We start from the raw sequence: 276643 nt of genomic DNA on the forward strand, positions 1-276643 counted from the left end.
TTTTGCTCACTCTCTGTATATATATATATGCATGCACATGGTTAGAATGTAAGAAATATTCCTTTCTTGATTTGCAGGAAAATAAATTTGGAAGCCACTAATCAAATCTGCACTGAGGGGCTGAGGCATCATACACTCTCCTGGTCTCTATATTTAGAATGGGTAGGGTAGAGGGATGTTAGTTTAATTATTTCCCCAATGGACCCTTGAAGCTTATGGCAAAGTAAATTAGCCCCTGGCTTTCTTTTTTACTCTTGAAGCTATATTACTATTTATTTGGCATTACTTTCCTCCTTGCAGACTATTCCTTCCTAATGTGTAAATAGCAAAAATTCTAGTAGGACTGGCCATTTACCCTCATGGGCTCAGAGTCCATGTGTTAGCTTCTTATTGTCCACTAGATGGTACTGCGAGGGGGCTAATATTTGTCCCTCTACTCCAGCTTATTTTGAGATTAGCAGATAGGTTTATTCAGCTAGAAAATCTTTTCAGGCTCCCAGGCATTCCAGGAAAGGGTTATCTACATCTCCCCCCCACCTCCCCAACTGTAACCCAATCCTACAAATTGAGGAGGATAGAAAATCTGGGATTGAGAGGCTACAATTTTTGATCAGTATTACTTTCTCTCGAAGGAGATCAGGAATGCTTTTTGTTCTCCCTTGGAGATCAGAGAAGATGCTGAACTGCAGTGGAAGTGATGGATGTCCCAAAATGAATAATTGGCTGAGAGAAGGAGAGAGAGCAGATGTTAAAGGATCTCTTCCTTGGTAGAGCAACAAGTCACGAAATTTGATTAAATTTAGCAAATATTTTTTTCAAAAGCCAGGAGAATACAAAGTTGAATAAATTTTAGTATTTCCTTTCTAGAACCTCAGGAATAATAAAGAGTAAGCACTTAACAATAATACAGTATGATAAATACTGTATTAGGGGCACACACAGGGTGCTGTGGAAGCAGAGAAGGGATCCCAAAGCTGTGGGGGTGGGGGCAGAGAGGTGGTGATCAGGGAAGGCTTTCCTGAGATGACTTCTAGGCTGAGGCTGAGGCTGAGGCTGGAAGCATGAATAGGAGCCATCCAATATCCTGTAAATCTACAAGGTTCTGCTTTACTCAAGTCTCTCCTGGTGATTTCATTTGCTCCTGTGATTTCAGTAATTATCTCTGTGCTAATAACTTCCAATCTCTCTCTAGTCTAGTCATCTCTAAAACCTGCCCAACCAGTATCTTCTATTTGGATGTTAGTGCTTCAAATTCAGTTTAAAACCAAACACTGAAAGAGGCCTAAGGCCACTTATTTCTATGGTAATGATATAATTTTTGTCTTTATTATTCAGGTGGATATCTTAGTCACTTCTTATCTGAACCACTGCAACACACACTAACTGGTCTCCATTTAGATCTCTTCTCATCACCCACTTCCCCAATCTGTCTTCCTTTACAAAGTATTGAGCTTTGTTCTGGAAGGTAGTTAATTTACTTGAATATCAGATTGATACTTTTGAGACATATTTTTAAATTTTGTTAGGGTAGGTCTAAAGAAGCTTTGCTCTTAAGCTAGTAGGAGCTGTACTCCTAAGGCATGGCTTTTTTTTTTTTTTTTTTTTTAACCCTCTTTTCTGAATGCTCTGAGTATTCAACAAGGTTTCTCCATTCTGACTAGTGTAAACTCCAGTAATTATTCACATTATAATTCTCCAGCAATTATTCCTTACCTGATAGGTGATTTGGGGCCAGTTTTATGGAGTCTCTCCTCTCATTTCCACTCATGAGCAGCTTATTGTTCAGCTAAAGACTCCTAGGGCTAATATGCAAATTCGCATAGCTCCCTTCTCTCCAATACTCCCCCACAAAATCTATTCTCCTCAGCCTCCCCCAAATCTAATCTCTGTCCCTTCACTTCGGCAAAACCACTGTACTCTGCGTGTATTTCCCATCACTGTGCTGTAGTCTGGAAAGTGTCTCTGGGCACATAATTGGGATAATTAGAAGGCTCACATGATTTGTTTTCTTTCCTTTTTTCTCAGGGATCACAATCCTGTGTTGCCTTTATCGGATATCTGAAACAGTTACTTCATACATTTTGTAGATTTTCTAGGTTTTTTTTTTTAAGTGGTGGGATGGCTAATATGATACTAGTTACTTTGTCACAGTCAAAAATAAACAGAAATTTCAATTTTCACTGGAGAAAGAATTCTAGGTTGACATTTTTTCTTATAGTACTTCAAAGAAGTCATTTCCTTGTCTTCCGACTTGAATTGTTATCTTGGTTTCCCTATATGTAATGTGTCTTTATCAGAAATTACAAGTTAAAACAACACTTTACTATTATGTCATTAAAAAAAAGAGCTTGGTGTTGGTAAGTATCAGGGAAATGGGCATACATACTTCTAGTGGTGCAAATAAACAAATTGTACCTTCTTGTAGGGACAATTTCTTTAAAATATTAGAGGCCTATAGCCATAAAGTGGAAAACCCCCAAGTTTCTATCAGCAGATGAATGAAGAAAATGTGGTATAATTATATAATGGAATACTATTCAGCCACAAATGAAACAAAATTCTGATACAAGCCACATGTGGATAGAAAACAGTATGCAAGTGAAAGAAAACAGACAAAAAAGCACAAATATTCCATGATTCTACTTAAATGACATACTGACTAGGCAAATTCATAGAGATAATAAGTAGAATAGAGATTAACAGGGACTGGGAGAGGTGAAATGGGGAATTATTGCTTTATGGATACAGAGTTTCAATTTGAAATGACGACAAAATTCTGTGGTGATAGTTACACAACATTGTAAATGTACTTAATGCCACTTTATTTTATACCTAAAAATGATTAAAATGATAAATTTCATGCTATGTGTATTTTATCACAATTTTAAAAATTTTAATGAGAGGCCTAAAAAGATGCATTTTTTGGACAAAGCATTATAATTGTAAGAAATTGTCTTCCGATGATATATCCAATAAAAGATTAATATCCAAAATGTACAAAGAACTCATACAACTTAACACCAGAAAAAACCAGTCTGATTAAAAAATGGGCAGGGGACCTGAATAGACATTTTTCCAAACAGGACATACAGATGACCAACAGACATATGAAAAGATGTTCAGTGTCACTAATCATCAGAGAAATGCAAGTTAAAATCACAATGAGATGTCATCTCACACCTCAAAGTTGCTATCATCAATAAGTCAACAAACAATAAATATTGGTGAGAATGCAGAGAAAAGGGAACCCTTGTGCACTGTTGGTGAGATAGCAAATTGATACAGCCACTATAGAAAACAATGTGGAGTTTCCTCAAAAAAGTTAAAAATAGAACTACCATACAACTCAGCAATCTCACTTCTGGGTATTTATCCAAAGAAATCTAAAACACTAATTTGAAAAGATGTATGCATTGTATTTTCATTGCAACATTATTTACAATAGCCAAGAAATGGAAGCAGCCTAAGTGTCTATCAATAGATGATTGAATAATGAAGATGTGGAATATTACTCAACCATAAAAAAGAGTGAAATCTTACCATTTGCGACAACATAGATGGACCTAGAGGGTATTATGCTAAGGGAGATAAGTCAGACAATGAAAGAAAAATACCATTAATTTCACTTATATATTGAATCTTAAACAAAATGAACAAATAAAACAGAAACAGACTCATAGAAACGGAGAACAAACTGGTGGTTTGTTTGCCAGATGAGAGGGAGATGGGGGACTAGGTGAAAAATGTGAAAAATTTAAGAAGCACAAATTATCAGTTACAAAATCGACACTGGGATGTTAAGTACAGCATAGGGAATATAGTCAATAACATTGTAATAACTATGCATTGATGCCATGTGGGTACTAGACTTATTAGAGGAATCACTTCGTAAGTTATGTAAATGTCTAACCACTATGCTGTACACCTGAAACTAATATACGTCAACTGTAAGGGGAAAAAAATCATCCTAAGGAAAAAATATATGTAAAGATTTAGTCACAAAGATGTTTTGTTAAGAGTATTTTTACAAAAATGAAATGCGAAGAAAATAAAACAAAGAAAATATTTTTAATTTCCCAAAGAAGACATTGATGAAATATACTATATAGACTGCCAGATAGACATTTAAAAAAGAACAATGTTGTAGAAGAATAATTATGTGGAAAGAATAAAAGGAAATGCTTCAAAATGTTATCCGTGGTTATGTCTGGGTAGTAAGATTACAGGAGATTTTTCTTTCTTTTTATACAATTTTTATGTTTTAAATTTATTACAATATGCATTATTTTAATAATGCATTGTTTTTAATAAATCAAAGAAAGCACAGTAAAGGTTATTTTAAAATGTTTTAGTCATCCTTCAGAGCTCAGCTGAAAAGTTACTTCACCTTTGAAGAGAACTATTCTCAGAATCTTCCAACAGAAAATGGTTCTTTCCTTCTCCAGATTCTATGAGCCCATATGTCTCATCATGGTACTTATCACATAGACCCTGTGTATCGAAGTTATTTATGATCCTGGCTTGCCACTCCTGCTGAGCATATGTGAGTTACTTTTAGGCACTACCTAAATCAGGGATATTGCTTATTTCAGCATCACTTGATTAACAATCTATATTGCTTCGGTTGGCACAATCAGGCAAGGTTTAGTCCGACCCAAGTACCAAACCTGGTGTAGAGGAAGAATTCAGGTATTTGTAAGGTCAATGATATTTGGATGGATTATATAACCCAGGATTTGGAAACAAAGGAAGAATAACACTAAACAACTTATTCATGAAGCAATTGACATAGACACACAGTATTAATGACAAGTGTGGTTTGTTAATGCAAATCCCTCTGCCTAGAGTTCCTCTTCTGGGGTTGTTAGATAGGACAAGTGTCTCAAGGTTTGGTTGGTTCTCACTAAATGCTGCTCTTGCTTAATGTTAAAATGTAGCACAGTATTTTGCAGACTCAGCTCTAACTGGGATGAGCTTGACTGGGAACCCAACCAGATACGCTTAGCCAACTGCAAAGAAAAATTGACATGTAATTAACAAAATCCAGATAAATTTAGCCAGCTGCTAAGAAGAAATCAACACATAATTAACCAAATAGTATATTTAAGCAGTGGCTAAGGTTCCCTTTGGGGAGACAGAGCCTTGGATATGAATCTCCTGTCTCCTTTATTGCTGCAAGTAAATAAAACTACCTAACATGTAACAACCAAGCCCCACCCCGATCCTGCCCCACGTTCTTGAATAGAACAAAATGATAAAGCTGTCAACCCATTGAGTTTGGTAATAGAATGGCAAGTTTGTTTTAACTAGATCATAAAAACAATATCTTCAATCTAGCAATAATGTCCCAGGTAGTAATGTGCAGGCTCTAACAATCCTAAATCTCTTGAATACAAACGTAAATTCAGTGAATTACAGTACAGTGTTATACTCTGTTTCTGTCCTTGGTACAAACATTTTTACCCTTTTTGCATACTTTTTCCTACATGGTTGAGGGCACCTCATGTCAGTGGAAATAAGACTAGTCTTATTCATACCCGAATCCCTGGTTCTTGGTACCTAGCACATAACGAAACATAATATAGATGTTTGCTTGTTGAATCAATCTAGTCCCTGGGTTTCATAGTCAGAAGATCTCGGTTCAATCTCAGTTCCGCTTGTCCTGGGCATAACTCTTAATTTCTCTGAATGTTACTTTCTTCCATCATAAAAATAAGAATGATAAAATATAGTCTGCAACCTTCTTATAAGAATTAAATGAGATAATGAATATTAAGGTCCTTTATAAACTCTAAGTCCTATGCTAAAGTTATTTTTAATGAGGTTTTGAAATAGAGAACTGATGGTAAGATCATGGAATAATCAGGAGAGATCAGATATATACCTCCCAAGAGACCTCTTTGGTTTATTAAAAATAATGCATTTTTGCAATAATGCGTATTATAATAAATTTAAAACATAAAAATTATATAAAAGGAAAAATCATCTATAATCTTAATATCCAGATATAACATTTTGAAGCATTTTCTTTTAGTCTTTTCACATAATTATTCTTCTACAATGTAGTTCTTTTTAAAATGTCTATCTGGCAGTCTGTCATATGACATAGTATATTTCATTTTCTTGGTTTGTTTACCATGGCTAGGATCTTGCAAATATCACTACAGGTACAGACATCTGGTTTTGTCAGCACAGAGAGTAGATTTTGGAGCAAAACTCATATCAGTCAAGTTCATAGGCTGATATATAAACCAGAGTATATAAACTAGAATGTCAGTTTACTAGTTTGCACATAGCGTATCTGTCATGAGGAACAGAATATTTGAGGCAGCACAGCCAGCACTCTAATTTCCCACCAACATTGCTCCTAATTTGGTTCACCAAATTGTATCCAGAAGGTTGCTTGGTGAGTATGCATGTTTCCCATGACTGCTGTGACAAATTATCACAAGCATGGTGGCTTAAACTAGCAGAAATTTATTCTCTGCTTTGAAGGTCAGAAGTCCAAAATCACTATCACTGGATCAAAATACAGGTGTCAGCAAAGATGCACTCCCCGCAGAAGCTCTAGGCGAGTGTCCATTCCTGTACTTTTCCAGCTTCTGGTGGTTGCCAGGACTCCTTGGCTCATGATACCATCACTTTGATCTCTGCCTCCATCTTCGCTGTGTCTTCTCTGTGCATGTGAAATCTCACTCTACCTGTGCTTTGCAACAATACATGCAATTGCATTTAGGGCTCACCCAGATCATCCAAAAATAATCTTCTCATCCCAAAATCCTTAATTTAATCACATCTGCAAAGATCTCCGCCACACACATGCTTTATTTTTATTTTTATTTTTGCCATATAAGGTAATATTTATAGGTTCCAAGGATTAGGAGATGAATATCATTTTTTGGGATGCACATTTTTCAGCCTATTGCAGGATGGAAATTGAGACAAAGGGAGTAAATTATACTATTAGAAAGATTGAAGGCATGAGGCTACACTGTGTGATGCATTTACTCTCACAATGGGGATGACCTTGTCAAATGGCCTGAATACTCAATCAAGTTTATTGCCAAGATTCATTCTCTCAATACAGTGCTTGAATGGGCATTGCCAGTGTTTGCTTCTATGACTCTACTTTTTTTCTTTTTCTTTTTGACTCTGCTTTTTGATGCCTCCATGGCGAACAAAACTCCTTTTCATTGGCCTAGTTTTTCTTCTCTTTCTTTCTTTCTTTCTTTCTTTCTTTCTTTCTTTCTTTCTTTCTTTCTTTTCTTGCCTTGCTCTAGCCTGTGAACTGTTCTATTGCTTTAAGTAGTAGCTTTGCATAGCTCTGTTATGATTCACTCTATGTTGATGTTTATAGCTTAATTCTTAATGGACAATTTCTTTGCTAATAAAAATAACATGAGTCTAGGGGCTTCTTCTTCCAGAATAACGAAGTGAAGTTCTAACAATCCTACACTTCTACAGATAACAACTATAAACTCAGGACACGATACAAAAAAAAACTACCTGCAAGTTCTGGAAAATGAACCAAAGCAGGCATATTTTAGAGGAGAGTCAAAACTTGGAGAAAAGAATTGGTCAACAGTGAGTTTCTCATATTTGCAATGTTAGCCTGAAGGCAGACCACAGTCACAGTGTGGCATATGACAGCTAAACCTTTGATTAGAAACCCCATCATCTATCTGGCCTGAGGAGCCAGAGTTCAGTGCCCAGGGTACTCACAGCCATGAAAAAGTGAGAAAACCATCCCAGAAAAGTAAGTGGGCTCCCAGATCTATTTATAAACACTGTCCAAGTCTCCAGACAATCTCTGCTTGTGGCAGACTCAAAGCAGCTTGCAGTCAAGGTGAAAATAATTTAACTGAGATATGAGCTACCACCCACCATATGTGAGATAGAATTTGCAGTTTGAGTCCATTCTAACCAGTTAATGACCTACTCAGAAACAATTATACTCTTCAGAGTAATATAATAGTAAACAGTCTCTACAGCATAACATTCATAATGTCTAGGATACAATCCAAAAGTCTTACACACACACACACACACACACACACACACACACACACACATACAAGTGGGACTAATTCTCAAGGGAAAAGACAATTGATGGAGATCAACCTCAGGATGACGTTGCTAGTCATTGATATTTTGCCTTTCTGATCCAAATTCACCCTTTTTGCCTGCTCTATACAAATGGATGGGGCCCTGTGAATATTTTTTCCTTTGGCAGTTTTGTCAGTAGAAAGTGCTAGCAAGACATTATAGGGGAAACATTTTTTGTTTCCTGGTTCTGATGTGCTCACTTATCAGGCTCCTGCATTATGCATGACTTCTCCAGAGCATGGTAGCCAGCAACATCCAGAGCTCAGCAGCTTTCTATGGTAATCCACCTCTCAAGAACTTTTGTATTGAAAGATGAGATATCTTCCCACGAGCAACTTTCCCTGACACCCTAGAGGTCAGATTTCTAGCAAGTCCTGTAGGCCTGGCACTACAGCTTCTTATCTGCCATTCATCATATTAAACTTTTCTTATTTAAATTACTGAGCGTTTTCTCTTTTCTGGTTGGACCCAAATTGATACAATGACCCACATGTTGGAACTATCAGACAAGGACTATAAAGCAGCTACTATAATAATACTGAATGAAGTAAAAAAAAAAAAAATATATATATATACACACACACACACATATATATATACTCATAATAAATGGAGAAATAGAACATGTCAGCAGAAGAATAGAAACTGCAAAAAAAGAACTAAATGAAAATATGAAAATTTTATAACTGAAAAATACAATATTTTAAATTGTAAAATCACTAAATAGACTTAATAGCAGATTGGAGATGACTTAGGAAAAAGTGAGTGAACTTGAAGAAGACAATAGAAATGATTTGGTCTGAAGAACAGATAGGGGGGAAAAAAATTGAAAAATATGAACAGAACTTCAGAAACCTGTAGGACAATATCAGAAATCTAACATACGTATGTGTAATTGGAGTCACAGAAGGAGAGGAAGGCGAGAACGGGGAAGAAAAGTCTTTAAAGAAATAATGATTGAAAAACTTCCCATACTTGGTGAAAGACATACATTTTCAGATAAAATAAGCTCAACAAACCACACAAAAGCACATCAGTCAAATTGTTGAAAACCAAAAATTACAACCAATCTTGAAAATAGAGAAAAATGACATATTGCATACAAAAGAACAATGACTCGAATTACCCTGGACTTCTACTAGAAACTGTGGAAATCAGAACACTTCAAAGTACTCAAAAGGAAAAAAAAAACTATCAACCTAGAATTTTATATTTAGTTTTACATAGCATAAACATGGCTCCTGGAAGCCACCCATTTGACCCGGTGGAAGGAGGACAAAGAAAGGGTAATCACTGTGAGAAGGACAAATAACCTAAAGAAGTGACGGCCAAAGTTATGTATACACACCTCTACCCTCCCTCTCTGCGTATATTTTCATAATCTACCTAGGGAAGTTTGTCAGAAAAGTTTAAGAAGTATTGGTAGATTTAATTAGTGAAACAATGAATGACGGATGAATACAACATTTGCAAATACTCATTCCTTATATTTTCAAGGGTACAAAAAAGAACTCAATATGACCTCAGTTCATGACCTGATGCCAAGCTTGGTTTAGTTTCCTATGCTCCTTCAGCTCCCTAATTTGATTGTCTTGTTCACTTAATTCTCTTTTACTCTCTCTTTGCTACTGGCTGCCACCATTGACCTCATAGAAAAGGGTTAACACCCTTGGTGATCAGTTCTTCTGATCATATTGATCTCCCTGGTCAGCCTTGCTTTGTGGCCAGTGATCAAATGCATATTTTTCCACTTGTTCTAGCTCTTGGTTTTTAAGATCTCTAAAATCTTTTCTCCCAATGTTCTCCTATTCTATCAATATCTGGCTTCCTTTTTGAAAGCAGGCAAACAGTTATGTATCATCTTAACTTTTTATAACACAGAAGCATCACTCCTGTAATAAAACGCATGTGTGTGCACACACACACACACACATATACATACACACATGAATGGGCCTTACAAAAATGGGCAACAGACAAGCACATACATACTTTGAAATAGGTTCTGGATGAAAAATCTGAGAATACAGTCTTCCTTAGTCAGTGATCTTCTTCCTCAGCTATCTTTTCCTATTTCCCGTTTCAAAAACTTCTTTCCTAGCTGAGGGGCAGTGTTCATTATGCCAAAGCTACGTGCAGCTCAAAGGCAAGCTGAAATTATACTCCTCTGGCATTTTCAAATCCTTTAGTTCTTTCTTCCTCACTATGTGCAGGATATACTTGTACACAGCATCAATACTTCCCCCATTATCAAATTAATGAATTCACTAAAAAACAAAACCTTACCGATGAAAACCCACTATCCTCCTTAAGTAAGTTAGGGGCTAAACAGGGAATAATAGAGAAGCAAATGTTTTCCCTACATAGCTCCCCCCATCAAGGGCAACCTTCTCACCCCAACAGCCCTCTTTCTGTGTTGCTGGCTTGGCAGAAACAGAACTGGGTCTTTCCCAGGTCTCCCTCCCCCATTTGGTTACTATCCTCTTCAAAAGGGGAAGTCAGTGCTAAACTTCTTCCCTTGCCAAACTCCTATCAAACCTGTTTGCCAACAAAAAAGAAGCCAAAGATGAACTTTCCAGGCCAATGACAGTCCCCAAACATTAGGACAGATCTATTTCCTGGGGTCACAGAGTGAAGACAGGATGCTAAACTTCTCTCTCATATTCCACTTCCCTTGGGAAAAACAATAAAATCAGTTTGGCTTTTGTTAAGGAACAGGCTGCCATTCCCAGAAGGAGCAAAATCCTTTGTGCTACTACTATTTCCCTCTCATCCCAGATGCTGAAAGAACACTGAAGCTCCTTAGTCCTTTACTTCTCTCCTTGCTCCAAAGGCTAGCATTTACCCCTTCATCTACCCCTCGGGCACTCTTCTGGGTTATGAGACCACCAACAGAAGCTCCCAGCAATCTTCTGTAGGATAACACCTTTTTCTGTGAAAATGGAGAAGGGAAGAAGATCTTGGTCTCCCTTACACTTTGACAAGAACTGAAGAATTCAAGGATTGGGATTTGATGTCCTCTCAACTGAGCCAGTTCAGGCCAGGGCCCGAGTGGGTGAGTATTTGAGAGGCAGTGGGTGGGTGAGAATACCAGGAAATATTCTCAATAGGAGTTGAGGAAGTTTGAGGAATCCTGGGAACAGAATGTGCTGGACCAGGCCCTCAGCCATCCCCTCTTACTTCCCTGGTCACTAACCAGTTCCAGCTGTGGCCGATCCTGGCCATCACTTCCCATCTGGCTTCTAGGAATTCATGACTAATTAAAGGAGTGTGTGTGTGTATGGAGGGGTTCCTCTTAAAAACAGAGGTTTCCAGAGTAACAGCTTGGCAAGAACTCAATCCCATTCAGCCAGGGAAAGTTCCCTTTCTCCTGGCTCCCTCAGGGCTCTGAGGGAAAACCAGCCAGACGCATGTCTTTAGATCAAGTGCAGTGCCTGGGCTAGTCCTGACTTAGTTACAACTTACATTTTTCTCACTTCCAGTTTTCAGTTTGGGACCCCAGACTTGCCCTTTATATACTAGGATATCCAGCCCTCCAGGCCACCCAGTTTGGGTAACAGTGGCTGTCAGAGGAGGTGGGCTATGGTTTAGAGATTGGCTTCTCCCATGCTTAGAGACCTCTACGAACATTTGCCCTCCACCCATAGCCCCATAGCCTCTGATCATTAGAAAATACTCTCAGAGTCTAACCTAATTGCTCTTGCAACGGTTTAACATATTTTAATTAAAAATAGTTCCATACAAACTCTTCCACCACAATCTGTGGGAAGAGGGAAACCAGATGGTAGCAAGGGAACAAGTGAGCCAAAGAACGCAGTTCTTTCTCTCAGAATCAAGTTCTCTTTTTGGGGGCAGGCAGACCACATATTCTAACCCTTCACACACATTTCCACATCTCCCCCAGTGAGAGATGACAAATTCAGAGGGAAAAAGAGCTGAGTCAGCCTGGCTCAGGAGGTGGGGGCTGGCAGAAGGGGTGGTCATGACGCTATTATGGGAACAGAGTTAGTCATGCAGTCCTTGCACTTAGGTCCTGCCTGAGGCTTCTGGCTCTAGGGGGTTTTGTGTGGATGCTAGTGGAAACTCTTGAGAAGCTGCAAAGATCCTAGCTTGGGCTTGAGACTCTACTGCTTCCAGCTGTGTGACCTGAAGCAACCTGTTAGAGACTCAGTTTCCTTTTCTGTGAAAAGGCGATAATAGTGGCCCTCGGAATTGTTGTTGAAATTTAAATGAGGTAAACTGTTTGGCAGCTTTTACTATTTCGCCCTATTTTCTTCTGGTTCCTTAGTTTCCAGAGTGTGGTTCCATCCCCAGGGCCTTCCGAGACCAGAGTGAGTGCCCACTCTGTCACCTCGCAAGATAACCATTTTTTCTCTCTCACTAACAGTAACATACACTCCTAAGCATCCTCACCTCCCTTTTCTTTTTCTTATATGAGGTACCTAAGGGGAGTAATCTACTATCACATTCTTCTTACTTTACCCCTTTTCCAGGTATCCTTGGTCTGTATCCTCCTCTCCCTGTACCACCGTCAGCGCCTTTCCCTCTCACATTATCCTTACTATTTCCTATTGCTTTCTCTTCCATCCCAGCCAGTCTCGGGGGCTGAGGCTGGGCAGGCGATGCTAGAGCTGAACTCAGAGCCAGTTTCTTAGACAGTTTCTAAGAAAATACATCCGAATGTTACTAGTGGTTTTCTTCTGGGTAGAATTTACTGATGGTTTATGTTTTCTTCCTGTTTATTTTGGTGTTTTTAAAATTTACTACAGTGAGCAATGGATAATTTTTATTTAGAAAAAATACTTGAGAAAACTTTAATCAGAAAAAATTATAATTTTCAAATGGCCCACATCCTTTTCTCAAAAGAAGATGGACTGAGGGGTGGGCGGTGGAAGGAGGAAGCAGAAGACAGGGTGGAGAAAGAGCCCTGCAGGGGGCTGAGCATGATCTGGTTCATCAAGTTCATCATTTCCTGGGGGCATCAGCCTTGGTGGTGGCCTCAGTCATGGCCTCTGTCACTCATCAGTCAGAGGCTCCCTGTCCTTCCTTGCCTGTCACTGGCCATTTGGGCCTTAGTCACCCAATAGTTACCCAAATGACTACTGGGTAGGTCAAGGAGACCAGCATCATTGAGGGCAACAATATGAGTCAGAAGTATTCCCTCACCTCAATCCTGGGCTGTGAAGGGTTCCTCTGCAGCCTACCAGCCTTTCAGCCTAGGGTGTGGAGAAGGACTCAGAATTGGAGTCCCACAGAGAACTCCTCTCCTCCCTTTGTATTGCTACTTCTCTGCATTTGAATGATATGCAAATGTGTGATGCATAAATAACTGATGGAACCTTCCCTAGTTTCTGAGGGTTTAAAGAACAAAGCTCCAAGAGACAAAGTGCATATAGGCCAAACCAATTAGGAGCTCCATGTCTTTAGCCAAGTTCCCCTCTCTGGGTCTCCATTTTCTCTTATAAAAAAATGGCCAGGATAATTCTATCCTCATAGGGGGGTTGTTAGAATTAAATGAGATAATGTGTAAATCACCTAACACAAAGTGGGTTTTTAAATTTTAAGTTTTTCTCCTCTTCCTTAAATAGCATTCAAGACCCTTTAAACTCTGGTTCCCAACTGCTCTTCCAACCTGATCATTTATTTGACAAAGATTTACTAACCACCACCTGAAGCATTGAGGTCGCCGGGGACAGTAGGCACTAGGGACTCAGTGGTGAATAAAAGAGCCTAGACCCTCAGCACTTACTGAGCACAGCCAGTTTTTCTCAGCTCTGTACTTTTACTCGAGTCTTGTACTATCCCGGTCCCTCAGTACTCTCTGACCCCATCCAACTGGCAGCCAGACTCTGAAGCTCTAAGTCCTCCTTCTCAGTGAAGTTTCTCAGTGAAACTTGCCACAGCTCCATTACTCTCAGGATGGGGACACCTCCTGCCTGGCATCATAGTTCAGTTCATTTTGATGCAGAACAAGGCAAATTTCCCCAAGTTGAGGGGACACCAAGCCCTGCACCGAGAGAAGGGGGTCCTTTGGTGGAGAGTGTGGAAAGAATTAAACAAACACGCCAAAGTTAGAGTCAAAAGGAAAGTTTACTAGAAAAGGGATAACACTCCGCAGACAGAGCATGGTCTCCTCTCAGAGGCAGTGAGAGGGACAGTGAGTAAGAGAGGGTAAAGGCCCTGAGAGAGACCCAGAGTGTTCAGGGAATTCAGTTTATATGTCATTCTTTAGTTCCCATTTCCTTTGATGTGGAGATATAGTGAGGAAGGGGAGCACTTAGCAGTGAAAAGGTAAGAACTGCTGGCAGTTCCCAGCGTTTAATCCACTGGTTCCTGTGGCTTTAGCCATACATAGAGAATGTCTCTTGGTTCCTGTTTCCCCTTCACCGTGTGGGGAATGGGTTGTTAGCAATCCCAGGAGAAATCTTCCTTTGTTCTGAAGATGTCCTCCTGGCCTGGCTACAGGGCTGATCAGCATATTGCAGTCTCTGAATGTGGCTTGATTAACATTTTAATTCTCTTGTCTCCTCCCTACAGTTAATTTCAGGTACCTAGGTTGGCCTCATTCTATTTGTAAGCTTCCTGTGTTCAGGCTCCCTCCCTTTGCTTCTTTGAGCCCTCGTTAACTGCCACCCCATACCGGGCTCATTTAATTCTCGAAATCATGACTTCTTATTAAAGCAGGCACAAGTAGGCTTCAAGAGCATTTACATTCTCAACTTTGTCTTGAGTGCAAAAAGCTAAGGCCTCATCTTTGATTCCTTAAACTGAAGCCCAAGTAACTAAGCTGCTTCCTATCTCTTAGTTTTTATTTTTTCCTATTCCAGAGTAGACAGGGAGACATGAAGGTCGAAGATGGTAAGTTTGCTGTCCCAGCATCTCTGGGGCACAGGAATGTCCAACTCCAGGGGCTGGCCATGGCCCTCTCCTTAGTCTCTACAGATTCTGTTTCTCGGCAGGGGTTAATGATGAATTACAACATATCTCTGGGCTGAGTCACCTCCCACTGCCACTCCCCCCAACTCCTCTCCCCTAAAGTTTTATAAAGAGGACCAAAGACTGGAGAGTAAAAAGAACTGTGGAGGTAAGAACCCCCTCTCCATCTTGCCCTGCTCCCCCAGGCTCTCCAAAATTCCAGGGCACAGGTCAAGGACAGCCCCTGGAGCCCCTGCCTGGTGGGACCATGAGCTGGCAGTTACTGTGGCTGGTTTTTTTACTTCCCATGGCCATCTCAGGCCGAGCCCTGGGGCCTGCGGAGGAGACAGCAGTGGTGAGTCTCCTGGGTAAGAGAGACACAAGCCAGGGGAGAGATGAGAGTACTGCGGCAGAGTCTCATCCAAGCTTTCCTCTTGACTTCCAACCTGCCTGCCTTACCTTTCCTTCCCCTACTCCATGATCTACCCCTGCCCATCTCCCACCCCTTCTCTAAGATGCCTCTCTTTTAGTCCTTCCATGCTTGTCCCCCCCTATCCTCATGGGCCTATTAGGTCACTTAGAGGCTTTATCCTGAGGCTAATCCCCTTTTTATTCTGCTATCCCCTACTCCTATCATAGGATTACCTTTTGCAATACGGGTACTTACAGAAGCCTCTAGAAGGACCTGATGACTTCAGGCCAGAAGATATCATGGAGGCTCTGAGGTGAGAGGTCATAAGGCACAAGGTCTTCTTTCTTGCTTCTCATCCTTTCCTTTCCCCAGGCCTTCTTCTGCCTGACCCAAATCTGTGTTGGGCCCTAGGGAATGGGTGGCTATCACTGTTGAGGTGGGGCATGGGGTGAGTTGGGGATTCAAAAAGTTAGGAGCGCAGTTATTGGCTCTTTTGAGGCCCTAAGCACTCCTTTGCAGGCTTTGCATTGTATTCAAATACTAATATTGAGTCACATCCACATGAAGTATAATTTATATGTAAAGTATGAGCTGAGTTGGGTTGTTGACATGAGGTTGTCTTTGCTGATACTTAATTCATCATTTATTTCTATTTTGAAGTTTTCTTTTTACATTTTGGATCGAATGGGTCATTCTCCTTTTTGCTCTCATATATGCTCATCATCCCTTGAAAAGTCACAGTGTCTGCAGCGCCCGGTGTATGAAATTGCTCCAAATCAGGCTGGGCTGGGAAGAGGGTCCAGCCAGGAGGGGAGAAAGCTGAAGGACAGGACAGGCCCTCAGGTGGGCACATTGGTGGGAGAGTCTCCAGAGCAAGAGGGCAGGACACTTCCCCAGAGCAACAGCTTATAGTCAGGGAAGAAGGCTACACTTGAGGGGAACCTTACTCGAATAAGAGACTATAAATTAGGAGGTGAAGTTGGAATATCACCATTTCTGCAGAACAGAAAAGAAAGTCCCAATTATGGGGACTGGATACTGAAGTAACGCCATCAGCTTCAGAGATTTTGTGCCTTCTCAGCTATCACCTTGGTCAATAGGAGGCCAAAGAGCTATCCCCGGTTCCCAGTCATTCCAGATCCCCTGCCTTGATGCACCTATTCTTTTCCCTCTTTTCAGAGCTTTTCAGGAAGCATCTGAGCTGCCAGTCTCAGGTCAGCTGGATGATGCCACAAGGGCCCGCATGAGGCAGCCCCGTTGTGGCCTGGAGGACCCCTTCAACCAGAAGACCCTTAAATACCTTCTGTTGGGTGAGGGCTGAGCCTGGAAAAGGAAAGGATGGGCAAGGGTGGCATGGAATTGGGACAGCCTGGACTAGATCAGTGTTGAATGGATGATCACCTGGTGATTACCTGATCATCACTTGCCTGGAGGGGTTGTTACACAGCTTTGCTGAGTGAATGCACAAATTCAGGGGGGCTCTCTGGAGTGGGCAGAAGGACTTGTGTTTCCAATCTATTTTTTGGTCCAACAACCAGGCCGCTGGAGAAAGAAGCACCTGACCTTCCGCATCTTGAACTTGCCCTCCACCCTTCCATCTGACACAGCCCGGGCAGCTCTGCTTCAAGCCTTTCAGTACTGGAGCGACGTAACCCCCCTGACCTTTCAGGAGGTGCAAGCTGGCTGGGCTGACATCCGCCTCTCCTTCCATGGCCGCCAAAGCCCGTACTGCTCCAATACCTTTGATGGACCTGGTAGGCACCAGCTCTTGGCTTCCACCAAACAGACCTCTGAGATTATCTCTGTCCCCTTGAACTGGGGACTCTGTAACCTTAATGTCCAGGCTGCCCCCTATGTCCAACTGCACCCTACACTCTCTAACTATCTTCTAACATTCCCTTGAGGAGTAGTTGGTCACCTCCCTGGGAACATACAAGCTTCCTCTTTGAAGCTTATGCCTTCTTCCTTGGTTTAAGTTCCTCTGCTCAACACACACTCCAGACGGGATTGGGCCATAGAAGAGAGAGTGGTTGGGAAGTAAAGTGACAGGGTAATGGGCATCCCTGGGAGAACTGGGTGATGACAGGGGAATCCGAAAGGAGAAAGAAGTGTTGAAGAGACAGTGACTATAGATGGGGTAATTTTAAGGAAATGAAGTAATCGGAGTTTATAATAGGCAGGGGAGCTCCAGCCTAGGAGACGCTGACCTCCTTCCTATCTACCTTTGCCTTTGTCCAGGGAGGGTCCTGGCCCATGCGGATATCCCAGAGCTGGGCAGCGTGCACTTTGATGAAGATGAGCTCTGGACCGAGAGGACCTATCGGGGAGTGAACTTGCGTATCATCGCAGCCCATGAACTGGGCCATGCCCTGGGGCTTGGGCATTCCCGATACACCCAGGCCCTCATGGCCCCTGTCTATGCTGGCTACCGGCGCCACTTCAAGTTGCACCCAGATGATGTGGCAGGGATTCAGGCTCTCTATGGTTAGTCCTTTTCCCTAGTGATCACAAGGGGCAGTCTGATCAGCGTTCTTTCAGGCTTGAAAAGGCAGGTGTAACCTCCATGGAGGGAAATGGCTTGTTCTTACTCTTCCTTCTGCCCAGTTATTCAGGCTTCTATTTTCAGGAGATATTTTCATGATACTTCCTGTCTAATCTTTCTTTGGGGCCTCTTACCCCTCATACCCATTCTTGGGGATAAGAATGAAGATTTACCGCAAACCTTCCCATTTTCTGTTGCCTCTCAAAACTAAAACATGCCTCCTGCTGATATCAGTATGATCTTGCCACCCACCAAGGGAAACTCTGTAGGGTCCCCTTTTCCCATCTCTATGGGGCCTTTGAGCCAAACTTACAGGAGAGTGGGGAGGGCAGATGCTATGAGTTCTGTCTCTGAGCAGCATTATGTTACTTTGCAGGCAAAAAGAACTCAGAGATGGGAAATGAGGAAGAAGAGATGGAGCTTTCCCCTGTACTCCAAATTCCCACAGAACCCAGTCCCATGCCGGACCCCTGCAGTGGTGAACTGGATGCCATAATGCTGGGTGAGGCCCTTCCCCTCCAGGCTGTAGGCAAGCAGTGAGGGCAGCCTGTTGACCTTGAGACCTGGACAAATGAGAATAACATGAGGCCTCAGAATGAGCAACGGAGGTTAGACACCAGGCAGGAGTTAGTGGTCAGGAAAGGAGGCATGTGGCATGGGCCAGGCAGGCATTTACCATGATTGCTTATCCTATAAGGGCCACTAAAACACACCTGGAAATACAACAAGATGGAGTAAACTATATTAACTGTCTATTAGAAAGTGTATTATACCTGCATGGAAGGACAACTTAGAAGTCACTTGGAATGGAAAGTGAGGTCCCTAAAGTGAGAGCAGCTATCTGCAGGGCTTTAGTTTTGTTGAGTAGATGAGAACCGAATTGTTCTGGACAACAAAGGAAAGGCTGAACACTGGGTCCTCCTTCTCTGCCACGTTAATCTTGAATTAAAGATGGATGAATTTTTGAGGAATCGGCTGTGTGGGACCAGGGCAAATTAACAGCCTGCCTGAGATACACACGTCTTGATTTGACCCCTGTCTTTTTAACTTGCTCTCAGGGCCCCGTGGGAAGACGTATGCCTTCAAAGGGAGCTACGTGTGGACTGTGACAGATTCAGGGTTGGGTCCCTTGTTCCAAGTGTCTGCCCTGTGGGAGGGGCTCCCAGGAAACCTTGATGCTGCTGTCTACTCTCCTCGAACACAATGGATTTACTTCTTTAAGGGTAAGGGGACTAGTTTACAGTGTTTTACCTGAGGAGGCCCTACCATCAAAGAAGCCATAAAAGTGAGGAAGAGATGAGAAGTTTCTGAAAGGGTGGAATGGAGGAACCAAACACTATCAGCTGAGGACAGAGGTATCTTGTTCTTTCTTTACATGCTCTCAGGAGACAAGGTGTGGCGTTACATTAATTTCAAGATGTCTCCTGGCTTCCCCAAGAAGCTGAATAGGGTAGAACCTAACCTGGATGCAGCTCTCTATTGGCCTGTCAACCAAAAGGTGTTCCTCTTTAAGGTAAAAAGTTCAAAGCAAGGGTGAATCCCTTCTCAGGAAGAGTGGGCTACCTTACACCAAGAAGACAAGACTTGTTCCTGAAGGAAGATCTGCAGCTGCAGTGGGCTGAGGGTAGATCTCTGGGGTCCCTAAGCTCTCTCATCCTTCTCTTCTCTCTACCCATCCCACACCTAGGACTCTGGGTACTGGCAGTGGGATGAGCTGGCCCGAACTGATTTCAGCCGCTACCCGAAACCAATCAAGAGGTTGTTTACAGGAGTGCCAGACCAGCCCTCAGCTGCTATGAGTTGGAGGGATGGCAGTGTCTACTTCTTCAAGGGCAAACGGTACTGGCATCTCAATCGGCAGCTTCGAGTAGAGAAAGGCTACCCCAGAGATATTGCCCGCAACTGGATGCACTGTTATCTTCCGACCCCAGATACTACTCCATCAGGTGGGGACACCATTCCCTCAGCTACAGGCACTGAGCACTCACCCACAGGAACAACCTTGGTTACCACTTCCTTGGCCATAGATACCACTTTGAATATTGACCACTTGCCCAGAAACACAATCTTGGACACGATCCCCTAAGCCACAGGCTCTACCACCCTTTCATTCCCCAGGAATTTCACCCTCTGAGAGCCCTAAGACCTGAACAAATGTTTGCTCACTAGACTGCAGGTGCTGCAGCAGGGGAATGGACCATAGACCTAAGGTCTCTAAATGTCCCAGCTCTAGCCACAACTTCTCTGTGCTCTTTCCCTCCTGGGCAGTGACTTCCTAATTCTGGGTCAGCTCCCAACTCTATCCATTTCTTCTCTGTCCTAGATAGCACTTCCAACTGTGTTATCTAGTCTTTGGAAAACAGTGGTAGAGAGGTCTCAGTTTGGGCTTTAGCTGACAGGAAGCGACAGCTGGGAAGCTGAGTGCTTGGGTGCTGTACATCCCAGATAAAGTGCAAGAAAATAGCATGGCCAGTAGAACGAGCAAGGGCTTTGGAATCCTTAAGAATGACATTTGCTTATTTATAACTTGAGGAAATTAATGAACCTCATTGAGCCTCTGAGTCCCCATCTGCAAAATAAGATTGATACCAATCCTGTAGTGTTGTTGCATTAAATGAAATACTATATATGAAGTGCCTGGCACAGTGTCTGGCACACTTGTGTTTAATAAAGGCTAACTCTGTGTTCATAAGGGAGACTGAACAGCTCTTCCTCTGGCTATGTGTGTTTAACTCCTACAATAGCCCAGTCTGCTAAAGGAACCCTTATCAGATCTTTAGTGGATAGAGGACTTGTCAGTATGGCTAACTCTTTGTTTTAGGGTGCAAAGAAAAAGAAAAGCAACAACAGTAGAGGCTGAACTCTGTGGTTCAGTGTTCAATGCCATTTTATTCACATGCTCCCATGTTCTTCCTCCCTCCTGTCATACCCTTGCTCCCAGGAGAAGGATATGCCTTCCTTCATGCTGTCTGGAGAACAAGGGAACTGACTTTGGGTAGGAAAATCAGAGCGGGGACAGTTAGAATGGGTTAGTGGCTGGGACACAGTCCTTGTTAAGGAGGAGATTAGCATCACCTATAATGAGAGGCAGAGAAGGCACTTGTCTTCCACACAGCCCTGAAGACCAGACTCCTTTGAGCAAAATGGCAAGATTCTGGCATGTGGGCCAATGCTCATTCCTTAGAGCAAGAAGCCAGCTTCTGGGAGAGGTGAGGGCTGAGTTAGGCACGGTCCCACAGTCTTCCCCACATCAAGGAGAGAAAGAGAAGCACCATGGAGGAGAGTATCCTCAACTGAGGTAGGAGAAGGGAGCTTGAGTCTATGGGGTCCAGGGGGAAAGGCTAATCAGGAACCCAACTACCCCTTAATGAGGGGCTTAAGGATTGGGGGATCCTGGAGCTCCTCTGTGCCCCTTGCCCCATCAAAAAGCTATTAAATGCTTTAGGAGGTTTCTTGATTTTCTGTAGTTTCTACAAAAACAAAACTCCTTCTTTTACCGTTGTGAGGCACACTGAGGTGGGTATATAAAAGGCTATTTGGGTAAGGGACCCCCTTGGTTTGGAGGGAATTAGGGAATCAGTTACTTTGGGGACCACGGCACCTCTATTATTAGACAGAGGTGGCTGCTACTCATACTTCTATTTGTCTCCTCTCCCAAGATTCCTCTCTATCTGTCCATGAAACCTATCCCTACAGGGCTGGTCTAGGTTAGAACACAGATTCTATCCCCAAGTCCAAGAGGTGGGGAAGTTTGTGTGTGGGTCCTGTGGGCTCAAGCCCTGCCCACCTAGGGTTCCTAGGCCCTTGCTAGAGGCAGCAGCACCATGGAAGTTTAGACTCAGGTCTGGGTAGAACCAGAAGGTGCGGTGAGGGGTACAGTGGAACCACAGTCAGAATCCAGGTCCAGGATGGTGTGGGGGGCTGTAGCCTGGCTTCTTGGTCCCAGTTGGCGCTCTCGAAGGCTCTGGAGATAACTCTGGAGGGGCACAGGGCAGAAAGGGCAGAAGAAAGGGCCTAGGTCAGAGTCTCCCTCCCGCCCTAACCATCCCCACGTGCTCTCTGCCCCATCCCTCAGAGTGCCCCCTCCCACACACTCACTGGAGCCAGACTGTCAGCAGGGCTCCGGGTGTTTGGGGAAAGCTGGTGCCGGTAGCTGCCCTCACAGAGCCCTGCCCCAGGTGAGGTACGGTGCCACTTGGCCTCTTGCTGACGAATCCGAAGGAGATGCCTTCGCTGGTGGCTCAAGACCACTGCTTGGAAGGGGACAATATAGACTCAGGGAAGTTTCTTTGGACCCTGAATATCACCCCTAAACACACACTCTAGAGAAACCCATTTGATTTCTGTTTCAGTTCTATCGAACCTCTCTTCCCCCAGTTCTTCTAAAAGAACCCTTTCTTGGAATCTCTATATTCTCTCCTCTTGAACTTCCCTGAGATCTTCCAAAACAGTCTTCAATAACTCTTCCCTGCTCCCCTTGACAATTTCTCTTCTCATTCTTACCGAAACCTTGGGGTAGCTTCCTTTCCCACTCTAAGTTCCTTTCAATGCCCTGCCTTAGACACCTCCGCCCTCCTCCCTCGAGTGTATTTACCCCTCCCCCTCCTCAAGTCTGGGGACCAGAAATATGAGAAGGCATAGGCTGGCTGCTTTTGTACCATGGCACTAACTCACCATTGGCGTGGCCTCCATGTTCCTCATCCATGAGCTTCCATTGAGCCAGGGCCCCAAGCGCACCCAGGGCTGGCCAGGTCCCCAGCAAGACCCAGCTATACCAGCAGAGAGGAGGCAAGGCTGGAAGTGCCTGCAAGCGTTGACCCAGCCGACTGCCCAGTGCCAGCCCTTCTAGGAAGTAGTCAGCACAGGCCACCAGCACTGCAGCACCCAGCAGGGCTGTGCCCAGAACTGTGAATGGACGTGGCCACCGAAGTGTGAGCAGGGCTCCCAGCAGTGACAGCCCCACCAGCCCCCCGGCTGGCACCCAGGCCGAAGGTGGTTGGTAGATGGGCTCGGTGCCTAGCAGGGCCCCGGAGCCCAGGGTTAGGCCTAACAGGAGACCAGTCAGGAAGAGCCCGACACTGCGAACCAGCATGGTGACCAGTCCGCAGAGGAGTCCGATGCCCAGTGCAATGCCGGCGCTCACCTCCAGGCTCAGCTGTGTCTCTAGCACTCGTTCCTTGTGGCATAGCAGGAAGATCACCAGAGCTCCTGATAGTAGGCCGGAAAGAAACATCACTGCCTTGAAGCAGCGGTAGCCTGGGAAGGGAGGCAGGAGACACTGAGAGGAAGAAAGGTGTGTGTGTGGGGGGAGTCGAGAGGAATGGCTCTGATGAATTAGAAGGGAGAAGAAAGGCTAAGCAGAGGAGCAGCGCACCCAGGGACCTTGAGGAACGGGGCAGGAAGGGATAATCCCAGGGAGAACAGACTTGAGGAACTGTGAGGGGATGGCAGGGAAAATCAAGAGGTAAGATGGATGCATCAAGGGAAGTAGTATATAAGAAAGATCTAGTCCTTCCAAGAATGATAGATGGAAAGAAATCAGCATAGGCTGACTCGGGTTATTTGGGAAAGGGTCAGGAAGGCTTAAGCATGGAGGATAACTTGGGAATAGAGTTTTGAGGCAGGATGGAAGGGGAAGGCAAGTGAGAGTGACAGCGGTCAGAGATGGAAGGCCTGGGCATAGAGGGACAAGAAGAGCTCGCAAGAACAGCATGGGCCACGCTAAACGTAGGCATCTCCTGATAAAGGAGTAGAGGTGGCCCAGGAGCAAAGGAGAAAGTTAACATCATCCTGGAGGGCAACAGTCTCGGGCAGCTGCCCGCCAAAACCCTCACCCTGCCCTCACCGAAACAGCAGTAGATGATTCCAAAGCAGCAGCAAAGAGCACACACCAGGGCAGGTGCTAATTCAGGGTTGTCCTGGGGTTCCAAGACACATCTTCGGTCTGGAGGTTCTGGGAGTTGTTGATTAAAAAGCCTTGGGTCAGAGGTCATGGTCAGGGGCACCAAGGCTTCCTCCATGGCCGAAGAGAAGGTTGTCACAGAGGAGGAGGTCATTGTCAGCTCCTCTCATCCATCCATGAATGTCTTGAGGGGGTTGAGAAACCTGCAAGGGGGTAGAGGGCAGGAACTTAGGTGCCCATGAATCTCGAGGATTCTGTATTTCTTTTGAAGAAAGGACAAATTCAGGAAAGAGCATAGCCCTGTTGAGGTAACTGAAGAAATCTATGGGATTGGGTGGAGGGAGCCAGCTGTCTCTTTACTACCCTCTGAAACAAGGGACCCTAAGTAAAACTTAAATGAAAATCTTATAAGTTAATGAGCCTTTGTCTGCCCCCTAGCTTTGCAGAATGGGGTGGGGGGAGTAGGAAGTCCTAGGTCTGTGGAGGGATGGGTCCAGGGGCACTAGTGGGACTAGGGGCTAAAGGCTCAGCAGTCTGTTACAGCTGAAAAGAAAGACTGCCTCATCTGCAGCTGGGAATCAATACTACCACCACTGAATTGGGAAGGATGGGGTTAATAGGGGTCGAAGGAGGAGAAAGAGGAGAGAATGAGTCATGGTGGGGTCTCCCAACAGCTGCTCCAACACTGGGAGGTAGAGGGGAAAAAAACAGACTGCAGAAGAGTTTGGGACAGGGATCAAATAGAGCCGGTCACCCATATTTGTCAGGGTTCTGAAGCCTCGGCTTCATAAAGGGATGGAGTTGGGGGAAAAGGCGTCTAGCCACAGTCCAACCTCCATGGTTCCTTATGGAATAAGCAGGCACTTTGAAGGCAAACATCTCACATCCTGGTAGCCTCTTGCTCCTCCCCTCAGGACATAAGTGGGACTTTTCCTACTCCTCCCCCCTCCCAAAACCCCAGGGGTGTCAGGGCTGCCAGTGAGATCTGATTTTAGTTCCTAAAAGGAGAACACCAAGAAAGATCTGGCATTGGAGGCACTGTGGGAGTGGGGTAGGGTGCATGCTGGCACTTTCCATCAGCTGTCTTCTGAACATCAAGGTCCTAACAGGCTGGAAGTTTGGCTTAGGGAATCCCTGGGGCTCCTCTCCTCAATCCTCTTGGAAGCCTGGGGACCCTAAAAATAAGAGAGGTTGGGGAGGGGGTGTTAACTACTCACCACCCTGCCTGGGTTGAGAGAGGAAGCTGGTAGAAGTGCTTCCCTAGACCCCCAGCTGCATCCCTGCCCGGAGGTCCTAGGCTTCAGGGCGGCCGTCGGGCGTGGGCACCCCCAGGGCAACTCTGTTCGTTGCTCCCTAAACTCTTGCAAGTCGTAGTCCTAGCCCCGTGAGCTAAATACAACCAGCTTGGGGAGTGGAGGAAGGGGACAGGGTGTGTGTGTGTGTGGGGGGGGTGACATCACGGGGCAGGCCCCTCCAACTCTTTTCCCTGTGTGTGGGGGACCCAGTTTGCCGACTGCTCTGGGCTGGGACCAGCGATCGCCCAACCATAGCAGGAAAGGGTCCTAGGGGCACTGCAAGAGGTTTGGAAAAAGGTCTCTGTTTGCTTAGGCGATGACTCGACAATTGGAAGCTCTCAAAACCCCAACTGGGGTCCTAGCGCCCCCCTAGCTCCGCCTTGGTTTCTTCCACTTCCCAGAGAATTAGAGTATTGTCTTCTGGAGAACCTGGTGGTCGGAATTGGGGATTCGGGGAAGGGGCTTTTACTGCTCTAGGGACGCCGGCGAGGGGTTCATGGGTGGACAAACTTGCGGAGCAAGACGGAGTCTGGAAGGGGGACTAACGAGAGACGCGTGTGTAGAAGAGGGGACCGACAGAGAAGGGACCCGAGCCGGGTCTGCGTGGGGGCGGGGGCGCGTGTCGACGTCGACCGAACAGCTTGGTATGCAAACGAAATGTAAAACAGCATGCAGATGAGAGCAGTGTTTTTTGGCATTTCGCTCAGGTCTTGAGCCCAGCGGAGCTACACTCCCAGTCCCTCGGTCCCAGTCTTTGACGGGGCTTGGGAGCTGTATCCAGAGGGGCGGATCCCGGCCGTGGGAGCTGCAGTTTTACGGGGCAGTTCGCCAGCTGGGTCAGGAGCTGGGGAGGCCGACGGTTGCTGGGAAAGGAGGAGCAGCGTTGGGGAACCAGGGCGGGGGCCAGCCCAGGGCGTCCTCCTCTCGCTCCACCTCCGCATGATACAAAAGGGCCTCTGTCTTCAGCCAGCAGGGAAGGGATCTGGGTGGCGGCCCCTCGACGCTCCCGGGTTTGGTGTGTAAGGGAAACAGACTGTGGCTCGGTGGCTGTCCTCTATCTCCCGGTCTCGGCAAAGTATAAGAATCCAGCCAGAGGAACCCTAAGAATCTGACCCCCGTCCGCAGGCACTGCTGCAGCGCCCATTGGCTTCGCTTCCAGAGTTGCAACCCGCGGGGTTCCCACTCCAGCACGCGGAGGGCGGCAGCAGAGGGCTCTTTAAGGGGTGGGGCCAGTGTTTCCCAGGACCGCCTCCTCTGATTTGACTTAGTGCTTGCTAGACTGGCTCGCGCCTCCACCAACCGCTTTTTCTTTTTCTTCCTGTCTCGTCCCTGATTCCGGAAGTGGAAGCAGGGGTAGGTCAGCGGCCGCGGCGCGGACGGAAGGTGGAAGCAGAGCGCGAGCGGTAGGGGGAGCCAGGGGAGCTGCTCTCCTAGCTCCCCCTGGCCCTGGGCCCAGCTGCTCGAGGGGGAGGAGTTACCGCCGCTCTTCGGTACGTTACCTTCTACCCAGCCCAAGGGTTCCCTGGCCATCTGTTTCAGGAGCAACCCCAAGCTCCGCCCCCAGGTTTTTCTTAAAGGCGGCACGGTCCCCACCCTTTTCTGGCAGCCTGCGGCCCCCCTTTGCGATCGTCTTTCCTTTTTTTCCAGGAGTGACCCCAGGGCCACACCCTTTGCCGTACCTCCTTCTTTCTCTGATTCAGGACCATATCTGGAGAGAGAAAAAAAGCTAATGGGATTTGCAGGATGGGGCAGGGAGCAGTATTGTGGTTAATATAATATTGGCTTATTGCTAGGGGTAACGAATGCCTTAGAAGAACTGGGGAAAATGAGGGAGGTAGATGCATTAAATATGTTACTAATTTAAGATTGTTTAACCCCGTGGTCCTATCCTTGATCATCTCCACTTTTATATCTTTGTTACAGGCATCAGAATTTATCATGATGGCTGTGACCTAAAATCCTCAGGAAGACCCGGGGTCATGGCCCAGAAGCACCCCGGAGAAAGAGGGTTGTGTGGAGCCCACCGCAGTGGTGGTTCCTCCCTCAGGACGTTAGGATCCTCTGTGGACCCTGAAATACTTTCATTCTCAGGACTCAGGGACTCAGCGGGGCCTGCTCCTAATGGTACTGGCTGCCTCACAGAACACTCTAGTCCTAAGTACACACAGCCCCCAAATGCAGCCCACTGGTCGGATCCAAGCCATGGCCCCCCAAGGGGTCCAGGACCCCCTAGAGACGGAGAGGACCCTGATCAGAGTGAGGCATCTTCAGAAGAAGAGTCAGGAGCGGACCAGGAACTCTCAAGAGAGAATGAGGCTGGGTACCAAGAGGATGGGAACCCTTCTTTTCTTTCCATTCCATCTGCTTGCAACTGCCAGGGAACCTCTGGAATACCTGAAGGGTCTTACTCTGAAGGAGGAGATAGCTCTTCTAGCAACTTTTGCCACCACTGTACTTCTCCAGTTTTGGGGGAAGATGAAGAGCTGGAAGAATATGATGATGAGGAGCCCAAGTTCCCCAGTGATTTTTCACGTGTGCCCAGTGGAAAGAAACCACCACCCCGGAGACAGCGGCACCGTGCTTCAGCCAAGGAGGATACTCGGGAGGGTGGACGCAGAGATCCCAGGTCCCCTGGTCGACATAGGCTGGGCCGGAAACGAAGTCAGGCTGATAAACGCAGAGGCCTGGGATTGTGGGGAGCAGAGGAACTGTGTCAGCTCGGACAGGCAGGCTTCTGGTGGCTGATTGAACTGCTGGTATTGGTGGGAGAGTATGTGGAAACTTGTGGCCATCTCATCTATGCATGCAGGCAGCTGAAAGGCAGTGATCTGGACCTTTTTCGAGACTGGGTGGGAATCTGGGCAGGGCGGCTGGGGGGCTGGGCCCAGGTGATGTTCCAGTTTCTGAGCCAGGGAATTTGCTATGGGGCATGGCTGTTCACCCGTTTTCTTAGGCTACTGGGTGCTTTGCTGCTTCTGGTTCTGGCCCTCTTTTTGGGCTGTCTGCAGTTGGGCTGGCGATTTCTGGTGGGACTGTGTGATTGGTTAGGTTGGAGGGGTAAAGCCATCTGGCTCTTCTCTTGGCTGGATTCTCCCACCGTGCAGCGTTGCCTGATTCTGCTGAGAGATAGCAGGCCATGGCAGCAGCTGGTAAGAATGGTTCAGTGGGGTTGGCTGGAGTTGCCTTCGGTCAAACAGAGGACTAACAGGCAGGGGAATGCACCTGTAGCTAGCAGTCGCTACTGCCAACCTGAAGAGGAAATGGCTCGACTCTTGACCATGGCTGGGGTTCCTGAAGATGAGCTAAACCCTTTCCATGTGTTGGGGGTTGAAGCCACAGCATCAGATGTTGAACTGAAGAAAGCCTATAGGCAGCTGGCAGTGATGGTGAGTATCCTTCCCCTCTGTTTCTTGGCCCTCTTTCATTCCCATATTTTCTATTCTAATTTTAGGGAGAGTAAAATAAAGGGAAGGCAGAGAAGAAAGTCAACTTAAAGCTGAAGGGGAACTAATTAATTCTTAGGAAAGAGTCCCCTTTGCTATGGGATCTGAATTTCCCTTCAAGTTTTTTGCCATGAAGATTCTTTTTAATGAAGAGAAATGAACCTGATATATCAGGCAGTTTTTGACTCACTCACCTTGAAATATCCAGACAAGTCCCTCTGACAAGGGTGGAGAAGAGGCCTAGTCAGAAAGCTTGTTAGTTCCTCTCCCTGAATAAATGAGTGTGTTTTGAACACAGGGAAATCCAACTATCTCTCAGAAAGGCAAGTGTGGACCTACTGTGGGAAAGTTCAGAGCATACATGTTAGTGATCATTCCAGGACCAGTTGAAAGAAAAGCTATTGCAGGACCAGCAACCCAGAGTGGGAAAGGGAAGGAGAATGGAATGTAAATCACAGATATGTGCATATGTATGTCATACATGAAAATATGGTTACTTTTATTGATAAAAGGGGAGTTACAGGTGGGAGTTGTAACATACCACATGCTCGAGGGAAATGATTTAATACAAGCATGCAATCACATTGCTATTAGAAGTCGATATTATATTGCTATTTTTCTTTTCTTAGGTTGCTATTTTTAGATGACATTGCTATTTCTGTACAAGTAAAACTATATTATGAATGTAAGTAATGTGTGTAAATTACACTGGAGGCCTATTTGACTGAATGTGTGGAACTGAACTGGTAAAATATTAGTGTGCAAAATACTTCAGTGGTTGCATGACACCAAGGAATGGGAAGCCATTGTTCTCATTAACCATTTGAGGTGCAATAAAGTACCAAATTATAACTTACCAGAGGACTAAATTGGTTTTGTGGGAAATGTTTGTCTCTTAGTAGATAGCCTGGGATATTCTTAGAGTGGGGAAGAACTGCTTATTCTCAAATTGTTAAAAATAGTGGAGCTCTTTTCTCACCTTCATGTCTTTCAGCAGACATCCTCTCTTGGGTAATATCATTCTTACAAAATTTCTGATTTCCAACTTACTTTCTTGGAATAGAGATGATATAAGTTCCCTGATCCTCAACACACCTGCCCCACACACTAAAGCTCCAAGTTCTCCCTTGTTCTGTGCCAAAGTGTCTGTGGGCTTCTTTTATAGAAACCTCACACTCCTCTTATTAGGCTCCAGAGTGACCATGACTAAAAGGCTGTTCTATAAGCTTTGGAATATGGGAGATGTAACAGTATTCTGCTTGTTTGGTATCAGTCAGGAGACTAGCTTTATCTTATTTTTTAGGAATGAAGATGGGAACAATCAGGAAGCTGTAGGAAGAAAGGATATTATTTATCTTGGAGAAAAGGCTGACAAGTGAATTTAAAAAAGCCTGTGAGGACCATGATAGGCTATTTCATTTGTGGGACAGAAAGGCAAACTATTGTAGGACGTTTTCAGTAGATACAAGAATTTTCTAGTTAGAAAAGAGTAAGTTTGAGGATCTAATATCTTTGGAATTCTTACTTTATTACTCACAATAAAGGTAAGATGTAAGGGCTAAGTATGCATGTGCCAGGTAGGGTGACCACCCATCCCTGTTTGCTTGGGATTGAGGGGTTTCTGACACATGAATTTAAGTGCTAAACCTGGGATAATCCTAGGCACAATGGGATGGCAGATCATCCTAATACCAGATTCTGTACTAAATACTTCATATGTATTCTCATTTAATACTCCCAATAATCCAGGATAGATAAAATATTCTGTCAGAGCTGGGTCTTGAACTGAGATCTGTCTGAAGAGCCAGAGCAATTAAGCTATACTGATTCCAAAAACATGATAAGAGAACCCTTTGACTTAAGGTTATTTTGATCCAAGATGAGGAGGGGTTGGAATGGATTTGTGATGAAATCTTTGTCTTAGTAGGTTCATCCTGACAAAAATCATCATCCCCGGGCTGAGGAGGCCTTCAAGGTTTTGCGGGCAGCTTGGGACATTGTCAGCAACCCTGAAAGGCGGAAGGAATATGAGATGTAAGTTGGAGATGGAAATTTGTCAGGTGGGGTAAATGAATAATCTTCAATAGCTGAGGTCCCTGGACTAGTGGATGGAGGTTCTCTGAGGTGAACTGAGATTGCTTGTCTTTCTAGTGGCCTCAAGAGGCCAACAGATATGTCCCTCTTTGTCCCTTGCTCAATACCCTTTGATTTACAAAGCTTTTCTTCCCTTAGGAAACGAATGGCAGAGAATGAGCTGAGCCGGTCAGTGAATGAGTTTCTGTCCAAGCTGCAGGATGACCTCAAAGAAGCAATGAATACTATGATGTGCAGCCGATGCCAGGGAAAGCATAGGTATGAATCAGCACAGGAATGGGACAGCCACAGCTTAGGGAATAGGTAGTAAAAAACCTTCCTTGTGAGTATGATTGATAGTTGTGGGATGTTGCTGATAAGTAAAAAGACCTTTAGGCTTCCACTTCTATATTGTTAAGAGGTTGGGGATTTGAATTAGCAGTAACAAAAAAAGATATTTTTTAGCTTTGAGATAGAAGGTTGAGGGGAGGGTGTACGTAGGCATATGTAACAACTGAATGATGATAATATATGTTTTAGCCACATTGGTAATGAATGATGAAACTACATCAACACCACAGGCCTGACAAATTATTATTGTTGGGTTGCAGGAGGTTTGAAATGGACCGAGAGCCTAAGAGTGCCAGATACTGTGCTGAGTGTAATAGGCTGCACCCTGCTGAAGAAGGAGACTTTTGGGCAGAGTCGAGCATGTTGGGCCTCAAGATCACCTACTTTGCGCTGATGGATGGAAAGGTGTATGACATCACAGGTACACTACTGTCTTCTAGAAATATAGCACATATATGCTCAAAACTGTGATGTACTAGCTAATTATTTCTCATGCTTATAGAGTGGGCTGGATGCCAGCGTGTGGGAATCTCCCCAGATACCCACAGAGTCCCCTATCACATCTCATTTGGTTCTCGGATCCCAGGCACCAGTGGGCGACAGAGGTAGGTGGTATATCTTTCAGCAATCTATTTACTATTCTAGTTCTGAATATGGTTTCAGATGACATGCTGTTTAGGATACGTAGATGTCTCATCCTTTAAGAAGTTTGGTAACTGACTCAATATATCTTTAACTTAGGTATAAATAGGTGACATAGGTAACCATTTGACTCTTAATCTCTCTTGCTTCATTATTTTCTCTCAGAGCTACCCAAGGAGCCCCTCCTGCTGACCTTCAGGATTTCTTGAACCGGATCTTTCAAGTACCCCCAGGACAGATGTCCAATGGGAACTCCTTTGCAGCTCCTCAGCCTGGCCCTGGGGCTACCACAGCCTCCAGGCCCAACAGCACAGTACCTAAGGGAGAAGCCAAACCGAAAAGGCGGAAGAAAGTGAGGAGGCCCTTCCAACGTTGACACCCCTTCTCTTTTCTTAAATCAATGTCAGGGAGTCAAAAGGGCTGTGTACAGCACAGGATGGAGTTTGGTTTATTTTTAAATATTTTAAAAAAGGGAAAATTTTAAGCTTAAATTGTTCACTCAGTACTTGTAGGAAGCCCCGGAACCACTCTCCCTCCACCAGCATCCAGGAACTGAATCTTGTCTTCTGACAATACCAAAGAAAATAGGGGGTGGCTAGAGCAAAGAACCTAGGGCACGGACCTGGGCTGGACAGTATCTCTCATAGTAGTGTAGGAACTGGGTATTTCCTGAGGTCTGTATGCCTTTGTCTTGTCTTTTGCTTCTACAGTAGATGACACTTTCCACCCTCTTTTTAAACTATAAGTCTATCTTATTTCTTGACCTATTTCAGGAGGGAGCTCCTCCTTTACCCCAATATACTAGTTAAAAGACAGAATAAGAAAGCATGTAGCTCTAATTATAAGAGATACATAGAGTTCAGAGAGGGGGAACTCTGAAATTTTCCTCTGACTTTCACCTTGTGGGTAATTGCCCAATTTCATGCTTGTTACTGCAGGGATGGCCAAACTAATAATTTTTAAAAAGCAGACTCATGCCCTCTACCCTTGGGTGAGGGGGAAGGATAAAGAGGCTCCTGGCAGCCCCCTTATGATCCAAGGGTTTGTATTTTTTTTAAGTTTGTTCATATTTGTATGTACATATCTATTTAAAGCCAGGGATTATCTTTCTATAAATATATAACTGGCAACCTGTATCTTCCTTTTCTTCTTTACCCATGTAGATGGAATCCTTTTTCTCTTTTGAGAATCATTTCTCTACTAAGTTTTAGCTGAGAGTGAAGGACAACTCCTACTGAACCAAAGAAGAAGGGATAAAAAATATCTTGGAGAAGTTTTGTACCTAAGTCACTGTTCCATTCCCCCCCCCAGCCTTATGAGGACATCTCCCTACCCTTCTTGCTGATCAAATTGTAACCATATCTGAAAAAAAAAAAAAAATCTTTATTATAAGGAAAATACAAGCAAAACAGGTGGAAAGTGGGAGGGGTAGAAGAGATGGAAAACTTTAATCACCACACATGGCTTCCTGTGGTGGAGGAAAGTGATTGGTCCCTTACCTTACCTACCTTTCCTGATTCCAAGAAGCCTGCTCCTAGCAGAGCTGGGCCCAGGGAGCCCTGTTTTCCAATCTGTTCTCTTCTTGGAAGTTTAGGAAAGGTTGTATAGTTCTTAAGCTTTCAAGATACAGAAGACAGTATGGAGAAAGGAAGAATGTTACAGCTTTTTGTGCCATCGTCATCCAGCCCCATCCCTCAGTATTTATTGATGCCAAAGAGCCGGACTCCATGGAATTGGGGCAACTTAGGCAGCAGTACACTGAGCAATGAGGTTGTGTTGATGAGGAAGTGAGCAGCATCATACTTGGTGTAGAAGCTGGCTAGGAGGTAGCTGGGGAGAGAATAAATAGATTGAGTGAAGTTGGCCTTCCCTATCCATATTCGTGCCTTTCCAGCAACTTTCTCTATTTTAAATGACCAGTTTTATTGCATGTAGTCCTGGGATATCTGAAAATACTCCAGCTATATTAACAGTATTTACTTTGGTGTTGGGGAGATAATTAGGTAGCACCTTTAACTGGAGATCTGTAAGTTTGTGTGTTTTTTGTTAATGACATAACAGCAAATGACAGCTGAAGCAGTTTCAGTCCGTGTGACTGTTAAACAAGTCTTCTTTGCTTCTACTCTCCAGTTTTCAGATTTACATTAGTTCTGCCTTGATTTATTTACTTCTTTTGAAGTGTAAAATCATTTGGTTTTACTTGGTTTTCAGTCCCTTCTCTATTTTACCAAGGAGGCAGCAAGGAACATTTGATTACTGCCTGTACTTTTTATCTGTACTCCCTAGATTTAGATCTTGTATGCCATAATATCTTCAAAGAGACTGAGTAGTCTGTTTTTTTTTTTTTTTTTTTTTTTTTTTTTAAGCTTTCCTGTGGGCCTTTGTACTAGGCTCTTGGAGCATCTCCCATATCTCCCCCTAGACTTACAGTACTATAGGAGAGATGCTGAGGAATTTGCGGGAAGAAGTAAATTGGAGCCCGTAGTCCATCTGTTCCCAGTGTGTCAGTAGCCGAGCTTTTCCTTGGTCAGGAGTCTCAAAGGGTGTCCCTTTCACCGTATGCAGGAAGACATACATAGCCTGGAAGGAGGGAAGGGGGCAGTGTGAAGGGGCAGAATGTAGTCCCTTAGCCCACGACTTAGGCTAAGATCCCAAAAGGAAGACATATCCCCAAATAGTTCGGGATTTTACTTTGTTTTTGGTGGGAAAGGCCTGGAGTGGGTATAAGGGTGTGGTTTAGTGCTCACCAAGTTATGGATGACGTTGGTCAGGGTCCAGACAACAGGAATGCTGAAGAAGGGGATGCTGAGTAGAACCACATGCAGCAGTCCTACCAAGGTGATGTAGGCCAGCCAGATGCCCCGGCTATTCATCACTCGAGTGTTGGGGTTTACTTCGCTGTGTGCCACCCCAACATTCATCCTACCACAGTGAGGGATCAGGCAGGAGTCCATCTCAATTTCCTCTCAACCTATTTTTGAGTTCGTTCCCCCCACATTGTCTCCTGAATAGCCCAAATCCCCTGAACTCTACTGGGGATGAAAGAACATTCCCATGCACAAAGGAAAAAACTGAAGACTTGGGGGGCGGGGCGGGGAACATAAAAGGCAAGAGAGTTCTCTCTACATCTTAGAGACATACGGTAATCTTTACTCTGATCCTTACATATCCACTGTAACTTGAAGGAGTAAGCCTAGGCTTTGGGCACCTGCTTCAAGGAGTAAGGGAAACAGATATTTTACTTTCCTGAAGTTAATAAGGAATCATCAAGAGGTTACATACACCCAGAATTCCAGGAGAGGATCATGGGAAACAAGGAATCACTGAGGGGTGAGGGCGTAAAGCTACTTCTAATCCCTACCTTTTTTGGGGGGCTTGCTTGCCCTGTCTCCCATACGCCTGGCATGTAAACAACCAGCATCCCGATTCCTTCTCTCAAGCGTGGGGCGCTGCAAAAATTTGCCCAGGGATTTTGGACTGAACTAGGAAGGTACCTGAATTTGAGAGCCTCAAGAGATAGAGCTCTACCTCCGAAGCCAGGAGCGGCTTTGACTGTCTTAACTTGCCTCTTTAAGATCGTGGTAGCTCTAAAGTTGATGCCTGCCCTTTTCTACCTAAAATTCCCTAAACGCTACTACTGAGCCTGCCCCATGCTCCTCCCAGCTTTCCTCACATTCGTCTGCTCTCCTCAGCGCTCCTCTCTTGGTATTTAACTCGCCGCCGCTCCACCCTATCCACCTTCTCGTCTCCCACCAGCTGTCCTCGCACCCCTTTCCAATCTTTCGAAAGCCCCTACCTGCCAGCTTCAGAAAAACGTCCGCTAAGGGTCCGACGCTCACTTCTACACCTGTGGTCTCCAGGAAGCAGCCGCCCTCGCCCGTCTGCGCTTTCCTATTGGTGGAACAGAATCAGCGCTGCCGCCACGCATTGGTTGGCGGTCTGCAATGGGAATGCACAATTGGTCACTATTTCCGTCGTTCAGAAGGTACAGAACCCGCCCCTCTCCCTGCCCCACCTCGCGAGAGAGGTGGGGAAAGCTGCCTAGAGGAGTGAGAGAGCCGCCAGCTATTGACTAATGGGAAGAGTTGATGGTATGAGGTGGTAATAAGGGTGTCAGTGATTGGTCATTCCTGGTTGTCTGCGCCTAGGCGGGAGTTCCTGGAGGCGGAGGCAGCGGGTGGGGGCCTAGTGGAGTGGAGGGGGTAACAAGATGGCGGCGGAGACGGTGGAGCTCCATAAGCTGAAGGTACCGTGAAAGGAGGAAAGGGCTGACTTGGACTTTTCTGGGGACTGAATTCTGCCAGGTGGCTTGTGCCTTTTCCTACGTGTTCTCTTTGCAGGCTTTCCCACTTTTTTCCGGCTTCCGCCGTAGTTCTTTTGTGCTTCCGTTCTTCCCCACTACGCCTTCCCTAATTTCCCGTGCTCTTCACGGTTTTACTGTGTCTGTACTTGTTCTTCCGGCTCCCTTCATCATTGTGTCCTCTGTCACTTTTCCACCGGGTTGTGTAAATGCCTTAAACCTGTTTTCTCCTCGTTTCTCGTCAGAGCTGCATTACGTCAGAAATCCCCTCCTCTTTGCCCCATTCCAGACCTAGGACCCCTTTTTCTTCTCTGGGTTGATGCTTTCCTACCTATTGTCCCAAGCTGAGATTCCCGTTAGCAGATAATGGCACCTTTTTGTATTTCTATCTATGTCTCAAACATTATCCAGAAAATGCTTCCACTCCCTTTCTTTAAATGGGGTTACGCCCCCGGGGTGGGTTGTGGGGGAGTACTTTGAAACCTGAAGCGAGGCCTTAGAAGATTGGCCTCCCCACAGAAACCTGGAGATTAGGAGATCTTCAGAGTTAGTAAAGACACAGATAGCTCAGATTTAAGGTTTTCGAGTTCTCTCACGCGGTTCTCCTCCGGCCAGCCTCCCCTCCCTACCCCTACCGCCAGAGAGGCAACTCACTAGTAGCTGTAATGTTTTGGAAAAACATTTCCAAGGTTAGGGTTATCTTTGTCCCATTTCATATCGCGGGTGACCCTGCATCTCTTGGTATTACCACTGGGTGACACTCTCAGTCACAGAAGCCATTATAGGTTGTGTCTTTTGAGAATCTTGGCAGCTTTCTCACATATATATGATTATTTTCTTAGAAGAACAGAATAGTTTCTTTTAGAATGAATTAAAGGAATATCCTGAATAGTTGTCCCTTGTGGTTTTAGTTTTCCCATTAAATGTTTTGGTCATATCATCCTGGGAACCTTGGGCAAACCAGACCGATTTAGCTGAAGCTGAAAACTGGTCCTGTAAAGCTTGTTGAGCTTAAAAACAAACAAGCAAAAAAAGTAATAGGAGTAAGGGCAGCGAGAGATCCTTTTGATCACGTATTAGTTGATATCAGTTAGCTTTTTTGTGAAAGTTGATCGATTTCTTACTCTTGGATTCTTAATTGTGCTAGTGAGTTTTTGTGTTATCCCGGAATTACTGTTAACTTGTCACCTGAAATGTGTAGATTATCAGTGGTCTCCTAATACCACAAGTAGAAAAAATTGAGCAACCACCTCCATTGCATGTATACTTGGATAAATTATGTACTACCATACTGTCATGTATGTTAAAAACATACACAGAAAAGGAATTTTTTTTTGCTGTTTATATTTAATTTATTACAAATTAATAAAATAAATTTCAAGTGTATAGTTCAACAGTTATCAGAAAAGGAATTTTTGAATGAATGAGATAAAAAGGAAATATGAATAGATAATCAAATAGTGTCTTCCTATTAGTCCCATTTTTGAAACCCCTGTAGTAAGGCCCCAGCGTTATGACTTGCCTTTATGGATTTTGTGTTGATTTATGGCATTCCTCCTTCCCTAAAATCTATTTGTTAGGTTTATATTACAATTTATTTTGATTGGATAACGTCCTCTGACCTGATTTCAGGTATTATAATCTAAGGGAACACGAGGCACTCCTGACAGCCTAAAAAGGATTCACTTTTAATTACATTTGCTTGTCTTTGCTTTTTCTCTAGAGCACTTCTTAACCTTTTGGAGGTCACAGATATCTTTGAAACTCTGATGAAAGGTACGGACCCTCTCCCCAGAAAAAGGCTTGTACACATACTTTGCATGCGATTTGAGGGTCTTCATAAAACTACCTTGTAGCCCTGAGGAGTCCATGGACCTCTGGTTAAGAACCTGTGCCTTTAATTCTGACTTCCAGGATAGTTAATGTTTGGTGCCACTGTTGATCTTGATGGAGTGGTCCTAGTTTTTGGGTTGACTTAGGGTTTTGTCTCTTTTTTTAAAAAAAATCTTTCCATTTTTATGAAGAGATTTTGGATTTTTAGAATGGGATCTCAGAGGAAAAGGAACAAGCTGCAAAATAGGAAGGGAAAATATTATCAGAATTAATGTGTAAGTTCACATCAACTGCAAATTCCTCAAAATTTTGTAGAAATGCTGTCATTCTAACAGTTGTAAGGAGAGACTGAATTGAGGGTCAAAATGCTTTGAACTGTAATAGTAGTAGATTTCCATTCAATGGTGAGAAAAAGGACTACTGCAGAGGAGAGACGAAGGATGTACTAATGCCAGAGTGTTGAATAGTAGTGAGATGTATGTAATATAGAAGCATGAAGTACATATATGTTGGTTGAAGGTCATTTGTAAATGGAACTAGGTAAATGTGTGACTATAAAAGTAGATTGGAGTAACACTGAAAGGAGCCTTTTAAGTTGTGTAAGGCATTTGGTTTTTGTCATAAAGGCAGAGAGTGGGGAGCCTTTGGAAATTTGAAAGGAACTGGTGTTATCTGTGTCCATTCTTTTGGCAGTATGGAGAATGGGGTCTGGAGAGGGAGAGATTTCACCAGTTATATTTTTTATTATAGAAGTTATTCCCCTGCTTAAAACCTTTTAGCCTTAGACTACCTACCAATTTCTCCAGCTTAATTTCTTAACACTCTAACCACAGTGACTTTATTTCATTCCTCAAAATGAGTGTGTTCATTTATTGCTAACACTTACATAGCATTTACTGTGCGACAAGCACTGGTTGAAGCTATTTACATACATCAATCTCTTTAATTTTCACAATAACCTTGTGAAGTAAATGCCTCTATTCCCATTTTAAAATGAGAAAAAGGAAGCTCAGGGGGATTAACTGAGTAACTTGCCCTAGGTCCCACAGCTGATAAATGGTTGATCAAATATAGGCAGTTTATCCCCAAAATTCATGCTCTTAATCACTGTACACTACTACTTCTCCTTACCTTGGAATCCAGAACCTTTACATATGCTTTTGACTGCAGTGTTTCTGCCACCCCCCCATCCTCCACATCTTCATCTAATTAACTACAAGTTGCTCTTCTGTCATCAAACACCATCTACCCAAGGAACCCTTAAGGTAGGATGGGTTTTCCCTATCCACACACATGGTTAGACCACTTTTTAAATGCTTTCATAGGACGCTGTACTTTTTATCAGTTAAGTATTATGTATATGATCATTGATTGCCTTATTTTTCTACCATATTGTAAGCTTCATGTGGGTAAGAACTCTTGTTTTGCTATATCTAAAATAATGCTTGATATGTAGGGGATACTCAGTATAACTTTATCAAGTGAATAAACTTAAACCTGAAATAAGGGACTAGCTATTAGAAAGGGAATGAAATTGAAAAAAAAATTCGGATGTAGAATTGTTAAGTATTTACAGATCACTCAGGTGCAAGAGATATGAAAAATGACTCCGAGGTGTAAGTAGTGATACCTTTAGTCTAGGTTTGGAGAAAATGAAGCCATTTTTATGCAGGATAGAAGATAAGTTCGGTTTTGGCCTTGAGTGTCTTTGAAACATGCACTAAGAGATGTCGGTAGTTGGTTGGATATATGGGTCTCCTGCTCAAGAGTTGAGAGTTGATACAAGGGTTTGGAACTTTTTCAGAAAATATATATGGAGTACCTACTATATGTCAGCTACCATAGGTGCTGGAGATATAGCAATGACCAAAGCAGAATAAATTCTTGCTGTCACGGAGCTTATGTTTTACTGGGGGAAGGCACAATAAAGTAAAATTTATAGTGTTCTAATGGTTATAAGGTCTGTGGAGAAAAATAGGAAAGCAGGATAGGGAGTACAGTGAGAAGGGTATTGTAATTTAAAATAGGGTGATGAAGGAAGGCCTTTTTGAGAAGATGTTTAAACAAGAGACTTGAAGAAGGTGAAGGTGTAAGCCTTGTGTAGAGTGTTATAAAAGGACCTTGTAAGTGATCATTAGGACTCTGGCTTTTACCCTTAATGAGTTAGGAGACCAATAGAGGATTTTTGAATAGAGGAATGACATGTTCTGACCTAAATTTTCAAAAGATCACTTTGACTACCTTGTTGAGAGTAAACTATAATGAGGCACAAGGGGTGCAGAGGTTTTACTATATGTATTTAAAACCAGAAGAGATTAGATTCGGGATATATATTGAAGGTAGAGCCGACAGAATTTGTCAGTGATTTGATTCTGGGAAGTGAAAAAGTCTTTGATACAAGTGGAATGAAAAGGGCAAAGATGGAGTATTTATAGGGTTGAGTGGAAGAAGAGCTAGTAAGGAGGCTGAGAAAAAGGTAAGAAGAAAATGGAAAGAGGAAAAGAGGTAGAGCTAGAACGTGCACATGACAGCAGTGTCAGGACCTTGGTAGTTAAGATTGGGCTTAAATCAGAGAGACTTGAGCTGGCATATTAACTCCAGTATTTTTTAGCTGTATGATTTTTAAGCAAATTATTGAATCTCTTTAAGCCTCATTTTCTTAATTTATAAATTGGGATCATAATACCAACTACTTAGGTTTGTTGTAAGGATTAAATAAGGAAATCACATTCCAAATACTTAGCCCTTTGTCTGGCATATATTAGTACTTGAAAATAAATTTGAGTTTCTTTTGTATGAAATGGTATAAATGATAGGAAGTATCTCTGCCCTCAGAGAGTTTACAAACCATATCAAAAGACAACAGATGAAGAAGATTTGAATCAAAATTTAAACTTAGTAAACAGAAGAAATTACTGGGTAATAAATAGGTAATGTTAAATATATTATGTGGTCCATAAGTAGGATAATACCTACCTTACTGATAACTGAAAAATAAAATTTTTAGAAACGAATTTTCAAATAGGTAATTAATGTATAAGTTCACAATTCTAAAGGTACAAAAGGGTATATGGTAAAAAGTTTCCTTCCTACACTTGTCCTCAACAAACTTCTTCCCAGATTCAACCAGTGTTGTGTTAACTTACCTGTTTCTTGCCCAGGCATCTTGTGTATCTGTATCACATGGAGTGTGTGTGTGTGTGTGTGTGCGCGTGCGAGCGCGCGCGTGTGCATGTGCATGTGCACATTTTTTACAAGTTAGTATCCAGTATGTAATGTTCTATACCTTGGTTTTTTAAAATAGCCTTATTGAGATATTCACATACCATACAGTTCACTCAGTATTTCTTGTTTTTTAAAATATGTTCTTTTAAAATATTTTAAAGGCAAATGCATATGAAAATGGGTAAGATTTGGTATCATAAGTTAGTTATTATTTGAGACTTTAAAAGTTTTTTGTTCTACTGACATCATTGTACCAAAATGAAATATGCTAAAAGAAATGACTTTATTTTCAGCTATTTTGTGTTTTTACTCATTTATATCTCTTAAAATAATGTCCCAGTATATGAGCAGGACCCACAATATAATAACTAAAGTAATACAATATGTAAAAAGTATCTGTAACATTTTAATTTGACCAGAGAGGGGACGTAGAGGTGCTGAGAAGACTGCTGAATGAACAGAGACTTAGGGTTAGGAACTGGGAGCTGGTGGAGAGCTGAGATGTCAGTGACCAAAGGCAGTGAGTGGCAAGGTCAATGATCAGCAGTGATGGATGTTATCCATGTAAACAACCAGTTGTACCAAGTCTAGATCAGACCATATCACATCAGCATCCTGTGCAAAAACTATTACTGACTTTTTCTGTCAGCTGGAAGGTTTTGTAATCTTTTGCCTATAGGCATAATTTTGAGAAGGAAGAAAGGGGACAACTCTATTAGGCAGTTGAACTTCGAATTGCCTGAATATTTACCAGGAAAAAAAGAAAAAGAATTGAGGCTTCTGAGGAAGATTAGTAGTTATAGGAAATAAAGAAGTGATATTGCTTTGTAGAGAAACAAGCAACACCCTCTAAACACATGCACACACGCACACGCGCATATGCACACACGCACATTATATTTAAAATGTTAGGTGACCTCTTAAGTGCTGGGGTTACATAAGACTTATTTTCCTCTGTACTTTTTAGAATTTTCAAACTGTTCTGTAGTGAACATCATACTTTTATAACAAAATCTTTTAAAAGTGTTACTGAAATCAAAAGACTTGTTCTCCAGGAATTTGAAAGAAAATTTAAAAAGTATCAAAGTAGGGGAAAATCAAGATTCTTAAGAAACGGACCTTAGAGATCACTGAGAGTTTAATTCTAGATTAATGCTATTCAAGGTATGGCCCTCAGGCCAGTGCTTGTCCATGAACTGTTTGTTACTGGTTAGTAATGAGAGAAGCAAAAAAAAAAAAAAAAAAATTGACTAAGCTTTTAGAAATTTCTATAACAATTTGACATCACTGCTACTACATCTAAAGGTATGATTGTTTTTCTAGTAATTGGTTTTTTACTGTTTTTTACAAAAGTATCTGTCTACAACTTGTTTGGAATATTATAAAAAGTTGGCAGCCCTATCAGTCTACCTATTTAAAAATACACATTGATCTGTGAAATTCAGAAATCTAAGAACCATTAATTCTGTCTAATCTCATCTAATCATTCACCCAGTATCTAACATTTATAAAGTGCTTATTAGCTGCCAAGCACTATTCTAAATGCTTTACAAATATTTACTGGTTTAATCTTCATAACTACCCTTTGGTATAGGTACTACTGTATTATCCCCATTTTATTGGAAACTGAGGCACAGAGAGGTTAAGTTATTCACGAAAGTTTACACAGCTGGAATTTGAACTCAGGTAGTCTGACTTCAGAAGCCGTGTTAGGCCGTGTAGTCAATCCACACTTTTAATGGAATGTTACCTACTCTGTTTCTCAAGAGGGTACTATTGGCTTGTTGAGTAGGGCAGTTCACTTATCATGCCTGCCTGCCTGCTGGAATCAACTGAATGCTCCACCTGTCTAATTATTGTGGGGGGGAAAGGCTTTCCCTTTCCATTTCCCAATGCTCACTTGGTTGAAAACCTAGAGATGCACAACATATTCCCTGAATTGTAAAAGTTCTGTGGGAATCTGCCTTTTAACTTCTACTGGTTAGTCTTAGTCTTAGATCTGTACTTCAAAACAAGTAAAGTGTTTTTTCAGGCCAAACATCTATTTGTGCACTGATCTGCATATAGGATATCTGGAGCCTTCCTTTTTCCGCTTGTTCCCCTTGGATCAGCATTTTACTGTGCTGCCTAAAATAAGAATCTAAAGCCCAGTGAGACTGTTAGGTCATTTAATGTATTTTATTTTTCAGTTACCCATAACCTAGAATTACTTTGACAGCAGATCATACTGTTAACCCTCTGCACTTGTAATCATCTTAAACCCTGACGTCCATATTTCTTTGAGCTAGATCTTGCTCATCTAGTTTTTGAACAGTTTGTTTTGTAAGTGTAGTACTTTATGGATATATCTTATTCTTTTTAAATTGAATCTTCATTTTGGCTCATTGTTATCCTCAAAGAGCTTTCCCCTCCCCCAGCTTAGTTCTGTCAGTGATACATCAATTCTTTCTCCTATAGTCTGCAAAGTCGATAAGCATATGTGTTAATATCTTTAGTCAAGTTACTGATTTTAAAAATCTTCAGCAGAACTTGTGGCATGCCATTAGATATATTTTTTTTCCACTTTGACATAGATTCTTTAATTCATTGTTGACATTAAGCTGGCTAACACAGTTACCTAATTCTGTGGTGGTCAGACTTGTATGCATGTGTATGGTAGATTGCAGTAAAGGATCTGGGATAATAGTAAGAAGAATCTGCTTGTAGAAAATTAGATTTTCTACTTAAAGATTAATTATTTCCATACTAGTTGGTATAATAATTTTTCAGATGGAGAAAAAACCTCTCTCTCTCAGTAATAACTAAAGATTTGTAATCACTAATAGTTGCATCGATAAGATTTTTATTAAAGTAGGGTGTTTATTCTTCACCATCTGTTAGAAAAGTCCTCTTGCATTTTGCATATTATTAGAAGGAAGTGGACCATTTTTGTGGACCTAGAGGCTTGGTGGGATTAAGAGCAGTTTTTTTGGATTGAACTTTCTTTTTCTTATGAGAACTATAGTTGACCGTTGAACAACATGGGTTCGAACTATGTAGGTCCACTTATATATTGGATTTTTTTCAGTAAATACATACAATACTAAATGTATTTTCTCTTTATGATTTTCTTGATAACATTCTTTTCTCTAGCTTACTTTATCGTAAGAATACAGTATACAATAATAAAACATACAAAATTATGTTATTTGACTGTTTATGTTATCAGTAAGGCCTCTGGTCAACAGTAGGCTATTAGTAGTTAAGTTTTGGGGAGTCAAAGTTCATGGATTTTTGACTTAATGGGATGTTGGGACCCCTAACTCCAGCATTGTTTAAGGGTCAACTGTACCTCTTTTTGTTTTTTCACTACATTCATTCTGTTAAGTAAGGAAAAACTTTATTCTTTTTTTCTCAGCTTGCTGAACTAAAGCAGGAATGTCTTGCTCGTGGTTTGGAGACCAAGGGAATAAAACAAGATCTCATCAATAGGCTCCAGGCATATCTTGAAGAGCATGGTGAGTACTTTGTGGAAGCAAAGAGTGGTGTGATTGAGGGTATTAATTTTTTGACTCTACCATGTGGAAGATTTCTTCTTTTCCTTTAGGTTGTTGGTGATATAATTCTTAATTAACTATATCAAGAAAAACTCTTGGTCATCCAGAGTAGTGATTGCAGTGCAAAGAAACTGTTCCTTCCCTTAAGAAATTATAATTTTATTTCATTAAACCGAGAATTGGAAGATTTTAATTTAGTTTCTCTTATACCAGAAATTTACTAGGTAGCTTTGGACAGTCACTGTTTACGGGGCTTACATTTATATGTGTCTTTTCTGATATGAAATGAGACAAGTATCTCTACCCTTGAAATCTATAGGTAATCTCTGGTCTCTAGCTCAGACATTCTCTAATGCTGCCTTTTAAAAAACAAATAACAGCAACTTCATTTAAGGCATACTGTCATCCCAGATTGTACAAGTTCTTCTTTATTTTCATCCTAACTCCCTTAAGCAACTGTTCTTATGCGATTGATAGATTTTTTTGTCCTTGTAAAGTATGTAGTGTTGTTTGGTGTACAATATTTTCTGTAATTGGCAATGAACCCATAGCCTTGCTTTATATCTTACTTTTTTCTCTAAGTACACTGCTTTTTTTTTTTTTTTTTTAAGCTACATTGATGTGACTATGTGGTCATTTAGTCTATTGATTACAATTTCTGTATAGTAGTCTGTGAAGTATGGAACCCATCACATTTTAATTCACTCAATGAATGATACCTATATTGCTTCCAAACTGTGTCTTTCATATTCCCTTATATTCCTGTGTGAGAATCTTTCTTGGATATATACCCAGGAGTAGGTTGCTAATTAATATCTATTAATAAATGTATATTTAATATGCCTAAGCACTGCCAAATTGCTTTCCAGCATTGCTTTATAAATCTACTGTCATCATCAGTGCATGGGGAGGGTTGGGGGTACGTTCTTAAACCTCCACATACCTAAAGTTGGCACTGTCCTATAGTGGCCTGATTTTTGTTAATGTGTTGGTTGTTTTGATTTACATTCCTCTAATTATTAAAAAGTTTAAACATTTGTGTTCTTGGTTCTTTAGGTTTCCTCTTCGCTTGTTTTTCTTTTGTGGTTCGTTTCATTCACTTGTTAGTTTGCAGGCATTTCTTTTAACTGTTTCTTTATTGGTTTTAGACACAAATACCTTCTTTGTCATTTGTTTCTTTTTCCATGGTGTCTTTCCTTAGTTTTGAAAATCCGAAGTTTTTCTCATATTACTTTTGCTTCTGGGTTTTTTTTTTTTTTTTTAAATTCTTCCTCACCTCTAAATCTGAAAGATACTCTCCCATATTACTTTTTATTAATGTTATAGTTTGACCTCATCACATTTAAGTCCTGTAGTTCAGCTAGAGTTCAACTTTGTATTAATGTTTGGTAGAGAAAAGTTACTTTTTCCATGGCAAATTTTATGAGCATCATTTCTGCTTTCATTAATGAGTTTTATTTTGGGAAGATAAAAAAATTCTAATTTTAGCCAAAGTACAGTGATAAAGATGGCTTTTTAGCAGGGCTTGACCTGAATATTTTAATATTCTTTAGCTGAAGAGGAGGCAAATGAAGAAGATGTACTGGGAGATGAAACAGAGGTGAGTTGGAGAGAGTAAGGTTAGTTAATGGTCTGGCAGTGTGCTAATACCTTGGCCACATTGCTGAACATCAGTCACTAGAGGGCTAAATGCTAACTCGTTAGGGGAGCATAGAGGGGGAATGAAAGTTCTGAAAAACTAGTTTATTTTGGAGTTCTCATGTTCTGTTGATGAGTATTTTCTCTTGATTCATATTAACCATCTTGTTTCATTTGGTTTTAGGAAGAAGAACCAAAGCCTATAGAACTCCCTGTCAAAGAGGAAGAACCCCCTGAAAAAACTGTTGATGTGTAACTATCTCTTTTTTATAATCCGAATATAGAACAGACAGATCTGAGGTTTGGGGGGATTTAGTATTTCACTCGGTTTTACCTTTTATGTAAGTACATGGTTTCAGTGAAGCAAATAGTTTATCTATGGGTTATGTAATAGATAAATAGACCAGGAGACTTTAAGCCCGAAGTTTAGTTTTTTTAGTCTTTGTCGTATCATGAAATAGATGGTTTTATTTCTGTGTAGAGAATTATAGATTCTCTGCATCCGAGGAATTTTGTAAGGGAAGAGAGTGCTGAGCAAAGATTATGTCTCTCAGGTAACACTGTTCTCTGGATTTTACATTGGAAGAAGAGAGGACAAAATACTAGAGTGAAAAGTAGATTTTGATTTGTTTAAACTATCCCACAAGGTTATCATAAACATCTTTTTATTTGAGGCTCTTTCCATAAATGGCCATCTTATCTGCCAGCATGTTAAGAACAATTGAGTCCTTTTTAGCATTTTTGTTCCTCATAACTATATTAATGCATTTAATTATAAAAACCAATATATGGACTAGTACAAAGTCAAACAGTACATAGAGGAGTATGAAAACGGAAAATTACATACCTCTTGTTTTCACCCTATTTGATATCCTAGAGATTTTCAATATATTTTTTCGGAATATTTTATACGATATACATAGATACAGATACATGTATATACACAGTATGCATATCGTTGGTTTCTTTTTTTCACATCTGGAGATCTTTCTGTGTCAACATATAATATATAATAATATCCTTATTTAAATGTTAGTTATCTACTAGCTAAGGTTCTAAGTGTTATACATATCTGTTTATTTAGTCTGCATATCAACTCTACGAAATAGGAATAATTAGTAATAGGTCTCTTTTTAGTTTGTTATTATGGGAAATTACAAGTATATATAAAAGTTATGAGAATAGTATAATAGACCCTCATCTACCCCTTACTCAAATTTAGTAGTTATTAACTTCTAGCAGCTAATAGTACTTTATTCTATGGATGAACAGTAATTTCACTAGTCTCCTGTTGATGGAAATTTATTCATAGTAGCAAAAAATGCAGTGCTTGCTACTTGTCCTTAAATGCAACTATTTTTATATTTGTGAAAGTATGTTCATAGGATAAATTCTTGGTAATGAATTTGCTGTATCACAGGGCATGTGCATTTAATGTTTTATTAGATTTTGTTAAATATTACTGCTTTCTAAAGCCTTTTAATTATCTTCCATCATAAGAAATTTGTGTCTAGATAAAATTCCTCAAGAAAATGGTTTATGGAATATCTTTAAAATAGATGTTTTGGGGACTTTGGAGGCAAGAAGGAAGATTGGGTCAATACAATGATAATTGGCTTGTGTGGATTAAAAATAATGAACTTCAAAAATTTGTATACAAGTTTATTGTCCTTGGAATATATAAAATGTGTAATTCTCTCGTTTAGAGGGCTTCAATTTTATTAATTTTTAAACAGGGAAATTGAATGTGTGTTGGGGGGGATGATTTTGATTTTTAGAGGGATAGTAATGGTTAGACTAAATATACAGTACAGAAAGATTCTGGATCCCTGTAGTTTGGACAGGTTTCATATGTGAGAATGGTTAGAGAAATTTCTCAGTGAAGAGAAGAAACTTCCCATAAATGTGATATGTTTTTTATTGCTTGAGCTTAATTGTGCCCAAGGAAGTTGGAACAGAGCAGAAGGAAGCTTCCTTTCTGGGGTTCCTTTTCTGCTATAAGGTGTTCTGCAGTAATTATGCTTCAGGATGGGAATGTGAAGGAAGTCATTATTAGCCTGGGTTGGTGGAGAGGATGCTTTCTTAATGGCATTGGATTTCAAGTAAAACATTAAACTTTGTTGTCCCTTTCTGCTTGAACAAGACAGAAAGGGTTAGGGAAGGAAGAGTGACCAGGAAATGGGAAGAATTCAGAAATTTCTTTGAAAGTCAGAATATTCAGGGATAATTTAGGTCCTTTGAACATTCAAAAGGAGAACATTCAAAGCTCTAGCTTTGTCTTTGGCTTGAGGTTCACCAAAAATATAACTATTTCTAGTTTAAATCCCCCCCCCCCCCCCCCCGCCCAAGGCAGTTAAATATTGTAGGGCTTAGTTATGGTCAGCAGGGGGCACCATCGCTTATCTGTCAGTCTAGGGACCTCCAACAAAAGGATGGTGGAGAGAGTAAGTTCCTGTTCTAGAATTGCTTCCTCTGAAAATGCCATTAAACCACTACTACCATTCAGGGGATCAAATGGGAAAAGTGTCCGGGATGTTGGAACAAAAGCCGCCCATGTCTCCAAATGAGGGGCCTTAATGAGACTGGTTATGACCCACAGTTTTATGGGAGTTGTTTGGTGCAGGGTTAATGCCTTTCCATTTATCCTGGGTACTTCCGAACTTTGTCTCCCGCCCCTATGGTCCTCCCTCTTTTGTTTACTCTTAAACCTTTTGACTAGTAACTTACCATGTTTTCCTAATTCTGACTCCCCTTAACCTTTTTTCTTCCCAGTCCTTTTGGTATTTTTATTTGTCTCACTTTGTTCCAGCTGGAACTACAGTCCCCATGAGAGAAATAAGAGATTTGTAAAAGAAGGAAACCAGAGCTTGTAGAGCATTCATTCTTTTTTTTTTTTTTTTTTGTTACGAAAATTGAGATTTGGTATTTCAGCAAAGGTTAAAGCAATAGTCATTAGTCCAGAAATAAATACAAAGTTTTTAAAAATAAATCAAAGTTATTCTGGTATCCTTTGTTTCTGTTTAGCCCAATATATTTAATTAGACTTCTTTCCTTATAACTGTCTTCTACTTCAGAAAAGTAGTTGAGTCTGTTATTTGAACTTTTATTGATAGATGACAGTTCAAGGAACTGAAGTCCTGATGGGCTTTGTGGCTTTTTGGGCTAAGGGGTGGCAGAGAGAGATGGGACTGAGGACATGATTCAAGTGAATTCTTACATAATTCTAAGGTCTTGGTTTAGAGTATCAGTTTTCTAATTTTTAAAATCCCTTTTCTTTTTTCCAGGGCAGCAGAAAAGAAAGTGGTAAAAATTACATCTGAAATACCACAGACTGAGGTAGGTATTCTCCCTAGTAAAAGAGCAGTCTTTCTTTGTATTTTCTGTTTCTTACCCTTTATTCTGCTTGAATCATCACTTCAAAAAATGTACTCAGAAAATCAGTATTGACAGATTTTGGTATTGACATGTTTTTCCACCAGCTATACGTGGGAAAGTACTTAGGCTGGCATAGTAACTTTTGAGGCCCTAGTCTTTTTTTATATATAGAATGATGGTCTTAGTGGTAACTGTCTTTAAGATATTTACAAAGTAGGGCTAGAGTTTGAGAGGATTTTACCTTGAAAGATAAAAAGGAACAAGGGAAGTTGTCATTTTTAAGTTACAACTTGCTAGCTGGTGACATTGGAATGTCTCTGGATTCTATCTTAAGATCTCTGAAAGTAGGTTTTCAGTCGAGATCTGTGTTCTTTTTTGTACCTTTAAAGTAAAGGTGGCATAGGACAACATTGCCTCATTTCTAACTAAAAGAGTACCACTAGTGTTGGAATCAAGCTGTTCCTTTGATCCCTTTTCAAAGGTCAACCAAACACAGCTTTTGTCTTCTTGATGTCGTGCAGAATGCAGCTTTTATTTTATTCTTGCCTTTTTGTTTTTGAGAACATGGATGTAATAATAGTCTTTTGTATTTGCTTTTCGGAAAGGGATGTTGAGTTAAGTAAGCCCTACGATACATACAACCTGATATCTTCTAGGATCGTCAGTATTCTCAGTTTAGACCTTAAGAAATTACTCCTCATGTTCTGAAGACACACACACACACACACTTCTAAACAACTTTTCTCTTAGACTAAGGAAACCAGAAACTGAATTTTTTTCCCCCTTCTTTTGTCTGTTACCACTTAGAGAATGCAGAAGAGAGCTGAACGATTCAATGTACCTGTGAGCTTGGAGAGTAAGAAAGCTGCCCGGGCAGCTAGGTGAGTGTCCCAGCCTTTCGGACTTGAGATAGTTGTAGTATGATGGTGAGGGGCTGTGATTCTAGGTTTTAAATATAATTGTTAATTGTATACCTGAAATTTACTGGATTTCGTTAACCTATGTCACCATAATAAAAAAATATATATAAACAAACAAACAAATAAATAAAATTGTTGATTTTAAGTAGAATAGAGGCCTTGCTGGAAAAAAACACTTTTGGCTCTGTTCAGAACTTCTCTACTGATTTGAATGTGGTAGCTATAGACTGGGTTTTATAATCAAGCAGGGTTTTTGTAATAGGTAAAAGTCAGGAACTGACTGCTACTCCCAGTTTTAATAAGGCTTCTTTTTGGCTTATTCTCTAGACTCTTGGTGAGAAGAAGAGTAAATGAAACTTCTTTCATGGGGTTGTTAGAATTAGCTAATGATTGCAAGGCTTGAAATCACAAGCAGGAAGTGCCATATGTACACTTGACACGAAGACCAGGAGTGTGAACAGCTTTCTAAAATTTAGCTTGTTTTTCTTTTTACAGATTTGGGATTTCTTCAGTTCCATCAAAAGGTAAGAATACAGAGACTCTTCTGAGAAAGTTATCTTTGTATAGTCTTAATTTTCGGGCACAACAGATTTCATTTCTCTAAATTGAGGTAAACTTGTTAGCTCTAGAAGCCTTTAAGAAGTTAGAACATTTACCTCTTCGCTTTAGGTAACTCTATACTTAAATTAATTTTTCCTGGGCAATTAAGGAAAGTATTGAAGTTACTAGAAGAGGAAGAAGTGCCAATATTTTTTTCTTTTTCTTGGGCATCTTCAGAGAAGTTTCTAGTACCTTGATTACTTATTCTAGGGTCTCAAATCAGCATATAGTTACGTAAAGCTGTCTGGTGTTATACCGCCTAGTATAGTGGTAAAGGGAAACTCTTTTGTACCTCAAAAATCTTACTTCAAGAAAATTACAAGAAAGTAATATTGGATATGCTTAAAGACTTAGCCACAAGGATTATCACACATTATTTTTAGTTATCAGTAACTAGAAACAGTGTAATATATAATAGAGAATTCATTAAGAAAATGTGTACCATAGTTATAGTGGAAGATCATACAGATATTGAAAATGATATTGAAGAATATTTGTCAGAATGGTATTAAGTGAAAAAAGTTTTATAAAATGATCTTAGCAGTGTGTTCCCATTTTAGTAATAAAAGTGCACATATAGATAGGAAAATTATTAGAAGGTTATATAGTAAGTTGTTAATACTCATCTCTGGTTTGTAGAATTTTGACTTCTACAATGAATACGCATTTTAAGTCTCTGCTCTCAGAGACTTAAAATTTAAATAAAGTTTTCTAATCAATCCATTCTTCTTAGTGACCTTTTTAAAAGACCAACAAAATTCTGGCCACTGTTACTATGTGTTTTACAAATAAGATATTTTGTGGCTTTTAGTTGCATCAAGAGAGATATAATAGGATTGGTGAGGGTACAACAAAGTTATTAAAGACGTTAGATGGTGCTATTTGAAGAAAGAACAAAAGTTAATACTTAGTCTGAAAAGGAAACCTGATTAATAAAATAATGTATAGAGAACATTTGCAACATTATATATATAATTTTGACATCCTAAAACTAGATTTAAAAGGAATTACAGTTTTATGAGTGAGAACATAAAAACAGCTAACAGTTCCTAGCACATGAGTTGTGGTAAAAGTTGAATCTATACCTGAGTGTTTACAGTAGGGAGTTAGGGAACCAATGATAAGATTGGGATTGCTTAAAATAAAATTCTGAAAATTTTTAAGTTAATAGTTGTTGACAGGATTAGGTTTGAACAATGCTCCAATTTACAACTTGCTTGTTAGTGATAATTTCAGGGCAGAACGCTGTCTTTAAGAGGCTATAATTTTAACTCATTATGATAGTAGCTCTGCTCTTTTATCCAGATATTGATTTTCTCTTTTTAATAGCTTTGAGATATAATTTATGTACCATACAATTCATCCTTTTTAAATATATAATTTTGTCTTTTTAATATATTCACAGGGTTGTGCAGCCATCATCACAGTCTAATTTTAGGACATATTCATTACCCAAAAAAGAAACCATGTACTCATTAGCAGTGTTTCCCATTCCTCCACCCAAGCAACCACTAATTTTTTTTTTTCTCTCTATATAAATTTTCTTTGCCTTATAAATGGAATCTTAAAATTCTTGGTCTTTTGTGACCGGATTCTTTCACTTAGCATATGTATTCAGGGTTCATTCATGTTATAGCATGTATCAGTACTTCATTTTTTTTATTGTTGGATAATATTCCATTGCATTGATAGATATACCACATTTTATCTATCCATCAGTTGATAGACATCTGTGTTTTTCTCCCACGTTTTGGCTGCTAGGGCTAATGCTGCTGTGAACATTCATATACATAAGTTTTTGTATGGGTGTATGTTTTAATTTCTCTTGGGTGTATACCTAGGTATGGAATTGCTAAGTCATGGTATATTATACTGTACGTTTAACCTTTTGAAGAATGGCTGAACCGTTTTCCAAAGCAGGTGCACCATTTTATGTTCTCAATGAATAGATATGATCTCTAGATTCAATCTACCTTTTTTTGGTCATGCTAGGATAAAGGACATTTGTCCTGTATACTAATTCTGTGTGTTCTAATTTGAGTTGAAGACTGTCAGCTTCCTTTATGACTTTTAGATATATTTAATAAAACTGTTTTATTTGCTTTTTTAGGCCTGTCATCTGATACCAAGCCTATGGTAAGAAATCTTTTTTTTAATACCTCGAGAGCCAAAGCTTAGCTTTGTACAGTTAGTTTTAAAGTTAGAGACTCCTCCTCCTCCTCAGATTAGAAGAATCTGAGATCATATGAGCTTGGTGGCTGTTTGCAGTACAGTGTTTTATGTCCTGAATAAAAAAGAATTGTTCGAGGTACTGAGAGGTCAGGAAAATTACCAAAGTCATTATAGACATCTTCCTCCCCTTCTCTTGAAAAAATAAATAGACCGTGTTACCTAGAGGACAAAACATGTAACTTTTATTTTATGGTATTAGAGTTTTAGGCCTTGTCCAACAGTGGTTTTGGATAATTTCTAATTTTTAATTACTACAAGAGAATCTGTGGCAGCAACTTAAAAATTTTTTTTTTTAACACTATCTAGTAAATAAAAAGTTAGAGAATAAAGAGTGGTAGGATAAGATGCTTTGGGGCCATTGTGACTAGTAGGCATATTTAGAAAATGGAAACAAATGCTGTGGTGAAATATGTTCAGGTTTTTGAAAATATGCTCTTGGGGTTACAGTTCATTATTATTATTGGCAGTAATAATAATGAACGTCCTAAATATACTTATGGTAGTAAGTCTTGGTATATCAAGTTTTCCAAGAAAAGGAAGGAAGAAAATTGAGTTGGGTGCTAGTGATAGATTTGTCTTCTGAAGAAAGGAGAGCTACAGCCATAGTTTCTCTTTGCTCGAAGATACAGTTAAGAACTACTTGGTACAGGAACCATGTACAGGAATTAATGATTTAGGATTGCGAGTGCTGGACTTGTTTAGAGGTGATGATTTAGACATTTGTTTGCTTTCTCAAGCAGTGTTTGTCCTACTTTGATCTTAAACCCTCCTTAGCCTCTTGCCACCTTTGATGAATGAAGAAGGCAGGGCTGAATCTTTTACTACATTCTAAGAAAGGCCTTTTTAATAATTAGTGGCATGGATGGGTGCTGCTTAGTTTCCTAATTTTGCATATAGGGTGTCTTTGATGTGGGCTTATTTGAACTCTTAGTTTTGGACCATAGTTTCTGCCTTCTATATTTTCTGTTTTGGTTTTTTAAAATACAAGGTTGTTTTGTTTTGTTTTTCCTGTTATTGTAGGTTAACCTGGATAAACTAAAGGAAAGAGCTCAAAGATTTGGTTTGAATGTCTCTTCAATCTCCAGGAAGGTAAAGTACTGTTTTTGTAACACTAGGGCAATTTGGGAGCTGCATAGGCTGGAAATGACTGGGATTTTTTTTGCAGTGTTAAAGCAGCTTGGGATCTACACAGGCTGAGAATATAGCACTTTATTTCACACAATGCTTTGAGTATTACCCCCTCTCATTGGTTCTCGATTACATTATGGGAATTGTTTTACAAAGCTAATTGTTTTTTTCCACGTTCCCCTCCCCCCACCCCATAGCTTCTATCCAGGCTGTTAGAGCATGTTCTCTATTCCTCTTGGTTGAGATGTTGAATTCAGTGTTGTTATAACTTGTTACATCTGCTTTAATTTCCGATATAGGTATAATGGATATTAAATAATCAGGAGAAAACAGTTTGTTCTTTAGGTCAAAGGTACTTAGAAATAAAATTTGGACTTTCTGTGGAAGAAAAATTAAGTTATATTTTTATTTCTGCTTCTCTGCTGACACTATTTAGTTTATTAAGTAAGATGACTTTGTTGACACCATGATGTGCGGGGTAATTAGTTCTACAGTGCATTGTTGTGTTCGGAGTTTTGCTAGATACTTTGGAGAAAATGCTAAAGATTCTGTTTGTTTGTCTTAATCTTTGTTCTGTGAGAGTGAGAGCATGTTTCTTGGTTTTGAAGTGGTGGCAGAGTAAGGGAAGAGTATTTCAAACCAGAAAAACCATCATTTAAAAAACTCATTTTCCACTTGTTTATGGAAATATTTAGCTCCCCGAAAGTCCATTGGAAAAAATTGACCTGGCGGTGGTTATAGATTTCAGGAACAAAACTAAACATGAGAAAGTGAACACTTGTAGTGCCCCTGTGGGAGTTATAACCTTGCATACAACTGTGCTTCATTTTCCCCTCCTTTAGGTTACTTTTTTTTTTTTAGGTTACATTTTTGATGTTTACCAGAAATGAAACATCAGGTCTGTGTGCCCAGCTTGATGCTGAGACCATAGGTGCTCAGTAGGAATATTTGCTGGTTTATGTAAATTTTTAAAAATTAGGAGTTGAGAGGTAGGCAGAATATGTGATTCTTAAACCACATGCAGCTAAATTGTGAAGAATTTTTATAAGCCCAAAGTCATTGTGTTTTGCTGGACGGCCAATGGAAAAGGTGCCTTGAATCTATCTGTAGCCCTGGTTCTCATCTATCTCTTTTTGTATATGAGGGTTAGGTGTCTGAGAATCTCAGCAATAACTTTAATCCTCTGGGGAATTGTATGTGTTTGTGTATTCCATCAAAATTAACAAAATTAAACATCATATCTCCTACTACTTAACTTGTATGGATACATTCCTGAGAGGCATTTGTCCTAAGAGGAATTTGTTCACTTGAGGTATTTTGATAGCATTCATTGCAAGGATGGATATAAGCCTTTCTCTTCCCTTTCCTAGAATCTTTCTTCATATTTGACCTGTTTTATTTTTTAGTCCATAGGAGACTGAGTAAAACATGAAGAGATACCTTAGTTAATTTTGTGACTTTGAACAAAGTATTGAACTTTTTTGGTCTTCATCTATAAAAATAGGAGGAATACCTAACACCATGTTTGTGTAGAGTAAATGTATATTTGAATTACCTTAATATAGCGACACTTTGACCCACAGTAAATATTAGTTTTCTTTCTTTCTTAGTTCAGTTCTGTTAGCCAGCTGGCTCTATGACTTTGAGTCAGTTAACTTGTATAACTTGATCATTGATAAGATTTCAGTTCTCATTTTAAATCTCTGAAGGGTTGTAATCAGATAATGGTAATTGGCAAAACTCTGCCTATATGAGCTCTGTTCTCTAAACATTCATCGTCACACATGTGTTCTAGAGTAGTGTTTCTCAAGTTCTGTAGCAAAAGACTAGTTTTTAAAAATTTCTGAATCATTGCAGAGTGCTACTTTTGTAAAATACAATAAAAATGTCACAGCAGTGTTAAATTACTCTGGAAGTTTCTAATTACTCAATTTCTGGACTTACTGCAGACCGATAACAGTTTGGGGATCAGCACCAGGAGGTGAACCACATTTTGAGTAGCACTGTACTAGAGTATATGTGATTTTTTTCCAGGGACCTCTTTCTCTTTGCTTGGAGGTTTGTGATTCTTTGCGATGTCTCCCTTGAGGATAGGTTCCATATACATTGATCATAAATTCCGGTATTCAGAATCATTCTAATTTCAACAGTTTAGTCTAATTTTCCCCATAAACCATTAAAATGTCCCAGAAATGCTGATATTTTGCTATCTAGAACACCACTGTCCAAACTTTCTGTGATGATGGAAATAGCCTGTAGAATATTGTTCTATTGAATAATCTGTTATCTAATATAGTAATTAGCCACATGTGGTTATTGATCACTTGAAATGTAGCTAGTGTAACTGAGGAACTGAATTTTTATTAATTTAAATAGCCATGTGTGTATTGAACTATTCAAGTCTAGTTTATATCTCTCACACAGCTTTCACACTTGGAAGTAGCATAGAAATCCTTTATCAGACCACATAAATTAGAGCAGTGTTTCTGTAGCCCAGAATTTTTTAGTACTTGAAGAATGTAAGCAGTTTTAGACTGAATCTGTAGAAGAGAAATTAGGGAAAAAGGAGTAAGCGATAAAGGAAGTGTTCTTTTTTTTCAAATAACTTATTTTCTAGGACTTAAGTGGTCTAGATCCAAATCCTGCAATTGCAACTGGATACATTCTCTTTGAGAGTTACCTGGTTAAGTCTTATGTTTAACTGTTTTTTATCACCGGAGATGATTTACTACCTAGTATTTGGTTAGCCAAGGTTAGTAACATGATTAAGTTTATGTTTATGGAATGGCCCAATCAACACTCTATCCATCTTAATTTTGGCGATCTGGGGTTCTAGTATAGCATTTTCTTACATAATTTGGTTACCTATCTTACAAGTTTTACTATTCTCTAGGTACGGATCTCATACACTTAGATATGATGCCAATAGTGGAGGTTAGTAGGTGGTGTGGAGATGCCTTTTCTTTATACTAGTAGCCAAAAAGGATAGTGAGAAACCTACCTCCTACCCTTTCTGTTGCACAAGGTTTGTGTTTGCTTGATCCAGCTTAAGGTCCTGATTGCTGATTTCTCTTCAGTAGATTTTGCTGCAGACCAGTGTATATGATAAAGAGAGAAAGTGTGTGAGAGAAGTGAGCCATGGCTTAATAGTATTTTTGACTAATTTTTTTTTAACTCACAATCTGATCACCTTCATAATTTAGATTTATGTCTTGAGCATATTACAGATTTGAGGACACAAAATCTCTGGTATTTTTCCTAGGCTGACTTTTGCATGACTGCTCATATATTTCAGTTTTCAGCTTTACTAGTATAGTATATACATTAGACATTACACAGAAACTTAAAGAAATCTGGCTTACCACCACTTTAGTCATCATCCCTCTTTTCCCCCTGTCCAAGAAAGGTCTGTCCGTTCATGTTTTCAGCTCAAGTCTCAGTGAATAGAATGCTGTTGGTTTAGGATAATGGGAAGTGACAGGGCAAAGAATAGCACTGGCATTTATGGACATTTTTTTACACAAGAGGCTGTAAATTGTCCCCTCCAACTCTTTGGACTATTTGAGATAGAGTTGCACGTCTTTTCTCTTATAAGCCTCATGGTGACTATGGGCTTAGAAACTTCTCTCCTCTCAAACAAAGCAAACCCAGATAAATAACCTCTGCTTGATTGGTTCTGATTGATCACCAGCTAGATTTTCAGTCTTGTGCTTGACTGGTGGTTTTTTTTTTTTTTTCCTCTGTCAGTTTTCCATGCCTCCCAAGAGTACTAGTGTTTATATTGTTGAAGGACATGACTTGACCTGGCACATAAGAAACTCATCTCAAAAAAGACTGAGAGATGGATAGAGGGAATAGATGGGAAGCCAGATTAGTTAATATATAGTGGTCATAGGATATCAGTTTGGTAAAAACTTAAGTCTAGGGCCTAGGTTTATAGTGTTAACTGTTGTAGCTAATTTGGGTTGATTTGTTTTATTTTGTTTTTAAATATTGGCCCATTTGGGAAAGTGAAACTTGATACTTTAGGAAGTTACAGGAAATGCAGCTAGGTGAGTATTTGAAAAAAAAAAAAAAAGAAGAAGGCCAGGCACATAGCAGAAAACTGGAGTGTGGTTAATATTCTTTCTCCCTGGGAATGTGAGGGTGTGTGTCACTGCTTCTTGATTCCTTAGTAGTAATAGAAAATGTAAGCATTTTGTATCCTTATTGATCTTACTACATCTTCTCTACTAAAATATTATTGGTTTTTCCCTACTTACAGCTCTTCATATAGGTAACTGTCCTAATGAGTTATCTTAAGGCCTATAAACCATGAAGGCTTCTTTTTCCAAGTTTGTGATTTTTGCATTTTCTTCCATGATAATTGTGGTCTTTGTTACATAGCATCAGGTTATAAAAACTATTGCTCCACTGTCCATCTTGTTGAGGGTGGTAGCTAGAAGATTCTTGGGCAGCTGCAGTTATTAGTTTCATGAGCCTTTCATAATTATATACTTTTGCTCACCATTGGTTGGGGATGAACTGATTCAGAGAGTGAGATATTATTAGGCTTACCTTGTTTTTGAGGAGCTTGTCACTAAAATGTGTTAAAGTACTGGAAAGGAAGCTGGGACAGAATCAGTTCCAAGCCTAGGAGGGTACCAGTGTCTCCTAGCATACAAATTTCATTGAGGCTAACTGATGGTGGGCTGGTCTCATTCAGTCTCTTCTGGCAGACCCATTTGATTATATCTAGATTCACTTAACCATCTGAAATAAATGAATTCAGCAATGAGTTTTGGTATAGAGAGAGGTTAACCACTGGGATGTGGAGAAAAGGAAAGTTCACGCTGTGGATTTAGAAGTTGGTCCCAACCTTCTCAGAGAGTCTGTAACCGGAATTTGTTAGAGAGTTTAGGTAAGTGTATCCAAGTGTTTTCCAAAGGAAGAGCCGTGGGACCATACAGAGGACATTGCCAACATAGAACTGTAAAAACCCAAGGAACTATAAGCTCTGCTGAGGTGTTGGTAGAATATTTTTAAAAGATTAGTTAGTTGTAGAAGATGTAGATCTCAGGATAAGTTGGGAAAGTAGCCTGCTGAGTAGGTCTGGGTTCTTTTTCAACCAAACAGCAGTACCTAGGTCAGATGTAACACTTAATTCTCTATTCCCCTTTCTCATTGGACCCATGAGGCCAAGAAAAATGCACATATTATGATTGTAGATGGAAAAACCAGTGTAATCAATGAAATTGCATTTCATTGATCAAGACTTTGGGGGAATCCCCCCTACACTTTGTCATAGATTGTCATTTTTCCCAAAATACTTCCTCCATTTGAAAAATTGAATTCTTTTAACTTATATTAACCAACAAGAAAAGATAAGAATTGATTATATTATATGGGCTGATAGAGATAGCAATTGAGAGTGGGTCTCAGGATGAGTTTCAAGAAAAGCCAAGGCCCAACTCTATAGTCTTCAGCATTTTTTGGAATATTTTAGGCCCAACCAAAATTTAACCAGTCCTTTAAATCCCCTTCTAACTTACAATAATTCGAAAATAAATATTTGACTTTTTTTCTGGCTCCTCTCTAAGATAAAAACACGAACTGCTGTATCTCCACCTGTGTATTGGAACAAACCTTGAGGGAGTGGTGAAGGAGCTGTTTAAAGAGGAAACAATAGGGAAAACACTCTGACCTCAGTTTATCCCCTCATCTGGTTCTTCATTTGTCCCTACTGAGGAACAGAACTTGTCTTTTGTCTGCAACACAAATACATCTTCACCTCCCTCCCTTCCCACTTCCCCCACCCAATGCCTCTCTTCTCACTCACTCTCTTCTATTATGGTTCTAATCAATGATGTCATTATGTGTGCCATTCAATTGCTGTTGAACCACTTGGCTGTAGGAATTTAGGAGAGCAAAGAGACAGAATGGAATTTTTCTCTCTTGCCCAGGGCTCTTGAAAATGTATTCTAATTTTAACTAGAGAAATAGGAGTCAGGTTTTTCTTTGCTCAGTAACTTCTGTTCTTCCACTACGCCCTAACCTTCAGACATACACTTTTTACTTAGCTGGGTATGAGGAAAAATTGGACACAAAATTTTAGGTATATAAATTGAACACTTCAAGGGGAAAAGCTTTAAAAATTAGGGGAAGCAAGATGAAAATTTTGATGCTATCTCAGCATTTATGGCTGGTGTTTTGCCCTGTTTACTATAAATTGGATCTTTGAGTTTCCGATAGGTGTTGCTTCCCGAAAGTTCATAGTTAAGACTACTAGGATCTTGTACCTTTTTATTTTATTTTTCTGTCTCTGATTTCTTTTATTGAGTTTGATCCTAAAGAACTAGAAGTAAGAAAGTTTGTAGCCAGGAAAAAAAAAAACACTGTCTTTTCTGTCTCTCCTGCTCAATACCCCACCCCCACTAATGTCTTTGCATTCCTGCTTCTAACATGTCAGACCTGATGACTTTGATAAAAAACAAGTTTTATGCCTCTCTGTGGTCCCCCTGTAGTCTTTGCTCCAAGAGTAAACACAGCCTGGAAGAGGAAGGGAATGCTGGATTTTGTTGAGTCCGTTTTACTTTTAAATACCTTGAATTGTTTTTTGCCAGCCAGGTTCTTGGGGTGGGATCATTCTTTGAGTGACAGGTTTGTTTGTTTGTTTGTTTTTAAGTAGCACTCTTTAGTACATAAGGTGAATAATTTTTCAAACCCACCTGTAGATCACATTATATGATTGTATGTCTAGTTATGTCTACTTGTGGGGGGACTAGTAGCTGACCTGGCTTTTCTAAGCAGAGCAATATCTGTTTGATCCCTTCCAAATACTCTCCTTGGCTGTGGCGAAATGTGAGCTATCTGAATCCAAGTCTGTCCTTCAAAATCTGTATGGGAGGAAAAGGTGTGGGCAGTTTGTTTTCTGTGTGTGTGTGTGTGTGTGTGTGTGGTTACTTGGGAGAGTGCTAGGGAATTTTGGTGTCAGGGGCTCTTCATGATGTGAGAACTGTAGCGGTAGAGGAATGTTTAAGGTATATTTTAATACTTGAGAAGCTGACACTTGAATAATACTGTTCTTTGGACTGACATTGATATGCAGAGGTAATATTTTATTTTAAAAAATGCATATGAGTTCAATTCAAGTAAGGTTTAATTATTACATGATAATTAATTTTCTCATGTACTTGCCAAAATAGCAAAGTTGCTTTTCATGCCTGATAGCTAAAACTGGTCAGAAAAAATCCTGTGGCATTTTAGAGATGAGGATGAGGCAGGACATCAGACTGGGAAACATTTTATTGGCAGATAATTGGCGGATACTAGGTGATGATGTGTGCAAACTAATAAAGACCCTCTTTGTAGTAAAATTTGAGGCCCCTTGTTATGATCTAGAAAATGTTAACTTTTTTCCTCCCCTTTCTTTTGCTATTCTTTTCTCACATTTTTAAAAATAATATTTTAACCAAATCTTACCTTTTCATCCCCAGAGCAGATTCTTGAACAGAAATATAAATGTATTTTCAGGGTGTTCTACATTTAGAATTCATAACAAATATTGAATCTTTTAAATCCCTGCCAGTGAGATGTGATATGGAGGAGATTTTGTTTAAAATGTTTGGTATCTGGATTTTAGAAAGTATTTATTGGGTGAGGAATTTATTGAGCTATAGAGTAGAGGACTAGGCAGTTATAGAATTTTCACTATTATGCTCATGCTTAGGTATGAGATGGTTGAGGAGGAAAAGAAGTGAAATAAACAGAGCTATAAAATGAGAAGCCTTATTTGATGGTTCTCTTTAATGATCTAAATCTGGGGTCTCCAACCCCTGGGCCGCTGACCAGTACCACCAGTCTGTGGCCTGTTAGGAACTGGGCAGCACAGTAGGAGGTGAGCGGCAGAGCGAAGCTTCATCTGTATTTGCAGAGGCTCCCCAGCGTCAGTAGCATCACCGCCTCAGCTCCACCTCAGATTGTCAGGATTAGAGTCTTGTAGGAGCACTAGTCCCCTGGTGCTAAAAAGAGGTTGAGGACTACTGCTGTAAATGAACCAGCAAAATACATGAGCCTTGAAACAAAATCTGTCTGTTCTCCATTTTACTGATATTCTCTTCTCTCTCTTCCTCTGTATCAATTCTGTAGGAAAAAAATACCTTTGTGTGCTTGAACCTAGTTGCTGCTGCCTTTTTCCCCATACCTGAGGTATTCCCTGATCTTGTTTTGGCATATTCTTCCTTTGCAGAACTCCTCTGGTTAAAAAGAGTCTCTGTTCCTCTTTTTGAATTCTAGGAAGGCAGCAAGACCCATGTGATTTCTTTACTTCTTTTTCCCTTCACATCCCTGCAGCTGAGATATCCTGTTTGTAGGAATCCTAAACTTCCTTTGGAAGGGCTCTAGTTCTTTGCGGTGGTGAGGGGGTGTGGGGGGTGGAATGGAGTAGCCGCTTTCTTTAGACTTGGTGAAAAAAAATTTTTTTTTATTTTGGTTTATACTTTCTCAAAGCTATTTGGAATTCTTCCCAATAGCAGTAAGGGTCACCAGGGGACCCTTTAAAAAATACAGCTCCCTAGGCTCTTCCTTTTGAGATTGAAATTTATTAGGTTAGGGCGAAGCCAGAAATCTACATTTTAAAATGTTATGGGTAAGCAGGGTTGGGCCTGGTTAGTACTTGGATGGGAGACCACCTAGAAATACCAGGTGTTGTAGGCTTTTAAATATATATATATATATACATACACATATATATATATATATACACATATGTATATGTGTGTGTGTGGTATATATATATATAATGGATGAAAAGACTCTGTTTTTCTAGTGCTCATTCTAAATTTGTGAATTCTCAGGTAACTATTGTCCATCATTCTCTGTATGTTTTGGCTAAGATAGCATTTCCCTCCCCTCAAAAGTTTTTAGCTCCCCCCTACTGACTTCTTGACATTTTCTCCAAGCTCTGCATCGCTTATCCTTAAAAGCAGCAGCTTTCTGGCTTTTAAGAGGGGTGGGGGGTGGGGGACTTTTAATAGAAACGTGGTTTCTTGGGGTCTCAAGTGTAAAGCCTTCATTTCCTCCACCTGCCTTGCTTTGTCATACAGTCAATTAGAGCAAGACCGAAACGACCTCCTCTGGGGTTGGAGAAAGAGCTTGATTTGGACAAGGGAAAGAAAAAGTGATAGTAACTAGTGACTCAGAAGCGTGTTTGGTTCTGAGCTGACTGGGGGCTTCAAATCCTATAAGAGATACATTTCCTGGTGATCTCTAATTTTGGTATAGCTTAAAAGTTCCTGGCATTTATCTGGTCCTAAAAAGTAGATTCTGATCACACAGTTGAAGGATTGAAGGATTGTTGACAGTAGGTAATGTGGTGGTTTTGGAAGGTGTAGTATGTGTGTCTGTGGGAATGCTGGAAATGTTGGAGTGTCTATTATGAATGTGCTAAGATGGCATACCCTCTGCTAGTCCAGTCCTTCAGTGTTAGTCCTGTTCTGTGGTTTGTGGCATAAAGCTCTGGAGTAAACATGTACAGATGAAATTTAGAAACTGGAGCAGGGAGATGACAGCTGTGTGTTTAAGTATTGAAGTGTTTCTGAGAGAAAAAACCATCAGTTGCTGTCATTCATCCTGAGAGTATGAAATTGGAAGCCCACTCACCCTGGAGTGTTTCATAACCTTTACCTCTGGGAAGTCAAGGCCATGTCATTATTAATCTACCACCGCCTGAAAGCCCCCAGGCTCTGCTTTTCATCTTACCATCAGTCACGTGGCAGAGAGTCAGGAAAGTGACCATAAGATTCTCTTTCCATTTTACCTCCCTTACATTCCCTTGGAAAGTCAGTTTGGCCTGAGAACTATTAACATCGTAGTATAGTAATTCATTTACAAAGAGGAACGGTTACTTATTTTGCAAAATGTGACCATCCTAGTTCACTGTTATCCTTTCTTCCATCACTCCAGGAAAAAGACTTCTGAGAAAATTACTATTACAGTGAGATAAAGTGACAGGATTTAGGTCCTAATGGGAATATATTATGTGAGACTCTTAACATTGAACTCTGTTGGCTGTGAACAATAGATCAGTCATTAAAACAGCTAAAGGAGAATGGCCAGCTCCAACTCATAGGCAGTACCTGAGTTTCCCTGAAATGCCCCTTCCTACTTATAAGGATATCTCTGAAATTTTTAGATTAAAATTTTTGCTTCTTACAAATGGTGTAAAGAGGGATAATAAGTGAGTGAGCTTGTTGCACTGACTAGGAAAAATGCCTGGCTTTGCTAATTCTTTTGGTCTTCTCTAAGAATAATGAGTCTGTTTCTTATTTAAATTAAGTAAATACTCTTGCTTTGTGTTTTGGAAATTACTGAGTTCAGTAATTATTCTCTAAATAAGCCTGGATTACATTTGGATCACTGTTTTGTTTCCCCGAGTTTCTCCTTATGATCCAGAGTGGCACTGGTAATAAGATTCAAGAAGGTGAATGCTTTTCAGCATTGCAGCCTAAGGGGTGCTAATTAAATCAAAGAGGGCTCCTTTTGGCAGAGCAAATAACCTTAGAACACTAAGCTTGGAGTAGTAATATTTATTGTATTCAGAATAAAATTAGTAAGTTTTGAAAATGTTTCTTTGAATTTGAATCTTAAAGACACAAAATTTGGTTTGGAAGAAAACATAAGTAGAGTTCCATTTCGGGTAGAGAGTTTATCCTTGGTTACTCTTTGCCATAAAAAGAGGCAGTCAGTCACTTTAGAAAGCATCTGGCTGTAGTGTATGTGCCAATGGAAACCATTGACAAGAGTCCTTAATTTAAAATTTTTAGTTATAACTTGGTACCTCTTTTTTGGGGGGAGGGCATTGAGGTATTTTTTAATTAATCTCATATTTAGAAAGGCATAAGTTCTTAAGAGATCAGCAACAACACTGTAAGTCACTACACTACATCATGTCTTCTAAGCTTCTACCTTGGGATCTGGGTGTTGAATCTGGATTTCATGTTTCTTTCACCTCAGTACTTTTGGCCTCTCCTTTCTTACAAAAACATTTTAAAAACCACTTGCCAGAGAAAGAGCACACATTTGGTTCCAAACTTTATAGCAGTCAATAGAAAGAGGAAAACTGTTGTACTGTTTACTATTATTCACAGGGTTCAAAGGGTAAAAATTAACAAGTTACTCACCAAAAGCATAATTATTTTGAGTCTGGGTACTAGAAAGAAAATCTCCCCATGAATCCTCATAACACAGTAATGTAATGAACAGTGGGACACATCTTTACATCTTTAACTCAATTGTGAATTCATAAGCCCCATGAGGTTAAGAATCTTTTTACCTTATTCACATCTCTATTCCTAATGCCAGTATAGTCCCTGACCAAAAGTAGACATTCAGTAGATAGTTGAATGATAGTGGATAAATGGGTTAATTTACAGTTTCAGTGTTCCTAAAAATGTTGATAGAAACTAATGTCGTGTAAGGTAAGTCAGTAAAAGCAATTCCTCAGGGACCTTTAGAGTACCTGGAAAGAGAAGATGGTCAGTAATACTTGGAGAAGACTATGGTTTTGTCTGATTTCTGTTCTGTCACATTTAAACCATAAATCTAGTCATTTGTCCAGATACTCATTTGCCTTGCAGCTAAAGGGAATTTCCCTTTTGCCTCGGTAATGATTCTGATTCTTAACCAACTTTTGATGACTTCACATATAATGTAGAAGAAGAATGAATGGCATTGTTAGCTTCTAAATTTTGTTGTTGGTCTCAGACTTTGTTTCAGGACCAGGAGGAGTGTTGCAATAAAAATAATAGTTAATATTTATTGAATACCTGTGTGATAGTACCTATGTACTGAACAGTTTTCACACATGTTATTTGTGTTCTTGTGTTGAGTTTCTCATTCTTTTCCCTTGGTAGGTATTATTTTTTATATATTACCTGAGGGTTTTCAAATATGAAAGGGAAACAAGGAGAAAAGTAGATTTTGAAGTGTTGAAAATGTCTTTTGAAGGCTCAATTTGGAACTGTCTTATTCCATGATAGAAAGTACAGTGCTAATGATTTATGGAGCATTTGGCTTTATTAAATATACATCATGCTTTCTTATATATGTGCTTCTTACATATGGGCTCTCTCCTTTTTTGTGCAATTCTCTTTCATTTTTATCAATGAACTTTTAAAAAGAAAGACAGTTATTGGGAGGTATGATGAATAAGCCACAATAATGTGTATGCTGAAATTATTGGTGCCAGTTTTCTTGCAGTTTAAAACTTAAGTTACAGGATGGGAGAAGTGAAGTATATGGATCAATCTGAACATTCAGTGCCTGTGTTTAGTCAGTGAGGACAGGTTTCTCTTCTAATTTTGGATTCAAGTTGTATGTTTTTAAGAGTTTTCACTTAGGAAATAAGGGTGCTTTGGGTTCCATTACTTTCTTAAGACATAGAAGTATGCATGGGAAGAAAAAAGATTTGTTAGTGGTAGAGGGTTTGCAGGAGGGAAGTGGGGGAGGGAGAAAGAAGGGAAAGCTTTGCAAATGCATATGACACTGAGCTAGAGGGGTCACTGCTCCCTGCAGATGCACAACCCCATTTGTGCACTTGAGCATGGCCTGGGGGAGCATTGGTCTGATGAATGCAGAGAGAGATGCGTTTTGATTGAGGTAATTTCCCTCAGATGGGTCTCCCCATCCCATGAATCAAAACCTGTCAGCAAGGAGCTAAAGATGGAGTGAAGTTTATTGTACGTTTGTTTCCATGAGACACCGTCACGCTAGAAGGGTCAAGTGAGAGAGATCATTAGAACTGTGTTGATTTACTGGGCCTGTTTTGCACTTTCCCTGCAGGGCAAGAAGGAAAGAGGCTTTAGAAGGGGAGCTGAGGGGCGCTGTGTGGGGAGGGAAGGACAGGCATGCACAAAATAAACCCTCACTGGTCTCTGTGGGTGAGGGGTGGACAGTCTGTTTATAGGGAGTGGAGGATCTGTATTGTGTTCCCTCACCCCCCACCCCCAGACCCCCTGGTAGATTTGGAGCAGATGCTCTGCCTAGATCTTCAAGAGAGGCACCAAGATCTGATTAAAAAGGAAGCTCATAGGGAAATCTCTGATACTATCCTTAGTGGCAAGAAAAGTATATCCTCCCCCCTTACCCTATTTCTTTTCCTCTCTTCCCGTCCCCCACCTTTGAGCTCAAAAGGAAACACAGGAAATTTAATTTAGATTTAAATTTAAATTTAATTTAGAAGTCAATTTCAAGATATAATAGAAAGAGAACCAGAGGAAAAGGCTGTCCTACACATTCCAAATGGACAAGGCTTTGTGATAAGATTTGTGAAGGGAGTGGCCCCAGGGTTTGTGCTGAGAGAATGTCTAGGTTTCAGAAGCAGCATATCCCTCTCTGTAATTTGAACTTGAATACCCCTAGTACTGAATTGAATGAAAAAAAAGTACATAGTGGTAGTTGAGCAAAATATGAATTAATCCTGCCTCTCCCCAAGAAGGGTGTGGGATACACCTTTATTCCCCCTAAAACTTTTTTTTCTACTTTGCCTGGAGACTTAGTGAAGTGGAGATATTTTGTTTTGAAATTTCCACTTATATCCCTTACTCACTCTTATCTTAATGGTGGCAGGTAAAATCAAGAAAACTTTCCTAGTGACTTAGGTAAGGAAAAATATAATGAGGCCTTTGTTCATTGGAAACCCTCTAATTTTATTAAAGTTCAGCAGATGGAATAGCCAGTTAGCCAAATTAGAAACAAATTTGGTTGAGAAAATCTTATAGATTACAAACTGGAGTTCTTTCCTTGGATTCCTAGTTAGTTATAAAGTGGAGGCATGTGGTATGGTAGAAGGGGGATGGGATCCTAGCATTGACCCAAGTTGTTTGAGTGATGTGGAAGTCATTGAAGTAATTCACAGTTACTTTTGGGATAAGGGTCCTAGGAATCCTTATCCCTTGGGAATTAAGCATTTCTTCTGCTGCTGTTGTTCCAAAGAAATGCTTATGTAAGATACTTGAGGAGATGGTAAAGTTAGGAAAGTGGATTCTTGAGAAAAATATCCTGGATTCCATTCTTGGCTCTGCCACTTACTGTGTGAGACTATTCGTGAGACATTAGGGAAGTTACTTAAGCTCTCTAAGCCTCAGTTTCCTAATCCGTGAAATGAATTTAGTCATAGATCCTACTATGTATGTCACAGTACTTACTATTTTTAAGATTGTCATAAGTAAATGAGATATATGTACAGAACTTCGTACAGTACTTGAAACATAGTACTCAGTTGTTATCGACTATAATATTATCATTAATTTATGATTATTAAAGACGAGATACTTCTTTTTTACTTGGAAGCCAGATCAGTGCTTTACTCATGTAGGATTCTTTAATCCTTCATAGCCACCAACTTTTCTTAGCTCCTTTCTTCCTGGAAGGCAGATGCAGCAAAAGGGAGAGAATGAACATGTTTCTCAGGCTGAAAGTGCCAAAGTAAGACCAAGAAAGTACTCCTGTCTATTGTGTTCAGAGAGCTGGGGTAGTTGAACAAATTGAACACAGAAAGCTGGATAGCTGCCCTGCTTTTAACTGAAGAAATGGTTCCTGCAATCATAGAAACAAAGGCAGCTCCTTGGTTGGAGTTGACACTAGAGGTATTAAAAAATCTGTTTCTGTAGGACCTTTAACTGCCTTTCCTTTTGACTCTGTGATTTTGGGGACACCCAGAGATATAGTCTGCCTGCAGACTGCAGAAATATGAACTCTTTGTTTTTTGTTTTGTTTTGTTTTGTCTTGTTTTGTTTTTTAATCCAGCTCAGGAGCACCACAGAAGCTTGTTCAAAAGTTTGTTTAAATTCTTTTGACCTGCCCTTATGTTTGTTATCAAAGAAACTGTTCTGGCTCATAGTAGCTGGGTCTGTGTATATGTAGTAGAGGGTTTCTTGAGGTGTATGAGAGGATATACCTTTGTCTAGATTTCCAAATTCTAGAAAATCCTTTGAGGGGACAGGGCTTTAGATGACTGGTGACTGGATATGAGGGGAAGGTGGAGAAGGAGAAAATATCTGTTAAAATGGTAAGGTTTAAGTCCTGATATATATGAGACTCTTACTTTGAACAGTACTGGATGTGAATAGTACCTCAGTCTTTAAAACAGCTATAGGATAATGGTCACCTTTAATTCATAGTGAGCTGAAACATTCTCTCCAGTTACAGGGCAGGCATCATGAGTCTCTTGGATACTTCAAAAGGTCCAGTGCATCTCTCATAGATGACCGCAGCAATTTTCTTGACTCACTTTATTTCAAAATCATTTCAGACTATTCAAAGCCTTCTGTGACTTTGCTGGGCATTCATAACATTTGGTGTTCTTTGTAAGCTCTTACCATTCTGGCTCCCTTCCCCTTCCCTTTTTTGGCAAGTCAGTGAAACTTGTAAGCAGGGTTTAACAAATAGTTTGGGTGCCTTCTCCCAACCTGCCCTCTGCAGGTGTTTCTCAGTGAGGCCTCACTTTTCCATGTCTCTCAACTACAGAAATTTGTTGAGCACAGAAATTTGTTCTGTGGATATTTACGTTTTCTTGACTCTACTTATCTTAGGGGTATTGAGGTCCTACTTAAAATTAAGTTTTTAAGCATTCTGGGGACAACATGCTATATGCTAACTTATTCAGTTTCCTATTTTTTTCTGTTTATGTGATCCTTAATTCTTGTCACAAGGTTGGCTGGCATATTGTGACCAGTAAATTATAATTTCATTCCCATTTGTCTTGTGAATGGAGGCTAGCTTGTTTCAATCCTTTCCTTTGACCTGAACAGTCTGAAGATGACGAGAAGCTGAAAAAGAGGAAGGAGAGATTTGGGATTGTCACAAGCTCAGCTGGAACAGGAACCACAGAGGATACAGAGGTAAAATATACTACAGTGCTTCATAGAGCCCTTAAAGGGAAATGAGAGCGAATGAACAAATTGAGTGAAGAAACACTATTATTTCCCCAGCCTACTTAAGTGCCCAGATGACAAGATTTTTTTTGTCCTTTGCTTAATGTCTGTTTTCTGGATAAAGTGGCCACACTGAATTCCATTGATATACTTAATTCAGTGTTAGAGCCGGTTATTCCGGTAGGAAGGAGCACAAGATTTGGAATCAGATAAGCTTGGATTTGAAAAGTGGCTATGCCACATAGTATTACTGTATTATTTATAAGTTACGATACTTTTCTGAGCCTCAGTTTCGTCATCTGGGAAGCAGAGATAATATGCCTAGCTTGAAGTTTGCCGCCCCCCCCCCCCTCCGCCTACCAGCGCCTGGTCTTCCTAGGTAGTCTCCCATCCAAGTACTAACCAGGCCTGACCCTACTTAGCTTCTGAGATCAGACGGGATTGGGTGTATTCAGAGTGGCATGACTGTAGACTACCTTGAAGTATTTTAAGGATGAAATGATTCTGTGTAAAAAGGATGATTCTGTGTAGAATGTTTGACACAACACCTGTTATAAGTATTCAGTGAGTAGCAGCGTCTCTAATAATCTGTCAGGCGTATTTCTTTATTATTTATTGAAGACCACACCCAACCCAGATGCAACTATAGTTGTGCCTAACTTTCCTCTGAAATAGGACAGTGGACTCAAATAAGACTTCCTCGTTCTAATCGTTTTATTTAAAAATAGTTTCTCAAAACGAAAGAGTGGCTTTTTTTTTTTTAAGGATTTATGTTCCTCTATATCCCAGCTTCCCTTGGAGTAACTCACATTCATTGACCCTCTTGAGCATTAGATGACTGCTGAAAACATTTACAGACAATATTAATTTGCTGATTTGAGATTATCTATAATGGAGACCAAGTGTCATTTGAGGTGTACATATAGAACACTTGAAATAATGAATATGTTTAGAATTATAGAAATTTCGTGGGTGGTGAGGAATTTGGAATATTCTTTCATTTAATCAAGATTTACTTCTTTCCATCTACCTCTGGAGAGGTCCTCTGAAAATCTATTACCTCATACACTCAAATCTTACGAAATTTCTTTGTGAATAATTATCAGTCTTGTAAGTAAACCCTGAAATTTTCAGAATCTGTTCAGTTTACATTCTCCATTAGGAAAAAACTAGAGGAGTTTGTGTTTTTTGTGCTACTAATTCAGAAATAGAGCATTACTTAATGTAGGTAAGTATCTGCTTACTTACTGACTTGCCAGGATCAACTACAAGTAAACCTAGGCTTGTCTATGGCCAAGCCACCCTGAACATGCCCAATCCCATCTGATCTTGGAAGCTAAGCAGGGTTGGGTCTGGTTAGTACTTGAATGAGAGACCACCTAGGAAGAAGACCAGGTGCTGTAGATGTTTAAAAAAGAAGAAAACCTAGACTTATTTTAATTAAAATCACTCCCTCTTTACCAAGGAAACTTGTTTATCCAGGCATGCTCACTAAACTGGTACATTTGGTCTCTTCAAGATAAGGCAGATGAGGATTTTGTTGGGTGGCAAAAAATAGTGGCTTTTTGGAGAGTCAGTGTATGTAAGGGAGATGTTAGTATATGTAAAGTAACTTCTGAGGCTTGTGAAGTTTACATGAACCAGATGACTTTTATTTGATGTCAAAGATTGTGTCAGTAATCCAGGTGAAGTGGGCTTGTATGCACTCAGCTTTTCTTTTTAATCTAAAATAAACCTCCTTTGTGAATGGAATGAAAAAGAACCGCACCCCCCCCCCCTTTTTTGCTGGGGACAGTGGTTGGAGTGAGCCTGAAGGATTCAGTGCTGTTTTGTGAGTCACTCTTAGAACAAAAAGGTCTTTCTCTCCTCTTCTCTTCCCCGCTTTGTGCCTTCTCTCCAGTGCTTCCTCCCTTAAGAGATCCACGTTGGGGACTCCCCTCCCCTCCCCATTTATTATGTTGGCATTGAAGATTTATGTGCCTCTGTGCGGATTTGGAGGCCTAAGGAGTAGCTGCTATATTGGCCTGACTGCCCAGAAGGGCATTCCCCTCACCTCCTGAAATAGCATTGGTCAACCCTTTGTCCTGTGAAATCTCCCATCTCCCCACTGAGTAGAAGACTTCCCTAGCCTGATAAGAGTTCATTGTTTCCAGGCTAACTTGCTGTAAGGCGGGGTGGCCCTCTCTCCTTCAGAAATCTTTTTCATTTTCTACCACTATTTTCTTCCTCCTCTCCTACTAACCCCCCACTCCCCATAATCTTCTTTTCTCCTCGCCTTTCTCTACCAAACCTTCCCAGCTTTAACTGGATAACTAGAGAGTTTCAGAAATGAAATCTTTGGCTTCCAAGCTTAAGACTGGGCCTTCTCTCCTACTTGGACCTTGTGACAATCCATGTGAGTTTGAATTAAAGCAGTCAGGAACCCAGGCCACTATTGTCTTGCAATCTAATTTTTTTTTTCTTTCTTCTTATAGGCAAAGAAGAGGAAAAGAGCAGAGCGCTTTGGGATTGCCTGATGAGAAACTCTTGATGCTTTCTGTTTTCCAGTTGTTTCCATCTCTCTGACTCTTCTAGGTCACATGTATACCTAAGTGCAGTCATGTGCCTAGGGCCTGCCTTGCAATGAGGGAGCATGTACCCCAGGTACATCCGTGAATTCCAGCAGCAATTTGACATATTGCTGTTCCAACTTTAAGGTTGTTGTTGTTGTGTTGTTTTTTTAATTATTTTTTGCTTGTTAATAAAAAATAGAAAAGAGAACAATGTGTTTTATTAGATGCTCTTTTGAGTTCTTAGAGCCAGATAAGACCAGATTTGGGGAGTGTCAGGGACAGATATTATAGGGAGTTAGCCATAATGCCTTTACCCTTTAGAAGAGAGGATAAGGAAAAGGATTGAGTCCATCCCTTTAAGCCTACTTATTCTTTTCTGTCCTCCTCACAGACATCCTTTTATTTCTTTATGCTCTGTGAAGAGGCCAGAGGATTTCACCTCACCACCGAGTCTTTGCTGCAGCAGGTTCACATAATAAGATAGGGAGAACACTGAGTGTTAGGAAGTGCAAAGAATGTAAATACCAGGGCTAATGATTGGTAGTCTGTTGTAGAATGGAGTCCAGAGTTCCTATTCTGGAGTCCAGAAGGGCCCTTTTTTAAAGAGTGACCTGGCGCAATACTGTTTGGTTTCAGTCGAAACCAAACAGTATGTGGGACCCTGTTGGTTCTGCAGTTCAGAAAAGGAGATGGCCTGGATATCTCTCAGAGCTAGAAGAAAGTATAGGGATTCAGAGCATAATCAGATGTCAGAAGTGTTAAGCATCGTTGCCTGTATCATTAGGAATATAAGCAGTGGACTGGAGGTTTCTGCTTTCTAATCAAGTCCTGTACTAATTTGTCTTCTGTTGCAGAATATATACTATTTCAATTTTGGTGGTAACATTTCTTAGATATTACTAAAATCTGTTTTCCTTGCTGGCCCTCCTACTTAGAAAGGTTTGACTTTCCTTAAGCAGGCTGCTCGTTTGCATTTGAAGTTTCACATAGATCTGAAACCTGCTTCTTAAATCTTTTTGGATGTGTTGATAAAAAGTTTCTCCTCTTAATCTTTATTTATAGACACATATATAAGGTTGGTTTTTGTTTGTTTAGTGATAAAACTTAAGAGCCTAGCACCTTACCTGAAGACTTTGGTACCATAATCAGATCCCATGTTGCTGTGGTGTAATTCCTAATTCCCATTTCTGCTAAAACCTTCTGCCTGGTTTGGTGATTTATAGAAAGGTGATCGCCTTCCAAACAATAATCTCTTTCCACAGTTTGTCGGGTTGCTGAGGAGGGCAGGGGCCTAAGTTTTAGATGCTTTAGGAAAATTGTGCCTTTTAGAACAGATCCAAAGATAGCTCATTTCTTGTGAATTTTGCCCCATTCTGCGACTTTGGAGAAATGAACAAAAGGGAATGCTGGTTAAACTTTTCCTTCTTTCTGGCTTCTTCTGTCTGCCACTTTTTTCCTTTTTTCCAGGCCCTGTCTTGAGGCTAGCTTTTTCTCTCTCTGTCTCTGTCTAAAAACAGAATCAGAGAGAATTCTGTTTGGTAGCTTGAGAGAGATTGTAGATTCAGTAAGGGTTTTCTATTGTAGGATGTAAAAATAAATAGGTGAAGGAGTAGATGCTTATAGTAGAGTGCAGCACTGGGCCCTTAGGAAATTTCCTTGATGCATTGTTTCTCATTTTGTGTGGATTTTTTACTAACCTTTCCATCTCATTCCAGTAGCTGTTCTTATGTTGGTCAGAAGTCTCACCTCCAAGCCTGATCACAAGATCCTCTTCCTGTCTCACAGTCATTCCACACATACTTTTTGAGCATGATTATGTCTGTCTTTACTAATTCAGTCTTAAAATAGTAAGCCCCTTTAAAGGCATTAACAGGCATCCAGGCTTCTGATTCTTTATCTGGGATCCAAGTACTCTTCTTTCCTAGCCCCTAGTCTCCTTAGTGTAGCTGATCCAGGATCCAGATGGGTAGCGAGTCTTTTTTTCTGTTCCGAAGCTGTGACATTCTCTGCATACCTGGAAGCTCTTAATGAGGGAGTCTATAATAGATGTGGCGGGAACTAGCTTCCTCAGTTGTAAATCTGTACCTTTTTATGGTTCTCTAGGATCATTCTTTTTTTCTCCACCATCATTCTAAACTGCCCTTCCCCCCACCCCAACTCTGGGAACTTTTGAAGATACAAGGCTAGAAGCTTCTGTGGGGGCGAGGGATATAGGAAGACATGAATAAGAGCAGGACTTCTTGGTATTGAGTCCTGTTGTCATGTCTGACAACAAAGAGGAGGAAGGAACTTAACCTTTTTTTCCTTGTTCTCTTCTATGAGGGCCTCTGACAGGCAGTGTCACTCACCTCTGATTATTGAAATCCAACAAAAACTAACCTCCCCGTCTCCTGCTGCATGTCCACATGTCTTGTTTTTAACCTCCAAAGAGATTAGAAAATAATGGCAGTCTTAACACTTTTGTAAACCCTTTGAGCCCAAGGTACTCCCAGCTTTCTCTTTCTTTTCCTTTATCAGTCTTCTCTGCCTTTAGTTTTCCACTTCTCAGATCACTATTAATAGAACATATTAGAGTAGATTATTGTGTAGCAACTACTTAGGTGTAATTCTTTGTTCTGCTACACTAGTTCTACTGGCTCTGAGACCCTGGTCAAATTACCTAATTATTCTGTGACTCTTTCTCGACTCTGTACCAGTAGCAATTCTATTGTGATAGGTTTCTGTGAGAATCGATATTACGTACTCAGCACAATTTGCTGACCATAGTTTGCATAGTAATAATCCAGTAAATTAGCTCTTAATTTTACTGATTTACAGTGGAAAGGTTTTCTTTTCCCTGAGTAGGTTCCAGCTAGAGGGTAAGGGGCTGAGTGGATTAGTTTGAGTATGCATATGTGTGTACACCACATATGCAGGTGCATTTGGGAGTTCAGAGAGTGAGAAGAGTCCTAATTGCCCTCTTACCCACAGTTCACTGGTAGGAAAGCTGACATTGTGGCCTGGGGCATTGGCTTTCTTATTTTTGCCTCACTGTAGACCAGAAGGTTAACCACTGCCTGCTTGTGCTTAGCTTGGGGCCCCTGACATCTAATATGGGCGAAGATAAAGAGTATAGGATAGCTACTTACGCATTGGGCTGGAGGATGTTTGGGGATAAAAGTCATTTTTACAATCCCTTCTGGGTGTCCTCTCAAAGTAAGAAACAATGAGCAATAGGGAGAGAAAACCTTTTTTTAGCTCAGGCTAAAAGCTAGGGGTAGGTGTGATAAAGCAGTTCCTTGGGATGATACAATATATAGCACTTCATCCTCTCGTAGTTGGTATGAAGTGGGGTCAATCTGTTGAAAGAACTGACAGGACAGGGAAAGCATGGTGGTGCATTGAACGGGGAGTGGCCCTGTACCCCATTCTGGATCAGGTTGATGTCAAAGGAGCTTTTCTTTTTTTAAAATGTGGGTCAGGCAAGAGTCTTTTGCTACACCCAAATCTTATGCCTTAGGATGTGTGCCCTAGGTACATGGGAGAAAGTTTTGAGCTCCTGGCAAGGTGAATGCCTATGTTGGTTTGGTTTGTGGATTTTGGTAAAATTTTGTTGAGGACACCTAGGATTAGGGAACTGTAGAATAGAAGTTAGCTGGATCATCTCGAGAATCTTTAGATCTTCTGTTCTCTGGAGGCTTGTAAAAGGTTTTTATAATATTTGGGACTGTTTTGGATTCCAGCTCTTCAGAGAAGTGTTGTTCTAGGTCCTTTTCCTCTAGGCTGTATGTCCCAAACCTCATCCCAGATATCCCTAGTGTTTTTCCCTTGCACCAGAGACCCCTATCTTCTTAGTTCTTGAGGACAAGGTTTCATCCTCTCTCAGATCCTCTTCTGTTGCTGGTCTCCAAGATGTAAATGTGGTGCTTGGTTAGGGAGAAGAGCTCATCACTGAATTCTAAACTCTTTGACTGCTTTTATTTTTCTTTTTTCAGGTTCAAGTGCTGGATAGTGTCATGTGACCGTCCCAAAACTCAGAGCACCCAATGGCCATCTTTGCCCTCTGTCACATAACTTGAAAACTGCCTGATGGCCTTTTTGCAATAGTTCCCTCCAGGAATCCTTGATCTCAGTGAAGAAGTCCTTTCCCGGCATTCCAGTGCCCGTCAGCCCCATATTCCTCAGACACCCTTAACAAACAAAGGCAATCACGCACAGTGTAACATATACACAAAGTAAATAATAATTACACTAATTATGATTGGAGGGCACTGGTGAGGTCCACACGCATAAGGTGGGAGGGGGTACTAGGTCCCACTAGATCACTGGGCTCTGCCCCCATACCTCTTTGGGGGTGGGGAGGACCAGGGAAAGGAGGGAGACTTCAACTCATAGATTTATGTTCATAAGAAAAAGACCCTCTCCCAAAGGTCTTTATTTGGTGGTATTAAAGGGGCATTTCTAAGTGTCCCCAAGTGTAATGCCCCAGCTCTCTAGAATTTGTAGAGGGAAGTCACCTGATTCCTATTGCCCAATCTCCACCCTGTGCCAAGATCAAAAGACACAAATTTGACCTTGGAGAAGGCATCTTCTGTTCTTCACTTCCCTGTTCCTCTCCTTCCATTAAGAAAATATGAATAGTGTTCATAGTTTTCCAAGGTTGGGGCAGAAAGAAGGAAGGATGAAGAACAGGGTCAGAGGAGAGTCTGGGGGTTAGCGTAGCTGCTTTATGGGAGGAGGCAAGTTGAAAAGCTTCAGTAGCCCCTCCCCATTCCTGTACTGAAACACCTCATCTCACCTTCTCACTATAGGAATGGGAATAAGATGCTAAAGATAACCAGCATCACCTCCACAGGGGTGGTCACATACCTTTGCCCCTTCCACTGGCTGGGTCAGGCAGGAGAGTCATGCTCTTGGGAAGAACAAGCCTTCCTGGTCATCTCTCCAGCTCAGGCTTTACTTTAGTTCAGTACTGTTTGCATCGGACCCATAACTGCTGGCTTTGTCTACTTAGAGTAACAATTTTTCTGAAGGTTTTTTCCTCTCCTCTCCTGACCCTCTAGGCTCTTTCCTGGAGCCAAGAGGTGGTGAGGTATGGATAGGGTGTGGATCAGGAGATTCTCAGCTCCTTGGCTTCAGGCACTGTCCAGCTGGGAGGCTGAGGGGGAACTTGTATTCTGAAGCCTGTGACTCCTCTAAGCCTCATATCTCTTCACCACTACTCTGGTGCCCTGGTTATCTGTCCCACAGCGAGAGGTATTTTATGTCCATAAAGTGCCCGTGGTAAGTGCTCAGAATTCATCTCTTGGCTGTGGTGGGTGCTGTTATTTCTCATTCCATCGAGGGGAAGAAACTGAGGCACAGTGAGTCCAGAGGAGGGTGGGTCAGGATTGTGGGAGAAATGAATAGGCCCAGCTAGTGACTTGGAGTGGCAACCAGTCCCTGCCTGCATCCTAGCCTTCCAAACCAAGGAGTCTATCCTTCCCATCCTCTGCTCTAACTGGCCTTGTCAGATGCCTTTCCCCCACTGTACTGTACCCTCCTTGCTGCCAGGTACTGCTAGATTCCAAAAATAAAACATAAAAATAATTATAAGACACTCTGCTCCCTTGTTCTCCCCCCTTCCACCCTGAGCTTTGGGGTTGGGGGACTAAAATGTCCCCCTTCCAGAATCCCTTCCACCTTGGTCTCCTGGCTCTATTCCCTAGCCCAGAGCAGTGATTTGGATTTTACTACTACTTTCTTGACCCCTCCTAACCCTTCCCAGACCCAGGGAATTTGGGATCTCTATACTCTTTATTGACCTGAAGATAGAGGCTGGGAGCAGGGGCATTCCACAGGCTCTTTGGTCTCTCTCTTGGCTGGGGGGAATTTGGGCATACACAAGCCACACCCTCTGGCCAAATAACTCAGTACTGTGACAGTGGTACTGTTCAGTGGCTGTCAAATAGATCCTGAGGGTAAGTTTAGTGGCTCTTAAATAGATCCTGGATGTTGAGGCCTCTCCCCTCCCCGCCCCCAACCCCAGCTTTTAAACCCTAACCTCTTATTATTTCCAAGACCACTGGAATTCAATTCAACCCATTTGGCTCAGGAAAGTTAAATAGGGTGATTATGGGTTGGAAACTTCACCATGTCAGCCCTCTTGCCCTCTACTCCCATTCCCAACCCTGGAGGCTTTATACAAGTGCTTAAGTAGGTGGGTATTGAAGGAGAACAGGGTTTGGGGAATAAGGGACAAATGGGGCACAGTGGGCAGGGGTCCTTCTATTTCAGTAAAGCCAAATACCAAAAAATGAAAAGTTACAATAAATAAATAAATAAAATTCCAAAACTTACTTTTGCCCCTGCCCTCACTGCCCTTCCCCCGGCAACTGCTGGAGAAAGGGAAGAAGCTTAGAATGGATTTTTGATTTCCTCTCCTACTGAAAATGGTAGTCAGGGGGTCTCCCCAAACCGTTTCAAGCCCCTCACCTTGCCAGTGAAACAAAGGAGGCTTGGTGTAGGGCTTGCTTATTACTCCATTTCGGTCTCTTTCTCATTGTTTATCTCTGCCTAGGCTGTCTCTTCTGCCTCTCTATCCCTTTGCCTTCTCACTGCTGCTCTTAGTATTCCTGTCTCTAGCCCTCTGCTCTGCCTGTCTCTATGCCTCTCTGTCGTCTTGCCAAACCTTCTCACCTGCAAACCTCAAACACTCCCCACCTGACCATGCCCCCTCTTCCCCTGCCCCCAAACCCTTCACCCCTCAATCCCCACCTGCCTCCCTCTTGTTGTATTGCACACTGCTTGGGCAGGGAACAAGGCGTGATGTTCATGGGAAGAGGTGGAGAGAGCTTTAGGGCCTGGGGGATGGGGGTCAGGGCTGGGGATCTAGGGGTAGGGTCTGTGGGGGAGGTATCCTCTATACCCCACCTTAGGAGCAGCCACAGCGATCCACCACCATGCCAGGGATCTTGCCGTAGATAATCTGCTGCTTGTCATTGAAGTAGAGCATGTTGATTGGGGACATCTTGGTGGGGGTACAGCAGGGCCCAGCAGAGCCTCTTGGATTAGCCTGCTGCACCAAGTGGGTGTGTGGATACTTTTGCATGAACATGTACTCGCACTGGCCGGAGCAGTAGTTGGCCTTGTAGCGTTTAGGTGCGATGATCCAGTCCCAGCCGAAAGCCTCAAAGTCCACTGTGAGAGGGTATCGGCAGCAGCGGGACTCACTCGAGTGCTCATCGCAGTCCAGGCCCAGGTTCCGCCGGGACCGTTTTGTGTTCTCTAGGACTCGAAGCTCCATGAACGGATGCTGGGATGGGAGAGAAGAAAGATGTGATAGGGCCCCGAAGGGTTCCTGTTCCCTGTTCCTTTCTCACCTGCCCCTCAAGAGAGGCATGAGAGAGACCAATGACAGCTTTTCCAGTGCTCTCATCCCAAGCCCTTCTGCCCACTTTTCTTGCCAGCTAATCGGCGCTCCTTCAACTCACCTTCCCTAATTCCTCTCCTGGCAACCTGACCCTCATCAGCTCCTTGGTCCAAGGCCTCATCAACAGCCCATTTTTGTGTTCCCAGGGATCTCCCATTAACACACCTTTAGCCCAAATCCAGTTTTCAGCTGTTGCCTGGCTCTAATATCTGAAAAATGATAGCTGCCACTCCCCTCCCCCGCCCACTCCACTAGAATCAGCTAAGAGAAATAATGCTGGTCCCCACCCTCTTTTACATTCCTGGTCTACTTTCTCTAAATCCCGCCTCCTCAGGGCCAGGTTACACATATCTGCCACTATCTCAGGCTCCCTGCTCACCAGCCCCTCAGCTCCCGGCCCCAGGGAGGTGACAGCCAGGTCTGTGCCACTGGGATCAAAGGCGTTGATCTCGATGCCCCAATTGCTCTGTGGCTGGCGGAACCAGCTGTGTAGCACTTGCTTGAAGTCGATGCTCTGCCAGTGGCCTGAGCGGGAGTGCAGCTCAATCTTGAGTGAGCGGATCCGGATGTGACGCCGGCCTCCGCCCCCTCCCCCAGCAGTCCCTTCCCCAGTTAGGGGTTTCAGTCGCAAGATCTGCAAGTAGACTGTGGCTGGGCGGGGCACAGGCCGTAGATACACCCACAGCTGGGCCTTCAGTACCTTTGTGAACATCACCTTGGGGCTGAAGTGGAAATGGCAGCAGAGAGGGCTGCCATCTGTCTGCACCGCAGGGTCCGCTGATAAGAGAGAAGGGGTACAGTGTCAGCAAAGGGTGTTTGTGGAGAAGGTCAGCAGCACTGGGTGGCACTGGCAACTTGAACTCCTCAGTCTTGAGTTTTCTAGTTCTTCACTCTTCTCCCATGCCTTTCTTGTTGACTGCCATGACTAACAGTGCTTCCTCTCTCTCTTGGGTGATGGCTCTATCAGGCCTTACTGACCTGTACCCATTCTCTAATCCATTTGTCTGAATGTATAGGTTCTCCTCTACCAGATAACCTGCAAAGATAGTCATTAGGGAATTTTAACACCTGCAGCCTTCCCTTACCCCAGCTTTCCCCAGCATGTAGGACTCCTAAGTTTTTCTGAACCTTTGATGTTCTTCATAGAAGCTAAACCTCATATCACACCTGCTGTCCTCAGGTCACCTTGTCCCATTTCTACTGTTTGGTCACCAGGTGGAGCCTGGCACAGCCCCCCCAAAACAGATGGCCTCAGAGAGTGGATAACCCAGGTCCAGATAGGGAGTATGGGCTAAATATATTCCATGAAGTAAACCAGAATTCAAACCTAGGCTTTCCGCATCATTCCCACTAGAAATCACACACCCAGGAGAATGGAACTATTCAAGCACTATGTGCATTTGACTCCCCATTCTATTGACTTGAGAAGGAGTTTCTGAAACTCAGCTGCTTCCTCCTCCTCATCACCATTACTGCCTCAGGTTTTGAGGAAGGGAAAATCTTCCTTCATGTTGTTGCCTCCTACTTGCCCAAAGGACCAGAAATAATATTTAGATCAACTGTAATCAGTCTTTTCTCCCCTGAGCTTCCTGTGGTTTCTCAGTCCACTGCCAGTAAAACTTTACATTTTGGCCCATTTCCCCTTGTTTTGAACCATATATTGGCCCTTGTTGGGTCTAAAAGATGCTTCTCATTATCTGCCTCTGCGTCCATTGCAACTCTTCTCAGTCCCCTTCTCTAATCTCTTAAATCAGTTGGAAATGCCTTAAATCATGTTTCTTCTGAACAGGAACACCCATTCTCACTCTAAATGGACTGAGAGAGGAAGAAAGGAATTAACTTCCATAGCCATGTAAGTATGATCAGGAAGTTCAAGCCCTTATGTATTATGTCCAGGTCTCAGTTCTGTGTAGTCATGGAGGAGTTGACATCTGCGGTTTCTCATCAGCACTCCCCCACCCCAACGCCAAGAGAAGGAAGGATCCTCCAAATGAAATGTGGAGGAAAGTGTTTAATAATCCTCATATATTCAGGGCATGAGACACGAAGTTTCTCTGCAGCTTCTTTTTCCTTGGTTCTTCTCTGAGATCCAGGACACTGGTTGCCCTTCCAGTTATCCCGCTGGAGCTGCAGTGATGGTGCAGTGGGGTAGGTAGGGTTTATGGAGTGGAGATTCAAAGATCAGGAGAGTAGCTGGGGCAGGGATGATGCTGGTAAGATGGGGAGTGACAATCCAAATAGCATACTATGCCTAACTTCAGCATAGAGATTGTCTTATTTTTTTTTTGCCTGTCTTTACCATTAGGTACTAATTTCCTAAGTGTGGGCAGTATTCATACTGTGTGTTTTGCTCACCATTGTAGTTTTAGTACCTCCCATAGTACCAGGCAATACTCAATAAATGCATGCTGAATCAACTTCCCTAAACTCCCAAACAGGCCAGTGCCTAAAAGTTCTTCCTGGCATATAAACACTGTTTTTTGACTATAACCGAAGTGAGTTTAATCACAGCCTTATTCCTCATTAACAAGCATCTAACCTTACCCACCATACTTCTCAGTGATAACAGATAATAATCCTTGCTTCATAGGAGTGCTTAGCATTAAATAATGTGAAAATAGTTTGAGCTTCTCAATAAATTTTGGTTTGTTGTTAGTTTTCTAAGCTCTAAACGTACTCTCCTACCTAAACTGACCCAAGGCTTAGAGATGGGGGATTAGGCACCAGGGCCCCAGCTCTAAGTCTGGTTCCTTGAAGCAGAGTCCCCCATCCCTACCCCAGGGAATCACCATGCACTTCTCGCCCAGTGGATGTGGGGACAGTCAGTTACTCTGAGGGGACAGGACAAAGACAATATATGGAGAGAGGAAAAGGAAAGAAGGGAGGAGACAGACTGGAGATGGTGAGGGAGATAATAGAAAAGACTTAGGTAAGAAGGTAGGTTAAAAGAGGCAAAGAAATGAAGAAAAGAGGGGGAGGTCATGGTATGGGAAGAAGAAATAAGTTTGGAGTCTGGAGAACACTGGGAGAGAAGGGGGGATTCAAAAGGAGTGGTTGGAGGTTAAGCAAAAGGAAGGTGGTAGCTAAATCTAGTGGGGTAAAGAGAAAGGACAGAAGGATACAGAAGGAGGAACAAAGAAGAAGCAGGTAGAGAGCCACAGAGGGAAACAAGGGGCTTGAGAGAGTCCCTAACACACACATAGGCCCAGCTCCCAAGGGGAGGGGTAGGAGCCACATCTGTGTTGGATTGATTGGGTTGGTGGCAGGCAGCAGGTCAGGTTTAGTAGGCGGCGCTGGTCTGGAGAGAGGTCATTGCACTATTTTCAGCAAAAGCCCAACCCCCTCCTTGTTCACCACCTCCCCCTTCCCTCCACCCCCATACACACTCTCCTTACCCTGGCTGGAAGGCCTAGGGGCAGGAGGTTGGGCTGAGAGGACAGGGGCCTCTTGGTGTAGGGAGGAGAGAGAAACTGAGGGGCTGGGCTTGGCTCCCAGAAGGGCAAGGGGGCTGGGTTCCCAGGATGAAGGCTGGGGTGGGAGAGCCTGAGAGGGTGGAGGGAACTAGGGCAGGCACAGCAGCCTAGGAGATGTGGGGGTTGGGGTCCAGGGTTGAGGGCTGGGGGGAAGGGAAGAGGGGGGAGGGGAGCGGAGGCCATCTCTGACAAACACCTCCCCCGATTAGCAGAGCACAAGTCTCTTATTAAAGCGGGTCCCTGGGGATTAGACTATAAAAGTCTCTTTTTCCTTTTCCCCTCTCTCCCTCCCCTCCCCTCCACTCCCCCTCCCTCTCTTAAGAGCTCAGCTTGGCTCTTAAAGGGGACGTACAATACCTGGCCAGAGACCCAGTCCCTAGTTATCCAAGTGCAGGGGTGGCATGAGGGCGGAAGTTGGGGTGGAACCCCACCTGCTGGTGTCCTTCCCCCAACCCCCCAGCCTAACCTACACTTCCCAATCCAGGCATGCAGAATTGGTTCACTTCCTGTATCCCCATTATCAGGCTAACTACCAACCTCAGGCCCCTTGGTCAAGGGATGCTGGGTATAGAAAGGGGCAAGGGGAAGCCCACAGCTCTGCACTACCTGGAAGTCCTCACACACACTACACCACATAGACCAGAGGATCTTTTCCCTCTGTACCCTTCACCTTCTGGCAAAGTCTTCAGAATTCCTCTACAACTCGGTTTCACAAATCCCCACCCCCATCCCTGCCCTCAGTCAATCTCAGACTGACCCGAGCATCTACAAAGCAGAAGCCTTAAGAACAGAAGGAAGACTGAGAAGCCCAAAACCAGAATCCAGGCCTTCAACCCCATGCCACCCCCGGTTAGTTTCCTAGTCCTTTGAGTTTTCTTTCCAGCCCTGACCAAGTACTATAGAGTTAGGATCTACAGAAAAACTGGTGGCAGTAGAGGCTCTCCGCCTTCTAGATGCACACCTGGGTGCTTGCGCCTCCCTTAGGGATGAGCTGCTAAGGCTCCACCAGCTTTTTATGACCCATCTGCCAATAAACCAGTTTCCCCCCTCTTCTTTTCAGAGCCATAAAACCAAACAGTTGTGTGTGTGTGTGTGGGGGGGGTGACTTTGCCAAATCACTAGGGAATGAGAGGGCCTGGTTCCCTGGAGTTAGAGGAGAGGGTGCAACCTTAGTGGGGGAAGGGAAAAAGGAGTCATCTGACTTGAGAGAGAGCTTGGGAGTTTGGGTGAGTTGAGGGGAGTGTTGGCCTGGATTTTCCAGGCCATAAAATTTCAAAGCATCTCAAGTCTATTAACATGTTCATCTTCCGTTTGGCCAGAGGCTTGGATGCCAGGGTTCCTCCTCCCTCCCCATCTATTTCATTATTTTTCTCCCTAGGTCTTCCTCCCTCTCCTTAAGTCCGGGTGCGGGTAGCGGCTGGTGAATAGGGGATGGAACACTAAGGTTTGAACAACCAAACCGGTGCCCTTAGCCCCAGCGTAATGGAGTTAAGATCTCTGAGCTTGTTCTGTACCGAGAAGGCACAGCTTTTCCGGCCCTTAGGGAGACGGGGTGTCAGAAGGGCTCCGGGTGGAATGGGTGCCAGCTAGACTCTCTGTCGGGAGAGATACAGGGATCTCATTCCTGGGAGAGGGAGAGCAGCACTCAGTCTCCTGCAGCCGGGTGGGCGGTTGCGAAGCCCAAGGTGGAAGGCGTGGAGAGTTGGTACCAGGGGTATCGGGAGGCAGAGATCACTGCAGCCCTGCGGGAACTGCAGGGGTCCCGAAGCCTCCCGATTTCTGTTCTCCAGCCTCTTCGTCATGGCACTTCAAGACTCAGTTGCTGCCTCTTCCCCTCCTCTGCCGGTGGGCCTCAGCTTCCCCAGACTCCCCCGAACACAGGTCTTTTTCTCACACCCGAGTGGGTGGAAGTCCTCCCAATCCTCTGTTTGGCCCCTCTACCTCCGGATACGGGGCGTGCACACAACTCTGCAACCCATCTCCACTGCTAGAAAAACTTATATATGGATTAGCCCCCGCCCCTAAATCCGTCAAGTTTTCGCAGAAAAGGCTTCTGGGCCGGAGCAGCCGGGAGTGCCCCGCTTGGGAGCCGGAGGCGCTTACTTTCCCGGAGCCCAGCCAGCACCCCACCACTCGCGCCCTGCCGTCCACTTACTCTCCTGGGCCATGCTAATGACAGTTTCGGTAGTGGCGTGGTACTCGTCCTCCTCCAGGAAGTCTTCGGGCTGCAGCGCGTCGCCCTGGAAGTCGTGCAGGTCCAGGATCTGCTGCAGCGGCGGCGCCTTAGGCAGCAGCTGCTTCACCACCTCGCGGCTAATGTTGGGCGCCTCCTTGAGCCTCAGTTTGCTCAGGATCTGCGACTTGATGCTCTCCAGGCGCAGCTCGCGGCTGTGCTGCCGCCACACGCACACGGGGCAGCCGTCGGGCTCGGGCGCCACGGACGGGGCTGGCCGGCTGGAGCGCTCCCCCCCGGCCCCCGCTGCCGCCACCGCCGCCGCCGCCGCCACGGGGCCCTCGGCCGCCTCCCCCCGGGGCCGCAGCTCCAGGGCGAGGAGCAGGAAGCCCAGCAGCAGCGGGGCCGCGAGCACCATGCTGGAGGGGAGGGGAGGGAGGACTGGGGGGCGGGGACGCCGGAGTCCCGCGGGGAGGGGGCGGAGGGAGGAGGGGGGAAGGAGGAGGAGGGGGTCCCGGCGGCGCGGGATTGGGGGCTGCCCGGCCGAGGGGGGGTCGGGGGGGCCGGGGGCGGCGGGCGCGCGGGCGGGGCGGGCGGGCGGCCGGGGCGGGCGGCTGGGGGGGCCCGAGCCCGGGCCAGGCCCTTTATAGCCCCGGCCCCCGTGTCGTCAGCGGCCGCGATTGGCTGCGGAGCCAACAAAAGAGGCAGCGCTGTCATCCGAGGCGAGAGAGGGAGCCGGAGAGAGCCGAGGAAAAGAGAGAGAGGGAGGGAGCGAGGGCCTAGAGAGAGATGGAGACACAGAGATATTGAAGTGAGGGAGAGGAGGAAAGAGAGAGAAAGAGTCAGAGAGACCAAAGAGAGACCGAGAGATAAAGAGGGAAGAGACAGAGACAGAGCAGGAGGAAGAGGGTAGAAAGACAAAGGGGGAGAGGGAAGATATGGGAATGGTCAGAGGGTAAGACAGAGAGAGGAGAGACTTAGCTAGAGGGACAGAGTCGGAGAAGGAAAGAGACAGGCACAACTAGTGGAGGGGTTAGAGTGGGGAGAGTCAGAGACAAAGATAGGGGAGAGACACCAGCAGGAGGAGGGAGGTATGGCTAGACAGGCAGAATGATGGAGGTCGACAGAGCTAGACCATCGCTGAGAGTCCAGGCATGCAGAGATGGAAGCAGGGACAGAGAGACTGATGAGACAGAGATCAGAACCCTGGGGGGAAAAGAAGGGAAGGTGAGAGAGGGGCAGAGACTGGGAGAGATTTCAAGGGAGCCTTCGAGGAGGTGGGCACAGAGGATCAGGGGAAGGCAGAGATGGGAAGACTAACTCTTAAGGGAAGGAGAGACAACACAGTGACAAGAGTCAACCTTAGTAGGATTACAGAGCGCCTGAGGGGAGGAGATAGAGAGAATTTAAGTCCAGAGGAGCACTAACTATTGGAGGTAGCCCAAAGAAGATGTTTAAAGAGGCTGCGGAGGAGACCTTTAGGTTGGGCTCATCAGGGGATCAGGGAGACCAGCAAAGAACAAGATGGAAGGACTAGACACAGGAGTTAGCCAGGGACAATCTGAGAAGGTGGAGAGGTGGTTGGGAAGCTCTGAGATGAGGGAAGATTTAGAACTGAAAAGAGTTAGCGAGCTTGAAATTAAGGCTTGAAAGGAATAAGGTAGTCAGCAGGCTGGAAAAGGCAGGAGTTGGAGGCCACTGAGAGAGGAATGGGAGGAAGCAGGGATGAAGACCACTACACTATGCTTGCAGCGGAATCTAGATCTCTGGATTCTTAGCTATACTTTTGAATCTGTAGGGTCTTAGAAGTCTGAGGAGAGCCTAGTAGTTTTAGGGGAGTGGATGAGAGAGAGAGAGCTCTGCCATCAGATGAATGAGTTGAAGACAGCAAGTTGCAAAAAGAGAAACCCAAATATGAGACTAACCCTAGTCTTCAGGTGTGACCCTGGGTACAACCAGAGGGCAGAGTAGAAGAGTGCAAAGGTAGAAAAATGCTCCTGAAGTGCTTAACTTTTGGTTCTGGATACCTCTTCTCAGACCTCAGTTTTTCCAGGCTTAGTTCTTGAGTTTAAAACTCTGAATTCAATAGACAAATAAATAATAGATTAAAAATGTTTGAGGAGACCAGATCTTGTTCAGTTCCACACAATGTTTACAGAATCAATGGGAGAACATTACTGGGCTTCTTAGGCAGAACAGAAGAACACTGGTTTCCTCTCTAGATTAGAGTCCAACACAATGTCTTAAAGTTGGTTTGATGGAACATTAGGAGGAAGGACAGAATTAGACTGGGCAGCTGGAGTGGAATGAGGGAAGAACCTTATTCCAGGTGTGAGGAAGGAAGGTTGGGTAGGAATTGGGAGGACCACACTGGGGAGCTTCGAAAAGATGATTCATTTCTATGGCAGACAGGAATTAAGGCCTCAGCAGAATGGACCGCTGGTTCCCTCACTTTCTTTGGTCCAAGACATGGCCATCTCATCATTTTATCAAGTTTCTTTATCTATAAAATGAGAACCACATTGCTTACCCTCAACTGGTTGTGAGGTTTATATAGTAATCAATCAATATTGGCTTTCATGTGCTCCTTCTTCCTCATGATTCTTTCTTTTTCTTTCCCTTCTGATCTCCCAGAGCAGTGATTGCCTTTACCCCATATTCTGGCATATCCTGATCCCCAAAATGTTTCTCTGATGTCATTTCCTCACCAAAATTGTAAATGCTTGACAGCAGAGGCGGTATTACCTCCTTCCTCAGAGGAGGTGGCCCAGCCTTCATTGTCTCACCAAACATGTACCTACTGGTTGGTCTATGAGAGATTCAAAGATAAATAAGACTTAGTCTCTTTCCTTAGGGAGCATATAGACTAGACGAGACACTAGGTGACATCTGGATGTCCCCAAGCACCTCAAACATCACAGGTTAAATAGGATAGAGAACTCCTCTTCTCCCTAAAATGTACCCCCATCCTGATGTTTATTATTTTAGTGAATGACAATCATCCAGGTCAGAAACCTGGATGATTGTAATTTATGTCGCTTTATTCCCATTTTCTTGATCATCTTTGAGTCTTTGTATAAGTTGTTTCCTCTTTCTAGAGCAACTCCTCCTCCTCCCATGACTCCCCCCGCCACCCAGTCTTTTGGCCAAATTTACTCTTGGTTCAATTCTCAGTATAGATGAGATTTTAGACATGTCTTCCAGGAATTCGTTCCTGACTTCCAAGTCTAGGGTAGATGCTTCTCCTAGCTTTATCTGAACCATTCTGTGTTAGGTATGTAGGGTTAATTACATAGCTTCTAGACTAGAAGTAGGCTGCCCCACTTTCAAGTCCCTGTTCTTCCCCTTTGTTTACTGTGACCTTGGCCCTAAGCCTCAGATTCCTCATCTGTAAGTTGGGTGTAATAACATTGTGCCTATTCCATAAGGTTATGAGGGTGAACCACCTGACACACAGTTCTAAATGAGTTCATTAGTTGTTATTATTACTCTAACTTACCACTGTGAGTGAGACCCAAGGGAGAAGGAACTTTATCCACCAAAGTATTCCTTAGCTGCTTTAAAGAATGAATGAAGCCTGCTGACTGCATCTAGTCAGAGCTGGGTTGGGGTGAAAAACTATTTATGGCCATAAGGAATTATGGTTATCTGTTAAATATCAGAGAGCAAGACTCAGGAACAACTTTTGAGACAGAAAGGATTTCCACCTCCTGGTTTCCTCCCCTCGGGGGCCCAGACGGCGCTTGATCCAATTAGTAGGCAAGACTGCCATCTGGCGGTAAAATCTGAAATTTCCGCTTCTTGGCGGCGGGACTAAAACCACTTTTTTTTTGTTTTGTTTTGCACACTTCGCATGTTTTCACTTTAGATTTCTAGTCCAGGAAGTTCTATATCATAATGCATTAAGCTTTATTTCTCTTCCAACCTCTCCTATATCTTGCTTCTTTCCTTCAGTTCCCTCGGGCTTGGCACTGTTGAGTTTCCCCGAGTTGCAGAAACTAATCTGTGGGGGGTCTCTTTCAGGAGCTTCAGACTTCTAGCTGCCCTAGACCCAGTCCCGAGGAGATGGCCCTGCTGGTTTTACGAAAAAGTTGTTGGGAGAGATCTGAACTTTTAGACCTTTCCTCAACCCAATACAGGGTAACCGGGATTGGGGGTCCCACCCACTGTCCTGGTCTCCCTGGCAACTGTCTTCTTGCCAAAGGTGCCTCTCTCCCTGTGTTACCCAAGTCACCTTCAGGCCCGCCTCCTTCAAGGTCCTGACTGGTTCATAGCAAATGAGGGTCGGCACCTAAGGAAGGCATTGAGGTTTGAGCTGCTGGGAGAGAAGCAGGAGTATTTCAGCGGGAGGAAATGAGGTCTCTGGAGCGGCTGGAGGACCTGTGTGCAGCCTCTAGTAGAGGGTCTGTTAGAGTCTCAGAAAGAGGAACTGCAGGTCCTGGGAGACAGTCACCAGGGTTCAGGCTGGAGACACCTGGGCCATTCTCTGAGCTGACCCCAGAACGAGGACCCCCGTGAGGAGGAGGGACTCCTGCTCTTCTGCACCACTACCACATAGGCCACCCCTAACCCCAAACTGCCTTATTCATTAGTACTGGGCCAGTGGGAAAGAACTCAAGACCCTTACTTCTATCTCTTCTTGATTTTTCCTCCTGAAGTCCCTATTTTTAGGGTCAGTGGCAGGGTAGGTCTTTCCAAGGAGGGGACGGGCTGGGTCACTGAGAAGCAGGTGAGGGGAAGAGGGCATTCCTACAAGGCTTGCTTCCCCTCTCCCACCGAGAGGCTCTGGGAATGTTGTGTGGGGAAGCTATTCTGGGCTAGGGGTAGTCTGTTAGTGGAATGGACCCTCCCAGGTCTCTACCCACAAACCCTGACACACCCCCTTCCCCTGCTCCCAGGACCTCACTGTGTAATTACCATCCTCTCCCACACCGGAGTTCTGCCCCCTATAATTATCCTGTCTTGCTCCACCCAGTTAACCTCTTTTACTCCAAGGTTCTCTAAGAGAAGTTGGAGGTTCAGAGGAGGGAGCCAAAAAGTTTGTGTTGGGGGGAGAGGGTTGTGGAAGTGGGATACAGTTGGGGAACTCTGAGAATCCTTTGTTGTCACTTCTTTGTTTGTCTCTGGCCTACTGGAAGACACACTACCCTGCCCCCATCACTTTCCCCTTATCCTCTGAGGGCAGGCCCAGCCCCTCCACTCTTTCCCACTTTCACTCTCCAGTCTCCCTAGGCCTCCCCGCTCTTTTTGTCACCTACTTCTCCCCTCCAGGTCCCTGCTGGAGCGCTGCTGGGAGTCGTGGCCAAAAAATGGCCCCAGCTACGCCAGCAGGAGGCACTACTATTCTATCTGTTGGTCAAGAAAGGGAGAGTTCTGAGCACAATGTTTACTTCTCCAGGGATTTCAAAATGCTGGCAGGTGTGCTGACCCTAGAGGTGACAAAGAATGACCTGGGCTGCCAGATGAGGAGAGCTGGCAGGAAGCAGAGAAGAGCTGGAGGCAGGAATGTTCAGAGGGAATCCAATCTCCAATCTCTAGGAGAAAGCACAGGGCAGTGAAGGTCAAAGTTGTTGCCAGATGCAGTGTGTGTGTGTGTGTGTGTGTGTGTGTGTGTGTGCGCGCGCGCGCGCGCGCGCGGGGCAGGGGTGGGGGGGAATGGTGAGGGTGTGTAGATGGCCAGAATGTCTGCTGGGGTGAGAATGAGAATGAGAACCGGAAATTAGAGATGTGAGGGTAGGACAAACTGGCCTGGGCTCTGGCTGGGGGCGCCAGAGACCTGCATCCGTTGGAACCATGCCTCATCTCCTCACTCCTAGTTCCCTGAGCTGCAAGCCCACATTCATGGGAGGAGTCCAACTAGTTGGGAAGAACTTGACTGAATGTCCCCAAGGCCTGCAATGCCCTGCTGTACCACTCTGCCCCCCATCAGCCTGTGCTAGGTGGCCCCCAGCATCCACAGCTTGCTTTTGTCACGGCCCTCACCACACTGCATTTTTTGTCTGTGCCTACAGGTTGTAATCACCTTAAAGGCAGGGCCGTGTCAACTCGTCTCCATCTAGTTCCAGTGCCTGGCATGTTTAGGATTTCAGTACATGGATGGATGGATAAATGAATGAGTGAATGAGTGAATGAGTGAATGAATTCTTTCTCAGCCCCAAGGAACAGAAACCTGAGATAACCCCCCTGCACCAGCAGGGCTTCTTTCTCATTTCTTCTATGTTCATCTCTGCTCCATCCCAGGAGAAACCTTAGTTGTGTGGGTCTGTGGCTCTCAGTGGAGACCGCAGCACTTCTGAGCCAGTTTTGGACCAGAAACACATAGCAAAGATCCTGGCCCAAGTGGTACACTAGGAGGCCATGGGCTGGAACTGCCCGCCCTGCCTAGTCACCAGCTGGGCATCTGGAATGACCCCATTGGTAATAGTGCTACTGACTGGAAGGAGGCTGGGAGAGGAGCCAGGGAAGGGTAGAGAGAACAAAGGGCCAGAATTCATGGCCTGGGAGCCCAAGGAATAGGGAAAAAAATGAAGCAAGAAGGGAGATGGAGCACTGAAGATGGAGCCTGGCAGTGGGGTTGGGGCTGGGCGGAGCTGGACCAGGAACTCAGCCTTGGGGCTTGAACTGGGGCTCTGGGCTAAGACCAAGACAGGCAGGAGGGGTCAAAGGAGGCTGGGTTGTCCCTCTCCATCCTTTCCTCAGCCACCTTAAGTGAGGTAGAGATCAGATATTTCTCAAAACAAAATCACTTTAACTCCCATGAGTCCAAAAACAGGGTACAATTATGAAGCGTTTATTATTCTTAAGGTAACAAAACTGATCCCCTTCATTTCTTCTGTGATCTTCACAACTGCCCTGTGAGGTGAGCAAGGGAGTAGCTTTCCTCCTGCCTAACTGGGAGGAAGCTGAGGCTTAGGGAGGGTGAGTTTAGCAAAGTCGCACCACTCCTGCGTGCTGCACGAGTGAGGAACAGAACCTGTCTTGTACCAGGGCTTCTGACCTCATGTGCTTCTTGTTGGTGGCGGGTGTGGTGCACCTAGTACTGGAGTTTGTGCGTCAAGACCCTGGTTCTTATCTGCAGGTTGCCCCTGAGTGAGTGGTTTCATCTTTCTAAGCCTTACTTTCCTTGAAGTGAGGATGTAAGGTGACTTTGGCAATGATAATGTTCTCCTGGGTAGCACAGTGCAGTGACTTACTCTTGCCCAGACAGCTGCAGGAGTCAGAGCCGGCCACCACAATGACTCCACCAACTAGTACCTTAGTGGTGCTGTCCCCGCAGAGCCAGTATGGGATATTTTCCTCTAGGGGCTGTGTTGAGCCCTAGTGCTCAACTGGGTCTATCACTAACTCTCTGGGGAGCCCATGCTGGGGTGGTCCATGAGCCTTTCTACCAGCAGGACCCACAAAGCCACAGGTTTTGATATAACCCTGCAGTCCAGAGGCTACCATCAAGCACCCATGCTCCCTCATACATATCTAAAACAGGACTCTGGATTTAAATCTCAGGCCCCCATTTCAGACTCAACCTCATTACATTAAGTTCCAACCACCACCCTTCCTACCCTCCCCAGCGAAATGGCCTTGAGGCTGATGCACCCTTCATTTCCTCTCTCTCTCCCTCTTCCCCACCCCTCTCACTCATGTCTGTTTTCCCCTCTCACATCTCCCAACCTTTCTCATATCTTCCAACCTCCTTTATTCTCACCTCTATCGCCTCACACCTCTCCCAACCTTCGTTTTTTCCTTTCCTTTCCTTTCCTTTCCTTTCCTTTCCTTTCCTTTCCTTTCCTTTCCTTTCCTTTCCCTTCCTCCCTCCCTTTCTCTCTCTCTCTCTCTCCCCTCTCCCTCCTTCCCTCTTTCTTTCCTTCCTTTTCTTTGAATCTTTCTGTGGGGGAGGGGATACCTTCTCAGTTAGAGGTCTTTTATTTTTTTATGCCCATCGTGCCATGAATTCACAGGGAGTGGGTTCCAGCAGCTCAGTCTCCTTTACATTGGTTTTCACAAAATGTTCTTCTCTGGGTGAGCAGACTGGTGCTTCAGTCGAACCCAGGTACCTTTTCTTTGGCTTCTTTTTGGTCATTTTCCTTCGCATGTCTAGGGAATCTGTCTTAGCTCTTGGAGTGCTTAAATGCTCCATATGTACATTAATTCTCTTGGCAAGAGTCTTGCCCTTAACGTGTTTGTTTACAATAATGCCAGCCACATGCTGGGTAACACTGTAGACCCTCCCAGTTTTGCCATCCTAACATTTGTGGGGCATTCCTTTTGGAGCAGTGCCCATTCCCTAGGTGTCTACAACATTACCTTTCTCATAGATTTGCATGAATGTGGCCAAGGAACAACTCTATGTTTTTTTCCTAATTAATTATTTAAATTTTTCAATTACAGTTGGCACACAGCTTCATGCTCTCTAAAAGGCCTGGAGAACATACAGCAAGTGCCTCTCCTTCTTCCCTTGGTGTTGGTCATTTTGGTGAGTTACTAGAAGATGCAAATTAGGGCTGAAAGGCAACCCTTTCTCTTTCCTCCTCACTTTCCCCAAGTGTCCTCACTTCTCTCCGCCCCTGCCCCGCCCCCTGCCCCGCCCCTGCCCCGCCCCCAGCCTCTGCAGGTGGCAGTTCTGAGCTCACTGGTCCTGTTGAGTGGAGGGGAGAAGGTGTCTGGGCTCCCTGTATGCATATGGGCTTCAAGAGGCCTTGGGCACTAGCTGCAAGCTGCTGTGCATTGCACTTGGTCTGGGTCTGGCTGATACCTATGTGCTCTCAGATGGCACCACTTTCACTTGGGACACCTGTGGCCATCCTGCTTTGGCCCTGGGTAGAGGTGGAGGGCAGCCTGTGGCTCTGCTGTGTGGGGAGGGACAAGGGTACCCCTCTGAGTCATCTAGGACTCTTCCCACTTCCTCTCCCCCTCCCACAGGTAGGCAGTCACCCAGTCCTTTGATTTGCCTCTGAAATGACACCCAGATTTCCCTTCTTTCTGTGGTTCCAGCCTTCACTAGCTCTTCGATGGACTGTGGCAGTGATGTCCCAGGTATCTTTCAGGCCACTTGATATTTATTCCTACTCATTTCATTGTTGGCCCAGTTGCAAGATAGGTCACCCTCTCGAAACTTCCCACCACTCTCCACTGCCTTTAGAACATATCCGACAGAGACCTGTATTTTCCCGACAGTCCTGACATCTAGACTGTTTCATCTGGTGTTTCATCTAGTGTTCTGTGAAGTATTCCGAAACAAATTACAGATACATTTCTCCCTCAAATATTATAGTGTGCATCTTTAAAAAATAGAGAAATTTCCCTATATAATCATACTATCATCATAACTATTAAAAAAATATTTCTCATGTCTAATTCTCAGTCCATATTCAAATTTCCCCAGTTGTTCCCAAAACGTCTTTCACGGTTGGTTTGATTCAAAGGCCAAGCATTATGCTTGGTTGTTGTGTGTCTAAAGTTCTTAGTCTTCACTTCAGACTACCCTTCCTCCCGCCCATCTTTCACCACATCCTACCTAAGCTCTTTGAGCCATTCACACCCAACCTCCCATGGACTTTTGAATTACTTTTTTACAGGTGGCTCTTTCCTTGTCAGCGGAACTGAGAGCTTGCACCTTTAGTCTCTAAAGTCAGCTCAGAGAGCACCACCCACCTCTGCGAAATCCTTTCTTTTTCTTTTTCCTTCCTGGGCTGAGGTACCACCTGTCCCTCTCTCTGAGGTCATCCAGCTGCCACTAGAGGTTTCTGCTTCTGTTCACAGTGTATGCTTGGTTTTGCCTCCTGGCAGAGAGCAGGGCCATTGTCTTCTGCCTGCCTTGCTGGCTGCCCCTTCCCCCAGCACATGCCTGGCAATATAGAGGCAGCACAATAAAGAAACTGCTGAATACGCCTTTCTTCAGTACCTTCCTCCTCCTCCACAGCCTGCCTGCTGTGATAACTAGGGAGCAAGGTCCAGAATGGGCTTGGCGTGTCTTGCTGGAAGGTTGTGATCCTGGAAATCGGTTCTCAGCACAGCCCAGATCTTCTTCCTTTTGCTCTTGCAGTTTCTTTCCTTTTTTTGTGTACACACACCAAGACTCAGGAAGTGGTTCTTGAGTCAGGACCTTAGGAGCCTAAGGGGTGGGGCCCAGGCTGGGGCAGCCAGAATGTGTTGGCTAGTTCTGTCCTTGGCCCATTTACACAGCTCTTTCTGGGCACCACCATAGTACACGAGGGAGTGAGGCAGCTTGAGCCTGCCACCTCCCCTTCCAGCCTTCACCTGGCTTTGCTCTGTGGGATGAGGTCTATCTACTAGGATGGGATGGGGGAAATCCAGGGAATAGATGCAATGTCTGCCTTAGTGTCCGTTCACCCACCGTGACAGGCTGATCCAGGAGTGGTAGGGGCACAGACCTTGTCAATCCTCCCGCAAAGGGAGGGACCAGACTCTGATGGATCATGATTGACTGGGTGGAATGTTCTGGAGAAGAGTATCCTCTCCCTCTCAACCCATTATTCAGAAGACCTAGAAAATGGAGAAGGGTTTAACAGAGGGGCACAGGAACACGCACTCAAGGATGTTGCGGGGACTCCCAGGATGTAAGGCTGGGGATTTTTTGGAAGCGTTTATTTTGGCCTCATTCTATCCCGGGGAGCCGACAGCGCCCTCTGCCGTCGGGGATGGACTGGGGCTTGAACATAGATGGAGCCGGAGGAAGCGAGTGGGCTCTGGTGGAGGACGAGGAGGCCTGGGCATTCATTCCTGCTTTTGGCTACCAGACAGAACCAGGCGGCGCTCGGTTCTTCTCTCCTACCTCAGTTGGCAGGGGTGGGGGGCTCCAGAAGAGGGCAACTGAGGTCCTGCCCCTGGTGCCTTACCCCAGCAGGGGTAGGTGCTGTCTTCCGGGTCCGGGCCCCTTGGCCTTGACCCAGCCGAGGGATCGGCCCTCCCCTCCGCGGCTGGGTGACTCAGGCCACAGCTGTTCCCGCGTCACATGAGGAAGGCCGGCGGCCACACGGCCGGGGAGGGGGCTGGGGCTGGAGGCTGGGGCGGGGCCGCGCGGCGGGCGGGGCCGGAGCCGGGGGGCGCAGCTAGAGAGCCCCTGAGCGGCGGCGGGAGAGGATCGCACCGCGTCGCGGAGCCCAGGTGAGGCGGCAGCCAGCTCAGCTGCGGGGTCTGGGGGGTCGCCGGCAGCCCCCTTCTCTAGGTTCGCCCAGGTCTTCGAAGACCCGCCGCACTCCGGGTCTCTCCGAGGCTCTCTCAACTTTGTAACTTTGAAAAGTTCCAGAGGCCCGGGCCGGGCGGGGAGCGGTGGGGGTGCCGGTCGCATCTTATTTTTGGGGGTGGTCAGAGCGGAGTGGGAAGCGGCTAGCGGTCAGGCTCGGGCTGAGGACCGTGTTCGGGACTGGTCGGGCGGGGAGGGGGTATTTAACGCCTGGGGCTGGCGGCCGAGGGTGGGCGACGGTCTCGCGCCCCGGCTTGCGCCCTCGGATCTGTCCCGGGAGGCGGCGGGCGGGCCTGGGCTGCGCGGCCGTCGCCCCCACCCCTCTCGGGCCTGGGAGGAGAGGGGGCTGGGAGACGTGGATCTGACCGCGGGTTTCCGTGTGGGCGGGGCCGGGAATGGGGGCGGAGCAGGGAAGGCCTCGAGGGCCGCCAGGGAGCCTGGAAGCCAAGGGCCCCCTCGGCCGGTTCTAATCCCCCTGCCCTCCCTTCTGCCCCAGGTCCGGCAGCCATGGCGGTGGAAGGAGGAATGAGATGTGTCAAGATCTTACTCTACGTTTTTCTGTTGGCCTTTTGCGTGAGTAGGGAGTTGAGGGGACGATGGGAGGGTGCTGGCGGGGTGCGGGGAGACCTGGCTTCGGAGTGCAGAGGGTTGAGGGACCAGGAATGAAGGCAGCTGGAGACCAGATGTGGAAAGAAAGCCCGGGGAACGGCCGAAGACAGCATGGTCACCCCGTCCTCCAGCCTTCAGGGACCTCTGAGGCTGGTTTGGATGAGAATGGTCAACCTCGGTACTCAGCACCTTCACCCAATTCCTGGCCCTTCCTGTCTGGTGACCCGGCCGCTTGCGATAGGGGCAGTGGGGCAACCAGCCAACGGCTGATGTACTGATGCTATCTCCACACAGCAGGGGGCTACCCTGCCTTCCCCACCCTCCTCCAGCCTTTCTCCATTCTCCATCTCATCATTTCAATCAACCCTCTTCACCCCTCCCAGCTGCTTGGGGGTGGGGAAGGGCTCTGCCCACCTCAATTTGCTCCTGCTCTGGGCTCCTGCCTTGAGAGGTTACTGTTTGTCCAGGGAGGGGCACATCCAGGGAGGGGTACACACCGCTCCTGTCCCCTTCTCTGGGCCTAGTTGGCGGGGGAACCCTAGTCACTGCTGATAGGGATGGGTTGGGCATGGAGGATAGTGAGAGGGCAGTTCTGGGAGCCCATGAGGCCCAGAGGAAGTACTACTCTATTAGGAATATGTGCCCTGCAGTCAAGGCTTTCGGGGAACTTCTCTTTTTGCATTTGAACAAACTGGGCAAAGATGGGTTATTCTCTTGCCCCACAGTCAAAAGTTTCCTGGCGGGGTGAGATCCCTGACCTGGTTAAGTCTGTGTCCTGGGTGCCCTCGCTGCCTTCCACCACGGAGGGTTGATGGGGTTGTGGTTCTGGACTAACCCTGACCTGCCTTCCTTGCAGGCCTGTGCGGTGGGACTGATCGCTGTGGGTATAGGGGCCCAGCTCGTCCTGAGTCAGACCATCAGCCAGGGGGCCACTCCTGCCTCCATCTTGCCTGTGGTCATCATTGCAGTGGGTGCTTTCCTTTTCCTGGTGGCTATTGTGGGCTGCTGTGGGGCCTGCAAGGAGAACTACTGTCTTATGATCACGGTGAGTGAGGCATGGGGCCAGTGTGGGTGCTTGGGACTTCTGGAAGGTCACTTCTGTTTGGCAGTCACGAGGGTGAGCGAAATGAGGTGGAGAGGCAAAAATCTTTGTGAGTGTTCCAGAGACTGGCTGGGCCACAGCTGGCCCCACACTCAGATTCCAAACCTGACTCCCATCCTTTGCTCCTGCAGTTTGTTATCTTCCTGTCTCTTATTGTGCTGGTGGAGGTGGCTGCAGCCATTGCTGGCTATGTGTTTAGAGACAAGGTAAGCAGGGAATAAGGGGAGGGCCCTGTTACGGAGGCCTAGCTGCTCTGGGACCCAGGTGCCTTGAATTCTGACCTCAATAATGCCCCTCTTTACTCCTAGGTGATGTCAGAATTTAATAAGGACTTCCGACAGCAGATGAAGGATTATCCAAAACAGAACCAGACGGCTTTGTTCCTGGACGGGATGCAGGAAAATGTGAGTAGGGTTGCTTGGAGCAGGGGGAATGGGGGTAGAAGATTCTTATCTCCATATTGAAGGTGGATTTTCACTTAACAACCTCCCCCATATCTCTTCTCTCCCCCAGTTCAAGTGCTGTGGGGCAGCTAACTACACAGACTGGAAGACCATCTTTGAGTCCAAAGCCCGAGTCCCTGACTCCTGCTGTGTCAATGTCACTCAGGGCTGTGGGATTAATTACAATGTGAAGGAGATCTATACTGAGGTAGGGAGAAGGCTGAGGTGAGGTAGCAGGGGACTTGGGAACTTGGGTAATGTTTCAAGAGGTGAGAGGAACCAAGGATGGAGGTGGAGAGGGTTGGGGCTCTGGGAAGTCGGAGACCAGGGATGGGGAGGAGGTAGGGGAACGGTAGGGGTGAGGTGGAAGGTATCAAGGGTCAGGGAGAGACCGATGGACCAGGGGAGGTGGGTAGGAAGTATCTGATGTTGTTCTTGCCCTGTGCGCCTCCCATCCTTCAGGGCTGTGTGGAGAAGATTGGGTCCTGGCTGAGGAGCAATGTGCTGTTGGTGGCTGCAGCAGCCCTGGGCATTGCCTTTGTGGAGGTGAGAGGCACCCTTGGGATTCATTCCAGGGCATCTGGGGAGCAGGGGCAGTGGGCAGGAAGGTGCTGAACAGGAGGTACCGGTCTGGGGAGGGGAGCCCTGGGAATGTTTGGAGTCTCTTGGGTGGGTTGGTGGTATTTTGCCCTTCTGACTCCTCTCCATCTCCTCTTTCCTTCTAGGTCCTGGGAATTGTCTTTGCCTGCTGCCTTGTGAAGAGTATCCAAAGTGGCTATGAAGTGATGTAGGGAGTCTGGTTTCTTCAGCCCCTCTTCTAAGAGGGTGGGGTAATATACTCCATGTTTTTCAATTAAACGGATTATTTTTTCAGACCGAAGACAGTCTCAGTTTTTCTTAAAGAGTGATACTTTATCCCTTCCCCTCTCCTCTGGGACCTTGTTCTATTTGTACCTCTGGGACAGGCAGGCCCATTTTTTTTGGGGGGGGGAGGTGTTTGGCAAAAGGGGGTTTTGCCGAAGTTGGTTGGGCTGGAGGTGGAAATGGGGATTGGGAAGAGGCTGTGGCCCACTGCCCTCCCTGTCTCCTAGTCGCGTGCTGCCAGGCTCAGTGCTATAGTGTTCATGAAGCCATTTCCTGCAAAAGTCAAAAGGATTCCCCACAAAGGCCCTACCTGGGAGAAGCCAGCCCACGTCTACCATGGACATCTTCTCCCCTGGCTTTTTGTCTGCCTCTGAGAGCCTGGCTCCTTTCAGGGTGGTGATAGGTTGCTTTGACATGTGTGTGACCAGTGTCCATCCTTCTTGTCTTAGATTATAGATTATTTAAGTAGGTACTGCCTTTTTGCCATGGAGACCACCCAACCTGGCCCTGACGCCTCCCCACCACCTTCCCTTGCCCCTCAAAAAACACGACGGCCATTCCCACTCTAAACACTGAATTACAACATTGCTCCATGTAGAAAATAAAGGAAACGTTCAACAGTGCTCTCTGCTGGCCATTTCTTTAGGTGCAGCTTCAAAGATCACCTGGAGATCCAAGACAGCCCCCTTGCGCCCCCCAGTGGGTGGTAGTCGTTTTGTCAGCACTAAATAGGCCAGTGATTCTGGGCAACATCAGCCTAGGGTAGTCAGCATTTATATGGGGTGCCTTCATTTCTGTCCACTAACTTTTATTGAGTGCCTATTTTGTGCCAGGCACCAGGCAGTACCAGGGTGTGGACAAATAAAGTCCTTGTACTTGAACAATCTTGCTGGAAGGCTGGATTCAGTAGACTGCCTGGGCAGGCTTGGGAAGGAGCCAGGTGAGCACAGCATCCACCAGGCTGGCTGGCAGGTAGGAGGCTGACAGCCAGAGCAGCTTGGCATCCCAGCCTGGAATGTAGCGAGTTCTGGGGTGACGAGCAGTCAGGGCATGCTCCACGCACCTGCTCACCTTGGTCAGGTCCGGGTCACAGATTAGGTTCAGGAAGCGCTTCTGCACTTTCAGCCCTCAGCCCAATGGGTGGTTGTAATCAGCATCCCCGTCCCACTCCAGCCCATTCCAGGCTCTCTCTGTGGGTCCCAGGGCTTGTTGCCCCACAGAGGGATCCTTAGTCCCATGCCCAGTTTGGGGAGTGGGCAGGCTCCACCTGGTCTGGGTGTTCTATGGCATCTTGGTCACCCTCCCTCCCTCACTGCCCTCCCTACCTCCTCCCAGCAGGCTGGTGCAGGACTGGTTTTTCTGGTACTCTCATTTCCCTTCATGTGCTCCAGCTACTTACACTTGGTGAGGAAGGCCTCCCCATAACAGGCTTGTGTGGCTGGAGGCAGCCGTGCCCAGTAGGCCTGCAGGGTATTCCCCAAACTCTCCAGATTTTACGCAGGGGTTTGGAAGAAGCCAGGTTCTATGATGGAGACTTGTACCCCAAAAGGAGCGACATCCCACCTGAAGTGGGAGCAGAGGGAGGTTTCTGGGTTCTTGCCCTTACAGCGATGGGATGTTCAGGGACATGGGTGGGGGGGCTAAGATGGGAAAGTTACCACAGACCAGGCACCAGGGTTCTGACAGTAAGGGATATCTCTGCTGCCCTAGGATGAGGAACAAATGGAATGGGATGGGAGGCATATTTAAGATTTGTTTTCCTTTGTATTCTCTTCTGTAACTTAGAGCAGGGGTCAGCAAACTTCTTTCAATACTGCAGGCCTAGTCTACGGCCAAGCCACCCTGGACATGCCTGATCTCGTCTAATCTTGGAAGCTAAGTAGGGTTGGGACTGGTTAGTACTTGGATGGGAGACCACCCAGGAATACCAGGTGCTGTAGGCTTTAAAAAAAATACTGCAGGCCTAAAAATTAATATTACATAGGTACTTATATAACCATTTAAAATGTAAAAGCCATTATTAGCTTGTAGGCAGCTGGCCAGATTTGGCCTGAGAAACAGTTTGCCAACTCCAGACGAAGAACCCTTTTCCCTCGCTCCCAGGATACAGGGTTGAGTCCTGGGTGCTAGATATGAAGGGTGTAGACTGGTATTTGCTGGGAGGAAAGTGAGAATACATCCAACCACCCCAGCACAGATGTACAAGTCCAAGTATAAAGTATATGTTCCATGGTGCCAATTGGAAAATTAAAAGACCAAGGGATAGGGACAACAGTCAATATAGAAATTATTTGCCGAGTGATGGTGATGAAGGCAGGCTTCCTTCAGAAGGTAGGCTTGGCTTGGGGAACTTGTACTTCTACTCAAAATTCAGGCCTTCCTCCTGTGTTGTCCTTCTCAAGTCTCCCTTGTCATGGGACTTTGAACATTATTGTCTAAAGATGAGGGGCAGAAGGACAGAATGACAAGGTTCTGTAGGTGAGAAGACAGTCCCAGTGTGGTCCTGGGTAAATTATGTTACTCTTAAGGGTGTTAATACCTTCCCCTTATAGGGTTGCTAGGAGAATTAATGAGAAGACATTATGTAAAGGTACCAGCTCATCGTAATAGTTGTTATTAATAATAACACTAATAATAATGATAGAAGGCTTTCTGGGCCATTTTCTATATGCCAGGCACTGCTGAGGCCTTACATGTACCTCATTTTACTCATAACATCCATGTGGTAGGTCTCCTCATTCTGATTTAACTGAGGTAAATGGAACTAACTTTTAAGGTTCACATGAGAGGCTGGGATTTGAACCTATTAAGCCCTAAACTGTCTCTTCTGAAGTATTCCACATGTTTTGGTCATCTCTGCAGGGCAGACACTAATTCTTTTGTCAAGTGAGCTGCCCTTGGGGGGCTGGGAGCCCAGGGCCCTGCCCCCCTCACCTCAGGGTGTCTGAGAAGGCCTCCAGGGCAAATTTGGAGACATAGCAGCCCCCACCAATGGCTGCCAGGCGACCCAGGATGCTGGTGATGTTCACCACGCGGCCCCGGGCCTGTTGCAGTAGGGGTAGCAGGGCAAGGGTGACACTGATGGGGCCTAGTGTGTTCACATTCAGCACCTCATGGAAGTCATTTCGGGCCAGCCACTGTGTGGGCCCAAGTATACCAGCCACACCAGCATTATTCACCAGACAAAAAAGCCCTGTGGAGAGGTGAGACGGATACTGACGGGAGGTGAGGCACTGCAGTGGTGCCTTTCCTTCCTAGACCTGGGCTCCTTCCCCTCACAGTCCCTCTGGCTTCCCACAGCCCCTGCCAGTGAACACCCTATACCATGTTCCTGGTGGCCCGAACCATACTTACCTGTTTCCCCAACATGTGTTTCTACCCACTTAGTTGCCTGCTGGACACTCTGGAGATCAGTGACATCCAGTGGGGTGGTATGGAGTCGGGGGGAGGCTACCTGCTGTAGATTCTCTGCCCCTGATGGGGTCAGGCAGCTGGCCAAAACGCGGAAGCCTCTCTGATCCAGTCTCAGTGCCAGAAACCTCCTGAAGCCCGAGTCACAACCGGTGATGAAGATGAAGGCATCGCTTGGGGGCAGGCTCTGCTTGTCTCTGAGCACCCACATGCTACCAAGAGGAAGACAACTCCCAGCAGGAGGGGCACCCACATGGCTGCAGTCCAAGTGACCTCCAGGTGGCAGCCAAGGCTGGGCAGAAAAACTTGTCTATTTTACTCTGGCTCCTAATATCCTCCCTATTAGTCTCTGGTCTCAGCAGTTTGAGGAATAATCTGCTTGACAGATAAGAGACAAATTATGCCTCATTTGGGAAAGCAAACAATCTGGGAAGACCATATATTAATGGCTAACTCAGTGAAAACCAGAGGAGCCGGATCTTCTTGTTTGCTGTCATCTCCTCTCTCCTGCTAAACCAGGGAGATCTGAACTCTCTAAATGTAAGCTGGACTTTGTTTTAGGAAACATATATAGGGCAAAGAGTCCTGCATTTTAGTCCTTGAGGCTCCAAACTTACTGTGTAACACCGAGGATCTCACTGAGCCTCTGAACTTGTCTTCTCCTTTGCCAACAGAGACTAACACCCACCACATCCACCGGGGAGTTATGGAAGATCAAAGGAGAGCATGTGAGGAAGCACATTAAAAGCTTAAAGCTTTGAGCTGTCAATACATGTAATATCTTGCAAGTTTTCCCCTAGCATCCCAGTTTCCAGTATCTTGCTTACCTCCTCTGGAGAAAGCTGGGAGGTACAATACCGGACACTTCTTTTGCTTGTTTGAGAGACTGCTCCCAGTCTTTCCAGGCTCCCATTCGAGCTGTAGCTAAGGCCAACGTCGGCAGCCGGCAGGCAGCCGGGGGACTGGTTGCCAGAGCTATTAAGTGTGTGTGAGCTGGAGTGGGGGAGGGCTGGGAGGAGGAGCCAGAAAAGCTGGAGCCTGCCAGCTGAAGCCAGGGAGTGGCATAGACCTGGCATGCAGGACCCATTTCTTGGCTATCTTTTCCAGCCAGGATTCCTGACCATCTCTGTCATAGACTCCCAGGAGGAGGGATGTGTCAAGGATGGCTGCTGTCCCTCTTTATTGGTGACCTTAGACCTGCCATTCCTCCCCCTTCATGCCTAAAGTACCCAATGCCCAAGAGTTAATCTTTGGCTGGGTCCAGACTCATGACACTGCTTAGCACCAGGCTGGGAGGGGCCATGAGCACATGGAGAGGCAGAGCGCCAGAGCTGAGACCAGACCCACTCCCTGTCTTATTTCTCCTCAGCAGGAAACTGAAGTCCTGACTGAGGAGCTTGGGGCAGGGCCCACTGGGACCTTCTCTGGGAGGTGTGGGGAACTCCTACCCTCTGCTTCCCCACCAGGCACCTAAACCAGGCCCAAGGAGGAAAAGAGAGTTGGGATAATAAGAGGAAGCTAGTTCCATCCTCTACCCAAAAGGTGCCTATCCCTCAGGAAAACAGTCTCTGACCCTTCCACCTCTACTCCCCATGCTGAGTTAGTAGCTCCTTAAAACATACCACAGAGAAATGGAGGCTTGTGTTTTATTCGTGGCCTGTCAGCCTCCCTCCTGCCCCATGGGGAGGTAGGAGGAGAGGGGTAGAGGGGGAGGGAAGAGGGGCTAGGACTGGGCTGACTGCAGCTGTCCTTTGTAGACGTATTCCAGGGCGGTGGCAATGGTGCGCATGTCCAGCTCAATGCTCCGAGCCCAGTTCTCCACATCCCCGATTTCCTGGGAAAGGGAGAGCGTGGGAGTCCATGAATCAGAGCAAGTAGAGTAAGAGGAAACTAGTTCCATCCTCTACCTAGATTCATCACCTAGGGAATGAATGGGGCACTTTCCACACATCTTGTACAAAGGGGTTTGCTTGGATCTACCAACTGCCTTTACCTCTTTCTCTAGCTTCTCTGACTGGGGGCATAGATGGGGTTTCTGGGACCATCCCTACTTCTTCTTTAACCCCAGGCCTTAGGTGACCTGACTGGAGGCCATCAGTGGGGGCCCAGGATGGAGCTGGTGATGTAGGGAGCATGGCTCACCTTGAGTGCCTGGTTGAAGTTCTCCACCATCCCGATCCATTGGCCTGTCTGCTTGGCAAACTGAGCAGCCTGAACCTGCAGGGTCTTCACCTCATGGTCCAGCTTTCTCTGGTTCATGTAGGCCTGGGCCACACTATAGGTTGGAGGAGGGAGGAGGTTAACTCATCCAACTGGTAGGAGTGGTCTCCAGGACTAATATCCCACTGCAAGAATGGGAGGCCAGCCGGGAGTCAGGCTGGGGAAAACCTAGTGATTTTGGCCATTCTGGGATGTTATGCAAAAGAGACTATTTATATGCAAATGAACCCAGCTCCTTCCTCCCACTCCAGGATTCCCAGAAGAGCCTAACTGGGAGCTGACTAGAAACATATCATATCCTACCCCACAAAGGAGTTCCTGAAGCTGGATGGGGGAAGAGAGAACTAACCTGGGGCGGGGGGCAGCTATCCCTGAGAAAGAAGCTGGGAAAATCTAGCAGCAGGGACACATCTGGCAGTGATTGGAAGCCCAGGGATCTGTGCAAGAAGTTAGGAAGGAACTTGGGCCACTCCCTGAATCTGGGGTGGGATGGGAGAGCAACCCCCTCCCCAGGAACTCAGGGTCGAGAGAAGATCTCCCAGGGGCTGCTTTTTGGCTCTCAGTCTCTCTCCCAACCCTTTTCCTTTCGCCCACACATATGAATGAACACACATGCACACTTCTCCCTTCTGCTCCGTGCAATAGTTTCTCTTTTCTTCTCAGTCAAGGTGCTGGCTGCAGTCAGGTTGGTGCCTGCCCCTGTCCCCTCCCAACCCTCCTGCAATAATTGCGCAACAACTGTGTAACAATTTTTTTCTCTTATTGGCTGGTGAATCTTTCACTGCCCACCCCCAAGCTCTAGGTCAGCTGGGAGACTCCACATCCGGTGGCCCCACCCACTGGAATCTGTGGGGGCTGGAGGAGGCATGGGGTTGGGCGGGGTGGGAGAGAGTGGGAAGGACACCTGACAAGGGCTGAGATAGATGAAGCCTTTGTCTTCCCTTCTGGGGACTGAGAGGAGCTGTGGGCAGTAACACAAAACCTTTTCTAATCTGGCTTTGGTTTAGCTGCCCTCAATCTAAAAGTGGGGTGGCCCCTGGCAAAGAAAGAGGAGAGAGAGAAGCCTGGGCCAACCTCACAGCATAGCCTGGGAGGTGCCAATGTGGGATGGAGGAAAGGGGGTAGACCCTGTCTTTTCTCTTTGGGGACAGCTGGGCCATGGTGGGAGGGGGAGTGTAGGAGCTGAAATAGTAAAAGCAGGGGGCTTCCAATGCTTCACGATTCCCCTGGGAGTTTCTGAAATCTGTTTTTCCTGTGACTTCCTGCTTTTTATTATTCATACTGAGTGAAGGGAGAGATCTGAAGGTGGTGGTGGTGGTAGTGGTGGTGGTAATGAGGGGCTGTGGAGATCAGAGGCCCCCGACCACAGCTTTGTCTTCCCCTAATCTTCCCCAGAAATGAGTAATGAAGATGACAGCCCCTGCCTGGCTCACTTGGGTGACTCAGTCTCTGGATTCACAACCAAGCTATTCTACTTGCCCTGGCGTGGAAGGCATCACACTGCCGCCTTTCTTCCAACGGACGGCCTATCAAATCATCATCTCTGCACTCTTCAGGGTCAAGAGACAATATTCTTTGCTCCTTCCCAAGTCCTTGGTTGTTACTGGCATTCTCATTTAGGACTGGAGCAGGGAGTGGTCCCTGGAGACCCAGAAGGAAGGGCAGGGACAGCCTGGGTCTGCTGTAGCTCTTGGCATAGGTTCTGCTCTCACCCTCACCAGCTGTGTCATCTCTTTCCTGCCAGCTGCTCCCCAGGCTTGCCAGAGGGTGGGAGGTAGAGAAGGAGAGGGCAGTAAGCTGTGGTGAAGGAGGGTGCCCTCCCTCCCACCAAAGTGACAGCTGGACTTGGAGGGGTGAGGGGAGGTTGGCAGATGGCATCAAGTCATGAGCACTAGGGAAGTCATTGTGGGGAGGGGGTTAGTCTGGCTGTCCTTCCAACCAGTGCGGCTGCTCCTCCCTGCCCAATGTTAAGGGTCAGAGCTGACTCAAGCCTCTGTCCATAAACTTAAACCGAGTGGGGGGAAGGGTAGAGGAATGAGTGGAAAATCACATCCCCTCAAGAGCAATCTGTACCCGATAGACCTTGCCAGTGCCTAAACTTGGGTCCGGGGCGGCCGGTGTCAATGGGGAGAGGTTCATACCCCACATTGAGGTGATCCACCAAAGCTTCGGTCAGGCAGGTCGCTGCAGTGATAGCCTCTCGTCTTCTCTTCTCTGGGGGGAGGGGAGAAAGGGATCGGAGTGCCGACTTGGTTTTTTGAGGGGTGGTACTGAAGGTTCCCCACCCACTCATTACTCTTCTGCTACCTGCAGGAATATCTCAACTAATCTCAGAGTGCCAGAGCTAAAAAGGACTTTGACAAACATAAAACAAGCCCTTTCATTTTAGAGGTGAGGAAGCTGGTTGTCTGAGAGGGGAAGCGATTCGTCAAGGGGCGCTAATGAGTCAGTGGCAGCGTCCAGGGCTCCCCAGACTCCCAGGCACTCTTTTCCCACTTTCTTGGCCTAATGACTGGCAACTCCGGATTCTCAGTCCGCATTCAGAAAACAAGAGCCCCACGCCTGTTTCGGTGGTTTCAGGCCTCCAAGAATTCCATCTCAGTCGGGTCCCCAATACCCTCCTCGCTTTAGGAGCGTCCCTTCCAGGGTGAGAGGCTGCCTGGACCAATTGGCGCAGCGTTCCAAAAGCAGGGGGCGGAACTAGGAAGCCGCGGTGACAGCGAGGGGGCGTTACCGAGGGGACAGGAGTGTTGCTACTGGGCCCAGAGCCCGCGGGCACGTGAACGGAATTTTCAGAAAAGCCACCCCTCCCCCTTCCGATGCCCGTGCCCACCAGCCCGCGTCCTTCCCGGGATCTGGGCCGTTACTCGAGGTCCTGGCCCGGGGCTGAGGCTAGGCCGCGGCGGGAGAGAAAACCGCAGACCGGATATTCAGCTCACCCTGCAGCTCCTTGCGTTCATTCTGCTTGGCCTGGTGTTCCTTCAGCAGGCGGGAGAGCATGGTCGCTAAGGGCTGGGGCCTGGGTGCTGGGGGCTGGGCAGGGCCGGCCCCCTCCGACTCCGGGAGCTGGAACTTACACCTCGGCGTCAGTGGGGCCCGAGTCACGTGACCTTAATGTCACGTGAGGCCGAGAAACCGCCCCCTCTTCGAGGCAAGGTTGGCAGATAGTGAAGATCTTGGCTGGGAAGGGAGGGAACAGTAGAGGGTTGGGGGCAGGTGAGCTCTCGTCTATTGGGGGCTCTCTTTTTGGTGAGTGCTGAAATTTTTCCTTTAGCACTCATTGCAGAGTCCTTTTTAAACGCCTCCTTTGGAACTCAGGCTTGCGGGGTGGTTGGTGGGGGTTGCTGTTGCCAGGTTGTCCATCATAGTTTGGTTGTTGAGAGAGCAGAGGCTCCCTGGACTCATTGAAATTCCTTTCCCTCCTCGCTTTTCCCTCCTGGCAGCTCCGGCCAGTTCTCAGTTGATTCTTAGCTCCCTCTTTCTAGGAGGGATCACTTTTCTTTCTAGTCCAGCTCACTCTCTTCTCACCACCCCGGCGAGGTCCCTTAGCGCTGGGGGGTCATTGTAGACAAGCAGCATTATAGGCGTTTCAAGCGGCCTCCTAGGGAGCTTTGCTAATTTGGCCGGCTATGTGCAGTGAGTGCGCAATTCCATCTCTGTCCTTTTGTGGTCAGAGAATGAGAACCCATTTCAGTCTCACTAGAAGAATAAGTGCTGCTGTCAAAGTAAAAGGTAAATTATATAACACCTCTCTGAACTAAGAAAAATGCTTCCGGGATTAATTCCAATAAGAAAACATTATAAACATCATCCACATATTCTTGCCACTGCCAGTCTCTTTTGGTGCACTGTGCAGTAACACGCTGGCTGACTTTGGCCAAGTTGCTTACCCATACTGGATTTGGGTTTTCTCCTTAGTAAAATAAAGGGACTGGATTAAATAAGTCATTGGCAATCCTGGCTAAACAGTAGAATCACCTGGGGAAGTTTTTAAAAATGCCCTGGCCCTAGACTAATTAACTAGATCTCTGAGGGGTGGAGCCCAGGCTTAAGTATTTTTTAAAAAGTTGTTATAAAATGAGTTGAAGGTTGAGAATCACTGTACTAAACCCTATCTAAAGCTATTTTCAACTTTGGCATTCTCTCATTTTGTGATTCAGTTACATAGTTGAAAATTGACTTCATTACATCAGCTCGCAGTGGGAGGAGACATGGGTGCTGATTGAGGTGGAATAAAACTCATGTACAGAGCAGTGAAGTAACAGAGCTCACAAGTGGCAGAACTAGGATACAAATCCAGGCTATCTGACCCCAGAGCCTGAGTATAACCACTGCACTATACTGCATACGCCACGGGAGATACCCCAGGAGGGGAGGTTCTGTCTCTTGTCACTGTGCCCTTCCATCTTGTGGGGCATCAGTTGAAGGGAATACTGGAAGGGGAGGGGTTTTTGGGAAGAGGCTCTTATCCAGAGAAGGGCTGATCAATAGAAGCGGGAAGAGTGAGAACATCACAGTAGCCTGGCCCAATCTTTCCCCCACTCTGGCTTCAGCTTTTAATTGCAGTGAGCAAGCAAAACAGAGGCAGATTGGAAGGTGCCTGGTGCATCACTCCCAGAGCTGTGGGGCCTGAGAGAGAAGGGTAGGGGTTGGAAGGGATGTCAGAGAATGGTGACCTGGGGGATGTGAGACAGAGGGCAGGGGCCAATGAGGGAGATTGGTGTTGGGGGTTTCAGCCATCAGACTGTGAATGTTAAGAAGAAGCTAAGAGAGAGTGACAGGTCCATCCTATATTACCCTCACCCCACTTGGCACTACCATCTGACATTTTCACAATCAGTATAGAGACTGCCAGGATTCTGCAGACATCAGCCCTGCCCTCCTCTCCCACGCACTGGCTGTTCCTTTGCCCTAGAGGTGGGCAGAGGACATGGGTACCTAGGGACCACAGATGATCTCTCCAGGCTCATCCTCTAGCTTCTTTTTTGGGCCCTTCTTGTTCACTGTCTAATCTCAGTTTCTGTTGTGATTGAAGCTCAACCCCACCTGCCGGTGGTAGAGATGGATACAAAGTGCACGCATATTTGGAGAATGACTCTTGAAATTTGAAATCTCTTTCTGCCCACCTCTCCTTACAATTTACCACCCAGATTATTTTCCCTTAGAATGAATGAATGCAACTCCATGCATTCATCTCATCTACCTATTCTTTTGAGGTCTCTTTCAGAGTTAACTTTAATTAGTAAGCTTCAAGCTGACTGGCTGGAATAAGCATTAGGGTCGGAAGCTGCTTAGTTGTTAGGGGTTGGGTGAGGACTGAGGGAGGACATGGCACAAGTGGAGGAGGCTTCTCATAGTGGGAAATCTGGCTGGGCTTCAAGAGGGGGCTGTTGGCGGTGTGGCCAAGTTCCAAATGTTGGCCTGAAGCCAGTGCTCAAAGAAAAAGGGCCCTCAAGGCAATTTAAATGGCTCTCTGTGGGAAGTGACCTCCCAGTTCTTTCCAAGATGCAAGGGTTTTTTCCTTGGATCCTCAAAGACCAGAGCGGTCAAGTCATGTCCCTACTGACTCCCCTCAATCACATTTATATTCTTTCTCTCCCAGCCACTCCCATAGTTCAAGCTTTGGCTACAGCCAGAATCCAGAGGCGGCAGAAGGATTCCAGTGCTGGAGAGGTGGGTGGGGTGAGAAAGTACTCGTGTTGTGTGTTGTGGGGAGGAAAAGGCTGACCCTGGGACACATGCTTCAAGGCTCTGCCAGATGAGGTGGAAGTAGAAGTTAACCCTCCAGTCTGTGTTCTGAAAGTGTTGGCTTGAAAGTTAGAGCAGCTGGAAAATAGGGATCTCAGATGGAGGGGAAAAGAAGGCCGTTAAAGGGGGAAGGGGCAGGAGAAGTTTTCAGCTTTTACTCAGACAAGGGCCAAAGTCTTTGCTGAGCTTGGGAATTTATTAATTTTAAAAATTATTTTGAAATAGTTATAGACTCAGAAGAAGTTGCAAAATAGTACTTGGAGTCCTATGTACCTTTCACCCAGCTTTCCCCTGTGGCAATATCTTATATAGTTGTAGGACAATATCAAAATCAGGAGGCTGAAGTGGGCAGTTAACTAGCCTACAGGCTTTGTCCAGTTTTCATCAGTGTTTTATATACATTTATTGTGTGTGTGTGTGTTCATGTAGTTCTATGCAATTTTATTCCAATTTATTTGTATAGATTCAAATAACTGTTATCAAAATCAAGGTACAGAATTCTTCATCACCACAAAGTAACTCCCTGTGCTATCCTTTTATATTTACCCCTCCCATCCCTGCCCCCTGGCAATCACTAATCTGTTTGTCATCTTTATAGTTTTATCATTTTTGCAATGTTTTATGAGTGGAATCAAATAGTATCAGCACTGGCTTTAATTTAATGAATTCCTAAACTCTTGACTCAAATACAAGAAGTTCTCTGACAGGTTGTTTATTCTAATGTTCAACTTCCTCCATTCTTGGGATCCTTCTAGAATCTTCATTCCCCCCTTTATCAACAATATTCCTACAATATTGCTCCACTCCAACAATTGGTCTCACTTCTCCTTCAGGGAAAATCTACATGTCTAAACTTAACTAGGCTGCTCTAGGGCTCTTGTATGTCCCTACCCTCCCCTGCCCCACTATTTATAGCCAGGCTAATTTTGGGTGGCCTTTCTCTCTTCTTTCTTGTTCTTTCCTCCTGTGGCCATGAGGTGACTTCTCAAATATTTGGGCAGAGGAGGTCAGAAGCAGATTCTTGGCATCTGATTTCAGCCTTGGATTTAGCGGGAACCAGTGGAGTGGAGCTGGGGGAGGCAGAAGCTGCAGGTGCAGAGGGGAAGGCAGCTGGGGTTCTAAAGCATTCTGATTGTGGCTGGGCTGAGTAGGGAGTCCCAGGTTCTATCTCGATTTTACTATTCTGTGTTTTCACTTCAGCCCTTCTCTATTGTCTGTGGCTCTGAAATAGAAAAGGGATGGAGATGGCATATGTGGGGGAAAATAATAGTAGAATTCTGGTGCCAGCCTGCTGGCAGCACATGTACTTCCTTAACAGCACCTGTTTAAAGTTGTGCAAGTTCCCTGGAGGAGATGGCCACAAGCATCGTGTTGCAAAAATGAAGGCCCAAATCTTCGAATGTATAGTAGTAATATACCCAGGGCAAGAACTATCCCAGGGTCAGGAGAGTGACAGCCTACTTATTTGTTTGTTTGTTTGTTTGTTTGTTTGTTTAAGTATAACCTTGTACAAAGAAGAGAGACAAAGGCGAGCATGCAAAGAAGAACTAGGTAGGACACTGGGGCTTTTAAGAAAGTGAAGGAGAAGAGAGAATCTTAAGAATATGATGATAGTGTCTGAGGGACAGAGAAAATATTAGAGACATCGAGAAATAGTCTAAGAAAGATTCCAAGTGACAGAGACAAGAAGGAAGACAAAAATAGAGTTTGGAATGAGAGAAAACCAGATAGTGAGAGAGGGAAGGGAAAGATAGACAGATGGATATACACAAGACCAATACTCAGTAAGAAAGACAACTAGTTAGGGGAGGTGGGAGCAAGTGAGGTTCCAGTTGTGCCAAATTATTTCCTATCTCTCCTTCTGGCTCCGTTTCTGGATTAGAGTTATAAATAGCAGAGAGTTGGAAAATGTCCCCCCTCCCTTTGCTTCTGTCTTAGCATGAGGGGCAGAGAGAAGGAGAGAGAGTGGCCTGCGTTCCTTGTAGAAATCCCTGCAAAGCCCCACCTAGCTCCTGTCTGGGCCAGCCCAGGTATGCCCCCTCCAATCCCCTCCCCTTTGGAGCAGGGGCCCCCAATCAGTCCCTGGCCTATTAGGAAACCAGCGGCACAGCAGCAGGAGGCGTGCAGTGGGCCGGGGAGCAAAGCTTCATCTATATTTGCAACGGCTCCCCAGCACTAGCATCACTGTCTCAGCTCCACTTCAGATCATCAGGCGTTAGATTCTCATAGGAGCACCTATATCTGAAGGTGCCATGGGAGGAATGGGGGTGGGGGTAGACTCCAGAGAAATAACTTCCTGCCGGTGCATTGCTATAGGATGGTGCCAAAAAGGTGGGGGACAGCTGCTTTGGAGGGTGCGAAATGTACAGTCCTGGGGAGGGTCTGGGAGCTGGAGACAGCCTCTTGGTTCCAATCTCTTTCATCTTTACCCTTCTTTGGCAACCCCCATCCTCAAACTTATTTTCTTCTTCCACTATCACCCTCAGCGTCCCTCCTCCCGGCCCCCTCTGGCCTTTCTTTCTCCATGTCTTTCTCTTTCTATCTGCCTCCTTTGCGCCCCCTCCCCAGACCTGCTGAGTTTTTCTTTCTGGCCGGGCTCTGGGGGGTGGGATGGGACGAGGCGGGAAGTGATTTGATTGGAACAGCATGAGGAGTGCTCCCTGTGACTAAAGGGGAGGAGGGAGCACTAAGGTAGATGATCACACAGGACCCAGGCCCGGGACTGTCCCCCTTTCATCTCCTCTCTTTCTGCCTGCATCCCTCTCTTCCCAGACTCCTTTAAGCCTCATCCACTTACGTCTTACCCTCCTTTCTCTTTTTTGGCTCCTTTCTCTCTGTACTTCTCTCTCGCCCCCCATTGCCAGGCGCCGCCTTCACCCTTCGCTGGCTCGGTAACCAGTCCGGGGTTAAGAGGAGCGCGCACAGGGGGCGGCAAGGTGGAGCTTGGGTGGGGCTGGGGTGCCGGGTAGCGAGGCCTCCTGCCTGGGTATCCCTTAGCGATGCTGCGCGGCCTCCACCTGCCGCGGGGAGGGGGCGGGCCGAGGGCGGGGCGGGGCGGGGCGGGGCGGTGCCCGGGGGGCGGAGGCGGGAGCCCTAGTGGACGCCGAGCCGCCGCTGCCGCAGTCCTGCCAGCGGGCGTGGGAAGGCGGAGCGGTGAAAGGTTGGGAGACCCCCGACGACCAGCGAGATTCGAGACCAGAGACCCGCCTTGGAGACCTGGGGCTCGGGGCTCGGGGCTTAAGCGAATTTTCTTGCGCCCTCGGGGAGCGCGCGCAGGGTCGCCCCATGGCCGGCATTTCGGGCCGCGATCCTATGCGGGTCTCCGGGATTTGTTACCTTCTTGGTTCCCTGCTCCTCGGACTGCTCTCCCCAGGGGCTGTTGCCTTCAATCTGGATGTGATGGGCGCGCTGAGAAAGGAGGGAGAGCCAGAGAGCCTCTTTGGCTTCTCCGTGGCTCTGCATCGGCAGTTACAGCCCCGACCCCAGAGCTGGTGAGTCACCGCGCCCGTCCAGAGTCCCCGTGCCCGAGCCACAGATTTCCCACCCCCACCTCATCTCCCAGTCTTCCAACCTCACTAAGACTCGGCTGCTCATAGATAATCTCGTACCCCAGCCTAGAGCTTTGCCTCATCAGTCTCGGGTCTGGAGGCAAACTCTTGGACCCGAGACCCAGGCTCTTGCTTTGGGGATGAGTTGGAGAATAGGATTCTTGTCTTGGCAGAGACTATCTTCTTTTGCCCCCACGCCTCTTGCATCCTTGCTTCAGTCCCTTCTTCAGAGGGCTGAATTCCCCAAAGGACAGGGACTGAACATTTTGTCTCTTAGGGAAGGAAGAGAAGAAGAGGAGAAACTGAAGGTGCCATGGGAGGAATGGGGGGTAGACTCCAGAAATAACTTGCTGCCAGTGCAATGCCATAGGATGGAATGAGGGCAGCAGGACAGTTGGGAGGCAAGGAGAGACCTGCCACTACTGTGGCTCAAGACCATGGGAAGGCTGGGCGAGGACCTGGGAGGGTCTGGCAACCTCAGCACGGTGATTTAATGATAGAGAGTGGCAGAAAAATAGAGCCCGTAAAAGTTGTAGCAGCAGCAGCGAGAGAGAGAGAGAGAGAGAGAGAGAGAGAGAGAGAGAGAGAGAGAGAGAGAGATCGAGATCGAGATCCAGGAAGGATGCTGGCCATGCTGCCCCCCTTCCTCCTGCTCAGGAAATTTCCAGCTCCAGGAATCTCAACAATAGGGGAAAGCAAAGAGGAGTGAGAAGCAGAGGACAATTCTAATAATTTTCTAATCAGTTCAGAACCCATGGAAGAAGGACACACTTGTGTGTGGGACCTGTGACTGTCGTGCTTCCTGTACTATTGGCTCCAGCGACATGTACAATTTTAAAAAGGCAATATGGGGAGGAAAGCTTCCTGCCAGGGGGCTTTTCTTTTCTAGGCCAGCGCCTAAGCCACACTAAGTGTCCATTACTGGGATCGATGCTGTCCACAGAGACTGTCTTCTCCTCGCTACTACTGACCTGGGGGCAGAGGGTAGTGACAAGAGCTCATTTCTCTTTTCCCGCTTCGGGAGGAGGGGCAAGCTCAGATCTTTCTTCTTCCATTATCCCTGTCATCAGGGAGGAAGGTCAGTGGTCCCCCAAATTTTGGGAGAGATAGAAAGCAACTAACTTCATCTCTTCCTCAGCCTTCTGTCTACTTCCTCCCTCATCTGTCTCGCTCACTCTCCCCTCCCCCCATCTGCCAGAGTTCCAGGACTGGAGGCCTTTTTAGGACATGCCGAACTCTCTGAGCTATTTCCAGGCAAATTCTAGGTTATTTTTAATAGCTTGGTCTCTTGTCATTTCCCCCTCATCTCTGAAGGTGGCCCCTAATTCTGTCTCCTAGAGTCAAGCTAGGGGCATTCCCAGAGGGACCCGACTGCCAAACCCAGCTTTTGCTCCTGCAGGGGGCGTTCTGCTGCCTGGTGGCATATGAGAGACCTGGTACCTTGCTCATTCCTAGCTTTTGATTTCTAGGTTTCCTCTCCCAGCACATAAAAAGTTTAGAATAGCACAAGGCACATAGCTAGTGCAATGAAAATATTAGTACTATTATTCCGCGGAGCTAAAGAATAGTTTTAGTGCCTTACAGTGAGCCAGGATCCAAATGCTTGGCCAGAACACCCCCAGGGTGAGCACCCTCAGAGGGCCACCCAGACTGAGAGAATCGGAGAGCGCTGGATGTGGATTGGAGCCTGGAGTGTGTGGAGAACTGAGAGGTGCAGTAGTCATGATCTCCCCGCCACCACTTATCCCAGCTCCCAGGGAGTCCCTCTGCCCCCAGTTGCCAACATGTTTTTGCTTTTCTCTCTTTGCAGTGGCTGCAGCTGTGGCTACTGTTTTGTCCAGAGGCCTGGGGTGGCTGGGGATCATGGGATGAAGCCAGGAAGGAGTATGTGGCTGGGTCAGAGGTGGAGGGACCAGAGAAGCTGCGTGTGGGAACTCTTGTTACGGGAGGGATGAGCTGATCTGTTCTCCCCCAGGGGGTGGGGCTGGATGTCTCCTTGCACTCAGCTTCTTTCCTCCATATGGACTCCTCCCTTCCTCCCTCCTCCTTCCTCTTGACCTCCTGAGGAGATGTAAGGATTGAACACTGACCGTTAGCTTCTCCTGGTGCTTAGCTATGCAGTGACCAGCTGAGGCACTGGCTGTCTCTTTGAGTCCACGTGAAGTGTGGGTTCAGCCTCCTATGGGACAATCGCAAAATGAATAAGATAGCTCGGCCCTCCAAGAGATGGCCAATCTCTGTGTTTGAGATATGTGAGAGATGCTGCCGATCTGTCTGAAGGTTGGTGGTGCCACCTGGTTTCATTTTCTGCCTGGGGTACGTTCCTCTCCCCTTCCTCCTCTTACCTGTCTGGAGGGGTCTCAGTGTTCTGCAGATGGCCTGTTGCAGGATGTGATGGAAAAGGCATGGGTATTGGAGTTAGACAGATGTGTATATGAATTCCAGCATGCTACTTAACGTCTCTGAGTGAGTGGCCTCATCTGAAAGACAAGAAAATAAGCCTTGAATGGGATTGTTATGAAGATTAAATGAGATAATGTACTTAACTTGCCTAGCCCTGGCACCTAGGTAGAGAGCAATAAACATTAGTTCCTCTTGTCCCTGGCATTTAGCCTAGAGCCTGACCCATAGTAGGTGCTGAGTAGATATTATTTCCTTGTCTCACCAGTGCTTGACACAGGGCTTGGCAGATGGTAGGTTCTCAATAAATAGTTGTTAATGAATGTCGAATGCATGCCATGCTCTCTTCCCTACCATTTCCCCTCCACCTTCTCTCACTTGACACTGGCCCTGACACAGGATGACAGCTGCTAAAAGAGGAGGAGATGTGGGAAGGGAGAGTAGCTCTGTGCCCTCCCCTCCCCCTCCCCCATCAGAGATGGCACAATGCCCCACAGATGCCTGTCTGCAATGTTGCCCCACACAGCTTGGGGCCTTCTCACTCGGGAAGGGAGATGGAGGAAAACAGTGTGAGAGAGAGGCCTCAAAGTTTGCCCTGCTGCCACTTTTGAGTCTTTCTTTCTCTGAAGACAGGATCCTTGTAGCCAGCTGGGTGCCAGTCACCCCATTCACCCTCTCCTTTACTCTTGGCCTGGGGGTCAGACCCAAGGGACCCAGGCAGCCTCCATTCCCAGCACGATCCTCTCCTGGGGAAGAAGCCTTGGCTGTGATTGTGGAAAATTGTCCTGCCAAGAAAGTTGTAGCTGGGAAAGTATATGAGGGGGAAGTAGGAGAGAAGACTGGGAGGGGGTGGGAAGGGGTGGGATGGTAGGGATGGGAAATCATGGCTGTGGAGAGGAGAAGGAAGGATTGGAAAGGGGATTCAGGAAGTAGGGGAAGAATAGGGTGGGGAGGATTGGAGACAGAATGAGTAATTTGTCCTAATTTGCCAGCCGGGAGTGACTGATAGAATCTTGGGGCTGGCAGGGTAGTTGGAGTTAGGGTCTTTGATAGGTCTCTGAGGAGGTGGTGGGGAAAGCAAGAGTCTTGGTTGGACTCCTGAGGTGGTCCCTGGGCCACCTCGTGGTGCCAGTCTGCTCCTGTTAACTTTTGCTGTCAGCATTCTTGGCATTTCTGGGAAGGTTTCAGTTGGGACTGGGGAGGTGGGCAGAGCTTGGGGATGGGGCCAGGGCGTGAGTAGGAAAGGCCTGGTGGTGAACAGGTGTTGAGAACAGGTGGTTCTTTCAAACTTGCAGTGTTGGTTCGGGTGCTTGGGTTGCTGTGTGTGTGTGTGTGTGTGTGCGCGCGCGCGCGCGCCTATCTGTCTGCCTGTCTACTGTGCATGTGGTCCTTCATCTGAAGAGTATGTGCATATGTAATGTGATGACTGCATGGCCAAGTATATAAACTTGACCTTGCCAGGACTTGCTTGGGAAACTGACTTTTGGCCCTTCTCCTTCTCCTTAGTATACTCTGCTTGATGCTGAGGGGTTGGGCTTGGCAGCTCTGGGGAGGGGAAGCACTGCAGCCCCTAACTCCTGCCCCTACCCCATTGTGCAGGCTGCTGGTAGGTGCTCCTCAGGCCCTGGCTCTGCCTGGGCAGCAGGCGAACCGCACTGGAGGCCTCTTCGCTTGCCCCCTGAGCCTGGAGGAGACTGACTGCTACAGAGTGGACATCGACCAGGGAGGTGTGAGGCCTGTGGGTGTGGAGTCGGGGGAAGCACATGAGGAGGGGACTCGGGGACTCGGTCTCCTCTTCCCTCCCCTGATTCCCAGTGTCTGCCTCCAGCTGATGTGCAGAAGGAGAGCAAGGAGAACCAGTGGTTGGGAGTTAGTGTTCGGAGCCAGGGGCCCGGGGGAAAGATTGTCGTGAGTACCACTTCTTGTGATTGTATGCCAGGGTGGGGTGTGTGTGTGTGTGTGTGTGTGTACAGTGTGTGCACATGCACAGATGTGCTTACAAAACACAAGTTGGGCATATGGTATGATGGTCTTACTCCTAGCACATCAGGGAGATATAAAAAGTGTAAGACATGGTACTCATTCTTATAAATTTAAATGTCTAACCATCCATCCATTCATCCATTTGTCAAACTCTTATTGAGAACCTTTTAAGCATCAGGCATTACGCTAGTTACTGAGAGAGGCTATGTAGAGGCTATGTAAAGACAGGGAAAAGCCTGCATGCTTCAAATAGCCTACTGCATATCATTGAGATTTCCATCCTCTCCTTTTCTGTGTCTCCTCTTCTGTATCATCATTAACATGAACAACATGTAGTAATGCAAGTCACTATGGGGCAGACTGTGGTGAATGATATAGTCCCCAGTCTGTCAAAGTCTAAAGGAAGAGTGGAGAGAGAGGACTCCTGCAGGTGGGGTGATTTGAGTTAGGCTTTCAAGAATAAGCGATACTTGGAGAGTGGAGAGGGGAGTTATCGAAGTGCTTTGCAGATGAGATGATGTCACTTACAAAGGGCCAGAGATGGGATCAGTCTTGAAATGTTGGGCATAGTCACCTATGGCGTGATCAAGGAGGCACAAGTCCTGTGTACTGGCTTAGATATGCTGGTGGGTGCTCAGGAAGAAGGTGGGACAAGGATTTCTTCCTGCAAGAGCAAGGAAATGGGAGCTGGCGGGAGAGTGGGTTATGACTATACCTGCCTAACACTGGGCTGGTGGTGTTGCTTAGGCGATGCCAGCATAGGGGTGTGTGTGCACGCATGCGTGCACATGAACCAGCTCTGCCAAACATCTGCATGTGGTTAGTGTGGCTCAAGCAGGTCCCTGGCCCACCCAGTGGAATAGCCCCTCATCCCATCATCCTGCAGACCTGTGCACACCGGTATGAGGCGAGGCAACGAGTGGACCAGATCCTGGAGACAAGGGACGTGATTGGTCGCTGCTTTGTGCTAAGCCAGGACCTGGCCATCCATGATGAGTTGGATGGTGGGGAGTGGAAGTTCTGTGAGGGGCGCCCCCAGGGCCACGAACAGTTTGGGTTCTGCCAGCAGGGCGCAGCTGCTGCCTTCTCCCCCGACAGCCACTACCTCCTCTTTGGGGCCCCGGGAACCTATAACTGGAAGGGTGAGTCACTGTTTTCGTGGAGGGGAAAAGGGGACCAAATTGTCTTCTTACCTCAGAGAGGGGATTTCAGGCAGCACGTGGCCAAGCATGCCCACATATTCACTGCCATACAACCCTGTGGCACTGCAACACTGTCCACCCATGTCATGCCAGCACACACATGAATGGAGGTATCTCCTCTCCTTCACATGGCTGTGTTCCTCAACACCCTGGCATGAGCCCCCACATGCACGGCTGGTCCTCCCTATCAACACAGCAGCCCACACCTCATCACTCCCATTCCCGTCTCTGCACGCTGCTGCTGGCTGAGCTGACACCCGGTGAGTGCGTGCCAAGTCTGCGGGACCCCAGAAGCTTGGGCTGGGAAGCGGGTGGAGATGGGGCTGGAAAAGAGAGGAGGGGTGTCTCTGTCTGCCTGTCTAACTAGCATTCAGCCTGAGGGGTGCTCCTCAATGCCTGTCCTGGGCACTAATAGGTCTGTTTTTGCAGGCACTGCCAGGGTGGAGCTCTGTGCACAGGGCTCAGCGGACCTGGCCCACCTCGACGACGGGCCCTACGAGGCGGGGGGTGAGAAGGAGCAGGACCCCCGCCTCATCCCTGTCCCTGCCAACAGCTACTTTGGTAGGGACCTCTCCCGGCCCAGAGCCACTCTAACCCTATGCTCCTCTCTCTTGTCCTCCCTCTCCACGCTCCCACCCTTCTGTCTCCGTCTCTGTCTCTCACCTGTCTCTGTCTTTCTGTTTCTGATTCTTATCTCTCTGGCCTCTTTGCCTCTCTTGTATTCTTTCTCCACCTCGTTCCTCTCCTTCTTGCCTTTGTGTCCGGCCCTGTCTCCCCACTCTGTGGCCCATCCTCTGGATGTCCCTTCCCTGGTGTCTCCTCCCATCCCACCCCCCACAGGGTTGCTCTTTGTGACCAACATTGATAGCTCAGACCCTGACCAGCTGGTGTATAAAACTTTGGACCCTGCTGACCGGCTCCCAGGACCAGCCGGAGACTTGGCCCTGAATAGCTACTTAGGTTTGTAAGCGCCCGCCCACGTCCTCCTGGGCCCTGGGGGCTTGGCCTGGCTTTTCTCCTCTCCTGCCCTGCGCCTCCCAACACACACCTAGGGAAATACATGTTGGGTCCAAATTTCAGAGACAAGCTAGGCCCAGTGACCAAGCCCAAGAAGAGGAGGCCCCAAGGGGGAGAGCCTAAGGGGCTGTGAACAGGGGTTTCCCTGGAAGAAGAACCAGGTGGGTGGAGACTGTGCTGGGAAGGAAGGCGGCTAGACTACTAGGGGGACTTTTGCTCAGGGGTGGATGGTAGGCACATGCTCGAGAAAGGTCTAGCCATGTTGGTAAGTTCCTCTAATTGTCTTATGTGCATCCCACTGCAGAGAAGGAGGAGATGAGGACTGGGAGATGTTTGGGTGAATCAAGCTCTTCCCTACCCTCTTTCTTTTCCCCCATCCATGCGAAGACTTCCTCTCCCTGCCAGGGTGGTGGGAGTGGGGTCCACTGGATAGGATTGGGACCTCCCTGGTAGGCAGAGGGGAGAACAATCCCCTGGGAATCCTGGGAGTGGGGCCCTGCACCAGATTCTGCCAGTGTGCGCACAGCGTCTGGCCTTTTCAGCCATTGCCTTTCTCTTTCTTCCCCTGTCCCTGAGGCTGACCTCATTGCACTCTTGCGCCAAATTCTGGTCTCTGGGTGTGTGTGTGGGGCAGGGGCTGCCAGGTGTCTGGAGGGGGAGGAGGAGAGGTCCAGCTGTGAGGGCGCCTCCACTTTTTGGCTCTGGACCTGTGAGGAGGGGGCGGTAGGGGCTGCAACACACCCTGGCTCCTGAGTCTTGTGGGGAGTGCTCACTGGTAAGTCACTCCCACCCAGGTTTCTCCATTGACTCTGGGAAGGGCCTGGTGCGTGCAGAGGAGCTGAGCTTTGTGGCTGGGGCCCCCCGTGCCAACCACAAGGGTGCTGTGGTTATTCTGCGTAAAGATAGTGCCAGTCGCTTGGTGCCGGAAGTTATGCTGTCCGGGGAGCGCCTGACCTCTGGCTTTGGCTACTCACTGGCAGTGGCTGATCTCAACAATGACGGGTGAGTGGGCAGCAGGGAGTGGCGCCAGGGGAATCTGCCCCAGGAGGTCAGAGGGTCCTGTGGCATTTCCTCCTGACTCCCCTGGTTAGGGAGGATGCCACACTGACTATCTTTTTTTCTCCATAGCTGGGCAGACCTGGTAGTAGGTGCCCCCTACTTCTTTGAGCGCCAAGAAGAGCTGGGGGGTGCTGTGTATGTGTACATGAACCAAGGGGGTCACTGGGCTGGGGTCTCCCCTCTCCGGCTCTGTGGCTCCCCCGAATCCATGTTTGGGATCAGCCTGGCTGTCCTGGGGGACCTCAACCAAGATGGCTTCCCAGGTGTGATTGGGAACTAGAAAGGCACAGGGGAGGGAGGGGGCAGGGGCAGGGATAGGAAGTGACTCAGAGGTCAAGGGGAGATCCTTTGAGGGCTCAGGGAGAGATGCATCCTGGACTCATATCTGAACTTTACCATTTACCAACTTTGTGACCTTGGGCAAGTCACCTAATGTTTCTGAGCTAGTAATATCTGCAGAGAATAGCTGAGAGGATTAAAAGCGATATGTGTAAGGTGCCTGGGACTTCGTAGCCTCTCAATAAAATAGAAAATATATGATATGGGACTGCCAGAGGGAAAGTTGGGGCCTGGACCTTGTCACCCCCTTGTCACCCCTCGCCGCCTCCCCATTCCCTGGCCCCAGTCTGACTGCCTTTTCCTCGTGCCTGCAGATATCGCTGTGGGCGCTCCCTTTGATGGGGATGGGAAAGTCTTTATCTACCACGGGAGCAGTCTAGGGGTCGTTGTCAAACCTTCCCAGGTGAGGGGCATTGAGACGAGGGAGCGGGTGTGGGTGGAAAAAGGGAGAATAGGAGCAGAGGGCAGGGGAGGAGGCAGAGGCCCAGCAGCGGTGGGGAGGGGAGCTGACAGTCAGGTCTCGCAGGTGCTGGAGGGCGAGGCTGTGGGCATAAAGAGCTTTGGCTACTCTCTGTCTGGTGGCCTGGATGTGGACGGGAATCATTACCCCGACCTGCTGGTGGGCTCCCTGGCCGACACTGCTGTGCTTTTCAGGTGAGCCCCTGCCTCAACTCTGCCTTCTCCCTCCCTAATGCTACATGGCCCATTTCAGAACCAAATCTCATGCCACAGAGCCTGCCCACCTCCCCAGTTTCCCACCCACATGTTCTCATGTTTCTTGTGCCCTCATCTCCCCATTCCCCAGGGCCAGACCTGTCCTCCATGTCTCCCATGAGGTCTTTATTGCTCCACGAAACATCGACCTAGAACAGCCCAACTGTGCTGGTGGCCGCTCAGTCTGGTGAGGTGGGATCCAAGGGGAAGGAGGCTGGGTGGGAGCCTCTAGGGTATCTAGACCCCTTGCCCTTCTCCATTTCTCTGCCTAGTTTGGGGCTGGGGGCTGGGGCAGGAGTGGGCAGGGAGAGGGTGCAGACTTGGCCAGTCAGCCTCGCTTGGCTCAGAAGCTAACCTTTGCCCCCACAGTGTGGACCTAAGGGTCTGTTTCAGCTACATTGCAGTCCCCAGCAGCTACAACCCGATTGTGGGTGAGTGAGGTTCCCCTTCCCGCCTCCCACCTCCCATCTCCTTGGGTTTCAAGGCGGAGTTCACTCTGAGGTGGAGAGAAGTGCCCCTGGGAATGGGGTCAGATTGGAGCAGCTTCCCAGCTCACTGGGCCCTTTCTTTTCTCCATGGGCTACAGCCCTGGATTATGTGTTAGATGGGGACACAGACCGCAGGCTCCGGGGCCAGGTCCCCCGTGTGACCTTCCTGAGCCGTGGCCTGGATGACCCCAAGCACCAGGCTTCAGGCACCGTGTGGCTGAAGCACCAGCATGACCGAGTCTGCGGAGACACCATGTTCCAGTTACAGGTGGACACTGACCCCTTGGCCTCCAAGGGTCATTGTCATTGCATGATCTCTTTTCCTTGATTCCTTTTAGCTTCTTCCCTAACACATTCACACCTCATTCTAAAATCTTGACTTTTGGGAAGCCTTCTTTATGGGCTAACCTCCTCCTCACCTGTTGCCTTTTTGTGTTTCCTGCCAAGTTTTTTGTTCCCTGGAGATGGAGATGGCAGAGTCCATTGTCACATCTGGTCCTAAAAGCCCTAAATCCTGGGTCTCCTCTCTTCTCCACCCCAGTCATTCTCCCTTCTCCTTACTCAGTTCTCCACCTCTCTCCTTCATCTCCCTAAGCCTCTTTCCAAGTTTCAGAATCTGTCCTGGGTCTGGCTGAGGCTTTGGGCAGGGCCGAGGCCTGGGGATTGTTCTCGTATCCATGTCCATCTTTTCCCCTTCTAGGAGAACGTCAAAGACAAGCTTCGGACCATTGTGGTGACCCTGTCCTATAGCCTCCAGACCCCTCGGCTCCGACGACAGGCATCTAGCCAGGGACTGCCCCCAGTGGCCCCCATTCTCAATGCCCACCAGCCCAGCACCCAGCGGGCAGAAGTGAGCATGTATTCTGGTTTAGCCCAGAAGGAAGAGCTGGGAGGGGCAGTGATCATGGCCCCTCACCAGTGACACTCATTCATAGCTTGTAAAGTTCTTTCACATATTATTCTAGTAGTTCCTGATATCTCTAGGTGCTGTAGCAGGTAGACCCCCAAATGGAAAATGGTCCAAAGGGTCATATTCTCTTAGTCAGAAGGGACAGTGTTCCTTGATTCCACATAGTCACTTGGGGGCCCAGGCTAATGGGGGTCTGCCATCTTAAAATGTGGCCCCCAAGGTTCTTGGATCATCTTTATACTGGTCAGTGGGAAGTGGGGAGCACGAAGCTCCTGGTATGGCTCTCATGGCCAGTGCTGAAGTGACACTCTTTACTTTCTTTTCACCTTTTAAATCTGGAACTCAGTTACATGCAAGGAAAGCTGGGAAAATGTGGTCTCACTGTGGACTAGCCTGCTAGTCTCTACCATGGCATCATAATACTCCCATCATTTTAATGATGAGGACACAGCTCAGAGTGGTTAAGTGACAAGCTCAATGTTGCACAGCCAGTAAGCAGCAGATCTGAGAGTTGAACCCAGGTTGTGTAATCCTGTGATACCCTACCTCACTATGTGCCTTGGTGACATATTTGCCCCTTGCCCTGCGCCCTAGGAATGACCCTCTCCTCAAATCTCTCCCTAGATCCACTTCCTGAAGCAAGGCTGTGGTGAAGATAAGATCTGCCAGAGCAATCTACAGCTGGTCCATGCCCGCTTCTGTGCCCGGGTCAGCGATACAGAATTCCAGCCTCTGCCCATGTGAGGGGGAGCAAGGGGGCACGTGGGGTGGGCAGGCAAGAGTTCAAGGAATGGAAGCTCTAGGCAGAGGGAGGGGCTGAGCCTGCAGAGGGAGGATGGAAGGCTGGGAAGGACCTGCTGATAACTTAGAAGACTGCAGGATGAGGGTCAGCGACATGCCACAGGGGCTTCTCTGGTGAGGAATAACAATCCTTCCCAATGCAGTTTCCATACATCTCACTGTTTAGTCTTCACAACCCTGTGAGATAGGAATTATTATTAGTCTCGTTTCGTGGATGGAGAATGGAGGCTTAGAGAGGTTAAGTTACTTGCCCAAGGTGAGTCAGGCGTGCTATTGGGTCCAGAATGGAGGTCCCCTGCCTCCCAGTCTAGATCTCTTGAGAGCGTCAGAAGACCTGAGGCTTGGACTGGTGGGTGCAGAGGCTCAGGGAGTGAAGGCCCGCCGCAGGAGTGAGAGAGGCAGCGGGTGTTCAGATTTCAGAGTAAGTGGGATCTGACCCTCCAGGGATGTGGATGGGACAACAGCCCTGTTTGCACTGAGTGGGCAGCCTTTCATTGGCCTGGAGTTGAAGGTAACCAACCTGCCCTCGGACCCAGCCCAGCCCCAGGCCGATGGGGATGATGCCCATGAAGCCCAGCTCCTGGTCAACCTCCCTGCTTCTCTGCACTACTCAGGAGTGCGGGCCCTGGATCCTGCGGTGAGGACCTTGGTGGGGTTGGTGGGGTCTTGCAAGGCTTCAGTAACCCAAAGTGACTTCTCCTTCTTTCCCTACTCCAGGAGAAGCCACTGTGCCTGTCCAATGAGAATGCCTCCCATGTTGAGTGTGAGCTGGGGAACCCCATGAAGAGAGACGCCCAGGTTGGCAGTCTGCTCTTATCCCTATCTGAGTGACCTCTAACCCCTGACCTCTCCTCAAGACCCTGGCCTCCCCTGACCCAAATCCCACTCTACCCTTGTCCTAGATCACCTTCTATCTCATCCTCAGCACCTCAGGGATCACCATTGAGACCACGGAGCTGGAGGTGGAGTTGCTGTTGGCCACGTAAGCCTGGCAGGGCTGGGGTAGGTGAGGTTAGGGGCAGTAGAATTAATGTCCACCTGTAAGTGGCTCCCTTGACCCCTTGATGTGGAGTCTGTGCCTGCTGCCCATACCTGTCCCTGCCCACATGCCAGGATCAGTGAGCAGGAGCTGCATCCCGTCTCTGCCCGGGCCCGTGTCTTCATTGAGCTGCCACTATCCATCACCGGGTAAGCCCTGCCCCAGTGAGCACCTGCACTGGTTGGGCAGGTATTGCCACTCCCAAGCCCAGGCCTGGGCTCTTCCTCCTGACCCTCCATCAGGCCTCAGGCCTCCTTAGTTCTTGTTTTGGCCCCTCTTCTCCAGGGTGGCCATTCCCCAGCAGCTCTTCTTCTCTGGCGTGGTACGGGGCGAGAGTGCCATGCGGTCTGAGAGGGATGTGGGCAGCAAGGTCAAGTATGAGGTCACGGTAAGTGTTCCTGGTATGTGGTCCTTCATGGTCCCCCTCCTCCGTTCTTGGCACAGAGGAGAGACTGAGACATGTCCCAAGGGTTGGAGCTCTTCTACTGTATGGCAGCTTGGTGGTCCAGCAAGTTTGAGGCTTCCCCTTGCTCCTGGACCTCGGCTGTGGGCAGGTGTTTGTGTAGAGGCCTCAACTATTTCCTGGTCATCCCTGACTGGACATCTCAACTGCTGCTCTGGGGAGGCCATGAGAGTCAGGGAAGCTTCTCTGTCAGAGGCCTCAGCTGGAGGGGGGGGGGCGTGGGGGACATGTGAGGAGAGCTGATGTTTCTTCCCAAAACTCTGCCCTGGCTGGCCAGGGCCTCCCCACACCTCCCAGTGACATCTCCAGGTTTTCCTGGCTTCAAGGTGGGTGGAGAATGGTGCAGGGTTGGATCTGGGATCCTAAGTCTTTGCTGAAACTGTACTTCCTAACTTCCTAAGGCCCTCTCCTCAGCTCTTGTCCCCTCCGTCTCTGCTTAGAAACTGAACTCTCTCTGTTCACACTCCCTGTGCCCACAGGTCTCCAACCAGGGCCAGTCACTCAACACCCTGGGCTCTGCATTCCTCAACATCATGTGGCCCCACGAGATTGCCAACGGAAAGTGGCTGCTGTACCCCATGCGGGTGGAGCTGGAGGGCGGGCAGGGGCCTGGGCCGAAGGGGCTCTGTTCTCCCAGGCCCAACATCCTCCACCTGGTGAGGCTTAGGCAGGGTGGGTGGGGGCCAGTGAAGCAGGGTGGGAGGGTTAGACTCTGGGAAGGGTGTCATGGGGCTGGGGTATATGGGTGGGTAGAGGGCCAGGATGAAGGCAGTGGGAAGGAGATGCCATCTCAGGCCGTTGCATTTGGAGAGACCCTCACTGGGTCCCCCATCCCACATCTAGGATGTAGACAACAGGGACAGGAGGCGGCGGGAGCTGGAGCAGCCAAGGCAACAGGAACCTCATGAGCAGCTGGAGCCCAGCACATCCTGGTGGCCAGTGTCCTCTGCTGAGAAGAAGAAAAATGTCACCCTGGTGAGGGCAGGACAAATGTGGTACAGCCAGAATGGGGTGTATGTGGAGGTGTGACAGAGGATGCTGGGGACAGGGAGCTTCAGGGTAGTGGGTGTCCAGGGAGGCTGGCCTGCCAAGAGGTGTGGTGGTGGTCAAACACGTGTTGCAAGGTGACGAGACCGTTCACATCACACCTGTGAAGCTGCTGCTGACATCACAGGCCCCATCGCGCCTGCCAAATGCTTACTCCAGAGCAGGGCACTTGACCTACAGCCAGTGAGTTAGCTGTGCATTCAATCGTTCTCACATTTATACAAAAGATGACATTTTATAGGGGTGGGATGGTTTCAGCCATCTTTGAGATGTTTGTTATTCTTTTTAACACTTTTAGGACAAAAAAGTCAATTCGTGTAAGGAAACCTGCTTGAGTTTTACAATGTCAAAAACATTTTAAGTTTTTAAAAGTTATAATAATTAAAATTATAGTGTATTATGTGTGATTCATTAAGTCTACCCCTTTTGAGCAGTTTTGCCTCCCTTTTTTCCGCTAGCTTCACATAGTTTTGTTCTTTAAGTGGATTTATGGAGCAAACTGGCACATACTCTGTGCTCTTCCCTTGAGAATGACACTGGCAATGAGAGTGTGGAGGGACATAGATTGGGGGAGGGTATTTGCTGGTTGCCAGGAGGTGAAACCCAGGTATATATGTAACTGAATAACAGAGGTAAGGAGTCAAAGAGACTGTTTGCGGGGGATTGTAAGCAGTTGGGTCGGCTCCGGTGTCATCCGCCTGGGAGGGAGCTCCACTGTCATACCCCTTCCCTGCTGGGGGCAATCGGTGTCTCTGCTCCCCTGAGAACAGGCAAACTAAAGTGCCTGGGGGTAGTCAGTGTGAACTTGCATAAGCACGGTTTCCCTATTGTATGGATAGTCTTGCCTTCTCCATGTGACCGATTTCCCCTGAAAGGCAAGCCTTCTTACTAAAAACTTTGCAATTGATTCTTTCACTTAAAATTAAGGCAGAAGACCTTGCTTTTAGACAAATTGACCAAGAGTTCTGATTTGCTCAAAAGTGGCAAAATAAAAGATGATTTACAGAATTCAGTCACTCTCAAAGTTGTTCTTCTGCATATGAAGTGCGATCAATATGACACGGTTTTTAGGCAAATGGGCTGTTTGTTAGATGAGATTGGGCCAAATTAGCTTAAATCAGGCCTGGAAGGAACAGAGCCCTAGTCCCCTGTCCCTCCATCAGCTCCCTGGGCAGACTCATCCTCCTTTAATGAGTTTGGGCTTAGTGTAGGAGTGTGGCTTTGCCAAATAAGGCCTGGGTTCAAATATCTGCTACTCCGCTGATCAGATTTGCTAGCTATGTGACCTGAGGCAGATCACTTGGCCTCTTTAAACCTTAATTTCCTAGTTTGAAGAAGAGGGTGGTAATAATATGTACCTTGCAAGACAATTATGAAGCTAAATGAGATAAGTGTTTGCAGGTAGTAGGTGCTCAATAAATGGGACCAACATTGGGTAACATCAGCATCAGCTGGGGAAGCTACTCTGTTGCTTTCTAGTAAGAGACCTTCTCCTTGCTCTCTATGCATTTCAAAACCAAATAGCCCAAATTTAGAATAGGCCACTATTTTGGACCACAGGGTGAGTTCGGGAAGACTTCCTGGAAGAGGGGAGTTTGAGGCCCGTCAAGGAAAATGGGAGAAATATGAATGAGAAAGGGGGAAAAGGAGGTCCAAGATGTAGAGGTTCATGGAGGTATGGATGAATTCTCCAGGCAGTCTCTGTGTCTGTGTGTCCATGTTTGTAAGGGTGCTAGGCCTCGGGCAGGCTTCGCAGCTCAGAGCCCTGCCTGTCCTTGTCCCCAGGACTGTGCCTGGAACACAGCCAACTGCATAGTATTCAGCTGTCCACTCTACAGCTTTGACCGTGCGGCTGTGCTGCATGTGTGGGGTCGCCTCTGGAACAGCACCTTCCTGGAGGTGAGAGTACTGCTGGGGTGTTGGGCTGGGTGTCCTCCTCTTCAGCAGCCCCTCTGGGACTCACTTCTCCTTCAACCTCCTTCCTATCCAAATGCAGCACACGCTTAACCCAAGATGGGCAGAAAAACCCTCTGTGTTGGACACCATTCCATTTATAATTTCAGGAGCTGGTGGGAAGTGAGGGAACAGGGGGCACTGAGGAGGAGGGTTTCCTTCCCTGATCCTTTAGGAGTACTCAGCTGTGAAGTCCCTGGAAGTGATCGTCCGTGCCAACATCACTGTGAAGTCTTCAATCAAGAACTTGGTGCTCAGAGATGCCTCAACAGTGGTGAGCTGCAGAGCTGGAAGTTAGGGGTGGGGGAACTCTTCTTTCCTATTGCCCGACCCCCGGTTGGATTAACCCTTCGCTTCCCCAGATTCCAGTGATGGTATACTTGGACCCGGTGGCTGTGGTGGCAGAGGGAGTCCCCTGGTGGGTCATCCTCCTGGCTGTACTGGCTGGGCTGCTGGTGTTGGCGTTGCTGGTGCTTCTCATGTGGAAGGTGAGGCTTGGGGAGGGTGGGGCTGGTGTGGGGGGGCTTCTCTGTTATGTAGGTGGCATTTCTTGGCTGTGGTTTTCACCCACCCACTCTCTTCTTTACTTAGCAAATCTTCATTGAGCACTTATCCTGTATAACCAGGGACCCTATCGAGTCCTGGATATTTCAGAGAGAAGTCAGATGCAGATTTTTTTAAATTTTATTTTTTTAATTAGAGTCGACACACTATATTAGTGAGTAACTTTTATAACTGGCAATTCGTACTTCTTAATCCTTTTCACTTTGCCACCCATCCTCCCAAACCGTCTCCCAACTGGTGACCACCAGTTCGTTCCCTGTATCTATGAGTTTGCTTCTGTTTTGTGTGTTCATTTATTTTGGTTTTCAGATTCCACATATAGGTGAAAGTCAGATGCTGATCTTGTCCTCAGAGATTTGAGAGTCTAATGGGGGAGGGGAAGCAGAAGACACTAAGCGAAGAGGGTGTAGTGGGAGTTTAGAGGAGGGAGAGCTTCTGAGTAGGCAGCCATGGAGCTGGGCCTTAAAAGCTGCGGTAGTCGGATCTGGATGTGGGAGATGAAGTGCGTCGGGTCTGGGCCTTCAAGGAGGGCAGTGGGAGGCCGAGGCATGGAGGTAGGAAAGTGTGGTCTGATATAACCAGAGCATGGCAGGTAAGTCTCGGAGGGAAACTGTGGCCGCGAAGGCCAACGGCATGGAGAATTACTTCCAGGAAACTGCCTCTGGGACTGAACGCAGAGCCTCTACCTCCCGAGATCTCCGTGGAACCATTCTTGAACGCGTAGGGTGTAGGCAGAATCACATTCACGTCTGGGGCTCCACATGAAGGCACACATAGGCGCATGTCAGTACAGAGGATCACTTCCATCACCAGCAGTCATACCCTGAACCACACGCTATGTATGGGCCACGGGGAAACATGCGTGTCCTTGCGGCGATATGGAGAACTCCCTCCCAGCCCACCCGCCCCTGACCAATCACAGACCGAACACACCACTGGACCAATGTGAGTTGTCAGTGGACCAGGCCCCCGGAGTAGTATACAAACTGTTGGGAAACTGGTCATTGTTGGGGGAGATCGATGCCTCTTGAAACTGGTTCCAGGATCCCTGCTCCCTGCCCCCAAGGGAGGGGGATAGAGCAGAACTAAGTTGCCATCCTTCCCTAGTCTTCCCATCTCCCCCTCATTTGCTCCCCTCCTCCCTTGACATCCCAGTGTGGCTTCTTCCGTCGGAGCAGCCAGAACTCACCTTTCCCTACCAACTATCACCAGGCGCGTCTGGCCGTGCAGCCCTCAGCCGTGGAAGCTGGGGGTCCAGGGACCGTGGGGTAATCGTTGTGTGGGTGCATGTGTGTGTGTGTGTGTGTGTGTGTGTGCAAATGTGTGTGTGTGTGAGTATGTATGTGTATGAGTGTCAGTAGAGCATCCAGCATTCAGGAGACCGGGAGTGTTCAGGGTGAAGAAATGAGATGCATGAGGGTGGGATGAGCCCCAGGAACTGGGGTGGGAGGTAGTAATGAGGCAGAGTTTATAAGGGTGAATGTGCACAGCCTGGGGCATGCTCAAAGGGTTGGGTGGGCTCCCGGAGTGTGCGCATGTAGACTGCAGGGAGGTGCCATGCATGTCGTTTCTTGGGCATGAGTGTGCAAGCAGGTGCCGTGCAGTCTGAGCATGCAGGAGTCTCGGGCAGTACTGAGGTGAGTGTGCAAGGGGCACATTTCCACCTTGGTAAGTAAGGGCCAGCATGTTCACGATTTAGGACGGGGCTAGGCCACCATATTCATGGATGGAGGGCCCTGCCCTAAGGTGGACGCTGCCCAGTGTTCAAGCACGCAGGGTGCGTGTGGGTGAGGCTTGAGAGGTGTCACTCTGGGGTATGCAGGGCTCTAGGAAGCCATGTTTTCCCTCAGATCTTGTTTATGTTCCGGGGTTGCTATTGGGTCCCTTGAAAAGCTTAGGCGGGTAGAAACCTTTGGGGCCAGCAGTCCCGATGTTCCACCTGCAACCCCCTCTTTCAGTTGCCAAGGAAGATGTCCTTGGTCCTACATCTTGAGCCCCTTCCTGATCTTTCTCTCGCTGTGAATGAGACCCTGAGACCAAGCATTGACGGTGGCACCCGTGGGGGCTGCTTACTGCACTAGATGCTCTCCGGCCCATCTCCTTTCTGCCACAATTGGTTTTTTTCTGTGTCAGGGGTGGTGGAGGCCAGGAGCTGAGCCGTGGTGGACATTTGCTCCAGGGACCTCAGCCCTGCAGGCTCCTCATGTCTGGCGCGGTGTTCTTACAGATGGGATTCTTCAAGCGGGCGCGGTACCCCGAGGCCACCGTGCCCCAATACCATGCGGTGAAGATCCCGCGGGAAGACCGACAGCAGTTCAAGGAGGAGAAGACGGGTACCATCCTGAGGAGCAACTGGGGCAGCCCCCGACGGGAGGCCCCTGACGCACACCCCATCCTGGCTGCTGACGGGCACCCCGAGCTGGGCTCCGACGGGCACTCTGGGCCAGGCACTGCCTAGCTTCCTCTGTCCCAGCCTGGCACGTGGGTCCCCCTCTACCGATTCCCCAGAGATGGCTCCTTGGGTTGAAGAGGATAGAGCGTGTTGCTGGTGTCCCATCAGGATTGGGCAGGATCTGTTTCCTCAGGGGCATGGACCTCTCTCCCAGGAGGAGCACCCCCAAACTCCCCCTTAGAATGCTGTGAGTCGAGAGGGGTAAATTGGGGATGGGGTCGTGGGGTAGGGCGAGAAAGGCAGCAACGTCCTGACGCAAAGGTTGGGAGAAAGGACCCTAATCCCTCCCTCTCCCATTCACCCAGTGTAACAGGACCCCAAAGACCTGTCTCCCCGAAAGTGCCTTAGCCAGACAGTTGGGGAAGGGGTCGCATTGCTGACTCAGGGGCTCTTCCCTCCCTAGTTTCTCCTCTCCTGTGACCTTAGTTTGCTGCGTCAACCGAGTGGATTTTGTCTATTTATTAAAAAAAAAAAAAAAAAATCTGAGGACAAACTTTCGGCCTCTTTGCTGAGTCCTGCTGCCTCATGCCCGAGGTCTCCAGAAGAGGCCCGATTCTCTCCACACCCCCACAGCGCAGGACGAACGTGGTAGTGGGAGGGAGGGTTGGGCGCTTGGCAGCGGTGCATGTGTCCTGGCTTTTGTGACCAGATCCTGGAGGCACACGGGTTGCGCTCTCAGAAAGGGGGGAGGGCACTTTACCACGGGAAGGAACAAGGGAAAGGGGTGGGGAGCTGTCCTAGGGGCGGGTGGGCAAAGATTGGGAGACCCAGTCCAGGAATTTGCAGTTAAGAGCATGACGGCATAATTGTTTCCTCCCCGTGGCCAGGAGCGGAATGGAGCTTTTCCCCTGTAGAAGGAAGGATCGAGGTTAGCGGTTCCCCTGGCAGACGTGGGAGAAGGAGGAACAAGGGGGGGGGGCGTGTCTCCTCTCCGTACAGATCCCTCTCAGTATCTGATAGACTTGGCTGGTGACTGGGACTGTTCTGACCGGACTTGGAGAAGGGTTATTTCACAGCCTTTCCCATGATGTGGGGTCCAACAGGTAACCATCTGAAGACAGGGGGTTGTCGCTCCATTTGGAGTTGAGAGAACTGGGCGTCCTCGAGATCTTTCCAGGTCTCTCTGGTGAGACAGCAGCCGCCTCCAATGAACTTCCAGGTGGGCCGTAAAACCTGCTGCCACAGGAAGGCCCAGCTCCCACGTGGCTCAGCCACATGCTCCCAGAAAAAGAACACGCCTCCCTGCCAGAGAGGAGACAGTTAGTGTCTCTTATCTGCTCCTTTCACAACTTCCCCCCACCTCGCCTTCACGGGCTTGTCCAGCCTAGCCAGACCTGGCAGCGAAGTAGGAGCCGCTGGCCTGAGGGCTTATGGAGCAAACGGCGGCGGCTGCTCTGATCCCTGGCTCCTACCCTCCCACTCAAAGCGCGTGTGAGGAACCTCCCGTGACTGAGTGGGTATGGCTGGTGAGAGGTCTTTAAAGGGTAGCCAGAAGCACACCACAGCCGAGGGCAGACAGATGGGGAGATGGAGAAACAGGAGCAGAGACCGCGTCGTAGGCAGAGACGCGCACCCTGAGCTCTGTCCCGGGACGTCTGCGTCCGACTCCTTCCTGGACGTCTCGACCAACATCCCAGGGAAGCCTCGCACCTGACCTGACTACAGCTGGAGCTCTTCCAGCCGCCGTCTCCTCACTGTAATCCCCCAGGTGACCTCATGTGCCCTTACATCTCTAGGCTACATCTTTTTCTGACTTCCGGATCTGGACTCCCAGGGGCCTCTGTGGCCTCTCTGCCTGGCCGTTTCAGGGGCACCTCAGACCTAACAAGCCCCAAATAGTTTTCTGCCATCTCAACAAATGGCTCTTTCCTCTACTCTCTCTCACTCCCTGCACCAGTTGCTCATGCCAGAAACCTGGAAACCATCCTAAACTCCTCTCTCTCCACACCCAGTTCAAAATCTTGTGGATTCTACTTCCCCTAATGTCTCTACCTGGAGCTCTCCTCTCTTTTCTCCACTCTCTCCACTTTGCCAGATCTCTGATTTCAATGTAAACATCTCTTCCTTGGGTGTTCTCCTCCCACTCCCCGTCACTAGGTGGCTCTCCTGTGCGCCTCCACGGTACCCTATTCTGTTCCATCGAGACCCTGGTCATATTTCCTAGCCACCAGCAGATGGCAGTGGATGAGTGTCTAATGGGCTCAGACACCAGATTCTCCGTCCTGGGCGCCCCGACTCGGGGTTGGCTGCTGCCGCATTTGCCTGCCCTATGCCCACAGACTTCCCATTCTGCTCACCGGCCTCGGCACTCTCTGGACCTCCTGCAGGACCTTTCTCGGGCTCTGCACGGAGCACGACACCAGGGTGCTGATCACCAGTGTCACGTCCTCTCCAGGAGCCACCGCAAACCGTTCATGTTGGAGGTGCCTGTTCTCAGCCATGCTCTTCATCAGGAACTTCTCAAAGTGGGTGTTGGGATCCAGGCAGTCATCGTGGCCATCAGGTAGGGAAAGTAGCTTTTGCACCGGGGCTGCCAGCAGTCCAGCAGAGCCATCAGGTGCAGGGGCAGGGTTAGCAGCAGCACCAGCAGCTGCAGAAGTCGGACCAGGGTGTCCATGGCAGACCAGCTCGGAGGGGTGCTTCCGTCGGGGCACTGCCCTTTCTCTCTGCCCAGCTGCTGAAGTCACTGGCCTCCCCTCTCCCCTGTGATAGGACTTTGTTCTCTGTCTCCTGCTTGGCGATTTCCTCTTCACCAGGGTAGGGTGGGGTTAGGGAATCCTTGCAGAGGGCACAGGTCCCACAGCCCCACAGGCTCTTTTGTGTGGGACGAAGGAACAGGTGAAAGGACAGGTGGTGCTGCCGAGTCCTGAATCCTGGGGTGCTCTGCCCAGTTGAAGAGGGCGGGTTGTTCTGTTACCTCTGAGAGGACTAGGGTGGTGGAAGGAGGAGGGAGGATCTGTCTCAGATTGCAGTGTCCTGCGTTAAATGCTGGGGCGGAGCTGACTCGTGGGCTTCATCCAGGCGCCATTCTGTCTTCAGGGTCTATAGGTTGTAAATTCTGGTGGGATTCCCTGGCACAGCCCCGGGGCTTTGCCCCGGATGGAGGCCAAACAGAGTATTTGAGGTAAGGTTGGTTGGTCAGAAGGATTGGTCAGAAGCTGGCCAAAGGAAAGGCATGTTCTCAACAGACTGACGTTTATTATCACCTCAAGGCTTCAAGGCCCCAGAAATAGAAGAAAAGGAAAGAGAAAAAGGCAGAGTGGAGAAGAGTCAGGAGACCTGGGTCCCAGAGTCAGTTCTGCCATTAACTCGCTCTGCTTCTTTGGGCCAGTCTTTTTACCTTCTGGGCCCCAATTTCTCATCTGTGAGATAGGGAGATGAGGATACACTGGATGGGCCTTACACAGCTTCTAAGGTCTCTTCTTGCTCCCACATTTGTGTGACCTAAGGGGAGTGTCATAAGACAGGAAGCAGGTGAATTTCAGTGTCCTCACAGACCAGGACAGTTCCCCCCGGCTTCAGCGCCAGGCCAGGGACTGCCATCAAGGCAGAGAAGTCTCAGAGATCAGTCTTTGGGGTCACCGGCGTTTTAGAAGACAGTCCCCAGGTGATTACGTGGTGGCTTCTCTTGTGGCAGAAGCCTCCCTCAGAGTGTTGGGGGAAGCACATCACAGACAGTCCTGAAGGCTGTACACCAACGGCCCAGTGGCCTAAGGAAATTTTCATTTGAGTCTAATGGCCCAGGAACTCCATGGTCCCTGGTCATTGGTCTTTTAAATGTGCCAGAAGATTCATTGGAATATGGGAAAGAGATATGAGAGCCTTCTAGTTATACCATATTTCATAAAATCTAAGATACAATTTGATGTGAGAGAACTATTATTTCATGTGCTAGTAAGTAAAGATACTATATGACACTATGCTAAAATACCATTGATCATAAGATGCTTTCCAGTTTCACAGATGTTGAAATGTATGTCTTGAAGTTGATAAACTATGGAATTTAGCTTTATCTCAATAAGAGATTCTGTTTTGGTGTATGTTTTAAAACAAACTTTATATTTATATAGCAGTACATATAAATAGTTTATAAAAGTTAATTAACATACACATATATTGGGAATGTTCCTCAACTTCAATTTTTTATTTTTACTGATGGAATGTATGATTTAAAATGTTTAGAGAATTTTAGCCCAGGGTCCAGCTGCCTGTTTTTCCTCCCACAGCTAGCCATAGTTTGCAGAGAGGCACATTTTCTATTTGGGGAGGAGAAAGAACTATCCTTTGGCCTCAGTTTTTTTTAAGGATTCTGAGCCTATTATTTTTACAGAATAAGCACTGGGGAGCCCCCAGGCGCAAGAGAATTTGCCTAGAGGTTCAGACACCTGGGGCATGGGTCATTTCTTGGGCCTGGCAAGTGAAGTTATGACCTACAGATCCCTCCCTTTCTGTGCAGTGACTTGTTGTCTGGGAAGTGGCCTCAGGAACTTGTAAGCTCAGGGACAGCATGAGCTCCTCGTGTCTCTGATGATCTCTAGAGAGGAAGCAGAGAATGTACAGGCTTGAATATCCTATGTGATTTCGTGAAAAGAGCTCAGACCTGAATCAAAATGTGGAGGCAACTCTGTAGTAATAATCACAGAGGTACATTTCCATAGAAATCTTTTCTCAACTCAGTCTTCATTTCTCACTGGATATCTGATCCTTCAGCAGCTTCAATCCTAAAACAGAGCCCCTAAAACAAAGACAGAATTCTTTTGCTTAGTCAACATCCAAATGATGCAGCAGAAAGGTCAGAGTCTGAGATGGGGCTGGAAGCTTCCTTGTTGTGCTGTGTGGCCTATGGTCCCCCACTGGAATCTAAGGTTCTGAAGTTTTGGGCCACATAAGAGGCTTCTGAGCAGATTTCATCCAATGAAAAGGGACATTTGTTTTATAGACTCTTTCATTACAGACTCAGAGGATTGGTTCTGGAAAACAGAAATGGCGCTCACGAAAATCCGTGCTCGGAATTCGCTTATGAGCTTAGCATATGGTTGTTCTGGCCACAAGTAGTAAGCAGGACAATTTGTGAAAAATCCCTGGAGAAAATGACAAAATACTTACCTAAGAACTTGCTCCTATATAATAATGCAGTTGGCAATAGCAGGTGGGTAAATATTTTTGAGAAGTGAGAAGTAGTTTGGAAGGCATCGAAGACAACTTTGTCATCCTTATAATTTTGGCTAGTTCCACCACAGACATTTATAAATGTTAAACCTATTCAGCAGTTTTATTCTGGTCTTAATTTCTGTTGCTAAAATGTTTTATGTTCAGGTATGACATTTCACCTGGTGAGAATGTAATATGCTATTTATCAGAAGCCAGAAAACAGATTCTAGTTCTAGTTCTGCTACTAATATTGGGATCTTGGACTATTCTTGTCCCATTTCTAAGTCTAAGTTTTTTAGTTTCTTTTTATAAAATATTTTTTTATTTCTTAATTACAGTTGGCATATGGTGATATATTAGTTTCAGGTGTACAATACAGTGATTAGACATTTATGTAACGTACAAAGTGATCACTCTGATAAATCTAGTACTTATCTGATATCATACATAGTTATTACAATATTATTGACTATATTCCTTATACTATACTTTACATCCCCATGACTATTTCGTAACTATCAATTTGTATTTCTTAATCCCTTCTCTTTTTTACTCCCAACCCTCCTCCATCTGTCAACCATTAGAATGTTCTCCGTATCTACGAGTGTATTTCTGTTTTGTTTGTTCATTTATTTTGTTCTTTAAATTCCACGTGTAAGTGAAATCACATGGCATTCATCTTTGTCTGACTTAATTCTACTCAGCACAATATCCTCTATGTCCATTCATGTTGTTGCAGATGGCAATATTTCATTCTTTTCTTTTATGACTGAGTAATATTCCATTGTGTATATATCTATATCTATATCTATCTATCTATCTATCATCTATCTATCTATGTATCTCACTTCTTTTTTATTCATTAATTCATTGATAGACAGACACCCAAGTAGACTCCATATCTTGACTGTTTTAAATAATGCTGCAATGAACATTTGAATTCACATGTCCCTTCGAAGTGGTGTTTTGGGTTTCTTTGGCTAAATACCCGGAAATGGGATAACTGGGTCCTTCTCTGTCTCCTGTTATAGTCTTTGTTTTAAAGTCTATTTTGTCTGATATAAGTATTGCTACCCCAGCTTTTTTTGTTTGTTTGTTTGTTTCCATTTTCATGAAATATCTTTTCCCATCCTTCTATTTTCAGTCTGTGTGTGCCTTTTGATCTGAAGTGGGTCTCTTATAGGCAGCATATGTAAGAGTCATGTTTTCTTATCCATTCAGCTGTCCTAGTTTTTGATTGGAGCGTTTAATCTATTTATGTTTAATGTAATATTTGAAAGATAAGCAATTATCACCATTTTATTATTCATATTTTTGATCTTTTTTTTTTTTCTTCTTCTTCTTAAAGAAGTCCCTCCAATATTTCCTATAATACTGGCTTGGTGATGACGAACTCCTCTAACTCTTTCTTGTCTGGGAAGCTCGCTATTTGTCCTTCGGTTCTAAGTAATAGCTTTGCTGGGTAGAGTAATTTTGGTTATAGGTCCTTGCTTTTCATTTTCAGTTTCTAACAGCACTTTATAGTTGTTAAGGGCATGGTGTAAATTAGATGTCTTTTTGTTCATCTCCATTTCAATGTTTTTAAGTTTTGAGAGGCTTCCCTATTCATCACATATTCTAGAATACTATGGAGAGGTTTATGCTTTCTTTTTCCATACCCATTATGATCCCATCTAAGATTCTGATCTCTTTTTTTGCCTGCTCACCCTGAAACTGAATCTAGCCCCTTGAGAACTAATGGAAATGACCTAAGGGGAAGCACAACAGTTCATCAATAAGTCTCTGCAGGCACAAAAGAACACATTGTGTTCTGAGGTCAATTTCTCTGCCCAGGAAGATGGCCTTAGGGATCTTGTATTGTTACTTGCCTCATATAGAAAGAAGCCAGAGAGGCCCAGGCACAAGTAACTCATCAAATCTTTAAAAATGTAATGCCAAGCACACACATTTCAAACATAGCACAGAACTATATTTAAACTGTTATATTTCAAGTTGTATTAGTTTAGTTTATATTTTAGACTTATAGACTTCCTAAATTTATTATACAGTCGGACCATCACAGGCATAATATCTCATTACAAAGAGGCATTTGTTGTGGGAATGAAGCCTCACAGTGAGATTGACCTGGGGACCTTTACAATAAGTTGGTTTCTATTACTTCCTGGGATTGGTCAGAGAGGGAGATGCATGCAAGTGTCTCTCAAAGGGAAAAATATATGTTTGGTTGTTGGGATGAGATGGATGATAAGCAGTGATTCTGCTATTCATGTTCTGTCCCTGGGATAAAGTGATTATAAAAGCAATTAAGTCATCACTCTGGTCATCTGAAACTGTGCTGACTGAAGGCAAAGATCTGAGAGACTGAGAAGCTACTGCTATAGAGTGATTTAATGGTGATGAGGAGGTCCTGGATGTTGTGGCAGAGTGGCTTTTTCTTACTCCACTGGGCATCTTAAGGCCAGAAAAAATAATCTTAATTGTATAAAAAATTCTCACCTAAAACAGAACAAAATGTCAATTTTCTAAGGTTATGTTAGAATCTTTTACATCTTAGAGCCACAAAGTAGAAACTGTTGAAAGCCAATGTCGGTAATTAATTCTATGAGTTACTGAATTACATTTAGTTGAATTTATAGCCTAAGTTTCACTTATAAATGTTATGGCCTTGATGAGTAAAGAGAGAGATGGTAATAATTAAAACGGGATTATCTAGAAGGATTTGGAGGTCCGGGAGTATCTTCTAAGACTATCTTTACTGTAACTTTCTTAATCAAGAAAACTTTCTTGCTGGAAAACTCTATTAGTGTTCCTACCTCCTGAACTCTCATTGCTGATAGATTTTTAATCAGAATATGAACTTAGCTGGTGTTGAGGAATAAAGTGCTGAGTTAAAGTAGGGAGACAAAGGGAGATAAATTACAGAAAGACATATCTACCATTTGTTATTTCTTACTTGCTGCTTCTGCTTTTGAAGTTGCAGAGAATTTTTCTACACATCATCAGATTATAGCTAACCTGAACATTAATATACATATATGTGTGCTTCAAGAAATAACTGAAGAATGAGCTTTGGTTCCAAAATCCGTATGGATAAAAGTCTATGGACATAAGCAGAGCCGATATAGCTGATTTTTCCAATTAGCTATATAAACTTCCTCAATATTCTGTTAAATTTGAAGTTGAAGCCAGGAATGTTTCAGGCTTTTACCATCTTAATAAAGGACAATTATCTCTTGTATTAAGACATGTAACATGCCTATTTGTAGTGTTTATTATCCTTTTAATGCCTGTAAGATCTATAATGATATATCCTCTTTTACTTCTGATGTTGGAATTTTGAGTCTTCTCTCTTTTTCACTTTGCTGGTCTTGCTAGATGCTTCTCAATCTTATTGATTTCTCAAAGAACTAGCTTTTGGCTTTACTGATTTACAAATTGTTTTTATTTTAAATGTCGATGATTTCTGATCTTAGTTTTATATTTCCTTCCTTTTGCTTGTTTTGAGTTTATTTTGCTCTTTTTTTTTGTCTTAAAGTGGAAACTTACAGTATTGATTTGAAACTTTCCATCTTTTCCAATGTAAGCATTTAATGCTATAAATTTTCCTTTAAGCTCTGCTATGGCTGCCATCACAATCTGTGATATTTTGTGTCTTTATTTTCATTTAGTTCAATGTATTTTTTAATTTCCCTTGAGATTTCCTCTTTGACTCATGAATCATTGAGAAATGTATTGTTTAGTTTCCAACTGCTTGGAAAATTTTCTGTTGTATTTCTGTTATAAATTTCAAGTTTAGTTTCATTATGAACTGAGGAGATACTTTATATTAATTATTTTAATTCTTCTAAATTTGCTAGGGTTTGTTTTATGATACAAGGTATGGTCTATTTCGGCAAATATTTCAAGTGTATGGGAAAAGACTGCATGTTCTTGTGTTCTATTTTTAGGTAGAGTGTTCTATAAATGTCATTTATGTCCAGTTGATTGATGTTGTTGTTCAGTTCTTCCATATTCTTGTTTATTTTCTGTATACTAATTATTTTTATTATCGAGAGAGGGGTGTTGAAGTCATCAAAGATAATTGTAGATTTTCCATTCTTCGAGTTATATAAGTTTTTATTCATATATTTCGTGACTGTTGTTAAATACATATACATTTAGAATTTCTTCTTGAATTGACTCCTTAAAAATTATGAAATGTTCCTCTTAATCCTTTGTAAATTTCTCTGTTCTGAAGTCTACTTTGTCTGATACGAATATGACTACTTCAGCTTTCTCATTTAGTGTTTGCGTGGCATATCTTTTTCCATGTTTTACTTTTAACTTACTTAAATCATTATATTTAAAGAGAATCTATGTACACAGCTTATAGTTAGGTTACTTAGAAAAAGTCTATTCTGACAATTTTTATTTTAAATGACATGTTTGGAACAATTATATTTAATGTAATTATTTATATGTTCATCATTGTACTATTTGTTTACTGCTTGTTTCCTCTGTTTGAGTTCCTCGGTTTCTTTTCTCATGCCTATTTTTGGGTTATTTAAATTTTTTTAGTATTCCACTAAGATTCATTTGTTTATTGTGATTTTGAGTATATTTAGTTAATTTTTAATGTCATTCTGTAGGAATCATAATACACATGCTTAACTTTCCACTGTCCACTTATAATCAGTTTTTTACCACTTTAAATACAATGTAGACAGCTAATCATCATATTGTTTTTTATGCTCTCCCCACTTTAACCACCCTTTACAACAATTCTTAAAACATATAGATGTTGTTTCCTAAGTCATCCTCAGGAAGCCCTTTCACTATCAACCTTCTCAGGATCATCTACAGAATATGTTCCCTAAAGCTCAGGCACTCTTTTGGAGCCCTATAGGTTTTGACCATTGCCAACATGGCTCAAGATTCCTACTCTTCTAAATCTTCCCTCAAGAGGAGATTGGACATTCACTGTGTTAAGGGTACCCCTGTTAATAGTTTTCATTCAAATTTCATGACTGAGAGGGGAGATACAGTCAGAAATAGCAATCCTACAACTGGAAATTCTTTTAGCATTACATGTCTAAAGAAGACAGTTTTAGAATTGTCAGAGCAAGAAAGATGAGGAAAGAAATTATCTCAACTTGAGAAAGATGACCTTTATTGCAAGAGTAGAGTTTTATCACAAAACGTAATTATTAGCCTCTTCTGGGAAGTGTCTAGTATTTCTGATAATATGTTTGGATGACTTTTTAAAGGACATTGACAAAATTAAGAGCCCAGTTTGTAAAGCTAAACTTTACTACTCGTAAGCCCAGGACCATTAGTCTTTTGACAAGCTTAGTAATTTTATCCAGATATTACTTTCTTGTATTCAGATTAACAATGTTATTCAGATAACAATGTCATCATTTTCCTATAAAACTTTATCTACTAAGGAGTTATATCTATGTTTAAATCATATTAGAAATTAAAACTGAGAACCAAAAAATCTGTATATTAACTCATTTTAAACAACTATAATAATATTTATTTTTGCACAAATAATATGTTTTAATTTAAAATAATTATAGTCTCAAAAAATGAGAAGAGTGGCATTGTTTCACATTTGTGCAAATTTTTAAATGTCTGGCTCAAAAGTCTATTTACTAAAAAGAAATATTTAAACAGATTTTTGGGAAGCTTTCCTCCTTATTGGCAAATTTGAAATATAACTTTGACGCCACTTCATAATAAATTCACCTGAGATGTTGCTTTCTTTAATCAAGAGAATATTAGAGCTTCTCTAATGGGGAGGAACTTTATGAATATTGTTCAGACTTTCCTTTGAGTTTGAAGCCTTTACATTCATTAAACACTCATAATCTTTCTGGCCGTGTCCCTGAAGGATTGTTTTACTTGTTTTATTTCTTGGAGTGTAGATGAATGGGTTCAGTAAAGGGAAAACTGAAGTATTGAGCACAGCTACTCCCTTATTGAAGGCAACTCCCTCTTTATGTACATGAAGATGCAACTGCCATAAGAGAGGGAGATGACAATCACGTGGGAAAGACATGTGGAAAAGGTCTTTTTCCTTTGCTGAGCAGATGGTATCTTCAGAATGGTCTAGATGATGTTTGTACAGGAGAGAATCACCAGCACCAGGGTGAGCAATAAGGTCACAACTGCTAAGATGAAGTCCACCAGCTCTAGGAGTCTTATGTCTGAGCAAGATATTTCTATGAGGGGTCCATTGTCACAATAATAATGATTCGGTATGTTGGAGACACAGAAATCCAATTGACTAGTCAGGATGATTGGGGATAGGATGATCAGAATTCCACCTAGCCAAGAGCAGAGAACCAGCTGGATACAGACCTTGTTGCTCATGATGGTCGTATAATGCAGGGGTTTACATATGGCTGCATAGTGGTCATAGGAAATGGCAATCAGACGGTAAAACTCTGTGGTCCCAAGAAATACGGCAAAGAAATACTGAGTTAAGCAACCAGCAAAGCTGATGCTCTTGCTGAACAGTAGCCTAAGGGTAAAAGTGGTTGTTAAGGAAATTTCTCAAAAGGAGAAATTCCAGAGGAAGAAATACATAGGAGTCTGGAGGTGGGAGACCATTAGTGTGAGGGTGATAATTGTTAGGTTTCCAATGATGCTGAATATGTAAGTGAGGAAGAGAAGCATAAAGATTACAAGTTGAATCTCTGGGATGTCTGTTAGTCCCAGCAGAATGAATTCTGTCAGAAAGGTTTGGTTTTTCATTGCTAACCTTTGCAGCCTAGAAAGGTACAAAACAAAAGAAATCAGTGATGAGAACAGAAAAAGAAATCAGTGATGAGAATGGAAAAAGAACTCAGGAACATTAAGGAGAGGCTAAGCCTTACTTGTTGAATTGGTTCTAATGTCTTTTTTTTTTTCCCTGCCAATTTAACTAAAATGAGATTTTCTATTGGATAGAGCCTGGCTCTTAAATCCCCACAGAGGAGGATTTTTCTCCATGGCTCTTTTTTACGCTCTTCATGTACTTTTCTTGCCTACCTTCTAATCCAATGGCTAAGTTATAATTTTCTCCATTTTCTCTTTTTATTTTCTCTTTGAACACTGACTCTACTCTTGACCATGCATTATATCTGCTAATTTGGAAGTGGTGTCTCATTTCCGTTACTTTCTTGGTCTCAGGGTGAAAAGAGAAGCTATGTTAACTCATAGTCGAGGGACTTTTAGGAGGGAATCAGCAACGCGATTATAACTATGGTAACTAAAGAGGTCCCCAACTTCCCTTTGATTTTTTGAATTTGTGGACCATTGTAACTAACATCTTCACTCTATAAGTCTTTGCTGCTAGTGTCTGCCTTCCTTCAGGTCCCAGTTCTTTAGTCTTCAATGGTTTTTGCAGAGGAACAGAACAGATGGCATCTTACTAATCAGATTCCTGCTGTCATTTTTATTCCACATCCATGTTTATTAATAAGTATATAATTTTATTCTAGATAGAGAAATATAACTGAAATCAGAAGTTGTAAGCCTCATTTAGGAGTTTATAATGAAGATTTTGAATGAATAGGGGGCTACTTACACCATAATTAAGAATATGAACAATTATTTTTTTGTTTATAGATGAGGAACAGGTTTCTGAATATTTACTTAGCTATTACAATAAAATTTAATTTAAAAATTTAAACTTATTTAATTTCTCCACAGTTCTCAAAGCTATTCTCAGCAGATAACACACGTATATTTTATTAATAATTAGTAAAATTTCCTCTAGCATGATCCTCCTCTCTATCTTTCTTCTTTCAAGACATTTCTGTCCTACACTCATCTTCGCATACTTCTGTTCAAAAGAGCAGATGACTCCTCTCGTGTTAAAGGTCAGTCCTTTTCTGACTCTTGAAAATAGAAACAAGTAATAAACATTTTTACCATCTTCTAAATTAAAAAATATTATATATATATTGCTTTGTTTGGAATAAAAAATAATAACTATCATTAATTGAGGACTTGCTATGCACCAAGTCTTGTCATTATTTTATTTGATTCCCAAAATAACCAGTTGAGATAGGCACTCTTACAATCCCTGTTTTGCAGATGAGGAAACTGAGGTTTGGAACAGTTGGTAAATTGTTCCAATTCCCACAGTTAGTATATTGTGGATTCTGACCCGGGGCCATCTGACTCTGTAGTCTGCCAATTTCCCATCCTGACCCAGAGACAGAGAGATTATGACTATTCTCTTAACCTTACACGAACTAAAATGGATTAATGATACCGTGAGGATAATAACCATGGTGATGGTGAAATTGACGCTGAGAAAGTTTAAGTGATTTGGCCAAGAACACACAGCTAGCAAATTCTTCCGATTCTGAAATACATGTGGATATGCTTCTTTATTTCTTAACAAATTTATTAAATGTTGATTGCATATTATTTAAAAAATTTCTGCATGTTTGTATTTTGCCTTTACATTGTCTTTGATTTTTTAATTCTGCATCTTAATTTTTGCCTTTAACCCATGGCTTCTTCCTAATTTTTCCTCCTTTCTCTAGACTCTGATGATTGTATGTCTTACTTTGGCTGTTCTTTCTTCTAAACACACATTCTTTACAAGTGGCCTGCCTGCTCGAGTTTCCAAATCAGTGATACGATCTTGTCCTACACCTATCTCATGCTGCCTTTCAAACAGATATTTCTAGGCCTGAATTCTTATTTCATTTTTGATCTCATGTCTTTAACTCTCTATAATGCATTTTCTTTTGAATGTCTTCCCTTCAAATTAGCCTTAATGTGTTAACAGCAGTATATTGTATGATCCCATTTGGGTTAAAAAATCATATATATATATATCTATATATATGATATAAAACTATATTCTTATGTGTGTAGTCCATATATCTGGAAGAATAAATTGTTCACAGTGTTACTTCTATGGAGTTAAATAGGGATGTGGGGGACATAAGGGGAGCTATCAAACTATCTCTTTTTACTTTATACTTTTATACCTTTATACTTGTCTATATTGTATGAATGCTGTAAAATAAGCATAAGTTACTTTTTAATTGAAAAAAGTCACCATTATATGACTTCGTATTCTGCAATCACAGACAGGTAACATCGATATAACTACAAGCTGAGAATATACTTACACTTGACTTTTAGGGCAGTGCTGTGAGATTTTGCCCATACATGTCCATGGGATGAATCACAACTTAGAAGTCAGATGTGGATTAAGGGTAACATAAAATTGAATTCATTTGCTTTCTCACCAGTACTTATTGACCTAATTATTCACAGAAGTTTACAAACTTATGAAAAGTTAGTAGGAAAAATCTTACTGATCTTGCTATACATAAGCTTAACTGTAGTTTGCCATTTCTTATTTCTATATCAATTTAAAATTCACCCTAGACAGTAAATAAGCCTTTGAAATGTGATTTATTTAAGTTAAGCATATTTGTAGTAGTAATAATAAAACCACTGTCCCTTCGAAATCTTATTTTCTCTGTTCTGACTTGTTTGAGCCCAGATATATGCTGCTTCTGATTTTATACCAGATTGAAGCATATTTTAAATGTCCTATTCAGGGAGACCTCAGGATAATCAGTTGAAGAAAGAAATAAAAGATCCCAGGAGGCCCACATTCAGAGCATGCTGACAAACTCTGTTGAGAACTCTGGAATTGAACCTTTAATAGGGAGTTGGGAAGAAGTCTAAAGAGGCACTAAGAAAGTAATAGAACATCTGTATAGTACAAAGCCTTGTGGAAACTGCAGTAATGATAATGATTAAAAATAATCACTGGAAATAGAAGAACAGATAAATAGATGATAATGCTGAGTTGGGAAAAGACATCCACATCCAGAATGAAGGTCTATTCCAGTGATGACAATTGTAGCCTGCATTACAATAGAAAGGATCCTGTGCAATTAACTGAGTAGCAGGTGGTTGATTGCATATGGAACTAGCAGGTGCCACACCACAGGGTGAGCTTTGGTTTTCGCTATTAGAAGATTGGACACAGCAGTGGCACTTGTCAGGTCGTCTTGGTGAGGAAAGACTTATGCGTAATTTGCAGTCCTGTCATCACGGCCACTTCATTTTTGAGTTCATTGAACACTATTGGAGTGGTGGGGAAAGAGGTCGAGTCTCATTCATAGAAAAAGTCAGCTTGTCTATCAAATCTTTGATAGGTGTGTGTTGTGTATGTGTGTGTGTATGTGTGTTTGCTGAAGAAAACTTGTGGTGAACATGCATATTCATATGGCATATGAGTAGTCTCAACTTTAGTCACATTATGAGAGGTCCATCATTATTCATTTACCCCAAACCCCCTGGTTAACCAGTCTTCCATTTTTTTTTTATTCTAAATCTCTGATTATACAGATAAACTATTAACTTCTAACTGTTAAATGGCATGGATCTATACCTCTAGACAGCTCTTCTTCCAGACAAAATGGAAGACTATTTATATTAAGTTTCTGTTGATGGGAACAATTTTCCTTTCAGACTGCTTTTCAATGGCCATGCTTTAGTGGGATTGTTAACCCCACAACAGTCCACTTCTGGCTGTGTTTCGTATATTGCACTGAGCTGTCTGTAAGGAAGGCTTTATTTTTTCTTCCTATTAGTCATTGGACCCACCAATCCTTCCCTGCAATGAAGTTAGAGGCATGGTTTAAGGAGAAGAGGATCTGGAGGAAGAGTTAAAATATCGGGAGAGCCAATCTCCTACTTATCCAAATCACCTCTGCCTTTAGGGTCTGCATGAGCTTCATCTCATATGCCTCACTTCCACTTGAAAATGGAATATCTCTAGACACTTCTGTTTTTATGACTTAGTGAACATTTAACACTCATTTCATGATGAGTAATTCAAGATACTTGTTTTCAGGTTGTCTCATAGATAGACATTCAATCTGAGCCAGGCCAAGTTAACAGGCTCAAAAGAACAAATTATTTGGGTCAGCCTGCTTCAGGGACCTCAGAGATTCCACACCTTCCTCAATACGGGGACACAGTTTCTATAGTGTGCTGGAATGTCATGACTTCCTTCCACCTGGAACCTAATTCCATAGCCTGGCCATGGTGCTTCATATAAGGTCCTCCAAATATCCTGAGGTTCTCTGCATCTGCAAAGCGACCACTGTGAACCTCATAAGCAAGGAGAGAGAGAACAAATCCTTTGAAGTATTCCAGGTCAAGAAAAAGACTCTATTTAAAACATAAACCCTGGAAGGGGAAAAAATGGTCTAGATGATAGAGGCTCTGTTCATCCCTCTGGCAACCAAATCGAAGTTGTGATGGAAACAAGGAGCAGCAGCAAGGAAAAGTTGCTTGAGATGAACAAGCCATACAACTAGGGAGAAATCCAAGAAATCCAAGAAATCGCTCTGGAATGGCAGAAGATAGGATGGAGCGAGGACTCGGGGCTACCCAGTCTGAGTGAGATGGAGACTGCTGCAGCAGCAGATGCCTCTTAAAGGGGCCACGTCTGTGAGCAGATTTTCGGGTGACGGACCTCCTTACTCTGCGCACCAGTGCCAATTTGGCTGCACTCAACCGTGCACCAGGGACTTACAAGGAGCCATTATCGGAGTGAGGACCTAAGCGAGACTCGCTTGGTACAGAAGTGCTGGTGGTATTAATTGTTCCCTGTTGAGCCCTCTTCCCTACCAGTGTGCTGGATATGGCACTGCCATAGCCATGATGTCATCAAACTGGATAACAGAGGTTACTCCACCCAGAAGATCCCCTGAAACCCCACCTATCCCAACTCGTGGCCCCACCCAAGCCACATCCAGGTATATCCTCAGCCAGTCAGGTGCTCCTTGCTGAGACTCACACTGGTGGAGGCAGCTGGCCTTGGTTTCTGGTGTGGCCTTTCGAGGCAACTATAAGCACAGCATCTGTGGATCGCTTGCTGAATCTTAACAGGTGGCCCTGGAGGGGCAGAGGCTTGGGCTAAATTTGGCCTGCTGAATCTCTCTCAGGACTGTGCCACTGGACACCTACTTCACAAATCCACACTAATAAGACTGGGAGACTTAGTAGCTTTGCTTAGTGCATAGAAACAGACACAGAAAGGCAGCCAAAATGGGAAGACAAAGAAGAAGAAACCATATAAGAGAACAGAACACAGATCCAGATATAATGAAGTCAACTAATCTAACAGATGCAGAGTTCAAAACACTGGTTATAAAGATGCTAATGAACTTTTGGGAACTGTAGAGAATCCCCCAAAAGAGATAAAAAACATAACAATGGAAATGGAAATTATAAAAGGGAACAGTCTGAAATGAAGAACATATCATCTGCTATGAGAAGTATGTTAAATGGAATAAATAAAGGAATAGACAAAATGAATAAAGAAGAGAATGAAATGCCCTATCTAGAGGACAGGAAAGTCAGTCAGGACACTCGATCAGAATGGCAAGAAAAAAGATGCCAAGACTATAAAAATAATTTAAAGAGGATATGAGACCCTATTAAGGCTCTAAATATTCATTTGATCAGCATAACAGAAGAAAATCAAGATGTTGAACAGCTGTTTGAAAAAATAATAATGAAAAACTTCCCTAACCTGGTGAAGGAAATGGACATTAAACCCCAGGAAGCTCAGAGAACTCCAAAAATCAGGGATCCAAAGAAGCCCACACCGAGACACATTATAATTAAAATGGCAAAGTTTAAATGCGAAGAAAGAATATTAAAAGCAGCAAGAGAAAAACTAATCATTACTTATAAGGGAACACCCATAACACAGGCAGCTAGCTGATTTCTCAAAAGAAATTATGCAGGACAGAAGGCCTTGGCAAAAAATATTCGACAGGATGAAGACCCAGGATCTACAACCAAGAATAATTTATCCATCAAAGCTATCATTTAGAGTTGAAGGACAGATAAAGAACTTCGAGACAAAAATAAACTAAAGGAAGTTATCACCATCAAGCCAGTATTACAGGAAATGTTGGAGAGACTTCTTTAAGAAGAAAAAACATGTATCAAAAACAGGAATAAAGAATGGTAACCACTACATTCCAATCAATAAGTACTTTAAGTGGAAAAGAATTAAGTGCTCCAACTAAAAGATAGAGTGGCTGAAAGGATAAGAAAACAGACCCCTAGATGTGAAAAGGAAGGGGGTGGTAAAAGATATTACTTTGATGGACCTAGAAGGTATTTAAGTCAGACAAAGAAAGATAAACACTATATGATTTCACTTACATGCAGAATCTAAGGAATAAAAAGAACAAACTAATCAAAAACAGACTCACAAATATAGTGGACTATTTGGTGACAGACAGAGGGGTAGGGGGTTGGGGGGCTGGGAGAATGGGGTGAAGGGTTAAAGAAGTACAAATTAGTAGCTGATAGACGGTCACTGGGATGGGGAGCATGGCATAGGGAATGCAGTTAGCATTAATAAGTTGGCTAGGTAGAGGTCAGGGGAGGGAGGGAGCAATTGGAGGGATCACTTTATGAACTATAGAGATGTCTAAACAATGTACTGTATACTTGAAACTAATTAAATTAAAAAACCCCATAAAAACAGAACAAGTTATTTTATAAAGATGACATAGATTTATCTCACGGGGGGTTTGCATTGAGATTTACATACTGGGGCATGCCCCAAATTCCACACAACATCCTGATCTGTCACAGATACTTTGAATGCAGTTAAATCCATAGAGTCATAAGGGCTATGCTTGCATAGAATTTTGGGCCATCTGGGGAGTTTTTTTTTGTTATGAGCAGTTTTATGGATTATTTGATAAATGGCCTGGAAAAGAACTTTCAAGTGTGGTGTATATTATTTCTCAAATGTGGTATATTGTACCCCTTGTTTACTATTAGAAGGTGCAAAGGCAGTTATTTTTGTTTCACTTTGAAAGTCTATCCTGATATGTCCTTAAGATGTCTGGAATCCCAGAATCTTCATTGAGGAAGCAGGGAGCTACAGTGTTTTGGAATTTATCTTCCTCCCTTTGGCAAGCATGTATCTTACCATGGAATCCAGCTACTCTTTGTTTCTTAGGTCTTGTTGTCCTCATTAGAGTGGAGCAGTGTGATGTTTTGTGAGCTGGTGAGTTTAATAAGCAGTTATTACTGTGTAGCTACAACCACAAAATCTCAGTATCATACCAATAAAAAGCATCTATTTCTCTTTACATCTTTAGATTGGCTTAGGGTTAGCTGAACTCATCTTGGCTCAGCTGGGTGATTGTATTTTAAACTGTGGGTCTGGCTAGCCTTGGCTCTTTTTGTAGGATAGTGTCATGTCTGCTCTGTATGTATTAATTCAGGTGTCCAAGGCTAAGGAGCAGTAGCTCCTTTGGTGAAGCTCCTCACTCAAGATGAAGGTGAAGGAAAAATACTGCTTTCTCAGGTCCCGTACTCTTGGAGTCTTCTGTTCTCTCTTAAAGAGATAGAGAAAAAAGAAACACATGTTTTTCAGAACAGATATGAACATGGAAAGGAGATGCTTCTTAGGAGAAGTCAGGAGCCATAGGTGGAATAATGGGGGATTTTTGTATGCTTTCAATTTCTTAAAGATATTCACATCATAAAGGCTTCTAAGCAAAGCTTGTTAAGAGCTTGGAAAAAGAGGTAAACAGGTGAAAAGCCAAGGCTACTTAAAATACTTAGAAACACTTAGGAGAGTGAACCTTAAAACCGGTGGGTAAGAGGTTGTATTTCAGTTAGACTCTGGCACCAGACAAGTTTAACTACTAGTGCTAGTTCAAGCACTCAGCTGTGTGACCTTGTACAGATTATTTCACCTCTTTAATCTTCAGTTTCCTCATCTGTAAGATAGAGCGAAATTAGGCAGATCTAAAAAGTCCATATGAGGCATGCCTTGCTAATTTATTACTCTCAGTATGTAAATTCTCAAATGATCAAGGTTCTTCACTTAAAAAAATGTTCAATTCTAGGCTCCCGTATTCATTTGTCCAACCATCCATCTATCTTTCCATTATTTATTTATCCATTTGATAACTAATTATTGAGTACCTACCATTTCTCGGTGTTATAGATAGAATTGTGATCAAGAAGATATTATCCCTGCACTCCTGAATCTTACAGAACATAGGTGGACACAGACTTTAAATATATAGCCATTACTGTGACATACTAGTAATGAGAAAGCACAGATACTAGTCACGACCACAGATATTAGGGAATATAACACAGATATTAGAAGAACATAGGTTATTCTCCTTTTCATTTCTTCACTCTTGAGATTTCAAATTTCTAAATTTTCAGCTCCCACCCACCAATTCCCACTGTAGTCTGATTTCTTTCTACTCCATCCAATTTCTACATTTGCTGAAAATGACTGAGATCAACATCATACTATTGTTAGTTCTCATACTTTAATTCTTCATGTTAATTACTCTCTGCAGCATTTCACATTGTCAGTCACCTATATTTCTTGAGACATTTTCTTCCTATAAATTCCACAAATCTATTGCCTTTCTTATCATCTCTTCGGCCTCTTCTGCTCTTTAAATTTGGAGAGAACCCCTAGAGTTTAATATTTGAACTTCTTCATACTTGCTTTTATTCTCAATTTCCTCTATACCCACATAAATTACTATTCCTAAGTCCATAAATCTGGTCCCAGATCCAGATGCCCTGAAGTTATAGGCATTTAATTTATTTAACGTGAGAGTTAACTTAATTCAAAACTAAAACTATCATCTTCACAACATTTTCCTTCTCTGTTTTGTTTTATTGAAATTAATGACAACGTTTACTCAATCCTGTTGGACTAAAATTTTGTGCTTCTACCAACAATATTATTTCAATCCAAATTTCTCTTTCTCTATTTTTGCTTGATCAACTTATTCCTGCTTAAGACTCAGTTAAATGGCATTTCCTCCGAAAACATATATTGATTCTCTAACTCAGATCAAGCTGCTTTTTCATCTATAAAACCTTAATCATTTATTTATATGAACACTTAACAAGTTATAATTTATTTTCAAGTCTTTCTTACTGACCTGGAGTTTAACTTTTTATCAAAAACCTAGTAACTTGTAGAGAGCTTGGTACATAGTAAGAACTCATCCATTAAAGCTTCAATTCTGAAATTCTTTAAAGATTCACAAGCTTTTTGACTGTATCCTTGAAGGCTTGTTTTACCTATTGGTTCCATAGGGTGTAAATGAAGGGGTTCAACAAAGGTACAATTGAAGGATAAGTAGAGCTACTCCCTTGTTTAATGCGTCCCCTTCTTTTGTTGAGGGCTTAACATAAATGAAGAAACAGTTTCCATAGGAGAGGGAGATGACAATCATGTGGGAAGAACAAGAGGGAAAGACTTTTGTTTTTTGATGGGCAGAGGGGAGCTACAGAATAGTCCTGATGATGAAGTGTAGGAGAGAATCACTAGCACCGGAGTGACCATTAGGGTCACAGATGCCACAAGGAAGACAATCTTCTCTATGAGGCTGTGTCTGAACAGGAGAGTTCCCCAAGGGGCTCATAGATACAGAGATAATGATTCAGTCTGTTCAATGCACAAAATAACTATTAACCAGACAGCCAAGAGCAGAGAACCAGCTGGGTACAGATTCTGCTGCTCACAATGGTTACATAGTGAGCATGGGACATGGCAGCCAGAAGATAAAACTGTTGCTGCAAGGAATATGGCAAAGAAATACTGAGTGAAGCAGCCAGCAAAGCTGATACTTGTTTTAAGTTGTGATGCCGATCAGGACCCAGGAAGTGATGTTTGTGGAGGAGATTTCTAAGGAGGAGAAATTCCAAAGAAAGAAATACACAGGACCTTGGACTTAAAGAGGATTTTATGAATTTGACCTCGAAGGCAAAGGAAGTAAAAGCTAAAATAAATGAATGGGACTACATCAAACTAAAAAGCTTCTGCTCAGCAAAAGAAATCGTCAACAAGGTAAAGAGACAACCATCCGAATGGGAAAATATACTTGCAAGCAACATCTCCAATAGGGGCCTAATATCCAGAATATACAAAGAACTCATACAACTCAATAACAGCAAACGATCCAATCAAAAAATGGGCAGAGGACCTGAACAGACACTTCTCCCTAGAGGACATACAAATGGCCAACAAATATATGAAAAGATGCTCAACATCGCTAGCTATTAGGGAAATGCAAATCAAAACCATAATGAGATACCATCTCACATCTGTTAGAATAGCGATCATCAACAGGACAAGTAACAACGAATGTTGGAGAGGATGCGGAGAAAAAGGAACCCTCAGACACTGCTGGTGGGACTGCAAATTGGTACAGCCACTATGGAAAACAGTATGAAGTTTCCTCAAAAAACTAAGAAATGATCTACCGTATGATCCAGCAATCCCTCTACTGGATATTTACCTCACAGATTTGAAAACTCAATCCAAAAAGATAGTTGCACACCAATATTCATAGCAGCACTATTCACAGTGGCCAGGACATGGAAGCAACCAAAGTGTCCTCCAATAGATGATTGGCTAAAGAAGCTTGGTACATATATACAATGGAATATCACTCAGCCATGAGAAGAGATGAAATACTGCCATTTGTGACAACTTGGATGGACCTCGAGTCAATCATGCTAAGCGAAATAAGCCAGACAGAAAAAGTAGAAAGTCACATGATATCGCTTATATGAGGGATATAAACCTAAAAGCAACAAATGAGCAGGACAAACAAACAGAGACTCATAGACATGGACTATAGGCTAGTGGTTACTAGTGGGATGGGGGAGGAGGGGGGAAGTAGATGGGGTAAAAAGGGTCAAATATAGAGTTTAGGGGAAGGGTGAAGTGGGTAAAGGGGATCAAATATATGGTAGCTGAAGGACACTGGACTTTAGGTGGTAAACACACAATAGAATATACAGATGTCAAATGATAATGCACACCTGAAAATTATATAATTGTATTAACCAATGTTACCCTAATAAACTTAATTAAAAAAATTAAAATTAAAAAGAAACAAAGAAATAAATAAATAAAATAAAATTAGGTAGCGATGAATGTGGCTACAAGAGAAAAACCACAAAGTAGTTTGCTTTATTTTTTCCTGGTTTAATGAGATAAAATTGACTTACAACAATGTGTAAGTTTAAGGTGTACAACATGATGATATGATATCAATACACATATTGTAAAATGATTATCACATAAGGTTAATTAACATATCTATCATCTCATAGAATTACATTTTTTTCTTTTTCTTTTTCTTTTTTTTTTTTTAGTTTTATGGTGAGAATACTTAAGATTCATCCTCTTAAATTTAGGATATACAATATAGAATTGTAATGAACAACGCTAAATAAATATTAACAAATTTTAATCATTCGCCTCTTGTTAAACGCTAGTATTGCAGTGTTGTCCCATACCAAACAAAGAAATAGAGAGCAAGGAATAACTGCTCTTGAAGTCCTTCTTAACTCCATCAGATGTAGCGTAGATTTGAGAACTTTTTAGACCATTGGGTTAATGATGAAATAGTATTACTTTTTAGGTGATATAGAAAAAGCCTTTGTGATATCAATTACCCATTCCTCAAATCTCCCACTCCGGGTTCCATGCAAGGATACAATCTTACTGCCACTTGGCTTTGTCAGTTGCTTCTTCCAAAGTTCAAATAAGACTTCAGTGCCTTACCAGGTCCATCTCCTTCAATACTGATAAAATGATTACCTATTTTAATACCTCCACTTTGTTTTCTAATTGACAACTCAAGCTTAATATATCCAAATCTAAACTCTAGATTCCCTCACCACCACCCCTCAACAAAAAAAGCAGCTCATTCCAGTTATCCCCAACTCAGTATGTGAAAATTCCATACTTTAATTATTTAGACCAAAAACCTTAGAGTAATTTTTGACCCCTCTCTTTAGTTTACACCTAATACCCAACCCAGCAGCCAATTCTGCTACCTCTACCTTCAAAATACATCCAGAACCTACCACTCTCTCATTTCCACCACTTCTTGGTGGCTAGACACCACCACCTTCCACTTGGATTATTGCAGCAGCTTCCAGACTCACCTCTCTACTTTTGCTCTTGTCCTGTACTGTCTATTCTCAACACAACCTCCGGAATGATACTCTCAAAACCAAAAACTGGATCATATTATTTATATCCTCGAACACTCTGAGAGCTTCCTGTCACTCGCAGTATAAGCTGAAGTCCTAACAGTGGCCCACAAGACCCTGCACAGCTGGTGCCTCTCTGACTTCACCTCCTTCCTCCCTTGCTCACTATGTCCTGGCCTTGTTGTTCTCTCTTATCCTCAAGCACACCAAGTATGCTCGTGTCTCAAGATCTTTGCACTGTTTTTTCCTTCTTCCTAGAATACTCTTCTACTGATAACTGTCTGACTCCCTGCCTCACTTACCACAAATGTCATTTTTATTACCCACCCATTCTAGCTCTCTTCAACCCTCTTACCAGTGTATTAGTTCGATGGGGCTATTGTAACAAACTACTACGAACTAATGGCTTGAACAGCAGAAATGTATTGTCTCACAGTTCTGGAGGCTGGAACCCTGAGATCATGATGTCAGCAGAATTGGTTCCTTTTGAGGGCTGTGATAGAGAATCTGTTCCAGGTTTCTCTCCTAGCTTCTGGTGGTTTGCTGGTAATTTTTCAATCTCCTTGCTCTGCTCATCTAGTTGTTTTTTCAGTTCCTGAAATTGTTGATATGATTCATTTCAAATCTCACTGATTTTTTTCAGAAGTACCATCCTGCATTTCTGTCATTTAAGTTGTATATTTCTATGTCTATAAGCTTATTTTCTGGAGATTTTTCTACTTCTTTCTGAGATGCCTTGTCCCCTTGGTTGTTCATGGTGTTTAACAAACTATTTCTCTGCCTGGGCATTAATGGAAGTGTATTCTGTTATTTTTCTAGAAAGAAGGTTTATTAAATAAAGGTCTCTCTTTCGCCAGCTGCAAAGAAGTTGCTTTTCTTTTGGTTTCCAGTAGGTGGTATCTAAGCCTCTTGGCTCCCTGCTTTGTATAAATCGTTAAAATGCTGTTCAAAAAATTTTTTCTTGTAGATATTTAATCACGCTCGCTACCCTCAGTTTCAGACCCTGTCAGTATTAGCGACAGTCTAGGCAGGGTTTGCTCAGATTCCCCTGGGGTTTTGCTGTGATCTCAGGCTCGGAGGGCATGGGGGGAGGGTCCCTCTGGATCCGGGTTAAGGACTGCTGTTCAGCCTCGGTTTTGCAACCCGGGTTGGTAAAAATCAGCTGTTGTTTCCTGTGGTCCTTCCCGCTTCTCTGTCCTCTGCCCTGATATCTGGGCCCTCTTCCGCCCAGTGCAGTAGCTCACAGAAGACCCCCAGGCAGGGCTGTTCAGGAAAGTTCCTGCAACTTCTCCCCTCTTCCTTCTCCTGTAGGGAGCTCCAGCTGCTGCGCAGGCAGTTTCTTTATTTCTCCCAGCCCACGGCTGGACACACGGGGTTCTGACCTGTGGTAGCTCTTATGTGCGGATCCCATGCTCAGACGTGCTGGTGTGCAGTTTGGGTGTTTTTTGTTGAGTTTTAGATATTCAGCTTATTGCTGTTTCAAGGGGAGAGATCTGAGGATGTCTGTCACTCCATCCACCATGTTTACTGATCTCTCACTACCTAATTTTATAATGCTCTTTTTGCATCCTGTTTAATTGATTTCTACCTACAGATTACGTGGAAAACAACAATACGTCAGCAGCAAGAAACCATAGCAGTAGCAGTATGCATCTTGGATGGACTTTCTCAATACTTACAGTTTGAGATTTTGGTTTTGATTTTCCATTTTTCACCCACATGTTGAGTATATTTGAAAATCTGGCAATCAACTTTCTCACCTTGAAGGATTTTCATCTTTAAACAGTTGTGCAATTTTTTTCAAATATTTTTTGTTAGAAATATTATTTACAATTGATTGTATTCCCAAATTTCTTTACAGCATATCAACTAAAGATTAATATTCTCAGACCTGTCCGAGTGAAATATTTTTTTTTCCTTGCTATTCTTGGAGGGACAGAATGTTATCTCCTGGCCACCATGTTCTATAATTACTGCGTGACCATCCATAAAACCTCACATTATGCCACTATCATATAAACAACAGAATCTGTAGGATCCTTCTCCTTTAACATTGAATACCAGCATTGGTGGCTGGCCTCCAACTCTTAGTGGTTGTTTGGGAATTTGTGATTTACAATCACTGAGCATTTTGTCAGAGATACCTCTTCGATCCTAAACAGCCCAGTCTCTGACACATGGTTAGTAGGGCCAGTGGTTATTGTGTGTGCTGTGTTAACCTTAATCGTAATCCTCTTGTTTTCTGTAGATACCATAAGAACAGTTTAAAAATTCCCTCTATCCACTAAAGGAAAAAGGCCTTTTCACCCATCTTTTCCACATGATTGTGGTCACCTCTGGAGGCTGCATAATTTTCCATATCAAACTTTCAGCATGGTCCTATTATTGCATCTTTTTCTCTCTAAGGACATATCTCCACTGGTGCTTGGTTTAGAATTTTTTTTTTCCAAAGAAAATTACATTTTAAATACATTAGAGACTTTAAATCAGGGTCTCCAAGGACTTTTAAAAATTCAATTGTTTTCTGCACACTTATTCCAGATGGTGGAAATAAACAGAGTTGTAAGTGCAAAAACACGTTTGTCCAGAGACAGTTAGAACACCCACTTTTACAGGGTCAGAGAGCCTTCTCATCTCCTCCTTGCTCTTTGAACTTTATTATTTTCCTTTCAACTGTCCAAGTTCACAGAAATATTTTCTAATTTTAAATTAGGATGATATTTCTTATAAATTCAGAAACCATGTGTATATATGTGGCAAGTATACGTTGTTAGGGGCAAGGGGCTAGGAATGCACTTAGACGATCCTACTAGTATGTTTTTGTTCAACTGCGAGGCTCACTAAGGTCGTTTGAGGTGTAGCTTCCTGGTGAAACAATAAAGAATGTCAAAGGTAAGTAATGAGATGTTTTCAAACCAGACACAGTTCCATAGGTAATTCATAGAGAAAAGTATTTGTGATTATGTTTCACTTTCATAAAACAAATGAATTACTAGTTTCAATATTTGTTTATTTTTGATATTTTATTAAGATAGTAATTTCTGAGATTATTTATAGAACCATGCAAACTTCCACTACATCGACAATGTAGGCAGGACTCGTTTTATTTTATTTTTATTTTTATTTTTATTTATTTATTTATTTTAGGTGAGACAACCCTTGGTTGATCTCACAGATTGCAAAGACCTTGTCAGTTTACAATTCCTTATCTTTTACACAGACAGTACCTGGTCTTTCTAGGTGGTCTCCCATCCAAGCACTAACCAGGCCTGACCCTGCTTAGCTTCTAAGATCATATGGGATCTGATTTGTTCAGGGTAGCATGGCCATAGACAGAACTCATTTTATATATCATTAAGTTGGTGTAGTCCCACATACAGTAATTTGATTGACACGGAAATAACTTTCCTTATCTCTTTCTCTTCCTCTCCTTTCTCTCTTTCTCTGTCTCTCATTTATCTATCAAGTAGCTATTATTTATCTCATTTACCATTGGTAAACATTTCATTTTTTATATTTCCCCTCTTTTAGTACCAATATCGCCTACTTGCAAACTATTTGTCTCGTAAATCCAGGTTAATGTTCCCTTTTCTATTATGATATGGTAACCTGGCAATATACTGTGAATTTGTAGTTGATGGAAATTGATACTACTCACAAACTGATATGCCTCACAAAGACAAAAAAAAAGCTTCATTTTCTCAGTCCCAGGGAACCTACACCTCATAGATATTTGTGGGGTATAATGAAAAAAGAATGAAAGACATTTAGAAGAAAATAATTTGTCTTATGAGAAGATGCTTTTAAAAAAATTCCCTAGTGTGGAAGAACTTGAAAACCTAGAAAAATAAAATCCAATAATAATATAGTGTGAGCCACATTTGTCATGTTAAATTTTCTAGCAGTACAATGACAAAGGTAAAAAGAAATAGGTGATCTTAATTTTAATAATATATTTTATTTAACTCCATATATCCAAAATATTTACATTCAACATTTATCCAGAATATAATTATAAGTGGTGTATTTTATATAATTGTTTTCTAAGTCTTGAAATCTGATGTTACAGTACATCTCAGTTTGAACTAGCCACATCTCAAGTGGTCAATAGCCATATGTGGATAGTAGTTACTATTTTACATAGTGGAGGCCTAGAACATTGAATGAAAATAGCAAATAGTGGAATAGACCTATGTAACTGATTAGGTTATTTCAAGAATAATTACTATATTGTTATTACTCAAACCCTAAGTTGCCATGTGCTGTCATATACCGTGCAATATCACATTGAAAGAAAAACTGAGTATGTAGAAAGTGTAGTAATAAAGGTCAATTATCTGCTTGGCAGATATAAAATTTTATTTTTGAATATGTATATTAACATGTTTCCTAAAGTTAAAACTATATAAAGTGTTTACTGATGGAAGCATCACTCCCTAATAGTATTTTTGTTCCTTTTTTCAATATAGAGGAATAACAGAGAATGTTTACATGCTGATGAAACAGATCTAGAACAGTGAAAGAAATTGATGATGCAAGGAGAAAAAGAGATACTTCTTGTAGAGCTAAGTGTCTTTTTTGAGATAATGAGAGAGATTGGTCTGAGAAAATAAGAAAAATAATACCAAATATGTATTTAATGTTAATTATGTGCTAAGTGCTATTGTAAGCATACTAAATGTTACATGTTACATGTTTTATCTCATTTAAACCTCGCAGTAACCCTATGATGTAATTCCTGTTAACTCCACTCTACAGATTATAACACTGGGAACACAGAGAGATTAAATGACTTGCTTACATTCGCTCAGCTAGTAAATGACAGAGATATGATTTAAACCCAGACAAACTGTTCCAAGGTCCATGCACTCAAACTCTGTCCCTTACTGAAATGTGTATTACACTTCTGTTATCATAAAGGAAAATAAAGCATGCCTTGATATCTTTTAGCTATTTATATTTTTATCATATTTTAAAAATTATATTAAAATTATCATACATCAGAATCTCCTCTGCTGAGGACAGAGAGGGAAAATAAGGAAATAAGAGAGGAACTTAGAGAAAGTTAGGAGAAAGTGTCATTGAAAGACTATTTTTTTCGGAGAAATCTAGTTAGACCTTTAAATAATCCCCAGTTCACTAGAGGAGGGATGTGGAGAGTCTAGGTAGGGCATAAAAACTATCTTCCGTATGTTTGCATTTTATTTTATTTTATTATTTTATTTTATTTATTTTTAAATTAAGTTTGTTGGGGTAACATCGGTTAATACAATTATATAATTTTCAGGTGTGCATTATCATTTGACATCTGTATATTCTATTGTGTGTTTACCACCTAAAGTCCAGTGTCCTTCAGCTACCATATATTTGATCCCCTTTACCCACTTCACCCTTCCCCTAAACTCTATATTTGACCCTTTTTACCCCATCTACCTCCCCCCTCCTCCCCCATCCCACTAGTAACCACTAGCCTATAGTCCATGTCTATGAGTCTCTGTTTGTTTGTCCTGCTCATTTGTTGCTTTTAGGTTTATATCTCACATATAAGTGATATCATGTGATTTTCTACTTTTTCTGTCTGGTTTATTTCGCTTAGCATGATTGACTCGAGGTCCATCCAAGTTGTCACAAATGGCAGTATTTCATCTCTTCTCATGGATGAGTGATATTCCATTGTACATATGTACCACGCTTCTTTAGCCAATCATCTATCGGAGGACACTTTGGTTGCTTCCATGTCCTGGCCACTGTGAATAATGCTGCAATGCACATCGGTGTGCAAATATCTTTTCAGATATGGATTTTCAAGTCTTTGGGATAAATACTCAGGAGAGGGATTGCTGGATCATACGGTAGATCGATTCTTAGTTTTTTGAGGAAACTACATACTCATTTCCATAGTGGCTGTACCAGTTTGCAGTTTCACCAGCAGTGTCTGAGGGTTCCTTTTTCTCTGCATCCTCTCCAAAATTGTTATTACTTGTTCTGTTGATGATAGCTATTCTGTCATCAATGATGGTATCTCATTGTGGCTTTGATTTGCATTTTCTCAATAGTTAGTGATGTTGAACATCTTTTCATATATTTTTTGGCCATTTGTATGTCCTCTAGGGAGAAGTGTCTGTTCAGGTCCTCTGCCCATTTTTTGATTGGATCGTTTGCTGTTTTGTTGTTATTGAGTCGTATGAGTTCTTGTATAGTTTGGATATTAGACCTTTATCAGAGATGTTCCTTGCAAATATATTTTCCCATTTGGATGGTTGTCTCTTTACCTCGTTGATGGTTTCTTTTGCTGAGCTGAAGCTTTTTAGTTTGATGTAGTCCCATTCATTTATTTTAGCTTTTACTTCCTTTGCCTTCGAGGTCAAATTCATAAAATCCTCTTTAAGTCCAAGGTCCTTCAGTTTAGTTCCTATGTTTTCTTTTATGCATTTTATTGTTCGTATGTTTGCATTTTATTAGATAATACAACTTGTAGCAAAATAATTTTAGATTTTAGTCTTTGAGTACAAAGGTTTTGGAATAAAGAGACTCTATGGCCCATAAAAATATAGCTCAAAAGTGATCCACTCTTGATACAATATGGGAAATCTCAACCGAAGTATGAATAAAAAATAATTGAGTTGGAAATAGTACTGTGAATTGGGAGATCCTGGAATATTTAAAACAATTACAGAAGCAGTAATTTTCAAGAGAAACTTCCCATAAGCATAGCTTTCCTGTGGTACATTTTGGAGGAGTTGTAGGAACTACCTCAATAAAAACCTAATTATCAAGTTACAGAAGGATGTGCCTGGTTTTGCTTGGTATTGGTAGACATTGTCTGATTCTGTCATACTTTGATATTGCTCCTCAGATCCAATTTCTGTGACTTTTACGCGAAGATTGGCAATAGTATGAAGTCAGTGATGAGAAACCATTCAGTAATAACAACGTTCATCATACTGGGTTTGACGAATGACCCACGACTTAAGATTTTGGTTTTTATCTTTCTGTTTATCACATATGTGTTAAGTGTGATCGGGAATCTGACCATAATTTCCCTCATCTCGGTGGATTCTCATTTAAAAACCGCTATGTATTTTTTTCTCCAAAACTTCTCTTTCTTGGAAATCTCATTCACAACTGCCTGTGTCCCAACATATCTGTACATCCTATCAAGTGGGGACAAAACTATCACCATCAAAGCCTGCTTCAGCCAAATATTTTTCATTGTCCTCTTTGGAGCTACAGAATTTTTTCTCTTGGCTGTGATGTCCTATGACCGCTATGTGGCCATCTGCAAACCCCTGCATTACGTGACCATTATGAACAGTAGAGTCTGCAGGAATCTTATCCTGTGTTGTTGGATATCTGGCTTATTGATTATCCTCCCGCCCCTTGGCCTGAGCCTCCATCTGGAATTCTGTGACTCTGTTATTGACCATTTTTTTTGTGACGCTTCTCCAATACTAAAGAATTCATGTTCAGATACTTGGTTCATAGAGCAGCTGGTTATATTCTGCGCTGTGTTGACCTTCATAATGACCCTTATGTGTGTCGTTCTGTCCTACATATACATCATTAGGACGATTCTAAGAGTGCCCTCTGCCCAGCAAAGGAAAAAAGCCTTTTCTACCTGTTCTTCCCACATGATTGTGGTCTCCATTACATATGGCAGCTGCATTTTTATGTATGTCAAACCTTCGGCTAAGGATGAAATGACAATTAATAAGGCAGTTTCTCTGCTCACTACATCTGTTGCCCCTTTGTTGAACCCCTTCATTTATACTTTGAGAAATAAACAAGTAAAACAGTCTTTCCACGACATCCTCAAAAGACTTGTATTTCATTCGAAGAAGCATTAAAACAGCATGCTGGGAATTCAAATTAAAACATATATCATTGGAATATGGATAGAACTTGAAGCCTTGAGAACGACATATTTTGACAGAAATTAAAGAAAATTGAGAACATCTAAGAGAATGTTGAAGAATCTAGCATTATGTAGGTCAGCATTTTTCTACTCCTCTGAAGCTGCTAACCCATTTTATCTCCTCTAAACTGTAATTCAATCAATGTTACTTTGTTGGATTAAAGATTATTTTAAATTCTTCAATGTCAATTTCTCCATCAAGGGATGTAATTTCTTTCCTCTCCCCTTTCACTTGGCTGGGTCATAGACTTGCTGCTGATCATAAGTATGCGGTAGAAGTGAATTTGCATGATTTAGGCTAATAGTCAACACTGGCCCCCATCATCGTGGCCCTTGAAATTAACTGTCATTTTGTCAACATTTTAGACCATCTACAGTTAACATTTTTGTACTTTTTGTCACAGAACCACCCAACAATGGGCCAATAGTAAAAATATTTGGTGGTCACTTCATATATAATTGGTTATAATTGATATTGCTGAATGTATTTTGGAACTAGATATTTAAATGTGTGCAATATTACTTGTGCTTGTCTGGGATGTTCTCAATAAGGAACTGTCACCATTAGTACAGTGGTATTAAGATGAATGCACAACCTGGGAACCTCACTAGCCTCTCCTGGACCAACCATGTAGTTAATGTAAATCAGTAAAGGATAGCAGGGGCTAAAGAAATTACTCTACTAATTAAAGAGTTGGTAAAAGCAGGAGCTTAAAAAAATCATTCAAATGCTTTTTTTGAACATATCCTCAAAATTTTATTGTCTTCATAATAAAACAAAATTCGAAGCTTAGAACTGGATCACTTGGCCCTTTCTCTTCTTATCTACTCCCAGTTCAAATGCTTGCATCTCTTAATAGCCAGCATTCTCTTAGATCTGCAGTTGGGCTCAATGCATTCAAGCCTCAGGACAGTCTTCTTTGTAGTTTTAGCCTTTTTGTGGAAAACCAACTTAGTCTGCCCACCATACCACTCTGCTTCCTGTCATAACGCAGCTTTCTCTGCACATACAGAGTCTTTACTCTTCTTGTACTGTCACTTTGTGCGGTTGGTGCATGCCACACTTCTTAGAGAAAGTCTCTGGCGGGTTTTAGAAACGTTCACCATGTTTGTGAGCACTATGAGCACGCAAAAGCCATCCAAATAATTTAACAGACTGCCCTCGAATCAGGTCAGTTAGTCTTTTTATGTTATTTATTTATTTTTTTTGGTGGTGGTGGGATTTGTTATTTATTCATTGTGATGCGTGAAGTTCAGGTGTTTCCTTAAGAATATGTGGTAGAAAATACTGAGTTTTATAAAAATGTAGCACCAAAACAATACTTTATCTTCATCTCATTTCATAAATTAGTTATATGCGAGCAAATAACTGCTTTAGAATACAAATAGATAGGAATGAAAATTTACAAACTGTTGTGTGATTATTGTTCAGATATTTTTGTCTACTGTCTTCAATACTTATTTTAGTTTAACTGCTACTTTCTAATTTACTTAACGATATAATACATAATCATGATTTGTTCTTAAGTTGAGCTTTTCTTTATTGGGAAATTTTCGATTATTGATTCAATCCCCTGACTCATTATTCTGTTCATATCTTCTATTTTTTCATGATTCTGTCTTGGTTGCTTGCATGTTTTCAGAAATATTCGCATTTCTTTTAGGTTATTCAATTTGTTGGTGTATAATTATTTATAGAAGTCTCTTTTGATCCTTTGTATTTCTGTGGGATCAATTGTAATGTCTTTTCTTTCACTTCTGATTTTTAAATTTTGAGACTTCTCCCTTTTTTTTTTTTTTTTAGTCTTGCTAAAGAATTGCCACTGTTTATCGTAAAAAAAAAAAAAAAAAAAACCAGCTCTTAATTTTGTTGGTCTTTTCTATTGTTTCTGGTCTCTATTTCTTTTATTTCTGCTCTGATGTTTATTTCATTTCTTCTGTCTGCTAAATTTGGTTTTAGTTTATTCTTTTAAAAATAATTCCTGTAGTGGACATTTATGTCATTTTATGAGATTTTTCTTTTTTATTAATGTAAACATTACCACTATAAAGTTCCCTCTTAGAACTGCTTTTGCTGCATCCCATAGTTTGTTATGTTGTGTTTTCATTTAAATTTTTTCAAGATTTTTTTTTCATCTACCTTTTAATTTATTCTTTGACCCATTGGTTGTTTAGGAGTTTCTTGTTTAATTTCCACATATTTGTGAATTTTCCAGTTTTCCTCTTGTTATTGATTTCTAGTTTTATGCCATTCTTGTCAGAAAAGATACTTGGTATAAAGTAAATCTTAAATTTTCTAAGACTTGTTTTGTAACCTGACATGCTCTGTCTTGTGGAATGTTCCATGTGTGTTTGAGAAAAATGTGTATTTTGTTGCCGTTGGATGAAGTGTTATGTATATATCCATTAGGCTTATTTGGTCTAAAGTACAGTTCAAGTTCAGTGTTTTACTAATTTTTGTTTGGATAATCTATCATTTATTGAAAATGGGGTATTGAAGCTTCCTATTATTATTTAGTTGCTGTCTGTTTCTTCCTTCAGATCTGTTAATATTTGCATAATATATTTAGGTGTTCCAATGTTGGGTGCATATATATTTAAAATCAATAATCTCTCTATTATTAAATAATGGACTTCTTTGTCTCTTATTACAATTTTGGCTAAAGGCTATTTTGTCTCTTGTGTTTCTACTCTTGCTTTCTTTTGGTTTCCATTTGCCTGTAATATCTTTTCCATCCCTTTGCTTTGAGCCTCTTTGTGTCCTTGCAGCTGACATGGCTCTCTTGTAGGCAGTATATAGTTAGGTTTCATTATTTTTATCCATTCAGCCATTTTCTTACTTTTGATTGGAGAATTTAACCTATTTACATATAGATTAATTTCTGATAGGTAGAGACTTACTAAGGCCATTTTATTAATTTTTTTCTGACTGTTCTGTAGATACTTTTCTTTCTTTCTTTTCTCTTCCTTTATGGAGATATGCTTTGATTCCTTCTTTTTATTTTTCGTGTATTTTCGGTAGGTTTTTGCTTTGTGGTTACCATAAGGGTTACATAAAATATCTTATAGATATAACAGAACAGCTTATTAATCCAATGACTTAACTCTGCATAGAAAAATTACCCTTTTATTCCCTCATTTTATGTTTTTGATGTCACAATTTACATATTTTTATATTGTGTATCCATTAACAAATTATTGTAGCCATAGTTATTTTTAATATATTTATCAATAAACTTTTATACTAGAGTTAAGTGATCAACACAGCACCTTATTACAGAATTAGAGTATTATGAGTTCTACTGTGTACTTACTTTACCATTGTTTTATATTTTCATGTTTTCTTGTTACTGATTAGCATCTTTTCATATCAGCTTGAAGAACTCCTTTTAGCATTTCTCGTAAGGCATGTCTTGCGGTAATGAACTCCCTCAACTTTTGTTTGTTTGGGAATGTCTTTACGTCTTCTCCATTTCTGAAGGACCACTTTACTAGGTAACAGATTCTTGGTTGGTAGTTTTTTCTTTCAGCAATTTGAAGATATCATTCCATTCTCTCCTGGCCTATGAGGTTTCTACAGAGAAACCTCTTGATAGATTTATGGAGGTTCTTTTGTATGTGAGGGATTTTTTTCCCTTGCCACTTTTAAAATTTTCCTTTTTTTATTTAATTTTTAAAAATCAAATGTATTGGGGTGACATTTGTTAATAAAATTATATAGATTTCAAGTGTTTAATTCAATAATATGTCATCTGTATACTGCATTGTGTGTTCACCACCCAAAGTCAAATATCTTTTTGTCACCATATATTTCACCCCCTTTACCCTTATCTACTTCCTTTTAGACAATTTTATTATAATATCTTGGAGAAGATTGTTTTGGGTTGAAATTAGGAAAGGACTTATGAGCTTAATGAACTTGGATGTCCAAATTTCCAGTTTTGAGACGTTTTCAGCCATTATGTTTTTAAATAAGCTTTCTCCTTTTCTTTTTTCCTCCTCTGGGACTCTAATGATGCATAGTTTGCTTCTCCTAAAGTTATCCTATAGTTTATGTAGGCTTTTCCCATACAGTTTCATCTCTTTTCCTTTATTCTCATTTTGGAAGAAGTAGTAACTTTCCTCAGTCTTTAATGACTTTCTTCAGGAGAGAAATACCTTCCTTCTGCCCTGTTGAGGATTCTGAGGCTTTGTCACATCTTTTTTATGCATATACCTGCTTCATGCTTCTGTTCCCTATTGTGGGGAAATTTTTAAGATTGTGTTTATTTCATTTATTCTACTTGTTATAGTTTTAAATTTTTCTCATGTTTTCATTGGATAATTTTTATTTTGTTGATTTAAAAGCTATAAATTATATTTTATTTTAATAAAGAAAACCTTAACTTAAGATTCATCTTTGTTTATTTTCATCTATAGATTTCTTAAACATTTATATTTTTTTCTTGGATAACGACATATTTTCTTTTTGTATATTACTTTAATCTTTCTTCACAACCCCCCAAGTACAGATTTCTAGAATTTTCATTGTGCTTTTCTTATCATATAGATTTTATTTCTTTTATTCTTCTTTGAGCTTTATTTTTTCTGAGTCTTACTTTTTAAAATAATAAAAATTTACTTTATATGATTAATGTAAATAAAATATCCTTTTATGTTTCATATTACAGTAGTCCCCTCTTATCCACAGGGGACATATTTCAAGATCCCTAGTGAATGCATGAAAGCATAGATAGTAACGAACCCAATATATACCATATTTTTTCCTATACATACATACCTATGATAATTTAATGTATAAATTAGGCATAGTAAGAGATTAGCAATAATAACTATTAATAAAATAAAATATGACAATATACTGTAATAAAAGTTACATAAATGTGGTCTTTCTTTCTCTCTCAAAATACCTTATTACATAGTATTCACTTTTTCACTTAAAAGAAGCACTTCATGGCTCATCTTTGGCACATCTGAATTGCCAGCATCACTACTCTTGTGCTTTGGGCCATTATTAAATAAAATAGGGATTACACGAATACAAGGACAGTTGATTTGATAATCAAGATGGCTACTGAGTGACTAATGGTCAGGTAGTATAAACAGTATAGGTATAGTGGGCAAAGGGATGATTCATGTTCCTGGTGGGACAAAGCAGGATGGTACAAGATTTCATCATGCTATTCAGAATGGCACATAATTAAAAACCTATGTATTGTTTATTTCTGGAATTTTCCATTTACTATTTTCAGATTGCAATTGACTGCAGATAACTGAAGCTGTAGATAATGAGAGACTACTGTATTTGCATTGTCCTAGGTTTATTTAGCATTTTGAGTATTACTTTAAAAAAGTGTTTTTAAAACTTGTTATTTGTGTGGCAAACCTTCTGAAGAGTTCTTTACTTTCACATTCAAATGTCTGATTTCTTAAGGTGTATGTTATTCTTATTCTCAACATACTCAGATATCTATCTTTATTGTAGGAAATATATTATTTTCTTCTTTTTCTCCCTTTCTCTTCACCTATAACTTACCTCATAGATTTATTTTGACATCTGCACTTGATTTCTGAGGTCTGTCTATTATCTATCTATCATCATCATCATCATCATCATCATCATCATCATCATCACCACCACCATCTATTTACTTGTCTATCTACTCTAATCTCTTTATTGCTTGCTGTTGCTTTATGAGATTGTTTACCAGCTCTAATATTCTAGTTCACTATTTTTGTTTTGTTTTTCCCTCTCCTGGTATTAACCTCATCTGCTTATTCTTTAGTTCATTTATTATGCTTTTCGACAGTATTTTTTACCTAGTTATTTTTATAATGTTTTGCCCTTTATTTTACAGGTATCGTTATTATCTTTTTGAGGAAATTATACTTATTTTAAATTGTTGATGCTTCTGTTTGCATCATATGTTGTCTGGTATGTAATCTTGTATCCCCCACTCCACACTCCAGCCCCCTACAGTGGATATATTTTTCAGATGGGTGGTTATTTTGGCTTCCGAACTCATGATCTCTGTATAGGTTCAGCTACATTGTCTAGTGATCTGTATGTGTAGAAGTTTAAGCTTTAGTTTGTGATCATCTGGATGAATTTAAAGAAATGATAAAGACGATCCTCAGGCTAGAGAGCCCAAGTCATTAGAAAAGTGTTCTTACCTCACTTGGCTTCTTAAAAAATTCTTTTTTTTCTTTTGAATTTTATATTAAACACTTTGCAAGAAGCCCCGGTGAGAGAAGACTACCTGTTTAGATTTGTAAAACGTAAGCCCACAACCTCTGGGGACTTAGGGAAAGAAGGTAGAAAAACAAATGCCCAAGAGTGGCAGTTAAGCCTTCACTTGTTTTTGTTATCTCCTCACCCTAGCAATTTTCCCTTACAATTTTAGGTACATAAAGCTGTTTCTTTTGATTCTTGTGTTCATTAATAATAGGAGGGATAAAACCCACTGAATATTCTAATAGTTCAGCTGCAGAATCAGTAAATTTATTTTTTTGCTTATCTATGACTTAGATCATGTTCCAAGAATGTATTAACATAAGGCCAGCTTAGATGTACAGTTTTATAAGAGCGAAACTTGTATTTCTTTTTCTTTTCTTTCCTTTCCTTTCCTTTCCTTTCCTTTCCTTTCCTTTCCTTTCCTTTCCTTTCCTTTCCTTTCCTTTCCTTTCCCTTTCTTTCTTTCTTTCTTTCTTTCTTTCTTTCTTTCTTTCTTTCTTTCTTTCTTTCTTTCTTTCTTTCTTTCTTTCTTTCTTTGTAGAAGTTCATTAAGAAGGTGATACATTCCTTCTGAAAGTCACTTCTAAACGATTATATTATAATGGCTGGATGAAGCCCTGGCTAGTTTTCTTAAACTTTGACTTACACCAAGTAATGTTATTCCTTATCTCAGCATGCTCAGAGTTATCTGGAGCACATGGAGTTGATGGTAGCCCTAGTCTTCATAGTCCACAGCCAAGTGTTCTGATTGGCTTTATCTGAAGTACGGCTAGGCCCTTCACTGATCTGGCTATCCAAGGATACAATTAGTCATAAGAGGAATGGAAATAAGCTTGTCTTGCTGCAGAGAAATTTCAAGTAGAATGGCCAACATTTTTACAGTCCCAGTTATATTAAACCGATCAGTTTAATACTTATTTTATTAGCTAAGTTCCAGGTTCTTGAAAAAGATGTTGTTTGCCATTATCATCCTGTTATAATGGATAGCATTTATTAGACACGTAATAAGTAACGACTTTTTAACTATTTTATACCTATTATCTCATTTAATGCTCAAAACCATCTTATAAGAGAGAAACTATTATTATCCATATTTTAGAGTTGAGAAAAGTAAGCCTTAGGTAACTCTGCTAGAAGGCTGAAAATCTGAGATTTGAACTAAAGTTTATATTTTTAAACACTATATAGCATTGTTTTCTACTTCACCATAGATTTTGGTAGAAAGGTGAATTTTGGAGAAGTTAATGACTCAGATGTGGGTTTTTAAGTACATCACTCTATCAATGAATAGTTAGCTCAGTGAATTTGGAATAAATGCAAAGTCATCACTGATCTCTTGCTTAGTCACCAAAGAAACCCAGATATTTGAAGTAGCAATGGCTTTAAATAAAAAGCCTTTTATTAAAAATATTATATACTTGTCAATATTTTCTATGGTTCTGGAAATTATCTCATGATTAGTTCAATACAATTTGTTCCTTACATGCTTAAGAAGCACCATTCCACTCAACATTATTACCACATATAAAGTATGTGGTAATATGGAGCCAGATGATGTTCCACTTGTACCCCAAACATTAGCCAGAATTCTACAATGCATTAGGATATTATTAAACTATTTGTAAGTACTCAGATATTCAAAATGTCAGTTCCATTGAAGTTGAGCTCCTTCTGCCATCTATTCAAATTTAAGTTGCTACCTTGAGCATCCTATCCTTGGTAGAGCAGTCTATTCCCAGTTGGTTGCTAAAACTCATAATTTGGCACATTCTACATATAAAGCCATATTGGTACTATATATTCTTCTTTCACTTTATGAAACAGGCATCCATACTTATGTTAACAAAAGCAAAAATTTGGGGAAGAAGTAAAAGAATGGAGCCATATCACGGAATTTGTTTTTTTCTAATATTTAACAAATGCAAACAAAAATCACAATTAAAAGATCATGAGAAACTACCAAAGAGAGAAAGTGAGATATCTTAGCCATTACCTTAAAAAGATGTCAGCTAAGAAAAGCAGCACTAGGGAAGTGAAAGGCTTTTAACCCTGCCTCTAGAAACCTCTTCTAACCATAACTTCTAAAAAATAAACATGTAAGTTGACTAAATCTTGAGAATTTTTGCCTCATTTGGAGAAAAGTAGACTGAATGTATATCATTTAAAAATGTTTTCCTTCGTGGAAAGAAGGAAGTTGTAATGGCTGCAGTGGAAAGATAAATGAAAAAGGGGAGGTGAATAAAAATCATTGACACTAATCGAATAGTCTCCAGGGCCGCGTGATGAAGAACGGTGCCAATGCTAGATTTCCTTCAAAACAACACTGATAATATCACTTCCTTTATTAAAACTTTGATTGACTCACCAATGTCCGACTAATTCCACAATTCGTAATTAAATACCTTTATGATTTGGCCTCTCTTTTTCATTCTAGATTCTTATCTTCCAACTCTCCTAAGTAAACAATATGTTTTGCCTTTTAAATTTCAAGTCATTTCCAGAAAGTTAATTCTTTCTATAAATTCTCATTTATCTTTTCTTAATAACACTTACCATGTTATTTTTTATTTTTTGTAAACTTATTACATAAATTTACAGGTTATACAACTTTCTATCACACTAGACTGTATATTCCTTGAAATTAGGACATATGTCTTTCATACTTCTATCCTCAAAGGCTGGTTCAGCACTTGAAATATGGTACATTCAATAATTGAAACGGATTCTGTTTTTTAAAGCTGCACAATCTTTTTAATAGTATGCTTGAATGCTTTCTTTACCTGCTGATTCCTTAGAGTGTAAATGAAGGGGTTTAATGAGGGGGTAACTGAAGTAATGAGCACAGCTATTCCTTTGTTGAAAGCACCTTCTTCTTTTGCAGAAGGATTAATGTACATAAACATGCAGCTTCCATAAGAGAGGGAGATGACAATCAAGTGGGAGGAACAAGTAGAAAAAGCCTTTGTCCTTTGGTGGGAAGAAGGGATCTTCAGAATGGTCCTGATAATATATGCATAAGAAAGTGTCACTAGTGCTAGAGTAACCACCAGAGTCACAGATGCCAAGAAGATGACCACCAGTTCTAAGAGGCTCGTGTCTGAGCAGGCAAGCTCCAGGAGAGGCCCATAGTCACAGAAATAGTGATTCAGTACATTGGAGGCACAGAAGTCCACTTGGCTCATCAGGAAGATTGGGGGTAAGATTGCCATGATTCCCCCCAGCCAGGAGCAGAATACAAGCTGTATGCAGACTCTGCTGCTCATGAGGGTCAGGTAATGCAAGGGTTTGCAGATAGCCACATAGCGATCATAGGACATAGAGGCCAGGAGGTAAAACTCTGTTGCCCCAAGAAATATTGCAAAAAAATATTGAATCAAGCATCCAGTAAAGCTGATGACCTTATTTCCTGTTGTCATGCTGGTCAGAAATCTGGGAGTGAAAATGGATGTAAAAGAAATTTCTAAGAAGGAGAAATTCCGGAGGAAGAAATACATAGGGGTCTGAAGGTGGGGGTCTACAAGTGTAAGTGTGATGATAGTCAGATTTCCTAGCACACTTAGCATGTAGGTGAGGAACAGAAAGATGAATATCGTGACCTGGACTTCAGGTTGATTTGTGAGGCCCAAAAGGATGAACTCGGTAAGTATGGTCCTGTTTTTCATTGTTGACTTTCAGTAGATCTAGAGGGAAAAGATGAGAATGATGAAAACTGAAGTTTCTCAGGGTCGAAGAGATACAGCTGATTGTTACCAACAGAATCAAGTCATATATCACTCTCCATCTATTCCTGGACACTTAAGAGGATGTATTACAGAATAATTAATCATTTTTTTCAGAAGAGTATGTTTTTGAACCTATCCTTTTCTCCCAAAGTCTTTATAAAATCTTCACAGTTAAATCATTTTCTTCTGACTCTATTAATCTCTTCTATTTCTGTATTCTTGGTAGAATTATCTCTATTTGATTCTGTTTTCTGTGCTTTCTTTTCCCTTCCCTGTGCTTTTTTCTCTTTATGCATTATTTTCTCCTCCCTGTACTATTTGATGTTTCACTGGAGATCTGCCATAAATCCTCATATTAGACTCCCTTGTTTCATAAACCAGTAAGAATTTCCCCATGCAGATAATGCTGAAGACATTGATATGTAGTTGATTTTTTTCTACAACCCATTTCCTTTGTATGATAAATTTGTAATAATCCTTTAAGGACTTTAGAGTCTTGGTTCAATATTATCTTGTTTTACATTGAAAGACTTTTTGTCTATATAAACAAGGCTCGGGCATCAATAAATCATATTAATTAGCATTTTCTTATATGTTTCTCTGTCACATTCAAAGTCTCTTGGGCATTGATTTGGGATATATCTCTGAGAGTAGAGATCTTGAGAGATCCGCAGGTAGCATCTCTGAGTGGATTTTGCTCAAAGTCCTAAGAAGTCCTAAATGGCAAACTAAGGATCACAGTTTATCGTGCCTCAGACTTTCCTGTATTTTATACCTGGCATACAGAAATTGGGAAGAGGGACATCCATGTTTCTGACAATAAAAGTCCTTTGTAGCTAAAGTAATAGTCTCCTAAGGAAGGAAACTTTAGTGGTGGTATTCTGTGTGCATTTTTAGTTTTTTTTTTTCTGATTAAGAGGAAAAGACAATTCACATGCATATAGATTAGAAAAGTCACAATTATCCTCGTCAATCTTCCCCATTATTTCACGCAGCTTCTGGCAGCCTGGATCCCCTACAGCCTTTCCTTCCCTGTGTGTATTACCTTGTGGTCTTTAGTAAGTACTGCATTTTCATCCAGATTTTTCACAATTGATGGATTTTATGATCCACTTTTATAGAATAACATCAGTGACTTTAAATACATACAATGCTTACATCTTCGACGATCTGAATGACTGCAGTGAGCTGTTTACTGTGTTGTTTCTAAGAGGTAAATCAAAAATGAGATGTGCCATGTGAGTCTCTGAGTAGTACAAAATTTAACATGTTTTCTATTGGCTTCCCATCCACATTCTCTCCTCTTAATGGAAGTACTCAAGTTTGTGGGGCTTACCTAGGAAGGAAGTATGTTACCTTTAATTTTTTGAATCCAAACCATAATCGAGTCATGGTTCCTGAGAGGTGCAGTCCTTCACATGTGTAATAAAAAAGAGCTACCCCCCCCAGCAATGATAGAATTAGAAGAGAGGACTTTAATAGATTGAGAATTCCTCGATATTTCCGTTTTAAGAGAGATTATTGCAAAGTCATTAGAAAGCAGAATATGAACTACAGTAGCCAGAGTGATATGGGTTTTATCTACTCTTTAGAACAGACACATGGGGATCAATTTCCTGAAGAAGCTGAAGGAGCCCTGTGGACCGAAGTTCAGAATGTGTGAGTACATTTCAATTGTTGATAATTTTGTGAACAAGTTGTAAACATGCCCAAGGGAAAAATTTCCTAAGAGACCATAATAAAGTTTCCATGAGAATATCTGCCATAGCCATGAGGTTTGTGAAGTTGAGAATAATGTAGTGAGACCCTTGCGATCGATATACCTGACCAATGCATTGTTCCTATATGCATTTTTCCTATTATTTCTACCTTTAATAACACAATTTGGCCAGTACTGGTAAAAATGGATGTCACGTCCTGGTGGACTGACAACCTTAATGCCATTGAATTCTCCATTAAGATTTGCATACCTAATATTACTGAAATTAATACTCCATTCAATCAGCAACTAGAAAATATTTTGCTTTTATAAATTTTGGCTAATATCTTCCATTCTATGCATAGTTTTATAATTTCTCAGAAGAAATATGCATTTACCCTTGAAGAAATGATACATTTTCATTTGCCTCCCTGTAGGATATTTCAACAGCCCTGCCAATGTACATATATTTACAGGCAAAATCTTAACCACATTTAACTTATTCAAGGAAAACTGTTATGACATTATATTGATAACATCCTCCTGTAAAGGAACTCAAAGGATACACTCATGTGGGATATACAAACACTTGTCATAGAATTTCCCAATCAGGGCTGGGCCATTGCATCCTGTAAAATCAAGGTCATACTACTTCAGCAAAATTTCTGGACGTTATTCACTAGCCCAAGGATGAATCATATCTAATGCATTAAGGGATCAACTCTTACCTTTCATTTGCACATACTACTTTAGACTCAACATTTGCTGTTTATTTGGGTTTCAGAGGTAACATATTCATTCCTCATTTACAAGTTTTATTTAAGTCCATTATGCTATTACTCACAAAGCGACTCACTTTGTTTTTCATTCTTATTTTATCTATCATCTATCTATCTATCTATCTATCTATCTATCTATCTATCTATCTATCATCATCTATCTAATCTATCATCATCTATCTATCTATCTATCTATCTATCTATCTATCTATCTATCTATCTATCTATCTATCTATCTATCTATCTATCTATCTCTATCTATCTAATCATCTAACATCTATCTATCTACCATCTATTTATATTGAGGCATAATTGACACACAACATTACATTAGTTTCAGGTGTACAACATAATGATTTGATATTTGTATATTTTGTGAAATTATCACCACAATAAGTCCAGTTAATATTTGTCACCATATATAGTTACAGAATTTTTTCCCCTTGTGATGAAAACCTTTAAAATCTACTCTCTAAGCGACTTTCAAATATGCAATACAGTATTATTAACTATAGTTGACATGCTGCACATTATATCCCCAGGACTTATTTTTTAACTGGAAGTTTTTACTTTTGACCACCTTCACCTATTTCACCCAACCTCTACTCTTTACCTCTAACAATTACCAATCCGTTCTCTGTACCTATACTTTTTTTTTTTTTTTAAAGATGCCTCATATAAGTGAGAGCATATAATTTTTATCTTTCTCTGTCTGGCTTATTTCACTTATAATGCCCTCAAGCTCCATTAATGCTGTCACAAATGGTAAGATTTCATTTCTTTTTATTTCTGAATAATATTCCATATATATTACATTTTTAATCCATTCATCTGTTGATGGATACTTAGGTTGTTTCCATATCTTGGCTATTATAATAAAGAATGCTGTAATAAACATGGAGGTATAGATATATTTTTGAGTTAACATTTTTGTTTTCTTCAAACAAATACTAGAAATGGAATTGCTGGATTATATAGTAGTTCTATTATTAATTTTTTGAGGAACCTTCAATACTATTTTCCATAGTGGCTGCATCTAATTTTCTCACTTCAGACTACCTAACAACAGAATTCTCTAGAATCTGTATAAATTTCAATAAAACAGTCACTCCCATTAGTGTCTCTATACTCCCTCTCCAGACCCCTTCACTGAAGAGGGTTCAGCAGCCTCTACTTATTCCTTCTAGAGTCCCTGGATCATCTGTGGTGACCATAAATTGTGCATGGGCTTCTGCTGTAAGAAACTATCTTCCTTGACTGCACTCTACACACCATCAGGCTCTACTGTGGATTAGAATGGTCTCTGATTTTCAGCACAAGCTGAGCATGTTTTCATAAGTTGTTACACAAAATGTTGAAGCCATTTAGATTTTCAGAGTTCTAATTGGTAGTGACCAAGGTCCTTGGAACTTCAGATTTTGCCCCTATTGCAGCATGCCAGACCATCCTCTAGTACATCGACTCTTAGGTTTACTTGCTGCTGCTTCCAGCTCGGAAACTCTGTTCACTATTCTTCATCTCCCCAATCTCCAAAACCTCACGACAAGCCAATACTCCTGGTTCTAATTCTCAGCTTCTACTGACCACACACTGGTTATGCTTCATTGATTTGCTACTTTATAGTGGTATGCTGCTCCTATCTTCATTTCTTTGCTGTGGGTCTGAAATCCACCTCCCTCTGTGCACTCTCCACTGTGGTCCAGGGGAATAAAACCTGCCTTTTGGGGAACCCCAACTTTCTGCAGTGGTGGCCCTCCATAGCAACTATAGCAGAAAGAAGTTCTGACATTTTTAAGATGTAAATTCTCCCCAATTTGATCTATAAATTTAAAGCAACTCTGTCAAAATCTTAGCAGGATTTTTTGTAGATATTGACAAAACGATATATTGATATGTATATGGAAAGGCAAATGGATATGGAAAGGCAAATGGATATGGAAAGGTAAAGAAACTTGCATAGTCTAAACAATTTTGAAAAGAATAACAAAATCTTAGCATTCATAATATCTAATATCTAGTGTGATGCAAGATAGACCTTTTTTTTTTTTTTTTTTGCGTGTGTGGATGTGGTCAGTTCGGTTCTGCATTGCTGTTCAGTGGACCATGGTCATACACTGAATTTTTGATGCTAATCATTTTGACCTCCTGAAGCATAGATCTTGTTTTTTATGTTGAATAATCCATTTGCTGAATCATTCAGCCATGATATATGCTACACAACTTTTAAGATCCTGGAGATTACATATTAGGTAATATAAGGCAGACAAACTCTAAGGCAAGAATAATTATTAAAGTTTTCAAGACACTTAGTTGTCATAATCCTAGATTTCCAAATCTGATCTCCAAGAGTATGTCATAATCTGTTTGGATATACTTTAGAAAATAATGTGTTTTAAAATATGGTTATGAATTGTTCAACCTTGCTAATATAATTTACCGATGTACAGCAGGATGTGTTTACTATGGTAATACGTTGATTGACTGAAGTAAATTTAAGGTTATTTTGCTCCCATAGCTGAGATAGTTTGTCCTTATATCTAAGTAAAACAGATTGTGAAGAACTACATGAGCCATATTTGTCAAATATTCCATTGATATTGGCACCATCATTGGAGCTGATTATAATTTAGTGGGATTAATTACCTGGCACTAGATTATAAGCATAAGATTCCCAGGTCTTATTTTTCTCAAAGATTTTCATTTTCAAGAATGACATGAAAGCAGTAGAGCTAGTTGACAGTAAAGTCCATGCAGGTGGGGCCAATGGGTATTTTCATGGACTAATGTCTGGAGGAGTTTATCCATGGCCTTGGGAAGACCACGGAATCTATGTACTACTGGGTTGGGAGAAAGGTAAGAATGGCTGAAGCTTTCTTCAGCTCAATAGAAGAGGTGTATGGAGTAATATTTAACTCGACTGGAAATATATTTGGTAATGAAAAGTAGAGACAGTCCTTGACTTCATGGAGCTTAGTGTTCAGCAAAGAGAGAAATATTAATAAAATAATCATAGGAAAAATATTTCATATGACAAGGGGATTATTTATTTTCAAAGTTAGTTGAAAAAGCGATACTAAGAAAAATCATTATCTGCAGCCACACCTTTACTCCCATCTACCTTCAAAAAACTAAATGTGTCCTTTCATTGCTCTTTTAGCTTGATAATCTGACTTATTAGTCAAGAGCTGCTTAGTCCACAGTTTAGAATTCCTACAGGTCTTTCCTTCCCATTCTGTTTTTAAAGGCATATTCTACACCCAGTGATTTCCAGTGGACAGAGTGTGAATGGGTTTGGGAGAATGAAGATTCATTTCACCTCATGTAATTTTGAGCTGAAGAAAAGGCTTATTTATTCCTTACCTCTGGCACCAGTAATATTGAGACTGCTGATCTATTATGGTCCAATTTTTTAGTGTTGTAAATCAGCTTCAAATATATCCCCAAATATCACTGAAATTTCTTACCTGTTTTCTAGTGCTTCCCTACTCCTCCACCTTGCTACTCAGTTTAGCACCTCCTGAGATCTGGAAAGGATGAAGTAGTTAAAGGATTTGTCTGAGTAGGTGGTAGGAACTGTCAGAGTACAACTTGTACTTACTTTCTGACTTCTGGTACAGTATATATCTTCTTAGAGCAGCAGGTAAACAATAGAAAATTATGATGAAAGAAGAGTTAGTGGGTAAGAGGGGCTAAGTTGAAAAGGCAAAAACTGAGCACTTAAAAATTATTCTTTATTCATTGGTTAATTTTGAAAGCCTGTGGGATTGAGATTGAATTTTTTTTTTGTACTTAGAAAAATTATTATAGTAGAAAACTGGGATAACAGAACAGAATGAAAGTACAAGCTGTCATATTTCACCTGTCCCATTAGCCCCTTTAAGCTTGTTAATCTGACATTCCCCAAAAAAGAAACAAATGCACACAGACATACACAGATATGCACAAAATGATAAGAATATGAAATTTTATTTAGAAAGAATTTTGGCTTTTATAAAAAGAAGTTGTAAAACTTTTAAGCAAATGGAATTAGAAGAAAATTTTAGTCTACATTTTTATCTCCTGGGAAAGTGGGAGAGACAGTTTTATCAAACAAGGCAATAATAGGGTCATTTCTGTATACATAGATCATTGTCACTGATGTTATTGGGAAATCTGAGACTAGATCAGGACATGTCGGTCAGTATAAGAGGGGTAGCTGAGCACCAATATGATAGTAAATTAATGCTGTCAACATTTCTTGATTCCATGAGTAATAATGAATGTATTTTTATAAATGTTTACTACAAATTTATTCCCATGTCTTTCTGGGGATAGAGCTAAAAAATTAATACATGTTTCAATAGTGGGCACTAACTGTAAGAGACTGGGTTTGTGATATATAAAACCATGACTAATATATAATTAGGTAAAAATAAAATTGAGATGGGTGATTCTTTTATAATTTGTCATTTTGTACTCTGTAGTCCTTTAGTTCTTTAAGACAGATGCAACCCTTTTGAGCATGCCTTTGAAAGCTTGTACCACTTGCTTGTTCCTCGGAGTATAAATGAAAGGATTCATTACTGGAACCACTGAGGTGGTAAGCACTGACACAACCTTATTAATAGCTACCCCTTCTTTTGCAGATGGTTTAATGTAGATGAAGATACAACTTCCATACGTGATGGAAACCACAATTATATGGGAACAACATGTAGAAGAAGCCTTTTTTTATCTGCTGGACAGAAGGGAATATGAGAACAGTTCTTATGATGTAAGTGTAAGACATAATTACACATTCCAAGATGAACAGGAGTGTCGATACAGCGAGGACCACGACAAGTCGCTCTATAAACCCTATATAATCTTTAGGATGGGAGCAGCATCACATCCAAAGTGATTTATGATATTAGAGTCACAAAACTTGAGCTCAAAGCCCATGCTAAATGATGGGATGACAATGATTAGAGCAATCAAATAAGAGCCAATAAGGAACTTGAAGCAGACTCTGTTGTTCATGATGGTTGTGTCATGCAGAGGTTTGCAGATGGCCATGTAATGGTTATAGGACATGGCCGTCAGGAGGAAAAACTCAGTTACACCAAGGACAACAACAAAAAATAATTGAGTGGCACATGCATTGTAAGTACCAGTGTTGTCCCCTGATGCCATCGTGTAGAGGAATCTGGGAATGCAGACTATTGTGAATAAGACTTCCAAGATGGAGAAATTCTTGAGGAAAAAGTACATGGGTGTATTAAGATGAGAATCCACCAAGGTGAGAGTGATGATGATCAGATTCCCAGCAATGCTCAACAAGTAGGTTAGAAACAAAAAGATAAAAAGCAGAATCTGTAGATTTGGGTCATCTGTCAGTCCCATCAGGATGAATGTTGTTATTGCTGTATAATTTTTCATCACTGATTCCTGACTATGGCCTCGTCTGTATGTAAAAATAAAAGAGAGACATTGGTGAGAAGTATGGGGGAAGATGGTGGACTAGGTAAAAGCAGAGTTCGTCTCCTCCCAGGACTGAATTGAAATTACAACCAAATTATAAAATAATCAATGTGGAGAATTAACTGAAGTTTAGCTACATCTTATAATATAAAGGAGCCACATTGAAGTTGCTAGGAGGATCCTGAATTGGGCTGGACCCACACCTACAGGTGGTGGAGAATCATCAGGAGGGAGAATGAGGCTGCAGAGGCTCTCCTGCAGGAGAGGGGAGTCCTGGTCTCATCTGAAGCCTCTTCAACACAGGGTCCCAGCCCAAAGAAGAGGAGATTCTAATAACACTGTAGAAACTAGAGGGGATTCCAGCCACCTGGGTGAGACAGAAGGCGACTGAGGCCCTAGATATCCTTCTGAAGAACTCGTGCAAAGATATTCTGACCTGCGGACACTCACCTGGGACACTGGCAGTGGGTCTAAGGCTTGTGCAGGATTCATTCTGAAAAAGTCTCCATTATTAAGTCAGAAAGAGGGCTGGAAAGGCAGTCACCGTTGTGCTTTAGTCTGGTCCCCCTACAGGGTAACCTACAGACCACATCCAGCTTGATTGTGCATACCTCTCCCACAAAGCCATTAGGAAGTGTTGATCTTAGCCCACCATGCCTAACTTGCAGACTGCCATGGGCAGTTGTTCCTGGTTAGATACCAAGCCCAGATCTGAGTGATTCAGAGTGAAGTATTCACAGTGGGGGCGGCCATTGTTGTGAGCAGCGTTTCTAATCCCAGCAATAGCAGCCACTGCTGTGAGCCCCATTTCAGAGATAAGATCAGGCAGATCGCTGCTGCCAACATGAGCTTGGGCAGATTTCGGGGACCTGTGGGCCAGTCCCAGACAGCAGCTGGTCGTGCTGCGATCTGGGTCATCTGTGGGAACTTACAACAGTTACCAAATTTGCAGCAAGATTGAGGCTATTTTGATCTGACTGTCATTGTCTCTCTGAGATCCTGTCCCACCCAACCTGCAGACTGTTCAGGGCAGGTGTTATTGGCTTGCTGCTAAGCTCAGCTCCGAGTGATTCAGGACCAAGTATTCACAGTGGGGTGGCCATCATTGTGAGTGGCCTTTTCAATCCAAGCAAAAGCAGCCAGCTCTGTAAGCCACATTTCCATTCCCAGTGGGTGACCAGTGCTGTGAGCCGCATTTTGTCTATAGGGTTAGGCAGATCACTGCTGCCAGCACGAACTTGGGTAAATATTGGGGACTTGTGGGCCATTCTCAAACAGCAGCTGGTCTTGCTGTGATCTGGGTCTTCTGTGGGAACTCACAATAGTTACCAAATTTGCAGCAAGACTGAGGCTGTATTGATCTCACTGCTATTATCTCAATGAGACCTAGCCCCACCCTACCCACAAATTGCCCCAGGTGGCCCACTGACAGTGAACTGACATAGCCCTGCCCTTCCCCTCCCCTGATCGCCTAATCTACACAGGCAACAAACTTTGGCTGGCACAGGGTGGTCACTGCACAAAAATCAATGGCAGGCAGACCTTTGCTGCCTGCAAGAGTTGCAATATTGTGTCTGGAGAGCACAGGGATCTGTGGAATCACTCCTGAATGCAGCTGGTTTTACTGTGATCTGGGTCTACAGCGGGAATGCCCAGGCACAGAAGTTTCAGTAAAATTGAGGCTATTTTGGCCGAATGGACCTTGTCGCTCTGAGATCCCACTTCTTCCAAGCCACAAAGTGCCTGCAGCCCATCGACCAGCAGTCTCTTGTGCTCTGCTTGGCTCTGGGGTTGAACAGTTAGTGCAGGCAACAGTCCCTGGCTAGTGCAGTGAGTGCATTTCGAAGAAAACAGTCGTGGACAGACCACTGCTTCCTGTACAAGCTACAATATCTCTTAAGGGGATTGCAGGAGTTTGTATTAGCCTGACGGCCCTTAACTTCCTGAGTTCCTGCCCCATCCAGTACACAAAGTTCCCACCGCATGTTGATAGGCAGATGTCCCTGCTCTGGGGTAGCGCATTTAGGCCCAGGGTAGGCAGCAGTTGACCTTGCTACAAGTGGAAACTTGTACAGTGAACCACGGAGACAATGTGGGCATGTAAACTGACACTGTAGTGGTAGGGGGCAATTTACTCACTAGACCCAGGAGAATTCCAGGGTCTCTGCTCCACTCAACACACATATCACCCAAACGCTCATCCAGTTTCAGAGACCGACAGGCAGTATCAGGCCTTGAGGAGCACTGGTCCCTCTCATAAACTGCCATAGGTCAGGGCCAAGAGATAACCAAGACCTGCATACAGTGCTGTCTCTTCCACTTACCTGTAGATCCAGCATAGGAAACAACCATCAGCGGATCGCTTTGTAGTTCTCACCATGTAGCCCTGAGTGATCTAAAGCAGCGGCCGACCTTGGCCTATGGGGGAGCCCTTTCCAAGGGGCCACAAAACTAACGCATCTGGAAGCTGGCATCAGACTACACTGGAGCAACTCCTGAGTGGTTCCAGTAGTGATACACACAAAGGGTGGTTGCAACAAGTACACAAGCCTGCCAGGGAAGATCCTACTCAGTGGAGTCAGCCCCTACACAGCAACTCTTATCCTGAGAGTGCAGCCAATTCACACAATTGGCCTGAACGTTAATCCCACCCACTGATCTACTAACAACAATAGGTTTGGTGACAACCGAAGAGCACACACATTCCACACAAAGATCACCTCTAGAACTCCTGGAACAAGGGATTAGAGAGTGTGCCACTGTACCACACAGGACACCTTCCACATTAGGCCATCTGGTCAAGGCTGGGAGACAAAACAAATATTACTGACACATCAGAAAAAACACAGAGAGGCTAATAGAATGAGAAAACAAAGAAACGTGACACAAGTGAAACAAGAGAAAACTCCAGAAAATAAGCTAAATGAGATGGAGGTAAGCAACCTACCAGAGTTCAAAATAATGGTTATAAGGATGCTTGACGAACTTATGAGGAGAATGGATGAGCACAGTGAGAACCTCAAAAGCATATAAAAGGACATAGAAACCATAAAAATGAACCAGACAGAAATGAAGAATATGATAATGGAAATGAAGAATACACTAAAAGGATCAACAGTAGATTGGATGAAGCAGAAGATTGAATCGGTGAATTGGGAGACAAGGTAGCTGAATACACTCAATTAGAACAACAAAAAGAAAAAAGGATTAAAAAAAATGAGAATAGTTTAAGATACCTTGCAAAAATATCCGAATCATAGGAGAACCTGAAGAGGAAGAAAAAGAGCAAGGGAATGAGGCTCTATTTGAAGAAATAAGGACAGAAAACTTCCCTAATCTGGCAAAGGAATTAGACATACAAGTTCAGGAAGCACAAAGAGTTCCAACAAGAGGAATTCAAACAGACCTACACCAAGACACATCGTACTTAAAATGCCAGAGGTCAAAGACAAAGAGAATCTTCAAAGCAGCAAGAGAAAGGAAGCTGGTTAATTACAAGGGTACCCCTATAAGAATGTCTGCTGACTTTTCAATGGAAACTTTGCAGGCCAGAAGGGAATGGCAAGAAATATTTAAAGTTACTAAAAACAAGAATTTGCAACCATGGATACTCTACCCAGCATGGCTTTTGGTTAAAATGGAAGGTGAGATAAAGAACTTCCAAGACAGAAAAATTTCCTGACAGAATTCATCACCAACAAGCCAGCATTACAAGAAATGTTAAAGGGTCTTCTGTAAAAAGAGAAAGAGTAAAAAAGGAAACGAATAATAAAATGACAGTAACAGTGTACCTATCAGTAATCACTTTAAATGTAAACAGAATAAATGCTCCAATCAGAAGACATAGGGTAACTGAATGGATAAGAAAATGAGACCCACTTCAGATCAAATGACACTCAGACTGAAAGTAAAGGGATAGAAAAGATATTTCACGCAAACAGAAATGAAAAAAAAATCCGGGGTAGCAATACTTATATCAGATAAAATAGACTTTAAAATAAAGGCTATAATAAGAGATAAAAAAGGGCATTGCATAATAATAAAGGGATTGATAAATCAAGAGGACCTAACCCTAGTAAATATATATGCACCCAACATAGGAGCACCTACATACGTAAAGCAATTATTGACCAACATAAATGAAGAGATCAATAGTAGTACATTCATAATAAGAGACTTTAATACCCCACTGACACCAATTGACAGATCTTCCAGTCAAAGAATCAACAAAGAAGCCATGGGCCTAAAGATACTCTAGAACAGATGAATTTAATAGATATTTTCAGAGCATTTTACCCCAAAGCAGCAAAATATACATTCTTCTCAGGTGCACATGGAACATTTTCAAGGATAGACCACATGTTAGGAAACAAATCAAGTCTCAGTAAATTTAAGAAGATTAAAATCATATTGATAGTCTTCTCTGATCACAATGATATGAAACTAGAAAACGATTACAAGGAAAAAACTGGAAGACACACAAACACATGGAGGCTAAATAACATGCTACTAAACAATGAATGGGTTATTAATGAGATCAAGGAAGAAATCAAAAAGATACCTAGAGACAAATAAAAATGAAAACACAACTACTCAAAATTTATGGGCCACAGTGAAAGCAATCCTAAGAGGGACATTCATAGCAATACAGGCCTACCTCAAGAAACAAGATAAAGCTCAAATGAACAATCTAACTTTACACTTAAAAAAACTAGAAAAAGAACAGCAAACAAAGCCCAAAGTGAACAGAAGGAAGGAAATAATTATTATTAATCTTTAGAGTGACTATAGGCTAATATCTCTTATGAACATTCATGTAAAAATCTTCAACAAAATATTAGCAAACTGAATTAAGCAATATATTAAAAATATTTTATACCATGATCAAGTTGGATTTATCCCTGGGATGTAAGGTTGGTTCAATATCCACAAATCAGTTAATGTGATACGCCATGTTAACAAATCGAAAGATAAAAACCATATGATCATATTGATAGATGTAGAAAAAGTGTTCGACAAAATCCAGTATCCATTTATGATAAAAATTCTCAGCAAAGTGGGAATAGAGGGAACATACTTCAACATAATAAAAGCCACATACGAAAAACCTACAGCTAACATCATACTCAATGGGGAAAGGCTAAAAATATTTTCCTTAAGATCAGGAACAAGATAAGGATGCCCACTTTCACCATTCCTTTTCAACGTTGTATTGGAAGTCTTAGCCACAGCAATAAGACAGGAAAGAGAAATAAAATTGGAAAGGAAGAAGTAAAACTCTCATTATTTGCCAGTGCCATGATACTATATAGAGAGAACCCTAAAGATTCTGTCAAAAAACTGTTAGAACTGATCAATGAATTCAGTAAAGTAGCAGGTTACAAAATAAATATTCAGAAGTCAGTGGCATTTTTATACACTGGTGATGAACTTTCAGAAAAAGAAATTAAGAAAATAATCCCATTTACGATTGCATCGAAAACTATAAAATACCTGGAAATCAAATTAACCAAGAAGGTAGAAGACCTGTTTTCAGAAAATTATGTCATTGAAAAAAAAATTGAAGAAGATACAAATAAATGGAAGCATATAGCCTGTTCATGGGTAGGAAGAATCAACATTATTAAAATGGCTATCCTACCCAAAGCAATCTATAGATTTAATGCAATCCCTATCAAAATATCAATGACATTTTTCAGAGAGTTAGAACAAACAATCCTAAAGTTTATATGGAGCCTTCAAAAATCCCCAATAGCCAGCACAATCTTGTGAAAAAGAACGAAGTTGGAGGCATTACACTACCTGATATCAAACTATACTACAAGGTTACATTAATCAAAACAGCATGGTACTGGCATAAAAACAGATACATTGATCAATGGAACAGAAATAAATTTATGCTTATATGCTCACTTGATATATGACAAAGGAGGTAAGAATATACAATGGGGTAAAGACAGTCTCTTCAATAAATGGTGTTGGGAAAATTGGACAGATACATACAAAAAAAAAAAAAAGAAGCTGGACCTTCTTACACTGTATACAAGAATAGACTCAAAATGGATTAAAGATTTAAATATAAGACCCGAAACCAAAAAACTTTTAAAAGAAAACATAGGCAGTAAACTCTCTGATATTACTAACGGGAATTTCTTTCAGTCGGGCAAGGGAAACAAAAGGAAAAATAAATGAGACTACATCAAACTAAAAAGTTTTTGTACACCAAAGGAAATCATCAACAAAACAAGACAACCAACTGTTTGGGATAAGATATTCGCTAATGATACACTTGATAAAGGGATTAATATCCAAAATGTATAAAGAACTTACACAATTCAACAACAAAAAAACAAACAATCTAATTAAAAAATAGGCAGAAGACCTGAACAGATACTTCCCCAAAGAGGAAATACAGATGGCTAACAGACATATGAAAAGATGCTCAAGGTGCAAATTAAAACCACCATGAGATATCACCTCGCACCTGTCAGAATGGCTATTATGAATAAATAAAAAAAACAGCAAGTGCTGGCGAGGATGCGGAGAAAAGGGAACCCATATACATTGTTGGTGGGAATGCAAATTGGTGCAGCCACTATGGAAAACAATATGGAGGTTCCTCAAAAAATTAAAAATGTGTATACTTTTTGACTTAGCAATTGCATTTCTGGGTATTTATCCAAAGAAAACCAAAACAATAATCATGAAGATCTATGCACTCCAATATTCATGGTAGCACAATTTACAATAGCCAAGATATGGAAGCAACCTAAAACCCATCAACAGATGATTGGATAAAGAAATTATGGTTCATATATACAATGAAATATTACTCAGCCATTAAAAAAATGAAATCCTACCATTTGTAACGACATGGATGGACCTAGAGGTTATTATACTGAGTGAACAAAGTCAGACAGAGAAAGACAGATACCATATGATTTCACTTACATGTGGTATCTGAGGAACAAAAAGAACAAAGTAATCAAAAACAGACTCACAAATATAGTGGACAATTTGGTGATGGACAGAGGGGAGGGGGGTTGGGCGGCTGGGAGAATGGGGTAAAGGATTAAAGAAGTACAAATTAATAGTTGATAGTTTGGTATGGGGAGCATGGAAGGCGGAATGCAGTTAGCATTAATATGATTGATGGCTAAGTGGAGGGCCAGGGAAGGGAGAGAGCAATTGGTGGGATTGTTTTATGAACATTATAGATGTCTAACCAATGTACTGCATACTTGAAACTAATTTAAATAAATAAATTAATTTAAAAAAATAAAGAGCAATTTGATCAGAGAAATGGATTGTCAGCATAAGTTGGGTGAAAATGTTAGCTAAGCCATGATTTTATTTTACCTGTTAATCGAGAGTGCTGTTGGAATGACAGTTAATCAATAATGCTACTGGACTCACACTGCTGAGCATTACACTGGATACCAGCCAGCAAATTTTTATTAAAGATTTTTATTACAGTATTGATGTAGTATTAATTAACAGTAGTATTAATGTAGTATTAACTAATAATAAAGTGATTGAGGAAAGAGCCCAGGGAAATGAAGCTATTTTACATTATCTGTGTTAACAGAAAAACACTATCGCAAAATATATATGCTTTGTAATGTCACATGACACTAATACCTCAAAATGAGCTTGTCATCTTGGCTCCATGTGAGGTAAACAGGTCTGACTATAGTTAATTGTATAAAGTTAAAACTTTTCTTCTCTGCTGGAACCAGCTGGCCAAAGTCAAACAGCACCCGAGAGGGGGAGTGAAGATTAAGGAAAAAACAGAGAGAAGAGAGAGAGTCAGGAGGGCCCCCAGCCAATACCGAGCAGCCCCCAGTTTATTTAGCACAGCATATTTATACCCTACAGAGTGTGTAAGCAGCAAAAAGTATACAATCACTGAAACCTTGTAGCTATCTTAACATGCTCTTTCCCATGGTCAAAGAACCTTCAGTTTCTCTACCCCAAGCCAGGTGCACCTCCCTCCACCCCCCCCCCCCCCCCCCCCCCCCCCGCCCAGTAAGCAGACTACACAGCTTGCCAACTCTGCGAAACTCCCAGCTTTACTGGCAGTGTCCGACTGCCTTGAAATGGCTCCCAACATCGCCCCCTTTATTTTATAAATGCCATAGCCTTCTCAGCTATGGTGCAGATAGACTGTGCCTGTCTTAGGCAACCCTCCACAGGCCTGAGCCTTACCCATCGTCGGCATATGAATCTCTAGCATTCATGCCCTGTCTTAGGTTGGTCCCAGCCCTGGAGGATTCTTACCCGTCTTTGACTACCAGCCTCTGCAAATGGGAGATGCAACATATAACTGGCTCAAACCTGAGCCTGGTGCCTTATGCCATGCATTTCTGCACGAATCTTTATGCCAAACACCCTTGAGATGTGAATGAACTCTGTCCCATGCCTGTTGGCTTTCATTATAGATTTTTTGGAGTGACACAAATCCATTTGTAATCTGCATGACACTTTAACTGAGATCTTACCTTTAAACTTAGAATTTCATCCCCCATATATAGAACCATGTCATATAGTGCATCCAACTTCTGTTCTAGTTTATCAGTATTTTCCTGAGTCCCTAAAGCCATGGTAACATTCTTAGACAATTAACAAAATGAGCAGTTTGAGTCAAAGTAACAATGGCAGTAGCAGCCGTTGTTATAAGAGATACAACAGCAAGGATTCCAGCCTAGAAGCATTCAGGCAGCCAGGCATAGTCCCATTTTTGATAAAACAACTTGGTAATCCAATCCCAAAGCCTGTATAATTAAATCTTTGTTCAGTCTGTATTTGCATCATTCCCATCGATGGTTGATCCAACAGGCACGTGTCATTTACTCTCAGCATGATTTCTGGGTCTTCCCAAATGGACGTGTGCAAAATTGGTGGATCAGGTACATAGGCTCAATACAGTTCTCCTTCAACCAGAGGGCCCAGCATCATCACCATCATCAGGAGTAATCTCTGGAGGGGTAGAGGTCCCCTCGAACTGGACCAATCTTTCTGGCAGCCACGGGGCATTTTCAGCATCCTGCGCATATGTAGTCTGAGTTTTTGGATGCCAGGAACGCTCTGCAGCGGAGAGTCCTTGAGCATCCACAGTTAAAAAATTTAAAATAAAAAGAGCATGATTTAAACTGTTCTGTGGGGAGGCACGGTACAGCTCCCCCATTTCTTTTTGCTGAATTTTATTCAGCATCACTGAGAACACAGCGGCCCGAGTCTCTCTTAGTCTTTGGTTTCTTGAGAGTCTCTTCCAGACCAAACAAAGAAAAACAAGCAACAAACGAATCACAATCCAAGAAATGATAAATGAGTTCAATAACCCATAACCCATGAATTTGTGAAATAGGATGTAAGTCTTCAATACTATTGACCATGCTTTGTAGCACTGCGATCCTCTGTAATTTAGGAAGTTGTTTTTGAAGTGTTAGCAATGTGAGTTTGCAAATCTGCAATTAAACCTGAAGCATTACCATACCCCAAAATATGCTGTTTTACTTTATCTCATTCAAACATACTTTCATTATACAATACAGGAGTTACACAAAAAGAAGTAGTATTCCAATCACATTTAAGTTGCACACGTTACTGCAAACTAACAATTTGATCTCCTAACAATATAACTGCTTGCTGTAAATCTGCTACTTGACTTTGCAATACAGAGTCAATTTGTCTTTGAGAAGTCCATAACCGTTCAGCATCCCGATGCCAGGTTCTAACATAATCAGCAGTCTGTTCAGATTCATGCAGAGCCACTCTAGCCATGGTCACAGCAGCAGTAACAGCGATGATACCCATAACGGCAGTTATCAGCGCGCCAAGAAATCTTTTAGCTCTTCTTTTAACAGGGTCCATCAGCTGCTGCAATATCATAGTGGCAGGAGAGTCCTCCCAGGGTCGAGACAATCTAACCGGCATTCATACTCCAGTTCTAGCTCTAAGAATATATAAGCTTTCATATGACTTGTTAAAAGGAATAGAAGAGTTAATACAAGTGTAAAAAGAACAGTACTTACATGAAATATAACCTAAAGTTTTATTCCACCCCACTATGCCCCTCATAATGATACAGGGGAGCCGAGCACAGGCTCGAGCAAAGTGAGTAACATTTAAAATCCTTCCATACTTAACAAAAACAAGTGACCTACCCCAGCATTCTGTTCAGAAGTCTGCAAAATTGTCAACAATGCTTGAGCACCCTGCTGTAAACAGTGCTCTCCAGCTCCCATGCAAATTGGCATCCCTTCCGTTCCCACCATATAGTTCTCAATCACTCTCCTTTCTTCTTCAGGCCTGAGAAGCCCTCTAGCATCTAATTAGAATCATGAACATAAACTACCACTGAAGCATCTCCCCATTCCACTGCCTTATTTAAAGGAGGATTGGGCACATACGCCCAATATGAATAATTTCCTGTCTCAGCTTGTACCCCACTTACCTGTGCTGTAATCAGGGCTGTATTGCAAGGAATAGAGTAGTTGGAGTTATTTCCTGCCCCGACTCACTAACAACCTGCCGCTTCTCTCTGGTCCCGGAGCCTGACATTCTTGGCTGGGACCCAAAGCCTCTCTGTTCCTGTAGAGATATATGCAAAACCTTGGCCCCATTTCAGTACCTCAGCAGGCACGCAATGCCCTTTCAGATCCTTGTAGTATACTGGCAGCTGCAAAGGCTCACTGGTCTGTTGCACCTAATGCCGATGAGCCACTGTGCTGCCTTGTTCATCTTGATTTAAAAAATTTAAAGTATATAATGCTCTATTAAGCCTTTGTCTCAGGGTGTTCCATATTCCCCTTTTTTGTTTTATAAGTTTATCTTTCTTAGAAATGTTGCAGGAGACACCCCAAGGATGTCTTCTGTGAACTCTGGTTTCCTCGCATCGCTTGCGCAGAGAACACAAAACAGAACACAAAACAGACACTCAGACAAGGACAATTACTGGGGTGTAGGTGGGCCTAGAGAAATTTGCCACCTACCACTTAGACAAGACCAAAGACAATAAACAGACTTTGACAACAGGGCACAGGAGGCGGCGTCCGCAGCCTGGCCATGGTCCGGGAGATATGACTGTGTCCAGTCTCTCCATGGACCCCTGGTGATCGGTCAACAGAAACAGGAACAGAAAGGCACCTTTAAAAGCACTGAATTTTGTAATTTAGTCATTACTTTTCTCATCTCCAGTACAAAATTATGTTATTTTCACTGTTGACTCCATGCTAAAATGTCCTAAGTTTTAGACTATTTAACCAATAGTTTTGGTTAATAGTTTTAAATTTCAAGTTAGAGAAAACCTTTACCACACAATAATGAAACCTGAGCAATGTAAGTTTGTGACTACAAGAGTGTCCTTTAATAATACAGTATTCAAAATTCCTTTTCCACCAGCAGCGTTAGTTCCGAGGACACTTCAATGCTGTGGGCCCTTCTAAAATAGAGAACAAGTTAGTTAAAGCATATGTAAGGAACCGAGGGAAGGACGGAGCCAATTAATATTGCCTACTAATTTTTGAAAATCATTAAAAGTATTGAGAGCATCCTGTCTAATTCCTATTTTCTGAGGAGTAATTTTCTGTTGCCAAATTTTATATCCTAAATATTGATAAGGAACGGATCCTTGTATTTCCTTTGGAGCTATCTCGAGCCCATACTTTTCCAGAGCAGTTTTTCCAAATGAAAACATATTTTCTAATATTTCTTTCTTTTTATGCCTCAAAAGAATATTATCCATGTAGTGATACACAAGTCCCCGAGGGAATTTTTTCCTCACTTCTTGAAAAGGCATATTTACAGACGCTTGGCACATGGTAGGACTATTAAGCATGCCTTGGGGCAACACTTTCTATTGATATCGCTGAGTAGGCTGAGCATTATTTAAAATAGGAATAGTAAATGCAAACTTTCCTCTATCTTGAGGCTGTAAAGGAATAGTATAAAAACAATCTTTTAAATCTATAATCTTTAAAACCCAATTTTAGGGAGATTAATGTGGGGTTAGGGAGCCCAGTTTGCAAAGCTCCCATAGGCTGAATGACAGCATTGTTTCTTCTTAAATCTGTTAACATTCTCCATTTTCCTGACTTCTTGTTTATAACAAATACTGATGAATTCCATGAAGAGGAGGGTTCAATATGATTACTGGCCAATTATACTTCTACTAGTTGCTGTAACACTTCTAATTTTTCTTTTGTTAGAGGCCTGTTCCCTACCAGGGGGTTTTGTATACACAACTTTTCCTTCCTCCTTATTCTCTCTCCTGCAGTCTTTTCGAAAATGCCCTAATTTTCCACATTGTTAACATTTCATTCGAGAACTTTGAAACCCTTTCTGTAAAGCTCCTGCTAACAAAGTAGCTTGATATGTTAAAGAGCCAACATCGTGACAAGCTTTAATATATTCTTCTAAAGGTGCCCCTTGGGCTTTCAGGGGCCTTAAAACCCTTTGATACTCTGCATTTGCATTTTTATAAGCTAGAGATTCTAAGAGTAATTCTTGGACTTCAGGAAGATCCACCGCCCTGACAATGGCCATACATAGCCGAGATAAAAAATCAGTGTAACTCTCCCCGGGACTCTGCACAAACTAGCTTAGCTGGCGGAGCAGAGGGTTTAGCTTCACTTTCTTCCCAAGCCGCTGGGACATCCCCCGTACAGCCTGGCCCCTTCCCCTTTACTGTGGAGGAATCTAAGGGCTGTCCCCTTATCTTGTCCCTTTCATGCCTAGATCTAAGCTATCTCTAATTAAAGTTCAAAAACCAAAGGCATCTACAGGCACTTTGCCAGGTCGGTGAATATCATAATAATCTTGAAGCTTCTGTCCTACCTTTTTCCATGTTTCTAAATTCACTGTTGCCTCCTCAGGGAACCAAAGACAGATCATTTCTATAAAATCTAAGAAATTATACAGTTGTTGTTGCCCTTCTTTGGCTCCATGGGCACAGAGCATATTCTTAAGCATATGTACAAAAAGCAAGCGGCCGTTTCCATTTCCCATTTTTATTAAGTCGACTTTCCTTTTATTTCTTTGTATTTACAAACTCCCGATAATTACTCACCGCAACCCTTATTTTTCCGAGTGCTCACTTCACGCGGTGTCCTTCACTGTTGTCCCCCGTGCTCAGGTCCCTGTTTGGGCGGCGCCACTTGCCCGAGCTAGCCGGCTAAAGTAGAACAGCACCCGAGAGGGGGAGTGAGGATTAAGGAAAAACAGAGAAGAGGTAGAATCAGGAGGGCCCCCAGTCAATACCGAGCAGCCCCCAGTTTATTTAGCACAGCATATTTATACCCTACAGAGTGCGTAAGAAGTAAAGACCTCTAAGTATACAATCAGTGAAACCTTGTAGCTATCTTAACATGCTCTTTCCCATGGTCAAAGAACCTTCAGTTTCTCTCCCCCAAGCCAGGTGCACCTTCCCCCCCCCCCACCCCGAGTCAGCAGACTACACAGCTTGCCAACTCTGCAAAACTCCCAGCTTTACTGGCAGTTTCATACTGCCTTGAAATGGCTCCCTACACCTCTCAACCTCTGCTTCCTCACTCACTGTGATAATCTACATTCTTCTTTTAAAATATCTCATACCTTTCTGCTCTCTTCTCTTTCTAAACTGCACAAAAACGCTCTTGCAATTCCATCCTGAAGACAGAACCAGATCTTTTAAAACCATATGTGAGATCTATTTCTCTGTTTAAAGCCACTCAGTGGAGTGCTATTTCCCTAGGAATAAAAATCAAATTCCTTTCTCCAGTTTACAAGGTCATTCATGATCTCATCGCTGTGAATACTCCTAATTTGCCTCTTACTCTTCCTGTTATACTGGTCTTCTTCTATGCCAACGTTTTTCCACTCTAGAATTTTTGCAATGTTTTCTCTCTACTTGAAATGCTCTGCTTGCATTCTTGCATAGCTGGATCTTATTTTTTCAGGTGACATGTTAAACATAGCCTCCACAATGATGCCTTCCGAGAGAATCTTACCTATGCTCTCTCTACCCCTAATGCTATAAGCACACTGCACTATTTCGTTTAGGGTACTTATTATAATAGTTTATTTACTTTTTACCTCAATGCCCTACTTTTTAGCTCCATGAGAACACAGACCATATCTATTTTGTAAACCACTGTAAATCCAAGACCAGATCTTTGCCTGGCGTATAGCAGATGATCACTGCATTTTTATTGAATTAAAGAGACTAGGTATTTTGTCCTTGACAATTGATTAATTACATTTAAAGTATAATTGAAAGGTTATAGCATCAGTCCATTTACATTTTAGGCTTTAAATATTTAATGTATTGAGACAATTTTAGAAATCAGAAAGTCACTTTTAGTCATAATCCCCAAAGTTATACTAGGCTATTTGATCTGTACTTAAGAATAAAAAAGAATGAACCTTTTAAAAGCTGCTTGGGGTTAAGAGTGCTATGGTGGAGGGAGGACTGAAGGTAGAAGGCGGTGGCCTAGAAGTAAAGTTTTATTTTTTTGTTCATCTCTTTACCTTATTTTCTCTAAAGGAGTTTGGCCAAGGCTACGTGAGACCTGGCCCTAAGGTCCTCTGAGAGGGCCCACATGGTTGATTATTTGAGGTCGGGGTTAAGAATGTGAGTTCTGGAATAAGATAGATCAGAGCTTGAGATGTGGGTCAACCATTTAATGGCTGTGAAACCTCGGGAAGTTTGGTACTAGGCTCCATTTCCTGGTTTGTGAAATGTAAATAATAACTATGTTCTATGAAATGAAAATAATATGTATGTTCTTCACAGGTTAGTATAAAGTTTAAACAAATTAATTCTTTTAGGCTCTTAAGATCATGCCTGGCACAGGATATATATTAAATATACTCTATTTACTCTTTCTATTTCTTCTCCCAGACCTGCTGACTTTCCCTGTGTGAACAGAGTTCACACACTCTTCCACATTTTCTTTTGCTCTATCCCTAGAGTTACCCTCCCACCTTCCATGGATGCATTTTAAATTTTGTGCTCTCTTTGAAATTAAATAGAAAATTGTAAGTCCTCTTAAATTTTTAAAAAGTGATATTTGTTGATAGATCTGTTCGTCATGCCTATAATTCAACTACATACAATACAACACATGATTTATTGTTTCTGAATCTCTTTTACTTTTATAATCTAGACTATTTGCACTTTCTAATGTGATTCCTTGCCCAAGTCTCTTAATCCAAGCATTATTTCTTAGGGTATTCACTTCCTACCACCTCAGTAACCACAGCTTCCATATTCTCTTCTGAGCTTGTCTAAGGTCCCTCTTCTTTCATCACATTATATTTCTTGAGACTAGTTCCCTGCAATTCTCTTCACTAATTTATAAAACAAACTTTAATGCCCTATCCATGTTGTCCTGTCTCTTTTTGAACTACTATAAAATAACAAGAAAGGAAAAAAATACTAGCCCAAAATAAAATGATCAATAAGAGAGCTATACAAGTTAAGAGATATAAAGCATCTTAAAGGTCATTTTAGCCAATCCTCTAATTTCGCAGATGGAAATCAGAGAGTCAGCAGTCACTAGGCTTGTTAGGAGCAAACTAAGGAAGGATCCAAGTTTCCTAAATTGAATTTTCATGCTTTTCCCCCGACTCTACCAAGTTAGGAGAAAGCCTCAGGATTAATTGTCTTTGCTTTCCTGGTTTCCACTCACCCATTTGGAAGTTTGCCACTTCTAGTGCCATTTTGTCTTCCAAGGATATATGGTCCATTCCGGCTCTTTCCTTAGTCTTTATATTACTTCTAAGAAAACTTATTAGTGCTATAGGAGACCTGGAAAATAAATTCATCTAATGTTTTAGACATTGATAATTATATTTATGTTATTCATCCAGTTGTTTTTTTGTTTTTAATAGAATACGTTCTAATGAGAAATTTCCTGCAGTAAGAATAGTTTTTAATAGGAGATACCAGGGCAAGTGATTCACTTTTGGCTGTATTTAATTTAATTTACAAACATTTATAAGGTAGCTACTAAGTGTTAGGTACTAAGTAAAACACTTAGATTACTTCATTTAATTCTCAAAGCAACTCTCTGAGGCTGGTTGTAATTTAATCTTCATTTTGCAACTGAGGAAACCAAGATCCAGAAATATTTAGAATTGTGCCTGAGGTCATTGACTTAGGATGTGGCAAAGCAGGAGTATGAATCCCAGCAGTCTGATCACAGAAACCCAACTCGTAACCCCTATAAAACATGTCTTCTCTACTCTTTATTTGACTGATTTATTTCTCATTTTTATCTTTTGAAAAAATAATTCACATCCTCCCTGTGATGGTATCTGTCAAGTAATCTTCAGGGAATTAGATGAATCGCTACCCAGCCGTCTTTATTTCAGAGTTAAGAGCTATAGTGGAGACATGATTGGTCTTAAACAATAATAATTAATTACATTTGTAGCAACTGAAATGTTTCCCATTTACAGTCACTGTCTCTAGGGTTTCCAATTTCTCTCCTCACTGGGGTAGAACAGGATCTTCCCAGGAGACCTCAATTAGTTTGGAACAGGAATGGTTTCCTCTTGATTGTTTCAACTTATTTCCCACAACGATCTTGAGGTGAGCATCCTCTGAGATTAGGGAAATAAGGCTCTTCCCTTCTCATGGAGGGTGAAGTGTGCATTTCCAACATGTGCTCAGATCACACGTCAGGGCCCCTGACTCTGAATTTTGAGACAGGAATCTGACTTGATATGTAATATATGGCTCACTTGTTAGTTGCTTCCCTCCCACATACTGTAGAACCACTTAGAGAATGATCACACTTGACCAAATGTCCTATTATCCTTCCTTGTCTTCTGATATAAATTCCAAGTGCCTACATATGGTACTCACCAAGCTCCCTGCAACCTGTTCTAAGCCCTGTGCACCCATACTATTCTAATTTCTGCCCTCGCAAAAATCATTATCTGTTAGTGTCTCAGTCCCATCTGGAACATATTGGGTAAACTCATGCAAAATGGTATATGAAAGTTCATTGATTTATTGCACTGTCTTATTAATAACAGAATGTTTTACCTTTTCAATTGTGCTTTGTGGTATTGCTCGTTAAATATAGATAATTATTGCTAGTGGGAGATACTCAAGTTGCGTAGCAAAAAATAAACATTAGAGAGGCATTTTGGCTGGACTGAGAGAACAGGAACATTTTCCCAGGATCTTATATGTGGGAGACTATATTCCTCCCTTCAAAATTTACTGTCTTATTCTTCAAACTTCTTAAGATGACTCCTTTCTAAAGTCTTATTAAAATTCAAATGTCACTTGCTAGAGTATAGAGTAAAATTGAAGATAATCATTGATTCCTATTGTGAAACGTTCATAATCATTTAGGATCCGGGCTTGGAAAAACATAGCTCAAAAAAGGCTTCTGCCCTTTAACTTTGAACTATTTGTTCTGGAGGATGAACAACTGGCATGATTAAGTAAACCATACTCACCCATCAGATTGCTGTTCATGGCTTCTGTGGGCAATTTAACCACAAAGATCCTTAGGGTAAATTCAGAGTAGAGTACGATTTTGTTAGTGATGGTGTGTCCTATAATATTTTCATTCACTTACACACTTGCATTCACTGACAAGTCTGTGAGTGGGCAGAAGTCTCATAGGTTTCCATTGCCCACAGTTTCCCAGGAACCTTTTCCAAATGTTCTTTACCTTTTACAGTCTTATAAGGATATCAAATAAAGGATATTTCCTGAGTTTAGTTCTAAGAAAAATGCTTATATTTTCTGTATAATTGAAAGAATTAAAGACTGTTGCAATGGTGAGAAATTCTCTTTGGTTTGTACAAAGTCTATATCTCGACCTCTGAATGGGAAGACAGGTTTCCTTGCAAATTATATGTTAACAAAAATGATATAATTTACATATATATATGTTCCTCAACAGATGTGCAGGAATGATCTGATGAAACAAACAAAAGAATCCCTTGGGATCCCAGGTTCAAAAGTAGCTAATTAACCTATAGTATAATGAACTTAAATGAACTTTGTGAAGCAAAAAACAGCTATCAGTTGGGACTGTGTCTTTGGAGAGAGGAAGATGCAACAATAGAATCAAAAATAGGTCAGGTGCAAAGTAATAAGTGTCAGGTGACAAATCATAAGTGCGAGTCCTTTTACTTTCTTCTGATTTCTTGAAGGGTTCTTCAGCCAAGGGAAGAAGCCTCTTAGGGATACCCTGAGGGATACTGGACTTGGTTCAAGCCACATCATCTCCTGTCATAGTAGATATAATTCCTCCCCTTGGTTTTGGGCACACTTCTACTTCATGTGTATTTTGCCCAATCATGTGATTCATTACTATAAGTACTTAGGAGATTGCATATTCACTATTTCACTGTTTGCAATAAGTTTCACTGTCAGATTGTTTTATTTATTTTTTTAACTTATAAAAAATATAAGTGGGAAAGAGCAAAGCTAATTATTTCAGGTCCACTTAGAAATGTCAAGATTTACTTCCATTCACAGCTCGCTAAGAGTTATCATGAATGAGTGTTGAATTTTATATAAAAATTTTAATATCCAGTTAATTAGTATAGTATAAATAAAATAAAATAAATTTAATGTGTCTAGTAAAATAATACATATTTTCTCCTTTTGTTATTGGGATAATGAGATGACATTAATAGATTTATTAGTATTAAACCACCTTTGCATCCCTGATGGAAACCCAAATTTGGTCATCAATTTTTTTTTATTAACAAAAGGTTCAATATGATCATATTTCGTTTAAGATTTTTGTAAATGTGTTCTTGTGTTAGATTGTCCTTCAGTTTTCCTTTCTCGCATTTATCTTACATGAGGTTAAGTCAGAGGTTATATTAGTTTTACAAAATAAATGAGCAGTAGTTACAGTTTTCCTAGTGCTAAAACATTTTGTTTGGAATTATCTGTTTCTTGAGAGAAGTAGGACTCAAGTGTAAAATGTCTGGGTTTGGTGTTTTATTTGTTGGAAGATTTTAAAAAATCGATTAATTTCCTTAAAGTTTATAGCATTTTTTAGATTTTTTATTTTTATTTTTTGAGGTCTTATTTTTTATATGAGTTAGTCTATTTTACTAAAATTTATATTTACTGATGTAATGTTTTTATATTATTTTTATCTTTATTATCCAAGTTATACCTATCAACTCTCCTTTTCCATTTTAAATATTATTTGTTTCTTCTTTATTTTTTCTTGATCAATTTTACAAAAAGATGAAAACTTTAGTAGTTTCATTTGGGGGTACCTTTATTAATTCTCCTTATGTTGTATCTTTGTTTTTCATTGCATTAAATTTTGCTCATATTTTTATATATTATCTTTATATTTTTCTGTCTGCTTTCTTTAGATTTTATTTTGTTTTATTCCTCTAAAGTAGAAAGTTTAACTTCAGCCATCATTTTCAAATACTATATACCTTTAAGATTATAAATTTCCCTCTAATTACCACTTTCAGCGCAAGACACTTTTTTAAAAAAAAATTTTATTTATTTTTTTAAGGTGACATTGGTTAACAAAATCCAATAAGTTTCAGCTGTACACTATAACACTAAGGCATATATATATTTACACTGTATGTTCACCTCCCATAGTTAGATTTCTTTCTGTCACCTCTTTTACCCCGTCTACCTACCCTCTCCTTCGTCACCCCTTACCCTGTGGAAACCACTAGTCTATACTCCATGTCCATAAGTTTCTGTTTGTTTGTCCTGTTTATTTGTTGCTTTTAGGTTTATATTCTGCATATAAATGATATCATGTGATTTTCAACTTTTTCTGTCTGGCTTATTTCGCTTAGCATGATTATCTCAAGGTCCATTCATGTTGTCGCAAATGGCAGTATTTCATCTCTTCTTATGGCCGAGTAATATTCCATTGTATATATGTACCGCAACTTCTTTAGCCAATCATGTATTGTAGGATGCTTCGGTTGCCTCCATGTAAATAGTGCTGCTGTGAACATCAGTGTGCAAATATCTTTTTGTATATAGGTTTTCAAGTCTTCAGGGCAAATACTCAGGAGAGGGATCGCTGGATCATATAGTAGATCAATTCTTAGCTTTTTGAGGAACCTCCATACTGTTTTCCATAGTGGCTGTACCAATTTGTAGTCCCACTGGCAGTGTATGAGCCTTCCTTTTTCTCCTCATCCTCTCCAACATTTGTTATTACTTATTATGTTGACTATAGCTATTCTAACAGGTATGAGATGGTATCTCGATGTGGTTTTGATTTGTATTTCCCTAATAGCTAGTGATGTTGAACATGTTTTCAAATATTTGTTGGTCATTTATATGTCCTCCAGGGAAAAGTGTCTGTTCAGATCCTCTGCTCATTTTTTGATTGGATCGTTTGCTTTTTTGTTGTTATTGAGTTGTATGAGTTATTTGTATATTTTGGATATTAGACCCTATGGGAAGTATTGCTTGCAAATATATTTTCCATTCAAATGGTTGTCTCTTTACCTTGTTGACAATTTCTTTTGTTGAGCAGAAGCTTTTTAGTTTGATGTAGTCCTATTCGTTTATTTTAGCTTTTAGTTCCCTTGTTTTTGAGGTCAAAATTATAAAATCTTCTTTAAGTCCAAAGTCCTTGAGTTTAGTCCCTATGTTTTCTTCTATGCATTTTATTGTTCTAAGTCTTATATTTAGGTCTTTAATTCATTTTGAGTTAATTTTAGTGTGTGGTGATAAAAAACAGTCTAGTTTTACTCATGCCGGTAGCTTTCCAGTTTTCCCAGCACCATGTATTGAAGAGGCTTTCCTTTCTCCACTGTATGTTTTTTGCGTTTTTGTTGAAATTATTTGGCCATATAAATATGGGTTACTTCTGGACTCTCGATTCTGTTCCATTGATCCATGTGTCTGTTTTTTTCTGCCAGTACCATGCTGTTATGATTACTGTCGCTTTGCAGTATAATTTGAAGTCAGACAGAGAGATGTCTCCAGCCTCATTCTTTTTTCTCAGGATGGCTTTGGCAATTTGGGGCCTTTTGTGTTTCCATACAAATCTGATGATTTTTTTGTTCTATTTCTTTAAAAAATGCCAGTGGAATTTTGATGAAGATTGCATTAAATCTGTATAATGCTTTAGGTAATATAGTCATTTTAACTATGTTGATTCTTCCAATCCAAGAACATTGAATATCTTTCCATTTCTTTGTATCTTCTTCCATTTCTTTCAATAGGGTCTTGTAGTTTTCAACATATAGGTCCTTCTATGCTTCATTAGATTTATTCCTAGGAATTTTATCCTTTTTGTTGTAATTGCAAAAAGAAATATTTTTTCTACTTCTTTTTCTGACACTTTATTATTAGAGTTTAGGAACGCTATGGATTTTTGAACATTGATTTTATATCCAGAGACCTTACTGTATTTGCTTACTGTTTCCAGTAGTATTCTTGTGGAGTCTTTAGGGTTTTCTATATAGAGAATCATGTCATCCGCGAATAATGACAGTTTGACTTTTTCATTTCCTATTTGGATGCCTTTTATATCTTTTTTGTTTGATTACACTCACTGGGATCTCCAATGTTATATTGAACAACAGTGGTGATATCGCCAGCCTTGCCTCTTTCTTGATCTTAGACGGAGGGTTTTTAGTTTTTTACCATTAAGTATAATGTTGGCTGAGGGTTTGTCATATATGGCCTTTATTATGTTAAGGTGTTTTCCTTCTATACCAATTTCGTTAATTGTTTTGGCCATGAATGGATGGTGTATCTTGTCGAAGGCTTTTTTTTTTTGCATCTATTAATTTAATCATATGATTCTTATTTTTTAATTTGTTTATGTGGTGCATCACATTAATCGATTTGCATATGTTGAACCATCCCTGTGATGCTGGGATGAAGCCTTCTCGATCGTGGTGTATAATCTTTTTAATATGTTGCTGTATTCAGTTTGCTAGGATCTTATTTAGGATTTTTACATCTCTGTTCATGAGACATACTGGTCTGCAGTTTTCTTTCTTTGCATTATTTTTACCAGGTTTTGGTATCAGGTTAATATTGGCCTCACAAAATATGTTGGGAAGTGTTGCCTTCTCTTCAATTTTTTGGAAGAGTTTGAGGAAAATAGATATTAAATCTAGCTGGTCCTGGACTTTTACTTTTTGATGATTGTTTCAATTTCCATACTGCTGATCGGTATATTTAGATTTTCCAGTTCTTCTTGGTTCAGTCTAGGAAGATTGTATTTTTCTAAGTACTGGTCCATTTCTTCTAGGTTATTTATTTGGTGTTATATACTTTTTCATAGTATTCTTGTATGATCCTTTGTATTTCTGCGATGTCAGTCGTAATTCCCCCTCTTTCATCCCTGACTTTGTTCGTTTGTGTCCTTTGTCTTTTCTCTTAGTGAGTCTAACCAGGGGTTTGTCAATTTTATTAAGCTTCTTAAAGAGCCAGCTCTTTGTTGTATTTATTTTTTCTCTTGTTTGTTTGTTTTCAAATTCATTTATTTCTGCTCTAATTTTGATGATTTCTTTCCTTCTACTGACTTTAGGCTTCATTTCTTCTTCCTTGTCTAGTTTTTAAGGTGAAGCGTTAGGTTGTTTATTTGGGCTCGTTTTTGTTTTTGGAGGTAGTCCTGTAATGATATGCACTTTCCTCTTATGACCGCTTTTGCCATGTCCCAAAAGTTTTGATAGGTTGTATTATCATTATCATTTGTTTCTATGTAGCTCTTGATCTCTCTTTTTATTTCTTCTCTGATCCAGTTATTCTTTAGTAGCATGAGGTTTAGCCTCCATGTGTTTGTGGTTCTTCCTGATTTCTTTCTGCAGTTGATCTCTGGTTACAAAGCATTATGATCAGAGAATATGGTTGGTATGATTTCAATCCTCTTATATTTGTTGAGGTTATCTCTGTGTCCCAGTATGTGGTCCATCCTTGAGAATGTTCCATGTGCACTAGAGAAGAATGTATAAGCAGCTGTTTTGGGATGGAAGGCTCTGTAAATGTCAATTATGTGCAGTTGGTCTAAAGTGTCATTTAAAGATGTTATTTCCTTATTGATTTTTTATTTGAATGATCTGTCCATACCCAAGAGTGGGTTTTTTAGGTCTCCTAGTATGATAGTGTTTTGGTGTTTTTCTCCCTTTAATTCTAATTGCTTTACATATTTCGAGGCTTCCTGATTGGAAGCATAAATATTAATAAGTGTAATGTCTTCTTGGTGCATGAATCACTTTATCATTATGAGGTGTCCTTCAGTATCTTTCTTTACCTTTTTTATTTTGAAATTTATTTCATCTGATATCAGTACCGCTACTCCTGCTTTCTTCCAAATGCCATTTGCTTGAAATATCATTTTCCACCCTTTCACTTTGAGTCTATATTTGCTTTGGAACTGAGATGTGTCTCCTGGAGGCAGCATATGGTTGGGTTTTGTTTCTTGATCCATTTTGCAACTCTGTGCCTTTTTATTGGTGAGTTAAGTCCATTTACATTTAGGGCAATTATTGAAATATGAGGTTTTCTTATAGCCATTTTATTTTTTGGTTTCTGGTAGCTCTGTGTTTCCATTGCTTCCTTATCCTTGTGTTTCTGTTTTCTTTATGTTGATTGTTTTTTGTGAGTTTTCACTCTGGTTCTTCTTGTTTTATGTTACATACTTCAGTTCTGAATATTTGCCATGTGGTTACCATTACAAATATGAAAAGGATAGTTATGTATCTGTAGTCATTTATTTTCTCCGTGTGTGCCTTATCTCCATTTTCTTTTACAAATTTAGATCTTTGAATCCTCCACTTTTCAGTCATCGTTGTCTTAATTTATCTTTATGTATGGTGAATGTTCATTACTGTCTTGCTATAGGAAATCTTTTCTTATTGTTTAAGTTTCTAATGCCCCTTTCTTAGAAAGGGTTGAATTCCTCTGCTTCTATTTGCCTGATAGTCAGTCACCTTAGTCCTAATTACGTATTTTTTTTTTGTCATTTTGTTTAAGGTGAGCTGACCTTTTTCAGTATTTCCTATAGTGCAGGCCTCATAGTGGAGAATTCCCTCAACTTTATATGTCTGGAAAGATCTTAATTTCTCCTTCATATCTAAAGGAGAGCTTAGCTGGATATATTATTCTAGGCTGGTAGTTTCTTTCACTTAATAGTTTGAATATTTGATTCCACTCCTTTCTAGCTTGTAACATTTTTACTGATAAATCTGACGATAATTTAATGGGTTTTCTTTATAGGTTACTGTCTTTTTTCCTTTGTTGCTCTGAGAATTCTTTGTCATTGATTTTTGATAATTTTAATACTATGTGTCTTGGCGAAGGCCTTTTTGGGTTGAGATAATTTGGTGTTCTGTTGACTTCTTGAATTTCAAGCTCCAGTTCATTCTTATGGTAACTCTTATGCACAGATCCCACGCTCAGACATGCTTGTGTGAAGTTTAGGTGTTTTTTTTTGTTTTGAGTTTTAGATGTTCAGCTTATTGTAGTTTCAAGGAGAGAGATCAGGGGACAACTCTCACTTCACCATGTTTCTCCAAACTTCTATATGTCATTCTTTAGTTCCTACAAGTTATTGTTTAAAAGACTTTGTTAACTCATTTCCTTTGATATGAACATACAGTGAGAAAGGAGCAGGGAATGTAGCTAGAGAAGGTGAGAATATTTAGAGTAAAAGTCCTGATGGCAGTTCCTAGCCTTTAATCTATAGGTTCTCTATGGTTTTAGCCATAGGGAATGACTCTTGGTTTCTTTTTCCCCTTCTCAGGTGTGGGGAATGTGTTGTTAGCAATCCCAGCAGAAATCTTCCTTTGTTCTGAAGGTGTTCTTCTGGCCTGGCTGCAGGGCTGAAATCAATGTAGGAAATAGGCAAGAGAATTAAAATGTTATTTAAGCCATATACAGAGACTGCAATAAACCAATCAGCCCTGCAGTCAGGCCAGGAAGCATTACTGTTATATTAAATCAAATAGACATAAGAAAATGATATTATAGACAAATATCCTTTATAAATATAGATGAAAAAAATCTTTTATAAAATAAAAACAACCAAATCTAGTAATATATGTAAATAAAATACATAATAGCTAGAAGGGGTATATCCTATTATGCAAAGCCGATTAAACATACAAAAATCAATCAATAAATACCACCATAGTAACACACTAAGAAAGAAAAGATTTTCATAATATATATGTAGAAACAGCATCTGACAATATATAACATACAATCATTTTGAAACTCTCAGCAAACTAGAAATAGATTTTTTTCATATTTGAGTTTTATTTTTATTTTGCAAGAATCTAACACACAGATACAGGAAAACAGGGATTGGATACTTCATATCTAGGAAGTGAGCTCCAGCTGTTAACAATAAATAAATATTTAAACAGTGAGAAGTTCCTGACAGGCGTTGCTTCCCTTTCCTATAAGGAAAATATAAAAGCCATACTGATTGGAAATAAAGCATTAAAATAGTTTTTATTTTCAGATGATATGATTATCAATATAGAAAATAAAGGGAAATGTAAAATAGCTATTAAAATTAATAAGTTAGCTTAGGGCAGTAACAAGAAAAAAGTTCAATATATAAACATTAATTACATTTCTATATACTAACAATGGACAATCAGACTTTGGAAATAAAAAGTACAGTTTATATAAAAACATGAATTAGTGAATAATTTAGGGATAAATCTGACAAAAGTTGTATAATTTTTGAATGTTTAAAACCAAAAATCATTGATGGGAGTATTACAAAAGACCTAAATAAATGGAGAGATGGGCCATGTTCATAGATCAGAAGACTTAATAGTGTTAAGACTGCAGTTCTCCCCAAATTGATATGTACAGTCATCATAAACCTAATCAAAATTTCAACAGGCTCTCTTTTTAAGGAGAAGTAGACAAGCTGTATTTTAAAATTTATATGTAAAAGCAAAGGACACAACAATTTCAAATAAGAACAAAACTGAAAGGTTTATACAATTCTGATTTTCCCTGTTAATTATCGGTTTGTGTCAAGAGCAGTGTATTTTTCAGTTATCCAGATTTAAACTCCACAAGTGCCTTAGCTTTGCTTCCCTTTCCTGTCAACTTCATTCATTCCTTACAGCTAAAAACATGGGAATCTATGTATCAAGGACTGAGAATTGTCAGCAGGCCTTGCACGCTACATACCCTCATCCTTTTACACAGCATGTTCATATCATCAAAGGAAAATGGGTAAACAAAGTCTTTAAACTGTAAATCATGGAAACTAAGAATGATATTTAAACTGGATTCCTCGACACTCAGGGCTATGTTTATTTATTTATTTATTGCAATTCATTTATTTAATTTACAATGCATGAGCCATCTTTTTCATGGGAGAAATAAAACCCAAATAATTATACTAAAGGGCTTTATAGAGAATCTGAAAGTCAATTTTAAAGACAATTATTTTCATTTAAATATCTTCAAGCTTTCAGAAGGGCTATTTTTCTTGTCTTGGATTTTTGTCTTTGCTTTCTCTTGTCTTTGCTTTTTTCCCCTCTCACTTAAACATTCCTTTTGATTCTAACTTTGGCATGCATTTGAATTCTTTATTGCATTTAGTCAAAAAACCTTCTCTCAGTGTAGGCCCACTCGGAGGAAATACTCCCTGTCCTGCATCACTTTCCTTTCATATTAATCAGTCAGTAAATAGCATCATTATTTCTTTTATATCTGCCCTAAACATTTTACTCAGGTAGAAAGATTTACTCAAAGAGTTTTGAACCACTGTCGTATTCATCTGTTTGCTCCAGTTTTCTTGTAAGAAATGCTCTCTGGAAGTTAAGAACCATATGATTTCACTTATACTTGGGATATAAAACCAAAAACAACAAGCAAACAAGATAAACAAACAGAGACTCATGGACATGGGCAACAGTTTAGTGGTTAACAGAGGGAAAAGGGTGTTGGGGAGAGGTAGATAAGAGTATAAGGAATCAAATATAAGGTGGTAGAAGGAAATTTAAATTTGGATGGTGAACACACAATGCAGCATACGTATGACATATTATTGAATTGTATGCTTGAAACCTATATAATTTTATTAACCAATGTCACCCCAATAAATTTAATTAAAAACAATGATTTCTGTTTACTTTTTCACTGTTTTTAATCATTTCTGTGTCTGAGGAGAGTCCTATCTCCTCACAAGGCCTGCCAGATAAAAGTAGTACTGTGTCCTGTTCATATACATGAACTCTGGATCTCTGGATCCAGGTTACCTGGGTTCAAGTGTCAGCTTTTCTATCTATTAGTTGTGTGTCTTAGGCTCTATGCTTCAGTTCACTTATTTGCAATACAAGAATTATAATGATAGCACATTATTATTAATTAATAACAATATATTGATGATAATAATAAAATACAATTTATAGGGGTTTTAATAGATGTTACTACCATGCATATTACTTAGAATAATGTCACATAGGAAATAGTGTAAATGCTATTATTATTTCACTTCACCACAGGGATCTCTCTTCTGTGTTGAAAGGACGCATGATTTGTGCCATTCATGTAGCACTTAAATACTTGTTGCTTTGGCCAGTTTCTTGTATTGTTAACTTTTCATAATTGTATATTTTATGTATTGTGTTGTTGCCCTCAAGTAGATCAACTTTGTTGTATTTTCTATACTGCACAGCAAAATGATAAATACATAATCAAACACTTGTTAAATTATGAACCAAAACATGTGTCAAAGGCCAGAGAATTTCTATGGCAATTTTATTCCTAGGAGAAATGATTACCTCAGCAGGAGACACATTAGCATTTCGAAGGTTTTTAAATATCCGAAGTAACCATTTTTTCTTTCTCTTCAGAGCTCACCACTTTGGGATCAATTGTGCTGACAAACAATACATTCCCTAAGGGCCCTGGTTCTGAGGGACTAATAAAGACCCTTTGTTGCCTTCAAGAACAAAAGTTAAATAGATGTTTAGGAGAAGTCAGCTCAGAGAGACTGTTGAGGAAATTGCAATGGGAGCATTAAACACATGCCAAAGTTAGAGTCAAAAGGTCATCAGCAGGTTAAGGAGAAGAATAAGAGATGGAACAATGGAGTCTAATGTCATCCTTGCATTGAGTAGCCTGTGAAAGAGATCTTCAAATTTTTTGTCAAATCCATCATTTAGGTAACCATAAGTTTTTCTCAGCATGGAGAAAATAGTTGTCAATTAGCTTGAGGATTATATGTATTTTTTAATAGATCTTATTTTTTTTAGAACACTTTTAGACTTACGGAAAAATTGAGAAGATAGTAGAGATGGTTCCTGTGTACCATCTACCTAGTTCCCCCTATTAATATCTTACATTAGTATGATGCATTTCTTATAATTAATGAACCGAAATTGATACATTATTATTAAACGAAGTCCATAGTTTTTTTAGATTTCCTAAGTTTTCACCTAGTATCTCTTTTTCTATTCCATGATCCCATCTGGGATAGCACATTGCATTTAGTCGTCATATATTCTTAGGCTCCTCTTGATTGTGATGGTTTCTCAGACACTCCTTAAATTTGAAGACCTTGACAGTTTTGAGGAGTACTGATTTTATAGGATGTTCCACAAGTCAAAGTTGTTTGATGCTATTGGAAAGAAGACCATAGATGTAAAGTGGCATTTTTATCATATCATGTCAGGGATATATATTATTGACATGACTTGTGACTGTTGATGTTAGCCTGGATCACCTGACTGAGATAGTGTTTGTCAATTTCTCTGTAAAGTTTCCCTTCATTTAGGATACAGCATCTACATAAACTATTTGCAATATTTCTACACTGGAGATTTGTGTCTTCTCTCTCATTTATTAATTTATTCAGTCATTTATTTATCTCCGTAGGGGCTCTGAGGGTTTTAGAAAATTTATATGAAAAAGAAGAATGAGCTTGGAGAATAGAGTCCTATTTTCCTTGAGTATTTTCAAAACATAAAATAAGTTTATGCCCATACTATGGCCATTACCTTGTATGAACAATTGAAAATATGACCAAAACCAAAGGTACATTGAGCAACTAAGTGTGTTTACTATATTAAAGAAGTAATAGTTATATATGTACCATGAAAGCACAAAACTTTACTTTCACAAATACTACCATTTGTGACAACATGGATGGATCTTGAGATATCATGCTAACCAAAATAAGTCAGACAGAATGTACAATGCAATATACAGATCACGTATTATTAAATTGTACACTTGAAACTGATATAACTTTATAAACCAATGTCACCCCAATAAATTAAAAAAATTATAGAACCTGAAAACAATAAAATGACTCTTTTTATCATTTAATAGAAAGAATTTCAATTATTTGGTTCAAGATCCCTACACGATTATTACCCATTTTTCCACCCCTCTCTCTTTTCTAAGCCTTTCCTGTTTTTTTTTTTTTTCACAATATACCTGGATTTTATCTTCAGTAGTCAGTCTATGCTAAGCAAATGCCCCTTAAAATGTCCTTCCCAAATTATGAACTTTCTCGATATTTTTGATCAATCCTCTGAATCTCTAACATTCTTCTTAAATCAAGGGGTAAAGTAAGTCTGAATGCTGGACAATTTATCAAACCAAGATTTAGTTATTTTATCCCTAAAATCAGGCTGATTCTCCTTGAGTCTCTGTCTCAGCACCATGAAAGGCCACATCAGTTGAGGCTATCCAGCATTTAGAAGTCTTGCTCTTTCTCTTCTGTAGTCATATCATACTTCAGGATGCAGTGCACATCCAGAAAGGCCAGTAAAAACATTTTTTTGTGGATAAATTGATTTAAAAACAAGAATATAATTATTTTCACTGATTTTGAAGTTGTGTTATTAGAATGTTCTACTTATTCCTGAAAAATAAATATTTTAAAATGAAGAGAAGAACTCTGGAATGTACACTTTTCTTTTAGATCACTTTTTAAGTTTTGGTAAAGGAGCTTTAATTACTTTTGTACAATTTGTGCTATTTCCAACAAGTGAGAAATGGGTTTATATTCTACATCATGAGAAGCTATATGGCCAGAAATACAATTTTATCTATTTACTTTTTAAAAAAATGACATTGAGCATTTTGGGAACCTAGTCTCTGGAACATGCATTTACTGAAGAAACCATTCCGAATAAAATAAACTTAAAAAAAAGGAGAAATAAAGAGCTTGATTTTGGCTTTTGGATTAGAAGAGATAAATGTTCCTGGGGGCAGATTACCTTGATGAAACTACAGAATAGGAAGAAATCATTTATTTGGCAAATTCATGAATGTTGCTCATGGGTTCGTCAGATTTAAATTTAATTTAATAGCCTCAAAAACATCAATCATCTCTTACTTCTTCATTAGAAATACAATTTGTTTTACTGTGTCCTTGAAGGCATTTTTCACTTGTTTGTTTCGAAGTGTATAAATGAATGGATTAAGCAAAGGGGCAACTGAAGTAGTGAGCACAGACACCACTTTATTCATGGCCACTCCTTCCTTTGCTGAAGGTTTGATATAGATGAAGATGCAACTTCCATAGGTGATGGAAACTACAATCATATGAGAAGAGCAGGTGGAAAAGGCCTTTTTCCTTTGTTGGGCTGAAGGTAATCTTAGAATGGTCTTGATGATGTATGTGTAGGAGAGCACTACACACAGTAAAGTAATAATAAGTGTCAGCACGGCAAAACTCAAAACAATTTTCTCTATTAACACTGTGTCTGAACAGGTTATCTGTAAAATAGGAGATGCATCACAGCCAAAATGATCAATCACATTTGAATCACAGAATTCCAGCTGGAGTCCCATACCAAGAGGTGGGAGAATAATCAACAGCCCAGCAAACCAACAGCAGAGAATAAGTGTAGTGCAGACTCTGTTATTCATGACGGTCGTGTAATGCAGGGGCTTGCAAATGGCCACGTAGCGGTCATAAGACATGACAGCAAGGAGAAAAAATTCTGTTGCTCCAAAGAGGACGACAAAAAATAATTGGGTGGCACAAGCATTATAGGTAACAGTATTATCTCCAGTTGTCATTGTATACAGAAATCGAGGAATACAGACAGTGGTGAATGAAACTTCTAAGAATGAGAAATTTCGGAGAAAAAAATACATGGGAGTTTTAAGATGGGAATCCAAAAGTGTGAGGGTGATAATAATGAGGTTCCCAGCCACACTCAACATGTAGGTGAGAAACAAAAATACAAAAAGCAAAACTTGTAGTTTTGGGTTATCTGTCAATCCTAGCAGGATGAATGTTGTTATTGCTGTACGATTTCTCATCACTACTGCCTTGAGCCAAGTCGAGTGCGATTCCACCTGAAGAGAGAAGTGTCATAGGAAGCTAGAATCAGAACTTGAATGAGAGCGAGCCAGCTCACACACACTGTCTTCTTTTGTTTAATAATAAATTTGTTAACGTAGTGCCTTTGACCTCTTACTAGGAGACATTTATACGAAATATCTAATATAGACCTTATGCTTATCATTCTCTGATTAAGATAGAAAATGTTGAGACCATATGATTTCACTCATATGTGAGATATAAATGGGAAAGCAACAAATGAACAAGACAAACAGAGACTCACAGACATGCACAACAGTTTAGAGGTTATCAGAGGGAAGGGCAGGGGAGGTAGATAAGGGAAAAGGGGGTCAAATATGTGGTAATGGAAAGAAATTTAACTTTGGGTGATGAACACACAACGCAATATACAGATGATGTATTATAGAATTGTATGCCTGAAACCTTTATATTTTTATTAACCAATGTCACCCCAATAAATTTGATAATAAAACATTCTCTAATTAGAAAGCACATTTACAAAGATGTCAAATAAAAACAAAACAAAACAAATCATATGCCTGTTTTCCAGTTACTCAACGATATTACCTTGTGGTACAGATTTTATTTGTCCTTATCCTGGAGGAAATTTTGTCATTTTTGAAGTTTTTCCCTTCCCACCTTCATTTTTCTTTGTTTTTCCATACCATGCTTAAATCTTCCATTTTCAAAATCAAGAAGGATCTGTTAATTAGTATTTTTGTGCTTTCAAATTAAAACAATTTTTGGAACAGTTTTAGGATCACAACAAAATTAGAGGGAAGATATAAAGGTTTTTCATGTACTTCCTGCTTCCACACAGGCACAGCCTCCTTCATTATCAATAGGCCCCGCCAGAGTGGTACATTTGTTACAACTGATAAACCTAAATTGACACATCAAAATCCATAGTGTACATTTGGTTTACTCTTTGTGTTGTACATTTTGTGGGTCTGAATGAACGTTTGATTAGTGTTTTATGTTGATCTTATTATGTTGTTCCGCTGAATTTTAACAGCAGCAAATTCATTTAAAGGTGTTAGTTCTGCTCTTTGTTCTTCAACTTATCTCTCAATAGGGATGTAAAAGGCTTAGAAAACTAAGATGTAGCTTTGATTTTTCACTCTATGTTCAGACAAATGAAAGTATTTCTAAGCCGGCTTTGAAACTTTTAGGCAGAGGGTTTCCTGAAGTGGTAGAAAGGAAAATTGTCTAGACAGAGCCCAGAGGGACTGACCTGTGATGTCTGCTTTCTTTGCCAGCCTGGTCAACCCTGTGCTCTTCACAGCATTCAGCCTTCAGAATTTGTCTCAGGTCATATCTTATGCCCACTTCTTTGAACAATTGCTGCTGCTCCCCTACTCAAATCACCTTACCCCACTGATTTACCAATCAGCTTATGTTCTCTGACTTTTGGTATATGTAACTTGCCCAAGCAACATCTAGAAACAAATGAACACAAATAAGCCAATTTTTGTAAACAAATTATAAAGTACCCTACCTTTCTCATTGACACTCATTGTTGTCCATTTCAGCACCTTCCAGAAGTTTTATGCCTGCTGGTACTGGAATTTGCATTTACTCAGGGATCCCATTAGATAGAGGCTCAGGAAATTCCCTTCTCTTTCATGTCAAAACTTACCCTCATTGAGATTCATATTTCAAGCCATTATTCTCAGGTATCCATCTGTAAAAGAAACCTGGTAAATGAATTTTCACTGGGGATATCAGTAGTTAATGACTTAATCTATTGGGCCTATGATATGTCTATTTTATTAGGGAGGATTGATTATTAAATAAGCAAATTTATGCATAACTCAAGAGTTTGTAGGAAAAAACTACACACTTCCGTATGAGAGGAAAAACTAATCTCTTATGTGTTTAAACAATTACCCCAATTGTACCCAATGTGCATGTTTTGAATAGAGAATGACAAATACATTAGGGTACACTTTTTTTCTTATTGCTAAAGTAAATAATCTACATTTATTCATTCAAATAAATATTTAATAAGCCTCTATTATTTAAAGTGCACAACATCAGAGACTGAACATCCAACCATGAACACGTAGCTCCCTCGAGGAGCTTTCAGATTACCAATGGGAGATGATATTTCATTTTAGTGCATACTCTGTGATGTGGTGGCATAAGATAATAGTGAAAATGCAAGTTTGGATTTGGACAACTACTCCATGCTTGTTTCTTGGCAATCTCTCGTAGTTATATTTGTAGCTATTTATATTTTCCTAAGTTGGCTCAGGTTCTCTAGGTTCTTTTTTTCTACTTAAGTTGTTAGCGTCATCTGTCACCGTAAGCTGAGAGAGCAAGGTGCATTGCTCAGAGTTCACAGACATGATTTTGGAACAGAGTAACGCCTCCCTTAGCTCAGCGGGGAAATAGCTTACTGGAGAGATGGTGTCTTGCCACAGACTTGCCAGGGGAAGACTCTGATAGGCCGAACTAGATGATATTCAGGTTTATTTCTACAGTCTTAATTTTCCTCCCTGCCTCCCTCCCTTTCATTGTAGAAGAATTTAAATCCTTGTATTGGCTATCGACATTGTAAGTCCAGCTCTTCCTCTTCTACAAAGTTCCTAGGATCTAAAATTATTCCCCGCTTCTTTTATTTAAACTCTTATTCTTCCATGTAGATAAAAAGACTGCTAAACTCAATCATAATAGCATCTGAATGATCATTAATGTTTTAAATGCCCAATATAATATGTGTTAATCTTCAGTGATATTGTGTTTTAATTCATGAAGCTTGTTAAATCAACAATACTTCTAATAATGCAGTTAAACCCTTGGCGGCAGGTCCTTTGGATTTAAAATTTAAAATTTAAAAGCATTCAAATGATTTTGAATGAATTGCCGGCCTTTATCAGCAATCATACCAAAGTTCTCTGTTATATTGGGCACATTTCCCTGGGGACTGAATTATTTACTTATTTTGATTCGGATCAATTACAGTTTGGAATAATTTCATTAAATAAAAAATAAGTTTTCCCATCTCCTTCCTACAGGCAGTGTTTTCAATTAACATTCACAGGTAGGCCTTGATGACTTAACCTGTGCAAAAAACTACCTATTCTCACTGTCACTTTGGAAGTGAGGTGGGTGATTGAGATTCGGTTTTTTTCTTTTATTGACTTCTCATTTAGTGAATTGGAAAAATATATTTGAGACACTTTGGCCTTATTCATGTTTGAATGAAACCTCATTCTGTCTTCATTTGGGACAGAGGCTGCCCATGAACTGGATAGTTGAGATTCGAGAAGAGTGAACACTGAGACCCACTTGCCTACTCCCTGCCAAAAAATGGCAAAAAGGACTTAAGTAATACTTGAAGAATCAGGTGAGGTTCCCTGTAAGGTAATTTATAATGCTATTATTTTATTTTTATGACAAGTAGATATTATTGGGTAGCGATGTCTTTTCCTTTGCTTTTTATTTTTCTGTCTCTTAAGTAGTAACAGCAGCCTCTTCAACTCATAGTTATGACTGGCACTTTCAAAGGTTAAGGTGACTGTGGCAACAGATTCTAATTTCATGTTCCTTCAGAAAAACAACATATCAGAAATAATTGTTAAATAGTTTTCTTCAGTATCGATTATAATGAACTGAATTTCAGTTTTAAAAACTGGCAGCATTCATCCTCTGCCTGTGTCTAGAGAATTTGGAAAAACATGTCATGACAATTATATACTTACTTTTCTGATAGTTCTTTACCAGAGGCCCTTGATAGAAGCCCGATTTGAGGAGCATTAAATTAATGAGGAGTTTTGTGTGTGTTTCTGTTTCACAATTACATTCTACCTATCTCAACCCCCCATCTCACCCTACACACACACTCACAGACATACACACACACTCACAGACACATACACAGACACACACATGGACACACACACACACATCCTTTTACAGGCAAGTCTGACAAGGGACAAACTCTCCTAGATCTTCATGGATCATGATATACTAATGAGCTCCGTCTCAGTCTTCTCTTCCTTCACCAAGCCTAAAGTGGCATCTGATACTAAATTTCCAAGTTACTCTGCTAGTGCAATAGAAGAAAAGAGAGGTAAAGAGCTAAGGCAGGTTTCACTCTAGTTTTGGTGGAGGGGCATCTCTGATCTTCTCCGACAGGGAGGCAGGCTTCCCCGCAAATTTTATGACAGCAACATTTCTTTTATACGTTTAGTCTGCTAACAGTACACACACAGGGAACATCTGAGCAAACAACAAGATGGTCCTTGGTGACCCAGTTTCAAAAGTTACTAATGAATTGGTAGAAGTCTAATCAACAATGTAAAAACACATGTAGCAGTGGGAACAATGCCCTCAGAGACACGGAGGGTGTTCTGATGGCATCTAAATTTGTTTTGATTTCTTTGTTAAATTTTTGTATTTCTAGTCTATGGCCATGTTACCCTGAACAAGCCTGATCCCGTCTGATCTTGGAAGCTAAGCAGGGTCGGGCCTGGTTAGTACTTGGATGGAGACCACCTAGGAAGACCAGGTGCTGTAGGCATAAAAAATAAAAAAATAAGGGATTGTAAGCTGACAAGGTCCTTGCAATCTGTAAGAGCAACCAAAGGTTGCCATGCCTAAAAAATTAAAAAATAAAATAAAATTTTTAAAAATATTTCTCCCAGAATTAGATACTCTGTTTTTGGCACTTAATATATATTATATATTATTTATCTTTGCCGTAAATCTTAGAGAAGGTAAAAAAAAAACCCCAAACTACCCTCATTTTACAGATGAGGAAACTGAGAAGCAGAGGAACAACTTGTTAGAATGTCCCACAGTGATGGTGCAGATTTTGAACAAAAATATACCTAAACACAAAGTTCCTGCTTCTTTCTCCACACTACCCTGGCTACGTGTTTCAATATTAAAGAGGCTTATCAGCATTTAAATTTCAGCTCAATGTCCTTCCAGGGCTAGTGTTTTCAATCCTTTTTCCTTCTGCTTATGACTTTTCGGGTAGGCCATGAAACTACTCTTGGTATTTGAAGCAATGGAGAATTTTGGACCCCAAGCCCTGGAAAATTGCCTGGTTTCGAGTTATGTTTCTAGTTTTGTCATGGCTCATTACTGCCCAGTGCACCTGACTTTCTCTGCTGTCACTTCTGGACATTCTTGCTCTGCTGCTTATGTTGATCCTTATGTCAAATGATGGAGCAGAGCTGTGTTCCTGCTGCCTCTACCGAAGCAAGTGTCTCTATTGTCCATCACTCAGTCCACTCGCTACTGCTCTATTGAAGTTTCTCACATTGACTAGCCATGTCACATCACACCTCTCTGTCATCTCACTATTGGCAGAGAGTGATTGAAAATTTTCCCTGGCAGTGAGCTAGGTTGGAAGAAAGTACCTATCTATATTTCCAGCAAAGTTTTGAAGAACATCTTGAAGGCTGAGACTGATAATATGTTGTCTGCTATTTTTCTTCTCTTATCCATAAGAATTGAACTCCAATTTTATACAGAGAGCCAAGTGCCAAGATAAAATGCTACCCAGCCTCCCTTACAGCTGGTATGGCTCTGTGGCTAAGATGATAGCCAGTGATACACATTACAATTATTTTAGTCACTATTATTGCTATAGAGTCTTACATCTCTCTAAGAATACTGCTTTGGCTGTATCCCACAAATTTTGATTTTGCCTTCCAATTATGGGTGTTTCTTAGGAACATTTGTTACTAATTTCTAATTTAATTCCATTTGGCCACGTAATATACTTCATATAATTTGAATAATTTAAAATTAAATAAGGCTTTTTTGTTGTTCTTTTTTTTGTTGCTGTTCATGTTGATAGATAGTGTTAAGTCTACTTTATGTATTTCTGAGGAATGAGTCAATCAATTATTGATATATGCATGTTGCAATTTCTGACTGTAATTGCATTTTTTTTTCTCTTTGCAGTTTTATCAGTTTTGGGTTCATATATTATGAAGTTTTTTAAATTATATTTACAAGCAGTTAAGTTAGTTATAGATTCTTGAAGAGTAGACATGTTTGTTATTGAAAAATGACTTTTTAACCCAATTAATATTGTTTGCTCTAATCTACTTTGTATAATGTTAATGTGGCCGCTCCATCATTTTTGATTAGTGTTATGATTGCCTATTTTTTCCATTTTTAAACTTTTTTTCTTTTTCTGCATTTATATATCTTCTTGAAGGCTGGATGTATTTGTATCCTTACAAAGATTTTATTTTAGGTTTGTTTGGGTGTTATTTAAATTACTTAGAAACAGTTTATTCTTTCAGTTTCTGTGTTTATCTGTGTTAGATGGGACAAGAGCGATGTTTAGCTCTGTGATTTCTTTCCCTGATACTGAAGCAAATCTTTCTGAATAATACCCAGTAAATTAGGAGATTTGAAATTCTGTTTGGTGTAAATAGGAACCATTTCAATTCTTGTGTGAGCTCATAATATTGTTCTTTGCAATCTCTTTGGGTAATTCTTATCTCGGTCAGATAATTTCCTTATATACATATGCTGATCAATACTCAGCTGAATGCTCGTGAAGGGCCATCTATAGATCACTAACATCTGTCTGTATGTCTCTCCCACCTTTCCATACATTTCACTGTGAACTTGAGCCTTCTTGGTCTACTGCCTACATCTTCTCAACTCTGGCAGACCGATGGGCTCTAACTGTCTCAAGGAGGTAAGCTGAAGTAATCATCTCTCAGGCATCACTGTCCATTAGCTGATGTCAATTATCTGGAGAACTGTGGTTTACATATTTTCCTTGAATTTTTAGTGGTGTAAGCTGGGAGGGCACAGATGCTCCCTGTTATTCTATTTCAGTTTGAGTCTATTATCTTTCTCTGCTCTTTTTCTCATTTGAAAACATTTTCTAAGGTTCTAGACTTTTGAAATCTAGAGTGACTAATAATCATACTTGCTGCTTTGCTTATTCTATGTATTCTTGTAAATATTTTCTTTCTTTGGTTATGACCAAATTTTGGTCCCTCATCTTATGAAATGAATAACACTCTTTGCTAATTATTAGAAGTTTCTTATTATTTGGGGTGGGTGTTGGTGGTAGGAAATGTGCTCTAAACTCTTGTAATCTAGCTTAAACATGAGTCACACACCCATTAAATGTTAATTTGCAGGAAAACTCATAATACTTTGCAGCCACATCCTATAAGTGGTGGGTCTTGTCACCTCCTGAATGTGTCCTGCCTTTATGACTTGCTTTTACCAAGTAGCTGATGTGAAATATTTTAGTGGAAAAAAAGGAATATAACGACTTTAAGTTTGGTTATGTCAAGGAGAGGGAGAATTTCCCCTCCTCTACCATTTTTTATTTTCTCTGGCTGGACTGTTGTGGTGTATTCAAATCTAAGACCCACGGAGCCAATTGAGATTAATTATGAGCTTTTATTAGCCGGCCGGCGACTGACTATATCACTCAGGGTTAGAGGAGATCATCCCGGGGTCTTTGTTTGAGGCAGTTTATGAAGTCTCCGACTACATCTTAGAACAAAGAGAGAGAGAGAGTAAGGAAATTACAGAAAGCAGAAGTTAACTGTTAATGTCCTTTACAAAGATAAATGTATCTGGGGAATTGCTAGATCAAACATAGCCTGGTAGACGGTCTTATTATCTGTATCTTGGAATGTTGCGCCTCTTCCTGGGACTTTGGTGCCTCGAGGAATCACCTCCTTGTTACTGATTTACTGGGAAGTCTTCACTCTTACAATTTCAAAAGAGGCAGCTCACAAAGCCCAAAACTACATTAAACAAGTAAGCAGTTTACAGAAGCAGAAGTCGACCATTAACGCAATACAAATACATCACCTCGTACTACACTCTGGTTAATAAGTGAGCAGATTACAGAAGCAGACACTGGCCATCTTTATATCCTATACAATACATTTTCTAAAACCACACCCAAGCAAGTGGGGCAACTTCTGGTATCTAAAGATATTTCTTCCCTGTAGCTGACTTATAGCTAGTCAGCTCACTTTGAAAATTTTCTACCCTTACCAGGACTAATTATAAAATAACAAAACTGACATTAGATTAGATTAACAGGAGGAAAACCAATTTAATGTGTGTGCATGAGATAATCACAATATGAAGCTCACATTACAAAATGAGACTCAAAGAAATGATCAACTTAGGCATCTTTTTACACTTTTTAGACAAAGAAACAATAAATTTGTGAGAAACTGAAAGGGTAAAGAAACTTTCTTTGGAAAGAAATCTAAGCAAGATTTGGACTCAGGTAATGAAGTAGTAAAGGCATTACAAAGTCTGTTTATACACAGACTTTTTTGACTTTTTTGACTCTAGATATTTTTTTAACTCTTGTGATGAGGTTGCCTCTCTGCCCCCTGGAAAAGGAAGGGTGTCTATCACATGGAGATTTATTTTCTGCATTTAGATGGACAGAGCTTCAGAGAGCTCTTCCCACTCCTGCTGCTTCTCAAGTGATTTTAATTCAAAATCATCAATATGCCATTGTGGGATATCCTTGGTGACCTGCCCTGGGCCCTGACAGATACTTCTAAATATCTGGAGAACTTGGAGAAGGAAAAGTGATTATTTCAGGATTTTAAATTTCTAGCTTAAAGTACAAATATAAAGGGCAAAAAACTATGATTTCCTTAAAAGAAACTGGATCTCCTATAGATACAGGATTGAAACTTCTGAAAACCAACCCATATCTAATCTTGAGGATGAACTAATTTTAATGGAAGTTGAACTCACAACTTCCAGGGGTTACTAGAGGGCACATATGGGCAGATTCCACTGAAGCTCCATACTCTGCCTAGCTACTTTTGCCAGAGAAGCAGATGTTTACACCTTGGCTGAAGGGTTTGAGCTCTTCTTATCTATAAGAACCAGTAATGACCTCTTCTGAGGTAGTTTTCTTATAGGAGAAGGCCCACCTCCACATTATCTCATTGCTTGTAATCTAACAACCAGACTCAAGTTCAAACAGACTCCAGGCATTGGGTACTAAGTATGACCTGAAAAGAAGTACCATATATATCAAAGGAATTTCAAGAGAACTCTATCAACAGACCTGAGGAATATCTAAGGGAATGGATCATAAAAGTTTTGGAGTCAGGGTAGGGTCAGAAGTAACAATTGATTGGGTTGATATGAATGTTGATATGAATGATGGTATCTCAAGTGGCTGGGCATGGCTCTACTTGGTCCAATGTGGTCTACACTGAGTGAAATTGAGATTCCAGGACTTCATCTTTATGCTGTTGAGAAGGGCATACAAAGATGTAAAAAGATTGGGATACTGAAGTAGATTTCTTATGTAAGACTTCCTCATCTGTTGTTTAACAACAACCCAGAATATTTCAGAGGACATGCCATTCATTAGCCTTTGAGAAATACATCGTTGGCAGGGAGTCTTGGCTTTCTGAAGTTCTCTGTAGTGAATATTCTCCAAAGTTCAGGAAAGACAATAGGAAATGGTGCTATTGAAAAGGGATCCCTAAATTAAATGGGATGAGGGGACCTTGAGATAATGTAAGTGTGGTTTCAATGGTTGCCAGAAGAACTGAAAGATTTGATCTTCAGAGCACTCAGGTGTTGGCTAAAAAACCATACTTCTGGGACTGAAATAGATGGGCAGCCACAATAGGGAAAGGATAGTCTCTTCAATAATTGTATCAGGAAAACTGAATATCCTCGTGCAAAGAATGAAACTGGACACTTATACATGAAAGGATCTCAAAATGAATTTAAGACAGAAAGTAAGACCTGAATGTGTAAAATTTTTACAAAAAAATGTAGGGGAAAAACTCCTTGACATTGGCCTTGGCAATAATTTTCAGAATTTAACACCAAAAGCAAAACCAAAATTAAACAAGTGAGATTAAATCAAACTAGAAAGCTACTGTTCATCAAAGGAAACAATCAACAAAATGAAATGGCAACCTATGGAACGGGAAAAAAGTATTTGCAAACCATATATTTGAAAAGGGGTTAATATCTAAAATATATAAGCAACTCTTACAAATCAATAGGAAAAAATTTTCAAAGACTCAATTATAAATGAGCAAAGGACCTGAATAGAACATTTTCTCAAGAAGGCATACAAATGGCCAACAGGTACATGAAAAGTTGCTCAGTATTACTAAGCATTAGGGAAGTGCAATCAAAATCTCAATGAAATACACCTTACACATGTTAGGGTGATTATAATAAAAAAATAAATGAGATAAATATTGTTGAGGATGGAGAAAAAGCAACCTTGATACTCAGTGGGAAATGGGTAAATTGGTGCAGAATGGTTTTTCATCACTGTTTTCAGCTATATATAGACGTTGAATCTGAGGAATAGAATGCAAAAATGATATTTCAATATGCTATACAGAGAAAAGTAGCTAAGTAAGTCAGGAGAAGCACACGTTTTAGCTTTTATTTGATCGTCAACAATCTGATAGAGAAGCGATTGCATTGTGCTTCGTTCCGCTGCTTTACCTTCAGAATGGTCTTCAGAATGTGGCTTATGGAAAATATCCATCTGAAGTTTCTTTTCCACTTTGGTCACAGGACCAATTGTCAAGTAGATAGAAAGTACCTTGAGAACCTCACGGTCCCCCGAGGTCCCCCGAGGCAGCCATCGTGGTATCCCGTCCTTGGTGTAGAGTAGGAGATCCATTAATGCTGGTGAAGAGGAAAAATCTGTACACAAATTGATCTTCCCCATCTGTCACTGCAGCATATCGGCAAAGCGATCTCATACTCTATGGTATTTTAATACTACCAGTGGCTCAGTTGTATTATTTTCATGCTTGGCAACGCTTGTTCCCTTCAAACACTTGTTCCCTTCACACAATTTCTCAGTCTCCCCGACATCCTAGAGAAGCCTGTACTGTTTGGGCAACCTGGGAGTAGTATATCAGAGTTCCCACGAATTCTCCTGAGTTCCATACTCCTTCAAAATTTCTTCTTTGCTCCCCTTTTATGATAATCTGCTGAAATCCTCTAGTCTGGGTACCTCCCATGTATCAGTATGAACAGCCTCTATTTTGTTATCTTTCCTGAATTCTTGTTTCAACATCCATCTGTTGTCTACTGTCCCACCCATCCCAAGTCTTCCCAGAATACTGGCAGGTGGGATGTTCTGATGGTCTTTCTCAGAACAGTATCCCGTCCCTGGGCTTCTGTTATCTTTAGTGGGGTTATACAGTTTATGCATAGATATTTCAGCTCCCAAATGAGTTCTGAGGCTAGCTGCCTGCTCTCTTAATAACAGAAAGTCTATATCTTGTGAGATGGGTAGATAAAGGAGACTACCGCTTGGGGAAAAGTCTTCCGTCTTTGCCATATTATTTTTTTCTGAAGATTCACTTTACCCTTGGGTCTGTCACTAATCATTGCTGCTCCTACCATTTCTTCAGGACAGATTTTTGCTTTTCAGCACACTGGCCAAAAGATAGGTAGACTATGTGCTTCTTCCTTTAAAAAGCAGTTATTATCAGGTGTTACTATTTAATAAAAGTTAAATATTACACAGAGAATCAATACTTCTTGGCTATTAGGAATAATAATTTTAAAAGCTAGAAAAGCACAATACATCCTCATGAGCTTCCCTACAAAACTACAAAGAATTCATTTCACCTTGTTCCAATAAGACCTACGATACTTTTTCATTTCTCACATTTCCTACCTATTCACTCACCCTTACCAGTGGTGACACTTCTAAGAAGTGTCAGAGCTGACATTAGACCAGGTCAAATGAAATCCAAAACTTAGTCATTTCCAGGAAAGCTGTAATGTTAGAATTCGAGGCAATTGCTCATACTTAGTCAGTTCTAATAATCATTAATGAATTAAAATTTTAGTTTTTCAAATGCTTTCTCGATGCAAACAGTATCTTCGGGGCATCTGGGTTTCTTCAATAAATGACTCAAATGAAATCACCTCATGAGACACCAATTATTTTGTGATACGAATGATTTGTATATGATGCTTTAACATATTTCCCACCGAATGCCTTAAGTGCTGTTACCCTCTGTGCTTAGGGAAGGCATCATTTCTTTTCTATCAAGGAGAATTGGCACAGTGTACGGGGTTCATAAACACCTTCATATGGGAGGCTGCACACCAAGGCTTATGGGATAGAATGTTGCCTGAATGTCAGCAACCTTTAAATAATGCATGCCCATGCAGAGATAGTTTTTCTAGGCTAAGACGTGAGGGTTTCAGAGAGCCACACATCTCTGTTTAGCACCTCTGATGTTCTTTTCTTCAGCAACTTTTATCTGCATAACCTACGTCTCCACACTGGCCAACACACTGAGCACCAGTTAATATCACTGGATGGTACACCATCACAAAGCATGAAAATATATAATCTTGTGTCCTCAATTCAGAGGAAGTGACTGGAATGAGATTTGTAAGTAACTTTATATTATTCTTTGAATGATACTTTAAAAGTAAAATCATTAGCACAAAGAAATTATATTTAATTCTAGAATTTTTTGACCATGCCTATTTCAATCCTGCATTCATGGATAATTTAAAATTATGGATAGTTGCTACTTATTATTTTTACCTTTAAAAATAACATTACTTTAATCCTCCATAGAAAATGTGTACATATTTATTTATTGCATTCATTGAAAACCAATGGAAAAGCATAAGAAAGGAAAATCTTCCATGATCACATTACACCCAGCCCATTCTTATTATCTTTTAGTTATTATCCATATAATTATATAATGCACTTATTTATATTTTATAAAAGTAATATTATATTGTAAATATCATTTGATGTTTTCCTCGCTTAACCTCATTTTATTCATTCAATTGTTTTTAAAGCGCATAATGTATTTTCCTTATGTCATTAAATATTCTTCAAAAACACAGTTTTAGTTGCTCATCATATGCCATCATGTAAGGAAGAAAACTATAAAGTTAATAGTTCTAATAGTAAACATTAAGGTTGCTTCTGTTTGTTACATAATAACATCTTGGTAGGCATTCTCATATATAAATCTTTTTGTCCTCATTGGATTAATCTCAGATTTAGGAGCTGATCAAACATCAAATAGAGGTTTTCCCATACTTACTGCTAAACTAATCTTTTACCTCATTGATGATTTCTTTTGCTGACCAGAAGCTATTTAGGTTGACGTAGTGATATTCATTTATTTTTGCTTTTACTTCCCTTGCCTTTGAGGTCAAATTCATAAAATCTTCTTTTAAGTCCAAAGTCCTTGAGTTTAGTCCCTATGTTTTCTTCTATGCATTATTGTTTTGAGTCTTATATTCAAGTCCTTAATTCATTTTGAGTTGATTTTGGTGTGTGGTGATAGACAACAGTCTAGTTTCATTCTTTTGCATGTGGCTTTCCAGTTTTCCCGGCACCCTTTGTTGAGGAGGCTTTCCTTGCTCCAATGTATGTTTTTGGCATTTTTGTTCAAAATTATTTGCCCATATAAACATGGGTTTACTTATGGAGTCTCAATTCTGTTCAAGTGGTCTGTGTGTCTGTTTTTTTGTCAATATCATGCTGTTTTGATTACTGCCGCTTTGTAGTATGATTTGAAGTCAGGCAGAGCGATGTCTCCAGACTTTTTCTTTTTTCTCAGAATGGATTTGGCAATTAGGGGTCTTTTGTGCTTCCATACAAATTTGATGATTTTTTGTTCTATTTCTTTAAAAAATGCCAGTGGAATTTTGATGGAGATTGCATTAAATCTGTATAATGCTTTAGGTGATAAGGTCGTTTTAACTATGTTGATTCTTCCAACCCAAAAACATGGAATGTCTTTCCATTACTTTGTATCTTCTTCAATTTCTTTTAATAGGGTCTTATAGTTTTCATCACATAGGTCCTTCAATGCTTCATTAGATTTATTCCTAGGAATTTTATTCTTTTTGTTGTAATTGCAGAAGGAAATATTTTTTCCACTTTTTTTCCTGACACTTCATTATTATAATGTAAGAACTATGGATTTTTGAACATCGATTCTGTATCCAGAGACCTTACTGTATTTGCTTACTGTTTTCAGTAGTGTTCTTTTGGAGTCCTTAGGGTTTTTTATATAGTGAATCAAGTCATCCGCAAATAATGACAGTTTGATTTCTTAATTTCCTATTTGGATGCCTTTTATATCTTTCTCTCATCTGATTGCACTTGCTGGGACCTGCAATGTTATATTGAATAAGAGTGGCGATAGTTGATAGCTTTACCTCGTTCCTGATCTTAGAGGGAAGGTTTTTAGTTTTTCACCATTAAGTGTAATGTTGGCTGAGGGTTTGTCATATATAGCCTTTATTATGTTGAGGTACTTTCCTTCTATACCAATTTTGTTAAGTGTTTGATCATAAATGAGTGCTATATCTTGTCGAAGGCTTTTTCCGCATCTATTGATATGATTATATAATTCTTATTTTTTAACTTGTTTACATAGTGTATTACATTTATTGATTTGCATATGTTGAACCATCTCTGTGCCTCTGGGAAGAAGCCCACTTGATCGTGGCGTATAATCTTTTTAATATGTTGCTGTATTCAGTTTGCTACTATCTTATTTACAATTTTTGCATCTCCGTTCATGAGAGATATTGGTCTGTAGTTTTCTTTTTTTGTGTTATCTTTACCAGGTTTTGGTATCAGGTTGATATTGGCCTCATAAAATGAGGTGAGAAGTATTGCTTCCTCTTTGATTTTTTGGAAGAGTTTGAGGAAAATAGGTATTAAATCTTCTTTGAATGTTTGGTAGAATTCACTTCTAAAGCCTTCTGGTCCTGGACTTTTATTTTTTGGTGGGTTTTTGATGTTTGTTTCGATTTCCATACTGCTGATCTGTCTATTTAGATTTTCCAGTTCTTCTTGATTCAGTCTAGGAAGGTTGTATTTCTCTAATACTGGTCCACTTCTTCAAGGTTATTAAATTTGGCGTTATATACTTTTTCATAGTATTCTTGTATGATCCTTTGTATTTCTGCGATGTCAGTCATAATTTCCCCTCTTTCATCCCTGATTTTGTTTATTTGTGCCCTTCTCTTTTTTCTTTAGTGAGTCTAGCTAGGGGTTTGTCAATTTTATTAACCTTCTCAAAGAATCGTCTCTTTGTTGCATTTATTTTTTCTATTGTTTTTTTTTTCCTATTTCATTTATTTCTGCTCTAATTTTGATGATTTCTTTCCTTCTACTGACTTTAGGCTTCATTGGTTCTTACTTTTTAGTTTTTTAAGATGAAGCGTTAGGTTGTTTATTTGGGCTCATGTTTGTTTTTGGAGGTAGGCCTGTCATGATATGAACTTTCCTCTCATGACCACTTTTGCCGTGTCCCAAAAGTTTTGATATGTTGTGCTATCATTATCATTCGTTTTTATGAATCTCTTGATCTCTCTTTTTAGTTCTTCTCTGACTCAGTTATTCTTCAGTAACATGTTGTTTGATCTCCATGTATTTGTGGTTCTTCCTGATTTTTTTCTGCAGTTGATCTCTAGTTTCAAAGCATTACAATCAGAGAATATGGTTGGTATGATTTCAACCCTCTTATATTTGTTGAGGCTATCTCTGTGTCCCAGTATATGTTCGATTTTTAAGAATGTTACATGTGCACTAGAGAAGAATATATAAGCAGCTGTTCTGGGATAGAAGGCTCTGTAAATGTCTATTATGTCCAGTTAGTCTACAGTGTCATTTAAAGATGTTATTTCCTTATCGATCTTCTGTTTGGATGACCTGACCATTTCCAAAAGTGGGGTTTTTAGGTCCCCTACTATGATAGTGTTTTGATCTGTTTTCCCTTTAGTTCTGTGAGTAATTGCTTTACATGTTTTGAGGCTCCCTGATCGGGAGCATAGATATTAATAAGTGTTATGTCTTCCTGGTGCATGATTCCCTTTATCATTATTACATGTCCCTCAATATCTTTCTCTACCTTTTCTATTTTGAAATCTATTTCATCTGAAATTAGTACCACTACTCCCTCTTTTTTTCTGAATGCCATTTGCTTGAAATATCATTTTCTACCCTTTCACTTTGAGTCTATATTTGTCTTTGGAGCTGAGATGTGTCTCCTGGAGGCAGCATGTGGTTGGTTTTTGTTTTTTAATCCGTTCTGCAACTTTGTGCCTTTTAATTGGTGAGTTCAGTCCTTTTACATTTAGGGTGATTATTAAAATATTAGATTTTCTTAGAGCCATTTTATCTTCTGCTTTCTGATAGCTCTTGTTTTCATTGCTTCCTTGTCCTTGTGTTTCTGTTTTCTTTATTTTTGTTAGCTTTTGTTTCTTTGCCTCTGGTTCTTCTTGTTTTATGTTATATACTTTGGTTCTGAATCTTTGGTGTGTGGTTACCATCACGAATATGTAAAGGATAGTTACATATATACAGTCGTCCATTTTCTTCCGTGCTTGCCTTATCTCTACTCCTCTTTGCAAATTTGAATCTTTGAATCCTTCACTTTTCAGTCATTGTTTTTCAATTTGTCCCTATCTATGCTGAACATTCATTACTACCTTGTTATAACAATTCTCTTCTTAATTGTTAGGTTTATAATGCCCTGTTCTTAGTAAGGGTTGCACTCCTCTACTTTTATTTGCCTTGTAGTCACTTTACTCCTAAATATATATATATATACATTTTTGTCATTTTGTTTTAGGTGAGCTCACCCCTTTCAGTATTTCCTATAGTGCAGGACTCGTAGTGGAGAAGTCCCTCCATTTTTTGTATGTCTGGAAAGGTCTTAATTTCTCCTTCATATCTAAAGGAGACCTTAGTTGGATACATTATTCTAGGCTAGAAGTTCCTTTCACTTAACAGTTTAAATATTTGATTCCATTCCTTTCTCGCTTGTAAGGTTTTTGCTAAGAAGTCTGATGATAATCTAATGGAATTTCTTTTATAAGTTACCATTTTCTTCTCCCTGGCTGCCCTGAGAATTCTCTTTTTGTCATTGATTTTTGCTAATTTTAATACAATATGTCTTCGTGAAGGCCTTTTTGAGTTGAGATCATTGGGTGTTCTGTTGACTTCTTGAATTCCAAGCTCCAGCTCCTTCCTTAGATGTGGGAAATTCTCATCTATTATTTTTCTGAAAATACTTTTTAGTCCCTCTTTCTTTTCCTCTCTTTGATAATATCTATTATTCTTATGTTTCCTCTGCTAGTTCTTAAATTTCTCTTTCATTATTTTTTATATTTTGGTTTCTCTCCTCTTCCTTTTGATGCATTTCTAGATTTCTGTCTTCAATATCACTGATTCTTTCCTCCATTCAGTCGACTCTATTTCCCAAGCTTGCTATTTCATTTTTCAACTCTTGCAGTGTGTGTGTGTGTGTGTGTGTGTGTGTGTGTGTGTGTGTTTTATCACCAGAAGATCTATTATATTCTTTTTGAGGGTTTCAATCTCCTTGCTCTGTCATCTAGGTGTTTTTTAAATTCTTAAAATTGTTGATATGACTCATTTTGGAATTCACTGAGTTTTTTCAGAAGTATCATCCTGAAATCTCTGTCATTTAAATTGCCTATTTTATGTCTGTAAGCTAATTTTCTGGAGATTTTTCTCTTTCTTTCTGAGATGCCTTGTCATTATGGTTATTCAAGGTGTTTAACGAACTATTTCTCTGCCTGGGCATTAATGGAAGTATATTCAGTTATTTTTCTAGAAAGAAGGTTTATTATATAAAGGTCTCTCGTTAGCCAGCTGCAAAGAAGTTGCTTTTCTTTTAGTTTCCAGTAGGTGATGTCTAAGCTTCTTGGATCCCTGCTTTATATAAAGCCTTAAAAAAGCCTTATTTTCTGATAGATATTAATCAGGCTCACTACTCTGAATTTCAGTCCCTGTCAGTAGTAGCAACAGTTTTGGTAGTGTTTGCTCAGATTCCCCTGGGGCTCTGCGGTGTTCAGTCTTGGAGGGCATGGGGGGAGGGACCTTCTGTGTTGGGGATTGAGGGCTGTGGCTGAGCCTCTCTTTTGAATGGCAGCTGGTAAAAATGAACTTTTTTTTTCTTGCCCTTCTGCTTCTCTGCCTTCTGTCCTGCTGACTGAGTCCTTCCCCTGGCTGTGGGGAGCTCACAGCTTTCCCAGGCAACTCACCATTCCTTCTCATTTGCCCCTCCTCCTACAGGGAGCTCCAGTGGCTGCAAGAGGCAGCTTCTTTATTTCTCCCAGTCCACAGCCTGATACCCGGGTTTCTGACCTGTGGTAACTCTTATGCACAGATCCCATGCTTAGACGTGCTGGTGTGTAGTTTGGGTGTTTTTCATTGAGTTTTAGATGTTCAGCTTCTTATTGTTTCCAGGTGAGAGATCTGGGGACTTCTCTCACTTTGCTATGTTTCCAAAGATCTGGATATATATTTTTTTGGTCTGATAATTTTTTCTCTCAATAGTTTGAATGTTCGATACCATTTTCTCCTAGCTTGTAGATTTTTCTGCTGAAAAGTGTGATGATAATCCAAAGTTTTTTCTTTTTACATTGCTGTCTTCATTCTTCTGGCTGCTTTCGGAATTTTTTATTATTTTTGTCAGTTTTAATATAATGTATCTTGGAGAAGGCCTTTTTGGTTATGCTTTTTTAAAAAAAAATTATTTAGAGTGATTCTTCTTTAGCACGTTGATAAGAAGAAGTTTTATTTTGTTTTTATTTTTAAGTAGGTGGTGCATAAGCCTCCTTCACTGCCCAGGCCTCCTGGATCACTGCTGTGTGGCAAAAAAAATGCCCTTTATTTCCTAGATAGGTGTGTGTTTCCTCTCTGACCAGGTTGCCTTGATCTCAGGACTTCCCTTCCAAAAATAACGTGGTGAGTGATGGGGTCCTCAAATCCCGAGGAGCCCCTGTAGTCCCCGTGCTGCGCTAGCAGCCAGATGCTGCGTTGTGCTGCCTGTGGTGCCCAAGGTGCCTCATCTAAGATCATGTTGAATGGGTGGGTCAGGTGGGTTGGGAGAGGCCACCATCGTGCCTGTGCTTTTGTTCTCCTCACAGTAATAGCAGTAACCACGCCTCAGCTCACTTCTATATTTTCACTCATGTCACTGGAACCAGCCACGGTGTGTGTCTTCTCTGTTCCTGAGGTTGGAGACTTTCTGCTCTGTAAACTGACATTTGCTGCTACAGTTTGCCTTGGAGCCCACTGCTAGCACTGTGAGGGTAGGGGGAGGTGGCCAGGATCCGTGACTTCGTTTCCTAGGACACAGTCGTTGCAGTTTTATATTCCATCTCTACCCTGATCTCTGACTTGATCATTGGGTTCCACTGTAGTATATGCTGATCACTTGGACAGGAATGCTCAGGGCTACAGAGAGTGCATACTGCAACTTGGTTTACCTCTCTTCCTGAGTCCATTAGGGAGCTCTGGGCTCTTTCCCAGCACTGGTCTCTGCTCCTCTGCTTTTTCTCCTCCCTTGCTTGCCCAATTTGCCCACCTTTAGATTCTTTATGTGCAGATCTCTTAGACATATTTGCGTGCTAGGCTGGGATTTTCTGTTCGATTGTAGTGTTCGGTTAGTTCTAATTTCAAGGGGAGAGATCAAGAAGCTATGCTTCTGATGTCACCTCCTCATCCTGTATTTTAACATGTACTTTTTTATTGTGGTAAAGTATACATCAGGACAAATCAGTCTCTTTTAAATGATTCTGATGCTTTCCATTTTTTTAATTGACCAAAGAAACATTTCTCTTTTTAAAAATTAAATTTATTTTGGTGTCATTGGTTAATAAAATTCAGATCTGTAAGAATAGCTATTATCAACAAGACAAGTAACAAGTGTTGGAGGGGTTGTGGGGATAAAGGAATGCTCATACACTGCTGGTGGGAATGTAAATTGGTACAGCCAATATGAAAAACAGTATGGAGGTTCCTCAAAAAATTAAGAAGAGAATTAGCACATGACTCAGCAATCCCTCTTTTGGGTATCTATCTCACAAAATTAAGAACACGTATTCATAAAAATATACATATCCTGATGTTCACTCTATCATTACTCACAGTGGCCAAGACATGGAAATAACCAGAGTGTGCTTCAATAGATGATCAGATAAAGAAGATATAATACAGATGTACAATAAAATATTACTCAGCCATCGGAAAAGATGAAATACTGTCACTTGTGACAATAGGGATGGATCTTGAGATTACCATGCCAAACAAAATAAGCCAGACAGAAAAAGTTGAGAACCATATGATTTCACTCATATATGGGATATAAAACTGAAAGCAACAAATAAACAAGACAAACAGAGACTCATCGACACGGACGACAGTTTAGTGGTTGCCAGAGGGAAAGGGAGGTAGGTAAGGATAAAAGGAGTCAATTATATGGTGATGGAAGGAAATTTAACTTTGGGTGGTGAACGCACAATGCAATATGCATATGATGTATTATTGAATTGTATATTTGAAATCTATATAATTTTATTAACAAATGTTATCCTAATAAATGTAATAAAAAATAAGAATAAAAAAAAGAAAGAATAAAAGAAAATACCGGATGACACCCTAACATTTTGAAAATGTAAGGAAAACATAAGATCGTTGTTTTCATAATTTGATTTTTTCTGCAACTGATGCTATTATGATTGCAATTCATTTCTCTGTGGGCACTGTTCCACAAGTGATGGCTAGTTTTTTTCATGTTTTCATTTTTTTTTGGTCAAAGTTAATTTCACCGTAGGTTCATTAGTGATTCGAATAGGGTCCCCAAAGACATTTTTGTTGGCTTATTCAGCTGTTCCCTGACCATTTAAGCAGATAAAACAACAAAGCATATACCATTTCTATTCATGAAAATTTACACAGCAACCCATTTCTTTGAACAAAGAGATCAGACCATGTTCACTTCCACAGCCAGAGAGTGCTGCTAGCATTTATTTGTCATTCTTTGTTCATTCTTTCAGCCACAGAATTCAGGGAAATATTATTTAATAGTTTATTGAGAGAAAGCAACTCATCAGATTTCATTTTCGACTTCGCGATGACAAGAGCAGAAGGTGCTATTCTCTATTCCACTGCATAGTACCTTGCATTTGCAGGTACTCTTACTTGGAAGAGCATGTGAGGCTTAACAGTAGGCTAAAGTTAACACAAAGTTATAGCCACAAGCACTCTGTGTGTTCTCAGACACAAAAAGAAACTTTGGGTTATATTTCCCAAAACATGATGAGGAACCACCAGAAAGTAAGTATGAAATGTTTATCAATCATGGGCTTAAAGATTTGGGAACTGGAACTGTGGAAGTTGTGTAAAAGCTGTCATTCCCAGATAAAGACAGTGAGTTTCCATCTTTCTGCTAGAAAATCTGAGTCCATGAAATACCTTCATGTTCAGAGAGGATTTGAAAAGGAATCTGTGAGCTGCCACTTTGTTCTTTATAACATGATAATGAATCTGAATGTGAGTCTTGAGCAGTACTCCTGGAAGAGATCAGAATGAAGGATTACACCAGGTATGTTCTCATCTGCAGAGTGTAGTCACTGCCATGGTATAATGAGGGGGGCCAAAAAAGGGATATCAAAATGTATTTCTCACTTTTCCATAGACTCTTAAAACATGATGATAAAAAATAACTTCAAAGGGGGCAAACACCCATTTAAAACACCCTGTTAAATGGTTATTTATCTCATTTTGAACATTTCAAGTCAAACCCTTGGACTGTCTCAGTCCCGAAAGAATCCATAATAACTAAAGTTATGTTAATTAGGTTAGACTACTAAGATTTGGAGCTTCTGATATTAATTGTTCTTTTACTGGTGCATTCAGTCAAATAACTCAGAAAAAATGTGAAATATGTACATGTTTGTTATCCATTTAAAACATTATAAGGCCAGCAAAATATAATGATGAGGAATTTGTACTGAAATGACCACTAGCATAAAGTGATGTACCTCACTTATAAGAAAAATATCAATGAAATGATAATCAGTTAGGATTATCTTATCTATAAAAAATATTAAAAACCACACCCAAAATAATAACACCCAAATCCTCAAAGCTTTGGGAATCAGAGATTCTCATTTTCAAATGGTGTGGGTACACAGCGGGACACATTTTTAAAAGACTAGTTTAGCAATAAGTATGGGAAACCCTTTATTCAATATTTCTTGTTTGATTAGTTCTTAAATATGAGATTAATCTGGTGAAGACAAAAAGATTTACATACAAGAATACCTAATAAGAGATTATTATATAATAAATGGAAACAACTTCAATGTTCATTATTAGAACTATTAACTTTGTAATTTTCTTCCTTACATATGGGATATGATAAGCAACTCAAATTGTTTGTTTGAAGAATATTTATTGACATGGGGAAAATACATCATAAGTGCTTTAAAAAGAATTGAATGAATAAAGTGAGGTTAAGTGAGGAAAACATCAAATGTTATGCACAATATAATATATATTTTATAAAATATAAATAACTGCATTACATAATTATATAGGTACGAACAGGTAGAAATAACTATAATAAGATATTAATAAGAATGAGCTGAGAGTAATATGGTCATGGGAGATTTTTCTTATACTTTTCTATTGGTTCTCAATGAATGTAATAAATGAATATGCATACATTTTATCAAGAGGATCAAAGTAATATTATCTTTAAAGATAAAAATAATAAATAGCAACTCTCCATAATTTAAAACTGTCTTTGAACACAGTTAGTGAAATAGCCATAGTCTAAAAGTTCTGCATTAATTTTTTGTTACATATTTGACTTTTAAAGGAGGCATCCAAACATTGATACAATTTACTTACAAATCACAATCCAGTCACTTCCTCTGAACTGAGGACACAAGATTATATATTTTCATGCTTTGTGATGGTGTACCATCCAGTGATATTAACTGGTGCTCAGTGTGTTGGCCAGTGTGGAGACGTAGGTTATGCAGATAAAAGTTGCTGAAGAAAAGAACATTAGAGGTGCTAAATGCAGAGATGTGTGGCTCTCTGAAACCCTCAAGTCTTAGCCTAGAAAAACTATCTCTGCATGGGCATGCATTATTTAAAGGTTGCTGACATTCAGGCAACATTCTATCCCATAAGCCTTGGTGTGCAGCCTCCCATATGAAGGTGTTTATGAACCCCGTACACTGTGCCAATTCTCCTCAATAGATAAGATTGAAGCCTTCCCTAAGCACAGAGGGTAACAGCACTTAAGGCATTCGGTGGGAAATATGTTAAAGCACCATATACAAATCATTCATATACAAAGTAATTGGTGTCTCATGAGGTGATTTCATTTGAGTCATTTATTGAAGAAACCTAGATGCCCCGAAGATACTGTTTGCATCGAGAAAGCATTTGAAAAACTAAAATTTTAATTCATTAGTGATTATTAGAACTGACTAAGTATGAGCAATTGCCTCAAATTCTAACATTACAGCTTTCCTGGAAATGACTAAGTTTTGGATTTCATTTGACCTGGTCGAATGTCAGCTCTGACACTTCTTAGAGTGTCACCACTGGGAAGGGTGAGTGAATAGGTAGGAAATGTGAGAAATGAAAAAGTATCGTAGGTCTTATTGGAACAAGGTGAAATGAATTCTTTGACTTGATCTTCAAATAAGCAACACTCGAAGGCAGTTTTGTAGGGAAGCTCATGAGGATGTATTGTGCTTTTCTAGCTTTTAAAATTATTATTCCCAATAGCCGAGATGTATTGATTCTCTGAGTAATATTTAACTTTTATTAAATAGTAACACCTGATAATAACTGCTTTTTAAAGGAAGAAGCACATAGTCTACCTATCTTTTGGCCAGTGTGCTGAAAAGCAAAAATCTGTCCTGAAGAAATGGTAGGAGCAATGATTAGTGACAGACCCAAGGGTAAAGTGAATCTTCAGAAAAAATAATATGGCAAAGACGGAAGACTTTTCCCCAAGCGGTAGTCTCCTTTATCTATCCATCTCACAAGATATAGACTATGTTATTAAGAGAGCAGGCAGCTAGTCTCAGAACTCATTTGGGAGCTGAAATATCTATGCATAAACTGCATAACCCCAGTAAGGATAAAGAAGCCCAAGGACAGGATACTGTTCTGAGAAAGACCATCAGAACATCCCACCTGCCAGTATTCTGGGAAGACTTGGGATGGGTGGGACAGTAGACAACAGATGGATGTTGAAACAAGAATTCAGGAAAGATAACAAAATAGAGGCTGTTCATACTGATACATGGGAGGTACCCAGACTAGAGGATTTCAGCAGATTATCATAAAAGGGGAGCAAAGAAGAAATTTTGAAGGAGTATGGAACTCAGGAGAATTCGTGGGAACTCTGATATACTACTCCCAGGTTGCCCAAACAGTACAGGCTTCTCTAGGATGTCGGGGAGACTGAGAAATTGTGTGAAGGGAACAAGTGTTTGAAGGGAACAAGCGTTGCCAAGCATGAAAATAATACAACTGAGTCACTGGTAGTATTAAAATACCATAGAGTATGAGAGCGCTTTGCCGATATGCTGCAGTGACAGATGGGGAAGATCAATTTGTGTACAGATTTTTCCTCTTCACCAGCATTAATGGATCTCCTATCTTACACCAAGGACGGGATACCACGATGGCTGCCATGTTCTCGGGGGACCGTGAGGTTCTCAAGGTACTTTCTATCTACTTGACAATTGGTCCTGTGACCAAAGTGGAAAAGAAACTTCAGATGGATATTTTCCATAAGCCACATTCTGAAGACCATTCTGAAGGTAAAGGAGGGGAATGAAGCACAATGCAATCGCTTCTCTATCAGATTGTTGACGATCAAATAAAAGCTAAAACATGTGCTTCTCCTGACTTGCTTAGCTACTTTTCTCTGTATAGCATATTGAAATATCATTTTTGCATTCTATTCCTCAGATTCAAAGTCTGTATACAGCTGAAGACAGTGATGAAAAACCATTCTGCAATAACAACATTCATCCTGCTAGGATTAACAGATGACCCACAACTGCAGGTTTTTCTTTTAGTATTTCTGTTTCTCACCTACATTTTTACTGTTACTGGAAATCTAATCATTATTCTCCTCACTCTGGTGGACTCTCACCTTAAAACACCCATGTACTTTTTCCTTCGGAATTTCTCCGTGATAGAAATAATGTTTACAACTGTCTATGTTCCTCGATTCCTGTACAGCATGACAACTGGAGACAAACTTGTTACCTATACAGCTTGTGTCAGCCAATTATTTTTTGTCATCCTCATCGGGGCAACAGATTTTTTTCTTCTAACTGCCATGTCCTATGACCGCTACGTGGCCATCTGCAAGCCCTTGTATTACACCAGCATCATGAATGAAAGGGTATGCACCATTCTTGTCCTTTGCTGTTGGCTGATTGGATTAATTGTTATACTTCCACTGCTTAGCCTGGGAGTTCAGCTAGATTTCTGCAACTCCAATCTCATTGACCATTTTGGCTGTGATGCATCTCCTCTTATGACAATTGCATGCTCGGACACTCAGTCGCTAGAGCAGCTACTTTTAATCATGGCTGTGCTGACCCTCATAGTCACTCTAGTCTGTGTAATCATGTCCTACACATACATCCTCAAGACTATTTTAAGGCTCCCTTCAGCTCAGCAAAGAAAAAAGGCTTTCTCCACCTGTTCTGCACACATGATTGTAGTTTCCATTACCTATGGAGGTTGTATCTTCATCTATATCAAGCCAGCGAAGGAAGGAGTGGCCCTTAATAAGGCGGTGGCATTGCTCAATACCTCATTTGTCCCTTTAATGAACCTTTTCATTTACACTCTACGGAATAAACAAGTCAAACAAGCTTTCATCGAATCTGTAAAAAAGATGGCATATTTTCGAAGAACTAGATAACTAAAATTTTATTTATTCAAAAGTAGATACATTAAGTATTTCATCTTTTACTATGTGTTCTATTTCAAATCTACAGTACAGAACTGCAGTTACAATCTGAATAGCCACAGAAATTTCTTTTCTATTACTCTTACAACCACAGACTTATGCAACCATTCTGTCCTTAATTCGAAGAGATTTTTCGTAGTGGCTCACTTTCATAAATGACTATGAATATTGATTTTCAGAAACTTATAACAATACTTCACCATCCTGTCTGAAGGACTTAACAAAGAAGGCAGTAACAAAAATTTGTCCATTAATTTCTTTAAACTAAGAGCTTTCAGGCAAAATTTATTTATCTGTGGATTCTGTTCTGATCTAGTGTTCACTGTCTCAAGAAGAATGGGTAGTTGTAATTTGTTTCTAATCTTTTGGTAATGCAAACCATACTGGTATTGAGTGAGATGGAACTATTTCATTACACTAATTTGTTATTAAAGTGGAACTTTTTTTTTTGAATTTACATCTTTTATTCTTATTATTACAGCCCTTCGTTTTTTTCTAGTTTTATTGACATATAATATAGCATTGCATAAGATCAAAGTGTACACCAAATGATTTGATATGTATATATATTCTGAAATTATTACAGTAAGTTTAGTTAACATCAATCACATCACAGTTATAATTTTTTTCCTTGTGATGAGAACATTTTAAGATTTGCTTTCTAGCAACTTTCAAATAAACAATACGATATTATTAATGATAGCTATAATCCTGTACATTAGATCCTTAGAACCTATTTAGCTTATAGCTGGAAGTGTACCTTTTGACTACCTTCACCTATTTCCCTCAGCTGCCATCTCTTACTTCTGGCGACTACCAATCTGTTCTGTTCTGTTCTTATGCGTTTGATTTTTTTCAGATCCCACATATAAGTGATATCATAGATTATTTGCCTTTCTCTTATTTATTTCACTTAGCCCTCAAGGTCCATGCATGTTATAAAAATGACAAGATTTTCTTCTTTTTTAATATTTTATTTTATTTTTATTTCTTTTTTTATTTATTATGCTGATATTGGTTAATGAAATTCAGTATTTTGGGTGTACAATTCAACAGTAAGGCATATATATTTGGCATTTTGTGTTCACTGTCCAAAGTTAGATTTCCTTCTATCATCACATATTTGACCTCTTTTACCCCATCTACCTCCCCTCTCCCACCCTACTCTCTGCTAACCACTAGTCAAGAGTCTTTGTTCATGAGTCTCTGTTTGTTTGTCCTATTCATTTGTTGCTTTTAGGTTTATATCCTACATATATGTGATGTCATGTGATTTTCTACCTTTTCTGTCTGGCTTATTTCGCTTAGCATGATTATCTCAAGGTCCATCCATGTTGTCGCAAATGGCAGTATTTCATCTCTTCTTACGGCTGGGTAATATTCCATTGTATGTATGTACCACAGCTTCTTTAGCCAATCATTTATTGTAGGAACTTTGGATGCTTCTATGTCCTCACTACCGTGAATAATGCCATGAATGTTGTTGTGCAAATGCCTTTTCAGATATGGGTTTTCAAGTCTACTGGATAAATACCAGTACTGATCCTTTTCTCCATTTGGTCGACTCTATTACCCAAGCTTGCCATTTCACATTTCATTCTTTATCTTTTTCAGTGTATTTTTCATCTCCAGATTCTATTTTGTTCTTTTTGAGAGTTTCATTCTCCTTGCTAAAAAACTCATTATGCTGATCTATTTGTTTTTTCAATTCCTGAAATTGTTGATATAAAATATTTTGGACCTTACAGAGTTTTTTCAGAAGTACCATCCTGAATTCTCTGTCATTTAAGTCACATATTTCTATTTCTGTAAGCTTATTTTTTGGAGATTTTTCTCTTTCTTTCTGAGGTGCCTTGCTACCTTTTTGTTTATAGTGTTTAATGGACTATTTCTCCACCTGGGCATGAATGGAAGTGTATTCTGCTTTTTTTTCTTTTTCTTCCAGAAAGAAGATTTATAAGGGTCTGTCTTTAGCCTGTTGCTAAGATGGCATTTTTCTCTTGGTTTCCAGTAGGTGGTGTCTAAGCCTCTTGGATCCCTGTTTTATATACAGTCTTAATGATGCTTTGTTTTGCTTATAAATATTCAATCACACTTGCTACCCTGTCTCAGTCCCTGTAAATGTTACCAAAAGTAGAGTTTGCTCAGATTCCTCTGGGGCTCTGTGGTGTCTGATTTTGTAGGATATGCGGGGTAGGGGACCTCTGAATTGTGGATGGAGGCTAAGGCTCAGCCTCGAGTTTTGCAGCTGTGGCTGTTAATAATCAGTTGTTGCTTCTCTGCCATCCCCACTTCTCTGCTTTCTGCCCTGATCCCTGGCCACTGCTGCTGCGTGGAGCTCATAGTTCTCCCAGCAGGACTGTTCGGCGAACCTCCTGCACCTTCTTCCATCCACCTCCTTCTGCAGGGACCACTAGCTGCGAGAGGCAGCTTCTTTATTTCTCCAAGTATACCGCCCCACTCCTGTGGTTCTGACCTGTAGTAGCTCTTATTCACAGATTCCCCCACTCAGACTCAGACTGCTGATGTGCATAATGGGCGTTTTTGCTGAGTTTTAGATGTTCAGCTTATTGTTGTTTTAAGGAGAGAATTCTGGGGATATTTCTTACTCCACCATCCTTCTAATGACACTCTCTTTTGAAAGTTTGTTTTGCTAAAAGTTTGTTCATTAGCTCTAGTGTTCGCAATTTTGTTTTGTAGGTGTTGTGGAATTGTGATAGTACATTCACAAATTTATTCTAATTTGTACTGCACTAGTATTTATATCTTCATTCTGATTTGTAAACATATATTTTGCTCGCATTGTTTCGTATTAATCATATTTCAGAGAACTTTATCAATTTTATTGAAATTTGTAAAAGAGTTAAATTTGGATTTATCTTTTAAAATTTATTTGATTTTTTGAGAAGATAAACTTAAAAAAAAATTTTTTAATTAAAAAAAATTAGTTTCAAGTATTCAGTACATTGGTTAGACATATATATAGTTCATAAAATGGTCCCCACATTGCTCCCTCCCTCCCCAGACCCTCCACTGACTCTACACCTAGACAACGTATTCATTCTAATTGCATTCCCTATGCTGTGGTCCCCATACCCATGTCCATCCATCAGCTACTAATTTGTACTTCTTTAACCCTTCACCCCATTCTCCCAGCCTTCTGAACTCCCCTCCTCTCTGTCCATAACCAAATTGTCCACTGTATTTGTGAGTCTGTTTTTGATTAGTTTGTTCTTTTTATTCCTTAGATTCTGCATATAAGTAAAATCATATGGTGTTTATCTTTCTCTGTCTGACTTAAATACCTTCTAGGTCCATCAAAGCAATATGTTTTTCCATCTCTGTCCTTTTAGTCTGTCTTTTAATCTGAATTGAGTCTCTTATAGGCAACATATAGGGGTCTTGTTTTCCTTTGCATTCGTCCACTCTTTTAGTTTGAGCACTTAATTCTTTTCCATTTGAGGTACTTGTTGATAGGAATGTAGCTGTTACCATTCTTTATTCCTGTTTTTGATACATGTTTTTCTTCTTAAAGAAGTCCCTCCAACATTTCCTGTAATACTGGCTTGGTGGTTATAAATTCCTTTAGCTTATTTTTGTCTGGGAAGTTCTTTATCTGTCCTTCAACTCTAAATGATAGCTTTGATGGATAAATTATTCTTGGTTATAGATCCTGGGTCTTCAGTCTGTAGGATATTTTTTGCTAAGCCCTTCTGCCCTGTACGGTATCTTTTAAGAAATCAGCTGCCAGTCTTATGGGTGTTCCCTTTTATGTAATTATTTATTTTTCTCTTGCTGCTTTTAATATTCTTTCTTTGTATTTAAGCTTTGGCATTTTAATTCTAATGTGTCTTGGTGTGGGCCTCTTTGGATTTCTGACTTTTGGAATTCTCTGAGCTTCCTGGGATTTTATGTTCATTTGCTTCACCAAGTTATGGAAGTTTTCCTTCATTATTTTTTCAAACAGTTGTTCAACATCTTGATTTTTTTTCAGTTATGCTGATTAGACAAATATTTGAAGCCTTAATAGTGTCCCATTCTCTCCTTAAATTATTTTTATAGTCTTGGCATCTTTTTTCTTGCCATTCCGATTGAGTATCCTGACTGACTTTCCTGTCCTCTAGATAGGGTATTTGATCTTCTTCTTTATTGACTTTGTTTATTCCTTTGTTTATTTCATTTAATATACTTCTCATCCTAGATAATGTGTTCTCTATTTCAGACTTCCCTTATATAATTTCCATTTCCATTTTCTTCTCTTTGTTGGAGTTCTCTACACTTCCCAAAAGTTCATTGAGTACCTTTATAACTAGTGTTTTGAACTCTGCGTCTGTTAGATTACTTGACTTCGTTATATCTGGATCTCTGTTCTGTTCTGTTCTGTTCTGTTCTGTTCTATTATATGGTTTCTGATTCTTTGTCTCCCCCTTTTGGCTGCCTTTCTGTGTCTGTATCTATGTAGTAAGCAAAGCTCCTAAGTCTCCCAGTCTTATTGGCGTGGTTTTGTGTAGCAGGCGTACAGTGGCACAGTCCTGAGAGGGGTTCAGCTGTAGGCCAAATTTAGCCCAGGCCTCTACCTCTCTAGGGCCACCTGTTAAAGATTTAGCAAGCAATCCACAGATGTTATGCTTATAGTTGCCTCAAAAGGCCACATCAGAGACCGAGGCCAGCTGCCTCCACCAGTGTGAGTCTCAGCAAGGAGCACCTGACCCGCTGAGGATACACCAGGATTTGGCTTGGGTGGGGCCCAAGTTGGGGGAGGCAGGGTTTCAGGAAATCCTCTAGGTGGAGCGACCTCTGTTATCCAGTTTGATGATATCGCAGCTATGGTAGCACTGTGTCCGTGCACCCGGAGGGGGTATGGCTCAACAGGGAACAATGGATATCTCCGGCAATTCTGTCCTGAGCAAGTCTTGCCTTGACCCTCACTCTGAAAATGTCTCCCTGTAAGTCCCTGGTGCCCCCTGCGCACAGCTGAAGGGGCACTGGCGCACAGAGCGAGCAGGTCCATCACTGTGAAAATCCATTCACGGACATGGCCCCTTTAGGAGGTGTCTGTTGCTGCCATGGCTGCCGCCGCCACTGTCGCAACCTGCATCTCACTCAGCTGCTTAGGACCTGGCAGCCCTGCGTCTTGCCCCGTCCTACCTTCTGCCGTTGCAGGATGCTTTCTTGGATTTCTCCGTAGTTGTATGGCTTGTTCATCTAGATCCTAGGCAATTTTTTCTTACTGCTGCTCTTGTTTCTGTCACAACTTTGATTTGGTTGCCAGGGGATGAACAAGAGCCTCTATTATTTATGCCATTTTTTTCCTCCTCTTAACACACAATTTTTTTTCAAGAAAGGGCACATGACATACAGCATGTGATTCATTAGAATATATGTTATTGCTTTGGGAATGGCAATAATAAGAACATAATTCAATCTATGCTAGTTAGGTAGCAAATCAGAAAATTGCGTATGGGACCTAAAAATCATAAAATGTAGTCTTAGAGCAAAAAAAGATTTCATAGATCATTTGTCCAATCTTGTACACAAAGCTAAAATCCTTTATACAAAATTTAAAAAGGCGCCTTGTTTTTCTTCATTGCAATTAAGATAATTCATAGCTTTTATAAATAGGAAAAACTTTAGAGCATAAATAAATATAAATAAAAGGGAGAAATCATTCTATAAATCTGGAAACACACAACTCTTGTCACCACATTTTAAATAGTGGCTTTCAACTCCCTGAACACATTTTAGAAATCGGATACATTGTAAGACATATCAGAGGATCCCAACACCTCTCCTCTTCCACCTCCTTCTTCTTCAGAATGTTTCCTTAACCAGATTGTGGATAAGTTGGACTATTTTCATATGTAGTTTACCATTAAGACTATCCCTAAGAGACAAAAAGAATTCCAAAACGCAGATAAGTAAATGCATTTTCTCTTTTTTGAAATCATCTTTATCTGTGAAAATTTTGACTGCCAGTGATGACTCTCTTTCCTAGGATTGCCAGCTCTTTGGCTGTCTTTAAAAATTTCCCATATACCTAAAATTTTAACCATTTTCTGTTTTATTTCTTTTTCTCAGTTCCCACGTCAAAATTTGTGCCTGCCCAGAACAATCATGTGTTGCTTCCTTAATAGTTGTCTCCCACTTTAATTAAAAAAAATTAAATTTGACCTAGTTCACAGTGATTTCCAGAATCAAGTGAGAGAGGATTGAGAGTAATTCATGATATCCTCTGTGTCTAAAGCTGCTTTGTGTTTATTGACTCTAAATGAATTCTTTTTCACACCTTGTAATTAGCATCTTCATAATGCCTATTTTTAAAATTAATAAATGGAAAAATCTAAGAAGATGTAATTAGGCAAAAATAAATTGATAACTAAAACATGGCAAGATGAAGACCACAGAATGAAGATTTATGTCCTTCCAGAGATCATTTCATTAGTTTCCTCAACTTATTAATTGCTATGTTAAATGTATATAATTAATCATAAAAAGCAATGGACACACTTAGGTGCATTTTATGAATAAGTATCCTTTATACATTTTATATTTCTATAACAAAAAATGTCAAATTATTAAGTTCTATTTTTCCAGATTTATTGAGATAAAATTGACACATAAAAATGCTTAAGTTTCCGGTATAAAATGTGTTGATTTGACATATATTGCAAAATGATAACCACCATAGCATTAGCTAACATTTCCATAATTGCTATTTCTTTTTTTGTGTGTGACGAGATCATTTAAAATCTACTCTTAGCAACTTTCTAGTATGTTATACAGCATTATTACCTTTAATCATGATGCTGTGCATTTGATCCTCAGAACTTATTTGTTTTATAAGAATGGAAGTTTGTCCCCTTTGACTAACAGCTCCTTTGTTTCTTCCTATCCACAGCCCCTGCTAATTACCATTCTACTCTTTATTTATGTGTTTGCCTTTTTAAAATTCTACATGTAAGTGATATTATAACATATTTCTCTTTCTTTGTCTCACTTATCTCACTTGGCATAATACTCTCAAGGTCCATTCATGTTGCAAATGGCAGGATTTTTTTCTTTCTCATGGCTGAATAACATTCATACACACACACACACACACAAACACACACACACACACATATATATATATATACATATAAATCATTCACCTTTATCTATTCATCTGTAATGGATACATGGGTTGTTTTCATGCTGTGGCTATTGTGAGTAATGCTGCAATAAAAATGGGAGTGCAGATGTCTCCTCAAGATCCTGATTTTATTTCCTTTGGCTATACATATATAACCAGAAGTGAGATTGCTGGATCATACAGTAGTTCATATTGTATGTTCACACTAGTATGTCATACAATATTATTCATACCACTTACCACAGTGGCTGTACCAATTTACATTCCTACCAAGAGTGCACAAGGGTTTCTTTTTTTCACAATCTTCCAACACTTATCTCTTGTCTTTTTAATAATAGCCATTCTAATAGATTTAAGGTGTTATCTCATTGTGGTTTTGATTTGTATTTCCCTGATAATGAGTGATGTGGAGCACTTTCATGTACCTGTTGGCCATTTGTATGTCTTTTTTTCCTGTCTATTTATTTTTATCTGGATGTTCATTTTTTGCTATTAAAATTTAAAAAATTTCAATTACAGTTGACATTCAATATTATATTAGTTTCAGGTACATGGTGTAGTAGTTAGGCATTTATATAACTTATGAAGCGATCCCCCTGATAAGTCTAGTAGTCACCTGGCACCATATATAGTTATTACAATATTATTGATTACATCCCCTATACTGTACTTTATATTCTGGTGATTGTTTTGTAACTGCCAATTTGTACTTTTCAATCCCTTCATCTTTTTCATCCAGTTCCCCAGCCCTGCTCCCATCTGGCAACCAGCAATTTGTTCTTTGTATCTATGAATTTTTTTTCTATTTTGTTTGTTCATTTATTTTGTTTTATGGATTCCCCGTATGAGTGAGATTGTTTGGTGTTTTTCTTTCTCTGTCTGATTTATTTCATTATTTCACTTAGCATAATACCCTCCAGGTCCATCTATGTTACCACAAATGGTAAAATTTCATTCTTTTTTATGGCCAAGTAATATTCTATTTTATATAGGTACCACTACTTCTTTGTTCAATTGTCTATTGATGGGAATTTAAGTTGCTTCCATAGCTTGGCTATTGTAAATAATGCTGCAGTGAACATAGGAATGCATATATCTTTCTGAATTAGTGTTTTCTTTGGGTAAATAACCAGACGTGGAATCGTTGAGTCATATAATAGTTCTATTTTTAATTTTTTGAGGAACTTCCATATTATCTCCCATAATGCCTGCACCAATGTGTAATCCCACCAGCAGTGCACTAGAGTGTCCTTTTTCTATATCCTTGTCAACACTTATTTGTTGGTTTATTGATGATAGATATTCTGACAGTTGTGGGGTGTATCTCATTGTGGTTTTTATTTGCATTTCTTTGATGATTAGCAACCTTGAGCATCTTTTATATGCGTATTGGCCATCTGTATGTCCTATTTAGAGAAATGTCTATTCGGGTCCTCTGCCCATTTTTTAATCAAATTTTCTTTTTTTTTTTTTCTTTTTTGATGTTGAGTTGTACGAGTTCTTTATATATTTTGGGTATTAACCTCATATTAATGTATAATTGGCAAATATTTCTCTTCCATTCACTAGTTGGTCTTTTTCTTTTGTTAACAGTTTCCTCTGCTATACTGATTTCCTTTATGTACTGGCAGAAAAATGGATGCATAGATCAATGGAACAAATTAGGTAGGAGCCCAGAAATAAATCCATGTCTATCTAGTAATTTAAGTTATGACAAAGAAGGCAAAAATGTACAATGAGGTAAAGACAGCTTTTTCAATATATGGTGTTGGGAAAACTGAACGAATATGTGCAAAAAATGAAACTGGATCAACTTCTTACATTATGTACAAGAATAAACTCAAAATGTATTAGAGACTTAAATGTGAGACCCAAACCCATAAAACTCCAAGAAGCAAATATTTTGGAAGCAAACATTTTGACATTGCTATTAATTTTTTCTCATGCATCTCCTTGAGCAAGGGAAATGAAGAAAAAATAAACAAATATCAAAGTAAAAAATTTTCGCACAACAAAGGAAAACATTTCTTCTAGTGACAGTATTGACATAAAGATCAATTATTAACTTACCATATTTCTTCTTAATAATGAGTAGGTGACTTCAAAAGTGGCGTAGAAATACAGACTAAGACTTAACCATATTTGTCTTCTGAATTTTTCCAATGTCCTGTTCCTTAAGCTATAACATCAGTAATTCTTCAATTAAAAAGTTGGAATATTGGTGTGGATGGTGGTAGGCTTTTAGTCTCAGGGTTTCTAAACACTTTTGAAATCTTTTTCAAAAAAATATTTTATTATTTATTTATTTATTAAGTATATTGGAGTAACATTGCTTAATACAATTATATAATTTTTAGGTGTACATTATAATTTGACATCTGTATATTAAATTCTGTGTTTACCACCCAAAGTCCAGTCTCCTTCAGCTACCATATATTTGATCCCCTTTACCCACTTCACCCTCCCTCGTCCTCTATATTAGACCCCCTTTACCCTGTCTACCTCCCACCTTCTTCTCTAGCCCCTATCTTCTGGTAACCACTAGTCTATAGTCCATGTCCATGAGTCTCTGTTCTTCGTCCTGTCCATTTGTTGCTTTTAGGTTTATATCCCACATATAAGTGGAATATCATGTGATTTCCTACTTTTTCTGTCTGGCTTATTTCGCTTAGCATGATTATCTTGAGGTCCATCCATGTTGTCACAAATGGCAGTGTTTCATCTCTTATGGCTGAGTGATATACCATTATTAATATGCACTACAGCTTCCTTAGCCAATCATCTATTATAGGACATTTCAGTTGCTTCCATGTCCTGGCCACTGTGAATAGTGCTGCTATGAATATTGGTGTGCAAATATTTTTTTGGAAATGGGTTTTCAAGTCTTTGGGGTAAATATCCAGGAGAGGGATTGCTGGATCATATGGTAGATCAATTCTTAGTTTTTTGAGGAACGTCCATACTGTTTTCCATAGTGGCTGCACCAATTTGCAGTCCCACCAGCAGTGTCTGAGGGTTCCTTTTTCTCTGCATCCTCTCCAAAATTATTACTTGTCCTGTTGATGATAGCTATTCTAACAGATGTGAGACGGTATCTCATTGTGGTTTTGATTTGCATTTCCCCAAATAGCTAGCGATGTCGAGCATCTTTTTAAATAGCTGTTAGCCATTTGTAGGTTCTCAAGGGAGAAGTGTCTGTTCAGGTCCTCTGCCTGTTTTTTGACTGAAACATTTGTTTTTTTTGTTATCATTGAGTTGTATGAGTTCTTTCTATATTTTGGATATTAGGCCCTTATCAGACACGTTGCTTGCAAATATATTTTCCCATTTGGATGGTTGTCTCTTTATCTTGTTGAAGAGATCTTTTGCTGAGCAGAGGCTTTTTAGGTTGACGTTGTCCCATTCATTTATTTTTGCTTTTACTTCCCTCGCTTTTGAGGTCAAATTCATAAAATCCTCTTTAAGTCCAAGGTCCTCGAGTTTAGTTCCTATGCCTTCTTCTATGCATTTTATTACTTCAGGTCTTATATTCAAGTCCTTAATCTATTTTGAGTTAATTTTGGTGTGTGGTGATAGACAATAGTCTAATTTCATTGTTTTGCAAATGGCTTTCCAGTTTCCAGTTTGCCCAACACTTTTTATTGAAGAGGCGTTCCTTGCTCCCATGTATGTTTTTGGCTTTTTTGTTGAAAAAACAAAGTGGAAAAAATAATTCCTTTTGAAATTGTATTTTGCAATTTAGTATTTCTGTGATGTCAGTCATAATTTCCCCTCTTTAATTTCCCCTTTTTATTTGCCTATATAAACATGAGTAAAGGTCAATAAGCACAGACTGTGATCACCTATGCTATGAGCCATGTTTCTGAACATGAGATTTTTTAAGAGGGGATACCTCACAGAAATAGATCATTAACATTAGAGGCACAGAATTCCAGATTTAAGCCCAGGCTGAGTAGTGGGATTATGATCAATAAGTTCAGCACCAAAGGATGAGTCTACTACAGACCCTGTTGTTCATGAAGGTCATGTAATGCAGAGGTTTTCAAATTTCTGAGTAAGAGTGAATTTTCACTTGCACCTCTTTCCCACAAGTTGACACCAGGTACTGGAGGTAATATATCAAAGCTTTGGAGAAGGAATACATATTTTCCTTAATACAAATCAATGTCTTCTGAATATATTTCAAGCTTTCAAGTGCAGAAGAATAAAGGAGGGGGCAGAGAATCGAGAGAAACTATTTCAAACATTTTTAATCTACACAAGATGCAGATCTCCAAAAATTGGGGCAGTCTTAGAAGGCAGAGAAAGATCTAGGAGCCAGAAAACTTAGTGGACTGAAAAGCAAAAGGAAAAACCTAACCAATGTGAAGAAAATAGAACGACATCCTTACAATGCTGAAAGGGACAACAACTAAAACCTGTCGATCTAAAATTCTTTATTCGGCAAAAATATCCATCAATTATGAAGGCAAAATAAGACATTTTAAACAGAAAACACAAACGAGTTATTTCCAGTAGAGCTGCACTTGCAAGAATGATACATAGTTCTTTGTGTTGAAAACATACAATTCCAGGTGGAACGAGCCTGTCATAAATGCTGCATGATGCCACTTATATGAAGTATCTTAAATTCTCAAACTCACAGAAGCAGAGTGAAATGGTATTTCCCAGAGGCTGCAATTATTATTCTAGAGCAGGATTCATCTTTATTCACTATAAATCTTTAGTGGGCCTTGCCCTGAGAATCAGCCAAATACTGATACCCATTTTTATTTCTTTGTTCCAATTTTTAACTCTTTCTACTCTGAATTGCATTTTAAAAAACATTTACCTCTTCCTTATCACTATATATTAGAGTATTAGTTTTTCTTATTCAGTTATATATTTTAAAAATTAGATATTTTTTTGTAAGACAGTGAATACAGTATGTCATTTTTATAAGGAATTGCAATTTCTAGTATAATAAATTATCATATCAAATAGGTAACCTATTTTTATTTTGAGTAAGTAAATTTGTCCAATCATAAAAGTATTAACCAGTATTTGTTAAAGACGTTCTTGCCATTTCTTGGTCTAAACATTGGGTGTATTAAATAAATTAGGTTTCCTTGGGATAGTCCTTGGGGTAATTTTGATGATTATGTGTGCTATCCTGAAGTAGCAGTGCCACGTCCAATGGAAATTATTGACCGGGACTCCATGAAACAGAACTGAACCCTGGCTCCAACACTTACTACTATTATTTAATTTTTCCACACCTCAGCTTATGAATCCATGAAAGAAGGAATAAAAAACAGCTACAGTGCTCTTTGAAACATTACCCCATTAAAAATATGTATATAATTTTACACATGTATACAAATATACACATATAAAAGTAAATGTACATTGAGATAATAATATTATAGCTATAGAGAAAGGTGATCTAAATTGATCTCTCAGTAAACCACATCTTTTGTTGTTTTTTTTTTTGCGGTATCTGAATTTAAATAAAATGTAGAAAGAGAGTCCTGCTCGCTCTGAGCACAAGTCAGGTCAGCTGCTCAGGGGGCACCTGGGACTTACATGAAGTCACTGAGTTGTTGCAGCAAGGGCTGGAGGCGATGTTGTCTTCTGGACAGTGCTGACAGCATCCATTGTTCTTCTATTGAGCCCTCCCCTGAACCCCTGTGTGAGGACTCAGCTCAGCTAGAGCTGAGACTTCATTGAACTGGATAACAAGTTCCCAGAGGATTCTCTGAACTCTGCTGCTTCCCAACTCACAGCCCCACCCAAACCACAGCCAGTTGTGTCCTTGGCGAGTCTGATGCTCCTTGCTAAGCCAACTCCAAGATTTACACTGGTGGCAGCTGACCTTGGTTTATGGCATGGCCTTTTGAGGCAGCTATAAGCACAGCATCTGTGGGTTGCTTGCGGAATCTTAATAGGTGGCTCCGAAGGCACACAGGCTGGGGCTTAACTTGGCCTGCAGCTGAACCCCTCTGAGGACTGTGCCACTGGACACCTACTACACAAAGCCATGCTAATAAGACTGGGACACCCAGGAACTTTGCTTAGTCCATAGAAACAGACACTGAAAGGCAGCTAAAATGGGAAGACAAAGAAGCAGAAACCATATGAGAGAACAGAACAGAGATCCAGGAATAATGGGATCAAGCAATTTAACAGATGCAGAGTTAGAAACACTGGTTATAAAAATGTTCGATGAACTTAGGGGAAGAGTAGATGAATTCAGTGAGAACTTTAACCAAGAGCTAAAAAACATAAAAATGGAAATGGAAATTATAAAAAGGAATGAGTTTGAAATGAAGAACACATTATCTGAGATGAAGAGTATATTAGAAGGAATCAACAGAGTGGTTAAAGAAGAGGATCGAACCACCTTTATAGAGGATGGGGAGAGCCAAGGACATTCAATCAGGATGGCAAGAAAAGAAGCCAACATTATAATAATAATAATAATAATTTTGAAGCCTATGGGACAAAATTAAATGTAAAATCAACTGAGTCATAGTGGTACCTGAAGGGGAACAAGAAATAATGATGGAAAACTTCCCTAACCTGGTGAAGGAAATAGACATACAACCCCAGGAAGCTCAGAGAGTCTCCAAAATGTTGAAGCTACAGAGGCCCACTCCAAGACACATTATAATTAAAATGCCAAAGGTTATATACAAAGAGAGAATCTTAAAAGCTACAAGAGAAAAGCAATTAGTTACCTACATGGGAGCACCGTTAAGCCTGGCAGCTGATTTCTCAAAATAAACTATGCAAGACAGAAAAGTTTAGCAAAAAAAATTATTCAATGTAATGAAAACCTCGAATTTACAACCGAAAATACTTTACCCAGCAAAGCTATCATTTAGAGTAAAAGGACAGATAAAGAGCTTCCCAGACAAAAATAAGCTAAAGAAATTTATCAACAAGAAGTCACTATTACAGGAAATATTGGAGGGCTTACTTTAGAAGAAAAAACATGTATCAAAAATAGGAATAAAGAATGGTAATATCTACTTCCCCATCTCTAAGTATCTCAAATGGAAAAGAATTGAGTGCACCAACCAAAAGCTAGAGTGGCTGAATAGATAAGAAAAAATATATTTTTTACCACCTACAAGAGACTCACTTCAGATGAAAAGACATACACAGACTAAAAGGAAGGGGATAGAAAAAGATATTGCCCTGATGGACCTAGAGGGTATTGCACCGAATGACATAGAGAACGACAAATATCACAGGATTTCGCATACATGTGGAATCTGAAGAACAAAATAAACAATAAAAATGGAAATAAACCCATAGATACAGAATGTTTTGAGGGCTACTAGATGGGAGGAGGGTTAGGGGAGAACGGCGGCGAAAGGGCAAAGGGATCAAGAAGTATAATACTACAGTTACAAAATAGACAAAGAGATATAAAGTGTAGCATAAGGAAACTAGTTAACATTGTGGAAATAACTATGTAAGGAAGAAGAGTGGTACTAGATTTAGTGGGGTGATCACTTTGTGAATTATATAGCTCTCTAATCACTATGGTATATAACTGAAGCTAATGTACTATTGTGTGCCAACTATAATAAAAAAAACTCATTGTACAATGTAAATATGAATAACTAATTGTCTATTATATTTCAATAAAGCCAGAAAAACTGTAGTAAGAGAGTTCAATCTTAATATAAAATTCTTTAAAAATATATAGCATATTTTACCCATTTGATTTTTTTACAATTATTTTTTCATGTCATAAATTAACATTTTTTTCAATAAGTATTATGGTCTTTTTTTAGGGATTGTGAAGCTTTTTCATTCAATTTATTTGAAGGCAATAATATACACTCGCGTATACATCAATATACTCGAGTGTATATTATTTTAAAGCAGATTTTAGATGAACAATATAAGTAAAATTTTAGTGATGCTGTTATTATAAAGAGAAAGCTTAGGTCAAAACAGCGAGTAGTATAAAGTTCTCCAGGTTTGGTTTGTTTATTCGTGTCGTAGGGGGAAGAAGAAATGGTTTGTAAAGTAAAAATGACATTAAAATTGAGACCTAAAAGAAATTTGGAGTGGAAGAATGAGGGAAGGAACAATTTATTTTCTTTCTCTTTCACAGAAGCAATAGTAAGTGCAAAATGCTGGCAATACCAGGAGAGAGTCCAAAGGGATGGTCATTTGAGTTGCATCCCAAATAGGTGGGAGAACACACATCAATATGAAAATTTATTTAGTAGTTTTATGAGCCCTTTTGAGAAAAATTGATAGACCTGTGGTAGTCTTCTAATCTATAAGCCATTTATTTCATGGAAAATTTAACTATTACTTTTATTATAACTTTTCATTTGGACTTTATTTCAATTACCTTAGAATTCCATGTATATTATTGCCTTGGTTTCTTTGATTTTTTTAAAAAAAATTTGTTTCCATATTACAGAGACCTTGTAAATTAAAGTACATTTTAGGTTTAGATAGTCATTATTTTAGCAATTACATATTTTTGACAATGTTATTAATCTTTAGTTCCTCAACTACAATTACCATTTTGACATATTACTTATAATTTCATATCCATTTAGAAAAGAACTTTCTCTCACATTTATTTAAGATATTATTTAATCTGTATAACCTGTGAATCTTTTAATTTTCAGCATTTTGTGTGCATGTGTGTGCTTGTGTGTATTTATGAATAAACCCCAGGATCCCAGGTAATAAATTCTGCTGCCATTTAAAACACTTTTATTTGAGTATGTATTAATTTTCATTTCCTTCACTTTTCAATTTTATCATGCTCATTCTTGCTAATAGTGCTTTCAAAAATTTCTAGTAATATAAGATTAGCGGGCTAAAAAGTTCAAGGATATTATCAATTAAAAAAAAATCTTTGGAAACAGTATCTCTACCTGGAACTTGACCTTCTAAGAACGACTCTCAATAAACCTTAATTTAATCCATTAAAATTTAAAGCAACATTTAGATTGGAAGATTGGAAGCATACTTTAAATCAATTACTTTCTTTCAAGTCCAAGAAAATATAAAATAAGCTATTTATTTCTTTTTTTGATTTGGTTTTTGTTTTCTTTTTCTTCATTTCAACTTTGTAGATTAGAAGTATAACCAGGCTTAGATTTACTGGAAAATCATTATCGAGTCTTCTGATTGGGATCTTACCCACAAAGAGGTTTGCTTGCAGGGGGATTAAAGAAGTGAGCTCATGCTGTGGAGTGTGTTCATTCTGGGTGCAATAAATGTTTGAGAAAGTTAAACCAAATAGAGATCAGATCAAAAAGAGACAAAGAGATTTAGAGCTTCATAGTACATGGTTAGCTTGATATTTGATTTCTGTACTAAATGTTCTCTTATTTCCTGAAGGTCAATGCAATTTTTTTTAAGAAATCACTGAAGGCTTGTCTCACTTGTTTGTTTCTCAGAGTGTAAATGAATGGGTTCAACATGGGAGCAATGGATGTCAGTAGCACTATCACACCCTTATTAATAGCCACTGATTCTTTTGCTGAAGGCTTGATGTAGACAAAGATACAGCTTCCGTAGCTGATGGAAACCACAATCATGTGAGAAGAACAGGTGGAAAAGGCTCTTTTCCTTTGTTGGGCAGAGGGGAATTTTAGAATGGTCTTGATGATGTGTATGTAGGACAGAATGACACACACAAGCGTCAGAATGAAGGTCAGCACAGCAGAGACAATAACCAGCTGCTCTATGAGCCACGTGTCTGAGCATGAAATCTTCAGGACAGGAGACGCTTCACAGAAATAATAATCAATGACATTTGAGTCACAGAATTTCAAATTTATAAAGAAAGTAAATGGTGGGATTATGATCAGCAAGCCAGCTGTCCAACAACAGAGGACAAACCTCTTGCAGACTTTGCGGCTCATGATGGTCACATAATGCAGGGGTTTGCAGATGGCCACATAGCGGTCATAGGACATTACGGCCAAGAGGAAAAATTCTGTTACTCCACTGACGTCCGTTAGAAAAGCTTGAGTGAGACAAGCGGGATATGTAATTGACCTGTCACCTGTTGCTATGTTGTACAAATACCTAAGGTTACAAGAAGATGTGTATGAAATTTCTATGAAGGCAAAATTCTGTAGGAAAAAGTACATGGGTGTTTTAAGGTGAGAATCCACTACAGTGAGGGTTACGATGGTCAGATTCCCAGTTATACTCAACATGTAAGTGAATAATACAAACATAAAAATTGGAATTTGAAGTTTAGGGTCATCAGTTAGTCCCAGCAGGATGAAAGTTGTTATTGTATGGTTTTTCATCACTGAATTTTATTCAATTTTACATAAAATTTAAATATATCTCATTTGAATAGAGTGGCATCACGGCCAGGTAGCAATAAACAGTGAGTACTAGAGACAGTAAATTAATTTACATGGAGTTTGCTCTATAAATTATTAATTCATATTACCAGTGCTCTGTTGGCCTTTGCCATTGAACTGTTCATTTTATTGTTTTGGCAGTTTTGTGATAGACTTTAAAACATATTTAAAAAATTGCTCTACCATCCCATGTTCTTTTTGTATTTCGCAGTTTTATACCATATCCAAGACTGAATTTTCTCAAGCGGGTAGATTAAACCTATGATGTGCTATGATTCAACACTAATGATGATTTATTCCTAGGTCTAAGATTTCTTTTTTCAGAGGTGAATATTTAAGTTTAATAATTTATTTCATGTTTTTCTATGAAGATTTGGTCATAATCAAATGTAAATATGTAACAACTAATCTGAGCTCCATGCACAAGGTCAGTGATCACCTGTAAGTTGTATTTGATCATATTTGCCACTATGATCAAATGTCTCTACATTGTTTGTTTTATTTTTTAACATGTAAATTAAACATTGTTGGATGACTCTTCTGAATCTCCTTATGTTTTTCTCCTAGTGTGTAATTTATACTCGATATCCACTGGATGTACAATACAGAGGGTATTTTAATGCACAGTTTAGCTGTTGCATATGAAATGTTTGGCCCAAGGATGTGCATCTGGGGAAAAAGAAAAGAAAATATGTATTTTATGCTTTAATTCTGTTTAAAGTATGGAAACTCTAAAACCTTTCTATCAGTATTACTAAGTTCAAAGTCAAATTTAAAATACTAAATATATTCTCCATGCACATGTCTTTGTTGTCTTCTTCAGTCTTAGCCTCAGTGGCAGCGCCGTGGTGATTAAGGGCAGATCTTCTGTAGTGAGATCTCTGTTGTTAACTACCTGCCTTTCTGCCTATGTCTGTACGACCTTTGAAAGATTCCTATCCTGTCAGGCCTTCAGTTCCTTTATCTGTAAAATCAGGAAATAATGATAGTATCTATCTCATGCAGCTACGAGGATAAGAAAAGATAGTATATTTATAATAAAATCTGATCCATGGTATGTACTTCATATATGGTGGCTTTTTTTTTTTCTGGATTCTTACATGTGATTCATGTGACGTGAATTCGAAACCACAAAACCCCAAGTGAGGCTTATGCTCTGTGTTATGCCTCTGTTTATCTTTCTACTCCACGTTCCTTATAGTAATAAGAATGAATTCTATTTGTAGATACTCTACTGTGTGATAGTTGTTGTAGTAAGCACTGCACATGGATTATCTGTCTGAAAAAACAATCCTCTCCTTCTCCTCCCACATACCATCTTTGCCTCCCAGTCTCCCAAACTATCAGATACAACTAACATTTGTGAATTTCACTTTCCGCAGCGCTTCCACTGGAAAGTCTTTTGAAACTCCTGTCTATGTTAACTGGTCCTCATTAGTGCTCCCATAACAAATAATTGTTACTTCCATTTTAGCACTTCCTACGTGAAAGTGAGTTTTTGCTGGGATAGTTACAAAACTAACAATCCTAGACTTATTGTCAATGATAAGACACAGTGTTATGTAAATACATATATTTCTTATTCTTTGTCCTACACATTTAAACTTATCTTCTGTCCTACTGGGTTTCATCTTGAAATTGCTTTGTCATTGATTTTATTTACTTAAATTTGCTATGTACCTACATTTAACATTGTGGATTTTTTTTGGAATTGGAAACAATATTTTTGCTAGTAAATAAAGTCATGCATACCGTGCAACAATCACCTCTTTGCTTATGTTATTACCTTCCATGCTGGTCAGTCTGTTAACTGGCATCTCTTCTTGCTTTAGCTGTCGAGCAGATAAATAGTTGTCTCTTTCTTGGTGGTTAATTTTTGCTTTCTTGAGGAAATCTGTCAGTAAGATATTTAAACTAGAAGTGATGGAACCTGCATATCTAAATACATAATTTTTTCACATGATATTCATCTTAAAACATATTAATATTTTACATCTCTATAAGATAAATGCACTTAATTTAATTCTACTTAATTTCAATCCACTGTATTTGTGTAATTGCAGTTTCTAAATCCCTCTTGTTTTTGTAAGCTCTTATTATTTCAAAATTTCACCTATATTGAAATAGCTTTATGAATGTCCCACAAGTTTTAAATTAAATTCCAGCACATATTTCTGTATGTGTTCTCTACGATTGTTACAATGTCTTTTTGTAAACATTATTGAATAATTTCATAATAATTCTGGCCAACAAAATCTTAAGGAAAACAAAGATAGAAATTTAGAAACTTTGTATACATTCACCAAGGTACGATTTATAAACTCTGTATGACACTTTTCTTCAATTCACTGTTTGAGTTGAAGAAAAAAAAATTAATACAAATCTTTCACAAACTCCTGGATAAAATAGAAGAGAAAAACATTTCTCTGCATATAAATTCACATAATCTTTATGTAAACTGTAAAAAGCAGCATTCAAAATTATAACTCAGAGAAACTTGTGGATCTTTATACCATAATTCAAATATTAATTACATCTGATTTTAGTGAATCATGTGCAATGAGCTTCTCAGAAAAAATCAACCTATAGGTTTACCCAGGATCAAAGCATATGAAATGACTATTGTACTTTCTCTTCTGAGAGTTAATAATAGCTTCAGCTTATTCTTTAACAACCAGAATCCTATGGGCTCATTTGAGAAAGAGGATCTCTTAGAAAATGTTTGTGTGGAATTTACTTTGCTCTCACCTTATGACTTCACTTACCCTGACTGGAGCTCTGGGACGGCCTATGACTCTAGTTTTTTCATCTCCAACGCCCTGCGAAGATTTTCAAACTAAGAGCTTTATGCTTAGGAAGTATTTTCTAGGTCCCTCTTGGCCAAAAGTAAAATATAGTTCAGCTATGTCCCTCTCTTGCTTTGAAATCATTGATATGATGTCTTCCCTGGATAGAGTCAGAGGCTTTTACACCATTAAGATTTATATTTCATTTATTTGTTAAACCTCTAACTGAATAAACTACTGGGTCCTTGGTGATTCGGGTTGAGATGTCACTAATGAGTCACCTTTCTAATGAACCTAGTCAAAAATCCTGAAAGATGCAGCAGTAGAGGCAGTGTCCTTAGAGACACTTGTACAATAATACCAACAGGCACAGGTTACAATAAAATAGTAAAAAATCAGATGGTCAAGGATTAATCTGTTTTTTCTGTTTTTCCTCTTTCTCATCTATGGAAGCTGAAACACTACAACTCTGTCCCACCTTCTCCTTTTCCTCAACCATTTAGAAACTTAAACAGTTTAAAAAATTAGAAAATGCAAAGCAAGTAATAATTTTTAATACTTTAAAGAAATATGTGAATATTTATGAATGCTTAAAAGATAAAAATACTATTTCTATCTTCCCTTTTCAGTACTTCTTAATGTATGGCCATATATAAATCATGTAGAGATAGTATCCTTTTCAAAATTTAAAATTATTTAGGTAATAACATTATATAAATTTCAGGTATACAGCTTTATAATACAACACCTGTATACTATAATGTGTGCTCACCACCTGAGGTCTAGTCTCCTTCTGTCACCTTGTAGTTGACCCTCCTTTACTCCCTTTATCCTAATTCATGTAAAGATATATTTTTCTTTTCCAATGTACTTTTTTATGGATGCTATCATGTATAATTTTTACATCAAGATACTTAGATTTCTTTTATACAATAAACAATCATTTGTTTGATCGCTGCTGCTTTTCATTCTCCATATTATTTTCTATTAAATTATATAGTATATGCTCTAGTAATTTCTTGAGATGTGGGTTGTAAATGGTAATTTTTTCTTTCATCTCAGATATTGGAAGGAAGGAAGAAAAGAAAGAGAAAGAGAGAGAGAAAGAGAGAGGTGATTGTAAAATATAGATTCAAAGCATATAAAGCAAAAATTGACAGGACTAAAAGAAACAAAAAAAGAGTCTAGAGATTTGTACACAACTTTCCCAGTTAAGACAAGAGAAACGAACCAAAAATAAGAATGGAGATGATTTGAATAACTTGTCATCATGGACACACTCAAACACAAATTCCCAAATTGCTGATTATATGTTCTTTGCAAGTGTACATGTAACATTTACTAAAAGAGTCTCCATCATTTTCAAAGAATTAAAATGCTACAGAATACAGTTTCTGACTATAGTGGAATTATTGTTTGAAGGATTACTTTAAAAGTAAAATCATTAGTACAAAGAAATTACATGTAACTGAAGTTTTAGGCCGTGACTACTTCACTTCCTGCTATCAGGGGTTACTTTAAATCATGGGAGTTGCTGTTAATTATTTTTATCTTTAAAGATAAGCAGATTTCTTTACTCCTTCATAGTAAAATGTGTACATATTCATTGATTACATTCGTTGAGAACCAATGGAAAAGTATGAGAAAATAAAATCTTTTAGTCATATTACACTCAGCCCATTCTTATTAATATCTTATTGTATTTATTTATAATGTGTTTGTGGCTACTAAATTATGTAATGCTGTTATTTACATTTTATAAAATTAATATTATCTTGTAAATATCACTTGACATTTTCCTCACTTAACCTCACTTTATCCATTCAGCAGTTTCTAAAGCACTTACAATGTATTTTTCTCATGTCCTTAAACAGTGTTCAGAATCACAATTTTAGTTGCTCATCATATCCCATCATGTAAGGAAGAAAATTATAAGTTAATACTTCTAACCTTGAACATCAAGGTTGCTCCCATTTATTATATAATAATCTCTTAGTAGCATTCTTGTACGCAAATCTTTTTGTCTTCACCAGATTGAGTTCACTTTTAAGAACTAGTCAAACAAGAAATATTGAATAAAGAGTTTCCCATAGTTATTGATAAATTAGTCTTTTAGAAAATGTATCCCACCTATAATCCCTAACCCTAGGCGATTTTGGAGTTATTATTTGGAGGATGATTTTTGACATTTTCGACTAACAAAATAATTCTAATGGGTAATTGTTTCATTGGTGTTTTTCTTTTAAGTAAGGTAGGAACTCCACTTTATTTTAAGGCATATCAACACAAAATCATCGTCGTGGTGTTTTGCCGACCTTATACTATTTTACATGAATGATGTACATGTACGTATTTCACATTTTTCGGTATGTTTTGACTGAATTCCCTAGCAAAAGAATAATTAACATCAGATGCTCCAATTCCTAGGATGTAGTCTAACCTAATTAACATCATTGTAATGATTATGGATTCTTTTATGAGCAAGGCAGCCAAAGGGATGGAGTGGAAGTGTTCAATGTAGAGATGACTAACCATTTAGCGGGGTGTTTGAAATGGGTGGTTCCCCTTTGAAGTCATTTCTAAAGTTCATAGTTTGAGTCTATAAAAAAGGAAGAAATATGTTTTGATATCATTTTTTGGCCCCCCTCATTATACCATGGCAGTGACTACACTCTGCAGGTGAGTACATAGCTCGTGTAATCCTTCATTCTGATCTCTTCCCAGAACATTGCTCAAGAGTCATGTTCAGATTCATTATCCTGTTATAAAGAACAAAGTGGCAGCTCACAGATTCCTTTTCAAATCCTCTCTGAACATGAAGGTACTTCAAGGACTCAGATTTTCTAGCAGAAAGATGGAAACTCACTGCCTTTTCCTAGGGATGACAGCTTTTATACAACTTCCACGGTTTCAGTTCTCAAACCTTTAGGCACATGAATGATAAACATTTCATACTTACTTTCTGGTGGTTCCTCATCACTTTTTGAGAAATGTAGCCCAAAGTTTCTTCTTGGGTCTAAAAACGCAGGGTGCTAGTGGCTATAACACCGTGTTAACTTTGGCCTATTGTTAAGCCCCACATGCTCTTTCAGATCAGAGTGCCTGCAAATGCAAGCGACTATGCAATGGCACAGAGAATAGCACCTTTTGCTTTTGTCATCTCCAGATCTAAAATGTAATCTGATGAGAGTTGCTTTCTCTCATTAAACTATTAAATAATATTTCCCTCACTGTTGCGGCTGAAAGAATGGACAATGAATGACAAATAAACGCTGGCAGCACTTCCGAGCTGTGGAGGTGAAGGTGACCTGATGATCTCTCTGTGCCAAGAAACAAGTCATTATATAAATTTTCATTAGAGAAACGGCATGTGCTTTTTTTTTTTTTTTTTTTTTTATCTACTTAAATGCACAGAGGAAAACCGAGTGAATAAACACAAATGTCCTTGTGTCCCTATTCAAACCACTAATGAATCTGTATAGAAATTACCTTTAGCTGAAAAAAGAAATAAACATTAGCCACCACCTGTGGGAAAATGTCCACAGAGAAAAAAATTACAATCATAACTGCGTAGTTGCAGTTATTTCCTATAATGCAGGCCTCGGAGTGGAGAATTCCCTCAATTTCTGTATGTTTGGAAAGGTCTTTATTTCTCTTTCATGTCTAAAGAACAGCTTTGCTTGATGCATTATTTTTGGCTGTAGTTCCTTTCATTTAACAGAGTATTAGATTCCACTCCTTTCTGGCTTGTAAGATTTGTGCCGAGAAGTCAGACAATCTAATGGGTTTTCTTCTATAGGTTACTTTCTTTTTCCCTTGATGCCCTGAGGATTCTTTCTTTCTCATTGATTTTTAATAATTTCAATACAATGCGTCTTGGTAAAGACCTTTTTGGGTTGAGCTAATTGAATGTTCTTTTGACTTCTTGAATTCCAAGCTCCAGTGCATTGTTTAGATTTTGGAAATTCTCATTAATTATTTGTCCAAAAATGCTTTCTAATCCTTGCTCCTTTTCCTCCCCTTCAAGAATGCCCAATTTACGTTTTACTTTTATCAGCACATTAGTGGGAATTACTCATAGAGTTACATTTTACAAGTAACTGAAGCTAAATCCTAAAGCCAAGTTTTCTTGAGAACTTTAATGTTTTTCTTTGTTGTTGGTCATTGAGAAAGTGCAAACATAACACAAATGGTTTGGGGCTTACTATGTAGGCTTTCCATATCTATTGCTTAAGATTTTGAGTTCTATTATTTCAATTTTTTAAACTGACGTTTTATTCTCTAAACAGCTTTCTCCTTATTCATTTCTTCTCATCTATTCTTCCCATCTATTATGAGTTTCTTTTTGAAATTTTTAGTCATTTTCTATTGTTATGCAGAAGACACAGAGTATTTTGGTGAGAAATATGTTGTTCAGAATTTTAAGACAAGTTGGGTGCGACATTCCCAAAATTTTATGACATCGAAATTGATTTTATCTTTTAAACTCTTTAGCTAATTGAAATGTCTTGGTACCAATGTCATTAAGTACAAAAAATCAGATTTGAACACTAGTCACATTCCCCAAGTATTGTTTGCTTTTGTTGTGATTCAGTTTTATCATCTATGAAGTGGAAAGAGTAAGAGTATAATTTCAAATGTTATTTAAAAAAATTTTAAGTTATAAGTGTCTGAATATTAGAAAAGTACTTAGCTCACAAGAACTAGTAAACATATGCTCACCATTTCGATGTTCTGCCGCACAGGTATTTTCCTGTTGTTATTCACCATCAGTGTATTCTTCACCATGTGGTAATCACACTTTTGCCACTGCCATGATAATGAAACAGTTTTTGCCAAAGTTTATCAAAGAGCTCTTTTTTTTGGTATAAAATATTGGCCGAATTCTGTGTGGGATGTGTACTTTGACCACACACTATTCATAACGTTCTCTCATAATTTATCATAATGTTACATGTTTTCCTCCTACATTTTTATTTCTATTTCCTTGGTATTTCTCTTCTTTCTTGTCTCTATCATGTGTATATTCCTCAGTCTCTTCTTTTAGTTACTTTACCTTAAGAAGCACACTTGGTGGTTATTTTCTTATAGTTCTAATTGATATTCCCTCAAAATAATTGCTCTTAAAAATCTCAGGATACAGTCAAATACACCTCAAACATAAAAATATTCACACTTCCCTCCTGTTACTTTCCTTGAGCTTTTTATAATCTAACTAGTAGATTTGGTCACACATTAATCAATTCGCTTTATAAAGATTATCTACCTGCAATAAATTTTTCTTTGATATTATCTTTTATTTATTCATCTGTTTCTCATGTTCTAGTTCCAGTTTAGATGCAAATACTTGGTCATTGGTTTTTAAGTTAAGTGTTTATGTGTTTTGGAACTTAAGGTAAGTGTGATATGGGAGCTGGGTGTCATTCAGAGCAATCGTTGTTTCTATTTTACTATTACTCTATATGTACAATGTTCCATGTATATTCATTACCTAAAAAAGTTATACTGGCAAAATTTTTAAGTCGAATTTTCATCCTGAAGCTATATTGGGATGTATCTAAAAACTGCTAAGATATTGAATTTCCATATTTAATTTGCTCTATTGTGAGTCAACCTTTCTGACAAAAAAAAAAACTTTTTAAAAATTAAGTATATTGGGGCAACATTGGTTAATACAATTATATAATTTTCAGGTGTACATTATAATTTGACATCTGTATATTCTATCGTGTGTTACCACCTAAAATCCAGTTTCCTTCAGCTACTATATATTTGATCCCGTTTACCTATTCTACCTTCCTTCTACCAACTCTATTTGACCCCTTTTACCATTTCTATCTTTCCTCTCCTCCCCGACCCCCTACCTCCTGTTAACCACTGGTCTATAGTCCATGTCCATGAGTCTCTGTTTGTTTGTCCTGTTCATTTGTTGCCTTTAGGTTTATATCCCACATATAAGTGATATCATTTGATTTCCAACTTTTTCTGTCTGGCTTATTTCACTTAGCATGATTATCTTGAGGTCCATTCACATTGTCGCAAATGACAGTATTTCATCTCTTCTTATGGCTGAGTAACATACCATTGTTTATATGTACCACAGCTTCTTTAGGGAATCATCTATTGGAGGACATTTCAGTTGCTTCCATGTCCTGGCCACTGTGAATAGTGCTGAATAGTGCTGCTATGAACATCGGTGTGCAAATATCTTTTTGGAAATGGGTTTTCAAATCTTTGGGGTAAATATCCAGGAGAAGGATTGCTGGATCATATGGAAGATCAATTTTTAGTTTTTTGAGGAACGTCCATACTGCTTTCCATAATGGCTGTAACAAATTGCAGTCCCACCAGCAGTGTTTGAGGATTCCCTTTTCTCTGCATCCTCCCCAAAATTGTTATTACTAATCCTGTTGATGATAGCTATTCTAACAGATGTGAGGTGGTGTCTCATTGTGGTTTTGATTAGCATTTCCCTAATAGCTAGCGATGTTGAGCATCTTTTCACATATTTGTTAGCCATTTGTATGTCCTCTATGGAGAAGTGTCTGTTCAGGTCCTCTGCCCAGTTTTTGATTGGATCGTTTGTTTTCTTGTTGTCACTGAGTTGTATGAATTCATTCTGTATTTTGGATATTAGGCCCTTATTGGAGGTGTTGCTTGCAAATATATTTTCCCATTTGGATGGTTGTCTCTTTATCTTGTTGAAGATATCTTTTGCCAAGCAGAGGCTTTTTAACTTGACGTTGTCCCATTCATTTATCTTAGCTTTTACTTCCCTTGCTTTTGAGGTCAAATTCATACACTCCTCTTTAAGTCCAAGGTCCTTGCGTTTAGTCCCTATGTTTTCTTCTATGCATTTTATTGTTTTGGGTCTTATATTCAGGTCCTTAATCTATTTTGAGTTAATTTTGGTGTGTGGCGATAGGCAACAGTCTAATTTCATTCTTTTGCAAGTGTCTTTCCAGTTTCCCCAACACCTTTTATTGAAGAGGCTTTCCTTTTTCCAATGTCTGTTTTTGGCTTTTTTGTTGAAAGTTATTTGCCTATACAAATGCGGGTTTATTTTTGGACTCTTGATTCTGTTCCACTGATCCATGTGACTGTTTCGCTGCCAATACCATGCCTTTTTGATTAGTGTCGTTTTGCAGTATAATTTGAAGTCGGGCAAAGTGATGCCTCCAGTCTTTTTTTTTTCTCAGGATGGCTTTGGCAATTCAGGGTCTTTTGTGCTTTAATACACATCTGATGATTTTTTGTTTGATTTAAAAAATGCCAATGGGATTTTGATGGAGATTGCAATAGATCTGGATAATGCTTTAGGTAATATGGTCATTTTAACTATGTTGATTCTTCCAAGAACACGGAATATCTTTCCATTACTTTTTATCTTCCTCGATTTCTATTAATAGGGTCTTGTAGTTTTCATTATATAGGTCCTTCTCATGTTTTGTTAAATTTTGTTCCTAAGTATTTTATTTCTTTTGTTGCAATTGCAAAAGGAATTATTTTTTCTCTTCTTTTTCTGAGACTTCATTATTGGTGTATAGGAACGTTATGGATTTTTGAACATTGATTTGGTATCCAGATTATTTACTGTATTTGCTTATTGTTTCTAGTAGTGTTCTTGTGGAGTCTTTAGGGTTTCAAAATAGAGAATCATGTCATCTGCAAATAGTGACAGTTTGACTTCTTCATTTCCTATTTGGATGCCTTTTATATCTTTCATTTGTTTGATTGCATTTGCTAGGACCTCCAATGTTATATTGAATAACAGTGGCAATAATGGACAAGCCTTGTCTTGTTCCTTATCTTAGAGAGAAGGTGTTTAGTTTTTCACCATTAACTATAATGTTGGCTGAGAGTTTGTCATATATAGCCTCTATTATGTTAAGGTACTTTCCTTCTTAACCAATTTTGTTAAGTGTTTGAAACATAAATGGGTGCTGTATCTTGTCGAAGGCTTTTCCTGCATCTATTGATATAATCACGTGATTCTTATTTTTTAAGTTGTTTATGTGGTATATTACAATAATTGATTTGCATATGTCGAACCACCCCTGTGCCCCTGGGATGAAGCCTATTTGATCATGGTGTATAATCTTTTTAATATGTTACTGTATTCAGTTCATTAGTATCTTATTTAGGATTTTTTTTTTTTGCATCTGTGTTCATGAGAGATATTGATCTGTAGTTTTCTTTTTTGTGTTATCTTTACCAGGTTTTGGTATCAGAGTAATATTGGCCTCACAAAATTTGTTGGGAAGTACTGCCTCCTCTTTGATTTTTTGAAAGCGTTTGAGGAGAATAGATTTTAAATCTTCTTTGAATGTTTGGTAGAATTCAGTGGCGAAACCATTTGGTCCTTGACTTTTGCTTTTTTAAGGATTTTGATGATTGTTTCAATTTCCAAAATGCTGATCTGTCTATTTAGATTTTCCAGTTCTTGATTCAGTCTAGGAAGATTGTATTTTTCTAAGTACTGGTCCATTTCTTCTAGGTTACTAAATTTGGTGTTGTATACTTTTTCATAGTATTCTTGTGTGATCCTTTGTATTTCTGTGATGTGAGTTGTAATTTCCTCTCTTTCATCCCTGATTTTGTTTGTGTCCTTTCTCTTTTTTCTTTAGTTAGTCTAGACAGGACTTTGTCAATTTTATTAGACTTCTCAAAGAATCAGCTCTTTGTTGCATTTATATTTTCTACTGTTTTTTGTTGTTTGTTTGTTTTTAATTTAATTTATGTCCGCTCTCATTTTGATGATTTCTTACCTCCTGCTGTCTTCAGGCTTCATTTCTTCCTCCATTTTTAGATTTTTAAGATGAAGTGTTAAGTTTTTTATTTGGGCTTGTTCTTGTTTTTGAATAGGCCTCTAATGATATGAACTTTCCTTTTATGACCGCTTTTGCCATGTCCCAAATGTTTTGATATATTATACTATCATTATTATTTGTTTCTATGTATCTCTTGATCTCTCTCTTTTTTTCTTCTCTGACTCAGTTATTCTTTAGTAGCAGGTTGTTTAATCTCCATGTATTGGTGGTTCTTCCTGATTTCTTTCTGCAGTTGATCTCTAGTCTGAAAGCATTATGATCTGAGATTGGTATGATTTCAACCCTCTTATATTTGTTGAGGCTATCTCTGTGTCCTAGTATGTGGTCAATTCTTGAGAATGTTTCATGTGCGCTAGAGAAGAATGTATAGCAGTTGTTTTGTGATGGAAGGCTCTGTAAATGTCAGTTATGTCCAGGTGGTCTACTGTGTCATTTAAGGATTTTTTTTTCTGTTTGGATGATCTGTCCATTTCCGAGAGTGGTGTATTTATGTCCCATACTATGATATTGTTTTGGCGTGTTTCTCCCTTTAGTTCTGTTAGTAATTACTTTACATATTTTGGAGCTCCTGGATTGGGAACATAGATATTAATACGTGTTTTGTCTTCTTGGTGCATGATTCCCTTTATCATTATGAAATGCCTCTCAGTATCTTTATCTTTTTTATTTTGAAGTCCATTTCATCTGATATTAGTACTGCTACTTCTGCTTTTCTCTGAATGCCATTTGCTTGAAATATCATTTCCACATTTCACTTTGAGTCTATATTTATCTTTGGGACTGAGATGTGTCTCCTGAAGGCAGTATGTGGTTGAGTTTTGTTTCTTAATCCATTCTGCAACTCTGTGCCTTTTTATTGGTAAGTTCAGATCATTTACATTTAGGGTAATTATTGAAATATGAGGTCTTCTTTTGCTTTCTGGTAGCTCAGTGTTTCCATTGCTTCCTTGTCCTTGCGCTTCTGTTTTCTTTATTTTGGTTGGCTTTTGTGGGTTTTGCTTCTGGTTCTTCCTGTTTTTTGTTATATACTTCAGTTCTGAATCTTTGGTGTGCTGTTAGCATTACAAACATGTAAAGGATAGTCATATGTACATATATATATATATATATATATATATATATATATATATATATATATATATCTAGTAATTTATTTTCTGCGTGTGCTTTTTCTCTATTCCCCTTTGTGACTTTGGATCTTCGAATCCTCTCTTTTTCAGTCATTGTTTTCTCAATTTGTTCCTAAATATGCTGAACATTCATTATCTTCTTGTTATAACAATTCTCTTCTTATTTTTTAAGCTTATAATGTCTTGTTCTTAGTAAGGGTTGCACTCCTCTGCTTCTATTTGCCTGATAGTCACTTTACTTCTAAGTGTGTGTGTGTGGGTGTGTGTGTGTGTATTGTCATTTTGGTTAGGTGATCCTTTCAGTATTGCCTGTAGTGCAGATCTCATAGTAGAGATTTCCCTCCATTTTTGTATGTCTGGAAAGGTCTTAATTTCTCCTTCATACCTAAAGAAGAACTTAGCTGGATACATTATTATAGACTGGTAGTTCCTTTCGCTTAGTTTAAATATTTGATTCCTTTACTTTCTGGCTTGTAAGGTTTGTGCTGAGAAGTCTTAGGATAATCTAATGGGTTTTCCTTTATAAATTAATGTTTTCTTCTCTCTGGCTGCCCTGAGAATTCTGTCTTCGTTATTGATTTTTGATAATCTTAATACAATGTGTCTTGGTGAAGGCCTTATTGGGTTGAGATAATTTTATGTTCTGTTGACTTCTTGAATTCCAAGCTCCAGCTCATTCCTTAGATTTGGAAAATCTCATCAACTATTTGCCCCAAAATGCTTTCTAGTCCCTGCTCCTTTTCCTCACCTTCGATAATGCCCATTATTTTTATGTTTCCTTTCCTGATGGTATTAGCTAGTTCTTGAATTTCTCTTCTATTATTTTTCAAATTCTCTCTTCTTCCATCTGAGTTATTTCTAGATTTCTATCTTTGATATCACTGATTCTTTCCTCCACTTGGTTGACTCTATTTCCCAAGCTTGCTATTTCATTTTTCAACTCTCGTAGTGTGTGTGTGTGTGTGTGTGTGTGTGTGTGTGTGTGTGTGTGTTATCTCCAGAAGATCTATTCTGTTTCATTTTTTGAGGGTTTCAATCTCCTTGCTGCTGCTCATATAGGTGTTTTTTCAATTCTTAAAATTGTTGATATGACTCGTTTTGGAACTCATTGAGTTTTTTCAGGAATTCCATTCTGAATTCTCTGTCATTTAAGTTGCCTATTTCTATGTCTGTAAGCTTATTTTCTGGAGATTTTTGTCTTTCTGAGATGCCTTGTCACCTTGGTTGTTCACGGTGTTTCTCTGTCTGGGAATTAATGGAAATGTGTTCTACTTTTTTTTTTTTTTTCAGACAGAAGGTTTATTATATAAAGGTCTCTCTTTAGCCCGTTGCAAAGAAGGTGCTTTTCTTTTGGTTTCCAGTATTTGGTGTCTAAGTCTTTTGGATCTCTGCTGTATATAAAGTTTTGAAAATGCCTTTTTATTTTCTTATTAATATTTAGTCACACTCACTCAGTTTCAGTCCCTATCAGTGTTAGCAACAGTTTCAGTAGTGTTTGCTCAGATTCCCCCGGGGTTCTGAGGTGTTTCATTTTGGAGGGTATGGGAGGAGAGCCCTCTGGGTTGGAAGTTGGGGGCTGTGGCTCAGCTTTGGTTTTACATCAGTGGCTGGTAAAACTCAACTGCTGTTTTTCTGTTGTCCTGCTTCTCTGTTTTCTGACTGATGACTGGGCCCTGCTACCAGCTGTGTGGAGCTCACAGCAATCCCAGGCAGGGCTGTTCAGGGAACTCACTGCACCTTCTCCTCTCCCCCTCATCCTACAAGGAGCTCCAGATCTGCAAGAGGCAGTTTCTTTATCTCCAGTCCACTGCCTGACACCCAGGGTTCTGACCTGTGGTAGCTCTTATGCGCAGATCCTGTGCTCAGAGATGCCGGTGTACAATTTGGGTATTTCTTATTGAGTGTTAGATGTTTGGGTTATTCTTGTTTTAAGGGGAGTGATCTGGGAATGTCTCTCACTCCACCATGTTTGTCCAAACCTCCTCCATTTTATCTCTTGGAGTTTTTAACACAATTTTCACAGTTATGACAAGGGAGGCAAACCAACGATAAGAATAGATATCCAAATAACTTTACATTATAGTTATACTAGAACACTAACCCTAAAATTGCCAATATGTGTTCTTTCAAAGTATACATGTAACATTTATTAAAAGAATCCATTTGCAAGGAATAAATGAAGGTCTCAACAATTTTCAAAGAATTTAAATATTGCAGACTGTAGTTTCTGACTACAGTGGAATCAGAGGGATTGAACTACAAATCAAAAGCAAAAAGATAAATATGAAAATAAAGTAACGTACTTCCAAATAATTAGAGTCAAAGAAAAAACATAATTTAAATTAAAATATATTTTGAATTTAATTGCAATAAAATATGACATGTCCAAATTTTTGGACTACAGCTAAAGCATTATTTAGAAGGCAATTATATTTTAAATACATAATTTAGGAAATACGTTATATTGAAAACCAGTGTTCATTTTAAGAGGCTATAAGAACAAACTAAAACAAGTAAGGCAGAAATAAGTAGTATAGAGAATATATAATTGATATAAGATATAAGAAATATGTAAGATAAATATAAGCTAAAGAAAATAAATACAAATGCAAAATGATTTTTTAAAATAAGGTTAATTAAATTGATAATTTTTTTGCAAGTATGATCAGAGAAGGGAAAAAAATGGAAATTATCTAAATTGACAATGAAAAACAGGAACAGACCCTACAGACATTAATAGAATAGTAAGAGTATGTCATAAAGAAAATTAAGGCAATAACATATCAATTTGCATAAAATAAACATTTATTTATGTTTATGTGCACCTGAAAAATTGAGACAAAAGAAAAAATATGAATATTTTAGCATAAGTCTAAATCATCGAATCCATAATTAATAATTTCACAAAGCAAATTCAGTGCCAAATGGCTTCACTTTTACATTCTTCCAAATATTTAAAGAAGAAATAATGCTAATTTTACATAAACTGATTCAGAGAAGAGTAAAAGGAGGAATAATTCTCAACTTGTTTATGAGTGCAGCATAACTTTCATGCCAAAATTGGATAAGTTTTTACAAAAAGTTAAATTACAGGCTGACTTATGCAATAATAAACATAAAAATCCTAATAAATATGAATATCAAATTAAACAGAGTGATATATGCAAAAGTATACACATATTTATAAAGTGAGGTTTACTACAGAAATACTAGGTTGGTTTAACCATTGAAAATCAACACATATAATTAGCGGAATAAAGGAAGTAAAATATGGTCATGTCAATAATTCAGAAGAGAAGCATTTGATAAAATACAATTCACACTCATTATTAAACATTTTCAGCAAAACTTGGAATAAAAACAAAATGTGTTAGTGTGATGAAGGGAATCTAGAAAATATCATACACTATTTTGAATATCGAAAACTTTTCTATTGACTTAAGGTATATGACAGGATGTCCATTTCCATTATTTCTGTTCATCACTGTTGGAGAGCCTACACAGGGCAGTAAAGAAAAGATAAACAAATACAACAGTCTGGCTTTATTTACATATTATTTGATTGTGTATTGACATATTAAAAGCACTACAAGTAACTCATCAGAATTAATTATTAAATTTAATAATTAGTAATTGCTCAACTCAGGAAGTTTGCTAGACAAAGGTCAATATGAGAAAATAATAGCACCTCTACATACTAGCAATAAACGATTAGAAAATAAAATTTAAAAAATCCATATAAAATAGTGACATACCAAATGCCGAGGAGTGAGTCTACCAGGATACCAAGTAATAAGTCTGGCAATATTGTGCAAGGCTTCTATATACTTAAAACTCTAAAATGTTTTTGAAAGTAATTAAAGAAGACACAAATGAGAGTGGGCTATACCATGTTTTAATGGATTAGAACTCTGAATGTTTAAAGATATTATTTTCCCCGAATCGGTCTATAGGTTCCATGCAATCTTAAAATTACTAGAACATTTTACTTCTTTGCAGAAATTGCCAAGCTTTTAAAGTTTTGTGAAAAATAATGTTTTATGAAGAACAAAGGACCAGAAGAGCAAAACAAACTTGATGAAGTGGAAGAAAGTTGTTGGAATTACACTAGTCAATATGAAAACTTATTATAAAACTACTATAAATGAGACAGTATAGTAGTCATTCAAAGATAAATATAACAAATGGAATGAAAGGATAAAACATGAAAAAGATTCACATATGTAACAACAATCATGACAAGGTTGCCACTGAATGCAAGAAGAAAAGGGCAATTTTTTCAATAAATGATGCTGGATATTCACAAAAAAATAATAATCACTGTTTCCTATTTCAAACCACAGACCAAAGTCAATTTCAGATGGGCCATTAACCTTCATTTGTAAGATGTGTAAATGAAACTTATAGACTAAAACATGATTACCTATCATCATAATAGTCAAAGATTTCTGAAACAAAAACAAAAACAGACTATCAACGACAGAAATGAAATGACAAATTGGACTTCATTAAAATTAAGAACTTCCATTTTTCCAAGTTAACATAAACAACATATCAAGGCAAGACACAGGTAGAGTAAAACAACTTTCATACATACCCCTACAAAGAACTGATATATAGAAAATTTGCAAAACTCCTAAAAATTAAATTTAAAAAAGAAATGTAATATAAAGGACAATTGTTTGAATAGTCACTTCATGAAATAGGATATCCAATATCCAAAAAGCATATAATAAGGTATTCAATACCATTAGTCATAATATAGCTAAAATTAATAGGTTCAACCAAGGTAAATGTTGACAAGAATATGGAGCAATTATAATCCTAATACATTGCTGATAGGAGAATAAATTGATACACTACTTTTCAAAATTATTCGATAGTGTCAACTAAACTTAACATATGGCTGCCATATAACCTATCAATTTCACTTCTAGTTTCTATATTCTAAAGATATGAGTACATTTGTCTGCCAAGAAACATGTACAAGAATATTCTCTGCTTTATTTATAGTAGTCATGTATGGTAAACCATCTAAATATCCATCAATAGGAAATGATTAAATTAACTGTATTTATATAATTGACTACAATTTAAAATTAAAAGAGTAAACTAATGCTAACATAACAAGTTGGACAACTGTCACAGACATAATGTCACAGCAAATGAAACCAGACCTAAAAGAGTACATTCCATGTATATCTATTCATATGATGGTCAAGAATACACAAAAGTAATCTTTGGCATTATAAGTGAACATAGAGGTTTCATTTGGGACGATGAAACAGATTTCTGAGATGCTGAAACTATGCTGTATCCGGATCTGTGTGATGGTTACCTGAACATCTACACTTAATAAAAATGCATTAAGCTGTGCACTTTGAATTATGTTCTTTACTATGATAATGTTTAAAAAGTATTTATGATTTTTAGAGATATATACTGAAATATACATGAAGTAACATATGCATCTGTTTCAAATAATCAAGTAGGGGTTGGGAGAATGAACCAGTTTGTAGATTAAACAAGATTGGCTATAAATTGATACCTGTTGACACTGATGAATACAACAGTATGCATTATGAAATTTTCTCTATTTATGCAAGTTTAAAATGAAGAGAAATGCTTAACACATGGCCTGCCACAGAGTAAGCATTCAGAAATATTTGTTGTTGCTATTAGATTTTTTAAAAACATTTTTGGACATTTCATGCTGCTCTAAGAAATTGCATGGGTCAGATATTCAGATATCCTTTACTTATGTTAATTTATG

General features: G+C 40.8%; 17 protein-coding genes and 9 pseudogenes across 32 annotated transcripts; 10 read left to right on the forward strand and 16 right to left on the reverse strand.

Annotated features, from left to right (window-relative positions):
• Positions 1-15112: 15112 nt before the first annotated feature.
• MMP19 (matrix metallopeptidase 19) lies at positions 15113-20678 on the forward strand. Of its 2 annotated transcripts, none has more exons than XM_036235968.1 (9): positions 15113-15190; positions 15661-15746; positions 16613-16743; positions 16972-17187; positions 17672-17917; positions 18352-18477; positions 19034-19198; positions 19361-19488; positions 19663-20678. In XM_036235968.1, exons 2-9 carry the CDS (start codon positions 15733-15735, stop codon positions 20059-20061), a joined length of 1425 nt encoding a protein of 474 aa, XP_036091861.1. In that variant the 5' UTR covers positions 15113-15190; positions 15661-15732; the 3' UTR covers positions 20062-20678. The 2 variants fall into 2 exon arrangements, with proteins under 2 accessions (XP_036091861.1, XP_016021235.2); XM_016165749.2 differs by having other exon boundaries at positions 15161-15376.
• Positions 20679-20844: 166 nt separating this feature from the next.
• Positions 20845-25521, reverse strand: LOC107521243 (transmembrane protein 198). Of its 4 annotated transcripts, none has more exons than XM_036235971.1 (5): positions 25095-25521; positions 23821-24080; positions 22650-23183; positions 22074-22225; positions 20845-21989 (listed from the first exon to the last, which is right to left on the reverse strand). In XM_036235971.1, exons 2-5 carry the CDS (start codon positions 24029-24031, stop codon positions 21783-21785), a joined length of 1104 nt encoding a protein of 367 aa, XP_036091864.1. In that variant the 5' UTR covers positions 24032-24080; positions 25095-25521; the 3' UTR covers positions 20845-21782. The 4 variants fall into 4 exon arrangements, with proteins under 4 accessions (XP_036091864.1, XP_016021239.2, XP_036091863.1 ...); XM_016165753.2 differs by having other exon boundaries at positions 20845-21951; positions 22650-23231; XM_036235970.1 differs by having other exon boundaries at positions 22650-23231.
• A 148-nt stretch (positions 25522-25669) lies between these two features.
• Positions 25670-32817, forward strand: DNAJC14 (DnaJ heat shock protein family (Hsp40) member C14). Of its 2 annotated transcripts, XM_016165747.2 has the most exons (8): positions 25670-25816; positions 26515-26662; positions 27096-28558; positions 30543-30649; positions 30848-30967; positions 31300-31460; positions 31542-31644; positions 31847-32817. In XM_016165747.2, the coding sequence occupies exons 3-8, from the start codon at positions 27152-27154 to the stop codon at positions 32055-32057; spliced, it is 2109 nt and encodes a 702-aa protein (XP_016021233.1). In that variant the 5' UTR covers positions 25670-25816; positions 26515-26662; positions 27096-27151; the 3' UTR covers positions 32058-32817. The 2 variants fall into 2 exon arrangements, with proteins under 2 accessions (XP_016021233.1, XP_036091860.1); XM_036235967.1 differs by lacking the exons at positions 25670-25816; positions 26515-26662 and adding an exon at positions 26728-27006.
• On the reverse strand, positions 30123-35581 carry ORMDL2 (ORMDL sphingolipid biosynthesis regulator 2). 3 transcript variants are annotated; one of them, XM_016165758.2, is made up of 5 exons: positions 35478-35581; positions 34429-34603; positions 34110-34261; positions 31875-33511; positions 30123-30624 (listed from the first exon to the last, which is right to left on the reverse strand). In XM_016165758.2, the coding sequence occupies exons 2-4, from the start codon at positions 34600-34602 to the stop codon at positions 33376-33378; spliced, it is 462 nt and encodes a 153-aa protein (XP_016021244.1). In that variant the 5' UTR covers position 34603; positions 35478-35581; the 3' UTR covers positions 30123-30624; positions 31875-33375. The 3 variants fall into 3 exon arrangements, with proteins under 3 accessions (XP_016021244.1, XP_016021245.1, XP_036091866.1); XM_016165759.2 differs by lacking the exon at positions 35478-35581 and adding an exon at positions 35043-35452; XM_036235973.1 differs by lacking the exon at positions 35478-35581 and having other exon boundaries at positions 34429-35007.
• A 172-nt stretch (positions 35582-35753) lies between these two features.
• LOC107521244 (SAP domain containing ribonucleoprotein) lies at positions 35754-73139 on the forward strand. Of its 2 annotated transcripts, none has more exons than XM_016165755.2 (11): positions 35754-35772; positions 44437-44536; positions 46129-46175; positions 46398-46465; positions 49498-49549; positions 50396-50469; positions 51004-51032; positions 53219-53244; positions 54361-54429; positions 70257-70346; positions 72854-73139. In XM_016165755.2, exons 1-11 carry the CDS (start codon positions 35770-35772, stop codon positions 72893-72895), a joined length of 600 nt encoding a protein of 199 aa, XP_016021241.1. In that variant the 5' UTR covers positions 35754-35769; the 3' UTR covers positions 72896-73139. The 2 variants fall into 2 exon arrangements, with proteins under 2 accessions (XP_016021241.1, XP_016021240.1); XM_016165754.2 differs by lacking the exon at positions 35754-35772 and adding an exon at positions 35833-35927.
• On the reverse strand, positions 70734-70851 carry LOC118614064 (annotated as a pseudogene).
• On the forward strand, positions 71665-71786 carry LOC118614682 (annotated as a pseudogene).
• Positions 73140-75788: 2649 nt separating the features above from the next.
• GDF11 (growth differentiation factor 11) lies at positions 75789-86447 on the reverse strand. Of its 2 annotated transcripts, none has more exons than XM_036235969.1 (3): positions 85950-86447; positions 81022-81098; positions 75789-80204 (listed from the first exon to the last, which is right to left on the reverse strand). In XM_036235969.1, exons 1-3 carry the CDS (start codon positions 86383-86385, stop codon positions 79824-79826), a joined length of 894 nt encoding a protein of 297 aa, XP_036091862.1. In that variant the 5' UTR covers positions 86386-86447; the 3' UTR covers positions 75789-79823. The 2 variants fall into 2 exon arrangements, with proteins under 2 accessions (XP_036091862.1, XP_016021238.2); XM_016165752.2 differs by having other exon boundaries at positions 80701-81098; positions 85950-86443.
• Positions 86448-96953: 10506 nt separating this feature from the next.
• CD63 (CD63 molecule) lies at positions 96954-100197 on the forward strand. Its single transcript, XM_016165804.2, has 8 exons — positions 96954-97088; positions 97664-97740; positions 98633-98821; positions 99010-99084; positions 99187-99282; positions 99392-99529; positions 99784-99867; positions 100047-100197. The coding sequence occupies exons 2-8, from the start codon at positions 97675-97677 to the stop codon at positions 100110-100112; spliced, it is 714 nt and encodes a 237-aa protein (XP_016021290.2). The 5' UTR covers positions 96954-97088; positions 97664-97674; the 3' UTR covers positions 100113-100197.
• On the reverse strand, positions 100092-104534 carry RDH5 (retinol dehydrogenase 5). The gene is given in 6 exon segments (XM_036237067.1): positions 100092-101315; positions 101318-101412; positions 101587-101748; positions 103120-103378; positions 103540-103815; positions 103818-104534. Coding segments are annotated over 6 exon segments (1053 nt in total). The 5' UTR covers positions 103852-104534; the 3' UTR covers positions 100092-101088.
• Positions 102010-102128, forward strand: LOC118614723 (annotated as a pseudogene).
• Positions 104535-104696: 162 nt separating the features above from the next.
• Positions 104697-108943, reverse strand: BLOC1S1 (biogenesis of lysosomal organelles complex 1 subunit 1). Of its 2 annotated transcripts, XM_016165805.2 has the most exons (4): positions 108756-108930; positions 107958-108030; positions 105739-105871; positions 105227-105430 (listed from the first exon to the last, which is right to left on the reverse strand). In XM_016165805.2, exons 1-4 carry the CDS (start codon positions 108814-108816, stop codon positions 105320-105322), a joined length of 378 nt encoding a protein of 125 aa, XP_016021291.1. In that variant the 5' UTR covers positions 108817-108930; the 3' UTR covers positions 105227-105319. The 2 variants fall into 2 exon arrangements, with proteins under 2 accessions (XP_036092958.1, XP_016021291.1); XM_036237065.1 differs by lacking the exon at positions 105739-105871 and having other exon boundaries at positions 104697-105430; positions 108756-108943.
• Positions 108944-114678: 5735 nt separating this feature from the next.
• Positions 114679-134036, forward strand: ITGA7 (integrin subunit alpha 7). Of its 6 annotated transcripts, XM_016165797.2 has the most exons (26): positions 114734-115055; positions 119112-119239; positions 119341-119420; positions 120382-120637; positions 121127-121204; positions 121538-121657; positions 122509-122716; positions 122843-123036; positions 123427-123515; positions 123639-123766; positions 123918-124013; positions 124196-124257; positions 124413-124582; positions 125015-125164; positions 125849-125964; positions 126470-126662; positions 126743-126823; positions 126928-127007; positions 127139-127213; positions 127350-127452; positions 128007-128183; positions 128371-128502; positions 130360-130473; positions 130703-130801; positions 130890-131015; positions 133319-134036. In XM_016165797.2, exons 1-26 carry the CDS (start codon positions 114850-114852, stop codon positions 133547-133549), a joined length of 3492 nt encoding a protein of 1163 aa, XP_016021283.2. In that variant the 5' UTR covers positions 114734-114849; the 3' UTR covers positions 133550-134036. The 6 variants fall into 6 exon arrangements, with proteins under 6 accessions (XP_016021284.2, XP_016021287.2, XP_016021286.2 ...); XM_016165798.2 differs by having other exon boundaries at positions 114679-115055; positions 121127-121657; XM_016165801.2 differs by lacking the exon at positions 121538-121657 and having other exon boundaries at positions 114679-115055; positions 121127-121258.
• A 311-nt stretch (positions 134037-134347) lies between these two features.
• Positions 134348-136429, reverse strand: METTL7B (methyltransferase like 7B). The gene is given in 3 exon segments (XM_016165824.2): positions 134348-134785; positions 135841-136031; positions 136034-136429. Coding segments are annotated over 3 exon segments (555 nt in total). The 5' UTR covers positions 136161-136429; the 3' UTR covers positions 134348-134548.
• Positions 136430-144532: 8103 nt separating this feature from the next.
• Positions 144533-145435, reverse strand: LOC107521276 (annotated as a pseudogene).
• A 9333-nt stretch (positions 145436-154768) lies between these two features.
• LOC107521279 lies at positions 154769-155454 on the reverse strand (annotated as a pseudogene).
• Positions 155455-160962: 5508 nt separating this feature from the next.
• Positions 160963-161081, reverse strand: LOC118614307 (annotated as a pseudogene).
• Positions 161082-164655: 3574 nt separating this feature from the next.
• LOC107521273 (olfactory receptor 6C2-like) lies at positions 164656-165659 on the forward strand. Its single transcript, XM_016165820.2, has one exon. It carries the CDS (start codon positions 164656-164658, stop codon positions 165592-165594), a length of 939 nt encoding a protein of 312 aa, XP_016021306.2. The 3' UTR covers positions 165595-165659.
• Positions 165660-166405: 746 nt separating this feature from the next.
• LOC107521278 lies at positions 166406-166769 on the reverse strand (annotated as a pseudogene).
• Positions 166770-174571: 7802 nt separating this feature from the next.
• LOC107521275 (olfactory receptor 6C4) lies at positions 174572-175581 on the reverse strand. The gene has a single exon (XM_016165822.2). It carries the CDS (start codon positions 175557-175559, stop codon positions 174630-174632), a length of 930 nt encoding a protein of 309 aa, XP_016021308.2. The 5' UTR covers positions 175560-175581; the 3' UTR covers positions 174572-174629.
• Positions 175582-182088: 6507 nt separating this feature from the next.
• On the reverse strand, positions 182089-183585 carry LOC107521274 (olfactory receptor 6C2-like). The gene is given in 3 exon segments (XM_016165821.2): positions 182089-182807; positions 182809-182939; positions 182942-183585. Coding segments are annotated over 3 exon segments (927 nt in total). The 5' UTR covers positions 183495-183585; the 3' UTR covers positions 182089-182564.
• Positions 183586-191572: 7987 nt separating this feature from the next.
• LOC118613737 lies at positions 191573-194635 on the reverse strand (annotated as a pseudogene).
• Positions 194636-213837: 19202 nt separating this feature from the next.
• On the reverse strand, positions 213838-214776 carry LOC107503369 (olfactory receptor 6C2-like). The gene has a single exon (XM_016131534.2). It carries the CDS (start codon positions 214774-214776, stop codon positions 213838-213840), a length of 939 nt encoding a protein of 312 aa, XP_015987020.2.
• Positions 214777-219229: 4453 nt separating this feature from the next.
• Positions 219230-219347, forward strand: LOC118614626 (annotated as a pseudogene).
• Positions 219348-239655: 20308 nt separating this feature from the next.
• Positions 239656-240594, forward strand: LOC107521206 (olfactory receptor 6C2-like). Its single transcript, XM_016165687.2, has one exon. The coding sequence runs from the start codon at positions 239656-239658 to the stop codon at positions 240592-240594; it is 939 nt and encodes a 312-aa protein (XP_016021173.2).
• A 16533-nt stretch (positions 240595-257127) lies between these two features.
• Positions 257128-258063, reverse strand: LOC107511348 (olfactory receptor 6C2-like). Its single transcript, XM_016145660.2, has one exon. It carries the CDS (start codon positions 258061-258063, stop codon positions 257128-257130), a length of 936 nt encoding a protein of 311 aa, XP_016001146.2.
• Positions 258064-276643: the final 18580 nt, after the last annotated feature.

This window comes from Rousettus aegyptiacus, unplaced genomic scaffold, assembly GCF_014176215.1.
Source record: "Rousettus aegyptiacus isolate mRouAeg1 unplaced genomic scaffold, mRouAeg1.p scaffold_m13_p_2, whole genome shotgun sequence".
Classification (NCBI taxonomy): Eukaryota; Metazoa; Chordata; class Mammalia; order Chiroptera; family Pteropodidae; genus Rousettus; species Rousettus aegyptiacus.

Bases quoted from the DNA above. Each gene is read 5' to 3' on its own strand.
- MMP19 (XM_016165749.2), top strand. From the start codon at position 15,290: ATGAGCTGGCAGTTACTGTGGCTGGTTTTTTTACTTCCCATGGCCATC. The intron at 15,747-16,612 runs GTGAGAGGTCAT...CCCTCTTTTCAG, and splicing joins GATATCATGGAGGCTCTGAG to AGCTTTTCAGGAAGCATCTG. The intron at 18,478-19,033 runs GTGAGGCCCTTC...ACTTGCTCTCAG, and splicing joins ACTGGATGCCATAATGCTGG to GGCCCCGTGGGAAGACGTAT.
- LOC107521243 (XM_036235970.1), bottom strand. From the start codon at position 24,031: ATGACCTCCTCCTCTGTGACAACCTTCTCTTCGGCCATGGAGGAAGCC. The intron at 23,232-23,820 runs GTGAGGGCAGGG...CTCCCTTCCCAG, and splicing joins AATCATCTACTGCTGTTTCG to GCTACCGCTGCTTCAAGGCA. The intron at 22,226-22,649 runs GTGAGTTAGTGC...CCTTCCAAGCAG, and splicing joins ACATGGAGGCCACGCCAATG to TGGTCTTGAGCCACCAGCGA.
- DNAJC14 (XM_016165747.2), top strand. From the start codon at position 27,152: ATGGCCCAGAAGCACCCCGGAGAAAGAGGGTTGTGTGGAGCCCACCGC. The intron at 28,559-30,542 runs GTGAGTATCCTT...TTGTCTTAGTAG, and splicing joins ATAGGCAGCTGGCAGTGATG to GTTCATCCTGACAAAAATCA. The intron at 31,461-31,541 runs GTACACTACTGT...TCATGCTTATAG, and splicing joins AAAGGTGTATGACATCACAG to AGTGGGCTGGATGCCAGCGT.
- ORMDL2 (XM_036235973.1), bottom strand. From the start codon at position 34,635: ATGGACTCCTGCCTGATCCCTCACTGTGGTAGGATGAATGTTGGGGTG. The intron at 34,262-34,428 runs GTGAGCACTAAA...CCCTCCTTCCAG, and splicing joins CCAACGTCATCCATAACTTG to GCTATGTATGTCTTCCTGCA. The intron at 33,512-34,109 runs GTAAGTCTAGGG...TTCTCTCCCCAG, and splicing joins AGCATCTCTCCTATAGTACT to CTACCTCCTAGCCAGCTTCT.
- LOC107521244 (XM_016165754.2), top strand. From the start codon at position 35,892: ATGGCGGCGGAGACGGTGGAGCTCCATAAGCTGAAG. The intron at 46,466-49,497 runs GTAACTATCTCT...TCTTTTTTCCAG, and splicing joins CCTGAAAAAACTGTTGATGT to GGCAGCAGAAAAGAAAGTGG. The intron at 53,245-54,360 runs GTAAGAAATCTT...CTGTTATTGTAG, and splicing joins CATCTGATACCAAGCCTATG to GTTAACCTGGATAAACTAAA.
- GDF11 (XM_016165752.2), bottom strand. From the start codon at position 86,385: ATGGTGCTCGCGGCCCCGCTGCTGCTGGGCTTCCTGCTCCTCGCCCTG. The intron at 81,099-85,949 runs GTAAGTGGACGG...CTCTCTTATCAG, and splicing joins CATTAGCATGGCCCAGGAGA to CGGACCCTGCGGTGCAGACA. The intron at 80,205-80,700 runs GTGAGCAGGGAG...CTCCCATCCCAG, and splicing joins GGCCGGGAGCTGAGGGGCTG to CATCCGTTCATGGAGCTTCG.
- CD63 (XM_016165804.2), top strand. From the start codon at position 97,675: ATGGCGGTGGAAGGAGGAATGAGATGTGTCAAGATCTTACTCTACGTT. The intron at 97,741-98,632 runs GTGAGTAGGGAG...CCTTCCTTGCAG, and splicing joins TTTTTCTGTTGGCCTTTTGC to GCCTGTGCGGTGGGACTGAT. The intron at 99,085-99,186 runs GTAAGCAGGGAA...CTTTACTCCTAG, and splicing joins GCTATGTGTTTAGAGACAAG to GTGATGTCAGAATTTAATAA.
- BLOC1S1 (XM_016165805.2), bottom strand. From the start codon at position 108,816: ATGCTCTCCCGCCTGCTGAAGGAACACCAGGCCAAGCAGAATGAACGC. The intron at 108,031-108,755 runs GTGAGCTGAATA...CCCTCCCCCCAG, and splicing joins TGAACGCAAGGAGCTGCAGG to AGAAGAGAAGACGAGAGGCT. The intron at 105,872-107,957 runs GTATGAACCTCT...TCCAACCTATAG, and splicing joins GTGGATCACCTCAATGTGGG to TGTGGCCCAGGCCTACATGA.
- ITGA7 (XM_016165798.2), top strand. From the start codon at position 114,850: ATGGCCGGCATTTCGGGCCGCGATCCTATGCGGGTCTCCGGGATTTGT. The intron at 115,056-119,111 runs GTGAGTCACCGC...CCCATTGTGCAG, and splicing joins CAGCCCCGACCCCAGAGCTG to GCTGCTGGTAGGTGCTCCTC. The intron at 127,008-127,138 runs GTAAGCCTGGCA...CCCACATGCCAG, and splicing joins GTGGAGTTGCTGTTGGCCAC to GATCAGTGAGCAGGAGCTGC.
- LOC107521273 (XM_016165820.2), top strand. From the start codon at position 164,656: ATGAGAAACCATTCAGTAATAACAACGTTCATCATACTGGGTTTGACG.
- LOC107521275 (XM_016165822.2), bottom strand. From the start codon at position 175,559: ATGAAAAACAGGACCATACTTACCGAGTTCATCCTTTTGGGCCTCACA.
- LOC107503369 (XM_016131534.2), bottom strand. From the start codon at position 214,776: ATGAGAAATCGTACAGCAATAACAACATTCATCCTGCTAGGATTGACA.
- LOC107521206 (XM_016165687.2), top strand. From the start codon at position 239,656: ATGAAAAACCATTCTGCAATAACAACATTCATCCTGCTAGGATTAACA.
- LOC107511348 (XM_016145660.2), bottom strand. From the start codon at position 258,063: ATGAAAAACCATACAATAACAACTTTCATCCTGCTGGGACTAACTGAT.